Source organism: Prionailurus bengalensis, chromosome E4 (assembly GCF_016509475.1).
Source record: "Prionailurus bengalensis isolate Pbe53 chromosome E4, Fcat_Pben_1.1_paternal_pri, whole genome shotgun sequence".
NCBI lineage: Eukaryota > Metazoa > Chordata > Mammalia > Carnivora > Felidae > Prionailurus > Prionailurus bengalensis.
In genome coordinates, this window is record NC_057360.1 from 40,503,409 (window position 1) to 40,705,312 (window position 201,904).

General features: G+C 52.7%; 6 protein-coding genes across 15 annotated transcripts; 3 read left to right on the plus strand and 3 right to left on the minus strand.

Annotated features, from left to right (window-relative positions):
- Positions 1-5,972: 5,972 nt before the first annotated feature.
- GPR37L1 (G protein-coupled receptor 37 like 1) lies at positions 5,973-12,926 on the plus strand. Its single transcript, XM_043567847.1, has 2 exons — positions 5,973-6,728; positions 9,516-12,926. Exons 1-2 carry the CDS (start codon positions 6,099-6,101, stop codon positions 10,326-10,328), a joined length of 1,443 nt encoding a protein of 480 aa, XP_043423782.1. The 5' UTR covers positions 5,973-6,098; the 3' UTR covers positions 10,329-12,926.
- Positions 12,927-14,676: 1,750 nt separating this feature from the next.
- Positions 14,677-23,488, minus strand: ARL8A (ADP ribosylation factor like GTPase 8A). 2 transcript variants are annotated; one of them, XM_043569415.1, is made up of 7 exons: positions 23,211-23,488; positions 18,627-18,707; positions 18,204-18,277; positions 16,877-16,970; positions 16,647-16,714; positions 16,335-16,428; positions 14,677-15,789 (listed from the first exon to the last, which is right to left on the minus strand). In XM_043569415.1, exons 1-7 carry the CDS (start codon positions 23,331-23,333, stop codon positions 15,562-15,564), a joined length of 762 nt encoding a protein of 253 aa, XP_043425350.1. In that variant the 5' UTR covers positions 23,334-23,488; the 3' UTR covers positions 14,677-15,561. The 2 variants fall into 2 exon arrangements, with proteins under 2 accessions (XP_043425350.1, XP_043425351.1); XM_043569416.1 differs by having other exon boundaries at positions 16,335-16,405; positions 23,211-23,487.
- Positions 23,489-24,745: 1,257 nt separating this feature from the next.
- Positions 24,746-37,504, minus strand: PTPN7 (protein tyrosine phosphatase non-receptor type 7). The gene is given in 12 exon segments (XM_043569542.1): positions 24,746-26,502; positions 27,405-27,518; positions 29,381-29,538; positions 30,487-30,597; positions 30,979-31,116; positions 32,331-32,407; positions 34,098-34,182; positions 34,481-34,664; positions 35,203-35,331; positions 35,333-35,393; positions 37,193-37,319; positions 37,321-37,504. Coding segments are annotated over 12 exon segments (1,347 nt in total). The 5' UTR covers positions 37,390-37,504; the 3' UTR covers positions 24,746-26,408.
- A 255-nt stretch (positions 37,505-37,759) lies between these two features.
- LOC122476613 (receptor-type tyrosine-protein phosphatase V-like) lies at positions 37,760-60,694 on the plus strand. 5 transcript variants are annotated; one of them, XM_043569537.1, is made up of 35 exons: positions 37,760-40,390; positions 40,814-40,904; positions 42,488-42,552; positions 42,902-42,950; positions 43,128-43,400; positions 43,594-43,863; positions 44,059-44,322; positions 45,181-45,435; positions 45,537-45,782; positions 45,947-46,222; positions 47,217-47,489; positions 49,315-49,578; positions 49,777-50,043; positions 50,362-50,643; positions 50,976-51,116; positions 51,401-51,611; positions 52,080-52,147; positions 53,101-53,227; positions 53,349-53,396; positions 54,041-54,134; positions 54,315-54,405; positions 54,514-54,590; positions 55,584-55,718; positions 56,740-56,862; positions 57,428-57,588; positions 57,678-57,813; positions 58,194-58,261; positions 58,355-58,511; positions 58,628-58,706; positions 58,797-58,873; positions 59,012-59,140; positions 59,358-59,468; positions 59,575-59,735; positions 60,101-60,236; positions 60,460-60,694. In XM_043569537.1, exons 3-35 carry the CDS (start codon positions 42,496-42,498, stop codon positions 60,517-60,519), a joined length of 5,166 nt encoding a protein of 1,721 aa, XP_043425472.1. In that variant the 5' UTR covers positions 37,760-40,390; positions 40,814-40,904; positions 42,488-42,495; the 3' UTR covers positions 60,520-60,694. The 5 variants fall into 5 exon arrangements, with proteins under 5 accessions (XP_043425472.1, XP_043425474.1, XP_043425473.1 ...); XM_043569539.1 differs by having other exon boundaries at positions 58,424-58,511; XM_043569538.1 differs by having other exon boundaries at positions 55,584-55,673.
- Positions 60,695-63,525: 2,831 nt separating this feature from the next.
- On the plus strand, positions 63,526-183,271 carry LGR6 (leucine rich repeat containing G protein-coupled receptor 6). Of its 2 annotated transcripts, none has more exons than XM_043569535.1 (18): positions 63,526-63,737; positions 90,926-90,997; positions 94,399-94,470; positions 101,945-102,016; positions 138,965-139,180; positions 144,058-144,129; positions 161,842-161,910; positions 163,966-164,037; positions 164,234-164,305; positions 165,602-165,670; positions 166,927-166,998; positions 168,159-168,224; positions 169,352-169,423; positions 169,808-169,879; positions 171,477-171,602; positions 172,610-172,770; positions 176,316-176,396; positions 178,949-183,271. In XM_043569535.1, exons 1-18 carry the CDS (start codon positions 63,526-63,528, stop codon positions 180,202-180,204), a joined length of 2,904 nt encoding a protein of 967 aa, XP_043425470.1. In that variant the 3' UTR covers positions 180,205-183,271. The 2 variants fall into 2 exon arrangements, with proteins under 2 accessions (XP_043425470.1, XP_043425471.1); XM_043569536.1 differs by lacking the exon at positions 63,526-63,737 and adding an exon at positions 80,431-80,656.
- Positions 183,272-192,728: 9,457 nt separating this feature from the next.
- Positions 192,729-201,258, minus strand: UBE2T (ubiquitin conjugating enzyme E2 T). 4 transcript variants are annotated; one of them, XM_043567903.1, is made up of 8 exons: positions 201,153-201,215; positions 199,363-199,520; positions 197,670-197,842; positions 197,031-197,100; positions 195,588-195,693; positions 195,371-195,469; positions 195,144-195,227; positions 192,729-193,101 (listed from the first exon to the last, which is right to left on the minus strand). In XM_043567903.1, exons 3-8 carry the CDS (start codon positions 197,776-197,778, stop codon positions 192,976-192,978), a joined length of 594 nt encoding a protein of 197 aa, XP_043423838.1. In that variant the 5' UTR covers positions 197,779-197,842; positions 199,363-199,520; positions 201,153-201,215; the 3' UTR covers positions 192,729-192,975. The 4 variants fall into 4 exon arrangements, with proteins under 4 accessions (XP_043423838.1, XP_043423837.1, XP_043423835.1 ...); XM_043567902.1 differs by lacking the exon at positions 201,153-201,215 and adding an exon at positions 200,834-201,107; XM_043567900.1 differs by lacking the exon at positions 199,363-199,520 and having other exon boundaries at positions 201,153-201,258.
- Between the last annotated feature and the right edge of the window lie 646 nt (positions 201,259-201,904).

Below are 201,904 nucleotides of genomic sequence, written 5' to 3' on the forward strand. Positions count from 1 at the left end.
GAGAGTGAGAGTAGGGGAAGGGCAGGGAGAGAGAGAGAGGGAAAGAGAGAATCCCAAGGAAGCTCTATGGTACTAACGCAGAGCCTGACATGGGGCTTAATCCCACGCACGGTGAGATCACGACCTGAGCTGATATCAAGAGTTGAATGCTTAAAAGAAAAAAAAAAAAAAAAGGAGTTGTATGCTTAACCGACTGACCCACCCAGGAGCCCCTTACCTTTTTTTTTTTTTTTAACGTTTATTTATTTTTGAGACAGAGAGAGACACAGCGTGAACGGGGGAGGGGCAGAGAGAGAGGGAGACACAGAATCGGAAGCAGGCTCCAGGCTCTGAGCCATCAGCCCAGAGTCCAACGCGGGGCTCGAACTCGCGGACCGCGAGATCGTGACCTGAGCTGAAGTCGGATGCTCAACCGACTGAGCCACCCAGGCGCCCCGCCCCTTACCTTTTAAAAAGAATTTTTTTTTAATGTTTATTTATTGAGAGAGAGGCGGGGAAGGGGCAGAAAGAGAGGGAGACAGAGAATCCCAAGCACCTGCACTGACGGTGTAGAGACCTACACAGGGCCCAGTCTCACGAATCCTGAGATCATGACCTGAGCCAAAACCAAGAGTTGGACACTTCACTGACTGAGCCACACAGGAGCCCCAAAGTCTTACCTTTTTTAAAAAGTGCGTGTTTATTTTTGATAGAGAGCGCAAGTAGGGGAGGGGGAGAGAGAGGGAGACAGAGGATCTGAAGTGGGCTCTGTGCTGACTGCAGGGCTTGAACCCAAGAACTTTGAGATCATGACCTGAGCCGAAGTTGGACACTTAACCGACTGAGCCACCCACTGCCCTCTGAAGTCTCACCTTTTTACAATGCCTTTACAATGCCCGTATTTCATTGCAATAGCATCCTTAGGTCCTAGATAATACTCTGTACCTTTTCCCAAGGAGAAAACGGGAGGACAGAGAGGTTCCGTGACACCATGGCACCCTCCTCTTTTCCTCCTTGTCCTCACAATTCATAGTTATGTTGGGTGGGGGTTGGTTTTTCAGTGCCTGCCTTCACTCGAATGGGAATTTCAGGAGGGCAGAGGTCATGCCTGTGTTGTCCACTGATTCCTGAGTATCTGAGATAATGCCTGGCACATAGTAGGTGCTTAATAAGTACTTGTAAAATAAATGAATGCTTGATTATTGATATTACAGTAGGGCTAGCTCGTGGCAGGGTTGGGACCAGGTCTCGGATCCCATGAGAAAGCACGCTTTCCCATTTGTGGCCCGTCCTCCAGAGTAAGCCCACTGTGCCCCTTGGGCCCAGGATCCCAGAGCATGGAGAACGGGCCCAGTGGGACCCAGTGGGGTCAGAAGTGTCTACACCTCCCCTGCCCCTAGTCTGGTGCCAGCTGCAGGCCAGAGGGAAGTCCCTATTCAGGCCGAGAACCCGGCAGCGGGGAGACCTGTCTCAACACTTGCCCTCCCTGCCTCTTCGTCTGCCTCCTGCCTCTCTGTGCTGCAGTTTCCAAATCTGTACCATGGAGAGAATAGCATCCTGCTTCTAAGGTCGTGGCAAGAATTAAATGAGGTACCACGCCTGCTAACACGTACACAGTGCTTACCATGCATAAACGAACTCCTTTAATCTCCACGACAAGCTTGTTAGTATCAGATGAAGAAACTGAGGCACAGAGAGGTTAAGGGCTTGACCAAAGCCACACACACACACACACACACACACACACACACAGCTAGTAAGTGATAGAGCTGTTTAAGGAGTTACATCCAGACAGCCAAGTTCCAGAATATACTCTTCATGGAGAATGCATGATGCATGGAACTCACTCAGCAAAATGTTAGCTCCTATTATTTTCCAGGGTGGCACTTCCACGGCGGCCCAGAGGCTCTTACCTCATTCACTGCCATGGGACAGTCCCAGCCCTCTCTCTTCTACCCTGTCCCACTTAACTACCTTTGCTGCCAGCACTGGGGAAATTCCCAGGGAGAAGAATGGGAAATTCCTGGAATCAGGGAGAGGCATTCCGAAGGGCTAGGGAAGACTTTGTCTTCTGCTTGGTATGCTTAACGAATCAGGGAGGTGCTTCTGGCTGGTCCGAGGAGAAGACTCCCCTGAAGCAGAAGCAGAGAAGGGAGAAGAGCATCTCTGGGGGGTTTTTGTTGGGTGCCCTCAGGAGGGGTGGGGTGAAACGGTAGGTAGGGGATAGGTGAGACACCATCCCCCTTGGCATCAGCCCCTGGGAACGCACCCAGTCATGTCGTCAGACTGCCCCTTCAGACCTCTGCAGAAAGTCTGCGGACGGGGCTTGGGCAGGGTGGGGTCGGTAGGATCGGAGGGAGAGGCCTGCCTTCACTTCCATCACTGGACATCTGGTTCCACCTAGTGGCCTCTGATGTTCCAACTGTCCTAACAGACCCAAGGAAGCTCAGGACCAACAGAAGGGAGGGAAGCGGGGGGGTGTCTTTCAACTGGTCAGTGTTTCTTGAGCCCCTACTCTGTGCAAGGCACACTCTGTGTTACAATGAGGCATATTCATGAGTATAAGAAAGGAGCTGAGGGCTAACAATTTCCCAGCTCACCACAGGCCAGCCCTGTGCTGAGGTCTACACTGTGTTGGCACATGCCTGACCACGGAGCACTGGGGATCAGGGCCTGCCCTTGACTTCTCTGGATTTCAGTGTCCACTTCTGAAAAATAAGAGAGCTGGTGTAGATCATCCTTAGGGTCTCCTCCTGGATAAAAATTCTGTAAAGTTACACCACAGAGTGGTTCAGAGTTTCAGCTTTGGAGTTGGGCAAACTTGCATTTGGATCCCATGAGCTATGCATGCTTGGACAAGTTACTCTACCTCTCTGAGCCCGGGGTAATAATGTAGAGATAAGTATGATAATTCTACCGAGTGTTTAGCACAGGGCCTGACACTTCCTGAATGCTCAGTGAATGATGGTGATGATATGGGTGATGACTCTATTTACCAAAATCACTGTATCACACGGCAGCAGGTGGTTTCAACACCAACAGCCTGAGTGCCATGGGCGTTTGGAAGGATCTGACTCACTCAGGGGCCGGTCCGGGAGTCAGTTCTGCAGTGGGATTAAGAAAGCACAATTCTGGGGCGCCTGTGGGCGGTGGCGGGGCGGGGGGCAGGCGGGTGGCGCTCAGCCAGTTAAGCATCCGACTCTTGATTTCGGCTCAGGTCATGGTCTCTCGGTTCATGGGATCGAGCCCTGTGTCGGGTTGCATGCTGATGGTGCAGAGCCTGCTTGGGATTCTCTCTCCCTTCTCTCTGCCTCACCCCCACTTGCACTGTCTCTCTCAAATAAAGAAACTTAAAAAAAAAAAAACAACCACAAGTCCAAGGGGGGACCACACGACGTTTGGTCTGAGGGCTAGGTGACCCATCCTCCAGCTCCTCTTTCACCCCTTCCTGAGGATATGGAGCCTGAGTCCTGGGCTCTCCTCTCTGCTGTGGGGGCAGGGGGTGCTGGCAACAAAGAGGACAGTTGAGTCCTCGGCCTAACTTCTCTGCAGCTTCGTTGTGACATTCTGAACTGCAGACAAGGTCAGTCCTGCAGCCACCTGGGCCTCCTGTCCCCACAGAAAGAGTGGACAGTAAGAAGCCAGAAAGATAAAAAAATGTCATGAATTTGTTTTACAATTTTTTTATGTTTATTTTTTGAGAGAGAGACAGAGCACAAGCCAGGGAGGGGAGGAGAGAGAGGGAGACACAGAATCCGAAGCAGGCTCCCGGCTCCGAGCTGTCCTCACAGAACCCCACACGGGGCTCGAACTCACCGACCGTGAGATCATGACCTGAGCCGAAGTCAAATGCTTAATCGACTGAGCCACCCAGGCGCCCCAGAAAGATAAAAAATTTTTTAAAGCCGAAGATGCTCCTTGACCTTTTCTAAGGGTATGCCAGTCTTTTCTTCTTTTCCTCTTCCTTTTTTCTTGGGATTCCTCTTTTTGCTCAGTAGGTTGGGGCCCCTCTGGGTAGGACGGAGGCTTTCCTGGTCAGGAAGTCTTCCAGGGAAGTCACTTCCAGGTTGATCTGCTCCTACGAGGCCCTGGCTAATGTTTGCTGACTGCAGAAGTGACTTTCAACTCCAACCACAGCCGTCCAGTTCTTCTCTTGCTCCAGCTCCGAGGAGTGGGACCACAGCAGCCTGCCCTCTCCTGGTTTTTATTCCATTGTCTTCCTGCGCCCCTTCCTCCACCCTGCGCCTTCTGCTCTGTGTGCTCTGTGATCTCGCCGGCCCCCTGGCCCACCCACACCTTCACCCTCCTATCTCCACGTCCAGCTCTAGCCTTTCTCATGAACTGCAGAGAATTCCTTTAAGCCAAGGCTTTCCCCCACCCTCTTCCCCACACAGGTGAGTGTCTTGCTGTTCACCCCAGCCTAGGGGTCAGCCTTGACCTGTCCCTCCTCCACTGCACAGCCAAAGCCCCGTGACGCTGGCCATTTCCCTGCACTCTGCTCTTTGCCACCCTCCGGACTGCCCCTGCCTCCTGTCCTGCGTGCATCCTCCTGCTCCAGCCTATCGTGACCCCAGCTGCCCATAAGGGAGCCCTCTAAACACCCTGCTCAAGTCCCTGTTCCTCCGCTTAGCAGCTTGTAACACTGTCCACTGCCTTTCAGATAAATGTAAACTCCTTGGCCTGGCCTACAAAGTCCTTCCTGGCCCTGCCTCTGCTGACCTGTCCAGGCTCCTTGTTCCGAGCTCCCAGGCCCTCTCTCTGCAGTCCCTTGCATTCCAGCCTCCTTGACATTCTTGCTGGCTCTCAGGTGCGTGGCCTACTGTCACATCGCTAAGCCTTTGTATGTGCTGTGTCTTCCGCCGGGAGCACTTCCCTCCCTGCTGTCTGTCTGGCAGGCTCACAGTCATTTCTCAGGAAGCACTCAAATGCCCCCTCATCTGGGAGGCCTTCCAGATCCCTCCAGGCTCCTCTGGGTTCAGACTTGTCTTTTGCCTTTCACAGCATCTATCACACTGAATTGTAATTATTGATTTACATATCCCTTTCGCCCTCTGGACTGAAAGCTCCTTGGTGGCAGAGGTCTTTTACGTATTTGTTTTCTGACTGTCTGGAGCATAGCAGGTGCTCAGTAAATACTGGTCATTGCAAATGTCCATCCATCTCGTGATCTCGTGTCTGGATCAGAATGCGTTTTTAGATTTTTTTTTTTAATTTTTTTTTTCAACGTTTATTTATTTTTGGGACAGAGAGAGACAGAGCATGAACAGGGGAGGGGCAGAGAGAGGGAGACACAGAATCGGAAACAGGCTCCAGGCTCCGAGCCATCAGCCCAGAGCCTGACGCGGGGCTTGAACTCACGGACCGCGAGATCGTGACCTGGCTGAAGTCGGACGCTTAACCGACTGCGCCACCCAGGCGCCCCCGTTTTTAGATTTTGATTGTTTCGCTTTCCGCGAGGAGTTCTGGTGGTTAGAAGGCAGGCCGATGGACTTGTGCTTGTTGAGTTCAGAACTCTGGAGTCAGATCTAGGTCCTGGGCCTGGCTCTGCCGTGTATCAGCCATGCCGGTACGTGACTGAAAGCCTGCACAGGGGTGATAATAGCATTTACCCCATAGAGCTGTTGTGAGTGTTCGTCAGCTGAGTGCTAGGATCTAGGGAGTGTTCAATAAATGACAGTTTCAAATGTAGGAGCTGCCTGAGCATTGTCTCCCGAGGCAGAGTGTGAAGGCCTGTGTTCCAGTCCCCGGTCTGCCCCTCCACACCGTGGGACCCTAGGCCAGCCACGTCCCCTCTCTGGGCTCCAGCCTTCTCTTCAGAGGCTGGGAGCAGGTGGCCTCTGAGGCCTCCGCAGGTCTGACCTGCCGTTGCCCTGTGGGGCCCGAGGAGGAGTGTCCTGGAGGGCAAGATGAATGCTCTATGTCCAGCAGAGGGCCTTGCCCGGCCCCTGGCCAACGGGGTGGGAGGGAGCAGCTCGGGTCCACTGGAGCAGGCTGGTGATGCCAGACGCCTGACTGGAGGCGGACCAAGCGGCCAGCTGCCTCTCTCCGGTCAGCCCGGCGCTTGGACCCCTCTCTCTCACCTGCTCTTCGTGGGGCAGCTGCCTCCTGCTCGTCCGGCCATGCAGTGGCCGTGGCCGCTGGCCGTCTCTCTTGCTGTGGTGTTGGCCGCGGGGCTGAGCAGAGTGTCTGGGGGTGCCGCCCTGCACTCGGGCGGGCACAGAGCCGAGGCCCAGGAGCAGCAGAGCCGGTCCAAGAGAGGCACTGAGGATGACGAGGCCAGGGAGGTGCAGCAGTATGTGCCCGAGGAGTGGGCCGAGTACCCGCGGCCCATCCACCCTGCTGGCCTGCAGCCCACCCAGGCCCTGGTGGCCACCAGCCCCAACCCAGACAAGGACGGGGGCAGCCCAGGCGGCAGGCGGGAGCCTCGGGGCAATCTGACGGGGACGCCGGGTCAGAGGCTGCAGATTCAGAACCCCCTGTACCCGGTGACCGAGAGCTCCTACAGTGCCTATGCCATCATGCTCCTGGCCCTGGTGCTGTTCGCTGTGGGCATCGTGGGTAACCTGTCGGTCATGTGCATCGTGTGGCACAGCTACTACCTGAAGAGTGCCTGGAACTCTATCCTCGCGAGCCTGGCCCTCTGGGATTTTCTGGTCCTCTTTTTCTGCCTCCCTGTTGTTATCTTCAATGAGATCACCAAGCAGAGGTTGCTGGGTGACGTTTCTTGCCGGGCCGTGCCCTTCATGGAGGTGAGTGTGTGTCCAGCTCTGGGGCTGCAATCCGTCAGGCTGTCGGAAGTGGGACATGTGGGTGTGCGGGACCCCAGAGGCCCAGAGCTACATCTTGCTTCTCCTCCAATTTGGGCAAGGAGACAAACACGGTATTGGTTCCCGGTGGCTCTCAGCGAAACCAAGGCATCTAGGGGGTGCAGGAAGGTGTGTGGGAGCCCTGGGGGCCAGCCTCAGCCTGGTCTCTTACTTCAGGAGCAGCCTCGAGGCAGATCTCTCCCCCTTTCTCTTTACTCTGAGCTGTCCCCTCCCTGCCTTAACCCCCCTCCGTCTTTCCACCCCAGAAATTGCTCCGTCGGCTGTGTGTCTCCTTTTTCTCCCTTTTTGCCACTGCCGCTGCCCTGCACCCACAGGGTGTTGACTTCTGAATATCCTGCTTCCCTAAGCAGTATGTAAAGGGAGATTCCAGTCTTCTGCAGCTCCCCCAGGTCAAGTCAGTATCTACTCCCCTTGAACGCAAACGCCAGAAGGAAAGTCCCTTCCTTACTGTGACTATTGTCATCCCTCTCTAAAAGGGAAGACCTAGTTCTGGGTGCTAGAGCCTGGGGGCGAGGGGCTTAATATCAACTTATGTCTCTGACATACCGGGTATCTCTGGGGCAGGTCACATCTCCTGTCCAATTTGCTTATTGCCCAACCGTGGGGTAGACCAGATGGCCCCACTGGTGGGTTTATTCTACAATTCTAAAATATATCACCAACCTCATTTCTGGGAACTCCCACCTAACGACAGGCACATGAGTGATGATGGGCGTATAGATCCTACACAGAGAGCCTAACCCAAACATTACAAAAATATACCAGTATATGTGCATTTATGTGAGACACAGCAAGGCCACTGTGTCTACATAGGGGCACAAAATAAGCGAGCAGCCTTTTAAATTTTGGCTACGGGCGGGGCGGGAGGGAGGCTACTAATGAGGACTGGAGTAGCTGTGGCCTCCCATGAAGGCTGCCGCTCCTCTCGAGAGTGGATGATGCTATGGGACGTGAGTGGCTTGCCGGAGTGGAGAAGGAATCAGGATCAGGCGTCTGGACGTAGGTTCTGTTCCCAACTTGGTCCCCAGTTCACTGTATATTAGTCATGATTTCATATTTGGACAGACTGAGGCTCAGCAGTTGGGGCAGCCCTTTGTGTCCTTCCCAACCCAGGGAGACCGCCTCACCGTGGCCCAAAGGTACCCAAACCTGAAAGAAGGCCCTATGGTTGGGGCTAGCCCCGGCATCTTTGTTATCATCTGGGGCTTAGGACCCAGGTGCACTGTGAAAGGTTGGGCAAGAGGACTAGATTAGAAACCAGGCTTTGCCCCTCACTAGCTGAGTAACCTAGGTCTGCTTGATCTGTCTGAACCTCAGTTTTCCCCTCTGTAAGTTGGGAATAATAATAATAACTATTTGAATGAGTTCTTGAAGGATTAAATGGGAAATATCGACAAAGTCCTTAGAATTAAAATAATTCAGTAAGTGGTGGGTTTCACCAGGGAGGGTCTAAGAGCAGGAGAGGAGGAGGGCAGACGCATGTGAACTCTTGTCTGCACGAAAGCCTGCCCTGCCTGACTGCGGGTCTCAACATACCTAATACCTAGGCTGTGGCTCACATCCTCCTGGGCCACCCGCTCCACACCTCCTGGAGGATGGAGATAGTTCATGAGCTGACAGAGCCCCCCTTTAGGCTGGGTAATGGGGAGGAGTTGAGGGAAAAATACCCTGTCCCGGAACCCTTCCGTAGGGGGGATCCTAGGAAGGCCCGCAGGAGGGAGCAGGAGAAGGCAACTTGGAATTTTTGTGTGTGTGTTATTTTTGGTTTTGTCCAAGCCCCAAGGCTGCTCTTCCGCAGGCCTGGGCTCCCCTGCCAAGGGAGTAAGGGGTGCCGGTTCTCACAAAGATCACTTGGTGCCTGTGCTAATGAGCCAGAGATTGTGTTCCCCCAGCCAGAAGAGGGAAGAATTTGGACGGAAGGGGGGATCTGAGCACAATCCCTGAGTGTGGTTGAGCATCATCTGATAGCTTGGGAGGGTTCTCCTCTTCCTCTCTTCTCTCTGGCACTTTCTTCCCCTGCTGCTCTGGCTTCTCTCTCTTGGCTCACAGGGTGATTTTCCTATGTGCTCAATGAATAGCATCAGGGAGGGTGGGCCCAGGCTGTTTTGGAGGAAGGCTGCTTCCTCACGCAGCCAGGCCCCTAGCTTTCTTGGATAGGATGAAGAGACAGAGAGGGAGAGAGAGAGAGAGAGAGAGAGAGAGAGAGAGAGTGTGTGTGACTGAGCCATGTTTCAAAAACCTTTCACCTGAGGCTCATAATGGGATAATGGGACCTGGGGATGGAAGGACCCATAAAGACCCAGAATTGCTATGTCTTTGTCTTGATTCTTCGTTAGGGAAGATATTCCAGAGTCTCTCAGAGAGCATATGGGTCTGTGGGACCCAGGCCATTCATTCCCTAGCCCAAGAGGCAAAGAAGCAGGGTGGAAAGAGTCGGGCCCGTCTGTGTGTGGATCTCAACTCCGCCATCCACCTAGTCACTCATCCTGCCCGAGCCAGTTTCTTCGTCTGTACGACGGTTGGCTGCAAGGATATGGCGACGTACATCAAGTGCCTGACTCGTGGAAAATACTCACTAAATGCTGGTTGTCATTACTGTTGTTTCTACACTTACCACCCAGTTTCCCGTCTGAGCCAGAAACCCAGGCCTCCTCCTGCCTCCTGGGTTTGACCACGTGCTTCTCTCCTCCTCTACACCTTTGCCCACAGGTCTCCTCCCTGGGAGTCACCACCTTCAGCCTCTGCGCCCTGGGCATCGACCGCTTCCATGTGGCCACCAGCACCCTGCCAAAGGTGAGGCCCATCGAGCGGTGCCAGTCCATCCTGGCCAAGCTGGCTGTCATCTGGGTGGGCTCCATGATCCTGGCTGTGCCCGAGCTCCTGCTGTGGCAGCTGTCGCAGGAGCCTGCCCCCGCCACGGGCACTGTGGACTCCTGCATCATGAAACCCTCGGCCAGCCTGCCCGAGTCCCTCTACTCGCTGGTGATGACCTACCAGAACGCCCGCATGTGGTGGTACTTTGGCTGCTACTTCTGCCTGCCCATCCTCTTCACGGTCACCTGCCAGCTGGTGACGTGGCGGGTGCGGAGCCCTCCCAGGAGGAAGCCGGAGTGCCGGGCAGGCAAACACGAGCAGTGCGAGAGCCAGCTCAACAGCACCGTGGTGGGCCTGACCGTGGTCTACGCCCTCTGCACCCTCCCCGAGAACGTCTGCAACATCGTGGTGGCCTACCTTTCCACTGAGCTGACTCGCCAGACCCTGGACCTCCTGGGCCTCATCAACCAGTTCTCCATCTTCTTCAAGGGAGCCATCACCCCCGTGCTCCTCCTGTGTATCTGCAGGCCGCTGGGCCAGGCCTTCCTGGGCTGCTGCTGCTGCTGCTGTGCCGAGTGTGGTGGCGCCTCGGAGGCCTCAGCCGCCGGCGGCTCGGACAACAAGCTCAAGACCGAGCTGCCCTCCTCCATCTACTTCCACAAGCCCAGGGAGTCGCCCCCGCTCCTGCCCCTGGGCACGCCTTGCTGAGGCCAGGCTGCGGCCTGGGGGTGGGGGGGCACGGGAGCAGGGGCCAGGTGGGGCAGGGCGGGTGCCCCCCAGCCTGTGTCTGGTGTTTGGTGTTTCTGGCCCCATAGGTCTTGCTTCTCTGCCCGTCTTGCTGTCTAGAGGTGGACTTGGTCCCTCTTGTGGGGGTTCGGGTGTGTCAAAGCCCCTTCCCCCAGCAGGGCCTTCCCCGGCTGTCTCTTGGCGTCTCCCAGCCCTGTCCTCGGTGGGTGGTAATGCTTCCAGGTCCTTAGAACTGCCTAGAAACTCTCAGTCCCCCAGCTGGGAGCCAGAACTTCACCTGCCTCTGTCTTGGAATCTGCTGTGCTTTAGTTGGCTGCTCTCTAAGCGTTGCCTGCTGACTCTCATCCATCCTAGAATAGGGGGCCCTTTGGGGGCCAGTCCTGCCTGGCTCTTCTCTGGACCAGGTCTGCCCTAGCCTTAGACATCTCCTCCTCCCGGCACCTTCTCTTCTTCCGGAGGATTTATCTCTCTTTCTTCTTCCTTCTCTGGCATATCCTGGGTTGCTCTGTGCCAACCCCCCCCCGCCCCTGCCCGCCACCCCGCCGCCATCCGCCCCGTGGTAGGTACTCCCTTGTAGAAGGCCCTTCTTCAAAAACAATAAACTAGGTGGAACTATCCCTGTGCCCACTGGAGTTTCTCGTGCCACATCCTGACAGTGCCCAGATGCACCTGGCCCTTTTCCAGGACAGGTGGCGCCCTGGGGGGATTCCTCCCAGCCGCATTTGGCCCTTTATGGCCTGTGGCTGATGTCCTGCCCAGCCTTATGGCCCTACGGCTTTTGAGGGGCAGAGTGGATGAAGGGCTTGGGAGGTGGAGTGCTAAGTCTTTGTCCTAGCCTGAGCCCGAGCATCCTTGGGAAGTCAAAAGGCAGCAAACTTATCTCTTCTGGAGCCCCTGCTCTGTTCCTCCTCCTCCACAAAGCCCCCATTTTAGAGAAACCAGCAGCCTTCCTCGGTGAGCCCGGGGCCTTCCAGCCTCTCTGACTCTGAGAGCTGCTCTTTTTCAGTTTCTTCGAACAGACTGTTTTGCCCGTAGACGGCCCAGCTGCCTGCTCCCTGTCTGCCCCCACCCTGCCCCCACTACACCCCTCCCTGGCGGCCAGAGCTCCGTCCTGTGCCCCCAGAAACCCCTCAGCTCCTCCCGCTGGTCTTGCCCCGGGTGTCCCACTTCTGCCAGGTACCCTTTTGGGGTCCTTCCACAGCCCCCCTTAACCCTGTTTGGGCCTCGAGGGTCTGGCACAGGTTCAACCAGAAGGGACACCTCGGCCTAGGCCACAAATCACTCCCTGCCTCCTAAGCCCAGCTTTGTCTCAAGTGCAGCTCTGGGTCCCAGTGGCGACTTCTGCCCGCCAGATCCACCTAGAACATCTGCACGAGGCCTCGGAAGGGATGATGAGGGACAGAGGTTGCTGAGCGCACTGGGCTCCTTTCTCCTCTGACCACCCCACCCACACCCCTTGGCCTCAGCCCGGCCCCGACCCAAGCCTCCTTCCCCCCCTCTCTTGGGGATCTTAATGGCCTTGTTCTCTCTTCCTGGCACCCACCCCCAGGACGGGTGACGCCAAGAGAGAGGGAGGCCGTTGCTAAGTGATGGAGCTTCCATGCACACACTCTTTGTGCTGGGGAGTGACACCCACCCATTTCTCAGCAGACCTGTTGCCACAGTGACCGAAGCCCTCAGCTGTGTCCGTAGAAACTTAAGATGAGTGGGCGGGGGGGGGTGGGGTGGGGGCAGGTTGGAGAGGGAGCCAAAGGCAGGCTCGCGGCACTGAGGATACGGGGGCCATTTTCTCCACCCCCGCCCAACTCCCTCTCTACCCCCGTCCCCACCCTCGTTCTAGACGCACCAGTAGCTTCCTATGGGATGTAGGGAGGGGGCCCGGGGTGAACTGAGGTGAAGTCTGGCACGGGGAGAGGGCCGAGGATGGAAGGCTGAGGGCAGGGGAGGGGGCACCTTGACATCCTGTTTGGGGGGACTTTTCCAGAGGGCACCCCCCCCCCCCTGCTTCTCCCTCCTGCTGCTTGGCCAGCTCAGGGCTGATGAGAGGGGGAAGATGGTGTCTCGAGGCCCTGCCACCAGCCCCGCCTTCCATGCCTGCCAACGTGAATGGCTTGCAAGATTAGTCAGCAGGCCAGCAGGGCCTTGGGAAAGAGCCACTGTCCCTCTGGCCTGGGCCAGCTGGGGGAACAATGTGGCGTTTGTTGCTCAGGGGTCCCAGGCTGCTGGTGGGGGGGCGGGTTGGCACACTGGCGGGTGGTGGATTTGAGCTGGGATGCTCAGAGGCAGCACAGACATTCTCCCTTCCCCTCGGGGCAGACTTTAGACCAGCCCTCAGACCCCGAGGCGGGGGGGGGGGGGGGGAGAGGGCAATCCACGGAGCCTCCCCCTTCAGCTGGAAGTGGGGGGCAGAGAGCACGAGCACTTTGCATTGAGAATCACCTCCCTCCAATGGGACCGGACGTGGTCATTGAGCCTCTCAGTTTCCTCATCTGTAAAATGGGAACAAGCCCTCTCTCACAGAGGACTACAGTCATTAAACGAGACACGATATCTAAAGCATCTGGCGTGACGCCTGGCACCTTTTCTTCCTTCCTTTTGGGAAATGAATTCTCTAGTACTACAGAGTAGGCTTGCCAGGGTACTCTCAAAACTCATCCAGGCTTTGGGACTTGAAAGGGCCCCAAACGATGATTTACATATATACGCACAGTCTGTTCCCGGTCCAACTTCCACAAATTCTTGAGGTCCTATTAGGCACCTGCTGCGTGCAGGCGCCGTGGTAGGATGATGCTTGCTTGCTGGTAAGCAGCTCATCCTGTCTAACCTCCAATGTCACCCCTCATCGGGGGATTCAGGACCGGGAAAGGCAGGTCTGCCCTGACACCTGCCCCGTCCTGCTCCCCACATGAGTGACCGTCAGGCCTCTCCAGCCTCCTAGGCCAAGGGCAACTCCTGCCACCTCTGCAGCCAGGAGAGCACGGGGGCAGCCTGGTCCCACCTTCAACCTCCTTAACCAGGGGGCACGTTTCCTATTCCTTAGGAGCTAGAAGACACCTTAAAACCACTTCACCCCATTTGCCAAATTCCATCCACATTCTTTCCTCCAACTCCTCTGGTAAAGGGGAACTGCCTCTCCAGGCAAGTCATTTCTTTCTTTTAAAAAAAAAATTTTTTTTTGGACATTTATTTATTTTTGAGAGACAGAGCACTAGCAGGAGAGGGGCAGAGAAAGAGGGAGACACAGAATCCGAAGCAGGCTCCAGGCTCCAAGCTGTCAGCACAGAGCCCGACGCCGGGCTCGAACTCACAAACTGCGAGATCATGACCTGAGCCGAAGTCTGACGCTTAACCGACTGAGCCACACAGGCACCCCCCCCCCCCTCTCCAGTCATTTCTGACTATAAACTACCTTCGGGAAGAAGCCCGGGGCACCAAGAAGTTCAGAGCCAATAGGTGCTAATAGGTGAAGTTCAGAGCCAATAGGGCAGGCCCAGGACCCTTGAGGCCAAAGCCCTGGGATCCCTGCTCCCACATCTAAGGGAACCATGGCTCCTTCTTCCTGCAGAAGTGACTTCCTGCAGAGGCAGGACTAGAGGACCAGAAAACAGAGCTGCTGTAGGGGCCTGCTCTATTCTCCAGGGGGACGGGAGGCTGAAGGGGGCGGAGCAGGGGAGAGGCGGAGCTTTCCTGCGAAAGTGGGTCAAGATGGCCCCGGATTTGGGTAAGCTGGGCCTGCAAGGCTCAGAAGCCGCAGCTGTGGGCAAGGAGGAGGGGGGACCAGCTCTGAAGGCTGGGGTCAAGTAGGGCAAGGACTGGGATTGGGCAGAGGAACAAGGGTACGGCCTCTCTCCCAAGAAACCGGTGGCACCGACACCAACAGAGAAGCAGGGAAGGGGGGAAGCCGTCAGGCTCTGCAGGCCCGGCACCGCCCCCTGGAGGACAATTCGCTGTGGCTGCAGGTAGGGCTCTGAATGCACTCGAGGGAGGCGCAGCCCCGCACACATCGGGATGCAGCCCCACACTCCGGCCACGCTGACCCCAGCCCCAGGCAGGTCCTTAAACAGACTTCCTCCTTAGCTCCACTTGGCAGCTGGAAGCTCAGAGCCGACCGCATGCGAGTCTGACGAGGGAGGGAGAAGGAGGCCCGGCGAGGCCCGGCACACGTGCGGGAGGCTGCTGTGTGAAGTGCCATTGTGTGCCCGGTGTGAGCGCGTGCCTCCCTCTCCGTGGCTGTTTGTGCCCAGTGTGCGGGCCAGCCAGTCATTCCGTGGCATCTAACGGACAAATAACCAGCCCCGTACACCCCCCCGACACAAAACTGGTCATTTATTCGTGTTGTTAGGAGGCAAAAAAATGTACAGTTACAAGAATCATTTTCCAAACAGAGGTTAAATATGAGCTGAAAAGTGTAAAAAAGGAAGAGGAGCATCACTTTACAAATCATTAAATTAAAACACATAAACCAACAGAAAACAAAACCCAAAGAACCAACCCCCCATGCTGAGTTCTCTCCTTGTGCAACTCTGCAAAATGAGAACAGAAAATGAGGTGGCCCATGGAGTTGGGGGCCCCAGGAAGGGGCAGGAGCTGGGAGCCAGGAACGGGCAGGAGGGGCTGCTGGGGCGCCCCGGGCGCTGGCCTCCTGCCCCTTCCGCCTGGTGCTCTCTGGCACCTGGTTGTGCCTGGTGGCCCTACTGAGGCTAGGGGGGGCAGACAGGGGCACCTCCGGAGGTGGCAGTCAGCCTGTGACGTTCAAGCACTACGGGGACAAGCCAGATCGGGAAGTGGAAATGAACGCGACATGGGGATGGCCGCCAGTGCCCTGGCTGGTACCTGCCCCCCAGGTGCCAGCCTTCACTTTCCTAATCTGAACCTGCCCCAAGCCCACCCCGCATCTCTTTCCTTCTTTCCAGACCGCCCCCCTCCCGGGTCCTGACGGGCCCCTGCAGCATCAAATGGTTGATTTTAGTCTTTGCTTAAATTAAAAAATTAAAATATATATACATATATATACTGTACACACAGGACAACAACAGAAGAGTGTTGAAAAGGGCAGTGTAGGAGTGGGGCACGGGAGAGAGGAGGGCAGGGGCTATGGGGCCAGGGCTGTTAAGGGGCCGGAAGCAGGGCCGGCAGAGGGCAGAGGGAAGGGGAAGGGCGAGAGGTTAGGGGGCCAGAATGGGAGCGGTTTATTTTACAATAAAATCAGGAGTTCAAACCTCAGCAGAACAGGACTCTGGGATCCCCAGAGGGTCCCTCCCCACACTGAGTGAGGAGGGACGGGCTTAGGGGGGACGGCAGGGTGGGCGGGGAGCTCGGCTTCGGGTTTGGATGACAGCAGGTCCCTGGTCCGAGGGGGGAGGACCGCAGTCTCAGCTTCTCCGTGACTTTGAGTGTTGAATAAGCCACTGTAGGGTGATATCTGGGTGGGGGACGACAGAGAGGTTTATACGCCTTCCAGTTTGTGCTGGGCCGACGGGGGAGGTGGAACAAACACCTTAGGGAGTGGCCTAAGCCCAGGGCTTCCGAAACTGCAACTGGGGATCGACTCTGAGGGCAGCAAAAGCCCAGAGCCATCGAGCTCCAAACAGCCCCAGATGAGTGGCGGGGGGCATCTGGGTGGCGTGAAGGACGGAGCCATGGGACGTCACAGCCAGAAGGGGCCTGGGAATCGCCTGATCTAACCCTGTGACCGTTACAGTGGGGGAGGCAAGGCCCCAGGAAGGGAGCGATTTGCCTAAGGTCACACAACCAGTAGAGGGCAGAGCCGGGTGGTGCTCAGATTCTGAGCTTCCCCGATGCCTGTCCTACCCCAGGAGAACCATAGAGCTTTGGGCTTCAAGGAAGGTTGTGGAGTGAAAACCTTTGAGAGTCACTGCCCCAGAACACCCAGAAGTGCCTCTCCACTCCTCCCCTTGTCCCCGGCTCTTCCCAGAATGCCAGCAACTCCCCCATACCCACGCGCACCAATGTTGTCCTTTTCTTTGCAGGAAATGGAGTAGCAGCAGATCTCTCGGTCCTGGATGGCAGAAAGATTCCTGGGGGGAAACCAGAGTAGAACCTGCTGAGGCTAGGACTGCCCAGGGGGCCTGGGGCTGGGGGCGCCAGAGTCCTTTGCTTGCTCTGGAGCTACAATGGGGAGGGCGAGGCTCCGGGAAAGGTAGGCTCTGCTGCCACCATGTGGCGAATACTGAGAGCAGCAGCAAGCCGTCTCCCTCTCGGTGGCCTGGGAAATCGGGGGAGCAGGGAGGAAGGACAGAGAAGAGTAGCCAAACTCACATTTTCTCAATCAGCTCCTTCTCATCCAGTGCTCCTGGAAGGTCTCGCTTGTTACCCAGGACTAAGACCTACAGAGGAGGACAAAGACTAGGTCCAGGGCTGCCAGGCCAGGCCGTCTGTTTCCTCTCCCCACCTCAACCATGCCTGGCCTTCACCTGCCTCAGGCCAGGCTCCCAGTGACTTCCCAGGGGGCTCCCTCCCCCCCCCCCCCACTCCAATGCGCTGCTGACCGGAATGCCCTGCAGCTGGGGTTTGTCCAGTAGGTTGTGCAACTCATTCTTGGAGGCCTCAATCTTCTCCTGGTCAGCGGCGTCCACCATGTACCTGGGGGACAGCAGGGTGGGGACAAGCAGGTTGCCACTACAGGCTGAGAGGTAGGAAGAGAAGGACCTGCTGCTTGCGGGAGCAAACCTCTTGTTTGGGCGTGGTCACCTCTTGATCTGTGGGCTATCTAGGCCTCCTCCAGGGCCTGCCGTTATCCCGTAGTCCAAAGTCCCCTCCGAAGAAGCTGTCATGCAGGGGGTGAAGCTTGGCTCTTTGAGATTATGTGTAAATCCCTCCCAAAGTGACCCTCTTAAGTCTTCAGGGAAAGACTAGCTATGGGTGAGTGAGAAAAAAGCAAAGGATGCCCCAGAAGATTTTCTTGCAGCAAGATACTTTTAAAAAATGAGGTCAGGGCCACCTGGGTGGCTCAGTGGGTTGAGCGACCGACTTCGGCTCAGGTCGTGATCTCGCGGTCCATGAGTTCGAGCCCCACGTCGGGCTCTGTGCTGACAGCTCGGAGCCTGGAGCCTGCTTCGGATTCTGTGTCTCCCTTTCTCTCTGACCCTGCCCTGCTCACGCCCTGTCTCTCTCTCTCTCAAAAATAAACAAACATTAAAAATAATTAAAAAAAATTTTTTTAAAAATGTTTATTTACCTTTGAGACAGAGACAGACAGAGCATGAACAGGGGGAGGGTCAGAGAGAGAGGGAGACACAGAATCCGAAGCAGGCTCCAGGCTCCGAGCTGTCAGCACAGAGCCCGACGCGGGGCTCGAACTCACAGACCGCGAGATCGTGACCTGAGCCGAAGTCGGATGCCCAACCCACTGAGCCACCCGGGCGCCCCCCCAAAAAATGTTTTTTAAATGAGGTAAAAAACAATGAAACCAAAACAATCTTTTGTTTGGGCATACACATGTGAGATAAAATTATTTTTTAAAAGCAAGGGAACGAGCCATTTAAATCACACAAAAGTCAGGAGAGCGGTGACTCTAAATTGGGGGGAGGCAGGGAGACACAGGTACTTTGAGCCGGTTGATGCTCTGGTTCTCAGATTGGCCGGGAGGTGCCCAGAGTGTTTCACAGATATTCTTATCTGCACACAAAGTAAAGGCCGGCCGTGTAAGGACAGTGTGTTGTGAACCCAGCACTTTGATGGATCCAGTTCTGGACCTGTGGCTCCTACAGGTAGTGAGGTTGCGGGGCCGGGGCGGGCGGGGGGGGGGGGGGGTGGGGGGTAGGGCGGGGAGCCAGGTGAGGCTGAGTCCTGCCACCAGCCTGGTCCTGCACTTACACAATGGCACTCACTCCTCGGCAGTAGCGCTCCCACATGCTGCGGAATCGAGGCTGTCCCCCAATGTCCCAGAGCTGAGCGAGAAGAGGGTGACACGGTCTCAGCAGCAAGCAGGCAATCAAACCCGTCTTGGCTCCCAAGTCCCCCTCCCAGCTCCCCTACTCCCTGCACACACCACCCCCACCCCCCACCCCCTGCTCTAGGATTCACGTGCTGTCCGGTCCTCCTGTCTCTGCACCCCTCTGCCTCAGAAGTCTTGTGCTCTTTTCCGCACTATCCAAGCCTCGGCTTTCCTTCAGCTTCTCCCCCCAGGGGTCGCAGATGCCCTCCCCAACTCCCTTCCAGATGCCCGTCCCCAACAGGCACACACGGGCTCTTCTGTGGCCCCAGCTGTGCCCAGAGTTTTGGCTTCCTGCCGCTCACCTTGATGGTCACGTTCCCTTTGGTGATTTTGCGCATGTTGAAACCCACGGTGGGGATCATGTCCTCGTTGAACTGTCCTGACTGGGAGGAAGAGTCAGAATTGGAAAAGGGGTAACAACTGACAGAATCCAGATGCGCCACCTCTGGTGGCCACGGCCACAAGGCTGCAAGAGTGAGGCAGAGGCCAGGCCCGAGCTTCACAGGCACCCCTCTGCGAGGGGGGCATGGGGCCATCTCCTGAGTGTCCCTTGGTTTCATGGGGGATGGCCATAAACAACTCAGGTGTTCATCCGATTCCTGGGGCTCTCCCATGAACACGAGGCCTGTCTTCTTCAGGCAAACTCAAAGTCTCGCAGCCCAGACCGGGGAAAAAAATTCCTCCTAAAGTCTAACCTATAGCTCTCTGTTGGAACAGGAGCCCCTTTATTATAGTTAGTCTCCAGTGGAGCAGAAGAATTACCTCCCAACCAAAGAACTTCAAGCAGCTCATGATAAGCAGTGAGGGGGGATCTCAAGGGAAGGAGACATATCTTCAAACTGGCAGCAAATATTTTGAGGGAAGGTAAAGTGGCCACCCCAACGTGCAATCCCCACCAAGTAATTTCTGGATTATCCGGTGGTTGTGGTCTATTTGTACGACACTCCATTTGTTAGGATGGATAATCCACACTCTGTACTCCCTGTTGACTTATGTGTCTCCCCACTGGACTGAGAGCTTCATGGGGAGGGGAACCACGCCTCCATTAACAACATTAGCAGATGTTTGCTGAATAATTAGGAGTTGACTATAACTCCATATCCCATAACCCCCTCTCGAATTCAAACGATCGTCATTTCTCCCCCCTCTAAATTGTCTCCAAGATGTCTAGACTGCTCTAAACTAGCCCAGGCCTGAAGGCCAGACCAAACTTGCTCCAAGGTCATTTCCATGTTCACATGTAGGACAATTCTGCTTACAACCACCCCCCTCAGGTGCAGGAGATGGGACTTGCTTAACCTTGAATCTGAGGGTGACAGCCCTTGTCTCTCTACCATGCCATTTGTTTCCACTAGGTGGTCGGAATAATTTGCCTCAGGTCACGTAAGGAAGTCAGGGGCTCTGACCCTTAGCCAAGGTGTAGGAGATGACGATTTCTTATTCAGAGTCTGTAGGCCTGAATGAAGACTGCCTGAGGATCCATCCAAATGAGAGCGATCGATTCCCTTTTATCCAGAGGAATCACCCACACTCATTCACCAAAGTTCTTGCAAGTGAGAACTGAGTCCTTATGACTCATGCTCATGACAAGGTAGAGTAAGGTTCCCACCCCAAGGGCCACAGATGCACTGCAGAGAGTCCGTAAACCCCCTGAAATTGCTCCCGATGTGCATGTACAAAATTTTTGTTTGTATGGACACTTCTCTGGCGCAAGGGTCTCTAATTTTTATCAGTTATCAAAAGGGTCCCAGAGCCCTAAAAGTTAGGAATCACCGAGGGAAAGGGAGCATCCTGAAGGAGGACGGCTTTGCTCCCAGCTAAGTATGGAGGCCCTAAACACATGTGGTCTAATATCCAAACCCCAGCAAGGTGCCAGGGTGGGGGTGGGGGCACCCTCTGGACCAAAGTCCACTCCTCCCCATCGGGGCTGCTGAAGAACATAAGGGTCTAAAGAAGAAAGCCCAGTTTTTATTAACCATTCACATGGAGGAGCGTGGACAAGACACTTCAACCTCATTGGGCCTCACGGCTTCCTCCCGTGAAATGGGGACAAGGGTTTTTGTTTCCTAGAGACTGGCAAATAAGGCTCACAAAGTGCTTGGAAATGGAAATGGTCTGAGTATCGCATGAAGAGCCATCTGGCATCTCTGGCAAGTAGAAGATTCACAGGCTCCCATATACATGAAAAAGCCTGGCCTGGCAGAATGGGATTTGGGGCTGGGAAAACGTTCGGGAAACCAGGCTCCCCGGGACCCAAATAGCCAGTTCAGCTGTGAACCAAAGCTAAGCTGGAACCGGGTTATGACTTCATTTCCCTGCTAATGCCTCCTGATCTCACAAGCTCCTCACTTAATGGCTGGAAGTAACCTTTTGTCTCAGACTTGAATACCTCCTGGCTCATTCCCTCTTGGGTGGGCTCCAACTGTCTGAAAATTCTGTATAATGAGTCAAAAATCCATTTTCCTATAACTTCCATCCCTTGTTCCAAAGGCTTGGGTACCCCAAGAGTAGTTCTTCCATAGGACAGTCTTTTACACTTTTACATATTTGAAAATGGCTCTCTCTTTTTCCCTCAGGCAAAACATCTCCTACTTTCTACATCACAACTTTTTGAGAGGAGCTCAACAGAACACTTCTAGGTCCTTAGAAGGGCCGTGAAGTCTCTGTATAATTTTTTTTTTTTTTCCAGTTCACATTAGCCTGCTGAGTAGCTAGCCACATAAACTCAACTTCTATTTACAGTCAGACCTCATAGGGGGAGTAGAAAAAGCCAAATGGGAAAAAAGCTGAGACCAACAGATGACAAATGAGCGGGCAAAGGTGATTCAGAAAGTCAGCGGTGGGCATGGGAACAAAGGCCAGGGGTCCCGATTCTTCATTTCTTTCTGAAAGACACTCTACCGTGGTTATACACAAGGTGGGCAGAAATGCCAGTGCGGGAGCCCTGGAGGCTTGGAGAACACCAGTTTCCCTGATCCTAAAACTCCCGCGGAAGTCCACAAGGGGTGATTTTTCTTGGAAGGCCTCTTTAAAGGGAAATTTTGCTGGCACTTTTAGGATGGTGAGCCCTTCGGGTGAGCCGAAGTGGCAAGTTGAGTAGCGAACGGGGGAATGCATGGGCTAAGAGCTGTACATCACCCAAACTCTGACCTGGCAGTGTAATATGTGACTCTTGGGTTCTGTTCCTGGGTCCGATCCCGTTTTGGATATGATGCAGGTCTAGAGGAGGCCCTCCTGACGAGGAACTGGAACCCACCTGGGTACCTGTGCATCTCTGCCCAGGCGCGGGGCTTCCCTGGGGACTGGAGGTGACACCTAGGGTGAGCTGTTAGAGCAGCAACAACTTGGTCCTCCTCTTGGCCTTACCCTGGAGACGTCTCCTAGATCTAAATGCCTAGAAGCCAAGCCACCCAGGCCTGCAGGATCAGAGTCCAGGTGTTATGTTCCTGCCCAAGGGGGCCCAAGAGCCCAAGTCAATGCCAAATCTAACTAGGGGCCAAACTCTCAGACAGGAGCCCAGGGGCCCATGTTGGCTAGGAGACAATCATGCCAAAAAACCCAGCAGGGGCCTGAAGGTCCTGGCCTGTCGGATGAGGAACTAGGAACCACTGGGTGGAGAAAGGGGCAGGAGTCCTCTGCAAAACATGTTTGGAAAAGGAAGCCAGTGCCTAAATATGTGACCGTGGGGTACCCGCAGCTCCAGCCTCCAGCCTTCCCTCTGCCCTCCTGCCTCAGGCCATGCTCCTTCTGGGATGCTGAGATCCATCAGGGGGGCCCTCTTCTTCCGGGATGGGCCACAACACAGAGAAGTACCTGGGCTGACCGGCCATACTTCTTTGCTAACCCACAGCATCGTCATTTTTGGCCAGTGTGTGGCCAATCCACAATTCTCAGAAACCCCAGTATGGGTACTGGGACCGGCGGGGGGCAACCCCAGCACCTGCCCCAAGCCTCCCTCAGCCCCACACGCCCAGTCCAGCCAAGCTCTTTAATGCAGGCCGCAGCCATTACCGCAGCCTCAGCTCACACACCCATGGAGCCCATCTTCCCTTTTTGTAAGACAGATTTTAACTCCTTCCCCACCACTCCCCGGCAGTGAAAGACTTACAATTGCCCATCTCCGTCTCGACTACCCAAAGCCCTCAGAGCCACTCTCTCCCGTGTCCCTAGAGTGGGCAGCGCCCCTCCAACTCATCCTCTGGTTGGGGCACCTCCTGCTGCAACTTCTGAGCCAGACGGAGACTCCAAACTCCCTTTCCGATGCCATCCTCCCCGGACCCCCAGCTAAGACGCCGCGGGTTCCTGGAGAGGAGGAGTCTGGGCTGGTGCCAAGGGCCTCAGCTGATGCCACTACCCCCAGGGGACACCTCCCCTCCCCCTCAACAGCGCCGGGGCTTCCCCTTCCGGCAGAGAGGGGTTAAAGCCTCGGGGTGGGGCTGGGCTTGCCCAGGCCCCTTCCCCAAGCCGCTCCGGCCGCCGGGTCCCGCGACCCTCTGCACGCGGGGCGGGAAGGCCCGGGCGCTTTCGCCCCGTCATGCCCCCTCGCGCGGGGACCGGAGGAAGCCTGTCTCTGCAGGCGGCGGGTCCCGCCAGCCTCGTGACCCCCAGGGGCCGCCAGGCCCAGGGCCCCAGCCGGTGTCCTCGCCCCCCTTCCCCCGCCCCCAGCCGTGCCATCCCGGCCCGGGCGGGACAGCGGGTCGCGCGCCACCCAGGTCTCCCACGGGCCGTGCTAGGCCCCAAGCGCTCGGGCCCGCTCCTCCCCCGCCCGGCGCCCGGCGGTGCCCGGCCATGCCAGGCGGCGACCCCGGCTCACCAGGGCGCGGCGCAGGCCGACACAGGCCCGACCCTCGGCCGGCGCCCCGGGCCCGCGCCCCGCGCCCCCGTACCGCGATCACGTTGACGAAGGTGGTCTTGCCGGAGTACTGCAGCCCGACCAGCGTGAGCTCCATCTCCTCCTTCCAGAACAGGGCCTTGAACCAGTCCAGCAGCTTGTTGAACAAAGCGATCATGGTCGCTGCGGCCGGCCCCGCCCGGTGCCGGCTGCCCGCCGCCCCTCGCTGCCCTCGCGCTGCGGCCCGGAGCGGCCCCTCCCCGGTGCGGCCCGGGTCCCGCGGCTCGGTGCGGGCGGAGGCTGGAGCGCAGCGGCCGACGACTCGCTGCCCCCGGATCCGCTCGCCGATGGGTGTGGCTTCGGCGCCCTCCTCCCCCTCCTCCTCCTCCTCCTCCGCCGCCGCCGCTGCCGCCGCCGCCGCCGCCGCCGCCGCCCTCCCGCGCCGCCGCTGCCCGGCCGTGTCCGGCTCGCACCCGAGCGCGCGCCCCTCCCTCGCCCCTCGCCGGGCCCGCGGGTGGGGTGCGCGGGGAGCCCGCGAGCCTCCGGGGTAGGGCCTGCGCCTGCTGGCGTCCGGGGACACTGGGGAGAGAGGTCCCCTTCCCGGGCTGCGGCGCCCTGGCTGGCACCCGTTTCCTTCTTAAAGGGCGGTGGGCCCGAGGTGCGTGGGGTCCCCGTTAAGCAGGGTGGAGAAGGATGCTTCACCCACTTTCCAGGACGCGGAGATGAGCTCTCTGTGAAAGGGAGAGAAATGGAGGCTTTTTGTTCCCTGAATCCTTGGCCTCTGAACATCTCTGGGGACGGAGTCTTATCCTCTCAAAACCTAACGAGCGGAGAGTCACAACCGTCTTTGGGTGTTTTAATACTCCATCTTGTTTTGTTAACCACAGTTTACCTGAACTGCGTGTTTAGGAAGCCTCTGGCCCAAAGTGAAACAGCTGTTTGAGGCTGAGGTTGATTTTCACTAGTATCACCATAATTCGTAGATAAAATCCTGCCGGGGTGGGGGGTGGGGGTGCCAGTGAGGGAGATCTGCAGCGGATGAAAAAGTTGGCCTGTTTTGGTAAAAGTCAAAGTTTTCTTCAGGAGGAGGACTGATGGTGGGAGATATAAGGCAGGCAGAGATGCCTCCCTAGCCACAGGGCTGCTGAACCCAGGGGCTGGCTGTTCCCCAGTAGTTCTAGGCATCAGGGCAAGCCTCCCACCTAGGAGGAGTGCTCTTTAGAATCAGGTTTTCAAACCCACTCGGGTGTAGTCTCTTGTTCTGGCTAAAGGTGCATAAACTGTCGAACCATATGTCAAACCTACCCAAGATGACCAAATGATCATTTGATCATTGGTCATGAAGCAGAGGGATCACAGAGTATCATCTTTCTAGCTTCTGCCCCTTATAGGTTCCCGTCCAGCTCCTAAGGTGCACCTCTGCCCCATTTCCTAAACCGACTACTGTGTCACTTTGTTTGATGTGTCTCAAGAAGTTGCTAGAAAAGTGCATATCCTGGGATAAGGATCGGCAGCCTATTCCTGGGTCTCTGGGGTCTTACTCTCTTGCCATAAAGAGGCCTGAGAACAAGATGGAAAGAAGGAATGAACCAGTCATCCAAAAGGTTTTTATTCTCCCACTTGGTTCCTTTTCCAGAGCTTGTACTCTCTAAGTTCTAGAATGGGGTTGGGGCCACAGTTATAGGGTGGGGAGCCTGTGGGTCTATGGCCACGCACCTGCTTCCCTCCCGGTTGGGTCTGAGCGCAGGGCAGGATCAGGCACTTGAGAGCTCTGTGCCCTCCTTCACAGGCACAGGCTGCGAGTGCCTCCCAAAGGGGTTAGGAGCAGGTGAGCCATTCCTGGGGCTGTAAGGAAGGAAGAATTCCATTGTGAGACCAAGCGGAAGTGTTAAGAAAATTAACCTCAGTTTCAACGTTGCACGTGCTTCAGAAGCGATGTCGTGAATAAGGAGGCCCAGCTGCTCGCCAGGATCCAGCTCCTTGGGGGGTTCCACAGAGAGCTGGCCTCAGTCAAGGCAGACCCCAGGGGCTGAGTGCCCGGAGAGATGGTGCCTTTCTTCATCCCCACAGGCAGCTCATTTTGGATTCAAGGACGAAGGATCTGGATGCCTTCCTGGGGAGTGTAGGTGAGCCCTGAGATAGATCTTGGGTGCCCTGGAAATTGTATTGGTGCCGAGATGATGAAAGGAGTTAGTTCTCTGGGAGAGGCTATGAGGATCCCAACTCTGCGGTCCCAGGCTGAGGCCCCTGGTCTGCGTGCGGTGCTTCACCCAGATAGTTCATGGAAACAGCCAGGCTCTCCAGCTCTACTCTGCAAATGCAGGGGTGGATGGGGGCAGGGCGCAGGAGTTTCTTGTTTCTTGCTCCTTGTTTCTTCCTCACCGTTCGTTCTTTTATACCTCCTGGTACCCAGGGTACCTTCTGAGGTCATGAAAGGAAGACAGAAGATGCTGGGCCTCTCTCGGGAGTAGCTGGGGTGAGTGGCTGGCAATTATGGAGGCAGGGGCAGCCCTCTGGGTCTCTGAGGGGTCGCCACACGTTCCCTCTTCCAAAAGTCTCAGATGACTGGCCTGGTCACCTCTGTAGCCTGATCCCAGGACACAGGTGTGGGCACAGGGGTAGTCTGGGTCCTTGTTGTCTTTGGGGGGTATCCAGCCCTCACAGATGTGGGGTGAGGAAGCGGAAAGTCACTGCCGGGAGGTTGAGAACTTGGCCACGGTCAGGACCAGACTTTTCCCAGCTCCCGCATCTGGCCAGTTCTTGGGCAGGGCCCAGGTGGAAGATGATCTTGGGATCACTCTCTTGCCAGGCCCAGGAAGGGGATACAGCTGGAGCGGCTTCTGGGAGCTTCTCTGATTACTTTTCCCTATGGCAGCAAAGCACTTAATGCCCATGTCGTAGACGGAGAGATGAAGCTCACAGAACACTTTAGACAAGACTGGGACACTGGTCCTTTCTCGGCTGTCTCATAAATGCCAGTTCCTAGCTCGAAGTTCAGAGAGACACGGGAGGTTCCCCCAAGTGTCCACTTGGGGCTACTAGAGGAAGCAGAAGAGTGGCCGGTGGTAAAGACCTGGAGTCTGGTCCCCGTTCTTGCCGATGCAACTTCCTGTGACCGCATGTGCCCGCTGAGGAAGCACCCCTTCCCCATGCCCGCCCAGGGGATCCCTCAGATCACAAGGCCCACTTTCCCCAGAACCACCTGCCCAGGCGTGGGGGGATCTGGCACCTGGGCTGGTGGAGGTACCAGCGGTCAGGGGCAGGGCTCCTCCGGTAGCTGGGCTGCATACAGGGCCAGGGTGTGGTGCAGGAACTGGTATTGCTCTGTGGTCTGGATCATCCCGCCCCTGCAAGGAGAATATGCAGAGACCATGAGCACAGGAGGGGCGAGTCAAGCATCCCATAGTTCTGCAAGGAGAGTCTCCCAAAGAACCTGTCGACCCCTTCACATATGTTCATCCTTTGGGCTTTCTCCTCCTTTTTCTGCCCCTCAGACCTTCCCCACGAGCGAAGCCCCCCCCCCCCCCGCCCCTTACTCAGGGCTGGGCCCCATTGCTAGCTGTGCCCAGGAGGAGAACTTTTTCCTCTCTGACCCATCGGCTCCTGGGGCAGCGCCAGGCCCCTGATTCCTCAGGCCAGGCCAGGAATATTCCTGAGCCTCAAGGTTTCTTCCTCCCTGTCTTAAAAGTAAAAATAGTAATTCTGTATATGTGTACAGTAGGTTCTCATCTTTGAAAAACATGTTCCCTATGCATTAACTCATTCCTTAACGCGGCTCCTGGGGAAGGAGCCGTCGTTTCTCTCTAGATGAAGAAACGGGGGCCCAGAGAAATACAGTGATGGCTCAGTGAGATGCAACTCAGAATTGGCACCGTGGTTCCCAGTCTCCAGATGCAGAGGGCTTCTGTGCAGTATCTGTGCTTGCCTGGTGTCTAGGACCAACCACACCCTATCCTTCCACCTTTCCCTGAGCAGGGGATTTGGAAAACCACAACCAAAACCCAAAAAAGATACAAGGCTCAGATATCCGCAGAGTGGCATATTTAATTCTAGGCCGCCAAGCTAAAATTTTAGATAGAGATTCTTTCCTGGGTGTTAGCTGCACAAGGAAACCGCTCTTTAAGCAATGGGCCCTTTCCTTTCTGGAAGGAAGTGCTTGATGGTGATGAGCCTCTAAGTGCCCTGGTGCCCAGGAAGCACTGATGCCACTCCTTCACGTCGTTAGTCCTGTTTACGTTCATAGACCCACCTGTCCAGCCGCAGTTGGCACACGATACCCAGAATGTCCACTTCCCCTCGGGCCTTCAGCTGTTGACAGCCAATTCGGGTGGCGATGAAGCAGCCAGTCCGGCCAATCCCTGCACTGGGTACAGCCAGGGAGGGGACAGGGAGGTCACAGGAGACCAGAGAACATGTGGGCCAGGCCTCAAACTACAGAGAAAGCCGTAGGGACTTAGGGCCTCCTATTTTCAGGGTGGGGACATGAGGGCGGAGGAAGGTAGCAACACCTTCACAGCTTAGAGCTGGCACTGGAACAGTTTGCATTTCATCCAGCCTCACCATAAACCTATCCCAGGTCACCCTCCAGCCCCCGTGGACATTTCGAGGAGCTCTCTTCTGCTTAGCGGCAGGCTGTGGTGTCCAACTGTCCGCGTTGCCTTTGGCCTTGTTGAGCCCTTGAGCCCTGCTTGTCTGACCAGGACACCATCTCTACAGCTGCTGACACTCAGCCCCCTTCTCCCACCTCGGGTCCCTCCCACAGCTGTCCCCTCCACGCTGCTGGGTCTTGCCCTTTGTTCCAAAACCTTTTCAAGGACTCCCCCTCTTTGGGAAGGCTTCTTATCTGAAGCCCTGATAGAAGCCACTCACGACCTCCCAACACTTATGTCCAGGTGCGCCCTGTGGGGAAGAGGCTCATGGGCCCCCTCTGTCTATACTTGTGCTAGTATGTTCTATTCAGGTATGTACCCCCAAATGGGTACCTTATCATAAGCTTGTCCCCCGTGGTACCCCCCACCCCACCCCACTCCACCCCACCCCAATCGGATTCTTACTCTATAGCCAAAGCATTCCTTTGAAATGGCACTTAGCTAGTCTTATGAGGCCCCTTGTGATCTGGCCTTCCAGACTGCTCTCTCATCACTCTCCTTCCCTTCCCCCACATGACCTCCAAGCCCCCATCTTCTAACTCTGCTCCCAGCAACGTCCATTTACAAATTTCATCTCAGGGGGTGCCTGGGTGTCTTAGCCGGCTGAGCATCAGACTCCTGATTTCAGCTCAGGTCATGATCCAAGGGCATGGGATCGAGCCCCACGTAGGGCCCCCTTGCTGAGTGTGAAGCTCCTCCCCCTCTGCTCCTCTCCCTTGCTTGTGCTCTCTCTCTCTCTTAAAAAAAAAAAAATTCATCTCGGAGCCTTTGCACATGCTGTTCCATCTGCCTGGAACGCTTCCTCTTTCCACTCTTCACTTGATGAATTCACCTTTCAGATTTTAGCTTAGTTTGATGTCCTTTCTCCTGGAAAACCTTCTCTGGCCAGTCTGGGATAGGCGACTTGGTTCTGTGCTCCCCTACACCTCCCACTGTGCTGTGCTTAATCATTTGATCTGCTGTCTTTCCCAGCAGACTATAAACCCAGCCGGGCAGAAACTGAGCTGTCTCCTCAGCATCTAACACTGTGCCTGACAGTAACTCGTTCTCAATCAATAGTTGTTGAATAAATGAGTTTCTCGGAGCACCCGGGTGGCTCAGTCAATTAAGCGTCCGACTTCAGCTCAGGCCATGGTCTCACGGTTTGTGAGTTCTAGCTCTGTGCTGACGGCTCAGAGCCTGGAGCCTGCTTCAGATTCTGTGTCTCCCTCTCTCTGCCCCTCCCCTGCTCACACTGTCTGTCCCTCTCTCTCAAAAGTAAAACATTAAATTTAAAAAATAAATGAATTTCTCAACACCGGGGACCATGTTTATTTCCCTCCCCAGAAGACTGGGAAGCTTTCTGATGTTCTGTCCCCTCTCTGGCTTGTACCTGAATGTCCAGCCCAGATGGCCACGTTCTGCATGAAGGAGAGAATGAGAACAGAGCACTTGCTGAATGACCTAGAGATTCCCATCCAAGGTAAGACTTGGGCCTGCCCGGTGCTGTCCTTCTTAGACCCCTTCCAAGGAGAGACCCAATGGCAGGGAAAGGGGCACCTGCTCATAGGCTGCTGGGGAGGGCGGGGCCACATACCTGCAGTGGACTACGATGGGCCCAGTGTTGGCAGCTGTCTCTGGGCTTTCCTCTACCTCGGCCACCAGGCGCAGCAGAGGCCCAGCCGATTCTGGGGTCTGGTGATCAGGCCAGGCAGAGAAGAGGACATGTTTCACTACCCGGCACTCCTCCTGGTGCTGGCATGGGAACAAGGCATGAGAACCAAGGTCAGGGTAGGGGGCACTGGCAGCCTTCTTCTCTGGCACCAGAGGAGGGCAAGGGCTAGAACTCCCCCCTGGGACAGTCACGGACCCCGAGCAGGCCAGGTCAGCCCTTCTCCTGCTCATCATACTCCACCATTCCCTCCTCTGAAATGCTGGAGGGAATGCTGTCCAGGGAGCGGGGGAAGACCCAAGTTCAAGTCCTGGCTGTGCTTCTAACTAGCATATGACTTTGGGCAAGTCCCTTAACCTCATTTACTTAGAAGAAGGAGACCGTGATATCTTATTGGTTTGCTTCTCAGGATGCTTGGAGGATAAGGAGTTGGGAAAGAAATGCTTTGAAAAGTATAAAATGCTATATGATAATAGAAGGCAGGGGCGCCTGGGTGGCGCAGTCGGTTAAGCGTCCGACTTCAGCCAGGTCACGATCTCGCGGTCCGTGAGTTCGAGCCCCGCGTCGGGCTCTGGGCTGATGGCTCAGAGCCTGGAGCCTGTTTCCGATTCTGTGTCTCCCTCTCTCTCTGCCCCTCCCCCGTTCATGCTCTGTCTCTCTCTGTCCCCAAAATAAATAAATGTTGAAAAAAAAATTAAAAAAAAAATAGAAGGCATTTTAAAGCACTTCACATGTGTCATTATACATCTGCCTGGACTTCCGGTGGTTCCTTCAGCATGACTCTGGGACCCCTCCTCTCCTCTCCTGGGCCATTCAGCACGGATGGGCAGATGGGCCTTCTTGGTGGTTTCTGCTTGGCTAGTTGGCTCTGCCCTGTTAGACTAGGGCGGTACCCACGTTCTCTTGCTTTTTGCCTCAAGCTCTTCTTCTAGATGTGCGTTCAAGAAGGTTTCGATGAATAAACCCTCGGATCCCAGTAAAGGTCAGGCCTGAGTTTCAGCGATGCTGGAGACAGCCTGACCTCCCTGTACCTGGATGGTGAGCTGCCGCACAGTGTATTCTGGACATTCTTTTGTGCCTTGGATGCGGATCCGGAAGGGTCCATAGGTTTCCTCTTCTGTGGGCCAGTAGTGGACACATTTCTAGGAGGGAGGGAGCTGGGAGTCAGAAGGGGGAAGAGTCTATCAGCTGGAATGGGGGGGGCAGGACAGCAGAGAAGGAAGTGGGGTCTCCTCCCCATTTCCCTCCCCCATCGGAGGGGCTCCGCGCTGCCTGGGTCAGTACCCAGGGGCTGGGCTCTCCTGCAGGTGAAGTGCTTACCCCACCCCCCATTCTGGCTGTGGAGAGCCCCGATGGTGTATATCTCAGAAACTTTTCTGAGAAGTTCAAGCTGGGCCTGGCTATGGGTATTGTCAGCTTCCAGGAGAGGCCCTAGTCCCAAGCTGCCCTGAGTCGGGGCATGTGTTGTGGGGTAAGAAGTAGCCTTTTCTGGGTTCGCTAAGGACTGTGACTCCACCTCCTACCTCCTTGCCTTCTCGGAGCTGAGTGAGCATGACAATGAGTGACACTTCTTCCTGCCACACCATCTCCCAGAAGTCCGATACGGTGTTGGGCATGGGGCCCTGGGTCGCAATGTAGACCTTCTCCTGCCCGTCGTAGCCCTGGGGAGATGGATGCGTAAAAGGAAGGGTGGGAAGCAGTGAGAGTAGAGCCCCAGGGAAATCCTGGACCCCGGGGGTCCTGGGGTCAGGCTGAAGACACTGAACATGCACACCCGGACATACCCGTGCACACACTGGAAGGCACGTGGTGGAAAGGACACAGGCTCTGGAGGGAGGAACACGTGGGTTCAAATCTCTGTTCTGCTGCTTACTAGCTCTGCCACCACAAGCAGGTTACCTAGCCTCCGTTAAGCCTCAGCTTTCTCATCTGTAAATTGGGCACAATAGCTATCTTGCAAGAATGTAGCACGAATCACATTCAACAAACCATATTGAGGGTCTAGCGCTATCAGGTCCTTTGGAAATGTTTGTTCCCTTCCTCCCCTGTTGCTTTCTACTAGCACAAAATAAGAAAACAGTGTTCGACATTGGTTGAGTGAATGTTTCACTTTTACTATTACTTTTATATATATTTAGTAGCAAGACGTGGCACATTCTTGCTAGCCCTTTTCTCTCCCGGTCGGAATCTCAGCTCCTCAAGATGATGAAATCAAGACAGACCACTGTTCACTAAATTTCTGCCAGCAAATAGGAGATTTGCAGAGTCCCGGGCTAACAGCTTTCAACCTCTTGGCACCTCTGACCTCTGTCCTAGCCACTTGGAGCCACTAGAGGGAGGTACTTTTACATCTACTTCGGGCCAGTAGAGGTGGGAAGCTGGGGTAGAGAGGCCGCCTTGCCTCCCTGGTTCCTATAGTTTGATGTTAAACCATTTCCTCAAAGGAGGGGCTGTTTTGGGAGGCAGTTAAGGGGAGAGAGAGAGAGAAAAGGTAGGCAGGGGAGCATTCCTATTTGTGCTAGCACCTTCCATGCAGACCTAAGAGCCAGGAGCCCTGGGGCTACGAGGGAGTGAGTTCAACAGGGCAACTTCCTCCATGTGTAAAGGGTTGGCAGGGATGATGTGATAACGTGCATTAAGGAGACTGGGTGGTTTCTTCTTTTCAGCCTAACATCTGCTCTGTTTTCTCGGCTGGTGTCTTGGGGCCTCTTCGGAGTCTGTCCCATCTTGGGGGGGGTGGGGAGGGGCATGGCAGTAGTGATTTGGAGCAGGAACCCACGGCTGGACGATATTCTCTGGGGATGTCCTCAAACACAGCGCACCCCCCCGACCCCACCCCCATTCCCTGCGCGGCAGCCCCAGCTAGGCCACTCACTCGGATGTAGTTGGCATTGATGTAGTCTCCGTCTTCTTGGCTCTGTGCCCGGCCTAGACAGACACGGCTCTGGGGATCTAGGAAGTTAAAATCAGCAGAGGTCAGAGGTCAAAAGGGGACCAACTAAGGCGCACTCCCAACAGGGTCAGGAAGAGGTGAGTTCCTGTGCGTATCACAGTACCCCGTGTATCGCAGGTGGTCAGAGACCCCCTAAATTACTTTGTATGCAGACGTTAAGGAGCCACAGAATGTTTGTGAGCAGTAGAGTGACATGTTCAAAGGAATAACTGGGGAAGGCTAACTGCGTGGTGCCGTGCAGGACGATTGAGGAAAGGGAATGGGGCCGCAGAGACCCTAATGGGCAGTTACTGAAATATTCTAGCCTTGAAGTCAGGAAGAGGATAGAGCACAATTGTACCAACAAGGCAAGGGAGGAAAAAGAGGGGTCGCGGAGGAAAAGTTTTTTTCCTTTCTAAATATTTTAGAGAGAGAGAAAGCGTGAGGCGGGGAGAGGGGCAGAGGGAGACAGAGAGAGAGAGAGAGAGAGAGAGAGAGAGAGAGAGAGAAGCTTAAGCAGGTTCCATGCTCAGTGCTGAGCCCAACACTAGGCTCCATCCCACGACCCTGGGATCATGACCTGAGCTGAAATCAAGAGTCAGACGCTCAACGGAGTGAGCCACCCAGGCGCCCCAGGAAGAGTTTCTTTCTGATGGTGAATATGAGATTTGGCTGAGCGACTAGCCCCAAATCCCGCAGTGGTGACTTGGGACCAAAAGTCGGGTTTCATTCTGCCACTGGGCGTGCCAGCCTCTCCCTCGAAGTGGGGAGATCCAATCCAAGCTGGAATGAAGAAGTTAGCTTGTAAGGAAAGGAGACGAGCTCTGCCAGTGCTGGCTTGGTTCTGGACGGAGGAGAATTGCAGGGAGACTTCCCTCCTGGCTGGGAGTGGGGGGATGGGGGGGGTGTTGGGGAGTGAGGGGGGTGGGGGGGGATGGGCAGCGGGGGGAGGCTGGTTAGACTTAGATCAAGAACAAGGGCTGCTCCCTCCCCACCACCCCCATTCGATGAGTGCTGACCCACCCCTGCGGGCAAATGGCTGTCACCGCAGGAGCTGGGAGTGGTGAGCTAAGGCCTCCAGACAAGGAGATGCTGGAGGTGGGTGGGCCAAACAAGGCTTCTCTGAGTGGGGGGGAGGGGGAGAGTCTCTGAGTGTCTCCTGCTTGCCTCTGCAAAGCAGGAGGTGCTGATCCCTGGGCCCTTTGAGCTTGCAGGGTCAACCCCTTACAGCCCCAGGACTCCCGTCTCCAAACTCTCTCACTGCTCTCTTGCAGAGTCCCTGCATTTGACTTGCTCGAAGCCCTCTCTCTGGGAGCCATCCTGATGGTGCCTTTGCCACTGCAGACCTCTGCTGGGCATTTCCCACAGTGGAGGAAGAGGAGAAAGAAGCTGTGACCTCGGGCAAGTTATGCCCGAGGCAACTTTTCTGTGATTCCAAATCTACTCCCTGGGGTCGTTTTGAGAAATGAGTTAACATCAGCATCTCCCAGCACCGCCTGGCCCACGGTAAGCATCTGCAAATATGAGTTGCTGTATTCTCACTGTGGTTATGATCCCTGCCCAGCCCGGGGATGGTATTGGTGTTCCTCTTCTGAAAGAAAATGCTCTATGTGAGGGAGCTCTTGCCTGGCTGAGGCTGTGTGTCGACTCCTGAACCTGTCCAGCCCCAGGGACAGCATCACCTCCCTTGGAGCCCGCCGCACTTCTTACTTGGCAAGATGGTCTTATATCGGTCCTTGGAGGCGTGGCCAGGAATATCCAGGTCTTCAGAGTTGACAAAGTTTGAGGGGATCTTCTGGTAGAGGGAGGAAATGAGTGAATGTAGCCGATACATCTTCCCAGCCTCCTTTGCCCCCTTCCCCCCCTTATCTAGTAGAGCTGGGCCCTTGCTCTTCTCTCCTGGCTTCAGTAGGTCTGGATGGGGTGGAGGGCAGAAGAGGGAGCATGGGGCAGTTTTCTCCCCTGATCCTAGGGTTCTCTTTCCTGAGGTCCCAAAGAGGAGGCATCCTGCAGTACCCAAGATAGTATGGTGCCAGCTGGCTGTCTCTGATTCAGAAAGGCGGATGGACTCCGAGGAGACCCCAAGTTCTTACCAGGAATTCTTCTTCCAGCTGCTTGGGGCTGGGTGGCTGGTGCTGCAGGGCCCAGCGGGTGAGGGGGTGTCCAGCTGTGCGCAGAAAGTGTAGGGTGACCTCCCGGGGTGTGTTCACTGAGCAAATGGGCTCTACAGCTCCCAGGGACCGCACATCCAGCATCAGAGCCACATTGGAGCCTCGCCTGCAGGCACGGACAACCCGTGCCTAGTGAGTGCCCAAGAACATCGCTGCTCTAACCATTATTATTGTTATCGGGCACGCCTGAGGAGGCTGCTCCTTGTTTCCCCCTTGACCCACAGGCCCAGTGGGCTCCAGGTTCAGGACCCTGCTACATGCCCTTCTTTTGTCAGATCGGGGCAGCCTTGAACCCAACTGTTCTCTCCACCTGCCCACCCCTGCCCATTCCTCCCTGGCCTCCAAAGGTCAGACCTACATCCAGACCCAAGAAAGCCCTGCTCCAGGGGCTGGCTACTCAGCCCATCTCGGGGTTTGGGAAACAGGCACGAGGTTGACGTGACACTTTATGCCCCAGACATGTAAAGGACATGCAAAGGACATGCAAATGAACACATGTGGTTTCCTTTTCCAGATTGGAGTCAACAGCTGAGGGCCCTCTGGACTCAGCTGTCAGAGCTGGAGAGGCAGATGGAAGGAATGGGGCACAGTCTCAGAGCTGGGAAGCCCCCCCCCCCCCCCCACACTCCCAGGAAAGATCTCACCTCTCCTGCAGTCGCACATGCTTCTTGGCTGGTGCTTTGGTGGGTGGAGGCTGGGTCATGGCTGCCCCCAAAGACCAGGTCGGCAGCCGTGCTCTGGAGCACCCCCACCACGGTCCTGGACCATGCTGGGTGGGGTGCTGGGCCCAGGGGAGGCTTACTCAGCCATGAGGTTCACCTGAAAGACAGGAGCCCTCAGCTGTTGCCCTCTGGCCTGTCTGACTGGCCAGGAGAAGGCTCCCAAGTCCTGGCCAGCTGCCTGTTTTCTGGTACCTCTGTTTTTACTGAGGTGTCTTCTGTTCTCCGAGCAGCAATGTCATTTTCTCTAGGCGGGGGACCCAGGGTGGTGGGCAGTCTGAGATTGGAGTAGGGGCCCAACAAGGGGTAGAGACTGTGGGGGAGGGCAGGAAAGCCTCCAGAAGGAAGGAGCGAGGGGAAGAGAGGCCGCTCAAAGCAAGAGTACAAGGGGCTCTAAGCTGGGACCCAAGTGAAAGAAGGCAAGGGAGGAAACACAAACAATTTTGTTCTGTGTAGAAGGGAGAGAGAAGGCTCACAGAAGCCACCTCTAGTCTAGGCCTTCTCTGAAATGAAAGGTTTCAGGCCTCTCGAAGCGTTGGAGCCCGTTGGGGACCCTTGTAGACCCTGTCCTAACCGCTGGCAACTTCCGAGTTCATTCTGGCTTCTGGGGTCTCTGTCCAGGGAGGTAGGCTGGGGGTGGTGGGGGGGGTGTGTTTCCTTCCTCCTCTGCCCATCCCCCCATCTCCCGCCTCTGTAACTGTCACAGGAAATGGCCTCACCAAGCCCTTGAGCATGGTGAGGCGACAGCTGGGGGCACAAGAGGGGGCATGGAGGTGGTGGGGCCATCTCCTCTTGGGGGACAGTCCCTATCTTCCAGAGCCAGGTCACAGCTTCTGAGGAGCGGGGGCGGTGTTAGAGTTGCTAAGCCTGCAGGGACAGAGGTGAGGGGACAGAGTGGGCCCCGTGCAGATGTGGATGATAGAGGCTGTCCCAAAGCAGAAAGGGGTTCAGCGGCCTCTGCTCTCCTTGCTGCCCCCTGCGGCTCCCCTGCCCCCACCCCCCCACCTCGGGGCTATCAGCTGGGTCAGCACCCATTCGCCAGCCAGGCACTATAGCACCCAATGCAACGTTACTCACACCCTCCGTGGAGATGCCCTCCCGTCTCCCCAGGGTTCACACCACCCCAGGACCACAGGGACCCCTCATCCCCCCTTTCAGGTACTTACTGAAGCAGCTGTGTCCCCCAGGCTGCCTCTTGCCAGCTGTCTGTCTGTCTGTTGGTTGGTCTTTGAGGGCTGAGGAGGCTTCAGGAAGCCAGCTTCCTCCCTCTGCCCCTCCTTGTTGCCACCCACGCACACCCCAGCTGCACGCTGCCCTCCCGCGCCTGCAGCCACCGCCAGGGGTCGGGTGGCTCTTGCCTGTGCCCCTTTGGGTGTGGGCTGGCTGTGTGCCAGCACTTTTGCCATGGGTCTAAGGCCCTGCTCCCTGGGGATAGACCAGGTCCTCTGGGTCTTTGTCACATTCAGCCTCTGCCTGCTTACTGGGCAGAGCTCAGCTGTCCCACATGGAACACCTCATTGTTCCTGTTCAAGCTGGCCCTGTCCACACAGTGATTTCTACTCCTCTGCTTTGGCCTCAGAGCCCTAGTCCTGGAAGCCCTTGCCCCCTCAAGCCTTGGGAGTTCACAGTCAGGCACAGGTTACGCCTTCTCAGAGCAGAGGTGGGTGCGGACTTGGAGTGGGGTGGGGGAGAAAGGAAGCAGGAATCTTTGCTCCACAAAGACCCAGGCCAGACCAGAAGGGTCAGCTTCAGGACCGGAGCCACACCCCAGCTCTCAGCTGCCTCTGGTTTGAGATGGACCAGCCGGCCCGGAAGTAGATGGCAGAGGCTGCTTGAAGAAGAGTCTGGGGGGCTTTCTCCCTGCGCGCAAGCCCTCCAGGCCTCATCCCCAAATCCTAACATCTATTGAGAAGACTTACAGATAGTGGACAGTCTCTGGCCCTCACACGGGGGGACTCCCACGTCTTCTTCGCCTCTGGGGCATCTGGATGCCTGGGGCCTAGGAAGTGGCCCCCACGTCCAAGATTCCACTGCCCACCCCCCACCCCCCACCCCCCACCCCCCGCCTTGCCTCGGCAGGCCCTTTTCTGGACAGCAGCCCAGCTGGTTCATGCTCGCTGCGGCTTCTTCTCCCTTGTAACATTCCAAACACCCTTCCTTTCCCAGCCCCAACACGCGCAATCCTCATCCTCTCTCTTCCTCCCACTACTGATTCAGCTGTCAAACGGTGACAGCAGAAAAGGAATGATTTACAATAGACACAGGGGGTGGGCACAATGGAGGGGCGGTGGGGAGGGTGCTGGCCTGCTGCTGGCCTAAGGGGGAGGAGGGTTGGGATAACCCTCTGGAGCTCTGGAGGCCTCCCAGCGCCTGTCTTTTCTCCTGGAAGTGGGGACCAGGAACTGGCTCTCTTCGGAGACCCTCCAGGGCCCGCTGGTCCTGGACCCTTCTTTACTCTGGGGAGTGGTTTCCCCGAAAGGAGGCTGATCAGAGCTGGAGTAGTAGTTGGCTGTGGTACCCAGAACAGGGTGTGGTGTGCTGGGGGGAGCGCAGGAGAGCCTGGGAATCCCTGGTCAACCTGTGGAAAGCGACCCGAGGCTGGCCTCTGCTCCAGCTGTTCCCCTAAGCCCACTGGGATCTCCACTAATGGGCAGTGGGGCCCTGGGGATCAAAGAAGGGGGCAGGAGGGGATTAGAAAGAAGGCCACCCCCACTGGGCCAAGCTGTCGATTGTTATCAGGAACAGGAAGCTAGGATACCACAGGGGTGGGGAGGAGGAAGCAGGCAGAGCCTTCCCCCCACTGGTCCGCCGGTGCCTCCAGGTTCCCACCAGGTCTCCGGGGTCTGAGCCCCATTGGCCTCAGGCACACCCCCTACCCTCCCAAGGCTCACCCGGCAGCAGTTTGAGGAGCCGGAAGCTGAGCTCTTGGGTGAAGAGCAAGGAGGCTGGGGGCCAGGAGATGGGAGGGGTGGTTGGTGGTGGGGGTGGGGGTAACGGCATTAGGCAAGACCCTGAGGATCTCTCAGTTCCCTTTGGGTGTGTTTGGGGGTGAGGGAATAGTCACTCTTTGCCTCCTGCCTCACCCCTCTCGCCCTCTGCTTAGAAATGCCTGGATACGCATGGAGGTGTGGGGCTAGAGCCCAGGAGGGGTGAGGGCACCACCCATAAGCCTCAGATGGTCCCAGATACCCTACAGCGCCTCCTCCCCAGACTGGCCAGGCTGCTGAAATGGGGAAAGGCCTGGAGTTCTCTGGGAGTGACTCTACCCCCAGAACCTTCCCCGTCCCTGGGGTGGAGCGGCCCCAGACAGCTCTGAAACCTTCATCACTCCAGCCACTGATTTGCCTTCCAGAGTTGGGATTTAGCTTCCAGCCACCCTTGACTCCAAAAAAAAAAGTATAGCAATAGTTGAAAACCAGAAAGACCCGTGTGCAATCTTAACCGTGGCCCATTAGCTGTGTGACCTTGGGTGCATTACTGAACCTCCCTGAGGCTCAGTCTCCACATGAGGGTCCTCCCTGCCGAGGGGGATGGGCCTAGCACCTCTCTGATCTGTCCAGTGGTGCCGGGCTGTGAGCTGGAGAAGCTGGCCAGGGCAGGGGGCCAGGGGAGTGGTGTCTGGTGGGGGGGTCCGTGTTTCCTCTCCCACAGACCCCGGCTTTGTCCAGCCAGCCTGCAGGGACAGAGCTGCCCGGGCACACTGCCCTCCTCTTGCCATCCCCCAGTCCCAGCGCTGCCAGCCACGACTGGCTGCTTTCAGGGTCAGAAGCCCCTTGCAGGGGCAGCCGTATCTGGAATTCTCAGAAGTTCTGGTTTCTTGGAGGCACCTAGGGAGCAGGCCAGGCCGCTGCCAGCCCCAGAGGCAAAGGCTGCCACCCTGTAAAATTCCAAATTCCAGAAGGGAGGCTCTTGGGTATGGGGTCTGCTGCTGGGGGCCAGGACTCCTGGGTCCTGCACTCTCCACAGGTCTTGCTCCCCTCCCTAGACCTCTTCATTCTTCTCTGGAGAAGCCCTAGGATCATATGTCCTCCCCCACCCCCAAATCCTGGGCCAGCCTAGGCCTGATTCTACCACGGTGTTACAGGTGCCTGCTTGCCTCTGGCTGAGTGGGGGAGGCAGAGAGGCTGGGAACTGGGAGGCCTTATCCAGGAGAAGCCAGGGAGACGCTGGAGGAGACCCTTGGTGGGTGGGACAGAGAATTGCCGTTAGGAAGTGTGGCCGTGTCTGGGCCAGCTGGTGTGAAATCTGAAGAAAGAAGGAGACTCATCGGGAATGCCCTGGGGCCCTGCCTCTGTCCTGGCCATCCCGGAAGCCCATCCCCCGCCCGAGCCGGTTTCCCCGACACCTTTTGGGTACCTGCCGGTGAAAGGGACTTTCCCATACCCCCTGCCCCCGGGGCTGAAGGACCACCTCAGCATCTGGGGAGCCAGGGCCAGCCTGCCTGGAGATCCAGGAAAGAGCCCCATTCTTTTCCAGGTTGCAGGAAGTCGGGTCCCTGGCTTTAGGACAGAAGAGAGTCTCTCCCTTTCTCCCAAGCCTGGAACTGGTGAAATGGACATCTATTTTACAACACGGGCCTTTCTTCCTGGGGCCCTCCCCTCCCCCTCCCCCTCTATGATGTCCCTGGATGCCCCCATGTACACATCCATCCAGATAAATATGTACACCCTCGCGGGTCATGCACGTGCGCGTGCACGCAGTGTGTCCATCCACACACGTGCCCAGGCTGCCGACACACACACACACACACACACACACACACATCTCACCAGTCTGCTGCCTCCAGCCCTTTGCTGCCTTCCCACAGCCTGGCCAGAGGGATCTAGGCCTACCCTCTCCCTGGTGACCTTCCCCGAGGTGTGGGAGGAAGGGTGGGAGACTTGGCTGTCCGGATCCACCCTGCCCCTCTCCTGCCTGGTGATTATCTTCCCCCGGGTGTGGGGGGTGCCCAAGGCCTGGCTTCAGGCCCTGGGAGAGGAGGGGGAGGGCCGGAAAGGAGCTGTGTGGGACAGCTGCAGGAAGAGACCAGGCTGGCTCACATTTGGGAATCAGGATGCCTGGACCTGTCCCTGCCCTCCTCTGCCTCCTGGCTGGCTTTCTCCAGAAGGAATCGGTAAGGTGCTCTCAGATCTCAGGAGGACCCCAAGAGTTCTCTAGGGAGAGGATGTGGGTTTGTCTGTGGGAGTGGTTGCTGGGCAGGAGACACAGCCCTTGTGGTACTTTTTTTGCTGAATGGAGAGGCTTGGGCTGGGGAGGCTGCATCTTGTCTGTTAGAACCTTTCTACCCCCCTGGAGCTCCCTCTTCTGTCAGCACGGCTGGCGGTGGGGGGCGGGGGGGGGTGGTGGTGGCTGGCAGGCGTGCCTTCTAAGGCCAGGGACCTTCTCCAGGACTGTCCGTACGACTAGCTATGGAGGACTAGCTATGGACTATCCCCAACAGGCCCCTATTGTGGCGACTCTCAAGCAGGGTCTCAACGTCCCCCCCCCCCCCCCCCCCGTTACCTACAACCACGTCTTGACACATCGCTTCTCTTAGATTCTGAATTAGGATGTTTCCACCTCACTTCTCCCCTTTGCTGCTGCTGATTGAGACTCTGCGAGAAAGAGCAAAGAAAGAGGTGCCCCAGGTGAGGTGGATGGGGGAAGGGACAAGGGTTGGCCCTTTCTTGGGGCCTTCTCCTTTAACGTCAGTTTCCCCAGTTGCTCTCTGCACCCCCCTGCCCCCCCCTTTGAAAGAGCACATGCATGAATGTACACACGCGTGCGTGTGCGCACACACACACACACACACACGGCCTGGAAAATCTGATGAGTCTGCAGTGCTCAGTTTCCAGGCCCCTATCCAGAGGCTGGGTGGGTGGCTCTGAGGTTTGGGGCTGGGTGGAGTGGGGGAAGGGCAGGCGGCCCCTGGCTCTGAACTGAACCAGTGGGAGGCTGAGTGGGTTTCTCTGCAGGCCTGCCACCCCACCCCCCTCCCCGGCTGGGGCTGGCCCCTGAGAGCCTGGCTCCCAAGAAGCAGCCTTGCCCTTCAGTTTTCATACCTGCCTGTTTTCTGCGTATTCCCCCTCCCCACTTCCTGAGTTAGTGGCTGACTCCTGGGCTCCTTTCCCGGGGGCGGGGAGGGGGGGGTGCCCAGAGCCATTTCTTCCCCTTCTGTTCTGCCTCCCCCTCCCCTCACCACCATCAGCTGTCTTGAGGTGGGGACACATGGGTGAGCAGTTCCAGGTGAGTAGCTGGCCTTAGGCTGGAACGAAGCAGGCCTGCTTCTAGGCCAAGTGCCAGGGAAGGTCCCCTTGCCTGCAGCCTGCTGGGGGCTGGGGGGCGGGCAGAGGCTGGGGTGGGCACCACTGATCTATGTGGACAAGGGACTTAAGTAAGCAAACGTCCTAGGGACTTAAGTAGCTCCTCAGAGAGCTCTGAGCTGAGAGGACCCTAATCCGGGGGGTTGGGGGCAGGACTGGCCTTCTCGGACCGGGCTCTTCCCCTCTCTGGAGACCAGCTTCCTCATCTGGGCAGTGAGGGTGTGGGAACAGATGGGTCCCAGGGGCCAGGTGGGCTCTTCTAGATCTATAATCGCTGTGACTCAGGGCCTTTAGGATGTGCTCCTGTGCCTCTGTCCACAAGGGCATGGTGCCACGTGGGTGCACAGAAGGGGACACACACCCACAGCTGTGGTCCATCCGTTCCACAGCAACACATCCACGCCATGTAACCGGCACCCTCCTTTCCCTCCGCCGACTGGACAAACACTCTATCCATCTGCCACGTGTCGATAGGGTCGGCAGAACCACACTCCTCTCTGGGGCCGGGGAGGGGGGAGCCAGCTGCCTTTGCTATGTGTGCCCACTCAAGAGACCCCCCTGGAAGGTCAACTGCTGGAGGAGGGGTGGAGGCGGGGGAGGCAGAGGGAGAGGCGGGCTTGTCTGCAGCCCACGGGGTGCAATGGCCTTCTACCTTCTGGGCCCCGGGGTCTCTCTCCCCTCGCTGAATCTTGCCAAGGCTGGGTGGGCAGAGGGGTTAGGGTCCGGGCTGAGAGGCACCTCCTTGGTCTTTGGCTGCCTGCCACCTGCCATCTCGCTGAAACTCGGCCTTCCCACCCTCGCCCGCCTGCCCGTCCGTCAGTCAGCCAGCCAGCCAGCCAGCCAGTGGGGCAAGGGGAGGGTTGGGGGGACTGGCTCCACCCCTGCTGCCTCTTAACTTTCCTTTACAGACATCGGGATGAGGCCCTCAATCCTGTTTGCTGTCTTCCTCTGGCTCCGGGGTTTCTTGGTCCAGGTGAGGTGGGCACAGGGGGCAGGCAGGCAGCTGGGGAGCTGTTCTCCAGGGCCCGTCCGGGCTCCCACCTCTCTGTGGGGCCCCACAGCTGGTCTGCATTAGGCAGAGCAGAGGCTGTTCCTTCCCAGCCGCTGGCTCAGAGGACAGAAAGAACAAACCGCTTCTGCCTGCGCAGGGCTGCCTCCTGAACTAGGGGTGTGCCTGTGGGTGATACCCTTTTGTCCCTGTCTGGAGAAGTGCCAGACAAGAGGACAGCCTTCTCTCTGATCTCGGCCCTGTCCCCTGCTGGCTTCCACGGACCCCAGAGCCCTCTGCCCATCTCCTCCCCCCTCCTCCCTCCTTCCTATAGGGACATGAGTGTCACACTCTGGCAAGGAGCCCAGATGGAGAGAGTGGAGGTAGGTGTCTTCAGTGGGGGGAAGGAGGTCTGGGAGGTAGGAGGGAGTGGGGGTGCAGGGTTGGTTTCTCCATGCCAGGCCTTGCCTCTGCTCTGGCCCTTTTTTTTTCTTTGCCTTTCCTCCTTCTTTAGGGGAGAAAGGGTATCGGGAGACTCTGAATGCACCCCTTTTCCCCAGGACCACCTCTGAAAGTGAACGTCAGCAGCCAGGGGCGGCCTACTAGCCTCTTCCTGAGCTGGGGAGCCCCAGGGCCAGACAAGTTCAGCCATGCCCTCCGCCTCACCCACCTGAGTCCCCTAGGCTCTCCAGAAGGGCCGCAGCTCCAGGCCCACACCAACGCATCCAGCTTTGAGTTCCGGGACCTGGTGCCAGGAAGTCGCTACCTGCTGGAAGTGACTGCCCTGGGACCCTGTGGGCAGAATACCACCATCATCCTCACTGCCCGCACTGGTGCGTGGGGGCGAGTAGTGTGCAGGCATTGCAAGGGGTCCGAGCAGGAGGCATCTGTCCTGCAGGGTTGGCACAGGGCAGGGTAGCCAAGGAGGGCCATGCCTGGTACCGTGACCCATTTGGAAGCATTTGAGGCACAGGGATGATGCCCCTTTGGCCCTGAACTTGGCACTTCTCTCTACCCCTGATGCAGCCCCATCACCTGTCTGCAACCTGCAACTCCGTAGCCCTGGGAGCCCGTCCAGCCTCGAGGCCTCGTGGGGCGCTGCCCCCGGGGGGCAGGATGGGTACCGACTTCTCCTCTACCACCTAGAATCCCAGACACTGGCGCGTAACATCTCCCTGCCGCCGGGCAGCCTGGCCTGCAATTTTAGCAACCTCCTACCAGGTAGCGAGTATGTTCTGGAGGTTACCACCTGGGCTGGCAACCTCCAGGCGAACACCAGCGACCACCAGTGGACAGGTAAGGCAGGCACCTGGCAAAGGCCCAGACCAGGCAGTTGGTCTGGGACGTGGCGGGGGCAGCCCAGAGCCTCCTAGGGAACCCTGCCCCAACATAGCTGGGCTTCTAGTCTTCCTGGCTGCCAGGGCTGGTGCCGGGATCCCACGCCAGGGCTCTTTCTCAAGCCTGACTTTGCTCTCTCCGTCCCCCTTCCAGCCCCCGTGTCTCCCCACCAGCTGGTGCTGCACGCTCTGGGCACCCGTGCCCTGCGAGCCTCCTGGAACAGCTCTGAGGGGGCAGCCTGGTTCCACCTCATGCTCACAAACCTCTTGGGCGGCACCAGCCTGACTGCGGTAGTCAGACGGGGAGCCTCCAATCACACCTTCCTTCACCTCTCTCCGGGCACCCGCTACGAGCTGACGCTCAGTGCTGTTGCCGGGCCCCAACAGGCAGTGGGGCCCAATGTCACCGAGTGGACCTGTGAGTGCTTGGGGTGGGGGTGGGGGGCCAGGGGGTTACAGCGGAGGCTCCTCGGCTCTTCTCTGGCTGAGTGGGTGGGATATACGTGGCGGAGGCCGGGGTTCCTTTGGAATCCTGTGGGGAAGGGATGAGGCACGGAGGGAGCGCGCCACCTGTTGGCTGGTGGCAGGTGCCCACCTGAAGAGGTGATGGCGGTGTAGTGGTCACCCCTCGAGCCTTCGTGTGCCAGCCACAGATGATCTCATTTAGTCCTCAGACCGGCCCCACGCAGTCATGTCATCCCCAGTGTATGGTAGAGGGAGCCGAGGTTCAGAGACAGGAGGGACCCAAGGTCAAGCAGCTTGTGAGTGACCAGGCCAACCTGAGCCTGGGCTGGGTGCCTGCAGAGCCCATGTTGACGTTGCCATGTTTTTGCTCAGAGAAGCACTGTCGTGCATGGGCTACGGGTGGAGGAGCCAGACTGCCTGGGTTCTGAATTTCATCTCTGCCTCTCACTGGCTGTGGGTCTCTGGACAAGTTACTTACCTTCTCGGTGTCTCAATTTCTGTTTCTTTAAACGTGGCTGGTGACAGTAGCACCCCCTTCGCAGCGTTGTGGGGAGTAGACGTGAGATACTGCGCGTAGGGTACTTTGTGCCCTGCTGGCATCTATGCGCTTGGTACTTGATGCGTTATTATTTCTGTTATTGTTGTCCGTGGCCCGATCCCAGAATTCACCCAGAACGTGGCAAACGGTGGCTGCTGGCCTCTGGATGAGACGTGGTCTAGTGTTGGAGGAAGAAGCTGGCGTGAGGAGGGTAGGATCTTTCTTATCCACCGTTTAGGTCTTTCTGCATATGTTTTCTCCTTTTACCCATAGATCCTTCTGCACCCTTGGACCTGGTGGTCATTCCCCTGCCCTCGGAGCTCTGGGCAAGCTGGAAGGCAGGGTCTGGTGCCCGGGATGGCTACCTGCTCAGGCTAAGTGGGCAGGTGGAGAAGACCATCACACTGGGTCCCGGAGCCCTCAACGCCACATTCCCAGGGCCCCTGCCCGCTGGACCCTACACTCTGGAGCTGAGGGTCCTGGCCGGGCCCTATGATGCCTGGGCCCGGGCCAGTGCCTGGCTGAATGGTGAGTCTGGGCTGATGGGGAACAGGATGAGGCCCTGCCCAGGGGCACCTGCCTTGAGTGGCAGCTGGGTTCTCACTCTCCAGAATTTGCATCCTCTGCAGATTCTGCTGCCCAGCCCAGACAAAGCAATGGGACCACGCTGCAGCTGGATGGGTTGGGGGCCACCAGGGAGCCCAGGAGGCAGGCACTGCTCTACACTGAGGGAACCCCAAGCCTCCTCGGAAACATCTCTGTGCCACCTGCTTCCACGCAGGTCGCTTTGCGTGAGCTGGGGCCTGGGGCCAACTACCAGGTGGACATTGTCTCGTCTCTGGGAAACACTACCCAGAGCCCCACAGGCCATACAAGTGAGTGTCAGCCACTGTCCCCTGACCCTGCGGAGTGGGGGCGGGGGAGGCCTTGCCCTGGGGAGGGAAATCTGGGTAGAGGGGAGGCTCAGAAGAGCTGGGAAAGGGCTTCACGGGGCCACAGACGCAGTATGGCCCCCTTACCAAACTGTCCCTCTCTTCAGAGCTCCTGGCACCACAGTCACTGGATGTCACCGGCAGGGGCAGCCCCTCTGACCTGACCATTGGTTGGGCCCCAGCACCAGGGTGGCAAGAAGGCTACAGGGTCACCTGGCATCCGGAGGGCAGCCAGAGGTCACCAGACAGTCTTATTGACTTGGGACCAGACAATTCCAGCCTGACTCTGAGGGGTCTAGTGCCCGGCTCCTGCTACACTGTGTCAGTGTGGACCTGGGCAGGGAACCTCAGCTCCCCCATCCAAAGGACCCGTGCCTGCACCCGTGAGTTCCCTGGCTTCAGCCTCTGGGAGGCCAGCCCAGGACAGTGGGGGTGGGGGCCCAGCTTTCCTTCCTGTCCGCTCTTCTGCGTGCCTCCTCTTGACTTAGACGGTCCCGTGTCCATCCAAGGTGGGCCTTTCAGGAATCTATTGGCAAGCATTTTCCACCTCCTACCATTTGGGCGGCCATCCGCCCATCTATCCATCTATTCAACACACATTTAATGAATGCTTCCCATTTTTTAGGTATGGGGCTAGGTGCTGAGGCTAAACGTTATGAACAAGACAGTCTAGGAATATTGACAAGTAAATGGAGGCTATATAAATATATGTATAAATACATGTATGTGCACACACATATATAATGTGTATTATTTTACAGATCATATAAAAAACATAAATGTATGATGGGAATGTGTACAACGTATTTCAAATCACATGCAACTGTGTTCTTATAGGTTAAAATTGATGACTAATGGGAAGTTTATGTGGTTCAGTCTAATCTTGTAGGACTTACAGAAGGGAAGCCTGCTTAGGGAATCAGGGAAGGCTTCCTGAAGGAGGAGGAGAAGGAGAGTGAACTGAGAAGCTTGTAGTCTGAGTTGGACAGAGGGGGGCTTTATGGAGAGGCTAAGCATGCACCAAGGCCCTCAGGAGAGAGAGGAAGAGGGAGGAGGAGAGGGGAGAGGGAGAGACAGAGACAGAGAAAGAGAGAGAGAGAGAATGAGCTTGCAGGCACTGAAGGTCAGCAGATGAGCTGGAGACCAGGACCCAAAGGGTTAAACATTTAGGTGGATCCTGGGCCTTGTGGGGACCCTGTGAGCCAGACATCACACTGTCAAGGAGCTGACCGTGTGGGGAGGGAGCTGGATTTGTAGGCTGGCAGTGTTTGGGGCTCTCTTGGTGCCCAGGAGAAGAGCACAGGGGAAGGGGAGGCAGGGAAGACAACGGCCGGGGGTTTGCGTCATTCCAAATCTATTTCCTCCTTGACCTTGCAGTCCCTGCTCCTCCTGCCAACTTGAGCCTGGGCCTTGCCACCCAGCCTCCTGCCCTGACCGCCTCCTGGAGTCCCCCGCCTGGGGGCAGGGATGGCTTCCAGCTGCGGCTTTACCGCCTGAGGCCCCTGACTCTGGAAAGCAAGGAGGCTCTGACTCCCGAGACTCAGAACTTCTCCTGGACCCAGCTGCCCCCAGGCACCTCATTCCTGGTTCAGCTGGCCACCTTGAGGGGCCCAGATGAGAGCAGCAGCACCAATGCCACCGGCTGGATGCGTGAGTGCCCCCTGCACACCCCTTCCTTCCTGGCCACCGTCGCTGGTTGGATTCCCCAGCGGGGCGAGGGGGGCTGCGTGCTCCCCTTGACCTCTTCATCATCTGTGCGCAGGCAGCTGGGTTGAGACTGTGGTTGATCCCTGATCTCTAGGCACCAGGACATCCCTAACTGGGAATCCCCAGGGATCCTGGAAGGTGGGCAGAACCCAGGGGCTTGCTCTTGTACAGTGGCTGGGCCGTGCCACTCTCCAGGCTCTCATATGGCCAGTGCGGGAGTGGGGAGCAGTGGGGACGGGACCCAGGACGCAGCCTCGAGCTCCCCCTGGGCTGGGAGTGTTTGATAGCGACAGCAGTGACTCGTGTTCACTGGGCCCTTTGCTAAGTGTTCTCCCCATGTTCTCTCATTTCCTCCTCATGACAACCAGCCTAGGAGGTGGCTACTATGGCTCTGCCCATTTCACAGATCAGGAAACTGAGGCGCAGATAAGCAAAGTGACTTGTCCTGGGTTCCTCAGCCCTAAGTGGGGAGTCGGGATTCCATTTCTGACACTGTGGCCCAGAGTCTGTGCTCCTAGCCGCACGCTAACCTCCAGAGAGGAGCGGGGGAGGGTGCCGGCGCTGGACAGGGTCATGCAGTTACTGAAGCATGCGACACACTGAGCAGCACACAGCGGAGCTCTCTCCTTCTCCCGTGGAGCCTCCACAGCCATAGACCTGGGTTTGGAAGCTCCCTCTCACACCGGCCTCGTTCCTTCTGCCTTCTCTGAGTGCTGCATTCTTGCTAGAGCCAAAGTATAGCTGCTGTCACCCCTTCCCCCACCCTCAGAATCATCCTTCTCCAGGGTGGTGACTCCCCCACCCCCTGCTCTGTCCTCCTGATTCCTCCTGGGGGCCACGTGACCTCAGACAGGTCTGAGAAGAAGCAGGAAAGAGCACCGGCCTAGGAGGCAGGAGGCCTGGGTTTTAGCTATGGCCCAGTCCCTAGAGCAAACGTTGTCCCTCTGTGAGCCTCAGTTTCCCCATTTGCAGAGGAGGTGTTGGCTGGGTGACTGGGCCAGGCTTATGTGGCTCCAAGGCCTGGGCTCCAGCTGAGGGTGAAGGGGCGCAGCTTGGGCCCCCAGACTGCCTGTCCTTGAGAACCTGCCCAGTCACTCAGGGGGTCTTGCCAAGCTGTTTGGGTACTGGGGCTGGTGCTGCCCCGTCCAGCCCTGCCTCCGAGAGGCCTGGCTGCTTTGGGAGGGGGAGGGGTTAATGTGTTCATGCAGTACTGTTTGAGCCAGCCCTGCTGTCGGCCTGAGCTGGTGCTTCCCCGCCTGGGAAGGATGGAGGGACACAGGAGGGAGGAGGGAGCCAGAGATGTGCTTTGCATTCTTTTCTTCTATATTCGTTTGTCCGGGCTGCCATAACACAGCACCACAGGCTGGGGGCTTAAACAGCAGAAATTTATTGTCTCACAGTTCCAGAGGCTGGAGATCCGAGCTCAATGAGTTGGCAAGATTGGTTTCTTCGGAAAGCCTTGAGGATGGCAGTTTCTGTCCCAGGCCCCTGTCCTTGGTTTGCAGACGGCCCCCTTCTCCCTGGGTCTTCACACAGTCTTCCCTCCGTGCGTGTCTGTGTCCAGATTTCTTCTTCTTATGAGGACCCCGGTCGTAGTGGATTAGGGTTCCATCCTCATGACGTCACTTAATTACCCCTTTGAAGATCTTATGCCCCCAAACAGTCGTATTCTGGGGGTTAGGACCTCGACATGAATTTCGGGGGGACATACTTTGGCCCACAGCACCTCTCTTCTTCTCCACCTTCCCATATCTTGCTCTCCCCACAGCCCCCCTCGCCCCTCCTCTGGTGAACGTGACCACTGAAGGTCCCACCCAGCTCCGGGCATCCTGGGTGCATGCTCCCGGGGCGCGAGACGGCTATCAGGTGACTCTGTACCAGGCGGGTGCCCAGGCAAGCGCCAGCACCGTGGGAGCCGAGGTGGACAGCACAAGCTTCTCAGCTCTGACCCCAGGCACTCAGTACGAGGTGGAGATCATGTCGCAGGCTGGGCCTCTCGGCACCGCAGCGGCCAATGTCTCTGGTTGGACCTGTGAGTCACGGCTGGGAAAGTCAATGAGGGGAGGAGAGGCGGGCAGGGCTGCCTCTGAGGCCCCTGGATTCTTTTCTTAGCCGCCACTCTAGTCCCATCTCCCAAATTCCGCACCCGAGGGCCCTGCCTGGAGCCAGCGAGCTTGTGGCCTCGCGCACCCCACGCAGCTTGGTTCACCGGCTCTCTTTCCCTCCACAGCCCCGCTCGTGCCCAATGAGCTGTTGGTGTCGATGCAGGCGGGCAGTGCTGTAATCAACCTGGCCTGGGCCCGTGGCCCCCTGGGGCAGGGGGTGTGCCATGCCCAACTCTCAGAGGCCGGCCACCTCTCCTGGGAGCAGCCCCTGGCGCTCGGCCAAGCCCTCCTCGTTCTAAGGGACCTCACACCTGGGCGCCATCTGTCCCTGTCAGTGCTGTGCCAGGCGGGGCCACTCCAGGCGTCCACTCACCCCGTCGTGCTGCCTGTTGGTATGTTGGCGTGTGTTGGGGGAGGAGGAGCGGGAGGGTCTAGTCCGGGCTGCGACGCTGCCCATTCTATTCGGAGCCATCTGCTCCCCTCCGGTGGGGGCTTACCCACCCCTTCCCCGGGGATATGCTCCCTGTGCTTCTCCAGATGGGCAGTGATGCCCAAAGGAGAAGTTGTTTCTCTGTGTGGCCAGGGCCTCTTCCTGTGAACGTAAATGCCCAGTCCCTTTGTACCTGCTGATTCTGACAGCTGCTGCCCCAGGTGCCAGCCTCTTGGGGTGCACCGACCCCCACACAGCGCAGAACCTTTGCTTCCCACAGAGCCTGGCCCCGTGGAGGATGTGCAGTGCCAGCCCGAGGCCACTCGCCTGGCCCTGCACTGGATGATGCCCTCGGGGGATGTGGACACCTGTCTGGTGGTGGCAGAACATCTGGCTGCGGGAGGGCATGCTCACATCGTCTTCCAGGCTAACACCTCCGGGGATGCCCTCCTGTTGCCCGGCCTGCTGCCCGCTGCTTCCTATCGCATCAGTCTCACCGTGCTGGGACGGAATGGTCTGTGGAGCCGTGTGGTCACCCTGCTGTGCGCCACTTCTGCAGAGGGTAAGCCCTTTCCACGGTCTCCGGAGCCCCCTCCGCTCCCTTAGCCTTCCTCCAACATCACCGCTGGGGTTCTCACTGCCGTGGCCCTCACTGCCGGGGACTCTCCCTGTCCGCCAACTCCCAAGCCTTCCTCTGGCCCTGATCCAGATGCCATAGTATGGAGCCTCACCGCTGGCACCCCGGCCCAGGGGTCTCCCGGTTCTTATTTAGTTGCACCCATCAGGCACTGGTTGCCAGGCACCGTAAGAGGTGCTGGGGATGTGACAGCATGGCCCCTGCCCTTGGCCACTGGCGCCTAGTTAGGACCTCACTCTTCTCCTCTCCATCCCCAGGCTGGCGCCCCCCGGACTTAGCTGCAGCCCCCCAGCTGGAGCCTGAGGCGGGGATGGGAGTGATGATCACACGGGGTATGTTTGGCCAGGACGATGGGCAGATCCAGTGGTATGGCATCGTTGCCACCACCAACATGTCACGTGAGTCCTGGGCCAGGAGAGGATGGGAGACCCTGGCTATTGCCTGGCATGGGATGGGGGGGGGGGGGGAGGGTCCAGATATGGACCGCTGAGGTGAAATGCCTATGGCTGGCATGAGTGCTGGAGTAGGAAGAGAGACCCAGAACATTCTTAAAGATAGGGCTGATGTTGTGCTATGCATGGTGGGAACATGCTAGAGAAACAGGGTAACCACTTTGTGGGCAGGGAGAGAGGCTTCAGCCTCACTGCTGCCCTTGCGCTGCCCCTTTCTTGTTCCTCTGTAGTGGTGCGGCCTCCCCAGGAAGCCATCAACCACACGTGGTATGACCACTACTATGGAGGACAGGACTCCTACCTGGCCATCCTGCTCCCCAACCCCTTCTACCCAGGGCCCTGGGCTGTGCCGAGATCCTGGATGGTGCCTATGGGTACAGAGGACTGTGGCCAGACCCAGGAGATCTGTAACGGGCAACTCAAGCCAGGTTCCCAGTATCGGTGAGGGCTAAGACTGAGGGGGCGGGGGCTTTTAACTTTCACTGATGGGTTGTCTGCACATTCCCTCTGCAAAAGATCTGGACTGACTTACGAAGAGAAAGCATTTGCTGGCCCATAAGGGTCCACAGAGTTATTTCGACCGGGCTCCCTGGTAGGCAAGGCAAAAAGGAAAACACCCATCTGTTACATGGTTCTTTTTTTCAGGAAAAAAAAGGGGGGTGGTGGATTCTGTTTCAGCTTTCCAAGGATGTTTAGGTACCTATGTTAGGGCTTCTTGCTGTGGGAAGGGAAGATTGAAAAGAGGTCAGGGGTAGCTTGTTCAGGTAGCGTGACACATAACCTCTTAACAGGTGTGGAGAGAGGCTCTCGCTCTCTGAGTGTCTATTGTTAATGACTCAGTGTCTTGGGAGGGGCTTTGCCCTCTTTGTTTGCCCCTCCAGAACAGAAGGTCCTGTTTCTCTGCCCCAGGTTCAGTGTCGTGGCCTTTACCAGATACAGCCCTCCTGAGACCGTTATCTCCTTCTCAGCCTTCTCAGGTAGGGTGGACACCTGGCTAGGGTTCCAGCTGGGCCCCGGGGCAGGGGAAGAGTGCTGGGACCCCCTGTTCTGGGCTCGTCCCCAACCAGCAACAGGTAGGATTGAGCTTGGATTCCAGGGAGGGCACGTCCTGCCCAGCAGAGCTGGGAGACCCAGAGCCAGTGCTGAAGGTACTGCTAGCACCTGACTTGGCCTGGGTGCGCTGAGTGGGGGGGGGGGGGGGGGCGAGGCATTAATGAAAGGGGTTGTCACTGCCCGCGATCACACTACCTTCCTGCACTGCCCCACTCTGTGCTGTCGCTCCCAGGCCACTGAGATTCTAGAACAGCACTGTCCAATAGAAACATAAGGCAAGTCACAAGGGTGAACCACATATGTATGTTAATATTCCCTAGTAGCTGTGTTAAACAGGTAAAAATAAAACAGGTGAAATTAGTTTTAGGAACATTTTATTTAAACTAAGCTATCAATATTATCATATCAACATGTGATCAATTAAAAAAATTCTTAATGAGGTATTTTACATTCTTTTCTTTATTACTAAGTCTTCGAAATTCTATGTGTATTTCATGCTCATAGCAAAGCTTAATTTGGAGTAGCCATATTTCAAGCACTCCATGGCCCCATGTGGCTAGTGGCTACCATATTGGACAGAGTAGTTCTAGAAGGTCCCGGAAGCCAGGTCCCTACCCTCTTCTTTTCTTTGAGGGTGTCAGGGAGGGGAGTAGAGCCTTTGGGGCAAGCTCAGAAGCCAGGGGCAGGGAGAGCTTGCTGGGCACTTTCAGTCCCCATGCAGGATGGTCCCCCTGGCAGCCATTTCTGGCCTCGGGTGGTATTTGGGACTTCTGAGGGGGGTTGTCACTGTGCGCTCCTCCCAGAGGCTCTCAAGTCCCGTCACCGCAGAACAGCGGGACAAGGCTACTCTACTCTACTCTCCCTTTGCTCTTCATAGAGCCCAGGGCCAGTGTCTCCAGGGTAGCCTTGTCCCTCCCAGCGGCAGTGGGCATCATGATGGGCTGTGTCCTCACAATCTGTGCCCTGCTGGGCCTGCTGTACTGGAGGAGGGTGAAGGGACAGAGGTGAGTGAGAGCGAAGGCTGGGGGCCAGCATGGCTGGGGAAGGAATGGCTTCTTCCCCAAGAAGCTCCCCGTGCCCCTGCCCCACTGGGCTCCCTCCCACACGCCTCTTCATCCTTTGCAGGGCAGAGAAGAGTCGGTTTTCCCAAGAGCTGACAGCTTACAACCTGCGGTGAGGGCACTTTCCCATGTCTCCTCGTGGTGTGCTGGGCAGTGTGGCCATGCCTGGCACGGGTCATGGTGGCATCGCCCAGTCTCCCCAGCAGCCTGCGCCTCCGGGACTCCCTTGTCTGTCACCTCACAGCTCTGTCACACCTTCACGAGGCCTTTTCTCCAACCCTAGAGCTCATCTGGCTCCTCTCTGCCCGTTCAGCCTCCTCCCCCTCCTCCCAATTCATCTACTCCAGTCCTCACCTTACCCCTGACAACTGGGCGATATCGGGCCGAATCTCTTTCTTTCCCCGGTGACGTCAGATCTGTAATTCTCTCCTCTGGTCCCTCCTGTGCTCCCCTACACCGACTTCATGTCGAACCCACATCGGTGAGCATCGACTATGCACAGAAGCCCTCCTCAGAACCGGTGATGGTGGCAGGGGCTGAAAGCCTCATGTGCGCCTTCACATGTAGATCCTGTCTGCTCTGCCCTCCTCCATCTGTCCCCTTGTCTGTCTTTCTGCACTGGGGGCTGGCGGCCCAGGCTGTGCATCCGCGTGTGCGGAAAAATGCGTGCCGGCTCCATTCCAGGGGGTGTTCCAACGATCCACTGAGCTCAGGGCAGGACCCTGCCGTGGGCCCACTCCCTCCCTCTCCCACCAGGCGGACCCATCGGCCAATCCCTATCCAAAGCTTCCGGCAGAGTTTTGAGGCCAAGAGTGCGCACGCTCACCAGGCTTTCTTTCAGGAGTTTGAGGTAAGGCCTCTGCTGCCCTCGGGCTCGGAGCAGAGAGGACCTGGGCCATCTAGGTTGGGCTGGGCCTGCCCTGAAGTCTGGGGGAAGCTCCCAGCCGTGCACACCCCACCCCTGTCCCTCCCCTGGTGTGGGGAGAGATGGGTCCACTTCAGAAAGCAGCGCCTGGCCCGATCTCTGCAGGAGCTGAAGGAGGTGGGCAAGGAGCAGCCCAGGCTGGAGGGGGAGCACCCCGCCAATGCCACCAAGAACCGTTACCCGCACGTGCTACCCTGTGAGTGCCGGGGAGCAGATGGCCAGGGCTGGGCCTGGACGGGGGTGGGGGGCGGTGGGGGGTGCTCCCTATGCCCGGGCACTGCACACACAGTTTTTCCCTCTGCAGATGATCACTCCCGGGTCAGGCTGACCCAGCTGGAGGGAGAGCCCCACTCCGACTACATCAATGCCAACTTCATCCCGGTAAGGGCCACCTTCAGAGCTGGCTGTGGGTGTGTCCATTCGGGAGACTGGCCGCTTTGCAGGACACGCTGTCCTACCCTGGCTGTAGCAGTCGTCCATGAAGATCACCAGCTTGTGTTCCTTTAGGTCGACCTGGCACGTATTTATTGAGGGCCTACTGTGTGCCAGGCACTGTGCTGGGCCTGTCGGAGTCAGAGCTGGCTACCTGTATTCTTGCCTTCAAAGCAGCACACTGTGTGTGTGTGTGTGTGTGTATGTGTGTGTGTATGTGAGACAGGCACACATGCGCTGCCTGTGTGTGTCACATCTACCACTCAGTGTGACGAGTGCTGTATTAAGGGGACAAGCGTGGTATTCAGAGAACATGGAAGAAGGAGAAATTCAGTCCACTCGAGGAGTCAAGAAAGGCTTCCTGGAGGAGGGGACGTGTAATCTCTTGAAGAATGAGTAGAATTTTGATAAAAGACGAAAGAGGGGAAAGGTTGGAAAGAACAGCCAGAGAACAGCTGGGTGCACACGCACAGACAGCGTGGGGCCGGGGGGCCGGGTTGGGGGAGGTGAGACAGCACAGTTAGATTGGGCCCGGATGAAGGAGGGGCTTGATTGTTAAGCTAAGGGCTTTGGATTTTACTTGCTGGGCCATGGGAGCTGCGGGCGATTTTTGAGCATGGGAGAAACGTGGAGTTTGGTTTCAGAAGGGGGTTGGTGAACAGGTTGGACTGGGGAGACTATTTCTGTCACATTAGTACCTTCTTACTCTCATGTGGGCTTTTCTTGCCCCTTCAAGGTGACGCTGGGTTGCTGGTGGTGTCTCTGAAGCCACCCCTCCTGGTTGGGATTCTTGGTGCACACATGTGGTCACGTGCACACGTGTAGGCACACTCTCCTCCCTCCTGGAAATCGCACACGGGACATTTACTGCTGTGTGCCCGGTGGGGCCTGGGGGACCGAGGTGTCACCAATTAACGTGCTCCTGTCTTCTGCACTCCCCAGGGCTACAGCCACCCGCAGGAATTTATTGCCACCCAGGGCCCTCTCAAGAAAACTCTGGAGGACTTCTGGCGGCTTGTGTGGGAGCAGCAGGTCCGCATCATTGTCATGCTGACCGTGGGCATGGAGAATGGGAGGGTGAGCATGCCTTGCAGTTTCCTAGAGTGGCCACGGGGTGGCGAATGTTCCCCTTACAGGAGTTCTCCCCTTACCATCTTAGGTCTGGGAAGGTAGGTGAGGCCCGAGAGAGGCCAATCAGTCCTGGAGGTTGGTAGGGGTCCCCAAGGCCACCCAGAATGGGAAGCAGTTAGAGGGACCAGGTACTCAAGCTCCCCAGTTGACTCCGTTTCCTCTGCTGCTGTTTCTTTCCCCCTTTTTTTTTTAAGTTCTTATTTATTTATTTTGACAGAATGAAAGCACAAGTTGGGGAGGGGCAGACAGAGAGAGGGAGAGAGAATTCCAAGCAGGCTCAGCACTGTGAGCGCGGAGCCCAATGTGGGGCTTGAACCCATGAACTGTGAGATCATGACCTGAGCCAAAATCAAGAGTCTGATGCTTAACTGACTGAGCCACCCAAGCGCCCCTCACCTCTGCTGTATCTCATTATTTCCACTTGCCCTTGTTCTAGGCAGAGGGGGGCAAAGGCGTTGGGGGGGAAAGAATGGGGTACGGACTGTCTTGGGATGGGCATCAGAGATAGGGCTTTCTGCATCCTTTCTTTCAACAAGCCTGGTGGATGGATGTCTCTTCTGCGCCCTGCTCAATGCAGAGCCCTGGGACAGAGAGAGCACCTGCTGGGTTTGTCCTCCAGCTGAAGCAGTGAGGCAAGGCCAGGCAGCCCTAAATAAAGGCATCCAATTTTGTAAAGGAGCCCAACAGCTGCCTTGAAGTCTTAAGGGTCATATGAGAGGTGTGGGGGTGATGGTGCTGGAGGCCAGCCAGAACAGAGAAGCTTCTGGATGAGGTAGCCGGGGACTCGGGTTTGTACAGAAAGCAGAATTTCAACAGGGTGGCAGAGACCAGAAAGATGAGTGTGTGTGTGGGGGGGGGGTGGGGGGGTGGGGGGGTGGGGGGGGTTGGTCCGGATAAACCAGGGGTGGCAGTAATGAGGCTGGGCCCACAGCCACCCCACACCCTTGCTCTGACCCTCTGGCCCTAGGTGCTGTGTGAGCATTACTGGCCAGCAGACCCTACCCCTGTCACCCATGGTCACATCACTGTCCACCTGCTGGCTGAGGAGCCCGAGGAAGAGTGGACCAAGCGGGAATTGCAGCTGCAGCATGTGTGTGCCCCAGGGGACACGGCAGGGTGGGGCGGGCATTGGAGCTGAGACTCTGAGAAGGTTGCCTCACCTCCTGCGTCCCCTGGCCTCCTTCCTTCTGAGAATCGCAAGCACTCAGCCCCTGCCTGTCCAGGGAAGTTGGTTAGGGAGGGGGTAGGGAGGCACAGGGAAGGTTCAAGTGTTATCCGAAGCGACGCAGTGCGTCAAAGGTAGAACAGGGTGAAGCGACGGTTTCTGCCCTGCCCTCCCCTGCCCTGCACTCAGTTCGGGGCTCCCTGCTTCACCCCTCACCCCTCGTGCCCATCAGCCTTGCCAGGCTGTGACCTCCTGGGGCAGGAGAGCCAGGGACTGGCCTCACCCCTCTGCCTGGGCATCCCCTATAGGCCGACGCTACTCAGGAGGCCGGAGAACGAAGGGGTCAAGGGAAGCATGCGATCTGAGGGGCAGGTTTAGCTGTCACCCTGCTGAGGGTGGAGGTATCAGTCGCCCTGCCCTCAGGGACCTGGTGAAGAAAGCCGAAGGGCTGAGGCCAGGGACCCCTGCTCCCGTCCCTTCCCGTTCCCAGATTACCCAGCAGCAGCAGCGGAGGGTGAAGCAGCTGCAATTCACCACCTGGCCTGACCACAGCGTCCCTGAGGCCCCCGACTCCCTGCTCTCCTTCGTGGAACTGGTACGGGAGCAGGCCCGGGCCACCCAGGGCAGCGGCCCCATCCTGGTGCACTGCAGGTGAGGGCAGGTGGGCGGGCCTGAGGGGAGGCAGGGGAGGCGGGGCTCTGGGACCTCAGGCAGGGCTCAGCCCAGGGCTGTCCCCACAGTGCGGGCGTGGGCCGCACGGGCACCTTCGTGGCCCTGTCAAGGCTGCTGCAGCAGCTGGAGGAGGAGCAGGCGGTAGACGTGTTCAACGCTGTGTATGCGCTGCGGCTGTACCGGCCCCTCATGATCCAGACCCCGGTGAGGGCTCGGCAGGCTGGGCGAGACAGCCAGGGTCCTGAAGGAGTGGGCGGGAGGTGGGTTGTGGGGGGCGGGGGGAGGCCACATCGAGTCTGGAGGGGCCGAGGAAAGGAACTCGAGGGGGCACACTGAGGACCTGGGGGGCGGGGCTCTACCGTGTCGCCATCCTATCTGGGCTTCTGTTTCCCTTTCTGTCAAAGGGGGAGGTGGGGCAGGCCTCTGGCGGCTTTGACGCTGTGCTGTGCGAGAGCGACAGCGTGGGCAAGGTCCCAAATGGCCCACCCCCCTCACCCCAGCCCTGTCTTGCCGGTTGGGCCCTTGGAAAATCTCCCTGCTGGGCCATACTGCCTTAGCAGACTGACTCCTCCTCCTCCTGCCAGACCCAATACATCTTCCTGCACAATTGCCTCCTGAACAAGATTCTGGAAGCGCCCTGTGACACCCCTGAGTGAGTTGCAGCTCCCCTGGGGCCCTTGTGGGGTGGGGGCACGGGTTCCCTGTGCCCTCCCACCAACAGGCCCCTGATCCTATCCATGGGCAGAGCTGAGAAGACCAGACGCGGGAGCTGGGGAACCCCGAGTGCCTCCTCCCCTCTCCGCCCCTCCCCCAGGTCCCAGCCCATCTCGGTGATGAACTTCGCAGAGGCCTGCGCCAAGAGGGCGGCCAATGCCAACGCCGGCTTCTTGAAAGAGTACAAGGTGTGTTTCAGACCAGGGGGTGGGTGACAGCTGAGGGGGCTGTCCTGGCCCAGACAGCACTTTCTGTGGGTTCCGTCCCGCGGAGCGCCCTGAGCGCATCTCCTCCGCCCCCGCAGCTCCTGCTCCAGGCCATCAAGGACGAGGCTGACTCTTCCGCGCCCCCTCCTGGCCATGAGCAGGACAGCACGGCCGCCTGTGAGTGCCCACGGACTGTGGGTGGGCGGGCGGCCCCGGGGCCCGGGGAAGAGGGCCTCAGGCAGCCTCACCCTCACCATCTTCCCTCAGGTGATTCTTCTCAAGTGCGGTTTTCTCCGGTGGAGGAAAGTCCCCCTAACGAGATGCTCGAAGCCTGGCTCTTCCCTGTGAGATGATGCCCTATTACTTGCCCTCTCTGATCATTTGTGCTTATTAAGCTGGAGCTGGGGTCTCTGGGGGCCCTAGAGCTGTGGTGAGCAGGGGGCACCCTCAGTCCCTGGGAGCCAATGAGTTGTGCTCTGCAGGGTGGGCCTTCTGGCCATGACCACGTTGTGCTGACTGGCCCTGCAGGACCCGAGGAGTTCTGGGAGCTGGTGTGGGAGCATAGGGCCCATGTGCTGGTCTCCCTGTGCCCACCTGACACCTGGGAGAAGGTGAGGGGGGCAGAAAGACCCCTAACCCTAACCCTAACCTAAGGGTTAGGAGACACAAGGAAGGCCTTCGGCATCAGATGGCAGTCAGGGTGGAAGCCTCGGGAGCTGGGACAGGGGTGGGGGGTGGAGGTCGTGGTGTGGCGGGCCTGTGGGCAGGGTGTGTGGGCAGAGAGCTCGGGAAGCCTCCTGAGCAGCCCTGACTTGGTCCCGGCGACAGGCGTTCTGGCCGACGGAGAAGCAGCCCGTTGTCACAGACATGGTGACAGTGCACTGGGTGGCTGAGAGCAGCACAGCGGGCTGGCCCTGTACCCTCCTGAGGGTCACACATGTAGGTGCTGGGGCCGCAGGGTGTGGGGTGGTGGGCTCTGTGGAGGAGTCTTGTGCTGTTGTCCTCTGCTCCTCCCTGGCACCAGTGCCACTGCCTTTGTCCCCAGGGGGAGAGCAGGAAGGAGAGGCAGGTGCAGAGGCTGCTGTTTCCGTGCTGGGAGCCAGGGCGTGAGCTCCCTGCCACCACCCTGTTACCCTTTTTGGCCGCCGTGGGCCGGTGCTGCTCTCGGGACACGATGAAGCCAGGCACACTGCTGAGCCACTCCAGGTGCTGCGGGACAAAAGCCTGGGGGGTGTGGGTGCCGGGGTCCCCTCACTGCCTCTCCAGCAGGGCCTCACATCTATCCCACTGAGCCCTGCTTGGGTCACGGGTCAAAAGGACACGGTCTACACAGTCTCCCAGTGCTCCTGGCTCCTTACTCTGCCTGGATATCTTCTGGGAATATGACATCTTTTAGGAATATACCCCCTCCCTGCTTGGGCCCAAGCTGGCTGGCTCACCAGGCACCCGGTGTCCCCTTCCCAGTCCCCAGGCCCGCGTTGGGTTTCCCCATATACCTGGATACCCCAGCTTTCTCTGCACCGCCCCCTTCCCCTGCTTCCATGCCCTATCTAACTCAAGGTCAATTGCAGCAAGGGTGTGGCTCAGCTGGGCACCTTCCTGGCCATGGACCAGCTGCTGCAGCAGGTGGGGGCTGAGTGCACTGTGGACATCTTTAACGTGGCCTTGCAGCAGTCACAGGCCTGTGGCCTCATGACCCCAACGCTGGTGAGAGGCCACCAGGGCTTAGTTGCGGGAGGGAGTAAGGAAGGGGGGTAGGGAAGGTTCTAGGAGCCATCTCTAGGCAGCACTGTCTGGGGAGTCACCAGGTGGTGCTGGGGACCACGATGCTCCCAGATGGAACCCTAAGGGTTAGGAGACACAAGGGAGGCCTTCGGCATCAGATTTGGGCAGTCAGGGTGACGCTCCTTACCCCGACGTCTGCCACCAGGAACAGTACATATACCTCTACGACTGTCTGAACAGAGTGCTCACGGACGGGCTGCCTTGAGTCAGCACTGGTGGCTGTGCTGTGCGGGAGCAGAAGAGGTCTGTGCCCCGTCGGTCAGTGCCAATCAGCCTCAGCAAGCCCGCTGGGGCCTGGTTTCACTGGGAGGGCCTCCTGCACGCTGGGCCCCGTGCCGTGAAGGGGGAGAGGTGAGCAATAAAGAATGTGCTCAACCTGAGACTGTGTTCCATCTGTCCACCCTCCAAGGAGGAAAGAAATGGCCTCAAAGACTTGCACGACACGGGGCCCAGTGCAAGGGCCGGGTGGGCAACCATGAACAGGGGGTCTGGCTGAAGTGGCCGCCCCACAGCCTGCATGCCGTGGCTTTGCCTGGGGAGCAGCCCCGATGCCCCACCCTCCAGTTTTCCAGTTGCCTCAGGCTTCAGTCTCTCCACTCGGTCCCTAGTGTCCTGGCGTGCCCCAGATCCAGAGCCCCAGGTACTCAAGGTTCTCCTGCCCCACCTACCACCCCCGTGTGCAGCAAGGACCAATCCTTGCCTTCTGTTCCCTTCTCCCAGCCTTCGCTTGCCTTCTCCCGCCATCCCCAGCTGTCTCCACCTGCCGGGGCCCCCAGGGTCCTCCTCAGCCACTGTGTGCTGCCCCGTCAGGGTGCAGGCGTTGTAGCCACACTGACGTGGAGGGCAGGGGCCGGGGGCTTTGCTGCTTCCACGGGAGGCTGTGCCTCAAGCCAGAGTTGCTGAGTTTTCTCTGCTCCTTTGCTCCCAGCTTCCTCCCCTCCGCCACAGGAGGGAGGTAGGAGAGAAGGCAGTGAGGGACTTTTGGAGGAGAGAAAAACCGGGAGGGGGGACAGAAAATAGGGTGGGGTTGAGGCCCCCCCAGAGGTATCCTACACTCTTTAGGACTCAACTGCACACCGTGCGACATGATATGGTCTCATAAGCTCCTGTCTGACTCCCTGATTAGACTGCACAGTATTGGATGGCAATGTGCCTGACGCTGGACACCAACTGTCCCTGGTGGGGGGCCCTGGGGTGGCGGAGGGGACACAGAGAAAGCCTGGACAAATCAGAGCAGGAGGCCCTGAAATGCAGTTAGGTCCCCAAATGAAAGGGGAGCCACAGCTCCCACTGGCCAACCTGAGTTCCTACAAGAGTACCAGGGGTCAGAGGTCAGAGAGGGCGTTTCTCAGGCCTGGCTGGAGAAGGGCGACAGAGGTAGGGCTTTCTGCTCCATCAGGACCCTTCCCAAGATGAGGTTAGACCCTGGTGCTCCCCGCCCCCTCCCGGGGGAATGGATATGGTGTTCTCTTCTAAATTATGTTTATCAAGAGTCAGAGGTTGGCCCCATAATGACCCTCAAACTGGAAGACTGGAGACTAGCTCTGAGCCCCCCAAGCCTACCATGAGGGGCTGCTGCTGAGGTCCAAACAGGGCACAGCCATGGCTTTTCCAGTCTGGGCCCCTCACACTGGAGCAGCGGGAGCTGCAGAGAGGCAGGCGAGTGGAGCCAAGCTATGGGTGAATGAGGCCGGAAACGCAGGCAGACCTGGGAAGGCAGGGGCGGCTCCGATTTGTGGGTCTTTCTGGTAGTGGGAGTCCCTCAGTCCCTGGGAGGTTAGCAGCAGAAGAGAATGGGAGGCGGGGGTGGGGGGGGTGGGGAGAGGGTGATGTGAGGTATGGAGGGGTATGGCGGTATGGGGTGGAAGGAATATTGGCTGCCTCTGAGGTCTCCAGACTTCGGGTACACACTCTGGATGGACTTCGGGTACATCTTCTGGATGGGAAGAGGGCCCAAAGGGGAGACAGAGCCTAGTTCTAGCTCTGCCCTGGGGCTTGGCTCAGCGTGGGAGAGACCACAGAAAGCAAAAGGCTACATGAAGGAAGAACAGCCAGCCCCAGGCGGTCTAAGAAGAGAAGAGGGACTTGAACCCACCTTTAGCCACCATCTGCTCTGCTCCTCAAAGCCCTGGGCCGCTGACCAGGAAGGACCCTGGGATTCCCGCCTCAGGGTGGTGGTTGAGCTGCAGCTGCAGCTGCAGCGCTGGCCTCCAGGTGGCGCCAATCCGCTGACTTTCAGGAAGCCTCCGACAACCAGCCGGGCTCAGTCTCCAGTCCATCTACCTAGCTCCGTCCTGGGACAGGATCAAGGCGATCCCAGGGCCTTAGACGTGACTGGGGCTGCCTGCATGCAACGTACACTCGGTGGGTGGAAATCCGCACCCCTTTCTTTGGTGGCCGGGCATGGCTCCTCAGTGAGAAGACCCCTCTTCGTTGCCTACCACTTTTCTCTCTCCATACCTTTCACGGCCTGATCCCTTTGGGGACAACGCCTCACTGCCCTCCTCCAGGAAACAGGGTGACAAGGACAGACTCTGAATTCCAGTTCTGGGGCTGCACACCCCCCCCCCCCCCCCAGCCGTAAGACCTTGAACAAATCACTTCCCTCTTGGGTCTCAGTGTAGAAAATGTGGTAGAGGGTTGGGGGCCTATGGGAACTCTTAAGGTTGCTTGCATAGGGCCTTCTCCAAGTCCCATGTGACCGGGTGGCTGACCCTGCAGGCAAGAGGGTCCCCAACCCACAAGTGTAGGCCCTGGGGACATCACATCCTTCCAAACAAGTGCAAGTGCGGGTCCCTGACATGCTCTCTCCGCTCATTCTCTTAGGGTTTCTTTGCCTTTTTTTTTTTTTTTTTTTTTTTTCCTTTCCTGGATGAAATTCCTGCCAGCTCCGAAGGAAGGAGGGAAGGGGAGCGAGCCGCAGCGCCGAAAGTTTCCTTGACTCCTCCTCCGCCTGTGTCTCCCTCCCTTGCCAAGCCCAGCCTGTGAAACTGAATAACGAAGATCACTCAACAATGCCTGCCCCTCTCTGACTGCACCGACCCGCGCTCCCCGCCGCTGCCGCCGACACCCAGCAGAGCCCGCGGGGCGGTCCCCACCGACGGCGCTGCCCGCCGGCCCGGCCGCGGGCCCCAGAGGCGAGCAGCGGCTGCCTCCGCGCCGGTGCGCTCGCCCGTCCGCCCGCCAGGTGCCTCGGCCGCCGGCCGCCGAGATGCCCAGCCCGACCGGACTCCGGGCGCTGTGGCTTTGCGCCGCGCTGTGCGCCTCCGCGCGCGCCGGCGGCGCCCCCCAGCCCGGCCCGGCGCCCGCCGCCTGCCCGGCTCCCTGCCACTGCCAGGAGGACGGCATCATGCTGTCTGCCGACTGCTCTGAGCTCGGGCTCTCCGCCGTGCCCGGGGATCTGGACCCCCTGACGGCTTACCTGTGAGTACTGGCCCGCACGTCCCTCCCTGCTCCTCCCTGGCCGCCCGCTAGCGCCGGCCTCGGTGTAGGGCACCTGCCAGGCTGGTGCCGGGAGGCGCGGGCATCCGGGGAGGGCTCTTCCCCTGACAAGTGGACTGCTGCGGGACTGGGGTGGGGCGCGGCTGTGGGAGGGGGCGAGTCAGACTGAAAATCAGGCTGGCCTGCCTTGGTGTCTCAGTGGCTCCCGTCTGGGGGTTCACTGTGGGAGCTCAGGCTTGGTGAGAGGTGGGTGTCTGGACCCTGGAGCTGGAGGGCCCCGGGGCTGGCCGGCCCTCCTCTTGCTGCTTTCGCCTCCAGCACGGCAGTGCCCAGGAAGGTGGCTGAGGACAAAGCTGACTGAATTGGTGGTGGAGGAGAGGGGAGGGGCTCCAGTGGGGTGCGGAGATCCTCCTCTCCTCTGTCCCGCAGGGAGAGCACGGCCGTCGTGGTGAGGCTGGGTGGCCTTGGTGGGGGGACCCCAGAAGCTGGGAGGGGGGCCTTGCTCACTCTTGGCTTCTCCAAAAGGGACCCTGTCAGCACCATCTCCCTCTGCTGAGGCCTCCTGGCTCCCCCAGGGGCCTCCCTGAAGTCATGTCCCAAGAGGCCGTGTTGGAGACACTAATTTGTGGGCAGGCGCCGAGGCTGAAAACCAGAGAACCATTTTTAGAGCTGAGTTGGGGTGAGATGGCGTGTGAAGGGGACCCTGTTGGGGGCAGCTGTCCTGAGGAAGGCTCAGAGGCTTCCCCTCAGAGCCTCAGGGCTGGGGGCACTCACTGCTCCCACCTGCGCAGGAGGAGGGTGTGAGAGCACATTCCAGACTACCTAACTCCACCTCCACCCCTGCTCTGGGGAAAGGAAACCTGCTCCCCCCCCCCCCCCCAAGCCCCAGCCCTGTCCAGGCTCCTTCACCTTTTCTTAAGGAGTTCAGGTGGGAAAATCTGGGACCATCTGTCCCAGGCGTAGGCTGTGGGGCTCCAGGACCTGGGATCTCTGAGGAAGAGGGGGCTGGGCTAGTTTTCACAGGGGTCCAGCACGTGTTTGTTGAGCTCAGGGCGATCAGTTGTGGTGGTGTCCTGGCAGCATGTGGAGGGTCCGAATTGCAACCCTTCCTGGGGCTCCCCTCCCAATCCTTCTGTCCTTAGTTGGATGTCCCTGGTCACTTGAAGAGACATAGGCTGGGGACCAGGGCAGGGAGTGAGAGGAGAAAATAGTGTCCATATTCCAGAAGGGCAAATTGAATCCTTCACAGCCCAGGGGGTGGAGGCAGGGGCAGATAGTCTGAGGACTGGAGGGCTGTGAGGGTGTCCCTGCAGCTGCCAGAGGAGGACTGACAACCCCCATGCCTGCGACAGCTAGGGCGGCCCCACTTTTGCCATTTTATACATTGGGGGTATATGACATTGTTTTATTTGAAGGCAGGATTCTGTAGCTAGAAAGAGTTTGGGAATGGCATCTGTAGAGTCTTTCTCTGGGGGTGGGGGGAGCAGAAGGAAGGTCCCTTTCCTGACTTGAAGGAGCCTTCTTCCAGAGATTGGTTGCTCCTTTCTCAGCACCCATCTTTCCAGATGGACCCCTTTTCTGGAAGAACTTGGGGAAGGAGAGGTACAATGTCATGGGCTCCGGAATATTGGAGGGAGGTGGTAGAAAACCATGTCCCCTGCCCTGGGTGGCAGAAGGATCCCATGTGGAAGGTGGAGGAAGAGGTCTCTGCTGGGGGCAGCTGGCCTCAGGGGGGCTCAGGGGAGGAGCCTTCTTTTTTGCTTCTCAGGAGAGCAGCCTGGTCACAAATGCATTGCAAGTGAAGCAGGCATGAGGGTTGTCACTGAGAAGAGCAAAGACAGAGACACTGTGGGGCTCTTTTCCTTCTTAGCAATGATAGGAAATGCCCAACCTGGCCTTGCCTCAAGGAGCCCAACTCTAACCGAGGCTGGTGCAGATTTGCATTTGATGATGGAACCAGCAGTGCCTTTCTGTCTGGGCCCCCAAACCCTGGTTCCTTCCCGGTTCTGCCACCCACTGAGTCACTGAGCTCCTCTAAGCCTCGGGTTCGTCATTTGTATATGGAAGGAAGTGGGTGGGTAACAGGGAGGATTAAATGAGATAATATGCCTGTGTAAATTCCCCAGCGCGGTGCCTGACACACGGGGGTGGGGGTGGGGTTGTAGAAATAGTGGCTGTTATTATAATGCCTGCTGTTGGGTGGAGATGGATGCAAGCTCCCAGGACCCTTCACATGAGAGGGAAACTGAGTCCAGGGATGATGAATATGGAACTCAAGGGAATGGTCTGAGACAGGAAGAAAAGTGTGTGCTAGGGACTCAACTGTGGGTGCTGGCCTTGGTCAATGCTTGGTCATTCTAGGGACCTGGGATCCAACCAGTTGGTTGACAGTGGGGGGGGGGGTGGGAGAGGAGTGGACACTTCAGTCTTCCTAACACAAGGTCAAGAAGGAGAAAAGTAAACTTAAAACACCTGGTGTCCAGAGCAGGCCAGAGGGTTCTTGAAGATCCCTAGAAGGAGCCATAGGTTGAACCCTAGGAGGCACCAAGAAACTATGGGGTCCAGAAGATACCTGCGGGTCCTTGACCTGCCCCGGTAAAAAGTACTTCACATCTGTTTCCCCACCTGGAAAGGTGAGAGTCTCTCCTTCTAGCCAGCTACCCTTCATGGTGCACACCTTGGTTCTTGGGAACACTGGAACATCTTCTTTGCACCGAGCTGCTATCCTTTGCTTTGACACCCAAGTCCAAAAATTATGACTCTTTTGGGGTCCAATGCCAGCCCTGTTTGATCAGGGTTGGGAGGACAGACTTCAAATACCCACGGTCTTACAGGCATCTCTCATTAAAAAAAAAAAAAAAAAAAAAAAATCTCCTCCCGAACTGAGTCTCCATGAGCCTCACTGGAGTTTGGACCTTGTCTCTGGGTAGGGCCTGTTCTGGGAGCCCACCTGGAGGAGAGGAAGCTTTGGCATTCTAGTCTGATGGTGACGTGAAGACATGACGCCTCTTGCCATATTCCACCCCCCAGACACACAGCGAAGGGGCAGGAGGGTCCGGACGGCAAATACTTGTCCCCGAGCGGGAGAATCTGAGTAGTTACACTGAGCTCCTCCTCTGGCTCCCAGAGTCAAGCGGTATCAGGGGCAGACGGTCCTACACTTGTAAAAGGTCCTACACTTGCGGTTACCCCTGAGTACCCCTAGCCATCTCCCACTATTCCTGCTCCCAGGGCTAAGGGAGGGGCTGCCCCTCCATGCAGTCTTAGTCAGACCCCTTATCAGCCTCTTGGGACTTCGCTCCCCTTAAGACTGCCCGTGTTAACCACTAAGCTTGTTTGAAAAGTCAGATGGTGTGTGTGTGTGTGTGTGTGTGTGTGTGTGAATTCTAGATAATCTCCATCCTCTTCATCACTGCCTGGGGAATGTCCATGACCAGATGGAGGCAGGCCGCTGGGGGAGGGCAGAGGGATTGAGAGCATGGGCATTGGCCCCAACGGACCAGGGGAAGAGTCATCACGAAGCTGTGTGAACCTGGACCAGTTGATCTGTGACTTAGTTTCCGCACCTGTAAGTGGAGGAACCTCATAGGGCTGCTGTGTGGATTCGCTGAAGTAATGTTTGTAAAGGGTTTGGCACAGTTTGTGGCTCATGGGAAGGGCTCAATCAGTGTCAGCCAGTGTTGTTATTAGGGTGACCAGGGCCAAGAAGTGTTAGCCATGGAAGTCTTCCTGGAGGGGGAAGTCCTGGAGCTAACCTTGGGAGGAGAGGAGGAGCACTGTTCTGTCGAAGAGTGGAATGGTGTGCGCGCGTGTGTGTGTGTGTGTGTGTGTTCGTGAGAAGGAAGAGTGGCTGGCAAGGAGACAGAAGTCTCTATGCTGGGAACCCAGGGTAACTGTAGTTTTCTGCTGGCTGGTGCAGTCTTAGAGTGTCAGGAGCAGGAGGGGGGCAACGGGTGAAAGACCCGAGCCTACTCCCAACATGCCCAGATGGGCCTTGCAGGGCCTGTCACATGAGGACGCAGGGAAACGTGCAGCCTCAGTGGACGAAAACCGGCCTCGGGCAGCATGAACCCCGGGGGCGCAATGTGCCAGGTCTCATTTCTCACCTCCAAGGCTACCTTTCCTAGGTGGGGCCTTGGAGCCCGAAGGGAAACTAGAAAGTCCCCCTTTCTAGTAGATTCTAAGAGCCTGAGCTGTCCCCGCCTTTCTGAAACTTGGGATTTGGGAGTTCTAATCCTCAGTCCCTCAGTTGCCGTGATGCAAGCTCCCAGACCTTTCTGGACTTCAGTGTTGACACATTTCATTGAAAACCTAGAAGAGGAGAGGCAGGGAGAAATCAACTCTGAGCCTGCTCTCCTGATGCGGGAGGGAGAAAGCCCCCAGGGAGAGCTTGGCGGAGGTGGGCAGTAGGGGAAAGGGACAGAGGGAAGGTGGGGGGGTGCGGAATCTGGGCAGCACGGAGACCAGGGCAGAGAGGAGAAGGGCGAAGCAGGGGAGAGTGATTCCAGGAATGGGCTGCCAGCCTTGTTCCAAAGAGGAGCCTGAGGGGCCGGGCCCATCAGAGGGCAGTCCTGGGGGGGTCGCCGGAGGAGAGTGAGTGTGTGAAGAAGCCAACACCCCAGTTCAAAGGAAAGGCAGGAAACAACCCTAGGCAAAAGAAAAAGGAAACCTCTGCTCTGGCAGCAGCGGGCGCTGGGCGCGGCCGGGTGGGGCGGCTGGCGGAGGAGAAGAAGGCCTGGTTCGGAGCAGAGCTGGCCCCCAGCCCGCCCCCCGCTCGGCCCCCCCGCCATGTCGTGGGCCCTCAACCCTGATGGCCCCACACGTGCCGCAGCCCGCTTCCCACACTGACCCGTGCCCACCAGGCAGAGACACGCACAGGGCACAGGACAGGGTGCCACGTGGGGAGGCCCTGCCCGGGGACCGCGGGGCTCTGGCTCTGCGTGCGGGCTCCAGTCCCCGCCCCACCGTCTATGAGCCGCGCGTCTCTGGACAAGTCACTTAACCTCTCCACCGTTAGTTTCCTGCAATGATCAAATGAGGCAAATGATCTACTGAGGCCCAGAAAGAGAATCAGAGAGCCACCTGTGACAGGGTGGGGATTTAAGGTGCCAGCGTGATCTTCTTCAGCCCCATCGGGTGGCCGGCCCACCTACCTTCCTGCCTCCTTCCCTCCCTCCCTCCCTCCCTCGCTCCTTCTGTCCTAATAAAGTCCCCTCCCGCTGACCTGCAGGGAAAGGGGCCTTTCACAGAGCCTGGTCTGCTCTTGGGCTCCCAGCCCCGGGATGATGGAAGAAGTGGTCCTCCTCACAGGGACCCCTGAGGAGATGCGCCCTGGCCTGGCACCTGGTGGGAGACTCTCCAGAGAGGAGAAGTCTAGGCTTCCAGATCACCCCCATCTGGAGAGTCCAACTTGTCCCCGGAAATGGAAGTTCCGTGAAATTAGAGCCTTCTCTGGTACGGCCTTAGGAAAGGAAGGGATTTCTGCCCTGGAACATGCCCTAAGGGACCCGTAAGGATTCTCCTCAGAGCTCTCAGCCCTAATGAGCTGTGTGACCTTAGGCTAGTAACTCGTTCTGTTGGGTGCAGGGCCAAGGACAAGGAGTCCTAGTGGCTGGGGCTTTGGGAAGGTACAAGAGACCGGGGGGGGGGGGGGGGGGGGTTGGGGGAGAAATTTCCAACCCTCTTCCTCATATTGGGAGTGATTTCTTTCAGCCAAACTGAAATGGATGCATTGACTCAGGGGCTGTCAGAATTGTGGGAGCCCCTTCGTGCTAAGTAGTCCCTTGCTTAAAAAAGGGGGTGGTCCCTGATTTCTAATGACAGTTCACGTCTTTCCTCCCGCCCTTCAGACATGGGAGAACAGGTCTCAGGAGGAGAAAAACACCCAAGAGGCCAAACTTGGGCAGGGAGCAGAGTTATTTTGGAAGCAGCAGAAGGACATGGTGGGGGGAGAGCTACGGGGTTGGCAGTGCGCCCCCCGGAGCCATGCCAGAGCAGGCCACGGGCGGGCTGGCAGCGGGCAGGTGGGGGCTGGGCCCGGCTGCTCAGCGACAGGGCACCTCCAGAGCTGAGGTTTTCTTTGTGCCACTGTCTTCTTTCTCCTCCAGAGCCACTAGGAAGTCCTGTCTTTTGAATTCCCTGGGACCTGGGCCCCCTCTGATTAATTGGGTGAGATACAGAATCTAAGGCTGAGGCCAGGGAAACATAAAACCTGTGCCCGGTTTTATGCCTCTCCTGTCTGCTGGTGGGGATGCCTTCACAGCTGATGTTTTCATTCCCTGGACTGTAACTTTTCTTCTAGGAAGAAACCAGATTGTCAGGAAGGTCATTCTTGGGGCCCAGACAGACATATCTAGAAATTGCCATTGTGCCGGTGTCCCTGCCTCCACTGATAATGGTAACAGATGGCACGTACCGCGTTTATTTGAGCACTCCCCCGGCATCATCTCATGGAAACGCTGGGAGAGAGGTACTGGTGTTAGCCCCATCTTATGGATGGAGAGACTGAAGCTTTTAGATGTTAAGGGTCTGGCCTGAGGCCACCAGCCAGTGATTGCTGGTACCAGGATTTCAACCCAGGCAGTCTTTGCCCTGACCACTGTAGTGCCCTGCCTCTCAGGGGGTCAGAGCTGGGGGCTTCTGAGCCCTGAGGGGATGGGCAAGACTCTGGGCATGTTAAACTTGCAGGCTGAGCTGTCCCTCAGCCTATTCCAGCCTATTTCCAGCCTATTCCAGCCTATTTCCAGTTTCTTGTGTTTCTCAAGTGCCAGTGGCTTCGTTCCCCTCTTATTGGCCAGCAGTGTCTCGGGGAGCTCCTCTCTGGGGCTGCTTGAAGGGAAGATGTTGGGTCCTCTGTGAAGCAGTCAGGGTGGGGATAGGGATGTGACGGCAGACGGGGTAAGTTGGCTCACTGTACCAGATGGTCATGGGGCGCGTCCCCCAAGGACCAACAGTGAGGTCAAGAGCACTTCCAGGACAGGGAAGACTGGGCTGGCCAGGGGAGGCCCTGGAGAGGGAGGAGAGGCCCATCCTGAGTCCTGCAGAACCAGGGGATTCAGCCGGGGGGTGGGACAGGGAAGGCTCTCCAGGAGAAGGGAAAGCATGGGCCTCGAACACAGAACACTGTGGCTTCTGTTCCTTGATCACGACAGCCTTTTCTGTCTCACTCCTCAAGGCAGGATATTCCAGAGCAGGGCTCTCAGCCTTTTTCTCCTTGGGCCACACTTAAACACACACACACACACACACACACACACACACACTCACTCACAACTGATTCAAGGTGTTTAGCAGCTGGGATAAATCAACTAGTCTGCTCCCAGCCAAAGGCATCTAGCCAACCCCAGGCAGCATCTGGCCCCCCAGGGGCCGATACCCTCTCGACACACCTGGAAACACTGCTGTGGAGGAAGCTCGTGTTTGCAGCCTGACTGCACAGGTTCAAATCGCATCTCCAGCACTAACTCGCTGGATGGCCCTGCCTGATTGATTCTTCACTTTCCTGAGCCTCCACTTCTTAGCTTCAACATGGGCGTAAGAACACAAGCTCTTTGAAAGATGTTCCTAATCTGGCAGCATGCTCAGCACACAGCAGATGCCCAATACGTGGGAGCTGTTGTTATTACCCACTCTGATCTCTCTGGGGAGAAGCACCTGGCAGGAGAAACTGAGGCAGGCACAAGGTGGCTCTGCATCTCACCTAGGCACCTCTGTCAACCTAGGGCTTTGCTGGGAATGAGACGCAGAGGGTTGGTTCTAGAACACAGTTCTCTGCATCCTCTCCTCCAGTGTACCCTCCCCTTTGCCCTTGGAGGTGCTGGAAGAGGTGGAGCGTCCCTGAGAGTGTCCAGACAGGCGGATGGGAGGAGGGTGCTGAGTGCCTTCCATTACACTGGTGTCAGGGATTTGGACACGGTCCCTAGGCTCAAAGCCAAAGCAGTGAGACCACTGAAGGGGGGCGAGGGCAGCAGTGGTTGTGCACAGGAGGTGCCATCACCGCTCCCATCTATCACCCCAGCCCAGTACGTTGCTGGGGTCACCACAGGGCAGGGAGGGGGTGCTTGTTTAAGTGGTCTACGGAGGATCAAGAATGTCGAGGTTTATTCCACTTCCCCGTATGATTTGCAAGCCTGAATTGTCCCCCGACCTGAGTTACCATTGACTCCTGGGAAACGGGCCAAAGGCAGCAGCCGCTAAGGGGCTTTTAACACCTCCTGTAGGAAGGAAGCCTTCCCAGGTTGACCCAGCCTAAGGATTCTTTTCCCCAGGTCTCTGGGTCTCTCGCAATTTGCTTCACGTTCCTTTGCATAGAAGACTGTGCAGGGCAGTGGGGATATCTCTGTGGGTAGAGTGCGTTTAAGCCCCGTCTAAGCACTGTTGCCAAGGAGCACTGTTCCATTTCGGATAATACCCTCACCCCAGCTCATGTTGAGGTCTCCCTGTCCCTTTTGTTAATGGTCAGTGATAATGCTGCTCAAACTGTCAAGCTGTGTGGGGAGCAAACCTTCATTTGTTCACTTAGCGGACGTGGGCTGTCTGCTGTCTGAGAGAGCGCCCTGCTGAAGGCTTCCTCCTGCATCCACCCTGTGGGGCTGGTGTCCTCATTCCTCCCCTTTCAGACAGGGAGCGGGAGAGGGGGGGACACCCAGTGAAGAGATAGAGCCAAGGTTGGAGGTAGGCTTGGGGGCTCCAAAGCCCGTGCTCTTTCCTCTGCCCTGGGGGCTCGGAGGAGGAGATAAGACAGGCACACGGATAACTGTGACACATTTCAGGGAGTGAGGCGTGCACCAGGCAGGTCCAGATAAGGAACAGCGGGGCAAGCGCACGGAGGAAGGAAAACTCATGCCTAACTGATGCCATCGACGCAGAAACCCCTGGAGGGGCAGTTGTGCAAGGGAAAAACCACAGGGGTGGGCGTTAAAAGCCCTAGATTGATGCTCATTTGCAAAACAGAATAATCGTCTCTCCCTGATGAAGTGGTTGTATTAAGCAAGGTCCTGCCTGGAAGAGTGCTTAGCGCATAGAGGATGCTATTTCGCCTGCTGTGAAAATATCAGGTAGGACTGCATAGTGGTGTGTGTTTATGGGGTGTGTGTGTCCATCTGTCCGTCCACCTGACAAAGGCTGTCTGTCTCATCAGATTCAGGGCGCCTGAGGGCAGGAGCCATGTCTCTTTGCATTAGAAGTTGGAGCTCCTAGGGGAAGAGGGGCCATACCTCAGGCTGCAGACAGGGAGCTTCCAGAAGGGCAGGATCTGTGCTCCTGGTTCCCTTCCTCTTAGGACCACATCACAACTCTCTTGTTCAAATGCTAGCGCGCACACACACACACACACACACACTCTAGTACCGGCCCCTACCTGCAGGGGGCACTCTGAACAGGGCCACAAACAATACAGGAATATGCATTCAGTCTTTCTCGTTCCCCCTTAGCTCCAGATCTGGGGCAGCCCAGGGGTGGGGGTGTCTGAGGATGGGGAGGTGGATCGAGTGTCCAGGGATTGCGAAGATTGAGGCAGGAAGGGGCCGTAAACGAATCCCTTGCCTTTGTGGTGGACAGAGCCGATTAGGAGGCTGGGAGGAGACAAGAAAGGAAGGGGACTATTGTCTCCGACAAAAGCAAGAGAGAATGAGAATTGGGACAGGGCCTGGGCTGCCCGCCCTCACTTACCTGGGGGCAGACCCAGGAGAGTCTGGAGCCAGGAGCCAGCTCGTTTCTCAGCCCAGACTGGACCCCAGCTCTCCCAAACACCAGCCTTGCATTTGTGAGCTGGGTGACTAGGGCGAACCCCCTAAACCAAGGCCTGCTTTACAGACCTGCCTCCTCTCCAATCACACAGGCCCTTGTCTGGGTTCACACTTCGCTGCCACCACCATACAATTCGTAATAATTTTGTAACTAGCAGCCCTGCATTTTTCTTTTGCCCTGGGTCCTGTAAACTGTTCCACGCTGACCCTCTCTGAGCCTCCTACTTCTAGTGTGTAGGATGAGGAATCTCTTAACCAGCCTCTCTTTCCAAGTGGTCATGAAGTCAAATGAGACCCCTTCTCTGTGCTCTGCACTATGATCCCTAACATGCCACATACAGGTCTTCTGTTCCCACACTCAGGACGGACGTGGGGACAGGGCAGGAATGGGTGGGGGGAGGGGGCGCCTGAGGGACGCCACAGGGTAGAAAAGGCAGCCTCTGTCCAGAGGCACCTGAGGTGGCCTCGGGGCTGGAAGGCACACTGGGTATCACTGGGCTGGAGACGATCTTTGGCCTGAGCGTGGCATCTGCAGGGGGCGAGGCTGAGGGGGTGCCTGTGCCGACGGGAGGCACAGAGACCACCTGCATCCTGGTGTGTCTACGGATGAGCCAGTTGTCAGACTCTGGTGGGCAAGACCATTGTTTGAACTGGAAAGGCCTCTGTGTGTGTTTTCCCCCTTTCCAGTTTTTCATAGTTAAAAATTTTTTAAAAAGGGATGGAGACAGAGCATGAGTAGGGGAGGGGTAGAGGGAGGGAGACACAGAATCTGAAGCAGGCTCTAGGCACTGGGCTGTCAGCACAGAGCCCGATGCGGGGCTCGAACCCACAAACCGTGAGATCATGACCTGAGCCGAAGTCAGATGCTTAACCGACTGAGTCACCCGGGTGCCCCAGTTTTTCATAGTTTAGCAGAGTAGTTAAATGTATGAGCCCAGCTCTCCAGGGCTCAGACCCTGCCTCTGCCTTTTACCAGTCTTTGGGGAAGGATTTACTCTTTGGTGCCTTAGTTTCCTCACCTGTGCATGATATGGATGTTAACGATACCCACCTCCTAGGGCTCTTGGGAGGGTTGAATGAGTTAATAAATGGAAAGTGCTTAGAATGGTGTCTGACGCATAGTAACCTCAATGGGTGTGAACTATTATTATTCATTTATTCAACTGACAGACGTTTATGGAGTGTGCGCTCCCTCGCAGGACAGCTGTGCTCCGCACCCATATGATATTAACAGTTCTCCTCCACCTACAAGCCACAGCGGCTGGTCCAGGGGGGAGACAAAGATTTAGTGCCACCCTGTATGAGCCCCCCTCAGGATATGCTCCCACCCCGCTGCACTGCCCTGTTCTCCGCACCCCCCCCCCAACTCTCCCACCCTTCTGCTGTGGTTTTTCTTCCTACTGTGCGGTGAGGGGCTGCACATTCTGGAAGAATGGGGGGGGGTGTCAATAGGTCTCCTCCTCCAATTTTGTCTGAAACTCCCCTGCCCCCTGCCCACCTGTCGCTGTAGGTCTGCTCTCTGTTTGGTGGAGTTGAAGTCAGGAGACCCTGGGCTAAAATTCTGTCACGGCCGCCAACTTGCTGAGTGCCTTTGGACAAGTCCTCTGGTCTCTTCAGGCCTGCTTCCTGTTGGGCTGGCAGTCGCTGATCCTAGGATGTCGTAGAGAAAAATGATCACGTATAAATAAAGAGGCAGAGGGAAGGGAGGGGGAGAAGGAGCACAAGTGAGGCCATGTCGAGACGGTGGGATGAAGAAGGTGCCAGGGTCCCCGGAGATTTGCAGCTTCACTCAGTGAGACTTGAGATCCCGGGGGCTGGGACAAGGCATGGCCATCACCAGCACCTCCAGGGCTGCGTGCCCAGCCAGAACAAGGCCCCCCATTAACTATGTGCAGCCAGCGGAAAGAGGAATGCCCACCCCCCGCCAGCCGACGCCACGCCAACCCTCGTTTCGTTGCTGGCTCCCCTGATCTGAATGCAGAAGCCCAGGGTGCCGCCTCTCCCTCTGCCTGCCCTGCCTCTACCTGCCAGAAAGTATTAGCCTCACCCTCCAGATTGGCATGGGGGTGCAAAGGCACCATGCTGCGGGGGCCCGGGGGACCTGCTGGGGGTGGGGCTTGGGGTCAGGAAATACCTGGGCTAACCCCTAGAACCCTGGTGTGCCCAGTGCTGATGGACAGCCCCGGGACCTGTAGGGGGGCCGGGGGCGGGGGCGGGGAAAGAGTGTAATAAAAGGAAGAGGTTTGGAAATTCAGACTCTTGCCCCGGGAGCCCTCCTGAAGTTTTGCTGCAGCCCCCAGCCCCTAACCCTGGCTGGAAACCACCGCACACGGACAGACCGAGTCCTTCACCACTCCACCACTCGTTCAGTGTCGCCCCTCAAGAGCGTGATCACTGGGAAGTTCTTCCTGGTGTCCCTCCTCCTTCCTGCTGCACTACCCCTGAGTTTTGGGCAGAGGGGAGAGAGCCAGCAGCTACCCCTGCTTTGTTAGCCTCAAAGGCCCTGGTGGATGGACTGGAGGAACGTGAGCACGGAGGCAGCCTCAGAGGCAGATGTGGTGTGGTCCCCAGGGATCCTGGAGGGGCTGCTGAGGCCGTCGAGGGTCTCTGCCCGCCCCTCCACGGGGACCCCAGAGCGCTGCAGCTCCCTGCCCCACAGCACTCAGGGCTGCGGTCAGCTGTTCAGTGCCCCCTGTGGCCCCAGCGCGCGGGGAGGGGGCAGAGTTGGTGAGTGGAGCGAGGGCCAGATTTCAGCCTCTGCTTGGCCTCTTGGCCAGGCCACAACTGGACCTCTCTGTGAGTCAGTCGGATCAATACTTAGCAAAAAAGTGATTGAAAAAAAACTATGAGGGGCTGCTTACAGACGATTTATGCCGTCTAGTCCCTTGGATCTCCCAAAGCCTTTTTACTCTAAGTACGTGCTTTAGACCAGCAGTGTATTTAGACCTCTGGAAACTGCGAGAGTGTGCGAAAGCTCAGGCCCTACCCCAGACCTACTGAGTCGGAATCTGCATTTCAGAGCGTGCCTGGCACTTGCCCTAAAGCTTACCCTTGCAATAACTCAGGTCATCAGTTCAGTCTCTGGCCAGCCACTCTCCCCCCACTCTCCCACCCAGAATTGCTTTAACCTCATTTGTACTTGGGTGACGCACCGTTGGCTTACGTCTAGGGTGATAAGAAAGAGCCCCTAGGACATCACTGTGAGTTAGTGCAAGGATGTGGTGGAGAAGTGGGTCCAGACAACAAGTCTGCAGCTCTGGGGCCCGGCCTTTGGAGAAAACCAGGGAAACAGCAGCTTGATTTAGGATGCAAGGGGCTGACTGAGATGTCTCTGCTTCAGGAAAACCTTCCCCAATCCCTCAACCTGGGAGAGGGCTCCCCATGGTGTCCTGCTCCGCCCCAGGGCTTGTCCCCTCTGGGTTCTAACTTCTGTCTACTTGTCTGTTTCCCAAACCAGGCTGGGTGCCCCCAGGAAAGCAGGGCCCCAGCTGCCAGTGCCCCCTGGCATCCTCAGCGCTGGCATAAGCGCCTTGCACATCGGTGCTCAAAAATATTGGTGGAATGAATGAGGAAAAGAATGAATGGATGAATAAGCTAATGAATGGCCAGAAGCAGGAGGCACAGAGCAGAAACCAGCCTAGGCTGAAGCAGATGTGCTCGCCTGAGAGAGTGCCGGGAGGGAGGCCACCCTCGTCAGACCTGGTGATGGCCCTAACCTGGCTCCCCCACAGGCCGGAGGTGTGGCATCCAACCCAGACGGCTGCGGTGAGCGCGGAGCCGTGCTGGGGAGCCTCTTAAGCTGCCAGTTAGCCAGCTCGTGGCCAGGCTTGGGTTTCATTAGAGTGAGGCATCTGTTCTATAAACCCTTCTACTTAGAAGCTTTTGCCTTTCCTGTTCGTTCTCCTTACTATTTTTTTCTTTTTAAAGAACACTTCTTTTGAAAATTTCCATCCAGTTTCAAACAAGCTAAGACAAAGGTATGTGCCTGCCCCTGGGCTTGGATGGAGAGAGGGCTCCAGTAACTTGAGGTTCTTCAATCTCCTGTTGCGTATCCGGTTCTCACCTAGGCTCTGAAGGTCCAGGATGAGTAAGCCCCGTGGTCTGCGTTAAGAGAGATCTCAGGCTGGTGGGTCAGAAAGTTACCACCTTGGACGTGCTTAGATGAGGATATGCATGGGTTGGTTGTGGGGGTACTCAGGAGGTGGGGGGGCGGCAGTGGAGAGGAACGTGTCCCACCATGGAGTCCTGTGACGATCCAGGCTGCTGGGGCCCATGGCCAGGGAACTCTGGGAGGGAAGCATGAGAACACCAAAGCCCTTGGCCATGCCAACAAATGTCGGCGAGTGTTTATTGAGCACCTACTATGTCCCAGAGCCTGGGCAATGTACTAGGGATACACAGATGAAAATGAATCACGGAACTAAATTTCTGATTTAAATTCAATAAGGTAGAGGGGTGCCTGGGTGGCTCAGTCGGTTGAGCAGCCGACTTCGGCTCAGGTCATGATCTCGCGGTCCGTGAGTTCAAGCCCCACGTCAGGCTCTGTGCTGACAGCTCAGAGCCTGGAGCCTGTTTCGGATTCTGTGTCTCCCTCTCTCTGACCCTCCCCCGTTCATGCTCTCTCTCTGTCTCAAAAATAAATAAACGTTAAAAAAAATTAAAAAAAATAAATTCAATAAGGTAGAAAGTTGAGAAGTGTTGACAAGACACCATGGGCATCCAGAGGGAACTCTTAGCCAGGGTTAGAGCTGGAAGCCTTAGTCAGCTTAAGGTTCGAGGAAGAGTCTTTTCCAGAATGGGTCTCTCTTTTTTTTTTAAACTAACTTTTTATTTAAGAATAATATACAGGGCAGGGCACCTGAGTGGCTCAGTCAGTTAAGTGTCTGACTTCTGCACGGGTCATGATCTTGCACTTTGTGAGTTTGAGCCCCGCGTCAGGCTCCATGCTGCCAGCTCAGAGCCTGGAGCCTGCTTCGGATTCTGTGTCTCCCTCTCTCTCTGCCCCTCCCCTGCTCACACTCTGTCTCTGTCTCTCAATAACAAATAAATGTTAAAAAATTAAAAAAAAGAATAATATACAGGGCAGAAAAGACTACCTGTCACCTGGTAAATGTTTACAAGCTGAATACACTGGCATTAGCAGCACTCAGAACAAGAAACAGAATGTCCACAGCTTTCCAGAAGCCCTCCACCTGCCATGCCTTCTAGTCTCTACCTGCCCCCACAAGGGTAACCGCTGTCATGATTTCTAACAACATAGGTAAGTTTTGCCTGTGTTTTGCACTTTATATAAACAGAGCGCTATTTTATATGTGGCTTCTTTCCCTCATTGTGTTTGAAGATTTGCCCAGGCCACACTGTTGCTTGCAGCCATAAGTCACTCACACTCACCTGCCGCATGTATTTGCTTTGGGAGAGCACAGCACGTTCCATCCATTCTACTGCTGATGGGAGCCTGACGCTTCCCAGTGTGGGGGCATTATGGATAGCGCGGCCACGGTGGTTTTGTCCAGGCATCGGTGAGCATATGGATGTGTTTCTGTTGGTTATACACCCAGGAGTGCAAGTGCTGGGTCACAGATCCCACGGTGGGGTCTTCAGGGTCAGGATGAGTTTCCTAGGCGAGGTGTGGGAAGGGTCACCAGCTTCGTCTGTGGGACCAGGAGGGAGGCCAGTGGCGGAGGAGAGGGACGGGGCAGGGAAGCCCGCAGCAGGGCCACAAGGACCAGCAGTATCCCGAGACCCTTCTGACTATTTACTGTATACTTTCCAGTGGCTCCTATTACAAACTACCGTAAACCGGGTGGCTGAAAATAACAGAAATTGATTCTCTCACATGCTGGAGGCCAGAAGCCCGGAGTCAAGGTGCCAGCAGCACGACACTCACTACGGAGGCTTTAGGGGAGAATCCACCAAACCCCTCTTCTAACTCGTGGCGGCTGCCAGCTTCCTTGGCTTGTGGCCACATCACTCCAATCTCTGCCTCTGTCTCCCCATCAACTTCTTCTCTGTGTGTGGCTTATAAGGGCACTTGTCAAGGGCCCCCTCGAATGATCCAGGATGCTCTCCTCATTTCAAACTCTTTTTCTTAATTACCCCTGTGAGGACCCTTTCCCTCACTAAGTATGGTCACATTCACAGGATCCAGGGATTAGGACACAGACATCTTTTGGGGGGGCCACCATGGAGCCTAGTGTACCAGTCCTTACTGCCATCCTCAGTGTCCCGGCCCAGTTCCCCCCTTTGCAAAGCTCTCAGGCCACTTTCTAATGGCCAACCTGTCCCTGCTGGCCACCACAGGCCAGGCTTTCTCCTGATCCTCAGGCACTTGAGATTTCTTCCAGCACTAACGTCCAAGGCTCTGTCCAGCTGTGTCTGTGGTCCTGCAACTCTCCTCAGGTTGCGGCGTCCTCCCTGTCTGCCTCCTCCGTGCTCAGTGAGGCTCTGCACACAAGGGCACTAGGAACAAGGAACTTAGGCTGAAGGCATCTTTCCAGCAGAGTCCGGTCCAGCCCAGGGCACCTTGCCCATGGCATGCCGGTGGCCAGCCCTTCTCCATGTCCCCTCTCCCCGATATCACCACCTCAGAGGGAACCTGGCTATTACCTTGTCCCAGAGCTTCTGTGGTAGTCCTGATTACACACACACACACACACACACACACACCACAGGGAGGAGGGAGGAGCTTGGAGGAAGGGGAAGGAGCCCAGCCCTTTGCTCTTCCTTGGAGGAGGCCTGGGAGACAGGAATGCCTTTGGCTGGGGGACCCTGGCCAGAGATCAGAAGATCAAAGGATGTGAAGATCAGGGCTGGGGCAGGTGGCACTCACTTGGAAGCATCAGAGAGAAGCAGCAGCTGGTGCCTCCTAAGGGCAGGGCTGACCCAGAATGCCCTCCCCCCTCCCCCCCCCCCCCCCCCCCCCTCCCTGCCCCATTTCCGTTGTGACCCTACTGTGCTGCTCCCCCAGGAGGCAGGGCTCTGGGGGTTGAATGCGGGGGAGGGGGGAGATGCTAACTAGCATCTATATGCCACTTGGGAGGCACAGCGACTACCCCCGACACACAAGGACACTCTCACGCAACCCTCACAATTCCCGTAAGAGAAACCGTGACATAACGCGTTAGAGATGCAGAAACCGAAGCTCAAAGAGGAAAGGTAACTTGTTCAATGTCAAACAACTGGTAGGTGGTGGGGCCAAGTCACAAACTCAGGCAGGCTGACACCGCAGCCCACAAACTACTACACCCTAATGGAAGGCGCGGAACTCTGTTCAGTTCAACTGCAGCATGACGGAGGGAGGCTAGACTTCGGGAGGGACTCCTTGCCGGGCAGGGATGTTAGATCTAGATCTTGTATCTAGTCTTTCTACAAGTCTGATGAACCAAACAGGTAAGGGGTTGGAGAAGAGAGTAGGTTGTTGGGGCACAAGCCAGAATGTAGGACACAGGCAGCAGGACAGGAGAGAATCAGCAAGAAGGAGGCAGGAATCGCCTTGGGGACCAGGCATGCGGGACCTCAGGGGCCTGACGGGGCTCCGGATGGCAGGACTGCCCTCCCACCCCCACTGTGGCCGACTGGTGGTGAGCAACAGCAAGGTGAGGCGAGCCAGCCCAGGTGGGCTTGGAGGAGGGGAGCTGAGTTCCAGAAATTTCCACTGGTGCTCGAAGCCCCTGGGAGTGAGACTCAGAGCAAGACACTTCCAGGGGGTGAGGCCCTCCTGGGCAGACCCTCATCCCTCTGCATTGTTCCCAGACCTGCGGCCTTGGCCCTGCTTCCGGGCCCTTCCAGCCCCAGGGGCTCACGCTGCCAGTGCCCGCGGAGGACCGAGCTGCCTCGCGGTGCGCACCAGCTCCTGTGTGCAGCTGGGTTCAACAGAGCAAAACGGTGGGGGGTTGGCTCTGCCGTTTATTAACTGTGTGAGTAGATGTGAAGTAACTTAATATTTCCCCGTCCTCCTTTCTTCATTTAAAACGGGGATGAATAATGCTTCACTCCCTGGCTTGATAAAAGGATTAAATGAAATGAGACCGAGAATGTGCCAGAGCTCTATTGAAAGGCATTCAAATAGAGGGGAGCTGGAGAGGCAGAGGGGAGGGGTTGGACATGACTTGGGACTTTGGCATCAGAGGGATCTTGATTTTGCTGGGTCTCATCTGTAAAATGGGTCTGTAAAGCCTTTGGCACAGTGTCTGTCACAGCAAAGGTTCTGAGCTTGGCTTCTGCTCTCTCCCACTAGATTCAGGTTGAATCTGGGACTGGGTCCGATTTCGAACACCTCCTGACTAGGGTCTTGGTGCTGCCCCTGGCCGGGGTGGGGGCAGGTGGCAATTGGGTGCTCCTTCTTGTCTCTGTCCATGGAGGTAAGTGGCGTTGCTGGGTTGGGAACAGGAGGAAGGGATCCTAATGTGAAAGGAAAACTTCCATTTGGGATGTGAGGGTTGGGGGGGGGAGGGGAGGGAATGTGGTTCTGAATAGAGGGGACTTTCCTCTGTTTTCCACCCCCAGACACACCCTGCCCCTTTATGGGGTAAAATAAAGGGTAAACGCAGCAGGATCTCAGCTAAACAAACAGGGCTCAGGGCTGTGGTCTGCACACAAAGGGGACTCCCGCCCTCTGGCGGCCCTAGTCCTTCCCACCTGTGCCTCCTCAGCTCCCCACCCACCCAGCCCTTCTCCTGGGGGCCCCGGGGGGGAGCTCAGGGATGTCCAGTTCTGAGGAAGGTCACATAGTTCTTCCCCGCAGGGAGGTCTTATCCGATGGGATGTCACAGTCCTCTCTAAGGTGCTTCCGGTCTGATAGGGCAGATAGAAGTCACCCATACACTCCCACGTACAGAAATGATGCCCTTTTAGATGGAGCCAGAGATCAGAATAAGGGCCAGAAAAGATGCTGGCCGGTGAGTGGAGACCAGAGCTTGACCCGATTAAGTGGACAGGTCCCCAGATGCATAGCCACTGCTGCCTTCCCTTGCTAGGTTTATGCTCTACCCTCCTCCTGCACATCTGTCTTACATACCTCCTCAGTCTTCCTGGCCAGGGTCTGCCCATGGCATGCCCAGCCATCCTTGCTGCATAGAAAATGGACCTTGAAGCTGGTGGTGGCGACGGCGTGTGTGTGTGTGTGTGTGTGTGTGTGTGTGTGACAAACACAGGTAACTGGGAGTCATGGAGAATCTCCCAGCCTGTGTGGGGAGACCAGGCACATGAATGAGCAATCTGAGACCAGGAGATGACAGTTTGTAGTCTAGGACAGGATTGTGTGGCCCAACTCTGTGACTGAACCCTCTGAGACCAGAGTCAAAAGGTTGTACGAATTAGTCTGAGGAGGCCCTGTGACACTCCAGCTGCTTGGTCCCAGCACTCGCCACTCAGGCTTGTAATTGTCCACGGTCTTGTCCTTGTTCCAACTGGACTGGGCTCTTTGGGGTCAGGGATCATACACTGGCCTCCTGGCTATGCCGTCAGAATTTGAGGAGACCTACACCATACAGATGAAATAGCACTGCTACCCCGGAGCGGCATTACCTGACTTCTGTGGTCTTTTCACCCAGGGCTAAAACTAAAACCAAAAACCAAACAAATGGAAAAAAAACCCTTCTACTTTTCTCTCACCTGACTTCTAAGAATGTCTCCTGCCCAGGGCACCTGGGGGGCTCAGTCGGTTAAGCGTCTGAGTTTGGCTCAGGTCACGATCTCACAGTCATGGGTTCGAGCGCCGCATCAGGCTCTGTGCTGACGACTCAGAGCCTGGAGCCTGCTTCAGATTCTGTGTCTCCCCCTCTCTTTGTTCCTCCCCAGCTCGTGCTCTCTCTCTCTCTCAAAAATAACTCAACATTAAAAATGTCTCCTTCCCTTCCCCTTATCCCTCCCTGCCCTACCTGAATTAATTGGGTCACCTGACGATGATGCTCTGGGTTTCCTGTATCTCCCTGGTTCAGTCTGACTTGAGCAAGCCTGGCCGTTGCTTAGCAACCACAGGGGACCTTCTCTCCCCTTACAAATGAGCTCCAAGTCCAGGTGCCAGGACCTCCCCGTCCAGCTCTCCAGCTTCTCTCTTACTGTCCACGACTCGCCTCCGTTCCCTGCCCTCCTGCCACTCCAGGCAGGCTGGGAGACATGGTTGTTATAAACAAGGGAGCCAGAACATGACACGATGAAGCAATAGCCCTTTTATTTAAAACTACAGAACTTTTCTCACTTTGTGCAAAGCCTAAGAGAATGTGCTGTGCTGTCATGTGTATGAAGACAGATACACTTTATCCTGATTGGAGTACACTCCCTTGTTTGGAAATCTGGGAAAATTGCAGAAATCCAAGAGAACTTTGTGTTAACGAGTGTGCTTAGAATCTCAAAGACAGCAAGTACCACGTCATCTCTGATAAGGAGGTGCCATCTAGGGGAATCAACTGGGCAGGGAACGCTGCTTTAGAAAACCCAAGACCAATGTGATGGGGTGGAAAAAGCATCGCCCTGGGGCTTAGGAGACCTAGTTCTCACTGCCATTAACTTGCTCTGTGACCTTAGGTAACTTTGTCCAGCTTTGGATGTTTCCTCGTTTGGAAACTGATATCGAGCGCAGGAAGAGGGAAGCACCTTTCATTCACGGGGTGTTTCGAAATGCGTGGGGTGTTCTGGAGGGTGGCAACAACTGGGAGATGCTACCCGCATAAGGAGGGATGCTAACAGCCCCGCAGTGAATGACCAGTCTGGTCCTCCCTGCCGATGAACCCCTTCCCCCACTGTGTAACTTGGGGCGTTCTCTGGATGCCTTCCGCTCCGAGCTCAGTTCTGCAAGCTACTCATGTCTCATATACACCCCACCCTCATTTCTGCCCCGGGAAGCCAGCCTGGTTTACCCTATCCCCCTTCTGTGCTTCTCTCTTAGTCTCGAGTCTGGACACACACTTTTAATCGGGATAGTGGCTGCAGGAGCAGCTTGTAAACCACAAAGCAGAGTACATATGTGGGTTTTTTGTTGTTACTCTGTGAGTAAACAATCCTTCCCCAGCAACACTGTAAACTCCTCCAGGGCCCAGACCCTGCCCTGTGCTGTGTCTCTGTCCCCTGCCTAGCACTGTGTCCAGAGCACCGCAGCCAGTCAGGAAATAATGACCCGTAGGGCTGGAAGAGACCTTGGTACTGGCCTCATTGAACCAGGTTCCCTGATTCCAGATTCCGTGTTCTTTCCTCTTCACCCTGTCACCTGCCTCTCTTGTTGACAGAAGAATTCAGCAAGTATTCTCTGAGCACCAGATGGTCCCCGTGGCAGCCAGCCTATCTCCTGGCCCTTTTTGGGGGGAAGGAACCCCCTCCCCATTGGGCTATTTCTACACTGGCTTGTCCTGCTCCCTACCACCCCCCGACCGTTGCCCTGAAGGGAAAAGGCCAAAGAGAAACCCGATGGCCCACTGTAGGTGTGTGAGGGATCCTTCAGAGGAGGGCCCCACTCTGGCCTTTTCTAGAGGATGCTGAATTAAGAGACGAGTGACCATTGTTAGCGACAGGTCCCATGGATGGTGCATCAGATTGGAACTAAGCACCGACTAGGTTCTTTATAGAGGGTATGCCCTCAAAGAGCAGTGGGAGAAAGTCAAATCAGACAACAGGAAGAACTCCCTGAGAGCGAGGGTTGTCAGCCCCAGGAAGAGAAGCTGGGGAAGGCCGCGTCATCTATCTCCATCGGTCATGCGGTCTTTGGATGTTTATTGCACACTCCTATTTGCCAGGTGTCCCGCTAGGACTGGAGGATACAGAGAGGACTAAGATTAAGTCCTCGCCTTGAAGAGGCTCATAGTCCTATGGGTCATTATATACTAATCATTATAATTCAGTTGGATGAGTGGAATATTAATAAGGCCTATTTATTAAGTACTATGTTTTCCATTTAGTAACTCGGGTAATTCTCACTACAACTAGTGTGAGGCAAGTACTATTATTAGCCCCCTTTCCCAGATGGGAAAATGGAGGCTTAGAGATGTCAAGTGGCATGGCCAAGATCACGCAGCTAATTAGCCTTGTGCTGGGGTAATAATGAAGGCGGGTGCCGTGCTAGGTGCATGGCAGGAGCTCAGAAATCATCGCTGAGGGAGTGTGGACAAAATATTGTAGGCGCACAGGGGGTGCCACACTAGCTCTGCCTGAGGGGGCTGGGCAAGCCCTCATCAGGGAGGTGACCTTGGGGCGTAGCCATGCCTGGGAACAGGGGTTCGTCTCCTGGTCACTCTACCCGCCTTTTCCCCGGCTGCAGAGACAGGTAACCTTAGCCCACAGTGGAGACACCACCAAAGGGGGCCCACCTTCCTGGGCATCTTCTCCAGCCAGGTGGGGACAGTCCTCCAGGCCTGTCCCAGCAGAACCCAGGGGCTTCGCCTTTCTCTGTTTCTTCTCCCAAAGGAAAAATGCAAACAGAACAATTTGCCAGCTCCCTTGGGTATCAGCCAGATTTCCCGGGGGGGGGGGGGGGAGTGGGGTGGGGGGGAAGGAGGGTCTCCTGTTACCCCACCCCCCTCCAGTTTCCGGTTTTGCTGCTCTCTGTCCCCTCAGTTCCCCAGCATCCTCCCTCTTATCAAACCCTGTTCCTTGTCTCCCTGGTGACACTGCCTCACCCAGCTTCCTTGGGTGGTCCGGTTGCCTCACAGGGTAAAGCTCTGAGAACATTTTCCTAAAGTGCAGCCAGAAACTTCCACTTCCTGTGCCCAGGGCTGCCCCTCACTTCTCTCCCCTCCCTCCTCCTCCTGCCAGCCTCGCCCCACTGACCCTCTCCTGCCCACTCCCCCCTCCCACACGTGGCTGTGTCCAGCTACAAGAACATATAGCCCCTCTGGATACCGCAAGAAAACTTCTGAATGGGGCTGTAACCCATTCTCTGAATCCCCTGGCATTTTGATTGAGAGAAGCAATTTGCAGGGCTCACTGCAAAATGAAAATGTGGTGCCTCTTTGTTCAAAATGTATTAAGGATTTCAAAATGACAACAGGAGAAAATTGAACTCAGCCGGACCCTTCTGAGTGTGGGTGTCTGTGAGACTGCACAGGTCGCACACCCACACAGGTCACACGCCCAGGAAGCTGGTTCTGTAGAGCTGCAGTGTGTGTGTGTGTGTGTGTGTGTGTGTGCATACGTGCGTGCACGCGTGTGTATTTTTAGCAGCGATGGGGTGAGAGTAGTGGAGCAGGCATCGGGATCTCAATCAGCCACACGTTAGACCCCCAAACAGCATCACCGAGCAGCCTGTGTCCCTTCCTGGGGCCAACAGCACGCTGGGATAGACCAGAGAAGGGACCTGAAGCCAAGAGAAGGAACTGGGCTTGCCAGAGGTCACACAGCCAAGAAAGGTTTTCCAACCACAGGAGTGAGACTTGAGTCAGGCTCTTTGTTTCTCCCAAGGAATATCTTTTTTATTTATTTTTAAACATTTTTTTTTAATTTTTTCTCAACATTTATTTATTTTTGGGAGAGAGACAGAGCATGAACGGGGGAGGGGCAGAGAGAGAGGGAGACACAGAATCGGAAACAGGCTCCAGGCTCTGAGCCATCAGCCCAGAGCCTGACGCGGGACTCGAACTCACGGACCGCGAGATCGTGACCTGGCTGAAGTCAGACGCTTAACCGACTGCGCCACCCAGGCGCCCCTTAAACATTTTTTAAAGTTTTGTTTTGTTTTGTTTTGTTTTTGACAGCGGGGAGGGGAAGGCAGAGAGAGAGGGAGAGAGAGAGAATCCCAAGCAGGCTCCATGCTGTCAGCACAGAGCACGATGTGGGGGCTTGATCCCACGACCCTGAGATCATGACCTGGGCCAAAATCAAGAGTTGGATGGTTTAACCGACTGAGCCACCCAGGCGCCCCTCTCCCAAAGAATTTCTATCTTTATAACATGTGATGCTCTGAGAAAGTTTGTGACTTTTAACAGTACAATACTCTAATGTGCACACGGACAGATACACACGTGTGTCCTCACACGCATGGCACACACACGCCCAGCACCCTACAAGACAAGCACGCCCAAGAACTCATGAGCCCAATATGTGCCCCCGCTCTTGTAGATGCTTACAAGTTCATACAGCCGAGCAAATGCAGCCACAGCCAAACCCTAGGCACCCCCAGGATCAGAAGTTCCCCTGGGTGCAAGTATGGCCTGAATGTGCTCTCTGGCTTGCACCAGGACAGCTGAGCCCCCAGGAAAGTCATATCTCAGAACCACCACTGCACAGGACAACCCCTGTGTTGAGAGTTCCTGCATGGTGACTCCCTCCCGGAGACGGCCCAGGCACCCCCCCCCCCCCCCGCCGCCTCACCACCACCCTAACGCCAAGCAGGGCCCAGCGCCTCTTGCCAGGGCCCTTTGCCATTCCCAAGGCCTGTGGCATCGGAGGATCTCGGCTTTGAAACTTGCACCTCCCTCTCTCAGCTGCCACATTCCTCTTCCTTCCCCTTTCCTGGGCACCAGCCCCACCCCTTGCCTTCTGTGAAAGGGCCAGGTCTGAATGGAGCTCCCCCCTGAATTTGAAATCCACCCTCCCGGCCCCCCCCCCCCGCCCCCCGCCACCTTACAGAGCCCTGCAGCTGGGTCATGTGTTGTCTTGGGCAGGATGTGGGGGCGGGCAGGGGGGGTGCAGGCCCCCTCCTCCCCAGGGGAGAACAATGAGGCCGCTAGTCGGGGTGGTGGGGCGGAGGGCGTGGGGTGGGTGCATGGAGCCACATCAGAGCCTCTGAGGTGCGGCCCCTGGAGGGACAGCTGAGTGATGAGGCCTGAGTCACATGCCCCGTGTGCTCCTTGAACTCCCGCTCCCGCTCCTGTGGAGACATGTCCAGAAGTGCACAGTGTAAATATTTAGAGGTAATCGTTTTGTGGCACCTTGTGCCTCCCTGCCTGGCTGAGAATGAGCCAGGCCCAGGACGCGAGGGGGAGGAGTCCAGTCAGATGCAGGTTCCGTGGGCCTCGCCATTCTTTCCCTGGCCACGGTCCGGTGCACCCCTCTTTACCTCTCCGCCGGAACCCTGGGCTGGCGGAGCCTGGAAACACCCTGAGAACCAAACTGACATGAAATCCACCAAAGACCCTTCTTGGCTCTGCACCATCAGCAGCCCAGCAACACCTTCTGCCTAGCCCTCTTTCTGGATGGGGCAGGCCCGGGGATGGCCCTCCTGTCCCCACATGGAGCGGGGAGCGAGCTGCGGACAAGAAGCAGCCCAGAGCTCAGCCTGCCAGTTCCTTGGCTCTACTCTGAACAGAATGTCTTCCTTCTTCAGAGGACATGGCGTCCGGAGGCCAGGCTTTATCAAAGATAAAACATTTGAGACTAAACAGTCTTTTTATAGACTGGAACCGAGCTCCCAAGCACACATTTCCCCACCATCTCCAGCCTGCTTTCCTGAGCACACACAGAAAGCGCCCTCATTTCTTGGGGGAAAATGGAGACACTCAGGTTTGACTGCAAAAGTGCATTCCTAAGGAAGGGAGAAAGCAGCAGGAAGGCCTGGGGGCGGTACCCAGCAATGCGGTGGTCTGCTCTGGGCCCACATCTATACCCCTCAGGGAGGGTGCTGGCAGAGGCGAGAAGCAGCTGTTAAGAGTTTGAAATAGGATGGAACCCAAATGTGAGACACACGCGTGTACTCCGACATTGCTACTCAGCCAGGCACAACCAAGAAGGAAATGCTAACAGAGCAGGGCCAACAAAGAAGGCACTGACTCCTTCCCACCTCCTCCCCCCACCCCCCTCCACCTGTTGGTTTAGGACACTTGCCCACAGGTCACTGAGGGACAGACGGAGGGAAGAAGGCGTATTTATTGTGTAGGTACTATTTGTTAGGCAGTCTGTAAGCACTGGCTCATTTAATCCTTACAAGGACCCTAGGAGTTTAGTGTGATTCATCCCATTTTTATGGATGAGGAAACGGAAGGCCATAGTGGTTAAGAGCCCAAGATCTGATAGGTAAGTAGAGGAGAGAGTTGACCTCAGGGCCTTTAACATTTTTTGTCTTTAATGTTTATTTATTTTTGAGAGAGAGAGTGAGCATGCGCACAAGTGGGGGAGGGGGCAGAGAGGGGAGGGGCAAAGAGAGAGAGAATCTCAAGTAGTAGGCTCCATACTGTCAGCAGAGAGCCCCATGCAGTGCTCGAACTCACTAACCGTAAGATCATGGCCTGAGCCAAAGTCAGATGCTTAACCCACTGCGCCACCCAGGGGCCCCCACTTCAGGGCCTTTGGACTCCAAAGCTCAATGCTTTTTCCTCTTTGTTTTCTTGAACGTGAAATGGAGATAACAATGGACTCTACCTTGGGGCTGTTGCAAGAATTACGTGGAATTCTTTGGTTAAAGGTTAGCCTGTGCCTGACACAGTAGGCCTTGCATGTGTGCAAGGCATCATTAGAGGACGGTGACCCTGAAACCACCCACTGGATCTCTCAGATAATATGGGAAGGATGGACTGATCCAAGGTGGGAATCCACGGAGGGATCAGGATCTGCATCCCACGGCTCAGGAATCTAGGCATCTTCTGGAATGTGCTCCAGGTCGGGTCCTCTGGCCAGAGAAAGGCAGGAGTCTGCAGGAGGAAAGTTAACAGGAACGTGGCTGGCAGAGAACTCAGAGGGCAGCAAAATCGCACTGGTTCTGGGATTGAATAAAAAGATGAACCCTCATGGACACTGCAGGGATGAGTGCGTGAATATTGCATGAACCTGCTCTACAGATCGTAATGTCAGGAATCTCTGGGCTTCCGTTTCCCCTTTGGTTAAAAGAAAGCATGAGGTGTTACTTGTATTCAGTGGCCCCTCCCTTCTGCTCTGAAACTCTATGAGTTGTTCTCCAGCTTCTCCCCTTACCGGAAGGTCAGCCTCCTTCAGAGTCCTAACGACAGCCATTCCTGGGGGAGTCTGGCAGAGGAAGGAGAGAGGCAGAGGGCAGAATTGGAAACCATGGAGGGAATGCCCATATGAACCCGGAAGGCCTGACTCCCAGCCCAGTGCTCACTCTTTTTTTTTTTTTTTAATGTTTGTTTATTTTTGAGAGAGAGAGAGAGAGAGACAGAGCACCAGTGGGGGAGGGGTGGAGAGAAAGGGAGACAGAATCTGAAGCAGGCTCTAGGCTCTGAGCTGTCAGCACAGAGCCTGACTCGGAGCTCGGGCCCACAAGCAGTGAGATCATGACCTGAGCTGAAGTCAGACCCTCAACCGCCTGAGCCACCCAGGCGCGCCCCCCCACCCCCGTGCTTACTCTTAACGAACGCACCTGCTGTGTGTGGCCAGGCTGGCTTTGGAATTAGATGGCATGGTGTGTGTGTGTGTGTGTGTGTGTGTGTGTGTGTTGGGGGGGGCTGTGGGAATGGTGGGGGCCCTCTGTGGGCGTCTGGAGCTGGACAGTGCGGGTTGGGGCCGATGGGCAGCTCACGGCTCCCTTCGCATTTTCTCTCCATGCAGAGACCTGAGCATGAACAACCTCACGGAGCTGCAGCCTGGCCTCTTCCACCACCTGCGCTTCCTGGAGGAGCTGTAAGTAGAGGTCTCGTGGGGCTGGGGGTTGGAACTTTGGGACCACTGAGAGCTGTAGGAGCCAGGGCTCCCCAGGAAGAAGGCTGGAGCTCAAAGGAAAGGGGCTTGGGATGCTGTTCTTGATAGCAGGGTATTCAGCCGATGCCTGGGCCAGCTGTGGACCCCGGGTGCTGTTGTGGGGCCACATTGTATATAGGGACTCTGAGATCTAGCTCTTGTCCTTCCTGCAGTCGGCTCTTATTTGCACCTTCTCCCTCTTTCTGTCAATGGCTGCGTCTCTTCCTGGGGGTCATCTTTGACCTGCTCCCATCCCCCACGTCCGGCTACCAGCCACCATCCTGGTGGTTCTTTCTCTGCAGCACCTCTCACCTCTACCCCTTCTTCACTATACCCACTGCTACTGCCCTGGGTGTCCACTCACAGCTGGAGGCTGCACCAGCCTCCCAGCTGAGATCTTCTGCCTTCTTACAAATGTACTCTGCACATCTTCAAGGTGCATCTCACCAGCTCAAGAACCTTCTCTGGCTCCCCATTGCCAAAGGATCCACTTTTTTTTTTTTTTTTTAGAGAAAGAGAGATTATGAGAGGGGGAGAGGGGCAGAGGGAGAGAGAGAGAGAGAGACAGGGAGAGAGAGAGAGAGAGAGAGAGAGAGAATCTTAAGCAGGCATGGAGCCTGACATGGGGCTTGATCCTACGACTCTGGTATCATGACCTGAGCAGAAATGAAGAGTCGGATGTTCAATCGACTGAGCCACCCAGGCGCCCCTAAAAGATCCACTTCTAAGTCCCTCCCCCAACCTGGCCTAAACCTACCTGGCCAACTTTGCTCCACTGAGACCAGTCACGTTCACCATCCTGGTTTCCGCTCCTGCATTTGAGCAGGAGACTTCCGCTCCCACCTGGCATGCCCACCGTCTTTTCCTCCACTGGGGCACAAACCATTCCTCTATCATTGCCAAACACAAGGCCCACTTCCTCCACAAAGTCCCCCCCCGGTTAACGCCTTCCCACGGCTGTTGTTCTCGCGTGCATAAATCTTCTCTTTGGTTGGAGTGCCCAGCCTGTCTGCTGGGGGAAGCCAGGCCAGTCTGCTCCCCATCCTTGCATTCATCCCAGCCCTGTCCCTAACCTCCACCCACCCCCCGCCCCGCCCCCAGCCTGCTCTTTCTTGGTTTTGCACCACTGTCGATCCGCGGGGCTCTACTAAGGTTTGCTTCAACTGCGCAAAGCGTGGGCTCCTGGCTCTGAAAACACTCCCAGTTTCACCTCCACCCCAGCCCCCCTGCTCCCCTAACAGATTTCCCATCTCCACCCTCGACAGTACTCGCCCCAAAGGCAGTCAGCCTGGCCCTGCTGGAGATAGGATCCCATCAACCCCCCAGGGCCACCGCAGGGTTTTCTAGACCACATACTGATTGAGCTCCCCCTCTGTGTGAAAGACAAGCTCAAGGTGCTCGGGAGGAAAACAAGATAGAAGACCTTCCCTCTGCCCTCGGGGAGCTTCCCGGTGAGGCAGCAGATCTGTGCCCAGGAGCTAGTAGGTGGGGTGGCTGCTGAGTGTGGGCGCCTGGGGCATTCTGTGTAAGGAAGGGCTCAGGGTGCGGGTGCGGTGGGCTGGCCCACAGAGAAGGAGCCTTCTTGGTGGGGAGTAGTAAGCCAGTTTTCTTTCTTTCTTTCTTTCTTTCTTTCTTTCTTTCTTTCCTTCTTTCTTCTTTTTTAAAAAAAAATTTTTTTTACATTTATTTATTTTTGAGAAACAGAGTGAGACAAAGCGTGAGCGGGGGAGGGGCAGAGAGAGAAGGAGACACAGAATCCGAAGCAGGCTCCAGGCTCCGAGCTGTCAGCACAGAGCCTGATGCGGGGCTCGAACCCACAAACTGTGAGATCATGACCTGAGCCGAAGTCAGATGCTCAACCGACTGAGCCACCCAGACACCCCGTTTCTTTCTTCTTTTTAAGTTTATTTAATTTGTTGGAGGTGGGGAGGGGCAGAAAGAGAGGGAGAGAAAGAGAATCTGAAGCATGCTCCCGAACCATGAGATCATGACCTGAGCCGAAATGAAGGGTCCAACTGAGCCACCCAGGGACCCCAAGCCAGTTTTCAAAGGAGGTGACAGAATGAGGGGCAGCCAGGGGCCTTCTAAGGTGGAGTGAAAGGCAGGTGTGAAGGCTGAGGAGCTGGGGCAGGTGATCTATACACCCTGAGAACCGAAGGCTGGTCCTTCCACCTTTAGGTCCCTGCAAAGGGCTTGGGCCCATTTTAAAGGTTCCATCTCTAGGACCCTTCCATGGTGAATGCCCACCTCTAGAATCCAAGCTTGGGGACCCCAAATATCATGATGTCTTTCCACACATTTTTGTTTTGTTTTTAAAAAAATGTTTAATATTTATTTATACTTTTGAGGGGGAGGAGGGGCAGAGAGAGAGAGAGGGAGACAAAGAATCTGAGAAGCAGGATCCAGGCTCCAAGATGTCAGTACGGAGCCCGATGAGGGCTCGAACTCACGAACCAACCGTGAGATCATGATCTGAGCCGAAAGTGGACACTTAGCCGACTGAACCACCCAGGCCCCCCCCCTTGTTTTGTTTTTTAAACAACAAATGCCAAATAACAAGATGCTTAACAAAGATATATTTAAAAAAAAGAAAGAAAAAACAGCTTTAGAGGTATGTCAGCCTGTATATCGGCAGCCTCTCTGTAGGAACTGAGGTGCATAATAATGTCACTGGGGACTTGGGAGCTCCCAAGTGCCTTCCGCATCACCCACGGTTCAACTCTGTTCAGTCCGGTTTGGGCATTAAGTATATTCTGTCACATTTGCTCCTTTTAGAACTGGCGATCACCCCATGACAAATGTGGAGACGCCTAATTAGACCCAAATGTTAAGCTAATTCCCAAACCCCATTTCCTAACCCTCCTGGATTAGCGTGGGTTAGCTGTGTCGCTGAGGGCATGGGGAGACAAGGTCCCACCCTGTCTGTGCCCAGCCCTCCCTTGGTGACGGGATGCAGTGCAGTCCGGCAGGTGAGGGCAGTGGTGGGTAATCCAGGTTGGCAGGGGACGGGACGGGACACTGTGGAGCGGGAAGAACAGGACCGTGGAAGTGAGTGAGGTCCGAGTGAGAACACCAAGTTGGGCACTGCCTATCTCTGTCACGCTTAGAGGAAAGAACTTGACCCCTCAGAAATTCCTCCTTTGAAATTTGGGGATAATGCTAGGCACCACACAGGGTAATTGTGAGCGGCGAGAATGGGTGTGTGAGGTATTGAACACATTGTAGATCTCAGCAAGTAGTTTTCACCCCTGCCTTCCCCTCCCAGATCCCCGAGATGCTGACGGAGGCAGTCACCCCCTGTGGGTTCCCTGCCGACATCACTGACCCTTCTTCCTGATTTGCAGGCGGCTCTCAGGGAACCATCTCTCACACATCCCAGGACAAGCATTCTCTGGCCTCTACAGCCTGAAAATCCTGTAAGTATAAGACACCTACCTCCTTCCATCCCAATCCGTGGCTCACTTTGTCCCAGCCAAGACTGTCTCCCACAAGGCCCCCTTCATGTTCGTACGATGAGTGAGGCTGAGAGGACGTAGAGGGAAGTGGGTGCACAGAGTCTGAGGTGGGTAGGAGAGGTTCCTGGGGAGGCACATCACCACAGGGGCTGTTGAGGATCTGGAAGGCTGATCCTGGAGTAGTAGAATGAGCACTTGGAGCTTTCCCGTACTGGTGAGCCACTCCCCAGCGCTGCTACTCCCTCGGCCCTCACTTGACCTACGGATCTTCTTTGTACGGTTGAGCAGGCTGTTGCCTGCACAAGAGCATCTGGCTGAATGGGTAAGAAGGGGGCTTAAATACAGTCCTGTGCCTGGGTTGGGGCCATATCCATCTAGGAAAGAATATCTTTTCCAATTTGTTGTTTATGGGCTAGTAATGGCCCCGCCCCTTGGCCTATGGCTTCAGGCTTTTCGATGATCAACAAACAGTCCATGGTCCATGGCTAAGCACTTTCTTCTTTTTAAAAAAAATTTTTTTTAATGCTTATTTGTTATTTTTGAGAGAGAGCACAAGTGGGGAGGAGCAGAGAGAGAGGGAGACACACAATCTGAAGCAGGCTCCAGGCTCTGAGCTGTCAGCACAGAGCCCGACCCGGGGCTCAAACTCACACACTGCAAGATCACGACCTGAGCCGAAGTCAGAGGCTTAACCGACTGAGCCACCCAGGCGCCCCTAAGCACTTTCTTCTTTTTCATGTTGTCGGTCTCTGACACCTCTGGCCTTTAGCCTCTCTCTGGATCTGCCTCTGAGTCTCTGACTTGTCCTTCCCTCACCCTCTGCGATGCCCTTGGGTCCTCCAGCGTCTCTCCCCAGCCTCAGTCTCCTTGTCACTGCGGCCTTCCTCTTCTCTGTCTTAGACCTTGCTCTCCCTCCCTCCGCCTCTCTGTGCCCCGCCCCTCACTTCTCCTTCTTCCTGCTCCTCCTCTCAGTCTGTCTTGATCCCCATCAACATTGCTGCCCGGGGGTATGGGGAGGCATCCTGAACCAGACGCACAGTGCAAGCAGCCTGCTTGGTGGCGTGTCTGTGCCCAGTGGCAGGCTCAGACCTGCAGCCAGGATTAGAGAGCGGGCTCTGTTTGCTGGGCCTTCAGAAGATGTGAGACTCCTGTCCCGTTCCTAAGTCTCCGGCTTAGAGATGAGCCTCCTCTTTCTTCTTTGCCTGCATTAGGCAATAAATCAAAGCCTTGGAGAAACCGCAAGACTCCCGCCCCCTTTCTGCAAACTGGCGCCCTTGGCTCAGTGAGCTGGGCGGCCAGGAGAGGCTGCTGGTTGGAGCCCAGGACAGCCAGACCTCCCACACCCCGCTCTGCCATTGACCCCCATGTTGCCTCCTCCTTGAAGACCCACCTGGTCCCCCCAAACCCTTGTGTCAGGACTTTGACTGCAGAGTTCTCTACTTTAGAGATGAGTTGGGTGGTCTTGGGAGCTTATTCTCTGACCCGAGTGCTTCACAGCAGGGGATTCTTCGTGCATCTGGGCAGGAAGTACTTTCTGATGTCTCCTGTTGTTGCTTTTGCTACAGTGTCCTTCCATTTCCAGACCCGTAAGAAAACTAGAGCCGTAAAGCCCACCATCAGCAGAATAATCTCTTTTTGTCCCGGGAGACTGTCACTTTAGCTGCTGCCCTGTCTTCTCTGGGTCTGGGACTCTTACCCGAACTGCGTCTTCCTTTCTCTGAGGCCTGCCTCTCCCTGCGGGACACTCTGCCTCCTTGCTCTCAAAAGCGAAGGACGAAAAAGGGAAGGGGGGCTCCCTCTCCGGTCTTCTCCTAAGTGACTCTGGCAGACGCCTCCCTCTGTCCTTCCCACCGCAGCCCCACGCCTGACCTGGAGGTATTGCTCTTGGATCCTCTCCTTCCTCTGCTGGTTTTCCAACTCTTCAACCCCACAGGCTCTGGTCACCAGGCTGGCACTGAGAGAACCAGCGCTGCGGGGAATTTCCAGCCTCAGGCCTTTTCTCAAGACCACACGTGGGCAGGGGCACCTGGGTGGCTCAGTCGGTTGAGCGTCCGACTTCAGCTCGGGTCATGATCTCACGGTCGGTGAGTTCGGACCCTGCGTCGGGCTCCGTGCTGACAGCTCAGAGCCCGGAGCCTGCTTCGGATTCTGTGTCTCCCTCTCTCTCTGCCCCTCCCCTGCTCATGCTCTGTCTTTCTCTGTCTCAAAGATAAATAAAAACATTAAAAAAAAAATAATAATAATAAGACTGTATGGGGGCATGTGTGTCCTGTAGAGTTATGACGGCCCAGACCCTGCTCCTGCATCTGAGCTGTCCTGAGGGGAGCACAGTTTTTGTTGCTGCAGGTGTGTGGGAAAGCGCCTGCCCCCCTGAGGGCACCTGCCCTGTGTGCCCTGTCAGGGTGAGGGCACAGCTGAGGCCAGAGCTCCTGTATCCTGACCCACAGTCTCAGGGTGTGGAGCTGGCCCCTAGGAGGCTGTCATGCCCTAAATGGCTCCTGCCTCATACAGAGGAAGCAGAAAGGGCAGAAAGAGAGAGAGAGAAGGGAGAGAGGAAGGGGGAGAGAGGAAGAAAGGGAGAGAAAGAGGGAGATAGAGAGGGAGGAAGAGAGAGAGAGAGAGAATGAGTGAGGGCAGGAGGGAGGGAGAGGGAGAAGAAGAGAGAGAGAGGGTGGGAGAGAGAAAGAGGGAAGAAGAGAGGGAGAGAGGGAGGGGGGTAGAGAGAGGAAAGAGGGAGGGGGAGAGGAAAGGAGAGAGAGAGAGAGAGAGAGAGAGAGAGAGAGAGAGAGAGAGTCTATGCATGTGTGTGCCCCAGCTGCCTCTTCCCTCACAAGTTTCTTCCCCCACAGCTGCCCCCCTCCCAGAGAGCTGCGTGAGGCTTGAACCTTGGTGTCTTTGCTGCTGAGGCCTGCACCCCTGTCTATGTTAGGCTGGTCTGGGCCATCCAGAAAGACTCCTGTTGGGCCTCGGTTGCTTCTCAACAGACCCAGACCTGGGAAACAGAGGGGTTTGACAGTTCAAGGACTTGCCTCCGCTCTGTGCCCTCAAGAGGCTGGGCGAGAGATTTTCCCCAGACTCTCTACTCCTGGTTTGAGCCCCCAAATCTCTGGGAGGCTGTGGCTTGGGGTTCCTGGCTCATGCCATGTTGTTAAAGATTGAGGCTGGAAAAGGGCATCGGGCTGCCTCCAGGAGCCGGGGCTCAATCCCAACGGAAGCCCTGGCCTGAGGCCACAGAGGGGTGGGGAGGAGTGAGTACCTCTCAGGCCCCGCCCCTGAGGGCCTCTCGTGTGGCCCTCATCATGCTGTAGTGGGTGGTCTTATGTTGACGCAGACTGTGCTTACTCTCCTGGCTGGACAGCAGCCATGCCTGGCCCAGAATTAGGGCTCCACTGGTGTTGATGAAATGAACGAACGGACCTAGGGAGGAGAGACTTGTGAGTTGTTTTGCGGGACCCTTCCCCTTGGCTCATGGGAGAAGGCTGCTGGAGGCTCCAGGAACCCAGGGAGACCCTCTGAGCCTTTCTTCTCCAGCAGGTGGGGCCTACTGTCCTTGTCCTGTCAAAAGACTGGATGTCCTGAAGTGGGTCTCGTGAGCAGCAGATCCCAGAACAGGTGCCATGGAGGACACTCAGGCTTCCTCTCCCTGGGCATCAGTTTTCTTACCTTTAAAAAGCGGATCCTGGAATACATTTTCCAACATGTTTACCTGGAGAAACTTAAAACACAAACACCTTGTGTGGAAGTCCTGAAAAATAAGACAGGGGAGGGAGGATATAAACTGGATGAGGGGGGTGAGTAGAGCCCAGGCTCTAGCTTGCCTGCCCACCCCAGTGACCCCAAGGCCCCTCCACAGAACCAAAGGAAGGACCTTTGTCAACCCACTGGTGGATTGCCTCTCTGGAACCTTCTAGCTATTCACACTCATGGTTCCTGTCCCCAGATGCCTCTCAGGCCAGACAGATGTTTCCCAGTGGTGCTTCCCAGGTGACCCAGGGAGCGGTCTAAGGGCTAGACTTCCCCTAGACTAATGATTGTTCATTAGAGGCGCCCTTGCAAAACTTATGCCTAATGTCCCCTCACCCAGAGATTCGGCCCCGGAGAGTAATCGGGCTGCACTGTGGTCTGGACACTGGGATTTAGGAAAAGCTTCCCAGGTGGTTCTAATGCACAACCAGGGGTGAGACGCAGTGCGTTAGACAGACTCTGGCTCACCAGACAGAACGAGGGCCAGTGAGAGAAGCAGGGAAAGGTGCTCCCGAAAGCAGTGGCCTAGGAGATGGGACATGGGCCCTACGCCTGATTCTGCCATTAGTTTGCTTTGTAACTGAGGGCAGGTCACTTTTTTTTCTTTTTTTTTTGCTCATGTGAATTTGGTTTTCATGAACAACCCATTTTCTGTAAACATCGCATCTAAATAGCCCCTGCCTCGTCATTTGGAAAGCAAAAGGGCTCTTCCCTTCTAAAGGTACTTCCAGCTTTGACAATCCACTTGTGGTTCAGTAGAGGGGTGATGGCTGGGAAATGAGGCCAGGGACAGCAAGGGAGAGAGCGGCAGAACCGCCAGCCGCCATGGCGACCTTCAGCTTAGTGGGTTTTGATTCCATGAAAGCGAAGACTTTCTTGACACACAGACCAGACTGCCTGGCATGGGATGAATCGTCTGGAGAGGCACCGATTTCCCTGGCACTTGGAAGGGTGATTAAGTGCCCTGTGAAGATGCTACAGCATCTGGGTTGGGAGGGAGGTACAATTCGGGGAACTTCAAGATCTTTCTGGATCTGGGATTTGACAGAGGAAAGGGCAGGGGGATCTGAGGGGGTAACGGGGGTAGAGATGCATTGCCAAGCTCAGGGGAGGCCCGTTCTGCCTGCAGAGGGGCTAGATGCAGCCTCTGGGGCCCCTGGAGGGGGTGGGCGTCCCTTCCTGTTTGCCCAACCATCATGTCTCTTGTATCCTTGCTCGAGGCATCCTGAGGCCTCTGGGTGAGAATCAGGGCAAGTCAAGTGAAGTTTCCACTCCTTATTTTATTTACTTATTTATTTATTTTTTTAAGTTTCCACTCTTGCGATGCCAGAGGTCAACATGTCTGGAAGAAATACTAAGCAGGGCAGAGGGCAGGAAATGTCCTGGGGCACTGAATATTGTAACTGAGTGAGGTTTTCTGCATCGGTCTGGTAGCCTCTTCCTTTGAAAGATGAGGAAATTGAGGCCCAGAGAGGGCAAGTGACCTACTCACGTCATCTAGTACGTGATAAAACTATTTGATCATGGTAATAACAGCTGACACGTGACTGAGCTCTTCCTTTGTGTGAAATACGGCTGTAAGTGCTCTACAGGGGTTATTTGGTTGAATCCGTTTAATCAGTGCCCACGGTCATTAGCATTATCCCCAATTAACAGAGGAGGAAACTAAGGCCCGCAGAGTTTAAGTAGTAGCTTGCAGCTATCACACAGCTGGAGAGAGGCAGCGTTGAGGACACAAATCCAGGGCTGTGGGACTTCAAAGCCTGCAGTGTGTCTGTTATACTGTAAGGAAGCCTGGGAGGCACAGGTTTAAATTCTACCTTTGAGGCAACACTGTAATTGGAAAGGTCCCATCTTGTGCTGTGTGGAATCTGGTTGGAGGGGCCAGTGGAGGCGAAGAGACCTTCAGGAGCACAGGGTATGAACAGGAAGGGGCCCTGCTTGGCCCTCTCTTCAAGCCACACTCACCCAGCCTCGGGGCAGGGAGGACCTCACTCCCAAGCCCCCGGTTCTCCGCGCTCAGGGTCTGTCTCTTCTCTTCTTCCCCCTTCCTCGGCTTTGCCTGACTCAGGGGCTCTTCTCAGGCTCCAGGCCGTGCCCACAGCGAGGGCAACAGTCTTGTTCTTGTGGTGCTGTGGTTTGGTGCATGTTTGGGATTCTTCTGTATCTAGAAAAGGAGTTCAGGAGAGATAACAGGTGTGGCTCTGACCAGGACAGTCACAGAGGAGGCATCAGTAACTACTTAGGCGCATCATCTTACCGCTAGGCATCTTCTGGCTGTCGCTGTCCCCTGCCGTCATGGCAGAGGCCATGTGTGTAACGGTTAGGGGCTTGGACTCTGGGACCAAACCCTGTGGGATAAGTTTGAGTCAATACATACAAAGCTCTACGACCAGGCACATTAGCTGTTACGGTTTTTCAGCTTAAAGCTTAGGAAATGAGCTACTTTTCCGGGAGCGTGGTGATCGTACCTGAGCGATCCTGAGCAAGATGCCTCTCTCCTCTGAGCCTTCCCCTCTGAAAGATGGGTTGACAAGTCGCCTAAATGGGAGGATGGGTGACATAGCTGGCACGCAGTAGGGCTCACTGAATGCTCATTCACTCCAGGTTCCCGAGGCACCCGGCCCTAGTCTCTGGGGCCGTGCCTGGCCCGGGTGGCACAGGGCAAGGTGCTGTGAGGGCAGCCCGGGTTGGGGGAGGGCCCACTCACTCCGTCTGGGGCACTCGGTAGCTTCCTTCCTTATTCCCCCCTATTTCCTGGACTCCAGAGCGCCTGCACCCTATGTGCCCCCCTCGTCCTCATTTCTGGGGCCCAGCTCTCCAGGCCTACAGGTAAAGAGCGTTCAGATGGCAACTGCCAGGGGCTTTTTTTCCCTCCCTTAGATATAGGCAGGCAGGATCCTTGCTCAGCGCCCCCTGTCTTAGATTCCCTGTGCCTTGCTCAAACCTTTGAAGGCCAGCTGTGATGCCTGGGGAATGCTGGGGTCAACAGTGCCACCCAGAGGGACAACCCAGGCCTCCGTTTCTCCCCTCTGCGTGCTCCCTGACCCTCTGCCCTGTGCATGAGGTTTCCCAGGTGCCCAGAAGAGCTCCAGGACTCTTACCTATGGGGTCGTCCTGGGGACCTGCGGCCAGGCCAGTTCTAGAGGAGCAGCCTGCCTCTGACATGCTGATCCGGGGTGCCTCAAATTGTTTCTGTAGACACAGATTCCACAAAAATATATTTGCCTGGGCCCCTGCCACCCCGGGGGGGGGGGGTCTTGCCCTCATCCATATCCTCCCGTTTCCCAAAGACATCTTCAGTTTTTCAGGTGCATAGACAGGGAAACATGCCTGGGGAGAAAGCAGACATCTCCCAGTATCCTTCCTGACCAAATCGTGACAGAATTGCAAGTGTGCTGACGTCCGCCTCTCGCTGCTTCCCCAACTGTCTCCTCTGCTTCTTCTCCACGGTCCTCTTCAGCCCTGCCTCGTCCCAGAAGCCCTCCTGAGACACCCTCCCAGCCCCCTGCACGGTCCGCAGTGCCTCGGTAGCCTCTGACACCCCACTAACGGGGCAGGGCACAGGACACTCTGGGGCACGGCAGCTGGGGCAGGAGGGAGGGGTGTGGCACGGGTCAGGGGTGGAGGGAGGATCCCCCAGCTCCGCGCACGCTGTGGGGGTCCTCCAAGCCCTTTCCTCCCCTTACAGGATGCTGCAGAACAACCAGCTGGGAGGAATCCCCGCAGAGGCGCTGTGGGAGCTGCGGAGCCTGCAGTCTCTGTGAGTCACTGGAGGGCTGGGCTGGGGCGCCAGCTTCCTGGGGCCTGACTCACAGTCCCAGGCCCCCTGCCTCGTCTTCCCCTCCTTTCTGTGCCCCCCCCCCCCCCCCCCCGTTCTCACCCCATGTTCCAGACAGAAAGCTGCTCCAGGCTTTGGATTTTTTCGGGGGTTTTGTTGTCGACAGCGTGTGTATGTGTACTCTTGCATTCGGGAAGGAGGGCTCTAGGCCCCCACCGGAGGACTGTGGGAACGGGGCCTCCCTAGGTGGGGCCACCGGGACAGCGGTCCTGGGGTGTCTGGCTTTCTGCCATGGAGCCCCGGGGGCGGAGGTTGGAGATTGCCGCCTCAAAGAAGTGTCAGGAAGGAGCTCTCTCCCCCCACCCCACCTAAACGGCTCTAGTCCCCAGGGCTCGGGGGCAGGGCTGGGCTCAGACACCCATTTCCCCTACTTGGGGGTGGGACTGCATTGAGAGTCTCACTGGCCACCCAGGACAGAGCCATCGCTTCAAGGAGCCCTGCAGTTCCTTTCTCACCCAGTAGGGGCATCATGGAGGCAAGACTGAGTCCAAGGGCGGAAGCACAAACAGGTGCTATCTAGTGATTTAAGCCCGCCAGCTGTGATCCTCTGGGCCAGGTGCTGCCTTTTATTCACACAGTGCACATCGCAGGGCCTGGGTCATAGCCGGTGCCTAATACGTGCATGCTGAGCCAACTGAATTTTCAAGTACATCCTCCATCTGATGGGAGAGTAAACAGATGTTTGGGGGAGAAATCATAATTGAGAGACAGGAGTGGGCCTAACATTTAGCCATGAGGGAAACTGAGGCACAGTGAACCTGCACTGTCAGCACGAAGGCCTCTGGCATCCTTGGCCTGTGGGTTCTGTCATGGTCCCTGCCCAGTCCATGGGTGTAGGAGGCAGACAACTCTGAACTGTCCTGATTGTCCTCAGGTGGAAGGACAAAGGAGGTGGGAAAGGTGGCTTTCCTTCTCCTAACCAATATTCAGGCCCCCTGACACCATAGACAGAGGGGCCCAGCCGTGGGGGCCCTGGCCAACTCTCTGTGCCACACCCACCCAGAGTCAGGGCTTCCCTCTCCTACCCCTGCCCTGGACATTCCCTACCCTCCTGCTTCTGTGTCTGCACCCCAGTGCCCCCAGCTGCCTGATGGGCCCGCCCCTGCCTCCCCTCATTCTCTCACCTTCCCACCTTCCATCCCAATAAGTGCTGGGCCTCTGGCTCCAGGCACATTTTCTCCCTCCATCTAGGTCACCCCTGAACAGGGCCAGGCAGCCCAGCACCAGAAGATCAAAGGCCAGCAAAACCTGTGCTTGGTCTCCACACCCGAGGGCAGACTAAACATTTACTTAGGGCACCAGCAAGGCAGGGGCAGCCAAAAATGGAGGGATGCCTGTGTGCAGATTCTGACATTTCATCCAAAGCATCAAAGAGGTATTTATAGGGAAAAACATTAGACTTTTGCTGGACTTCACACTTATTTTAAGGTTAAGTTTTGTTGGTTTGTTTGTTTAATTGTGAATCACATCTTTTGCCTGCTTAGTGATTCCAAAGGTCTCATCTTTCAGACTTAGGCATGATGCTTTGGGGCTATAAGGCAGTTTCTTCTGCACTTTCTGAGAAATGGGCAGATCCGGTGGCTGGGGGGAGCTAGGTAAAAGACTTCCACCTGCAGCGCTATCACTCCCCATTGTCTGGGTGGGTCAGGGCAGGGGACAGAGGCCCAGTCCCGTCCTCCCACAGTTTAAAGGCACATGAATAGATTTTTGCCCCTTGCAATCCATCCTGTGAGAGAGCACTGGCCTGTGAGGCAGAGAACTTGGTTTCAAGTCCTGGCTCTGATCCTCACTATTGTGTCACTTACCCTCTCTGTGCCTCAGTTCTTCCACCTTCAAGTTGGGGATAACTACCTTCCCTGCCTATCTCACAGAGTTGTCAGGACGATCTAATATGTAGTAAACGTGAGAGGGATTTGTAAACAGAAGACTCCACACAGCTGCAATGCGTGGTGATGCTGTTAGGCTCTCATTCATTTACTTAGCCAGTGATCCATTCATTTTATACACATTTTCGAGGCTTTGCAACCTGACTTGCCTCTTGAAGGATTAGTAAGCATCAACCAGGTGAAGAGTCAGGAAGGGACATTCCAGGCAGAGAGAACAGCACATGCAAGGACACGAAGATAAGGAACCAAGTAAATCCTAGAGACTCTACAAGGCAGTGAGTTTGGCTGCACTGTGTGTGTGTTGGGAGACCGGGGGTGGGGGAGGGCAGTGGTGGAGAGAGATCTGGAATGAGCAAGAGGTAATGCCTCACCAGTAGCCATGAACCTTGTGAAGGATTTGGCCACTGGTGAGCCACAGAAGAATTTCTAGCAGGAGAGCAAGGTGATAGAGTCTGCATCGTCGAAAGATTACTTTGGCAGCCGTTACGGAGGACAGCCTGGAGGTGTGGAGCCAGTGAAGGGGCTGGTAAGCCAAGGGGGCCCGATAGCAGCTGAAGAAAGGCAGGGGTAGTGGGCGTAAAAGACGTTGATGGACTCTAGAGTCAGATGTTCTGGGCCGGCTCCTTCGCTTACCACCTGTAGGACCTTGGGCGGGTTAACTTCTGTGTTTTCATTTCTTTGTTAGTAAATTGGAGGTGGCGTCTCTGTACCTCGATAGGCCAGGAGGAAATGAGTTAATATACATTAAAAAAAAACCCAACCAGTATCTTTTGTTGCTACTACTGCAGTTATTATTGCTAGTAGTATGGACTAGATGTGAAGTGGGGGTTGGAGGAGAGGAGGAATCCATTTGATAGCCGTGTCTCTGGCTTTCACATCTGGGTGGCCAGAGAGGCTGGTCACTGAGAGCCTGGCACACAGTAAGAGCACAGTAAGAATATGAGTGAGTCGTGAGCCCCAGAGGATGAGCGCTCTGGGGAGGGGCACAGGGAAAGGGGAGACACCGAGGTCCTTGGGGACCTATTGAATTTGAGGTACCTGTGAGTAAGGTGAGTAAGCATCTCAGACAAACTGGAAAGGGGTCACTCTACATGTATGACATCACTCTGTGTGTGTGTGTGTGTGTGTGTGTGTGTGTGTGCTGGGGAGAAGAGGGGGAGTGCATAACCCAACTCGAAGGTTCTATTTGTAGGGGTTATATCCTGAGCTGTTGGAAGCTGGGGACCTCTAAATGAGGCTCCGTCCTATGAATTCAGGCCCCTCTGTCTCAGATAGAGACAGTAAAACCAGCCCACGTGGCTAGGTTGAAAGGAGAAGGTGAGAACAAATGACAATTGTGGGAGGCCCTCCATGTGTCAGTGCTACATGACATGTTTTATGTACGTGATCCGATTTCCTTCTCACCAAACCTCCTCTTTAATATGGGCCACCTCTGTTGGCAGATGAAGAAATAGAGGCTCACGGACTCTTCCAAGGTCAGAGTTAGCGAGTGGGAAAAGCAGGGCTATCCCCCAGGGATGTTAGGCTCCAAAGGCTGTGCCCTTTCCATCATGGCTGCAAGGAAAGCAAGTCACTTTTGGTGGCTGTCACTGGGTGGTCCTCCCTCCCTCCTGACAAATACCAACAACTAGAAATTTCCTCCTTCCTGTAGGAAGTCAGTGGATCAGGGAGGTAGTATATAGGAGACACATCCCTGCCCATGCCAGGTGGTACATCCTTCCCAGAGCACCTAGGGGCTCAGGTCCCTGGAAAGGGCTGTTCCTCACCTCCGAAAGGGAGGGTCCCTGCACAGACTCTTGTGGACATTCCTGGAACCACAGAGAAGGTTCCGTCCCGTGGTTCACTTTCTACCTGCTAGAACCAGATACCGGGGAGTAGAAAGTGGGTTTGGATTAGTCAGGAGTGGGGTTAGGTTAGGGGATAGGGCCCTAGGTAAGCAGTTGCACATGGTGCATGGGCTGTTTGGCTTGGCACCTGGGTGGGTAGGACCCAGCCCCACAATACCACCTCCCTGGATACACTTGCTTCTTCCCCAACCAGTGTGGGAGGGAGAGGATGGCAATGCCAGATGTGTCACGCCAGGCTTGAGCCAAGGCCAAGAGAAACCACGGGAAGCCAGTGGAGCCTGGGGGAAAATAGAAACTGGGTGGGGGTGAGGCAGGGCAAGGGGGAGAGTGCATGGAAAAGCAGAAAAACAGCCCAGAAAGACCTCAGGACTGGGCTGGGGCGGGGCCCAGGAAATGCAGGCTGGCGGGTCCCTGGAGAAGAATCAGAAAAGCACAGTGGCAGGAATAAAGGGGAGAAAACAGGAAAACAGCTCAATCTTGGACACCCTACGGGGAGAAATGCATAATTGCAAAGGACAGCCACATGAAACTGGCCAACATTGTGCCGGGCTGGGGAAATTAATCAAGAGCAGTGCCAGACTCCAAACTGAAACCCAAGTTAGAACCACCACAACCCTCTCAGCGCAAGCCAGCCAATCTAAAACACATTGGCTGCCTGCTTCGGAGGGGGAAGAGATGGAGAAGTCAGAGGTGGACAGACGTATGTGGGGGTAGGGACGTGCCTGTGTGCATGGGAAGGCAGCTGGGCTCAGGGTGATGTGGGAAGGGAGGAGCGGCTCCCACTTATCACACTTCAAAATGCTGAGCACATTCATATCTCATATAATCCTGAAATCCCTATAAAGTAGCTTCTATCATTCTCATTTTATAGATGGGGCAACTAAAGTCCAGAGAAGTTAAGCAACTTGCCCAAGATCACACAGCTAGAATGTCACTGAGCTGGCATTCTACTGCACTACAGATTCCAAAGTACCATATTCTTAACCTCCATCTCTTAACACGGCCTCTAAGACACAATGCTTTAGGATCCAGAGACCTGGATTTAAGTCCTGGCTCTGTCACTAAGAAGCAGCGAGGCCATGGACAAGTCTCCTCCCCTCTCTGAGCCTAAAGTTCCCTCTCTTTAAAGTGGGAGGGTCAAATGAAGTGACTGGCAGACAGGTGTCCCCAGAGGAAGGGTGTCATGTTCCAGAGATACAAGAATGTCCTAATGGGGTTACTGACCCTGTCTCTCCATCGCTTATGATTGCTGTGTGCTTCCTCTCTCCGGGTCTCTGTTTCTCTCTCTGTGCAAATGGAGAGCATCCTTCTGAACGCTTCTGGCCTCCTGGGAATCTGTGAGGGGGAATGAGGAGGAAAGGCTTGAGCTTCTCCAGGAGAAAACGGTGAAACCATTCTGGCCAGTGCCAGAGGTTCTGTGAGGACAGGGGTTAGAAAAGGTGAAACAAGGGGCTTTTGAGCAGGTCCCCCTCATTCCATACCTCTGACTGCCCTCCAAGGGACAGTTGTCCCCCAGACAGACGACCACAGCCAGACTGATAATAACCAGCCCTTAAATGGCACTTTGCCTGTGTGAGGGGCTCCTACTTCTTACGTCTCTTACCCCTTATGGCACTCCTTTAGGATGCTTACTCGTAGCTGTCTCATCGCCCCATTTCATAGATGAGCAGACCACTGAGGCACAGGGGGGTGATATGACTTGACGAATGTTCTCGCAGCGAGTATAGAGCAGCGCCATGGGCAAAACTCAGGCAGCCTGGCCCAGCATCTACGCGCATAACTGTGGTTCTGGGCTGCCTCTCAAGACCAGTTCTGAGGCTGCTGAGCAAGCAGATGACAAGCCTTCAGGAATGGTCATCTCCGGCATTCTGGGGACCAAGATGTTTCCAGAGCACCTGCTCCCAGGGTTGGCTTTGGGTTGTGCGCTCTGCTGTTGTGGTGGGGGGGGGGGGGTGCAGCGGGAAGCCTGGATTGGGCTGTTTCAGTCCTTACACTGGGAGTTCTAGGGTTGAATGGAGCCCAGTCTGGGCTGCTCTAACAAAGCCCCATAGACTGCGTGGCCTGTAAACAGTGGGAATTTATTTCTAACAGTTGTGGAGGCTGGAAGTTTGATATCAGTTTGCCAACACGGTTGAGCAGAAGGGTGAGGGTCCTCCCCTGAGTTGCAGACGGCTGACTTCTTCCACCCTCAAGTTTGGCAGAGCAGAGACAGGACACAGGCTCTCTCCTGACACTTATGGGGGCACTAATCCCATTCTCGAGGGCTCAACCCGCATGACCTTACCGAATCCTAATCACCTCCTACATCCATTACTCTTCAGCCCATAACAAGGGGAGAGTGTTGGTTGCCTGGGGAAGCTGGGGCTGATTATTTGGCTTCAGCATTGATCCCTAGAGACCCTTGGCTTTCATCATAACCCCCAGACTCCTGGAGAGAGGGCCTGAAGCTGGTTGTGCCTAATAACAATCTACTTGTGCGGAGACTCAAGATCTTTCTAGGGGCCTCTGGGTGGCTCACTTGGTTAAGCGTCTGGCTTTTGGTCTGGGCTCAGGTCATGACCTCACAGTTTGTGGGTTCAAGCCCCACATTGAGCTCTGCACTGACAGCACAGAGCCTGCTTGGGATTGTCTCTCTCTCCCTCTCTCTTTTTGCCCCTTCCCTGCTCACTCGCATGCTCTCTCTCTCAAGATAAACAAACGTTAAAAAAAGATCTTTCTAGAAGCTTTTCATGAGGAACAGTTTTTTTCTATGTTACCCTTGCAAGGAGTTGCATCTGCATTTACGGCCCATTTTACAGACACACCTGAGAGGGAAATTTCTCTGCTCAAGATTCCCCAGTGGGGTAGAGTTAGAGTCAGGCATGGAACTAAGTAGGGTCTTCTTGTGGTGAGGGTAGTAGAGCCTGGCCATGACTTACCTTACCACTCACAGCCTCGCTGAAGCAGATCTTTAAAAAGCCCCAGTGGAAGGCCTGGGGGATTTTAAAAGAGCCAGTTACACATAGGACTGGAGAATTCCCTCAGGGAGGCATTTTCTCAGCTCTCCTCAGCACCCTGGGAAGGAGGAGGCCATCACTAGGGGAGGGGGGTTGTTGAGGAAGGTGCTTTTGGGGGAGAGAATGGGCCAACACAGTCATGAATAGAACTTGTAGAATAGTGGTTCTCAAAGTGTGGTTCCCAGGACCAGCAGCATCAGCATCACGTGGGAACCTGTTAGAAATGCACATTCTCAGGCCCCACCCCAGACCTACTGAATCAGAATCTTTGGTCCAGAGGGACCAGCAATCTGTGTTTTAAGAAGTCCTCCAGGGCACGTGGGTGGCTCAGTTGGTTAAGCATCTGACTTCAGCTCAGGTCATGATCTCATGGTTCGTGGGTTTGAGCCCCGCATCGGGTTCTGTGCTGACCGCTCAGAGCCTGGAGCCTGCTTCGGATTCTGTGTCTCCGTCTCTCTCTTGTTGAAGAAGAAGAAGAAGAAGGAGGAGGAGGAGGACGAGGAGGAGAGGAGGGAGGAGAAGGAGAAGGAGAAGGAGTCCTCCAGGGGATTCCATGCACACTGAAGATTAAGAACCAATCCGGAAAAAAAGAGATGTATTTGTTTCCTTGGGCTGCCATAGCAAATTGGGTGGCTTAAAACAACAGAAATTAATTCTCTCGTAGTCCCGGAGCCCAGAAGTCTGAGATTAAGGTGTCAGCAGGGTCGCTTCCAGCTTCTCTTGGTGTCTAGCATTCTTTGGGGCCACATCATCCAATCTCTGCCTTCTATCTTCACGTGACCTTCTCTTCTCTTTGCATCTCTCTCTGCTCTCCTATCAGGACACTTGCCATTGGATTTAGGGCCCACCCACATAATCCAGATGATCTCACCCTGAGAGCCTTAATTACATCTGCAAAGACCCTTTTCTCCAGGGAAGGTCTCATTCACAGGTTCCGGGAACTAGGACATGGGCTTACATTTTAGGGAGCCGCCCTTCAACAGGCTACAAGGAGGAAGGTGGACAGTGGAGAAGAGCGAGCGAGCCTGCATCCTATGGGAGAGTGCATGGGGTGAAGAGCTGAGGGTTGAGTCAGAATGAAAACAGAGGGCTTAGAGGGAGCAGTAGCCCATGGGCCAGCGGTGCAGGCATCTGGCAAAGTAAGGTCCAAGGCTGGCAGGCTGCGGGGAGAATAAGGCCCTGAGGTCAGGGCAGTGCTGATCCGAATCCCATTCTGAAGATGTCCAGTCTGCCATGGAGAAGCTCCCAAGCTGCCCCTGAGCCCATCAGGTGATCTAGTGAATATTGGAAGTGCCACCCAACTTGCCTGCCAGCCAGAAAGGGCCCTGAGGCCCAGCCATGCTGTGGGGCCCAGCTGAGGGGTCCCCAGAGACGCACCGAGATGGCAGATGGCCTCCCTGGCACAGCTATTTCGGGCTCCGTGATTATATGCTACTGTATTTGGATCTCCTCAAGGTTCCGGGAGTTGATTACTACATTCGTCTGGGGCAGAGGCCTCTCTGAGGTGGGTGGGTGGGCGGGCACGCGGGCAGCCCCCTGCATATGATGAAGCTCTGAACATGGGTAATTTGGCTCCTGGAGAGTCTAGGAGAGTGTCCGTGGTGGGCTGGGCCCTGGGATTCTGTGGAGGTTTTTTCGGCCGTAAATGCTGGTCTGGGATAGAGTTGGCCCAAGCGGGGCCACCCAGGAGCAGTGTGGTGCCTTGGCCCCATGGGGAACACCTCAGCCCAGACTTGTGGGTGTCCTCACCCTCCTGCCTCCTGAGTCCCATGGAGCTCTCCCAGGCTCAGGCCTGAGAGATCTGAAAGAGGCAGGAGCACCCCAAGTAGCAGTGTGGGAGCGCATAACTCAGAGGTGGTTTTGGTGCACGTGGGCCCCAGGTGGAGCCAAGAAGTGGGTGACCCCTTCCCCCATGGAGAGAAGACAGAGGCAAGTTTCCTTCCTCCTGTATTAATGCCCTCACTGAGCAGCTGACATCAGGGCAGAGCCCTGGTCTGGGTTCTGGGTATGTCTAGAGGAAAGAGGATATCCAACCACTGGTGCCCATTCATCCATCGATCCATCCATCCGTCCGTCCATCCATCCATTGGTTTGTTTGTTTAGGCTTTGCTGAGTGCCTAGAACTGTAGCAGAAAAGTTCCTGAGACCAGTCCTAAAACAAGGGCCTGCCTTTCAGTGGCTCGTGGTTTGTTGTGGGAATATCACACACACACAGACACCCATCTTTACCCTGCCCCTCCCATACACTGTGGTCTTAAGCTTCTAAGACAGAAAGTCAGTGCAAGTGAACATGATATAAAATTAGTGTATGAAAGCAAAACGGGAGTTGATGAAAATGATGAAAACCAGGTGAAGCCCAGTAGGGGCGTGATAAGAATCGTCCTGGTAGTTAATGTTTGTTGAACACTTACTATGATACCCGGTTCTAGGCTAATGCTTAGCAGACATCACCTTTGTTCCTTGCAACAAATCTCTATAGGAGGTACCGTGATTTTCATTTTATAGAACAGAAAGTTAAGGTTTGGGGAGTTGATCACAGAATTGATAAATGGTTCGTCTGAATTCCAAACCGATGTGTGTTCTTGACCCCGATCCTAGACTGTGCGGAAGGGCAGCTGTGAGGGATCTCAGAGGTCTGTTCCTATGGTCATCTGCCCCATGACACTGAGGCAGACCCAGGTCTGGGAACTGCGGTTCTGACCCTCACTACTCCACGTGTGGCTCACGGGCCAGCAGCACTGGCATCATGGAGCCGTGGGAGAATGTTAGCTCTCAACCTTCACTCCAGACCTAGTGGCTCGGAATCTGCGTTTTAACAAGACCCATCCTTTTACCTTCTAGGCAATTGGTATGCAGTTAAAATTTGAGCATCACTGTTCTTTTTGTCCAAGAGCTCCTAGGGCATGCGGCTCCTCCCTGGACCCCAGTTAAGATGGGCCACAATCATTCTAAGCCTTCCATTCACCACCCCCCGCCCCCGGCACTGCCCACCATGTATGCAAAGTCCTCAAGCCTTAAACCACCCCCCCTTTTTTTTTTTGGTCCCCTGCAATCCCTTGCACATATGGGTGGAAACACAAGGTTTGGTTGTGGACCCACCCAGAGGCAATGAGACGTACCAGATACTCTCTTGGAGGATGCAGGTGGAGACATAAAGGTTAGACTTTGAGAAGAACTTCCTGGCTATCTAAAACCACAGGGAGGGGGAAAGGCTAGAGCACTTCCTTCTGAAAGTTCCCTGGAATCACACTGCCTGCATCTGGCTGGGGGCAGGAAGGGGTTTGACCCCATCTCACTCCAATCCACTGTCTACATTTTCTGGGAGCTCACAACATCTTGTTCAAATTCCGTGCCACGGAAGCCTTAGAGTAGTCCAGAGAGGAGGTAAGAGAAGGTTCAGATCACAGCCAGGAAGAGGTGGAGAGAGCGCCCGTGTGCCTGCGGCCTGCCTTCCCCTGGCCGCACCTCTGCAACAGGCTGCCTGCTTCCCATTCCCCCAGCCTGCCGCCATCCTTCCATCCCGCCATCCCGCCATCCCGGTGAGAGAAGACTGTCCGGGGCTGGGAAAATGTGGTCTTTTCCGAGAGTCTATGAGTCATTTTCCACCCATTTATGAGCCTTTGGAGCCAAGGTGGCTGTCAGCCGCTTGCTGGAGTGTGGAAATCCACACGCCAACCGGAAAAGGCTGTGAACACACCGGGCTCCTGCTCTGGCCACCGGCAGAGGCTGCGTGGGTGGAGGCTGCCCACCCCAGACCACAGGACCTTGGAATACCCAGCTGGAAGGCGCTGTTGGGGTCAGCAGGTCCAACAGCCTCTTCTGCAGGTGAGGAAACCAAGCAGCAGAGAGGGGAAGTGACTTTCTCAGTGTCACCCAGAGAGTTAGTGGTAGTGCTGCAGCCAGCAGGAACCCAGGCCAGGCCGGCAGATGCTGTTTTGCTCTGAAAGGGGACTATTTACGAGCCTAGGTGTCATCTAGGTGGCTCTAAGATCAGTTGTTCTGGAATATGACCCCCTGGGGGACTCTCTCACAAGCCAAGGTGGCTTTTCTTCCTCGCTAGTCCTAATGCCTGTTTCTGGACTTGGAGCCCGTTCCTTCCCCTGCCACCCTTAAATAAAACAACTCAAACAAGGAGCTGGTCACGAGGACTTTGGGGACCTTGGAGGGGTCTGGGTGGTAGGGAGGGAGGAGAGAAGGCCCACGGTGCTTGGTGGGGGTGAGTTTCTCTGGGGTGGTGGCTGTTAAAAGGATGCTGAGCCTTGGTGGGGGGCCCTGGCAGCCCGTGGAGAGGAGGTCACTTCTGTCCCCTTGTGAAGTTTGGCCACCCCAGCTCTCTCCCCAATCCCCATGCCTCCTAGAAGAAATTAACTCTTTCTCCGGGGGATTTTTCAGGGGGTCCTGCCTTAGTCACCCTGTGAGTAGAGAATGAAGCACCTTTCTGGGGCTGGAGCCCACAGAAGACCATCAGAAGAGGTGACCTTGGCCCCATGACTTGCCTCAGTGTCAAGGCAACCGTTTGGGAAAGATGGAGGGAAGAGAAGGAAAGAAAGCAGGAGATAGAGGGCAAGAAGGAACTTTCTTTGAGTTTCTCCCATGTGACAGACATCACACCAGGTGCCTTTAACTGACTGATACTCATTCAGCAGCAGGACCACCCGTACGTTATTGAGGCTTTGCCCCAGGCCCCTTCCGGCTGCCACTTTCTCTCTCTCCTCTCCTTCTAGTCCACGCCAGATGCCTCCATTTTGTCCCTTCCAGTCTGGCTTCTGTGGCCCTCTCAGACCATCAGAATGGCTCTTACCAAGGTCACTGGACCTTCACCAAGTCCACAGGCCCCTTCCAGGCCTCACCTTACGTGATCTTGTAGCAGCATATGCTAACGTTGACCACTCTCCCTGAAGGCCTATGTTCCCGGGGCTTCTATCCACGGAACTCAGATCTCCTGGATCTCCCCCACCTCTCTGGCCCCTCCTCAATTTCTTTGCAGACTCCTCTTCCCCTGCCCATCCTATAAATGATGGAGTTCTTTGGGGGCTCCTTCCTTGTCCCTCTGTTCTATCTGTTCCTCAGTTTGTCCCCCAGGCAGTTTCTTATCTGCCCGTGGACCCAGTTAGCCTACATGCTGATGGCTCTGGGTCTACTTCTCTAGCCCAGATGGGCACATGGCTTGCCCATTGGAATCTCCACCTGGATGAGCCAACGGTACCGCAAACTGAACATTTCCCCAAACGTCCACCATCTTCCCTCCTGTGAGTGCTCCTTCTCTAGTATTCTCTGTCTCAAGAAATGGCACCACCGTTCATATGGTTCCCCCATCCAGGGATTTGGCAGTCATTTTTGACTCTGTCACCACTCCCACATCTCATCAGTCCCAGCGACTGTCCATCTGGATTGCTTCGGAATAAATCCTCCTGCCTTTACTCCCCTGTGCACTGTCATCTGCCCGCCATCATCCATTGCCTGGCTCGTTGCAACAGCCTCTGAATGGTCCCCTGCTTCCACTCTTTTTTAAACTTTTTTAAATGTTTTTTTTGAATTTATTTTTTGAGAGAGAGACAGAGCTCTAGCAGGGGAGGAACGGAGAGAGAGGGAGACACAGAATTCGAAGCAGGCTCCAGGCTCTGCTCTGTCAGCACAGAGCCCGATGTGGGGCTCGAACTCATGAACTACGAGATCATGACCTGAGTCAAAGTCGGACACTTAACGACTGAGCCACCCAGGCACCCCCCACCCAACTTCCATCCTGAAGTTGCCTTAACCTGTCCCCCGTGTTGCTGTCAGGTGGGTCTTAAAACGCAAATCTGAACACGTCACTCCCCTCCTTAAAAATTTTCAGGGACTCCCAGTTGCTCTACGACAAAGCCCAAACTCCTTGGCTAAGCTACCCCTGCCCTTCTCTCCCTATTTCACCCTCCCAGCCTTTGCTGGAGTCAGAGGGAGCGACTTGTAACCCTCCTAGGCTGCAGCCGGTACTCCTGCTCTTTGCTATCCCCTCTGCCTGCAACACTCCCTCCTATGTCTCCATCTGCTCACCTGCCCAAGTCCCACTTGTCCATCAGGCCTTGGCTGAGATGTCTCCTCCTGCAGGAGGCCTTTTCTGACCCCACATGCATCCGGGGCCCCTGTGGTACAGCCAGGTACACACGGTGATGTGGCTTCGGCCATGGGTGGGGACCCTGGGTGCGGTGTATCCACGGATAGAAGGTGTGAGCGGGGCTCTCACCCTCCATCATCAGATAGTGTGTTATTGGGGCTGCACTTTAGTACGTGTCTCAGTCTAAATACAACAGAGATGGGAAATAAACTTATTTTTTAAAAAGCCATGTCATACCTTCCGAAGCCAAGAATAACATTATTTAGAACGACCTGCTACTTAGGGTTGATCTCTGTCCCTGCAGCCCTTGGCCCTGTCGGGCATGGAGCTCTAACTGAAATAAAGAGCAGCGGCTGGGGTAGCACCTCCTAAGGCTGACTACCTGGGGGGCATTCATAATTTCCGGAGCTCCAGGTGGGGGTGGGGATGAAGAGGAAACCCCGGATTCATCCCAGCCAGGGAGTCAGGAGGCTCTGTTCCCCAGCTGGGCCAGCCCCCCAGCCCCTTCCCCTTTCCTTCCTGCTCTGTCAGCTGCAGCCGACAGGAATGAGTCTGCTAGGCCTCCTCCGGGAGGCACCAGGCCTTCTGGGCCAACGCAGCTGCCTCGGCCCCCAGCCCCAGCCCCAGCCCCAGCCCCAGCCGCCTCCCCTGGCCCCAATTAACCTGCCTCTCAGCTGCACATCTGCTAACCTGGGGCCTGCAGGGCCTTATAGTAGAAAACCTTTCAGAACATCTGGAGAGCAGGGGAGGGGCCCACCTGGAAGGGAGAGGGGGCGGGAGGGGGAGAGGGAAAAGGGCCTGAATAGGAGAGTGTAGTCTGGTGTGTGGGGTAGGGGAGGTGGCGGGGAGGCTGGAAATAACGAAGCGGTCCCAGGATTCTTAGTTCTGTTTGTTGAGGCAGAACGGTCAGAGGGGGCGTGGTGAAGGGGGTGCTGCGCCCAAGCTTCCTCCAAGCCGGCAGGTGGCACCACTTAAGTAATCCTGTTCCTCTGATCAGAAACCACCCACAGACCCCCAAGGCCTGGCTGGGGCAAATCTTCCTTTGAGTTCTGTCTGCTTTCGTGTTGGTGTCCCTGCCTTCCACTCATTCTAGCGAAGTCACTGACCCCTATCTTTCCCTAGTTCCCCAAATCTGTCCTCTTCTACCTCCAAGCTTTGGCTTAAGTTCTTTCTCAGTCAAGGACCCTTTGTTCTTTCGTTCTGCCTAGACTTGCCTCTCTACTTCCTATCTCAGTGCGACACTCACCTCCTCCAGGAAGTCCTCCTAGACTGATTCCATCTGACTCTGAGCCCGATGGGCACATGGGGAGCACTAGGTACCCGAAGCAGGGATCCTCAATCTTCATAACCAAGAGGGCAGGAGGGAAAGCCCTACCCAGAGCAGAGCAGGAAACATTCAGGCAGAACTCTCTTGTCTTTGCAAATTCAGATTTGTGGAGGGGGACAGGGTGTGGGCACAGACAATAAATACTCTTCAGATATTGTCTAGAGACCTGGTTTCAGAACTAGGGGGTTGGGACACTAAGTGGTGACCTTCTGGCAAGTCTGGAAAGTTCTGAGAAAGGGCTCCATGCCTAGCCCAGGGCAGATGGCTACCCTTCTTGGTTCATCTCTCTCCCTAGTATGACCTGACAAGTGTTCTGAAGCTGACTGGGCCCAAGCTGCTCTGAGTCTGGGAAGTCCGAGGGCAGAAGGAAAGGAAGTCTCAGGGAGTATTTGCTGGCTTCCTGGCACTGTGCCAGGCACATGCATGGGCTCTCTCACCCAACCCCTTAATCAAGACTCTCACCCGTCCAGCCTGGGAGGGGCCTGGCAGAGGTCTACCATCCCCTGAGTCTTGGTTCCGTCTGGGGCTTTAGACTGTGACGACCCAGAAAATCTGTCTCCTTTCTGCTGAAAGGGTGGTGTGTGATTTTAGCTATTTCTTTGGAAATAGAGGCTGCCTTTTTTTTTTTTTTTTGGAAGCCAGCTTTGCCATTTTCTAGATGAAGGATCACGGGCAAATTGTCTAAATGTTCCGAGCCTCTTGGTTTTGTAATCTGTAAACTGGGGAAAATAAAGTGATTGTTAGGAAGATTTACGAGAAAATGCATAGATAATGCGTAGAATCTATACCAGGTATATTCTAAGTACACAGTAAATGGTGTTCCTATTATTAGACTAAACTCCAGAATTGTCTCCCACAGTGTCATCACTTGCACTAGTGAGGGGACAAGAGGAGGAGGATTTGGGTAGCTCAGAGAAACCCTGGCTGTCAGGGGCAGAGTCAGGCTCTGGGGGCTAGGCTGTGACCTTTCACCACCTGCCAGGGTCTACTGGCAGAGAGGGATAGATTCTCCCCCATGCCTGACCCCAGGAATGGTCCCTTCAGGTGGTCGGTCACCCTGAGTGAGCATGTATCACCCATTCCATATCCCTTTCACCGTGCAGATCTACGGTGAGTACCAAGTGGGCTCAGTGGCCTTCAATGAGTTTGCAATCAGGACACACAGAGCACATTCACAAACAGTACCTGATAGAATATGGCACGTACAAACAAGAGGTCCAGAGTGCAGCGGGAAGGGGGCAGCTAACACCTGCTGGGCTCCTGCAAGGTCAGGTGCTGTGCCTGGTACCCCATGGCACCGAGCATCAGAACTGAGATTTCAACTCCGTATCTAACATCTAACTCCTACCGTTCCGCAGAGGTGAGAAGTTTGACAACCCAGTTCCTTTTTTTCTTTTTTGGTTTTATATATTTCTTTTCAAAGGGCAAAACACTGAGATAATGGACTGATTTATCTTAAAATGTTTACTAATTTATTTTTGAGAGAGAGAGAGAGCACAAGCTGGGGAGGGGCAGAGAGAGGGAGACACAGAATCCGAAGCCAACTCTGAGCTGTCAGTGCAGAGCCCAACGCAGGGCTCGAATCCATGAGCTATGAGATCATGACCTGAACCAAAGTCGGACGCTTAACCGACTGAGCCATCCAGGAGCCCCCACTTAGATCATTTACATACAAGTCCAACAGAATTACTCTGTCCAAGTCAGCAATGATGCCAAAATGCGTCCTCACTCCCAGACACTTGCCAGTATTGTCTGAGACTTCTGTCAGTGAAAACAGGGGACTGATATCTTACTCCTAAACAGCTTTCCTATCTGCAGTGTAATCTACCATTTCCTGTGGACACCTTGACTTCTCCAAATCCATCTCAGCAATTTCAAACCTAAACCTATCATCCTCCGAGGCCATGGTAATCTCCACTTGGTTCCGCTAAGCAGGGGGTTTTCATAAAATGGGAGTCTACTGAGACCTTTTCTGGGTTAGTCTTGTCATAAAGACTCAACACACATAGAGAACACGGTCCTTGATTCCCTCAAACCTCCAAGGGGCAGTGTCACCGTGCCGGTGGCACCGTGACTCCACCTGGAGCCTAGAGCAAGGGCAGGAAGGAGACACTGTCAGTGTACATAAAGGGCCTCTAAATACACACACAAAGCTGTAGCTATCTTTCCCAAAGTGTTTAGGGCTTTGGAGAACCCACATCATCTGATTCTAATTGTGGCCGTGAGGACGCACGGAGTCACCACGCTGGTAGTCTCAGCAGCCTGACAACCCAGCGTCTGAGATGAGAGGGCAGCTCCATGGTGTGTGGGGATGCCTTCCGATTGGGAAGATCAGCAAAGCTCCGTGGAAGAGACAACCTTTCCATTGGGTTTTGAAGGTAGAATAAAGGGCAGACAGGTGGAGGTAAACGGACAGCTTTTGCTGGGAGAGGAGGGGCCTGAGCAAAGCATGGAGGCAGCGAATTGGAGGCACGGGAGGTGGAACACTGGCTTGGGGGCCAGGGGGGTGCGGAGGCAGGACTCGTTTCCCGAGGTTGTAGCACCACACACCAGCCTACCTGAGAGAAGACCTGGAGAGGGGGCCTGAGCCTTTGATGACCAGCCAGGGACCGCCTCGGAGGTGGTGGAGGCCACTGCAGGGTTTTAACAAATCTATGCCTTTGAGAGGGCACAGGGGACTTAGCCGAAGGGGGACAGTAAGCCGGCCAGGAGGCCACAGCCGGAGAGAACCGAGGCCATAGCAATGGCCCTCGGGTCAAGAGGAGGAGGCACGACCTTGAGATTCCATTGCTGGGGCTTGGCGATTGCTTTGGTAGAAGATCCAGGGAAAGAAGGGACACAGAGGCAGACGTGAAGCAGGGAGTGTCCTTTCGTTGCTCGCTCTCAGATCTTTCCCTCGCCAGCGCCCTTCCCCATGCAGGCTCTGCAGAGAGCTCCCTTGCTGGCCTCCCTCATCTCAGCAACTCCGGAGCCTGGGACTTAATTATACACTGACGCACTTTGTTTTTAAAAAACATGTTTATTTTTGTTCTGACTCATTGTAGAAAATTTAGAAAATACAAAAAAGTAAAAAGAAGAAAATAAAAATCACCCACAAGTCTACCACCCAGACACAATGCTTGTTAACATTTCTGTGTAATTCTCTATGAACACACATGTTCTTATAAACAGACATGCTTCCTTTGTGACACGTTAAATCTTTACAAATTATTTGGGATCTGTTTTGTTGTTTCGGCAAGGTTGCACTAATATAGTGCTGATGTAATCATTTTGGATTAAAATATTTTTTTTAATGGAGATTAATTCACGAAGCATAAAATTCACCCTTATAAAGTAGAAAGTTCGGTGGTTTTTAGCAGGTTGGCAAACTTGTACCTCCATCACACTATCTAATTCCAGGACATTTTCATCATCCCCAAAAGAAAACCTTTGCTCATTAGCAGTTATGCCTCGTCTCTCCTTCTCCCAGCCCCTGACAAGCGCTAATCCACCTTCTGTCTCTCTGGATTTGCCTATTCTGGACATTTCATACAAATGGAATCATACAGCACGTTGCTTTTTTGTGTCTGGCTTCTTTCAGTTAGCATGATGTTTTCAGGACTCATCCATGTCTGTATTCATGCATGTATCAGTACTTCATTTCTTTTTGTGGCTGAAAAATATTCCACTGAATGGACATACCACATTTTGTTTACCTATTCATCAAGCTGATGGACGTTGGGTCATTTCTACTTTTTAGTTATTGTGAGTAATGGAGCTATGAACATTGTGTAGACATATGTTTTCATTTCACTAGGAATATTTAACTAGGAGTGCAATTGCTGGTTCATATGGTAACTCTACGCACATGTTTTTGAAGAACTGCCAAACTATTTTCTAAAGTGGCTGCGCCATCTTACATTCTCACCAGCACTGTATGAGGGAGGGGTCTGATTTCTCTACATCCTTGTCAACACTTGTTACTGTCTTTTTTGATTATAGTCATCCTCATGGGTATGAAGTGGTATCTCACTGTGGTTTTTGATTTACATTTTCCTAATGACTAACGAGATTGAGCAGTTTTTCACGTGCTTATTTGGCAATTCGTTTATCTTGTTTGGAGAAATGTCTTCTCAGATCCTTGGCCCATTTTTGACTGGATTGTCTCTTGTTGTTGAGTTGTAACAGTTCTTTATATATTCTTGATACAGTTCCCTTATCAGATATATAATTTTCAAATAGTTTCTCCCGTTTTGTGGCTTGTCTTTCCATTTTCTTTCTTTTTTAATGTTTATTTATTTTTGAGAGAGAGAGACAGAACATGAGTGGGGGAGGGACACAGAGAGGGAGAATCCGAAGCAGGCTCCAGGCTCTGAGCTGTCAGCACAGATCCCGATGCAGGGCTCGAACTCATGACTGTAAGATCATGACCTGAGCCGAATTTGGATGCTTAACTGACTGAGTCGCCCAGGTGCCCCGGTCTTTCCATTTTCTTGATAGTGTCCTTTAAAGATTGAAAGCTTTTAATTTTGATGAAGTAAAATTTGTCTATTTTTTCTTTTGTTTCTTGTTCTTTTGGCGTTATATTTAAGAAACGATAGCCTAGGGGCGTCTGGGTGGCGCAGTCGGTTAAGCATCCGACTTCAGCCAGGTCACGATCTCGCGGTCCGTGGGTTTGAGCCCCGCGTCGGGCTCTGGGCTGATGGCTCAGAGCCTGGAGCCTGTTTCCGATTCTGTGTCTCCCTCTCTCTCTGCCCCTTCCCCGTTCATGCTCTGTCTCTCTCTGTCCCAAAAATTAAAAAAAAGTTGAAAAAAAAAATTAAGAAACGATAGCCTAATCCAAGGTCCGGAAGATTTATGTCCATGTTGTATTCTGAGCATCTTACAGAGTTTTAGGTCTTTGATCTGTTTTGAGTTAATTTTTGTATATGGTGTAAGGTAAAGGTCTGACTTCATTCTTTTGCTAAGTTGTTCCAACACAACATTTTCATCACCCCAAAGACTATTCTTTGAAAAGACTATTCTTTCTCCTGTTGAACTGTCTTAGCACCCTTGTTGATATCAACTGCCCATTAAAGAATGAATTTATTTTTGAACTCTCGATTTTATTCAGTTGATCTGTATGTCTATCTTTATGCCATTACTATACAGTCTTGATTACTGTAGCTTTGTAGTAAATTTTGAAGTTGGGAACTGTGAGTTCTCTAACTTTGTTCTTTTTTGAGATTGTTTTGAATATTCTGGCTCCCTCGTATTTCCATATGAATTTTAAGATCAGCTTGTCAATTTCTGAAGAAAAAAAAGACACTGCGAATTTAATGAGGGTTGTGTTGAATCTGTAGATTAATTTGGAGAGCATTGCCATCTAAATAATATGAAGTCTTCTAACCCATGACTATGAGATGTCTCTCCATTATTTACGTATTCTTTAATTTCTTCCAACGTTTTATAGTTTTCAGAGTATAAATTTTGTATTTCTTGTTAAACTTACTCCTAAGTATTTTACTCTCGTCGATGTTATTGTAAATGGAATTTTCTTAATTTCATTTTTGGATTGTTCATTTTAAGTGTGTAGCAACACAATGGATTTTCATATATTGATCCTATAACCTGCCATCTTGCTATACTCATTTATTAGTTCTAATAGTTTTTTATTAGGTATTTTAATGTTTGATGGGGGAGTTCTAGTCTATTTTTCTGTTTTATTTTTCTCATCTATTTATTATATGACATGGACTTTAGTTTTATTTTGTGAAGATACTCCCAACCCCTGCCAAAAAAATCCCACTGGGATCTCAGTTGGAACAACACTAAATCTATAAATTGAATTGTACACAATTTACATATTTATAAAATTTATTCCCATACAGGACTTATTTCTCTTAATTCAAAACATCTTTTATACATCCCAGTAACCTTTTGTGGTTTTTGTTTTTTCATGAAGTACCTATACATTTCTTGCTAGCGTTATTCCACAATGTTTATTTCATTTTGTTTGTTCATGAGCTTCTTTTGGTGGTTACTAGTAATGTTAAGGAGATGCTTTCAGCATTCCATCTTCTGTTATTGTTAGAATTTATGAAAATATTGAGATGTACCATCCATTTGTATCTTGGCACTTTACTGAATTCTTTTATTAATCATAAGGGTTTTACCACTGGTTCTCTTAGATTTTGGAGGTATCTAATGTTATTTATCTAATGTTATTTTCAGACAATAAGTATAACTTTTATTTCTGTTTTCTGCCTTATGAATTAATCAAAATTTTCAGAAGAATGATTATGATTATTAACAATTATGGCAACGAACATATTTATCTTGTTCTGGATTTTAATAGGAAAATCTCTAACATTTTCTCATAAAGTATGATGCTTGATTTTTTTAAAGTTTATTTATTTTCAGAGAGAGAGTGAGAGAGAGAGAGAGAGAGAGCACACGAATGGGGGAGGGACAGAGAGAGAGGGAGAGAGAGATTCCCAAGCAGGCTCCACACTATCAGCATAGAGCCCCATCTGGGACTTGATCCCACAAACTATAAGTTCATACCTGAGCCCAAATCAAGAGTCGGACCCACTCAACTGACTGAGCCACCCAGGTGCTGCTAAGTCTTTAAAATTAGGATTTGAGGATGTTACTGAGTGACTTTTCAGAATATATTGAGAGTACGTGTACTGAATCCATTATACTGCAAGAGAATTCACTATTTTAATTACCATAGTATTCTTGGGATCATTCTGTCTTCATGGTGGTAGATGGTAGATTATACTTATTGCATTATTCTGTTTACAGTGTTATACTTAGAATATTTATATCCTAATAAAATATTCATGAATGATAATGGTCTATAGCTTCTTTTCTGTGCTTTTATTGATAGCTTTTGCTATTAGGCTAAACTAAGTTCAAAGAGTGAATTGAGTATGAATACAGCTTTTTCTGTTCCTGCAACAGTTTATAAAGCATAGAAGTTATTTTTTACTTGAAATTTTGGGAGAACTCATTGATAAACTGCCCGGTTCCAGACCGTTTTTTGAGAAGTGGATTCTTTGATAACATTCTTCGTTTCTTCTTTACAATTAAAAATTTTCGCAGAATATGACTAGGTATGAATTTCTTTTCATTCAGTTTACCTGGAACATAATAAACATTTCTTAACAATATATTTTTTCAGCTTCAGAATGTTTTGTTTTGTGTTTCCCCCAGGTAAAGCTGTCATGCTTCTGCTCTATTCACTCTGGGTTTAATCCTCTGCAATAGCTGTAGTTTTCAAGTTCAAATTCAATTCTCTCCTATTTACTCATCTTCATTTTCATAACTTTTATCTTTTATTCTGACTTCAAAGATCGGGTCTTGTATTTGTTCTCCCCATTGCCGATTCAATGTTCTGTGGTGCCAGTTCTACTCATTATTACCTACAATGCAAATCTGAATTCTGCTCTTTCAACTCTACTCTCCTTGCAACATTCCCATGTCCCACCCAGCTCCCTTTGCATTTCAATTTGTCTTCCAAATTTATCTTTATTTTTTCCCATCTTATGCTGATGTTCTTATATCTCAGCTTTTTGTCTTCTTTGGATTTTTGCTCTTATTTCCTAGGGATCAAAATTTCCTATACATTATTGAGGATGCCAAATTAAGCATCTACTTTCCGCCCCCCCCCCTCATTGTAGTAATAAATTATATTCAGAGGTTTGATCTTTTCCTGGCTTTCAAGATGCTATTACCATCTTCTTGTTCTTCAGAATTAAAAAAAAAGAGTCCCTTAAATTTTTTTCTGTATCTTTTGAAAACATTTAAAGAAATGTGGCAAAATACAAAAAAAACCCATAAAATTTATTAACATCTTAACCATATATAAGTACACAGTTCAGTAGCATAAGTACATTCATATCATTGTGTAACCATCACTACCATTCATCTACAGACCTCTTTTCATCTTGCAAAAGTGAAACTCTATACCCATTAAACAACAATCCATGTTTCCTCCTTCCCTGTAGGCCCTGACAACCACCGTTCTGAACCACCATTCAGAAGTCTATAGACTTCCTGTCTATAAATTTATTACTCTAGGTAGCTCTCATGTAAGTGTGATTGACTGCCTTGTTTCACTTAGCATAATGTCTCCAAGATTCATTTATGTTGTAGAATGTGTCAGAATTTCTTTCCATTTTACAGCTGAATATTCCATTGTATTTATATACGTATATACCATATTTATTTATCCATTCATTTGTCAATAGATACGTGGATTGCTTCCACCTTTTGGCTATTGTGAATACTGCTATGAACATGGGTTAACAAATATCTCTTGGAGTTTATGCTTTTTCTCCTTCTCTTTGAATAAGGTTAATTTTATCTAGGTGCAGTGTTTGTCATTAGGGAGGTAATGTGAGTTAAATGGTTTGGTTTTCTAGCCTTTTGGTGCTAGTTCAATCAGCTTCTCAGATACATAGATGAAAAGCAGGTTGGTGTGTACAATTTCCAGGCAAATCTTTAGCATCTAAGCAGATATTCATTTAGCATAGCTCTGGTATCCTGCAGTGGAATCATACTCCTCACCCAGTGAGTAGTTATCTGATTCTGTCAACCAAGGACTATCTGAAAGGCTAAACCGGTGGTTTGCTAGCCTGGCTGAACATTAGAATCACTGGAGGAAATTTTGAATGATAATATGTCTAGGCCCAAACTAATTGACTCGGGAATTCTGGAGGTAGGCTTAGGCACCATGGTTTAAAGAAGCTCCTTAGGTGATGCTACTATGGAGCTCTGTCTCAAGATGCATGACTACTCAGGCTGCCCTCCATCGGCCACAGGAGGGTCCTTTCATTGAGGAAACTCACCTCCCAGGATGAAGGTGCCACTTCCAGTCCTTACCTTCCTGCCATGTTATTTTCAGGGACTTGAAATCTCTGGATGAATATAGAAATAGGGGTTAGGGTGGTGGTGGTGGGTGACACATTTGCTACCTTAAGTGTTGCTTTTGGTTAAAGTCGAAGTTTTCATCATGTCTTTCTGTGTCTTTCATCATGTCAAGTTTTTCTGTGTCTTCGCAGGTGTTTTAGTGAGAAGGTGGTTAAGTTTTCCTCCATTTGATCTGAAAACAACTTCAGTGTGTTTTACTTGTTTCTTTCATTTCTCTCCTAGGCTAAAGGAGAGGGATTATGGCTAGTCTCTCCGTGTCAGTGATCTTAGCATGGATTCAGGGTACAGTAAGTACTTACAGATCAATCAGGAAAGACTGAGAAGATGATGCATATAGGAAGGACCAGCACCATGAGGGGTTAGGTGAGGAGGCTCTTGAAGGAGTTTAAGTAGAGCTTTGAAGAGAGGAGGGAGAAGCATATTTCAGACAGTGGCACCAACCTTGCAAAAGACAAGAGATGAATAAACCATGAGCTCTGGGACAGGGAGGTAGGTAGAGAAGCATATTTCCCAGATGAAATGGAGAGTGGGAGACCTTCTGAGAAATGAGGCTAGTGAGAGAGTCAATCCAGGGAAGGAATCCCGAAGCTCATGCTTAAACGGTTTAGAGTTTACCAGACCCATGGATGACTGATGAAGAGAAAGACAAGACCACAACATGGTGGTGGAGGGGTGGTGGTTCTCTAGTCTATAAGGATGGGTGGATGGATGGATGGATGGATAAATGGATGGATGGATGCATCAGTGGACAGATGGATGCACAGATAGATGAATAGATGGATAAATAGATGGATAGATTAATGGGAAGTAGAGAGGTTGGGGAGGAGAGGATTGATACCACATATCTATAACCTCCCTAGTTCTCATACTGGTCCATAAAGATCCTTGGAGTCCCTAGAAATGAGGAAGGAAAAAATAGACTATGGGAAGGACTGGAACTCTGTGTTAGGGAAACCAGATATGATATAGACTTTTTTCCCTTCCTTCTTTTTCCCTTCTTCCCACGGTACATTTAGAAGTATTAACATGTGGCTTGGTTTTCCCTGGTACCTATTACCACAGAGTCTGCTTGGATGACTTTTAAGTATCTTCAAAGTGCTGGGATGTTGCTTATATTCCCTAAACCTCTGACATCACTGCCCCCTCTTTGGAGAGGCAAGTTGGGAAAATCCCCATCTGCATCTTCCTCCACCAACCACAGTGCCTTTTGCCAAGGGCAGCCATCCAGGCCCCAGGCAACCACAGGATCCAGATCTCAAACACATCCCAGGAAGCCCAGGAAGGTCCCCAGAAGCCAGCCTGATGTCTGGAATCCAATGGCTAGAGGCTGGGGGATGGATAGGATGGCTTTTTGTGGTCCCCACCCGAGGATTCCGGGATCGTCACCCACAAAGCTGGCTTTCTGCCCACATCTCTAGGTTTATGTCTTCTGGGGAAGCTCATAAAGACTATACACAGAGTCTTCTCCCTGACTCCCTCCTGGAGGGCTGGTAATTATTTTTATATATTGCTGCCAATTAAAACACAAGGAATGGCTTGGAGGAATGCTCAGGTATCATCCTTTGATGTATACAAAGGAAATGCTTTCTCTGCCTCCTGGGGTTCTTGCACATCCATCAATTCTCCTGACAGATGGAGAGAAAGGGTGATTTGGGCATTAGCATAGCCTGGAGAATGAGTTGAAATTGCCTTCGTTTTAATATCCCACCTTTGATCTGTTGAAAGGCTGACAGTGAGAGGGGAGAGATCTTATTAGGTGGCATAAATCAGAACTGATGAAATCACTTTCCTCCAATAAACTCAGACCTTCCCCTGCGTAAGGGAGAAGGAGGAAAAAGCATTGCTGTATCTCTAAGCTGCCCTTTGCCCTTCAATCATGAGCAGAAGCACGAAGATTAATTGAAGGCTCCATCTGCCCCCCCCGCCCCCCGCAGGGAAGCTTGAGTTCTCTAAGTTTCTGGTGGCTCAGTCATGGTCCTCTGCTCCCCATGCTGTCACCATGGGATCCATCCATCCCCACAGGAGTGTTTGGGTTCCAACTCCCAAGAGTTTTAGTTTCTGGACTCTCAGAAGTTGTGCACACCCTGTGAGGGCCTGGTGATGGGTTCTGGGTATATAAAGGCATGGCTAGGACCCAACGGGTGGGACCCAACTGTTGGACTCTGCCAGAAATGGCTCTTGGAGACCAAGCTCTTCATAAGGCCTCAGCCAGCAACATAGGGAGAGAAGCAGACATCTTCCTTTGTGGGGTCTCTGGGGAGCTATCCCCATGGCACTGTCTATGGGTCAGCGGTTAATGAATACCTTCTTTCAGGTGAACAAGGGCAGGAGATAAGTAAATGCTGGACTCAAAGCCAAACACCTTCTTTGGCTCTGCCATCTCTTCACTCTCTGACCTTGGATGATCACCCCTTTTCTCCTGGTTGAGTGTGGTCCCTTTCAGCTCCCACTTCTATGACTGGTTTCTCAGCAGGCAGTTCTCTGAGCAGTGCTGGAAGCACTCATGACTCCATCAATAAACAAACAAACAAACAGATTGAATGCCCACTGTGGGCCAGTTTCAGGGAAAGCGAGGACAAAGCCCATGCCTTCAGGGGACTTCCAGTCTAATGGAGAGAAAAGCCACTTAAGTGGGGCTTAGTAAAGTTGTTCAAAGGTCCAAAGTTGGCCTTAGCCTTTCTCCCAACTAGACTGATCATCCCTCCCAGCTCTCTCTGGCCCAAAGCTCTTGCATTCCAAGTCTGTGTTCCATTTCCAGAAGTTTCTCTCAAAAAGCTGTTCTTCATTAAAAGACCACCTAATAATACTTGCCAGATTAAAAAAAAATCGTTAATAGGCAGCTTCTACACTTTAAGAAGGAACATTGTCCAATAGGTAGAATTTTAGTCATCTTGAAATGCTTGTGGATCATGGGAGTGGGGATTGGCTGCCCTAAGCCTCTGCATGACACCACATGCTTATAAGTTGGCCTGCTCAGTAAGCCCCTCTCTTGGGTACACAAGGATACAACACAGAAGACTTGTCCAAAGAAGGCATACACATCTAGATCTTTGCCAGCATCCCTTGAGACAAGATCTTTGCCAGCATCCCTTCCCCAACCAGAGTTTTGTTTCTCAACCATAGTTGAGAAATGCCTAAGCCATCTCAATGCCTACAAGTTAAAGTTCAGATTCATAAAGCCCCCAAGAACCAGCACATTTCCTTCCCAACTACCTTTCCCATCTTACCCAAGCCCTTGCTCCTGACACACACAGCTAGTTCACATGTTGTACTTTGGTCAGCACCTTGGCACACACTCCTTTCTGTGTTCAAGATGCCTGTTCCCTTGTCCACTTGGTGGAAATTCAGTTATTCCTCAAGGCCCAGTACAAATGTACCTCTTCTGGGAAACCTGTCCTACCTTCCCTTCCTTGGGTGAATAACTCAGACCCTTCTATTTGTTCCCCAACTCTTGGTGCACACCACACACAGATTCCCTCTCTCTCTCTCTCTCTCTCTCTCTCACACACACACACACACACACTGCATCACCATTGGTTGTTTATTTATTCATCTTCATTACTAGACTGTAAGATCCTTCAGTCAGGCATTCATGCCTGTATCCCTAATGTCTTACATTGAGCCTGACTAATTTTTTTTTTAATGTTTATTTATTTTGAGAGAGAGAGACAGAGAGAGAGAGAGACAGAGAGAGAGAGAGAGAGCTAGCAGGGGCAGGGCAGGGAGAGAGGGAGACACAGAATCTGAAGCAGGCTCCAGGCTCTGAGCTATCAGCACAGAGCCCGACGTGGGGCTTGAGCTCACGAACCACGAGATCATGACCTGAGTCAAGGTCAGACGCTCAACAGACTGAGCCACCCGGGTGCCACGAGCCTGATTAATTTCTTAAGGTTGTGTTGTCCAGTATGGTAGCCACTGAGCACATGTGTCAATTAAAATTAAGTAGATTTTAAAATGCAGTTGCTCAGCCACACCAGCCATATTTAAACTGTTCAATAGCCACGTGTGCCTAGTGGCTACCATTTTGGATATTGTGGATATTGAACTTTTCTCTCATGTCAGAAAGCTCTGTTAGACAGTGTTGTCTTAGAAAGTTACAGCACCCAAGTTGGAGGAATCATGGGTCTGGGGAGTTCTTAGCTGCCCAGACTACATATATGTCAGTGCCTTACACAGAGAAGGTGTGTGAAGGAAATCTCCTACACGTGGGTCTGGCGTTCAATCACTTGGGTTTGAAGCTTGGTTGCTATTTCTAGTGTAGACACACTGCCAACACCTTTTCTGACTATAGCCCCAAGTTATCAGCTGCCTAAGAGCATCTGCTGGACTATTCTCCTTAGCTAAGAGATTTCTTTTTGTTTGTTTGTTTTTTAACTTTTTGATTGCTGAGTAATAATTTTCTTTATCTGTTCATCCATCAGTGGACATTTGGGCTCTTTCCATACTTTGGCTATTGTTGATAGTGCTGCTATAAACACTGGGGTGCATGTGTCCCTTCGAAACAGTACACCTGTGTCCCTTGGATAAATACCTAGTAGTGCAATTGCTGGGTCATAGGGTAGTTCTATTTTTAGTTTTCTGAGGAACCTCAATACTGTTTTCCAGAGTGGCTGCACCAGCTTGCATTCCCAAAGAGATTTCTTTTCATGGAATGGAAAGGGCCTTTCAGGACAAGCACTGACATCTTGCCAAGGGAAAGGCTCATCAATAAACCTGGGCTGAGTGGTGTCTACTTCAAGGTGAAGAGCTTTGGCTCAAGGATTGTCTAGGTTCTCTCTTCCCTCCCCTGACCTTTACTATCCTAGACAGGAATAAAAGTTGTTAGCTGAGGCAAAGGGTGGACTTGGCTAGCATTCACTTCCTGCAGCCCCCGTGAGCTAGGGGATCAGGATGATGGGGCAGCCTGAGGTCCCCCAGGACATGAGCAGCATTGGAAAGACTTCTAGAATTATGTGGCTGACCCTGGGCCCCTCTGTTCTATGCAGCTGAGGGATATGAGGTGTTTACATCAGAGTTCCTGGCCTGACAGTCTTGGAAAACTCAGTTTGCTTTCCCTTGGTGCCTCACACCCCTCCTGTCTGTACCTTTTCTGATTTCCTGGGGCCTGTGCCCCAAGAGCCTTACTTTTTCATAAGGAGAACTTGGAATTCTGCACTAGAGACCAGACTCCCAACTCTCTCCCTGCCCTCTGCCTTCACCCATCCCTCCCAATCCAATCCCAACATGGGAGCCTCAGTGATCTTCCTAAAATGCCAATTTAACCTGTGACCCACTATAATCTGCCCCTTTGCAGCTTTCATTGTCTCATCTCTGGACCCTTCTCACTCATGTGTACACCATTGACTATTCACCAGACACCCTCCCTGCCTCTGTGGTTTTGCCCTTTCTGCTCCTTTGGACTTGCATACCCTTTTCTAATACTGCCTCTTCGGAAAACTCCTCCTCCTCCCTTGGGAGCCAGCTCAAATGCCACCTTCTCTGTGAGGTCTTCTGGATTTCTCACAGACAGAAAGAGTGGGACCCAGCTTCCTGAGCATTTTCTATACACTTGACTGAAGTATGTATAGCTGTGGGTTTAAAGCCACAGGCTTTGGAGTCAAATGGCTTCACCTCCGTGAGCCTCCTTTTCTGCATGTAAGATGCAGGTAATAAGATTCCTACTCCATCGGAATGAGGTAGAGATCCAATATGAAAATATATGTAAGATGCCAAACACAGCTGGCCATCAGCTAACTCTCAATAAATGTTAGCTAAAGAGTTTATATTGTTTTTATTAAATAATAAATAGTCTGAAAGCTTCTCTGGAGAGGGACTATGTGTTATACTATTTGAATCCCAGAACTGAGAACAATACTGGCCTCACAGTAGGTATTCAGTGAATGTTTAGTGGATTTAATCCAATCCACCGGATTGAATTTTTTAATCCTTTTTGATTGAACTAAATCCAATCCGACTGAATTCAAGACCAAAGGAATGACAGTGATTGAGTTGAGACTAATGTAATGAGGGGCATTTCAGGCAACCCCATGGGTAGTGGGGAAATATTTGGGGGTAGCAGAGACCTTACAGGGTCCCTCATGGAACCACAAAGGGCCTTCACAGGAGGCAGGCTGTGGTCTCTACAAAGGGAGCCTGGGAGGGTGTCAGTGTGTCTGAAGGTAAAGTCATCTGAGTACTGGGCCCAAGCTGGTTGAGTGTGCCTGGTCCCCAGATGCACGAACCCTCCCTAAGCAGGGCCAGAGCATTCTATGGGCAGAGAGCACCCCCCATACACACTGTTAGAGCCTCATGGCCCTCCATGCGGAGGCTGGTGGCTGGCACTTGTGGCTGGTGCTGGGGCCTGCTGCCTGTGGAAGGCCCTGGAGCACCTCCTCGCCACTCTGCAGGTGCCAGCCTGCTCTCTGCTGGAACCCTCGCCTTCCCTGGCAGGCTTTCCGTCAGGGCTGTTGGTCCCTCCAGGCAATGAACGGCTCCCACATGGAATATTTTCCCCACAGAATAACCATTTCCATAGTGGCTGCTTTTTGTTCTTTTTTCACTTTCAATATCCTCCCCCTTCTACTCTGCCTGTACTCCACTCCAACCAGAGCCTGAGAGGCTCCCTGCCCCTGTACTGCCCCCTTGTCCTGCTGAAAGTCACCTCTGTGCCTGTATGTGCTGGAGATGGGGACTGGGGCTTTTGAGGTGAAAATCCAGACTGGGTTTTGCTCAGAGCAGCTAGTTGACAACTGGGTGCCAAATAGACAGTCCTTGTCCTCAAGGTACCTCACCACCAACCTCTTTCTTACCCTCATACTCATAATCAGGAATTGAGAACAGAAGGTCTGGCCCACAGCTTTTGAGGGTTTCTGAGCTCAGGAGCAATACTGGCTTCGTAGGCATGTGGCCTGTGCAGTTATTCAGGACTTTGGCTCAAAAGATTTAGTGCTCTGCTGTTGCCATCTTGAAATTCTCTCTTTTTAAAAAATGTTTATTTATTTTGAGAGAGGGTAGAGAGAGAAAGAGGGGGAGAGAGAGAATCCCAACCAAGGTCTGGGCTGTCATTACAGAGCCGGACATGGGGCTCCATCTCATGAACCATGAGACCAGGATCTGAGCCAAAATCAAGAGTTGGATGTTCAACCTACTGAACCACCCAGGCGCCCCACCATCTTGAAATTCTTAATCATTTTTGAATAAGGGTTTTCAATTCTCATTTTGTGTCTATCTCTGTAAATCACAAGCCCATCCTACTGGGGAAGGCCTGCATTGTGAACAGCTTCAAGCAGAGAAGCAAGTAGCTAGGTAGGAGTGAGAGTTGGGGCAGAGAAGCACCACCAAACTCAGTGAGCCAGTCACAGGATGAAAGCTGTCTCTGAACTTCTGAAATGGCACCTTGGCCCTCCTTTCCTTCTCTGCAAAAACCTGATGGGCTGACAAAGTAAAGGGATACTCCAGATCCTAAGATGGGCTGTGGATACTTTCTTAGGATGGGGGACCACATCACGGAAGGGGCCCTAGAAACACAGATTCTGTCTAGATAGATGAGAAACAATAGTCTTCCCTGAATGTCCCCAGCCTTGTGGAGCCCACTTCAAGCCCATCTATCTTCATGGATCCTGGTTTCTAGATTCTCTTTGCTCCTAAGGATCTTGTCCTATAATCACCATAGCCTCTCATATCACATGGCTCCAGCCTGGAGAAAGGACTCAAGTCACGCATGACCTGAGTGTAATAGAACAGAAAGACCCTTGCTTTCTTCTCCCTGCTGGCCTCTTGATCCTCCCCTGGGACATGCTTACCTTTAGATTCAAAGCCAGCCTGTGTTCAGGGAGCAGGTACTATGTGACAGGCCCTGAGCTCGGAACTTCACATTCATGATCCCTTTTAAATGAATACCTGGTGACATCTGTGGATCAGCTGGTGGTCCACTAGGAGCCCTGAATCTGTCCCTCTAGTCTTGTATTTGACTAAGATCTGGTAGGAAATAAGATGGATTAAAGAAGGAAATTCCAGAAAGAATCCATTAGGTCAATCTAACGCCCTATGGGCTGTAAGGGACTTTGGTTTCCAGATATAAATATGCTTCCTGCAGCTGAGAGAGGTGTGTGTCTTTCTGTCATCCTATCCTTTTAGGGAAGCCAGGCTGATGGAAAGAAGTAGAAAGAAGCCCTGAGTTTGAGTCCCAGCCCTGCTACTCCCTTTGGGCATTTCTCTTTATCTCTCTGGGCTTCAGGTTCCTTATATAAAATGAGTGAGGCTGCCAGGCTCCTTTAGGCTGATATAATGTGGTTCTGAGTTTACACTATTGTCCTTCTGGGTCACTGTCAGTGAGCAACTTCTTGCTGTCTAACCCAAATATCTTCTGTTGCTACTTGCTTCCTGTTAGGTCTTTATCTCCTTTTAGTCCAACAAGACCAGGCCCCCAAGTCGCCAGCTCTCTGGAATGTCCTATGGCCAGGTGACTTTCAGACCACCTGCTCCTTGGGACTTGGACTTGGAGGGAAGGGCCCCCAACCTTCACTTAAGCTTTTCCTGCCCCCTTGCCTGCCTCAGCCTCAGCTCTGGGTCGGGGGAGTGTGATAAGCCCTAGAAAGGTTAAATTGTTTCTGCAGAGCCCAAGCACGCCCAAACTGGCCTGTGAGGTCCCAGCGAATCTGCCCTACTGCCGCAGGTGAGAATTATAGTCAGGAATCAGTCAAGCAGTCTAGGCCCACGTGGGAGAAAGAGAAGGGCTGTTGGGGGTTGTTGATTTTATTCCAGAGCTTAATTGGTATAATTGCTCTTTTCTTCCTGCCAAACCAGAGTCCGTCTGGATTGGCCCTCCCACCTGCGGATGGGGAACAGCTCAAAAAGGTCCATTAGTCCCAAATGGAGAATTCTGCTGGTTGCTTACAGGTTCCTTTGTCTCCCACCCAGATGCACGGGAGCCTGGCCCACTTGCCCTAGAGGGACCTCAGGACAGCCTGAACCCTGACTCAGGGGGGTCAGGCAGCTTCCTCAGACAGCACCCATCCTGCCAGATCTGAATTTATGTTTAGGGTGAGCTGGAAGTCCAGGCACATCACTCAGGCCAAGGTAGGCTTGGGCTGGGATGTGGACCCAGCGAAGCGTTGCTGGATTTAGCAAATAAAAAGACACGTTGACCATTTAAATTTGGATTTCTGATAAATAACAAATAACTTTCAGGATAAGTATGTCTCATGTAATATGTGGGTTGGAGCCCAGGTAAACCTGAATTTCAGATACAGGGAGAGAGTGGAAGGGACTTCTTGGGGGCTCCCCAAAGTTCAGAGGTCCCTGAGGGAGGGAGGGTATGTCCCATAAGAGGAGAAGGAGGAAAATAGAAGCCAGTACTGCTCCATTTTCTTCCCTGCTGCCTCCCCCACTCCACTCTGGGCTCCTCAGGAAGCCCACCTCAAAGGGGGTGCTCTGTCCACACAGCCAAACCCACCAGGAGGATCCATAATTGCCAAATTCCCAGTTTCTCCCTTGGGTCCCCAGGGCCCCTGTGGATAGCCTCCTTGTTAGAAGGAAAGGTAATTCTGGGTAGCAGACCTCAAATGGGGCGTTTTGTCTGCATTTAACCTCAGTCACTGAGATGAGCAGGTAGTCAACCTAAATAGCTGAAGAAAGCAACCCAAAAGTGTTAAGAGAGGGGCTTTGTGACTAGATCTGATGGCTAAGCTCACACTTGCTTCCTGCTCACCAGAGCCCCTGGGTTAGAGTTGCCACATAAAATAGGAATATTGCATGGGACTTACTAATTTTAAAAAGTTATTCCTTGTGGGTGTGCTTCGGTGACTCAGTTAAGCATCTGACTCTCAGTTTCGGCTCAGGTCATGATCTCACTATTTCGTGAGTTCAAGCCCCGTGTTGGGGAGAGAAAATCTGCTTGGGACTCTCCCTCTCTCTCTCTCTCTCCCTCTCTCTCTACTTCCCTCCTGCTCACATTGTCTCTGTCTCCCTCAAAATAAATAAATAAACATTAAAAAAAATTTTTAAAGTTATTCCTGTGTATCTGAAATTTGGGTTTACCTGGGCTCCAACCCACATATTGCATGGGACATACTTATCCTCAAAATTATGTGTTATTTGTCTGAAATCCAAATTTAAATGGGCAACATGTCTTTTTATTTGCTAAATCCAGCAACGCTATGCTGGGTCCACATCCCAGCCCAAGCCTACCTTGGCCTGAGCGACGTGCCTGGATTCTGCTCACCCTAAACACAAATTCAGATCTGACTGATTTCTTCCACGTGTTCATCCCACCTTCTTCATTTGTCAGTTTGCTTGATTTCCCTCTCTGGCACGTCCCTGTCCCCAGGTATCAGGAGCAGGGTTTCAGGCACCTTCCTTCTAACATGCTCCACCACCCCGCTCCAAGAGATCTACAAGCCCAGCTGGGAGAGGCATTCTCTCCAATAGAGCAGAAAGGGGCCCCGGGGGTTCATCCAGCCCAGCCCTTTCCTGGGGAAGTATTATCCTGAGCCAGGCTTGTGCTTGGCCCAGCCTGGTAGAAGTGACCCCTCTGGGACCCTCCTGCCTCTGGGTTGCACAAAATGCAGGAGGTGGAGTAATCAGGGCCATAGGTTACATGTGAAAGTGTGCACATGTGCATGCATGGGCACACGTGTGTACTCACACATATGCATATGCATGAGAGGTAGCTTCCAAATGCCGCCAAAGCCACAGGGTAAGAGACGGTTTTCCCCTGCCCTGCCCCAGCGCCACTTTCTGTCTGCCCCATAGCACCTTCCCTGTGTCCATATACCCGGGGCCATTGTCTACCAGGGGCTCGGTCATGGCCTCTGCCCTGATTCTCAGGCTTTGTCAAATAGAGCAGCAGGTTCCCACCCTCCTCATGCCCCCCGGTACCAGCATCACACAGCGGTGAGGCACATGGCTTTCGGCACCAGACAACCTGGGTTGGAACCCCAGCTCTGTGGCTCACTAGCTAAGGGACCCTGGGTGACTTCATCTCTCTGTAAAATGGGGCTAATCAGACCTACATCGTGGAATTGCTACAAGAGCACAGATCACACACTTGCACCTGGCATATGACAAGGTCTCAGTAAGCAGAAGCATCGGTTGCTATTGGTGTCACACTTGTCACTATAGGATTGCTCCCAGCCCAAGGCTTTAGAGAGAGAGGGAACACCCCCACCTTGGAGATTCAGGCCTCCTGGGTCTGTTTTACCCTTTAGGTAAGCAGTTGCAGAGAGCAGGACACAGGCCTGTCTGACAAGCCATGCCCTAGCTGTCCTGGTCCCCTATATCCAGTGGGTTGTTGGGCCTTATTGATTTGACTTCCTAAGGATGTCTGAAATCTGTGCCCACTTCCCCCATCCACATTGGCCCTGTGTTGTCCTGCTTTGAGGCCTTCACTCATGATACCCTGCTTTCTACCTCTCCTTGTCTGAATCTTATCTTTTCTTAAGGCTCTCTCAATAGTCACTCTGCCTGTGTAGTTCTAAGATTCAGGGCTTGGCTGTCTGTCTGTGGTCTCTGAGAAAGCTGGGGCCAAGATGCTGCCCTCACTGAGAGGAAGTAAGTAGGGCAGTGGCATTCTGACGGGGTGCTAAGAAGACCCCTGGAACTGCTGGATGATTTTGTTGTGACAGGGAGCCTGCCAGGCCAGCAGCGTACTCTCCCGAGTCAGGAGCAACAGGGGTCACCATCAGGAGAGGACACTTTTTGGGACTGAATACCAGAGGGGCAAAATTTACTTCTCAAGCTTTATGGGTATGGCTATCCCTTTCTGGACCAGGAGGTTGTGTAAAGTAACTATCTCTTTGCCTGTCTTCCGGCCTCCAATATGGCCCTTCTCCTATACCAACAAGGTCAACAGAGGAATCTCTCTGAAACAGAAATCTGGCCATTCTTCCTTCGCTTTAAACCCTTCAGTGGCTCCCTGTTTCCCTGAACATAGCATTGCTCACAGGGCCCAGCAAGCTCCGCCCACCCGGCTAGCTCCACCTTACACTTTTCTCTCCTGTTTCCCCTCTCTCCCCTCCTGTGGCCCTACCTGACCACTTTCAGTCTCCTACAACGCTGCACCCTCAATTTCCCATATGTCTTTGCTCTGCTTGGAATTCTTTTCCCCATCTCCTCCCCTGACCGGTTCCTCCTTGGCCACCAGGTCTGCATGTAAACATCACTTTGTCCGGGAGGCTCTTCCTGAGGCCCACACACCTGTGCTTCCCTCGTATCACTGCACTCTGAATATGGCTGACTTTCCCACTGGATTGCAAGCTACATAAGGAAGCACAGGGACACTGTCTTCTTGGCAGCTGATACTTATCCAATGTTTCCCAAATTTGTCTGTGGGAAGAAGCATCTAGGGTGTTCTTTAGAAACAGATTCCTAGGCCCCACCCCAGACCTTCTGAACTAGACTACCCTGGGTGGGGGGCTTAGGAGTCTGTATTTTCATAAGCTTCCAGTCAGTCAGACCATTAAGGGTATAGTGACCACCATTGGTATAGACTATATCTGGAGTGACATGCCTTGCCAGTAGAGGGCACCTACTGAAGGGTTTTTGATCCCATCAGGTGAGGTTTCGTGTAGGTGGGAGGTCTTTCCTAATCACAGCTTTCAAGGACTATCTCAGTCAGTTTGCTTTTCCATCTAAGGTTCCAGCACTGACCTGTCCACCATTCCCCTTGATGGTAAGCCAGGAGTGTCTCCAAGTGGTGCTTAAGATGTTTGGCAAGAAGAGCACTGGTAAAATGGCTTATGGAAGAGATAGAAGCACTTCTGGACCTTCCTCTGCACACCCTGAACTCCAGTCACATCCATTGTCCTTTAGGTTCAGGATTAGGGAGTGTTAGCGCCTTTGTGGACAAAGGCTGGGTTTCAGTGACTTAGGTGCCATATACTGTGTGGGAGAACCATGCCTCAAGACAAAGCCTCCCTTCAAGATAGAAAAGTCTAGGAGTAGACCAATGGTCACAGGCCAGCTTGTCTGGTCCCCATGGGACCAACCACCCAGGGTGATCTGATTTCAGCCCAAGAGACCAGGAGGCAGAAGACAGTAGCATATTGATAAAGGACATCACAGATGGGATACACCTGTAAAAAGCTAAGATGAGCTTGCCTTGCTGGGCTGAACTTCTAGATCTTTTAGAATTTACATTAGAAGTCCTCATGAAACCTAGGAATCTCTGGTTTTGCACAGACAGGATCACCACCATCTATTTACCTGTTCTGAAAAGTAGCATATCAAGGACTTCAACTGTATTATATAGGGACCTCCCATAGGTAATCACCTGAGCAAGAAGCCCCAGGACCTTGTCAGGAGCTTCATCTAACCACTGGGTCCTTGAAGAGACAAGGAGCAAACGATACTAGGGTTGGGTGACAGGGAGTGGCAAGTGTCTTTGGGGAGGCATTTTCTTTGCTTAGGTCCAGAGGGAGAAAATTTCCCTCTGCAAATGTCGGGAGCATCCCCACTCTATGACCTTGAACCGGACAGGGGTGGGAAGAAGAGTGGCACACCCAAAGCAGGGGAGCTAGGCCATCAATTTAAAAGCCTGAGGGTATGAGGGAAATACTAGTTATCCACAGATGGGCTATGGGTTCAACATTGGGTCTGAGAGGAAGAGTTGGTATCATAAATAGGAACATATGGCATAAAGAATCAAGAATTCTGGGTTGGAATGGAGGCAAAATATGGGAGCTTGAACAGGTGGGGTATAGGATAAGTGGTGGCCAAGTCGCAGCTTTAGTCCTAGGGTACTTCAAAGGCCTGTTGGGGTCCTGGCTGGCCCAGCTTGGCCCAGTCCCAAACCTTGGTCTGTGTCTTGCCCTGGATTGATCTTCTCCATCCTCTCTTCCACCAGGCGCCTAGATGCCAACCTCATCTCCCTGGTCCCGGAAAGGAGCTTTGAAGGGCTGTCCTCCCTCCGCCACCTGTGGCTGGATGACAATGCACTCACCGAGATCCCTGTCAGGGCCCTCAACAACCTCCCTGCCCTACAGGCCATGACCCTGGCCCTCAACCGCATCAGCCACATCCCTGACTACGCCTTCCAGAACCTCACCAGCCTTGTGGTGCTGTGAGTGCTGCTCTGCCTCCCACTCTGGGGTGGTGGGGGGAGGGGTCCTGCTGGGGGCTGCATGTTTACTCCAGAGTTGGGTTGGAAGCCTGGATTGCTTTGCTCTTCTCTACATGTTACTGAACCGTCTGGCCTCAGTTTCCCCTTTATAAAATGAGGATGATCATCCCCTGTTGACCCCATGGGGATTATCATGAGGCCAAATGACAGTAGAGCTCAAATGACAGTAGAGAGTAGAAGTGCTCTTACACCATCATCAGAAAGCAGAAATTAACCTATTTGTTTCTCACTATGCAAATATAATAACTATACCAAGCTAATTGGACTACAAGTCAAGAATCTCTTAAATGATTTCTACCATATTCAACAATCAGATGGTGCAGTCTGATGCTTTGGCACCAGGATAGGATAAATTCATCTCAGTTCCCAGGCCTGGAGAACCAGAGAAATGCCATCACTTGTAATTAGACACCAACACCCCATCAGGGTAATTACCTGGGAGATAGTATCCCTGGCAGGAATTGGGGACTGGGGTTACCTCTGCCTCCCCAGTGAGAACTTTAGAGTGCAAATTAGTTCCCAGCTAATTGCTATGAGTGATTGGTAAGTTCATAGGGTAATTACTAAGGGTTTGGAGGTCATGTGTAATTGCTTTGGGTTACACACTAATTGCTAGGGAACATATGTGTTAGTGATGCTGCTGCTAAAATGGCAACCTTGACTCCCCTACTCTTGAAAATCTGGTGTGATTTTCCAAATCAGAGAACAGTTGATGCTTAGATCCATTTGAAAGGTGAAAAATCAGGCACCAATTTGTTTGTCTAATTCTCTGTCCTGGGAGACTAGAGAACCAAGATGAATATCCTCATGGATCATGTTTTTCTATCAGGATGGCCATTCCATCTCTCCTTCTGGAAGTCACTGAGGGTATTTACACAAGGCAAACAGAACAAGGTGACTGATTCTAGTTTTGGTGACATCCCTGTGACACCCTGAGGGAATGGGGTCAGATGTCTGCAAGAGACAAGACTGGGAAAATGAAGATCACATGATGGGTCCCAGACAAATGAACAGCAGCAGGCATTTTCAGAACTCCTATGTGGACACTGACGATTCTAAGAAGTATGAGAACAGCTGCTGCCCTCCAGGGAGGGGTTGACACTCTAGTTGAAACAGCAGAATAAATGTGGAAAAAGACAGCTAATGATGTAATGCATGCCAAGATAGCTGATGATAGATATAGGTCCATGCAAAGTAGGAATACTGGGGCGGTAAAGCAAATGTAGAGGGTAAGAGGGAAGGCTTCAGGGGGAAGGTGGGTGGGTCCTGGACCTGGAGAGATGATGAAGAATGAGACGGTGAAGGCAATGACATTGTTCCAAGCAGTGTCGTGAAGACACTGAGGGGAAGTTGGGGTGTTTGGTGGCCGGCGAATAGGCCAGTCTGGTGGGAGCAGAGGATCCTCGTGCAGAGTGTTGGAGAAAAGGCTGGAAAGGTGGGTTGAGGGACTCACAGTGTCAGAGCAGGAGGTTTGGCTTGTGTCCATCACTGGGGAAGGACCGCTTGAAGGTTTTCAGGCAAAGATGAGAAGGAGGTATTTTAGGAAGACTGATTCAAAGAGATGGGAACGGGGAGACAGTTAGGAAGCTCTCGTTTATCAACCAAAGTCTAGTTTAAGGAGGTGGCAGAAGGAACAGAAGGGAAGACACGACGGAGGGATGTTTTGAAGGAAGAATCAATCTGATTTAGAGATTTTCAGAGGGTACAAGACCAGGAGGAAGGGAAATCAGAAATGACTCCTAAGTCTGGTTGGGAACCAGGGAATTGGAACAGTTGGCCTGCTGCAGATCCAGGAGGGGTGAGGGCCCCGCTGGGCAAAAGGAAGGACAAGAGACTAAAGAAAGAAAACCTACTGGGGCAGGAGCAAAGCTGAAGGACAGCTGGTCCCTCTGCGTGATACAGGGCCAGAAGCATTACCCCTTTGTCCTGCCTCCAACTCACCTGAGAGGGGAAAGGAGGCTGGAGAAAGCTATCCAGGGACTATGGGACGAGCTACAGAAAGACCCAGGAGGTAGATAAGGAAGACCGTGTGATAGGAAGTAAGAAAGTTTGGTTAAACCCAAGTGGTGCCCAAGGGTCTGGCTGGAGGTGTCAGTAGATAAGTGGGGTGGAGGAGGAGGGGCTTCTCTTCAACCTGAACCCAGGGCTTGTATCAGGCTGCTCTGATATACATGCAGCTCCTTCCTATCACCTCTCTAGCACTGACAAGACCCCGGGAAAATGCTTAATCGGGCAGCAGGGGTGTCAGTGGTACAAATCTTGTCTCTTCATTTGAACCATAAGCCCCAACAGTCTGCCCCAGCCTGGGCTGCTGGAGGTGTCCAGGATGTCCGGGCTGAATGAATGATTTGGGACAGCAAGTTGGAACCCTGGAGCCAGATATTTAGGAAGCTGAGATGGTGTAGACCAGAGATGCTGGGGGAGGTGGAAGGGCCTGGAAAATGGAGACCAGAGTTCAGCAGGAGGCAGAAGAAATGATAAGAGTTTGGTGACAGTCAGGATACAGGCATGGAGGAAACGGAGAAAATGAAACCCCCTTGGAAAGGGCCGATAGTGTATTCCCAGGATGCATGGAGCTGTGTTTTCCCTATCAAATCAGAAACTCCATATGGGAGGGGTCTGTCTCCCCTTGGAACCTGGTGGTGCAGGTGGACAAGGATGGGGAAGGCATACAGGACCCATGACCCTCTCGACTCCCATCTCTATCCATCTATGTTGGATGGGGTTTTCTTGTTTTGAACAACACCTTGCAGGCCTGAGGGATTTCTTCCCCTTTTAAGTGATTTCCTTTTTCTGCCTGAAAAGGCTTTTTAATTCTTTAACTTTGATAAATTAATTCGAATACGTCACAGTGTAGAATGCTCTGCATCTGATTTTCCTGAGACAATGGATGCTTCTGAGATGCAGATTCCCTGCTTTCTCCACTTTAGAGAATTTTTCTTCTGTATTATATGTTTGAATATATCTCCCATCTCATTTTTGGATTCTCTCCCTCTGAGACATCCATTACCCCTGTGGTTGAATCACCTTTATGTCTCCTACATCCATCCGTTACGGTTTTAGCCTTTTTGTCTCATTCAGCCACCATTCGCCATGGTTATCTCAAGTTTTTTCTCTGACACCCACTCAATTTTCAGCAGTGTTTACCCTGTTCCTTGGCTCAAATCTCTTGACTAGTTTTTTTTAATAATGTAGTTTGGGTCCCCAGCTTGTTTTTGTCGTCCACGATGCCATTTCTCTTTCATTTTTAAAATTTCGCCTTTGAAATATTATTTTGGGAGATTGTTTTGTAGCAGGAGGCCACTGTGGTAAATTTCCTTCTGCCCTCCTCTATTAGTTATGTTTTTTTCCTTGGCTTGGAACTTTACCTGCTTTTGGGTGCTCTCTTCTTCCCGCCCTTGGTCTCCCTGGTACCTCCATAACTGCCATGTGAATCCTTTGTTCTGGCCTCTGCCTAGAAAGCTGTCAAGTTGTTCTCAGTCTGTCATCTTTGGGCCCCATAGGTTCTCCCCTCCAAGCTAAAGTTTGTGGGCTAGTATTGTGGGTAGAGGAGGTTCTGTCCGCTTTTCTGTAGTAGAAACAGGGGGAGTGTGCTCTGAAGGGGGAGCCCAGTCTTTGTCAGACAGCCCGGGCTCTGCTCTGTCTGCAGAGTCAGAGTGTATTAACTGTGTGAGTTCACTCCCTCCACCCAAGAATCCCCTTGGGCTTCAAGTCATTTCCTCCATTCAGTGAGTAGCCTGGAGCCTTTATTTTACTCCCCTGTTTCACCTGTTTCCTCTGGAAGCCAGAAGTAGGGAGGGGAAAAGAACATTATTTAGATTGGGGGGGTTTAAGGGAAATTCTCAGGATTTTGTTTTCTTGCCAATTCAGTTCCTGAAGAAAGGGGGGAGATTATTAGGAGTTCCAGAGTTTTCCTTGGTCTCCAGTTTGTGCAGTTTATTTGCATTAACTTATGTCTCTGTCTTTGCTTTGTTGCTACTTATATATTTGGGCTGGAGGCAGGGGTCTCTTTGCTATTTTTGCTTCTTTCGTTAGGAATTAGGAGAAGAACATTCTGTCACTTATTTTCAATTCGCTATTTACTTTAAAGTGTCTTCCAAATGGATCTTTTACATCTCGGCAACCTGTGTGCACTCTGGCCAAGCCCTTCACCATCCTGCGCAGACACACGTGCTCATCTCTACCTCCCCACCTTTGTCCCCCTGTTAACTCTGCCTGGAATGTCCTTCCCTCTGCCTGTCCAGATCACCTATCCTTCAAGGCCCTGCTCTGGATCACCACCTCTGTAAAGCCTTCCCTGACTCCTCTGGTCTCACCAGTCTCCCATCTCTGAGCCTGTCTACAGCCCTCTCCAGCTATAACAGAAAGCTTAGCCTTTAATTATATGTTGTCTGCAGTGGTTTGCTCTTGGCTCCCATAAGCGCGTCTGGCCACTGAGTCAGGCAGGCTGGGTCCTGGGGAGCAGGACCGTAGAAGAAGCCTCAGACTGGAGCCCTCCTGACATCAGGCCTCTCTCCAAGAGCTTAGTGGGAGCCTGCCTCAGCCTTGGCCTTGGGCACTCCTCTTGCATTTTCCTTCAATAGGCAGTTAAAACCGTGTAGCCCATGGTTAATCCAGCCTTGGAGATCGTAACTTCGGAAGTCAGTCTTGGCCAATCATTTTGTCCCTGGAGATAAAGGGCTGGACCACTGGGGTCACTCTGTCCATGCTTCTGCCTCCACTTTGCTGCTTAAGCCACCGTCTGCTCTCCACCCCCACCCCACCCCCCGCCCGATGCTGTGGGCGCCCATTCTGACGTGCCTTTCCTTCCCACACAGGCATCTTCATAACAACCGCATCCAGCATCTGGGGACCCACAGCTTCGAGGGGCTGCGCAATCTGGAGACGCTGTGAGTGCCCAGGCTGTGGTAGGCCTCTGTCCTAGTGAGGAAGGCCCGGAGGCCCGCAGGAGGGAGGGGAGGCTGGCGGAGGGAGAAGCCAGCGGGACTGGGGTGCTGGGGCCTGGCTCCAGGCCTGGTCACCCACGTGCCCCTCCCTGGCATTTTCCGTAGGATGTCACACAGAATGCATTCCTTCCTCCTGCAGGTGGGTGGGAATGTGCCCTCCGGGAGTTCAGGGTGGCCCGCGGAGGGGGAATCCAGGATCTCTGCCAGCAGAGACCATCGAAATAGTGAACACTTTAGATAGATAGGAGAGCCAGAAGAATGAGGATATCAAGCCTGGGGAATGGAAGGCTTGGGGGTGGGGCTGGGGCTGATTTGATGGCAGTTTTGACATCTGTTTAAGGGAGGCTGCTGACAGAAGGGAGGGTAATACCATGGAGTCATGCCGGTACGGTTTGCCAGTGGATCTAACTAGCTAAATGATTAATGGGGGGGATGGCCCATTCAGCGCTCCGGCCTGACTATAAAAAGCACCCAAGTTGTTGACGCTTAAAAAGCCATATTATTCACACATCATCATCCTGGAATTCGGTTAAGGTCAGAATGCACCCAAACCCTCCCATCATTTCCTCTGGCGTCCCGCCAGCCCCCGCAGAGTGGGCTGAGTGGGCCCCATTTGAGCAAACAACTGGCTGGGCTCTCTAAGTCCGCCGGCCATGCCAGCTGGGGTCCCGCAGCTGCCATGAGGGAGCTGGCTGCCACGGTCACCTGGTACAGGCCAGCAGCGCCCAGGAGAGGAGGACCTCCCGGGTCAGGCGTGAGCCACTGAGGTTGGGGCAGGGCTCACAGTGTCAGGGTCATGGCCACAGTGCCTTTGCCTCCCCTTCTCCACCTCCTCCCTCCTCCCCCAACACGCAAACACATACCCGAGCTCCTGAGGTGAGGGATTTTCAAGAATCCAAAGCAGCCCAGGAGAAAATGCTGGGAGACAAGCTGCGACCTGAGGAAAGCAACGGTTTGGGGAAAACCGTTTGGCAAATCTAGCCCAGGAGGCCCGAGCTGTCTGCATTTGTGGTTGCGGAGGGGAAGGGAATGGGGGAGGCCAAGACCAATGCTCCATTTGTCTTTCCTGTGGGCGGGAGACCCAGGAGCCTGGTTGCTCTCTGGGGCTCGGCCTGAAGCACGACAAACGGCAGAGCTGGGTCGAGCTCCCCCTGTGTCCACCCCCCCACCCCCCGCCCCTGCAGCTGACTGAGTGCCCAGGAGTGGCATGTGGGAGGATGTCCCCCAGCCTGGGGTCGGGAAAGTTGGAACCTCTCCCTGCCACTGTGCGTGACTTGGGCTCTGTGCTTCTCTTCTCTAGCCTTCAGAGACAGCTGGGCAGTTCAGACTGGACACTCTAGCCTGCTCCATCAACATACTAGAAAACTGAGGCCCAGGGAAGTGGCGTACCCAGAGTTACTCCCTCACTTAGGGACAGAGCAAGATCTAGAATGTGTTAACTGAGAAAATACCGTGGAACGTTCCTAGTTTAATACTCTGCTATCCTTAATCATCTGTGGGTGCTAGGCATTTGGGGGATCCAGATGTAAGGGAGAGCCATTGTCCTCTTAAGGCCCACACCCTCGTAGCCACCCTCCCTCAGGGGACACGAGAATTTTGGAGGCGGTGTTTGGAAGCTGAGCTACCAGGCATCAGCAGGGCAGGAAGGAGTCCAGTGTTACCTGCCCTGGAGTGTGGGGGCTGTTGGTTCTGCTGGGAAATCCAGTGGGGAGGCGACATGTATACCGGGTGTGGGTTGGCACCTCTAAAAAGCCACCTAGCAGCAATTTCTTCACTTTTGGGGCACACTGCCTAATTCTTTCTCAATTAGCCACTGGATGGCTGTGCAGGGCATTTGGCTCAGCTCGTACTGGCTTCATTACAAAGCAATCCTGCCGCTAAGTGCCCACTGTACCTTTCGTCTGGGAAAGTGCTTGGCTCGGTCACACAGAGCCCAGGCTCTGCACCCACTGGACAGATGGGACAGGCGAGGCCAAGAGACAGGAAAAGACTTCCCGGCTTTACACTGTGGAGGCAGAATAGCCTCATTGACGAAGTCTACAGCTCGGAGCATCAGCTAGCCTGGGGAGCCTTGCCAGTCCTGCCAGCTGTGTGACCTTGGTCAAGGCATTTGCCTTCATGAGTCTTCGTTTTCCGATCTGCAATATAATACCACTAATCACACTGATCCTCTGGGGTTGACATGTGGGTTACATGAGATGATGTGTGTAAGTCTCATACAGAGCCTGGGAAACTGTGTTAGGAACCTGCCCCACACTCCGTTCTCATCCCCATCCCCTCTTCTGAGGGCCTCAGTCTGAACGACACCCCTTCTCTCCCCACCCCTGAGGGATAAGTTCTTCTTCCAACTTTTGATCTCCAATTAAAAAGGGGGAAAGTGTGTTCTTTATCCTCTATCCCTCCTCCGCCCCAGCATTTGCCGGGGAGCCTGCAGGGGCACCCAGATGTGGAAAGGGGGAGGAGTGGCCGGGAGAATAAAAGGAGAGAGAAAGATAGTCAAACCTTTTAATTGTTGCATAATTAGCACAGTTTGCAGCCTCAGTTATTACTTTGGAGCTTTTCATGTGAGCGTCTTACTGGAAGGGTATTTCTCCCTCGGGCCCTGTAAATCTCTGCCACTTAGACTTCTCTCATCTCCGCAGCGGAGGGGAGATCAACCCCCCTCCTCCCCCCACCCCAGCCCAAGCTGTGGTTTGGCTCTGTCTGCTGGCTTCTCTCAGGAGGGAGAGCAGCCCCCGGTCATGCCACCTGGGGAGGAGGGGCCAGGTACAGGCATTTCTCCTCATACCTTCATCATTGTCCCGGACCTTGTCAAGAAACCCCAGCCGGAGGCAGACAGGAAAAACTCTGCCCTGCACCCGCCACCTCCTTTCTGCTCCCGCGATGAGGGTGTCCCACTGCTGCTGGGAAATTCAGAATCAGAGACGAGCCAGCTCTCTGAACCCTTGAAGTGCTGTTTCTTCGATTTTCCAGATCAGACCAAGTCTGGAGATTTGGGATGAGTTGCCCATGTTTCTACAGTTTGTTTGTAAAAGCAGTGGTAAGCTACTGGCATCCAAACCCCTTGCCCCCTAATACGCTGCCCCACTTAGCACTAACTCCTGTGAGGGCAGCTTGATTACAGGACTTCCCAGGTTGACAAGTAAGAGAAAGCGTAACCAGCAAGAATTCTGAGAAGGTTCTCCCCTGGCGTCCCAGGGATGTGTAACCAGGCCTTCATGCCCTTAGGTCTGTGCCTACAAATTCGTGCTCAGAGGCCACAGGGTGCTATTCAGGTGCTATCAGATCATGATCCTGGAATCCCCAGTTATACCTACCAATAAAATAAAAGGCGGTGGGGGCGGGGGGGAAAGCCTTGCAAATGCAATTACAACCAAAGGGGACTGCCCCCACTTCCTAGATCTGGGAAATTGATGTCTGCGTCTTAGCTAGAATTCAAAGAAGTGAGGCCTAGAATGGATCTGGGGACAACAGTGCCTCACCTCCCTCGTGCCTGGACTATGATATCTGGGCCCTGTTATCACCTCATAAAACACATCAGAGCTATTGGAGTTCATGTACTGGCTGGACCTTTCCCCGTTGGAGGGGGGCCCGGGATCACAGTGGAACAGAAACCTACTGGCTCTAGCTCCCTCTATAAAGCAGGACCAGCATTCAACTGAGGTCTGGGAGGAGAGGAGGGCAAAGCAGGAATTTATAGAATTCTGTCTTATAATACAAAATCGTGCATTCCATGTAAAACCTCCTTTGGTGCCAGATGCCCCAGAGATGTGCTTCTGCAGAATATTTGTACCTCAATAGCTGCTGTGGCTGCAAAGTACGCCCCTGTCTCCAAGTCATTGAAACCAGCCACACCAACAGATTTTGCTCTAACTTAGTCCTGAGAGTATCCGACCACCTCTCAGTCCTGGGCCCGATGATCTGCCCTCAGCTGGAATGGAAAACCAGGCAGGTTTTCACTGGCGGCTCTTCCAGAGCTCAGGAGGATCCTAGAGTAGAAAAAGGACTGGGCTTGAGTCAGCACACTGGCATTCAGATGCTGGCTCCTCCAGCAGCATGTGACGTGCCCAAGTCACCTGACCTCTCGAGAGCCTCAGTTTCCACAGCTAGAAAATGGGGGTGATGTTCTACAATTCACACAATGATATTTACAAGGCCTGGAGTACTCTAAGTGCTCCATTTGGGTTGGCTTTCTCTTTCTGTCCTCCCATTTGGTGCTGGATAGACAGCAATGGGCCTTTTCCCCCTGCCCAAGTTACTTCAATAACTTTTCTTCTTTCCTTCCCTCTTTTCCTTCCTTCCTTCCTTCCTTCCTTCCTTCCTTCCTTCCTTCCTTCCTTCATCTCATTCTCTCTCCTCCTCTTCTCCTCCCCGTCTTTTGACAGTGTGTCTTAAGGTGGCAGGCAGAGTGTTGCCCAGAGGTGTCATTCCATAGCCATCCATGGTGTGACTCATCTCCTCTATAGGGTGGCTAGGAATTCCCGGGGAATCAGGGCATGGCTACTATATTAGTTTCCTGTGGCTGCCATAACAAATTACCACAAATTTTGTGGCTTAAGAAAACCTCAGAAATGTATTCTCCCACAGTTCTGGGAGAGGCCAGAAGTCCAAAATCAAGGTATTGGCAGCGCTGATTCCTTCTGGAAGTTTGAGGCAGCATCTTTTCCCTGCCTCTCTTACCTTTGGTGGCTGCTGGCTACCCTTGGCATTCCCTGGCTTGTAGATTCGTCACTCCGATCTCTGCCTCGGTCTTCACGTGGTCTTCTCCATGTCTTCTAAGGACACTTGTCATTGGATTTAGGCCCATCCTGTTAATGCAGGATGATCTCACCTCAAGATCCTTAGCTTAATGACATCTGCAAAGGACCTTTTTCCAAATAAGGTCATATTCACAGGTTCCAGGGGTTAGGATGCTGACAGATTTTTGAGGGGGCTACAATTCAACCCACTATCGCTACCCACTGGCAGGTTCCCTGGCAAAGTGCTCTTGGGCAAGCAAATGGGTGGAGCAGAGGTTCACATGAATCTTGTCGATTTTCTTGCTAATCTTAAGGCAAGTGCTGATCATCCCACTGATAAGTTCCCACAGTTAAGAGACTCAAAGATATTTTTTTGCACGCTGTTGGGTCTCATATCTCACTTCTCCTCACCCCCAACCTCCCCCACAACCACTTGTTGAGGAAGACGAGTCAGAAATTGTGTATCCTTGTGTTACACGCAAGGAAATTGAGGCAGAGAGTGGTTGACTTGCTCAAGGTCATCCAATTCATTAAGAACCAGGACGAGAACCCGAGTTTCTCTGCCTTTGGCCTGGCTTCAGTCCGTCAGACCACACTGCCTCTCCAGGCTAACCCTGTAAGAATTGAGGAACTCTTTCCTCGCCAGTTCTTAATCATCTTACATTTGTGGGTTTATTAGCTGCAAATTTGTGGGGTTTTGTGGCTTATAGAGGAATTTATTGTTCCATATAAAACTTTTTTTCTGGCTTTCCACACAGAACCACTAATGACTTCTCACAGGCAGAAAATCGAGCTGCCCAATGAGTTTGTCTTGTGTTCTAATACCATGGCAAGTTATTAATAGTTCTTCCCGGTACAACATTCCCTTTCCCATCGCCCTGGTGCTTGGGGTAGCCAAGGTCACCATTCTTGTCACTGCTACCCTTTCCTCCTCTGCTGGCAATGGGGCCAAAGCTTCCGCTCTGAACTTCCGCTGCTCTCACAGGCACCCTGGCCAGCCCATCTGCAGTGGAGGGTGATGGGAGGTTAAGGGAGTGGGGTGGGGAGATGGGCACTGATGGAGCCCCGGGGAAACCACTTGGCAGCTGGTTCTCTGGTAGACACCATGGAGAGGAAACGAAGATGTTCAGGTCTGGCCCTTAATATCTGTGGGAAGGAAGAGCTGCTAAGAATCAATAATTACCACTCTCTTTTTCTGTTTCGTTCGATTTTCTCATTTCATAAATATCTATTGAGTTTCTAGTATGTGCCGGGCCACCATTATGAACACTAGGGAAACATTTATGAACAAGAAAAATGCAGCCCCTGCTATCACGGAGACTGAAGGGTTCTAGACCAGGAGTCCTGAGTTCTTTTTTTTTTTTTAAGTTTATTTATTTATTTTGAGAGAGAGAGCACGCACACATGCACAAATGCGTGAGCAGGGGAGGGGCAGAGAGAGAGGGAGAGAGAGAGAATCCCAAGCAGGCTCCACACTGTCAGTGCAGAGCCCCACATGCAGCACGAGATCATGACCTGAGCCAAAATCAAGAGTCAGATGCTCAACCAACTGAGCCACCCAGGCGCCCCTAGATGGACTCCTTTAAAATACAAATTAGGTCATGTTACTCTTCTATTCAAAACCCTCCAGTGGCTCCCCATCATACTCTTGGAAAGAAACCAAAGTTCTATAAAGTTCTGGAAAGAAGCCTACAAGTTCTGCAAGGTGTTGGGTGATGTGACACCTTGCTACCTCTCTGGCCTCACCCCTCCTTCAATCTACTCCAGGCACAGTGGCTTCCTTGGATACACTAGATAGATATGCTCCTGCATCAGGACTTTGTACTGACTGTTTCCTTTGTCTGGAATGTTCTTTCTACAATTATCTACCTTCTCCGAGACTTTGCCCAAATGCCACCTTTTTAGCGAGGTCCTCCCTGATCACCATTTTGCAAGCACTTCTTATCATTTGCCATCTCCTTTTCCTACTTAATTTTCTCTATAGCACTCACCAATCTGATATTTATGTTATTATTTATTTATTCAGGTTGTTTTGTTATCTTTCTCCCACCTTTCCATGAGTTTTTTTATGTTTATTTATTTTTGAGGGGGGAGGAGAACAAACAGGGGAGGGGCAGAGAGAGAGGGAGACAGAGGGTCCAAAGCAGGCTCTGTGCCGACAGCAGAGAGCCCAAAGTGAGGCTTGGTAACTGCGAGATCATGACCTGAGCCAAAGTCAGATACTTAATTGACTGACCCACCCAGGCACCCTCTCCATGGGTTTTTGTAGCACCTGACACAGTGCCTGGCATGGCGAAAGTGCTCAATAAATATTTGTTGAACAAATGAATGGATATATAGCCCCTGGCAAGTCTCTGCTCCTCTTTGAGCTTCAGTTTCTCCATCTGAACCATGAGAGCATTGGACTATCCAATCTCTAAGATTCCTCCCAGCTCCGGACATCCATACTAAGTGCTGTGCAGAGTCTCCAGACCAGACCTCTTCTAGTAAAGATGGAGAAACTGAAGCCCTGGACATGGGCTGAACCCACAGGGATGGTCCCTCATCCTTGCCTTGGGGCAAGGTCCCCTGACCCGGTTGAAGCTCAGGATCCTGACATTCGACCAGTGAGTTGAAGTCACTAGGACAAAACCTCAAGCTACATTCTGCCCAGACCAGGGCAACCTCAAAGACCTCAGGTCTCCTGCATTAATGGGCCCATGGCATCCAGGTGAGGAAGGTGCTGCCCAAGGGTCTGCCCACATCTAGATGATGGGATCCTATTATATCATTTCTAAGTGTGGCTAAGGCTTTTCTGGGGGAGGGTGGTGAGAATATGAAATGTTTATGCACCTTGTCTACACCGTCAAAGAATGTGGGAGAAGACTTAGGTGGAATGTGATGATTGTCTTTGAAAGATCACACATATTTTATGGTCTTCCAGCTGACAGGATGAGGGCCAAGAGAGGAAGTAAGGGTGGTGCTCTAGCTTGGGATGAGGAAGGCTTACTTAATCTGCAGAATAGCCCGACTGTGTTCCCCCTAACGCCCAGCATAGTCGGTGAGCCCTGCCATTTGCATGGTCCGGGCAGAAACTGGATCCTTGTTCCCCTGGAATCTCAGAGATGAGTCCCGTGCGGGGGCAGATTGGACTGTTGCCTTTTACCTCCCTTCCGGTTCTGGGCTTCTCTGATCCCAGGTGCTTTATTCGGGCAGGGCAACAAGTAACCTCAGTGTCAGAGATCGGCAACTTTCATTAAAATTGGCGCTGTTATTGCTTCGGATATTTTCTGAATTTACTTTCTGGTGGAGAAGCGAGCGTAGGTGGAGGGAGGGTAGGAGGAAGGCGTGTCTGTATCTCTCAATAGAAACTGATGACAATTTTACTAATTGCTGCATTTATTAATGGGTGGCCTTTTATGTAGGTTGTTTAGAAAGTAAAACAATGCTATTAGTCATAAAGTCTTTGTTGGTTCCTGGCTCGCCAGGTTATCTGCCCCAAGCATGTGAAGTCAGATGGAGATAAAGGCTCAGTCTGCAATACAGGAAGAGCAATTAAGTCATGTATTCATCGTGCCTGCCCGCTTTTGTTACCGGCCCTTTGGGAGAGAAAAATGGTTCAGAGTTTACAATCAGCAACGTCTGTGTTTTGTGTTTCACGCTGGGGAGCTAGGCTCACCCACATTCCTCCATGTGCCCTTATCTGTGATCTGGCAATAAACATAAATATTAACCTTGAGAATAAAAGTGTAAGGGGAACCCCAATTAATTATGTTAATCTTCCTTTTTTGTTGTGAAAAGTAGATAGACCAACTTGTGTGTCTGCTGTTGCAGTGTCGGATGAATGGAAGTGCCTGTTCTGGTGTCTAGTGTCTAGTAAAAGAAAGAGGGGGAAAGAATTATTTGAGTATCCAGACCAGGCTCTGGACCGGATGAACAGAGTAGCCTTATGTAATGGGCATCCCTGATGTACAGGTGAGGAAACGACTGAGCAAAGTTAACTGGCTAGTTCGAGGTGATCCTGTTGGTACACAGAGGACAAAGCTGTTTCACTCTAAAACATATAACACACAAATAGACATCTAGCCTAACAACCAATTGGTTTTGACATGCTTGTTAGCACCCAAAGAGACTCCCACAGGAGTTTCTTCCCTTGGGAGGAAGCCTGGTGCGCCCCCCCCGCCCCCCCCCGCAACCCACCCCATTTATCCTTCTTCCCACTCTCCCTAAAACTTTTTTCTCAGCCCTGCTACTTGGAGCCTAGCCAGGCTGCAACTCTGGGTGGTACACAGAAAAGATGTTAAAGCAAGAGCCAACAGGCCTCGGCTCTGGGACTTGCAGTGATTTACCTCTTGTCTCTGAGCCTCAGTTTCCTTATCAATAAAAAGAAAGGGCCGGACAAGATGACTGTTAAATCCTGCCAGCTCTGTGCTCTGAGTCCATCGTGAGGCTCCCCAGAGATCTCAGGAGTTGGCCATTCCTGCACAGCCAGATGGAATGGAGAACACTGGGGATGTGGGTCCTTGAGCAGCTTGGGGCTTGGGTCACCTGCTTAGCTACTTTTACCGATTGTGTGGGTCTACCATCAGTTTTGATTGGATTTGGCTGGAAGCAGCTGAGCAGATGAAGGGGCATATCAGCTATGGACAGCTGCAGCCTCTGGACTGAATTCCGGCTGGAGCTGGGAATGGTTTTTCTTTAACCTCAGCCCTCCCCTGCCTGCTCCCAGCTCCTGGGAGCAGCATACAGAATAATTCTCTTCCTGGGCTTCTGGCTGATTCTGGGCTATTAAAGATAATAAACTATAAATCCATGGATGAGCTTTTCCAGGGAGGTTTAGGGCATCCTAAAGCACCTTGCAATGGAGGAATCGGACCAAATCAGCTTGTGGCCTGACGCGGGTCTTTCCTGCGATTGCCGAGAGGCTGTATGTTGGCTTCTGATCCCGAGGGGCTGAGACACTGCCCCAATGTGGCCAGCCACAAAGGCCAAAGCAACTCCCATCTCCAGGCCTTGACAGTGGATCATTCTTGACAATGATCATTCTTGACAATGACCATACGCATATATGGCCCTGTGCCTGGGCTTCGGGAGACTCAAAAGGGAGCTCATGTGCTTCCTGATAGTGGCAAGCTTCCTGTCTCATGGGGAAGGCACTTTGTACACAGATAACCCCATTCTGGACTCAAACTGCCTGGGCTTCAGTCCCAGCTCTTTCATTCATGGTCAAGTGATTGCCTCTCTCTGTGCCTCAGTTTCTCATCTGCAAAATGGAGATAATAATAAGTATTTACCTCAAAGGATTGGCATGGGAATGAAATGAATTAATATATATAAATCACCCAGAATCGTGACTATTACCTAGTAATTACTCTGATTATTATCGTTATCACCACCACCACTACCACCACTATTATTATTCTAATATTAAGCATGTTTCTGGAGAAAACATCAGAAAAGCACTGAGAGAGTGAGTGATTCATTCTGACTGCAGGGATGGGGCTAGGTACATGAAGGAAGGTATATTTGAGCCTGGACTTCAAAGGGAGCTAGGATTTCGACATCTAAGACTGGGGTTAAGGGCATCCCAGGCTGAAAGCGTGAAGGGCACAAGGAAACACACGAGGCTGTGAAAACACATGGGGGCTGAGATGGTAGACGGAGCTGAAGATGTATAGCATCAGAGCCCATTGAGGACTTTGAACTTTGTCCTGTAAGTAATGAGGAAGCCTTTTCAGATTTCTCAGCAGGAGAGTGACACAGTCTGTTTGGCATTTCAAAAAGATCTTCCTGGCAGATGTGTAGTAGCGAAGAGTGTGGACTCCGGACTCGCACTGCCAGGGTTCAAATCTTGGTTGTGATGGTGAATTAGTTAAGGTAGCCAAATTGTGTAACAAATAGGTCAAAACACGTATAATGGCTCAAACACAATAGAAGTTCATTTCTGGATCGTGTAATAGTCCAAAGAGGGTGTTTCTTCTTGGCAAATGGCCCTCCTCCATATGGTGACTCAGGGACCTGGCTTCTTAGGATCTTGCTATCCCTATCTCCTCACTGTCTTTGGCACCTAACTAGTGAAAGAGTAGAGAGACCGTGGAGGAGACAGGCTGGCTAGTTAAAAATCCTGCACTAAATGTAGGACATACCACTTCTGCCCACCTTCCATGGGAAAGCACACTTGTTGCAAAGGAGGCTGGGAATACACTCTAGCCACATTCCTGGCTATTCCTCCCATTACCATAGGATAGCGCTGTCCAACAGAACTTTCTACAATGATAGAAATGTTCTAAATCTGTGCTTCCAATATGGTAGCCACTTGCCACATGGTATATTGAGCGCTTGAAGTGCCACTAGTGAAACTGAGAGCCGAGCTTTTGTTTTACTAACTTGTAACTAATTTACATTTAAACAGCTATGCATGGCAAGTGGCTGAAGGTGTTGGGCTTTGCTGTTGTAGAGAAAGGAGAGGGTGGATTTTGGTGGATAGTGATGTCTAGCATGACTGTTTAATAATTGGGCAGGTTATTGGACATCTCTGTGCCTCACTTTCCTCAACAGTAAAATGGGTATAATAGTGGTAACTACTTCTTAGGCTGTCGTGAGGATTAAGAGATCATTCAGGCATAGCATTTAGTGCCCAGCGCATAATCCGTGCTCAACCAAGGTTATCTTATGGATGACTCAGAGGCAGGGACTCCAGTTAGGAGAGTATACAACAGTCGAGGGAGACACTCTTCCAATCTCACCTCCAAATATTGCCCTTTGCTCAACCAAACTGTGCCACTTATTCTCCAAACTCCACAGTGCATACTTCCTTTAAACCATTCTCTCTCTGATTGACTAACCTATCCTTTCCTTCTCTCTACCTATTGAAATCTTGCCCCACCGTCAAGATCTGGTTCAAATGCCACATCTCCATGAAGCCCTGCATGAAGTCTCAACTATGTGTGATCTCCAAAGGTCCTGATGCTTTGTGTATTCCTCTGCACGCATCATGCCAAGGCCACTCATCTGGTCGTCTTGTGCATTTGTCCAGACAAGACTATCTCTTATGCATCTTTCTACCTTCTGCTTTACCCAGCAGATTTTTCTGTGTATTTTGAGCAGGCAACAAACATCCATGGCACTGAATTGAATCCATAAGGGGAAAAGAAAGTTGTGAAGACATGCTCCCTACATGGTTAGAGCCAGAGATTACATCCAAACAGCACCAAATGAAGCAGGGCTTTGCCAATTATCCAAGTCATTGAATCTGTGTAGATATCCAAATGGGAAAATTCAGGCCACCCCACCAGCGTGTAGTTTGCAGAATTCCTTTTGACATTTGCACAGTTTTTATTCTCCACATTGCTCTACAAGAAATGGCCTTTGAGTTCACATGCCTTTTACTACATGTCTTTTCCCACTGTCTGTCAGGCCATTTCTGGAAGGATTCCTGATCAGGAACTGCAAAGGAAAGCTAGAACCACTCACTTCGGCTGCCTGGACATGAGTCCAGTGAACTGTGTAAGGGCTCAGTGATAGCAAAATCACAGGTGACCCGTCTTCCCATGGCCTCTGTGGCCCTGGGCAAGCCTAACAGTGAGTGCCCCTCAGGATTATCTTGTACCTTTCTTGACATCAACCTCAAAATCCTAAGGATGTTCCGCCAAATATTGTAGATACTCTTAAGAGTCCATTAATTCATTCTTTAATTTATCTAGACCCGTTCATTTATTCATTCAACAAATATTTGTTGAGCTACCGTTCTGTGCCAGTATTTTGGTGTTTAGAATGTGAAACAAAGTTTCTATTTTCAACCTTCATTCTAGTGGGTGGGAAGAAATTTAGCAAACAAATATAGTCAGATGTCAGTATAAAGGAAAGCAGGATCTCTCATTATCTATTGCTACATAAAAAACCACCCTAAAATGTAACGGTCTAAGACAATAATGTATGATTTCTCATGAATCTGTGGATCACCTGGGCTCATCTTGGTGCTTTTCTGCTGGAGACTTTGCCTGGGGTCCCTGACCAGGTTGCAGTCTGCTAGAGGTTCACCTATGACTAGAGGCTCTAAGATGCCTCATTCACATGTCTGTGAGTGGGACCTAGGTTCTGGCTGTTGGCTGGCCCGCTCCACAAGGCCTTCATTACCCAGGAGGCTAGTACGGGCTTCCTTGCATGGTGGTGGGAATGTCCCAAAGGAGGGCAGAGGTTGTGAGGCCTCTTGTGACTTAGGATTAACTCACACCATGTCAGCTCTGCCTTATTCTGTTTTGGTTAATGCCAGTCACAAGCCAGCCCGGTCTCAGGGTTAGGGAGGCAGAAGCCACTTTTTTTTTTCCTTTAATATGTTTTATTTATTTATTTATTTATTTATTTATTTAAAATTTTATCTAAATCTTAGTTTACATATAGTTAGTTAGTTAACATATAGTACAATAATGGCTTCAGGAGTAGAATTTAGTGATTCATCACTTGCATACAACAAGTGCTCATGCCAACAAGTGCCCTCCTTAATGCCCATCACCCATTTAGCCCATCCCCCCCCCACCTCCCAGCAACCCTCAGTTTGTTCTCTGTATTTAACTCTCTTGCGGTTTGCCTCCCTCTCTGTTTTTATCTTATTTTTCCTTCCCTTTCCCTATGTTCATTTGTTTTGTTTCTTAAATTCCACATATGAGTGAAGTCATATGATATTTATCTTTCCGTAACTGCCTTATTTCGCTTAGCATAATACATTCTAGTTCCATCCACGTTGTTGCAAATAGCAAGATTTCATTCTTTTTAAATTTTTTTAAATGTTTATTTTTGAGAGAGAGAGAGAGAGAGAGAGAGAGCGTGAGTGGGGGAGGGGCAGAGAGAGAGGGAGACACAGCATATGAAACAAACTCCAGGCTCTGAGCTGTCAGCACAGAGCCCAATGTGGGGCTCCAACTCACAGACCGCGAGATCATGACCTGAGCTGAATCAGAAGCTTAACCAACTGAGCCACCCAGGCACTCCACAATTTCATTCTTTTTGATCACTGAGTAATATTCCATTATATATATCACATTTTCTTTATCCATTTGTTAGTCAATGGACATTTGGGCTCTTTCCATAATTTGGCTGTTATTTATAGCACTACTATGAACATTGGGGTGCATGTGCCTCTTCAAATCAGCATTTTTGTATCCTTTGGAAAAGTCCTAGTAGTTCAATTGCTGGGTCGTGTAACTCTATTTTTAATTTTTTGAGGACCCCCCCCATACTGTTTTCCAGAGTGACTGTACCAGAGAAGCCACTTCTTTTTTTTTAATGTTTATTTATTTTTGAGAGAGAGAGAGAGAGAATGCAAGTGAGGGAGGGGCAGAGAGAGAGAAGGAGGCACAGAATCTGAAGCAGGCTCCAGGCTCTGAGCTGTCAGCACAGAGCCTGACGTGGAGCTCGAACTCACAAACCATGAGATCATGACCTGAGTCAAAGTCGGACGCTTAACCGACTGAGCCACCCAGGTGCCCTGAGAGGTCACTTCTTTTTTTTTTTTTTTTCCAACGTTTATTTATTTTTGGGACAGAGAGAGACAGAGCATGAACGGGGGAGGGGCAGAGAGAGAGGGAGACACAGAATCGGAAACAGGCTCCAGGCTCTGAGCCATCAGCCCAGAGCCTGACGCGGGGCTCGAACTCACGGACCGCGAGATCGTGACCTGGCTGAAGTTGGACGCTTAACCGACTGCGCCACCCAGACGCCCCGAGAGGTCACTTCTTAACTGGAGAAGCCACAAAGGACTTGTGGCTACTTTTTCTCCTCCAGCTTTATTGAGATGTAATTGACATACGGTGCAGGTTTAAGGTTTACAGCCTGTTGATTTGGTACACTTACGTATTGCAAATGATAAGACTTGGGACCACTTTCAACCTACCACACAGAGTAAAGGAACAGCAAATGAGGGGCTATGCTGTATTAAGTAGAATGGTCAGACAAGGCCTTTCTGATGAGGTGTTATTTGGGCAGAGACCTGAATGAAGTGAGGGAGAAAGCCAGGCAGATACCTGCAGCGTTCCAGGCGATGGAATCGTGAGCTAAATCTCTGAGATCAGGCCAGTGCAATTCTTTGCATTTACGATAACACTGCAACATTAAGGCTTTAAGTGAAGGTGCTCTTCCGTTACTTATAGGAAATCCGGTTCTCCTTGGGCAGCACTGGAGAATTCTGAATGGGCTGAGTCAAGTTAAAAGGAGGTGGGGGGGCACTTGATTTGGAGACATTGAGATGTGAGGGCGACTCCTTTATAAAATCTAAGACCAGAAAGAGTCCAACTACTCGCCCCTGCTGCCTCTAGTCTCAAGCCTTGCAAGTAGAGTGTCCAGGCACCTCCTACTGCCACCTGTGGTTGAACTCCAGCAATGTGGAAATTCCCTGGTCCCAACTCCAGTGTCTTTGGTTTCCATGAAAGTGCTTTGCACGTAGCCTGCCCTCAGCCTGCTCTCGTCCTTCCCCTCACATAGTCTGTGGGGAGCCTCTCTGTGAGTGAATCAAGGTTGGAGTCATTGGAGGGAAAGGTGTAGGATTCATGAAGGACCGGAGCAGAGCAGAGCAAAGCAGGAGGGTTTATGCTATAATTACCCAAAATCACCAGGGGAGTCGGAGTGTAATCGGGTAATTAGTGTGTGTTGGGGGTGGTGTGGGGGGGTGCAATTATCCGGCTCACTGGCTGCCAGACTGTTGTCACTGTTCTTCTGGCCCTTGGGCCAGGTTCCTGGCTCTACCTGTGGACTATTAAGTGTAATGACCCTGTCACGCAGAGGAGCCTGTCATTATGTCTGTGTTAACATGGTATTTACCCACAAAACCTGCCAAGTCACTCTGTGATTAAAGAGCCTCAGCATGGTCCCCTGCCCTGGCATTGGATAGTCTTTTCATGAAAGTTGTCAGGGCAGGCGTGGCTTTAAAAGGCTGAGAGAAGTTGGGCTGGGGTCATCCTGGGGGGCTCAAGAGGGACACTGTACCTGAGCCCTCCCTCCCCGCCATTGCCAAAGCCTGAGACCCCATACTCCAGCCACAGGAATCTGGAAACACCAAGACAACCCCGTGCAAAATCAGGCACATCTCCACATGGGGCTAACCGATCGGCCACTGAGTGAAACAAAAGTCTACTTTGCTTTTTTAAACTATATGTTCACAGTAATACCTGCAATCCAGCATCCTCACACAGTTTATTCTAGTTTTTTTTTTTAATGTGTATTGATTTGAGAGAGAGAGAAAGTGAGGTTCCAACTCATGAACCGCGAAATCATGACCTGAGCCGAAACCAAGAGTGGGATGGACACTCAACCGACTGAACCACCCAGCTGCCCCGAAACAGAAGTCAACTTTAAAATCTTAAAGGCTGAGGGGCACCTGGCTGGCTCAGTCAGTGGAGCACCACAGGCGACTCGATCACAGGGCTGTGAGCTTGAGTCCCGTGTTAGGTGTAGAAAGTACTTATGAATAAAATCTTTAAATAAATAAATAAAATCTTGAGGGTCGATCATCTTTTCTGAAGTCTCTCCTAGGAGGGGTAGGAAGGGAATCTGGTCACGTAACATAGAGCAAAACTCCCCCGAAGGTCTTCTGTGGCTCTTCCTCCCTACTTCCCCATCACATTCTACTGTCTTCCCCCAAACACAGGCACTCTCCCCACTCTTTGGCAGGGCTCCCCTGCCTTTGGGCCTTCTTTGTCACAGGCAGTTCCAAATCTTTTCTAATGAGAATCAGGTTTGCTCTAGGAGTTTTGCATTTCTCCTCTCTCCCTTCCCCCTGTCCCCCTTGTGGCCTCAAGGGCACCAACACAAAAGACCCCTTCAGAGAGTGGACAAGCAGGGCTGTGAGCACCTGTGGGCCAAGAGTTTGCCCCTGGTGCCTAAACAGTGCTGCCATGAGCATCCTTATACAAATACCTTTACAGGTGGGTGTGGACTTTTCCCCAGGACAAACTCCTGGCCTTGAGGTGACTAGGTATGAATCTTGTCATTTCAAAAGATGCTGTCAAATTATGTCTAAAAGATAACACACATTTCAATTCCCACTAATCATTTATGAGAATGCATGTCTCCCCACATTCTTTCCAATTTGGGTTGCTACTACTTTTTTAAAAATTGCCTCCATTGTTTTCTGACTATACGTGTGATACATGTTCATTGTAAAAAAAAAAGTGGGGGGGAAACGAAGAAAAGACTAAGAGAAAATAAAGACTAGCTGTCATGCCATCACCCAAAGATAAGAAGCACTGATCCGTTTTAAAGCATTTATTTTAATGTTTATTTTTGAGAGAGAGAGAGAGAGAGAGAGAGAGAGTGGGGGAGGGGCAGAGAGAGAGACACACAGAGCCCAAAGCAGGCTCCAGGCTCCAGGCTCCAGGTTCCGAGCTGTCAGCACAGAGCCCCACACGGGGCTCGAACCCACGACCCGTGAGATCATGACCTGAGCCGAAGTCGGACACTTAACTGACTGAGACACCCAGGCGCCCCAACACTGATCTGTTTTATAGACAGCAGAGGCCACAGCTAGCCAAGGTAGTCACCTGAGGGAACCTTCCAGAATCCCTCTTGCTGGTGACAAGGGGCTAAAGATGGCCCCATTCTTTCCTCTGTCCCTCCCCCAGCCACTGACTGTGTCTCCAAAGGCTTGAGGGATTTTCCTCAGCCAGTGGGGACTCTTCCTGAAGGAGTCAGTTGCAGGTATCCACATCCCTGAAGTGTCTCCTCAAAACAGTGCTGTTGCCAGGAAGACTTCCAGCCTGAGGATTTGTGGAGTAGGAATGGAATATGAACATTCCAAAAATGTGTTTCCAGGCATTGACAGCTGGACCCGACAGATTGGAAAACGCATCTCTCCGGCCAATCCCAGAGCCAAGTTTCTGTTTTTCAGGGGCCCTGACATGCCCTGTGAAGCCACCCTTCTAATGACTGCTCTTGCTTTCCGTCCCAGAGACCTGAATTATAATGAGCTGCAGGAGTTTCCTGTCGCCATCCGGACCCTGGGAAGACTGCAGGAACTGTAAGTCCTTCTGCTGGTTTCTGTGGGTGTCCTCCTCTCCCAAGGGCAGGGGCTGAAGCCAGTTCTGGGCCTCCCTCGCAGCCTCACCTCCCGGGGTCCTTGTAAAAACTGTAGCTGCGTGCCCTCTGTGGCACCCCCGTGCAGGTCTCAGTAGTCGCAGACCTCATTAGTGTGGCACTGAGCATTTCCGAGAGGTGTGTCATCGGCAGAAATGGCTCTGAGCCCTTCCAGCCTAGAGAGACACATGGCACAAGACACCTCCTGGGAGGCTGGGCCTGGCACTGCCCCTGCCTTGGTTGGCGTGTGTCTGGAGATGAATGAGGAGAGGAGCTGGGGGCTGGTCTCTGGGCTCATTCCTCAGCACCTGATCTCAAGGGGAAGATCAGAAGCCCGATTTTGTTCCCCACAGTCGCTACCTATTAGTATTCTATTTTAGCATCGACTGTGCCCAGCACTAAACACAAACAAAGAGTAAGATAGCCCTGGACTGTTCCCCCAGGATCCTTCAGGTCTGTTGGGGACACAGAGTAAAGCAGGCACCAGGACAGAGCAGCTTAGGGTCGGTCTATAATTCTGGCCCTAATTGTCCAGGGGTAGCCAAAATGACTGGGAATCCAGAGTAATATACGAAGAACCTTGTAGACTAACACATGTGAGATGAACCTTAAGGGGTGGATGGAGTTTCAGTGGCGACGGTGGAGGACGAGGGAAGGCATTTCAGACAGAAGAACCATGGAGGCAGAGACCCAGATTGGAAGTTGAATGGGCAGAGAGATGACCCCAAGGGAGACCAGGCTTACTGGAGGAGAGGCTCTCGGCAAACAGTAGGAGATCTACTGGGGGTAGAGTGGACTAGATTAAGGGAATCTGAGGTTGGTGAACAGAGCCCCACACTTACAGGCAGCCCAACATCTTTACTCAAACCACCACCTGAGACCAGCCCAACCCCATGCCACCACCACCCCCCCCCGACCCCACCCCATCCAAAGTTGGCAGGTGGGAATTCCAGGTGTGTGTAACAGTTGAGGAACAACCAGACCGGTTGGAGGGAAGGGTCTGAATGAGAAACTATTGTAAGTTCCCCTCCACTGCCATTGGAGTCCCAATGAGTATAGATGTGTGTGTGCACGCGCGCATGTGTGTGTCTCTATCTGTCCCTATCTTTCTACATCTACTGAGAGAAAGCTGCTTGAGGACAAGACCTCTGTCCTATGAACTTCTAAACATCTCAGGGCTTAGCTCAACACTAGACACAAAGGAGGAGTCCAAAATCGTATAAGAACAAATTAACAAAGGAATGGAAGGTGGAAATAATAAGGAGAAGGGAAGAAGGAGAGAGAGGGGGTGGATGCCCAGAAGGCATGAGGAGACACTAGAAGTCTCCAGACAACAAGAAGTTGGCCTGGAGGTGCTGCTCAGCATGGATTATGTGCTTTCCAGTCCAATTTTTATCTTGAGATGATCACCCCGACTAACCAAATGCATAATTCCTAGCTTCCAGAGCCCTGGACGTTAGCGGGTGCCTCCCTCCTCACTTCCACACACAGTCGGCCAGTCACTCGACATCCACTGTATCTCCCTGCTCCTGCTGCTGCTGCCTTTCTAGGTTCCTTAGTCTCCAGGCCTGGAGGCCAAGCCAGCCTCCATTCAGGGAGCAGCTCTCGTCCCTGGGACCCTCAGAAGCTCTGCTTTTCCCATAGGCCCTCAGCTTCCTCCTTGGGGAACCTGTGGAGTTCCTGCCACAAGTGACTGAGGAGAGGAAGCCTCTCCTGGGATCCAAACTCAGCCTCCTTCTCCCAAGTTCTCCCCCCTTACCACCCCCTTGCTCTCTGAGGCTCCATGCTTCACTCCCTTCACAATTGTCAGAGAAAAGGTTGGGTGTGTTATCAAATGAAGCAGAGACTTCACAGGCAGGAGGTGAACCCGGAATCTGGACTGATGTCTCTTTGGTCCTATGGCCTTTCTGGTCAGCTTTCTGGAAGCTTCATGGAGTTCTGTCTCGCCCTCTCCATACCTTTCTCCAAGTCCTCACTGACTCATGGTATTGCCTTCCAGGGGGTTCCATAACAACAACATCAAGGCCATCCCAGAAAAGGCCTTCATGGGGAACCCTGTGCTGCAGACCATGTGAGTACTCGTTTCTCCCGGCTCTTGGTGCTGTGCGGTGTTTGGGGGACGGGCTGGGGCGGCAGAACTCTGGGAGGGGGTGCCTTCCCCTGTGTGCTCTTTCCTGGTGCCAACGGAGGAGAAAGCAGAGATCTGCCCGGGTCCTAGCTCAAAGGGCCAAATAACTAAATTTGGTGTTTGGGTCTTTTTCTTCCAGACACTTTTATGATAACCCAATCCAGTTTGTGGGAAGGTCGGCATTCCAGTACCTGCCTAAACTGCACACGCTGTAAGTTGGGCCCTAGAGCCTGCCACCGTCTGGACCTCTCCCATTCCTCACTCCCTCCGCTGCCTCCTGCCTCCTATCTGCAACTCTCTTACTCGCAGGGCACAGCACCCCCTGCCAGGCCTGGTCTCCTTCGGGGCTGTGGCCTCTGTTGGGCTCACACCTATTCGCAGCTCGGGCTGCACTTAACAGCCTCCCTTCACCTTTCTGTGCTTCTTCCCAGATCCCAAATGAATGAACAGAGCCCTTCTCCATAGTCCAGGAGTTTAGTCTGGCCTCTTCAGAATCCTGCTCGGGGCAGCTGTTTCCGTAAATACTTGCTCAAGAACCAATGACTGGGATAAGGGTCTGGTTCTCCAGTGACCTGGGAGCATGAATCCCTGGGCTTTTTGTGGTACTATCTTTATTGCTTTGGGCCCAAAGGCATTCCCTTGTTTCCTCTCTCCCATTGTGTTAAACCCCAGCCCAAGTTCCACTTCTGCAAAAAAACTTCCACGGATTACATTCCACCTGTGGCATCATAGTAACATAAGGAACATCTCTAAAGCACATACTCCCCTTTCTTGTATATTATCACATTTCACTGTCACCCTAACCCTGTGAGGTGAGTGGTGTTAGTACAGTTTGTAGATGGATCCTGAGACTCCCAGGCCCTGGTCAGCCTTGAGCTAGAACCCTTGACTCCAGATCCTAGGCTCATTTCTGGACCCTACTGCCTCCTTGTGGTCCTGTTGAGTGCAGACCTGTGTGGGTCCATGTCCTCATGGAGATAGAGGATGGTGGTGATGGAAAAAGCCAACAGTCGAAAACAATTTACGAGAACCAGTGGAGAGGTTGATAAAGCTTTAGCTGATGACACTTTAGGGGAGACTCTAGCTCAGGCTATAATAAGCAAACCCCAGCAGCCAAGGACTTTTTCAGTAGCACCCAAACAGTAGCCTTTTAAACAGAAACAGTTCCCATGCTCCTGTCCTGTGTTCTTTCTTTGTTCATTTGTTTTGTTTTGTTTTGTTTTGTTTTGTTTTGCATGCTGGGGCCCTAGTGCCGGGTTGCCTGCTCTGTCTGGGCTACAGTGGGCTGAGCCAACTTAAGGAAATGGTGGTTTAGACCCTGCTGAGCCAAGCTCCCCCCCTACCAGGGCCTGAGTAGCTGGAGTATTTTGAGGTTGGGCAGTGGTGGGGGAAGGATGATGTTTCCCAAAAGGGTAGAGTCTTGAGGGACAGATCAGTGATGGTAGGGAGCCCAGATTATCAGGATGCTCCAACTTCACCCTTCAGACGCTGTTGCTTCTGTTTCCAGATCCCTGAATGGTGCCACGGACATCCAGGAGTTCCCAGATCTCAAAGGCACCACCAGCCTGGAGATCCTGTGAGTGGATACACTTACCTTCTACCTCATCTGTGTCCCTCCTTTGCTCCCAGGAGGTCTTCTGTCTGCCTGTCTCCTGGAAGTCTGTCCAAATTCTTTGCTTGCCCCTTATCTGGCCTGCTTCTGCTGCTGGCTCCAGCCTGGCCCAAAGGTCACCTGGCTCAGCCCCAGGTCACTGCTGCTGGCAAGGCAAGGCCAGGAGTGGCAGGTGGTTTGGGGGTGAGGAGGCTGGTCTTCTCTTTCCTATGCTTGCATTTTTCACGCATGACTTCAGAGTTCCTAACCCCAAGTCATGAGGGTGCTGAGGACCCCGCCACAGGGGGAGAAGGGTTGTGGAAACACATCTTCTTTGCCTTTCCGAAGCGTGATTCCAACAAGGATTTCTCATATGTTCTATCATTATAGACTGCCGGGTGGGGGAGGGGTATCAGAGCGTAGTAGGCCCTCAATACATTTTAAAAGGATGAATGGAACAATCAAGCAAACACCCAGAGTGGGTGTTAGGAAGCCAACTGTCCTGCCCCACGTCACATGGCTCATTCATGGCATGGCTGGGACAGGAACTCTCTTCTGTGCCTCTATTGTCTTCCCCTAGATTTGCTGGCATCTGGAAAATTTTCCATGAGGGAAGTAATAGGTCCCCAAGAATGACCTCGGCCTTGGGTCTTCCTTGGGACACCCTGTCCCCAGCCAAACCTGCCCCCACAGCCCTCTCTGTCCCAGCCCCTGGTCCTCCCCTTCTTTCCCATCCCATCCCCCTTCCCCAGGGCACAGGGAGCAGACTCTGTGCGTGGTTCCCATGGTTCCACTAGGGTTGTTTTGTTTAGTCTTTTCCTATCTACTCTGTGCCCATGGCTATCCCCCTTCTCTAAGGAGAGCAGACCAGATTCTAGTTCCTGTCCTACATAGCCAGTGTTGCTGGAGACCATTATGAGACAATGGGTGGGGACACGATGGGTGGGTGGGGTGGGCTGGGCACGCAGGAACTGTCTGCCAAGCAGAGAGCCCCTGGGCTGTGTCCCTCTCTGTCTGTTGCCCACACCTACCCTCCTCCAGTCCCAGGGGAGCCTGGTGCTCAGATGCCAGGCCTGCTGCCTTCTCTCCCTGCAGCCCCACCCCTGCCCTGTGCCTCCTGCCACTTCTCTTTTGTCAGCTCTGTGCTCCCATGTCAGTATCAGGCCCAGAGCTGGAGACGGGTGGCTGGGGATGGCAGGGCCCTGGGCCTGGTGCCAGCCCTGTCTCTGTTCTCTCTACAGGACCCTGACCCGCGCAGGCATCCGGCTGCTCCCACTGGGGATGTGCCAACAGCTACCCAGGCTCCGAGTCCTGTGAGTGGTTCACGAGCATTCTCCAGTCTTGGCATTGTGCCCTTGTTCCCATGGGCTGGCAAAGGCCCCTCCCGCTCCTGTCCCGCTTGGTTACCTCTCTTCCTGGAGAGTGGGACACATTGGGCTGCTGCTGAGATCCTGCCCGAGAAGCACTGGGCTGTCCTCTCTTGTTCAGGGTAAAAAGACAACGGCCTTTGGAGTCAGACCAGCGTTGGAGGCTTAGCTCTGCCACCTACTAGCTGCATGAACTTGGACTCACTCTCTAATGTCTCAGGGCTCCAATTCCTCACCAGCAAAATATGGATAAATGGGTGAGGGTTGAAAAAAAGTTCATGTACAGCACATAGCGCTGGCCATGGTAGGTGCTCAATAAATGGCATTATTTACCTAGTAATAAGAAGAAAATTAGCCCCTTGTGCAGCCACGGAGGTATTTAAGTGGCCTATGAAGTAAAGGGGAGTTTTTCTTTCTCCCCTGAATCCAGCTGGAACCTGAGGCTCGTCCACACGGACCGTAGCCCACAGCCTAAGATGGGGAGACTGACAGATGACACTCTACACGCGAACAGAGCTAGACTGGGTGGAGACATGGGCTCCAGACCCAGCCTTGCCACTGCCTGGCAGTGTGTCCTTGGCAGGCTCTGTCTCCTCTCTGTGCCTCAGTGTCCTCATCTGTTAGATGAAGGGGTTGGGCGCCAGATGACCCCTAAGGGCCCTAGCCTGTCCTCCCTGTGAACTCTGCACGGGGACGATGGGTGATGTTTACACAGATTGGTGTTGGCCAGCTTGCTCAGTAATGCTCGATATGTTCCGTGCATTCAGTCTCTGAGCCCCTCACCCTCTGCTCCTTTTCTCGTCTCCATGCCCCTCTCACTTCCTGTGCCCTTTCCCCAGGACCCTCTCAGGGTCCCTCAGGCCTTCATATAGATGAGGCATCCCTGTTGGAAAAATGCCACATGATCCCCATCCAGGCCCTGCAGCGAGGAACCAGACTCAGCAGGGGGAAGGGGCGAGAAGTCCAATTGCCTTGAGGTGTGTCAACAGCCAAGTCCCTGCAGGGTCCTCCCAGCCCTCGGCTGCCTGACAGGAAAGCCCGTCCTGGCCAGAGCCTCTTCTCCTGGCCCCCAGTTCACCCTAACCTGGTCCTTCTCTCTTCCCCAGGGAACTGTCTCATAATCAAATCGAGGAGCTGCCCAGCCTGCATAGGTGTCAGAAGCTGGAGGAAATGTGAGTGGGGGCCGGGGGAGGGCAGGGGTGACGGCAGGCAAGCCCAACTCTGGGCAAGTCTGAGGGAAGGGAGTCAGAGAGCACACTCTGAACTTTCTCCCTTCTCTGAGCTTGTTGAACTCAGAGGTTCGGGCTGGGAGCTCAGCAGAGGCCTGGGCGAGGCCCCTAGGGACCACAGAGCTGACACTGAAGCAGAGTCTCAAGGTGGCTCATTGGGGGTCACTAATAACAATGAAAGGCAGTAGTGATTAGGGCCAGTGGAGGGGCAGGGTCATATCGGGGCTAGGAGGCTGGACAAGGGAAGGCCTCAGAAGACTGAGAGCATGCTCTCTCATTTTCCAAACCCCCTTAAACACACATACACAGAGACACACACACACACACACACACACACACACACAGAGGTGTATGTATGCACCTGCACACTAATACACCGGAGAAGAAACCTAGGATTCAAATTTGACAAGGAAAAAAATCACTTAAAAAATGCTCTAAGCTCTTTCACCCAGCTTCTGGTTTTGTTTTGTTTTGTTTTGTTTTGTTTTGTCCTTCAGCGTCTGCTTTTTCAAGCTAGCAGGGTCTCTCTTGTCTCCTGTGTCTGTCCCCTGTCTTGAGGCAGGGCAACGCCTTTTGGGACCAAGGCAGAATGGGGTCTGAGGGTCTGTCCTGTTTGTCCATATGCCAGAGGAAAGAGGGTCTGCAGCATTGCTGAGGCCCAGGGTCTATCTCCCATTCAGACAACCAGTCCACTGAGCTCTGCTCCGCAGCTTAGGCCAGTCATCGGGTCATCCCAGGGTGGGGCAGAGCTCCGCTGCTGGGCTAAGGTCTGGAGAACCCAGGGGTGAGGTTGGCTGGGCTGGGAGCCAGCCCCGGTGGGAACCCTGGAAACTGACTCCCTTTTGGGCCACAGGGATGGTTTTGTGGCTTTGTCTCCTGACCCACTTACCCAAGGCAACCGGATCCCCTTGTGCTCCCTTTAATTCTGGTGACTTCCGCGGGCCGGGCCCTTTCTTCGCATGCCAGGAGAAGTGGGGGGCTCTCCCTTCTTCCTCCTAGTGCATGGGGGGTGTGGAACTGAGCCAGGATCCGAGCCTATTGGCTCATCTAGTCTCTTCTTGCTGCCCCAGTGGCCTTCAGCACAACCGCATCTGGGAAATTGGAGCTGACACCTTCAGCCAGCTGAGCTCCCTGAGAGCCCTGTGAGTATCCTGCCGCAGCCAGGGGTGGGATCCTCTCCCAAGCACGTTCCGTACCCATAGCATACATGGCAGTGACATGCCCACAGCTTCCCTGCCCCCAGCACACGCACAAGAAGAGAGGTGCCTTCCGGTACGGATGGCTTCTGAAGCCACTTCTCCAGCTGGTGCCCAGGGGGGTGATGAGACTCTGAAGCCAAGCGGCCAAATCCCTCTTCCTGTGGCCACAGCCAGGTTGGGAGCCGGGCGGCAGGTACCTTCCCCACGAGGCTGAGGGTTCTGCTACCGGGGGCAGCTCAGGTGGGGAGTGAGTGAAGAACTCAGGATGGGCAACAGTGAGTCCTCCAAGTGTCACTGGTCCCCCCGTTACACCCTCTCTGCTCACAGGGACCTGAGCTGGAATGCCATCCGATCCATCCACCCTGAGGCCTTCGTGACGCTGCGTTCTCTAGTCAAGCTGTAAGTGCCCACTGACCTCTCCTCCCGGATGGTGGAGACCAATCAGGACTATGGGCTGGCCAGCGGGGGCAGGAGGGGCCACCCCAGAGCGGGGACATGCACCACACATCCCGGGGAGGGGGCCTCCAGCCTAATCAATCATTCTGACAGTCCGTTTGACAGACTGTGGGGCCCGATAAACAGAGAGCCTGCCTCCTACAAGCTCTGGAACATCGTCTGCTAATGTTCTGCAACATTTTGGCAGCCTCAGCCCTCCCGGTGCCCCCTTGTCCCGGCCCTTCCCCCAGCCTCTACATGTCCCAGTAAAGAGGATGTACGAGCCTAAAACTCCTTTACAGCCTGGGACGGTGGCAGCAGATGTGGGAGCCGGGGTCTCAACTCAGCAGTCCCCTACATGAGCATTAACTCTAGAGGGCTGCCATTCTGCGGGGTGGCGGAGGACCCCACGATCATAGCGTGCTGGCTGCGTGGTCGCTATGTCAGGGCTGGAGAGGACCTTGATGGGGCTGCCACACACTGTGGTGCGGGCTGTGTACTGCACAAGGGCTCCCACCCAGTGGGGAGCCAACTGCCTGCTTGCTTGTCCTGAAGTTGTTTCCACCCCAATGGGACTCTTTTCTGATTAACACCCAGAGTCCTTCTGGGCTAGCTCCAGCCCTGGCCTCAGAGATCATCCAGCCCGACCCCTCACTTCACGTCTCCAGGCCCAGGGGGAGAAGCTCGCTCGAAGCAAAGGCCGGAATGAAAGCCTCCCAGGAGGCTCACAGTGCCCCTCCTGTCTGCCACTCTCTGGGCTCTGGGCCGGAGCCTGGCAAAACTCGCACCTCGGTCTTCCCTCTCCTGTTTGCTCTACTCCGGCCAGATAGGTAGGGTGGATATTTTTATCCCTTTGAAGGATGAGGACATTGGAACGCAGGCAGATTTGTGACTCCCCTTGGTTATGCAGGGAGTCGGTGACAGCTCCGGGTTTCCTGCCTTCCAGTCCAGGCTGTTTCCACGACGTACGGTCTGTGGTCCTGGTGTTTGGTTTGGAGCCCTGGCTCCTGTGATGTGTCTCCAGTGGATAGACCATGCATGTCCTCATCCCTGGCTACGGAGCCGGGCCTGCAAAACAGAACGGATGACCGAATCCCTGAATGTAGCCAGAGGCCAGCTCTGCCCACCCCCAGCTCTGGCCTCTTATGTCATCAGAAAAGCAGGGGAATGGGGACAGGCACCAAAGGCAGATGCCCTAGTGGGGTGGACAGGGACCCTTGGATGGGACTGGGACCTGGGCATAGGAGCTGTGGTTAAGGGGCTCTCTCACGAATTGGGATGGCTTGACATTACCTTGGAGGAGTCCCTGGTATAGAGTTGGCCCCCAATATTTGATGAATGAATGAATGAGTGATGAATGAGTTATGGATGGTGCCTCTAGCCACCCTCGACCATCCTCCTCCCCCAGCTTGTTATGCTTTCGTCTCTCTATGCTGATTTCCTGTCCTTTGCTCCTCTCCTCTTGCTTCCATCCCAGGCACACTGGCCACACCCTCAGCACAGCCCTGCCCCTTCAACAATCCCACTGACTGCCAATAACCCTGACCATCCACTGTCCTAGGGACCTGACAGACAACCAGCTGACCACACTGCCCCTGGCTGGCCTTGGGGGCTTGATGCATCTGAAGCTCAAAGGGAACCTGGCTCTGTCTCAGGCCTTCTCCAAGGACAGTTTCCCAAACCTGAGGTGAGGGCCTCGCTTTCCCCCACACCTAGACAGGTTTGTCCCAGAGCAGCTGGAGAGGCCATGGAGGGACAGGGAGAAAGCCACAGGGCTTCACCTCAAGAAAAAAAACTGATGGCCCAAAGGCTTAGGGTTTGGCCACTACTGAATGGGAAGGGCTTGCTCGTGCCTCCCCTCCCTCCTCATCTCGTTCATAGCGTTTCTTTCTGTCCCAAGTACCAGCCCGGGGGGACCCTGAGATCTCCTGTGAGGACAGAAGTAAGATGATGTGAAGGCCCCTGGACCTCCTCACTCCTTGCCCTATTCAGTGCACCCAGACTGCCGGTCTTCACCTGGGCGGCATCTGGGCCCCTGCAGTCAGGGCAGAGCCCAGGGCACTGATCGCTGGAAAATAAGCCGCCCAGCCCGTCCCTCGCGCTAATGACATCCAGGCCTTCTGCTTGCAACAGCAGCAGCAGCACACAGCCTGTGTGGCCCAAGCCCCATCTGCTGCAAGCTAACGACATGCCTGGAGGCATCTGCCCTCACCCTCAGAGGGCACCAGATTCAGCTCTGATGTACCCAGGGGTAGGGGCGGGGGGATAGGGCGTGGGTGTTACTGAGGGCAAGGGTAAGAAAGAGTCACGAGGAGAATCCCCGTCTCCTTAAATATAAAAGAAGAGTCGCTGGCTGGGAGGGAGGGGAGCAGAGCACCGGAGTGCTGTGTGGCCTTGGGGGAACTGCTCCCCACTCTGAGCCTGCTGAGGGGACTCCATAAACAGTAGGCAGAAAGTAAATCTTCCCATCTCAATTCCCAACATGAGTGAGGAAGAGATTAGACTATGCTCAGAGCCCTTCAGAGGCAGGATCCAGGCTGTAAGACCCTTACAAAGAAAGCCCAGGGGGCTGACTGCACTGTAATCAGGGCGCTTTGGGGTTGAAAGGCAGGCACCAAGTGCTGGGTCCCTGGGTTGATGGCCGAAACGTTGCTAAGGCAGTCCGTTTTACTCCTGTCTCCCCTGAACCCCCAGGATCCTGGAGGTGCCCTATGCCTACCAGTGCTGTGCCTATGGTGTCTGTGCCAGCTTCTTCAAGGCCTCTGGGCAGTGGCAGGCTGAGGACTTTCACCTTGATGAGGAGGAGCCTCCAAAGAGGCCCCTGGGCCTTCTTGCCGGACATGCTGAGAACCAATGTGAGTGATGGAGGCCCTGGGCAGGGCAGGTGGGTGGCTGTGGAGAGGAAGTTAGGGAGGAGGCTTGGGGGACCCTGGGAGGGGTTCTGGCAGGGGCTGCAGAGGGAAACCCCAAGGGTGACCTGGGAGGTGCCTCTGCTTGCACCTTGTCTCTCTAAGGACATAGCCCAGAAGTGGTTGGGGAGAAAATAACCACGGCGACAATGACGGTAGAAATGTTTCTATATTTGTCAAGTCCTTTGAGGATCACAAGATGCTTCCCAAACTGTATCTTATATAACACCCCTGCCCTGGTGGCTCACATGTTTCTTCTCCAGGGCTGCCCCCTCGCCACCTGGGCCCTTCAACGTCAGGGCATTCTCAGAGAAGACATCCACTTTCTAATCGACCTGAGCCAGGCAGGATTGAATTAAATTAATTAGATGAAATCTGCTTAAAAAAAAAGTCCCCTCACTATATGTGCTAGAGCCAAAAGGAACAGCATGGGGATTATCGCTGTTCAAGTTGTCCTGCCCTTCAGAGGCCACTGGTTGCAAGAGGACCTTGCTGAGGAGGGCCATCTTGGGCCACATCAGTCTGTTTCTGGAAGAGTTGGGGTAAAAGGAAAGAAGGGTGGAGGTAGGCAGCGAAGGGGACTCAGGGATCGTCTGCCAGCTGGTGTCTTAGATAAAGGGCAGAGAGCAAGGCTTCCATTTCCCCCTCACCTTCACCCCATGTGACAGAACACAGGTAGAATTAGGAGGAAGCAAAAAAGGGCCCCTGATATTTACATTTCTTTCAGTCTCTAGCCCCCTTTGCACAATATACCCATGGAGAATCTAAACAGAAAAACCAGATCTAAACATGAAAGGAAAACATCTTATGGTGGTGTAGACAGGCATGGGTTCTAAGCCCGACTACACCATTTACCAGTTGAGTTGCCTTGGACAAGCCATTCACCCTTCCTGAGCCTTGGGTTTTTGGGTTGTTTTTCTTTTATCTGTGCAGTGAGAACAATATTACATATCTCATAGGCTATAGAGGGCAGAGTATGTTCACTGCTGCTGTTACCAGTGGAACTGGGTGCCTCCTGGCGTGTGTGTGGAGGGAAGGTGTATTGTGTAGTCCGGGACGCAGCTTATGGAGGCCAGTGTTGGGCAAGCAGCTAGGGGGTCTCTGGGGTCTCCCTCCTGGTGTACAAGCCCATCCCGGGGGAGGGTGTGAGGACCCCAGGAGGAGCCCAGCAGCCAGGCTGGCTCTGGGCCTGCAGACAGCTGTCCCCAGGGGACATTCCCGGATGTCTGTCTGCGGTACACTCCCTCAGGGGGCTGGAAGGAGGAATGGAAACTTTCCTTCCTCAAGGTGAAACTTTCCACCAGGCTTAGGTCTTGGAGAGCCACAGGGCGTCAGAATCGTGGGCTGCCTGCCGCCGGTAACGGGAGCTAGGGCAGGGCCCCCCACTTCCTGTGGGAGCTAATAAGCCTTGAGGAGGAAAGCCAGGAGCTGCGCTGCAGCCAGATTTGATTTCCTCCTCGTTTGAAGAGTGGTTACTCAACACCTTGGCTGTGACTTTCCCAGCCTCAGACGGAGGCCACGGGCCTCACCCCTTACATTTCATTCATGCATTCTGATTTCAAAGAATTGCTGAGCTCCATTCTGGAGAGCAGGGGTGGGCAGGGAATGAAAGGTGGAGAGGAGAGGAAATGCCAGGACCCTGTGGGCACACCTCGGCCTCCTGCCCGCCCTGATGTTGTCTGGGCCAAGAGCAGCTCCACGGAACCTTCCTGCCTCCTGGGAAAATGCCCAGCTGAAGATGTTTACCCTTTAAGTGGGGGAGGAAGGAAACGAACCACACGAAACAGAGATGGGGACGAGCATGACACAGTCACCTCTCCATTACTTGTGTGATGGAGGAAGAGCCCACAGGCCACTGTCTCTGAAACCCAAGTAAATGTGCAGGCATCCCTTTCAAGAGAAGCAATTCTCTCACACCCCTTAGGGCCTCAGACACTTTTCCCAGTCTCAGCAGAGACACTAAAGGCTTATTCTTTAAAAAGTCTTTCGATGCTGGATGATCACCACAAACAAGAGTTTTGTTTTTGTTAAGTTAGAAGAGGTTTAAGATTATCATTTCAAAATTCTTGAAGAATTTATGGACCCCCCAAGGTGTCTCTAACACCCCTGCAGTTCACAGCCCCTGGTTTAAGAAACCTTATAATAGTGAATAAGAGGTGGGAAAAAATCCCATTTTGATTCAGACAAGTTACAGAGTTTCTTTAACAATGGAGTTATCTTTCTAATCCTATTTTCTCTGGCTAATGGGATTGCAGAGGCTACACTTAGAATCAGAAAGATCGGTAAAGATGATCTAGTCTGGCCTCTAACTCAGCATAGAATTGCCCTTTCTCCCATCAGGGACTTTCTGCTTCCTTCGGTATCTCCAGCGACAAATTATGCCCAGCTCCTGCATCTGTAAAGCTCCCCCGACCATCTCCTCCAGCCCACCCAGATCAGTTCCTCGCCTGGGGAAGCCTAACAGTTAAATATCTGGGCTCCGTAGTCAGACAAACCTGGGTTTGAAATTCGCCCTATCGCTTGCTGGCTGGGAGACCTGGGGCAAGCCACTGACCTTCAATGAGCCTCAGTTTCCTCGTCTATCGAATGGTGTCAAAGGACACCTGCTTTGTGCGGCTGCCACGAAGGTTGACGAGACCACGCAGATGAGGACTCGCTGGGCATAGTCTGGCACAGAGAAAGAGCTCAGGGACTCTCGGCCCTTTGTGTTAAATAAACCTATTAGTTGACACAGTACGCTTTGTCAGGACAGCTTGATTCTCTTCTGTCTCCATAAGCCCCTTGAGGGCAGGACCGTGTTTCATTCATCCCTGAGCTCCCCTGCACTTGCCCAATGCCCAGCAGGTGGCAGACATTGCATTCAGCACACGTGGACCTCAGTCCCACCTCTTTGTCGGGTCAACTCTAAGTGTGGGAGCTTATTTGTGTTAGTAAGAACTAAAACTTCTCCATCTGAATTGTTAGTTTGCCTCCTTCTATGACCCATCCTGATTCTGACGTGCCTTTATGCCTAACGGGGACTTCAGCTCTTCGAGGACAGCCACTGTATCCGTACCTACTCTTGCCTTTCCTAAGTTAATCCCCCCATGGCTTTGACTGCTTCTCAAGCAAATAAATAGCTTCCGCTCACTCACTATCCCTGGTTCACCTCCTCTGAACACTGACCAGCTCCCTACTCTAAGCAGCACGCACGGACTAGGCTGCCTGGAGGAGACACGAGCGTGCTGAGTTATAGGACGAGGTCAGCAAGGCCCAGCTGAAACATTTGCTGTAAAGGACCGACCATGCAGATAATCCACGGGTGCATAATAGGGAGCTGACGGAATGTTTATACCTAAGAGTAGAACAGATGTGCAGGGCTGCCAGGGTGAGCCGTGCTGGGCAGAGTGAGTTGGAGATGACAGCTGAAAGGGGTGGGCATTTGGAGAAAGGTGGAGCTTGACTGTCACCAAGACTGGGGCCCCATGCCACTTTCTGGCCTCACCTCTCAGATGATCTGGATCTGGACGAGCTGCAGCTGGAAATGGAGGACACAAAGCCACACCCCAGCATCCAGTGTAGCCCCGTTCCAGGTGAGATGAGCGCCTCCGTGTGGGGTCGGGGGCAGGGCTGAGGAAGGATCACCCAACTATTTGATGAGAGAGAGGCCGGTTCAGCCTGGCATGTTTGTAGCCATGCTTCAGGCACCTTCTCTGCCTAAGAACCGACATTCTGTGGGGAGGACCGCCACTTCTGGTGACTCCTGGGGAAGGAGCTGGCGTTCTTCCCTTGGGTGTCTGTCTGGAGCAGCACTGGGGTGGGGGGGAAGGGAGGGGTGGCTGTGGGGAGAGGGGAGTCAAAGAAGCCTTCACAAATCAGCTAATCAGAAGTTAACCAGGAGACCAGAGCACCTGGGTGGCTCAAGTCAGTTAAGTGTCCGACTTCAGCTCAGGTCATGATCTTGCAGTTCATGAGTTCGAACCCTGCATTGGGCTCTTTGCCGACAGCTCAGAGTTCGGAGCCTGGAGCCTGCTTCGGATTCTGTGTCTCCCTCTCTCTCTGCCCCTCCCCTGCTCGCATTCTCTCTCTCTCAAAAGTAAATAAACATTTTTAAAAATTAAAAAAAAAAAGAAATTAACCAGGAGAAAATTTCTCTCATTGAAGAAAGAAGCAGGAAAGACTGTCTTTTTTACCGCACTGTTCAGGGTAGAGTGTGGCACTGTTTTTGCACACTCCTAGAGCCAGATGGAACTCTGAAAGGTCCCCTTCTCCATCCCTCTCTGCTCATTCCCAGGAAGATTGCAGTCTCTCTTTCATAAAACTCTCCAGGGTGAAAAAAACTCCACAGTACCTCTGGATAACTCCTTACAGGATTGTCCAAACCTTACAGCTGAGAAAGCCTCCTAGAGTCTAACCTGAATCCATCTTGCTGTGAAGAAAGAAAGAGAATTCTCTTTCTCTTCGATGCAATGCAACGTAACATGTTTAGAGCAAAGAAGTCCCTTCCCTTGGGTATAAAATGCTAACAGGCTACCCCACCCCTCCCACCGTAGTCCATTGCTTAAGTCAGGGCAGGAGCTGTTCAGAATGAACAGAAAGCAATAAACAGTGTGTTTCTCCATTTCGCCTCACCTCCATTTCCCAGTTTTGCATCTCTCTTTGGTTTGCGCCCCTTGGCCTTGTCTCCTTGTTCTAAGCCAAAATAGCGTTTGCTGACTGCCAACACCTGCTTGTAGCACTTAGTGGCTACAGCGCGCCCTCTAGTGCCAGCCCAGAGCAAGACCACTAACAGTCTGGAGGAAACAGGTGGTGTTTTTCTCCTGACTTGGAAAACCCACATGCTTCACACTGCCACAGAAATTTCACTTGTGAAAACCAATAATCAGCAGCGATGAAGTAAAAGAGGAAGTTCCAGAAGTCAAAGTCCAACTTGAACTTGCTTTTAAAATAGCTCATATAAATGGTCAAATAAATTATGGTACATCCATATGGAAAAGTATTTATTATGCAGCCACTGAAAACATGTTTTGGAGGAAGATAAAGGTATGGGAAAGTCTGCATAATAAATTGTAACTGAAAAATAGAATTAAAAACTATACACAGAAAGTCCCAATTTAGCTTAAAAACTTATCTGTATGTATGTATTTTTTTAATAGGAGGCCTACCACAATGATGAGTTCTTTCTGAGAGGTGGGATGATAAACAGTTTTAATTTTTCTGTGTTATATTTTCCAAATTTTCTACAATCACCGTCTATTATATAGTAATCGGGAAAAAAATATGTTTAAAAAATGGTTCCCACAAAAGCCTCTCAAATTCCCAAGCGACTAGAAATACATTGCAGAATAGGAGTCTGAAGTCAAAAGAACGAAGACATAGTATGTCCAAAGTTACGGGGTGACTTAAGGACAGAACCTGAGGAGAGAGGTGGAAAACACCAGGATCTCACCCATTTGTGCAAAACCAGGTTGGAAAAACCCAGAGGCATCTGCATTTTAATTTACTTATTATGCTTTTCTTCCCAAATACTGATGGACTCTGTGAGTATCAAATATGGTCTGTGTCCCCATCACAGAGCGAGGGAGAGCCAGCCCGGTACAATACCTGATCAGGGCTCATCCACGGTGGGGTCCCTAGTGGATCACTGGGCACTGACTGGGAGAAGCAGAGCCTTGGGACACAGACTGGTCACTCTCTGGGCAGCCCCTCCCATCTCTGTGCCTCTACCCCAGCCATATCCCCAGTTCTGATGCCCTCTCCACTCCTTTATCCCACCTCTCCCCCTCCTTTCTTCTAAATGCTGCTGCTTTGGAAAGACTGCTTTGCTGAACATTTCCTCAATGCCTGGGATTGCACTGTACCAATTTGTACTTTGTGCACAAATCTGTTCATTATGTGTTTCTATTTTCTAAGTGTATTGCGTGAGTGTCCACTCCATCCGCAGTTCCTTGGAAGAAGGGCTGTGTACGTCCCCACTGTTCCTCCCCCTAACCCCACCTGAGAGTTCTCAGAGATCCTGTCAGCCTCCGTCAGACCGGGAGTTCTCGGAGGACGGAGGCTGCATCAGCCTCCCTGGCCTCATCCCCAGGACCCTGTGTCAAGCAGCCTCTGACCCAGGGGTAATGTCTGGTCCTCTCTCCCACAGGCCCCTTCAAGCCCTGCGAGCACCTCTTTGAGAGCTGGGGCATCCGCCTGGCTGTGTGGGCCATCGTGCTGCTCTCCGTGCTCTGTAACGGGCTGGTGCTGCTGAGCGTGTTTGCCGGTGGCCCTGGCCCCCTGCCCCCGGTCAAGTTTGTCGTAGGCGCGATTGCAGGTGCCAACGCCTTGACTGGCATTTCCTGTGGCCTCCTAGCCTCAGTCGACGCCCTGACCTTTGGCCAGTTTGCCCAGTACGGAGCCCGCTGGGAGATGGGACTGGGCTGCCAGGCCACAGGCTTCCTGGCAGTACTCGGGTCCGAGGCCTCCGTGCTGCTGCTCACCCTGGCCGCCGTGCAGTGCAGCGTCTCCGTCTCCTGCGTCCGAGCCTACAGGAAGGCACCGTCCCTGAGCAGTGTTCGAGCAGGGACCCTGGGCTGCCTCATGCTGGCCGGGCTGGCCGCGGCCCTGCCCCTCGTCTCAGTGGGAGAATACGGGGCCTCCCCGCTTTGCCTGCCCTACGCCCCGCCCGAGGGCCAGCCAGCTGCCCTGGGCTTTGCCGTGGCCTTGGTGATGATGAACTCCTTCTGCTTCCTGGTAGTGGCCGCTGCCTACATCAAACTCTACTGTGACCTGCCGAGGGGCGACTTCGAGGCTGTGTGGGACTGCGCCATGGTGAGACACGTGGCCTGGCTCATCTTCGCAGATGGGCTCCTCTACTGCCCTGTGGCCTTCCTCAGCTTTGCCTCCATGCTGGGCCTCTTCCCCGTCACCCCTGAGGCCGTCAAGTCTGTCCTACTTGTGGTACTACCCCTGCCGGCCTGCCTCAACCCACTGCTCTACCTACTCTTCAACCCCCACTTCCGGGATGACCTGTGGCGGCTCTGGCCCTGCATGGGGACCTCAGGGCCCCTAGCCTACACTGCTGCCAGCGAGCTGGAGAAGAGCTCCTGCGATTCTACCCAGGCCCTGGTGGCCTTCTCTGATGTGGATCTCATTCTGGAAACTTCTGAGGCTGGGCGGCCCCCTGGGCTGGAGACCTATGGCTTCCCCTCGGTAACCCTCATCTCCTGTCAGCAGCCGGGGGACCCTAGGTTGGAGGGCAGCCATTTTGTAGAGCCAGAAGGAACCCACTTGGGGAACCCACAACCCTCCATGGATGGAGAACTGCTGCTAAGGGCAGAGGGAGCCATGTCAGCAGGAGGGGGCTTGTCAGTGGGCAGGGCCTTCCAGCCCTCTGCCTCGGCCTTCGCCTCACACTTATAAATGTCCCTCCTCACCCTTCTCTTCCCATCTCTTCCCTTCCCTCTCATCCCACTCCATGAATGATGGCTGCTTGTAAAATAAATTCAACCAAAACTCAACAGCGTGATCCACAGCAGGGACTGGGCCATGGCTTCCATTGGCCTCTCTCCCGTGGCCACCACCAGTGTGTGCTTCTTGGCTTGGTTTCCCCTTGGCCTTCCTCTAGGCCTCTTCCTTGTCATGTCTGAAGCTGTGGACCAGAGATCGGGAAATTTCTCTGCCTAAGGAAAATGAGTGACTGGGGTAGAGGGCTGAGCAGGTCAAGGATCAGGGTACAATGGGGCAGGGGGACCTCACAGAGAAAGACCTATTGGGGAACTGCCAAAGGGCACTTGAGCATCTACCCTGTGACTCATGGACTACATACAAAATGTGTTCTGTGTCCTGTTAATCTTGAGCTATGCCATGCAAAAAGACTCTCTGTTAAAAGAAGTTTTAGAAGATACTGCACAATTTGTCCTTTCTTGGAGAGTCACAGTACATATTAGTATAGTAAAGGCTATGAGAATTCCTGCAGCAGTAAAATCCGTTGAACTTTGTTTAACCCAGCTCCCCCAGATTATTTGACAACAGGTGTTTGTTTGGTTGTTGGTTTTGTGGGATATCTATTAACATCTCACAGAATTTAACACTGCTATTTCCCAGGGCCCTCATTTCTGTACCACCTAGTGCTACTCAGTGACATCACAAGATGCCACAAGTCCTAGAAAACCCCGATCCTGGGAATTTCACCTGGGGTAAAGTTGGTGATTCCATCAACCAGAGAAGATTCTCCATACTCTCTACCTTGCCGTCCGTCTTGCCCTTGGAAAGATGGTGAAGAGGCTGCCTTTGTGGTTCTAACCTCTACCCCCTGGAAATGGGGCAGGGATAAGGGGATCCCACATTGGCTCCCACCTCCTTCCTAAGCCCAACCACCAATGAAACTTCTGCCCTCAGTAAAAGAGAGGGTTCCTGGATCCTGGCAGGGTATACACAGGGAAGTCCATGGCTGTCTGGCTTCCTCCTGGCTCTAAGTTGCCTTCCTGTGGTTCTCCACCATATGACCCTTGCCAACTCCTGCCACAAGCCTAGTTTTTTCTTTGCATCCTAGGTCCTGCCTTCTCTGTGGGATGGGGGGGGGGGGGGGGTCCCTGGCCAGCAAACTGGAGGGATATTTGCATTGTATGTATTGTTCAGTAGGAAGCATTATAGGAATCTGGGATTCCTGGGTGCCCCGAATAGGCCTGACCCTTCCATCTCCAGTCATAACCTTCCTGCCTTATGGTTCACCAAGTGCCTCTGAGCATTCCAGAGTGCTCTCCACCCCAAACATGTACACATTCAATCTCAGGAGGAGGAGGTGAGAGCTAGGACATTCTCAAAGACATAAAAAGGGAATCCAAGACTCAGAAAAGGGGCTCTACTATTAAGACAACTCTGAGAAGGTCCTTGACAGCCTGAAGTTTAGCTTCTGTTTTCTCTCTCTGCTGCCCTCAGGGCCCAGGGGAAATTCTGACATGAGTCAGCAAGGCTGACCAGGCTGGGGTAGAGGGATGAGGCAGAGACGACGAGTGGAACTTGGCATATTTCTAAATCTCATTTGACCCGCTAAGTTGCCTGGACTCTTACAGGCTCTGAAGCTAAATGTGCCGAATTTGTAATCATAGAAGGACCTTAGGGTCCTAGCACAAGGTTGACCTCAGAGTAGGCACTCACTAGATGAGGTGAATTCATTTATCAATTGGTTGAGAACCCCTGGTCTCCCTTTCTCAGGGCTAATCAAGACCCTCTTGTGGAAGGAGCTTGCCCTGCTTTGGGTACTGGGAGTTGGTGACTATTATGGGGAAAGGAGTTCTCTGAGATGCCCCAGGGATGACAGAGTTGGTATGATTTCAGGGAGCTTTGACTTCTAGGAAGTCACCCAGTCCCCTCCTCACAGCTACCCCCAACTCCACGTGATCATTTTCCACCTTGGAGTCAGGGAGCCAGTGTTGAGTGGAACGTGGAATAAAGTGGCCATGTGTTAGAGGGTTAGGAGTGATGGAACAGTTCCCTACAGGTGGCCTCTTTTGTGAAAAGGGTGCCAGTGTGTTTTGGCTGCAAGCTCTAGGTGGTACCGCTGTCATCTTATCATTTACCCCTAAAGATCTGGGCATTTGCCAAGTCTGGCCCTTCTGGACAGAGGAGAGGTATAGGGGAAGGGAGTGGAGGTGTTTGCCATGAACGATTTCCATTAATCAAAAAGCCTAGTAGATGTTGTACATTTACCCCAAATAAGGTGGTAGTTTCTTTGTTTCTGACTGGCTTTCTAGCAAGTCAGTATATTACTCTTTTGGTTATCCCCATTATAATCAGTAGATTATCCATGTCTTTGATGAAACACAAAATCAAAAACCAAATAATTCGCGGTATGTGAAATCTTCCAAAATGGTGTCCACGGGGACGAATCCATCCAAAGGGCTGTGATGGCAGAAATGTTGGGAACTGCTGACCTGGTACGTGCTGCCCAGGCCTCTATGTGTTGTGCCCTGGCAAACAGTGCCAACCACAATCTCCCCTCAGACCAACTTGTGGAAGAGAAAGTTCTTTAGTGGACCATTGGTTTGTCAAGCACCTCAGTACCCACCAAGAGGAAAACTCTTTAACTCAGTGCTGAGATTTGAAGACTATGGATGAACAGAGCCTCTAGCTGGGCCTTTTCTTTGCCTCTCTCTCCCCACTTCTTATTCCCCAAACTCCTTCCCAGCTTTCCTTTTCCAGAAAGAATAAAAGGCTTAAGGATTAGGGAGGAGAAGGAGGAGGAGCTGCCAAGAATGAGTAGGCCGGGATAAGTGAGGATGATGGAAAGTAGCTAGAATCCTTGATCCTTTCTGGCACCATCTCCTCTAACTACCTCTGCTCTGGTGTAGCAAGTTCTCATACCCACCTTATCCCCTATATCACTTCTGGGTTCCAGGCCCATGCCCTCTCCAGCTGTGGGAAGTGTAAGAATTGTCAAGATGTAAATATTTGGATTCTTCTGTATAATAAAGCACCAGTGAAGTATCACGTGTGTCCCTCAACTCTTTTCTGCTGCTGCTGCTGGTGGCTCTGCGGGGTGCAGCCAGAGGTGGGGCTGCATTCCTCGAGAGAGGAATGATCAGAGTGGCAAGGCTCTTCCTCAATCTGTCCCGAGTCCTGGGGCATCTGGAGCACAGCCAAGGAGGCTCAGGTTTGAAGGTCAGAGGGCTCACGATCAGTTTGGCTCCCCCATGTTGAAGCGCCCTTTGTGTGCTGGGCACTGGGCTAAGTAGAGAATAATCTAACGAAAGCAGGCAACGAGCTGGACTTCCTGTTATCCAGCCCCTGAGCCTCTTCTCAGACCCAAAGCCTGTTCCTGCAGTTTCCGGATTCTGCGAATTGCAAAGAACTAGCATCCTTTCCTCTCCTTGGGCGGCCTTCCTCGCCCACTCCCTGCCCAGAAAACCTCCTTCAAGCCTTGCTTCAGAGCGTGATGATGTCTCCAAGAAAAGCGGGTGGGCTCCCTCTCGAGGTAAGGGAAAGAGATTGGGTTCAGTAAAAACCTGCAATCCTGGGAATGAGACGCCAGTCGCTGTCAGGGCCTTCTGAGAGGCCAGACAATGCCTCCAGGAGCACCTTTCTTCCACTCCTGCCGAAGACAGAATTCCAAACCCATCCATTCTGGTGGCCCGACTGCCAGAAAGACCATTCGGCTGTTCCTTTGGGACCAGGTGGAGAACAAGGAGACACAGGGGCTAACTCAAGTGGAGGTTCAAGAGGATATGTGTGGAATAACAAGGGAGGCAGACTCTCAGTAAATCTAAGACCAGAAAACGCAGTCGGGCTGGGTTCAGCATGTCTAAACCCGGAAGGCTGTTCTGGTTGTGAGGGCGCTCTGAGATCCAGCCAGCGGGAGTTTGTGGTCAGCCTGGAGCCCGCCAGTAGCAAGCAAACTGCCCTCTGTAGGTCTGTTCTGAGACCTGTCAGTTTCTCAACCACAGTCAACTGCTCCTCCTCACCTCCTTTTACATAAAAGCCTCTTTATAAATTTAATTTTTATTTATTTTATTTTATTTTTTTAATTTTTTTTTCAACGTTTATTTATTTTTGGGACAGAGAGAGACAGAGCATGAACGGGGGAGGGGCAGAGAGAGAGGGAGACACAGAATCGGAAACAGGCTCCAGGCTCTGAGCCATCAGCCCAGAGCCCGACGCGGGGCTCAAACTCACGGACAGTGAGATCGTGACCTGGCTGAAGTCGGACGCTTAACCGACTGCGCCACCCAGGCGCCCCAATAAATTTAATTTTTAAATAAGAATACATTCAAATGGTTTGAATAAAATATACCTGTTTAGGGGCACCTGGGTGGCTCAGTCCATTAAGCGTCCGACTTCGGCTCAGGTCATGATCTCGTGGTACCTGATTCTAGCCCAACATCGGGCTCTCTGCTGACAGCTCAGAGCCTGGAGCCTGCTTCACGTTCTGTGTCTCCCCCTCTCTCTGCCCCTCCCCCACTCATGCTCTGTCTCTCTTTGTCTCTCAAAAATAACACTTAAGAAAAATAAATAAAATACACCCGTTTAACAGTCTCTATTTGCCCACTTCTCAAACTCACTGGTTACCACTGTTGTAAGTTTCTTATATATCCTTCCAGAGTTTCTCCATGCATATACAAACAAAATGCCTATATTTTCTTCTCCTTTCTGCCCAAGGTAGGTACCACGATTCTGCTTCTGCTTGTTTCATCTATGTTACCTACTAACATAGCTTAAAGATCTTCCCCCCCCCCCTTTTTTTTTTGCAGTAGTTTAAATCCGAAATTGTATTTACCAACCCTCCCTCATTCTCATGGACATTTGAGTTGCTTAATCTTTTGCTTCTACAAACACTGCAACACGTTACCTTGGATGTATGTCACTTAGCACGCGTGTAAGTGTATCTGTAAGATACGTTCCCAGATGTGGAATTGCTGGGTCAAAGGAGAGTTCTAGATCTTGTTCCTGAAGCCGTGGAGTCAGGCGCCTGGGCACTGCTGCGCGCTGGGGGGGGGGGGGGGGGGGGGGCACGTGGTGACTCCGGGGGGCGCTGCCACTTGGGCTGCAGGCCCTCGGGTGCGCCTTGAACCCGGCCGCTGCTGGCTCTCCTGCGAGGCACCTCTATCGACCCAACGCGCTCCTTGCAGCCCCGCCGGGCGGCCTCCCGGATCAAATGCTGCACGTGGGCTTCGTGGGCCGCGGGTGGGTGCCGTGGCATCCACCAAGAGTTCCTCCGCGGTCTGGCACGTTTGCGTACCGTGGGGCCCCAGCAGTCCCCAAAGCACCAGCCTGGGCGCCCACCGATGATCAGGTGGGCCCGGCGCCGTAGGGGAAGCTGGTCTGGCAGGAAAAGGGCAGGCTCAGTCAGGCCAGACCTACCCGCTGGTGCAGTCCGAGATCCTGAGATGAAACCCACTAAGGCCCGGATATGGCCCAGGCTCTGACACCGCATCCCACTGTTTGCCAGCGATCATGTAATTGGTGTGTGAGTGAGTGAGTGAGTGAATTAAAAATTCCTTTTAATTTTTAAAAAGTTTATTTTGAGAGAGATAGAGCGCAGGCTGGGGAGGGGTAGAGAGAGGGGGAGAATCTGAAGCAGACACTGGGCTGTTAGTGCAGAGTCCAACGCTGGGCTTGAATTCATGAAACTGAGATCATGATCTGAGCTGAAATCAAGAGTCAGATTCTCAACCTACTGAGCTACCCAGGCTCATTGCTTCTTTCGACTCACAGTCTGTGTTCATTCATAACTTCCGCTTACATGTGCCTCACTATGACCCCTGTTCTTCCTTAAGCCCTCTGTGTGCTTCCTTTTCAGCCTCCATTTCTGGCTAATTACCTTGTTTTCTTTTGGTATTTTCCAGGGTAATGTCCTGAGAGATTGAGTGAGAACCTGACTAGCCAAGTTTCTTTTTCTACACTAGGTCAAATCATAGGTCAATGGTCAACTGATGGACTGACCACTCAGGCCAGGTACCTGTCCTGGTCCACTAAACTGTGGCATGTGAATGGGTATGGTTATGTGGGATGACACTGAACAAAATACGGCTGCTCAGAGCTGTCCTTTGAGCAAGACTAGGGGCTCCTTCTCTCAGAACAGAGGGTGGGCTTGGTAGAAAGTTTCCACGAGAACGGGGACCATATTGGACTTATCCACTGTGGTGTCCTCAGTCCTTTCCACAGGGCCTTGTGCAAAAAGGTGCTCAATTAATTACTGTTGGGGGAAAAAAAAATTAAGAAATTAACATATTTCAGGAATCCATAGAAATTCTATTTCCCAGCCTAAGAGGGGCATGTGGCCAGGAGATGCAAATAACACAGAACAACAGATAGCTTCTTGTCTGAGCTACATTTATATTCCTAAGAACTGACACTCAATTCAGCAGATCTGTCATGCCCTTTCCCTTTATAAGAAAGCAGAGTGGGCAGATATTTCTGTGGTGAGATTTGAAGGGCCATCAAGTTCCCTGACCCTCTTTTCTGTAACAACTCCTCCCCTGGCTACCACAGTGGTTGAAATTCCACTATTATAGTTCCTTATTCCTTCAGGTTAGGCCCTTTGCCTAGGGCATCATTTGCTTTAGCCTGACCAGGAACCACTTCCCTTTCTCCAGAAACATCAATTGGACTTTCCTAAAGGCAACTATTCCCACTGCTCCCTAATGCATGCTGTTCGGGTGGGGTTGGCTCCACTCCAGGCTCCAGAGGTGGGATGTGAGCCAAGCTTCTCAGTTTATTCTGTTCCCTGGCCACAGTGATTGGTCCAAGGATGGCCTCATGTCTCACATCCTTCTAATGGCTTACTTGAAGGTACATTTGGACTTCTCAGTTTGTGAAGCAATGATGTTTGTTTGCTCACATGACATTGTTAGAGTCTGTCACTTGCAAAGAGGCTTCTTTGCCACCCTCCTCCCTGGATCACCTCCTCCCCATGGCCCAGGCATAAACCCACTAACCTCTTACCAACTGTTAGGGCAGAGAGGGCAGTTGCAGAATGGGAATAAGGAAGTGAGGAGGATTGTCAGGATAGGCTGTATGGGGATGGTGTCCTGGGTGGGAGGTCCCGAGGGAGTAAACGTCACAGGGCAAGAGAGTGCTGGAAGAGGGGAGAGAACGGAAAGGGCAGGTGAGAAGGTAGCTGAGATCAACCTCACGTTAGTTCATCACTGAGCCTGAGACCAGCAGGCTCTGCCCTCGGATCCCACAAGTAGTCAGTTTCAGAATCACAGAACTGCCAAAGAGCAGCACAGGAGACACCTTGGAAGTCATCTTAGCTCCCTTCTCATTTTGCAGAGGAGGAAACTGAATGAGGGGACCTGCCCCTTATCCTGCCGCTGCTCTCGGGGGAACTGAGGAGACAGAGGTTTCAATATTGGAACAGAACCCATACAGTTGTTAAATATGACTCTGGAGTCAGGCACGCTTGGGTTTGAATTCCAGATCTACCCTTTAACAGCCAGTTGTCCTTAGGTTTTACTTAACCTCTCTGTTTCATCATCAGTAAAATGGAGATTATAATAGTATCTAAACTCTGAATGTTATTGAAAAGATTAAAAGAGATTTTTTCATGTGAAGAGCTTAGCTTAGCAGTGGTGGCATGTAGGAAGTACTGGAGAAATGTTAGCTGCGGTTGTTATTACCTGCCCAATCCGAAGAGTGAGGGGTCTGTCCAGGAGCTCTGAGCTATCTGCATGCTCAGCCTTGAGGACACTTGAGAAGGAAAACGAAGGGTACCCAGAAGAGCTACTCCTGAGAGGAAGGCTGAAAACCTGGGGCCTGAAGCCAGGCAGGAAGTATGTGGGTTCACAGGGGAAGGAAACCCAGACATCCCCCCAGAAGAGACCACTTCACTACCTGACCGTGTTTGGGCGGTTCCCCAAACATAACTCCCAGGTCTGGAGAGAACTTAGCGGATTAAAAAAAAAAAAAAAACCTCCCCCCAAGAAGTTGCCTCTGATGGGAGGTTTGGGGAGAAAGATCCCTTAGCAGGCCTGTTTTTGAGGCAGAATTGCAAGGTCCTGGCTAAAGGACTCAGGCCGTGGAAGGAAGGGGGAATAGTCTATGGGATTGTGGGGTCAGGGGGAAAGGCAAGTAGGGAAAGCACGTGAAGGGGAGAAATCCTGGGTCAGGGTGGGAGATGGGGGTGGGCATGAGGGAGACACTGGATAACCTGTCATCCGTGATGGAAACTGAGACTTGGAGAGAGGAATGGGTGCTCACTGGGCCATGGCAGAAGCAAGGGGCGACTGGCCAAGAAGCAAGGAAAAAGTGGAATGTGTTGTTTCTGGGCATAGCACATCTGTGTCCATCATCCCGGGCTTAACCCAGCCTCTCTGGGGCTTCATTCGCAGCCCTGTGCGGGGCTCCACGCTGCCCTGCAGCCAGCTATCCTGGGGAGCAGGTTCTGAAACCACAGCCTCATACCCCCCACCCTGCTCTTCCCTCCCTCAGGCCACCCCAACCTAAACAAGACAACCTGGGCAGGGGGGCCACATGCTGATGGAAAAATACACACTTGGCTGGAAAAGCAGCTTTATTTGTATGTGTTGAATTCCCACAGCAGCTGAAGGATAAATAGCTGGTCCCCAGCCTTAGCTTAAAGACTGCCCACAAGGTGGGTGGTAAAATCTGTTCTTATTTAAATAGTTTTTGGGGAGGGGTGGGGAGAGGGACTGGGGGCAGCAGGAGAGGGGAGCTTGGAATCTGCAATGTTTATATGATCAGTCACGGATGTCATCTCTCCTCTTTAATTAGGGGTTTGTAGCTGGGAAACTTTGCTCAGCTTGCTTGTCCTAGGAACAGAGCAGGCGGGCGAGTAGGCAAGGGGCAGAGCATCTCTTCGGGGCCGAACTGTGGTTGGACTGCTGTCTCCATCCCAGTCCCCAGCTAAGCACTCAGTAATGTAAGCACCGTGCTGCGCCCTGTACTGGGTGCTTTATGTGCCTTATCTTAGTCAATGCTTACAGCAACCTCATGAGTTAGGTACTATCATTATCCCTGTTCTGTGGGAGAAACCCAAAGTCCAAAACGATTGAGTAGCATACCGGGGGCCCACAGTTGGTAAGCAGTACCAACTGATAATGCCCAGCCTGGGATGGCTGGGGTCTCGTTGACTCCAGTGTCCATGCTTTTAACCCTTGCCATTGTTCCTTTGGCTAGGGGTTAGGGACCTGGGCTTTTCTCATTCTCATTTTCTTTCTTTCGGTTCTCTAGCCCGAGTCCTCTGTACTTGCTGAGTCAGAGAAATGAATAGATGACTTCTAATCATTTTTGGCTCTTTTCATTACAATTAGAGAGAAAAATTTCTTGTTGCCACTATATCCCCAGCACTTGGAATCAGACAATGTGCATAAAATGGACACATTTTCTGGTAAGAACAAGTGCTATGAATAAAGTCTATCAGGGTAATGGGCTATAGGCCAGAGTGCCTGGAAGTCAAGGTGCTCCTTTAGATGGAATAGACAAGGACTTTCTGGGGCAGCTACATTTGAGCTGAGACCATCATGAGCAATGTAGAAATCCCTGGAGGGGGAGTGAGCTAGATGTGTTCAAGAGATTCAAAGTAGGCTTCTGTGGCTAGAGTAGATAAGGGGTAGAGGGCATGCCTCTAGATAAGGATGGATAGATAAGGCAAAACAGGGGCTAGATCAATGTCTTATGGCTCAGGGAAGGAGACTGGATTTTTCCCACCCTAATTGCTAAAGGAAGCCACTTGGAGAGTTTTAAGGAAGGAAATAAAATCTGGCTTTTAGATCATCAGAAGTTCGTTCTTGCTGCTGTGAGAATGGACTGTAGAGAGGGTCAAGGCTGGAGGCAAGGAGACATAGGCTATGACTGTGCTACAAGTGGGATGATGGCAGCTTGAACCAGTGTTAGAAGAGGTAGAGAGAAGTGGCTGGCAGAACTGACCAGACTTGGTGATGGATCAGTTGTGTAGGGGGTTTGTCCTATAGGAGGTGCTCCTTTCCTACAACTGTTCCCTAAGTTCATCTCACACTTCACATCTGGCTTCACCCTCATCAGCATGTGGCATTTCCCTGGTCACAGCGATTGGTTTCAAGATGGTCCGATCATAGGAATTTTTGCTCCATGTCCTGCTGGGTGTAAATTAGAGAGTACATAAGCCTACTTGCCGCTAGTAGTCACTCTAAAAGGGGACTTTGTTTAAGGAGCAGAGCGTCAAGACAATGTTGTTACTCTGGATGGCAGATGGAAAGAGACTGAAATCTTGGTATGGTTGAGCCTCTGAACATACCAGTACAGATGCTCCCCCTACCCCCGGACTTTCTACTCAGTAAGGCAAAGAGCTTCCCTTGTTAGGGTCACCAGTTGGATTTCACTCACAACTGAAAGCATCCCAACCGATATGCTAATGTTATCTAGGAAGCCCAAATCAGAACTAAATATGCATGAGTGTAGGAGACAAGCCTGGAATAAAATCAATTCTGGGCTTTAAAAAGAGAACTGATTTGGGGGCGCCTTGGTGGCTCAAGTCAGTTAAGCATCCAACTTTTGGTTTTGGCTCAGGTGATGATCTCACAGTTCATGAGATTGAGCCCCGCTTCAGGCTCTGTGCTGACAGCTTGGGATTCTCTCCCTCTCTCTCGCCCCTCCCCTGCCCACGCATGCACATTCTCTTGCTGTCTCAAAATGAATAAACATTTAAAAAAATATTTTAAAAAGAGAACTGATTTTGAGAAATGTGTTAAAGAATTTTATAGAAGTTGGACATCTAAATAAATAAACAAACAAACAAACAAATAAATAAGGCACCTGGGTGGCTCAGTCAGTTAAGTGGCTGACTTCGGCTCAGGTCATGATCTCACGGTTCATGGGTTCAAGCCCTGTGAAGAGCTCTGTGCTGACAGCTCAGAGCCTGGAGCCTGCTTCAGATTCATGTCTCCCTTTCTCTCTGTCCTTCCCCAGCTTGTGCTCTGTCTCTGTCTCTCTCTCTCAAAAATAAACATCAAATAAATAAATAAATAATGAATTCTATAGAAGTTGGAAATTGATGAAGTGGGGGATACAGAAGAAATTTATATTTTCAGCTTAGGCCATCATCTGTCATCAATGGATTATATAAATTCCCATTTCTTATCTTCTGGGTATTGAGTCCTACATGTTTTGTGGCAGGCTGTGCTGAATGAAGGATACAAGGTAACTCAGAGGTGGATGAATGGAAATCGCCTATTCAGAAAGGCACGATTTTAAAGTTCATTTATTTATCCTGAGAGGGGCATGAGTGGGGAGGGGCAGAGAGAGAGGGAGAGAGATAATCTCAAGCAGGCTTTGCACTGTTAGCATGGAGCCCGATGCGGGTCTCAAACTCACGAACCTGAGACCATGACCTAAGCAGAAATCAAGAGTCAGATGCTCAGCCAACTGAGCCAACCAGGAGCCCCCAGAGATGCACTATTTTGTGTGGGTGGTGCCTGGCCTAGGTATAAAATCACTGAGATAAAACTGGTACACTGGGATATGGACAGGGACATCACAGTCTTTATTTTTCTAGGTAGACTCCTAGTATCTGTATTCCTCAGAAAGTCTTTCACTCAGCATGGGCAGCCTCTTTCCACTTCAACTGATTTCTGCTTTTTCAAATCTGTTTTCTCTGTCATCTAAATAGAATAACAAAATCCAAGTATATTATAAAATTGCGAGTGGGGGATTCAAGTTTGGCACCTATTTTTTCAGAGTAGTACTTGCCATGAAATGAAGCTAGGGACAAAAAATGACACAAAAATCCTTATTTAAATTTGTATGATTATTTGGTTAATCTCATGTCAGAATTTTTCACCACTGTATTCTAAAACACTAGCACAATACTTGGTACATAGCAGGTGTTCAATAATTTATTGAACAAATGAAAATTATACCCTAGTAATTCTGACCAGCTATAAAAATCACAAAAAGTTAAAGCTACAAAAAAATTAACAAAAGGGTACATTACCTTATTCCCACATTGTATTAAAACTTCTAAAAATGGGGTGCCTGGGTGGCTCGGTCGGTTGGGCGTCCGACTTCGGCTCAGGTCATGATCTCACGGTCTGTGAGTTCGAGCCCTGCATCGGGCTCTGTGCTGACAGCTCAGAGCCTGGAGCTGCTTCGGATTCTGTGTCTCCCTCTCTCTCTACCCCTCCCCTGCTCAAGCTCTGTTTCTGTCTCTCTCAAAAATAAATAAACATTAAAAAAAAAAAAAAAACCCTTCTAAAGATAAAATAAAGTAAAATAAAATAAAATAAAATAAAATAAAATAAAATAAAAATCTGAAAACCCAGAATCCCTAAAGCTTAGTGGTAACTGAACTGTTTCCAATAGCTATTTTACATCTACGTCAAACATTCAGTGTCCTGAGTGATGTTGGAAAGTTGGCAAAATAAAAGAGAAAATTCCAAATATTTTAACATTCTTATTATATAGCTTTCTGGACAGTTTGCTCCCAGACACACATTCAGGATAAACACACATTCAACATTAAATGATTATTTATTTTTCAGGTTTAAAAGGTTTCAAAATACGTATGTACAAGCTAAATAAAACAAACTACCCTCAGAGCATCTATGTAGAGCAGAATATGTAAATACACAAGGTCTGTTTTAGACGATACAAAAAATGATAATGTCAACAAATACAAAGACAAACAGTCAAGAAAGGTAAGCAAATTAGAGCATCTTTGCAAAGAATATATTAACTAAGATAGACCAGGACGAACCCCTAAGCATCAGGGCAAAATTTCTTTTCTGTGCCTCCCAGCTGCCTGGCTTTCCTTTTCTGTGTTGTGCTGCATACTTCTGAGTCACCAGCCTCTGGCAGATCACCAGGCATCTCCTCCTTATCAGCCTAAAAAGGAGCAGATACGGTAAGATAGAAGGTTCACACTAAAACCAGGATGGAGAACAATGAAGTGCTCTAATATTATTTCCAAGTACTTCTTTGTTGCCTCTTGTATATAATTTTCCCTCCAAAAGCATCCTCCTCAATCTTTTGTATATTTTAAATTTTTGTTTCTTTTCATAAGTAACTGCTACTTAACTCAATCTGAAGGATGTTATAACTCAGCAAGAAACAGAACGTGCAAATCTTTGTCTTCCTGCAATTTGTATTGTTAAAGGAGGAAGTTCTATCAATTTAAATCGGGGAAATTTTCCTTCTTCCATGAATGGTCCCATAAGAAATGTTAATTTTCCCCTCCCTCCTCTACCTCTCTCACTCCTTCCTGATTCCTGCAGTAGTCGCTTCTCAGCATTAAAAAAGAAAACTTTGAAAAAAGAATCTAAGTCATCTCTCATTTATCCATGCTACCCCCAAGAATATATATTAAAAAATTAACCCTTCAGTAAGCGGTGCTGGGAAAACTGGACAGCGACATGCAGAAGAATGAACCTGGACCACTTTCTTACACCATAAACAAAAGAAACTCAAAATGGATGAAAGACCTAAATGTAAGACAGGAAGCCATCAAAATCCTCGAGGAGAAAGCAGGCAAAAACCTCTTTGATCTTGGCCACAGCAACTTCTTACTCAACACGTCTCCGGAGGCAAGGGAAACAAAAACAAAAATGAACTACTCGGACCCCATCAAAATAAAAAGCTTCTGCATAGCGAAGGAAACAATCAGCAAAACTAAAAGACAACCTACAGAATGGGAGAAGATATTTGCAAACGACATATCAGATAAAGGGTTAGTATCCAAAATCTATAAAGAACTTATCAAACTCAACACCCAAAAAACAAATAAACCAGTGAAGAAATGGGCAAAAGACATGAATAGACACTTCTCCAAGGAAGACACCCAGATGGCCAACTGACACATGAAAAAATGCTCAACATCACTCATCATCAGGGAAATACAAATCAAAACCACAATGAAATACCACCATACACCTGTCAGAATGGCCAACGTTAACAACTCAGGCAACAACAGATGTTGGCGAGGATGCAGAGAAAGAGGATCTCTTTTGCACTGTTGGTGGCAGTGCAAGCTGGTGCAGCCACTCTGGAAAACAGTATGGAGGTTCCTCAAAAAACTAAAACTAGAACTACCCTATGACCCAGCAATTGCACTACTAGGTATTTATCCAAGGGATACAGGTAGCTGTTTTGAAGGGACACATGCACCCCAATGTTTATAGCAGCACTATCAACAAAAGCCAAAGTATGGAAAGAACCCAAATGTCCATCGATGGATGAATGGATAAAGAAGATATGGTATATATATACAATGGAGTATTACTCGGCAATCAAAAAGAATGAAATCTTGCCATTTGCAACTACGTGGATGGAACTGGAGGGTATTATGCTAAGTGAAATTAGTCAGAGAAAGACAAATATCATATGACTTCACTCATATGAAGACTTTAAGAGACAAAACAGATGAACATAAGGGAAGGGAAACAAAAATAATATAAAAACAAGGAGGGGGACAAAACAAGAGACTCATAAATATGGAGAACAGACAGAGGGTTACTGGAGGGGGTGTGGGGGGGATGGGCTAAAGGGGTAAGGGGCACTAAGGAATCTACTCCTGAAATCATTGTTGCACTATATGCTAATTTGGATGTAAATTAAAAAAAATTAAATTGAAAAGTATATATACATACATATATATATATACATATATAAAATTAACCAGATGCTGCCCGCCCTCTAGTGTTGTCAATAGATGACAACTATTAAGGAAAAATGTACTTTTTGTTTGAACTACTAGGCTGTTTTGCTGAATAAGTATTTAGAAAGTTGCAATAGGAGAAAAAAGATCAATTAGCTACTCTAGAGTACAGTACAAGTTTAGCAAAGTTCATAAACATGTATACATTTATAAACAGATACACTTTTAATGGGCTAAAAACAGGAGCAAAATCAGAACTGTACAATCATCATACCTTCTGTTTCTGTCTTGCATGCTTCTCTGTCCACTGCCTGGCATTCTTGAGGAAGACTGGCTTATTATATTTAAATTCGGAGGACTGAGACAAAATCAAAGAAGAGTCAGTGGAAAGAAAAATGATTTGTAGTGGTTCAGCTGCAGCTGCCACAGCTATCTTCACAAATGAAGTCGGAGGTATAAAGAAAGTAGGATATGGGCCGCAGAGGAAAAGAAGATACTTACTATGTCTGCCATGAGTGGGTCATCAGGGTTGGGTTCGGACATGAGCAACTGAATAGAAGTCAACACGGTTGCAATGTTGAGAGATGGTCTCCAGGCACCCTATACACAGACAAATAGGCAGATACTTGTGTATTACTAAAAATGTTATACTCTAATTCAAGTTATATAGAGGAGAACCACAGACGGCTATACAGTCCACCCTTTACCCAGCACTCACTTTTGGTGGCAATTTGAGAACATCTAGACAAATCCGTCCAGCAGAATCAATGTTTGGATGATAGATTGGAGTAAGAAATCGGATCTGAGGGGGTTCAAACGGATACCTTTGAAAGCATAGGACAATAGAGAATTTTTATTAAAATATTGCTTCTTAATGTATTATAAAGTTTCCTGATGACTAATCAGGAAGACAGCCTTTGACAGGCAAAACTTTTCTCTCCTCAAATTTTTATTATGAAAACTTACAAAAGTTGAAATAATAGCATTAAAAACACTCATATACCCACCACCTAGATCAAGCCACTTCACCCTCTAAATACTTCATCATGTGTCTCCCAAGAATAAGGTCATTCTCCTATATAACTGCAGTGCTACCAGTATACCTATGAAAAAATTAAAAATTTATTCTCCAATATCATCTACTATTCAGATATCCTCAATTGCTCCCCAGTCTTTTTTTTTTTTTACATATGGTTTTTTGAAAAACAGGATGCAATTAAGATTTATACATTGCCATTTGGTTATTATGCCTTTTTACTGAGACACAAACCTTGGAAAATTCCCAGTCTATTTTCAGAACTGATCTATCACATGACTATTATGCAACTTCTCTCAGGACTTTAACAAGTTTGGCCAGGATCTGACCTAGTGAATAGATGTCTACATAACAGACATTCATTTCTTTCCTTCCTCATTCTGCACAAATCTGCAACTGCAACTCACCCGATGAGAACCTTGAAGGAGATCTGAATTAAAAGGGGCCTTAACACAGGAACAGAAAGTAGAATGGTGGTTGCCAGGTGCTGGGGGAAGAGAGGACTGGCAAGTTACTGATGAATGGGTATGGAGTTTCAGTCTGGGAAAATGACAAAGTTCTGGAGATGAAGAATGGTGATAGGTGCATAACAATGTGAATGTATTTAATGCCACCGTACCAAACACTTACAAGTGGTTTAAATGATCAATTTTTTTTTTTTATAAATTTTTTTTTTTCCACATTTATTTATTTTTGGGACAGAGAGAGACAGAGCATGAACGGGGGAGGGCAGAGAGAGAGGAAGACACAGAATCGGAAACAGGCTCCAGGCTCTGAGCCATCAGCCCAGAGCCCGACGCGGGGCTCGAACTCACGGACCGCGAGATCGTGACCTGGCTGAAGTCGGACACTTAACCGAATGCGCCACCCAGGCGCCCCTAAATGATCAATTTTATGGTACGTACATTTTAGCACAATGAAAAAAAGAGGGGCCTTAGATGTGATCTAACCCATTTTTAGAGAAGGAATTTGAACTCCGGAGAGATAACTTGCCCAAGGTCACATTAAATCCTAAGACTAGGATTAAAACCTAGGACCTTTAACTCCTACATTTAACACTCTACTACATTACTCTATCTTCCAATAACCGTGCTTTAGTAAGTTTAGAATCTAATTCATACTAACCTCTCAGGAATGATAACTTCCAGCTTGAAAACACCTTTTTCATAAGGTGTGTCAGCCGCACCTAATATTTCTTAAAAGAAAAAAACCTAGTTAAAAGGTAATTGGATGATTCAAATGACCACACCATACAGACCTAATAAAATTGACAGTCCTAAAGAAAAGCTAGGTCTAGGACAGTAATTCTCTTTCAGGGCTTTAATAAGCTCGCATGCGAGACACCAATGTACCCATGTACTTTGTTTCATGGTGTCAAACAAAGGAGAGATGGAAGATCAAAACAGAAGTTGGACAATACTGACCATAGATCAAATACAAGCTGCAGATTTGTTTTGTATGGACTGCAGTATTCTAATCATTTACGTTTCCTGTCTGGCCTCACAGATATTTGAGATGGTGACCTTTGGTCTAAACACTGCTTCAGAGCTGGTGTCCAAATCCTGGCTACAAGTCAGCAAAAGGTGTAATAAAAGACCAAAGAAGCAATGTCAAGCAAATCTTTTTATACATGTAAACAAATTAGGGTTAGAAAGGTGGCAGGGCACTTTGACCTTGCCATTGGTCTCTACTTTAGAGTATACAAATGTTCAGATTTCAGCACAATCTCCGGTAGGGTCATCATAGGCAACACATGATACGTACGAGCTCGCAGATCATCCATTTGGTCCTTATCTTGCCAGCAAGTGATGCCCGGGGGTGGCTCTGTGGCTAACAACTTCAGCTCCCTCTTCAGACGGGAAGCTCTCTGCATGGTCCCCAGGCAGAAGGAACCACGCACAGTTCACTGCACCACCCTAGGATCTGGCTGGGATTCACTAGGGAGAAAAGGGGCAACCATGAAATAGTCAGCAATGGTGACTGGGGTTTTTAGCACATGGCTTCAATATAGTAAAAAACAAATTCTTCATATCAATCTCCATTCTGAGAAGGGAATCTACGCTTTTTCTATTTCCTTCTTGTTATCTATTCAAGCAAGTAAAATTTAAAAATAAAGTGTAAATAATGAAAAAAGTTCTACAAACAACAAACACACTACAAGTTTTCAATTAATGTCTGTTTCCGTTGACAAATTATAAACTCATGAGGTAGAGCCTGGGTCTAATTTTACCCCCCACCGCACCCTCAGCATGCCTGGCATAGAAAAGGATTGACAAATATTAGCTGCGGGAGGAAGTCCATATAAGCTTTGCAAGGAAAGCAAGGAATGAATGATATGGAGGTAGTCTCACTTTGAGATATTTACAAGCAAAGGCTTAAATGTCTGTTTTCTCCATGTACCTTGGATTCCACATCCTTCCAGTTCTTTAGTATTTCCAATCTCCTTCCCATCAACATTCACATATGCTCAAAATCTCTCACCTAAAACAAACACCCACATCCACACCCACTCAACACCCTTCCTAACTCTACTTCTCCCTTTAGCTACTATTCAAAGGACACGGATCTTTTGATAGAGGAGTTACATATACCATCTGCCAGTTTGTCTTCTGACAAACTTTTGATGTCTTTGAACCAACGCACAACTATTAACTCTAACATAATCAATTTTAAAACCTTTTCATTTACACGGATACTTTTGTGTATTAAAATTTTCCCTACCCCCAAACTTAGCTATTTGTCTACATATTCTTCTAAATGTGTTACGATTTAAGTCTTTAATCCAGTGGGAATCACTTTTTGGGTATACTGTCAGGTAGCGGCCCAATTTTGGATTTCTTCCTCGATATGAATAACCAATTGTCTTAGTCCCTTTTATTGGAAAGTCTATCCTTTCCCTGCTGATATGGTCATAAATTAAATTTCCATATATGGGTAGATCTGTTTTGGGATTCTTCAATTTGTTCCACTGGTCAATTGGATTATCTTTGAGCCAATACCTATTTTAATTACTATAACTTATTAATAGGACTTGATATATATAAGTTGAGTTCCTCCACCTTGTTCTTTTTCTTCAGGAATGTCTTGATTACTCTTGATCCTCTGCTCTTCCACATGAAGTTTTAGAATTACCTCACAAAAGTCCACAAATACATACACCTCAGGATCTGGTTCTCAGTTTTATAAACTAAAAACTCAACTTGGCAGTAAACCTAGGTTTAGTAGGGCTTAGATGTACTAATTTGTTCCAGGCTCACTCACAAAGGCTTAAACATTAAAAGGTCAATTAATTAATTTGTACAACTACAGTAAAATCTTTAATTTTAATCCCACACAGTCTCTCAAGTTATTTCTACTTGGAAAACTAATTATAATCAGAAGATTACCTGGTGGGCACAGATTGTAAGCTGAATGGTTGTTATTTATGATAATCATAAATTTAGATTGAGCCACCTACCTCAATCACAGGGATGTTTAAAGGAGAGTAAATTTGTGTATTGGTTAGGTAAAGACACTCTCCTGCACTGTGTTGCAGATAAATTGGTCCTTTGGGTCTTTCTTTTCTAATCTTCAGGTTTGCTGCTCCTCCACAATTAACAAACTCTTCCGGAAATACTTAAATAAGATTAATAATATTACAAGTGAATTAAATTGTTAAATATAATTATACTACAACAACCTTTCATATAAACTATTCTTTAAAAATTTTTGTTTTTATTTGAGAGAGAGAGAGAAAGAGAGACAAGGAGAGGGAGAGAGGGCAAGGTGGGGAGGGCAGAGAGAGAGGAGACACAGAATCTGAAGCAGGCGCTTAAACGACTGAGCAACCCAGGGGCCCCTGAATTATTCCTTAAAGTACTTCCAAATTTCCTTAGCCACACCCATTACGAGTATCATCTTTTGCTCGGAGCCTGGAGCCTGCTTCAGATTCTTTGTCTCCCTCTCTCTCTGCCCCTCCCCTGCTCATGCTCTGTCTCTCTCTGTCTCAAAAATAAATAAAAACATTAAAAAAAAAAACTATTATAAGAGTATCGTCTTTTGGAGGCAGTTATTTTACTAGATAATTAACCTCACCTTTCATATACAGATCCTTACTACTTTTCTCAGTAAGCAGATACTGAGAAAGCAAGGACAGTAAGAATCCACAAGTAACAGAGTGTAGGTTTATATAAAATGAGAACCCAGGAGAAAGGCATGGTAAAGAGATTAGAATACGGTGAGAACAAGCCAGACAATTTCTCTAAAGAAATTTCTCTGGTTGCCTCAACCAGACCCCAGTCTCACGATATTAACACAAATTGGTGTTTGACACTCCTTGGCTCAAAAGCCATCAATTACTGCCTATTTTCTGGGCACAAAGATTCTTTACAATCAAACCCCAACGCCTATTTCCAACTTCATTTCCAGTAACTACTCTCCACAAACTTGTGCTTCAGCCACACCGACTTCTTGCTGCCCCCAAGAGTCTCATTCTTTCATACCTACAGACATATACACATTAAATGATCACTTCTTGCCCTTCTCTAATAATGCATCCCAATCCTCTACTCCTTTCAAAGGTCACCCTCTCTGCTTCCACACCAACTTGCATCGTGAGTGGTAATTCATCTCTGACAGCCTCTCCTCCTAAGGGCAAAATGCCTTGAGGGCAGGTCTAGTCTATCTATGTAAGTTTTTTTTTCCTTTCTTTTAAAAATTTTTTTGAATCAGGGGCGCCCGGGGGGCTCAGTCGGTTAAGCGCCCGACTTAGGCTCAGGTCAAGATCTCCCAGTTCGTGGGTTCGAGCCCCGCATCGGGCTCTATGCTGACAGCTCGGAGCCTGGAGCCTGCGACGATTCTGTGTCTCCCTCTCTGTCTCTCTCCCTCTCAAAAATAAACAAACATTGAAAGAAATTAAAAAAAATTTTTTTTTAATCAACAATGCCTACCAGTATGCAGCCCTGTAATAAGTTTCAGTAGCTAATGAAGGAAACGTGAACTTTGGACCAGAAGGTGAAGAAGGCAGAACCGCCTGTGCGTGGCCCCGAGGCATACTTCTCCCAGGGGCACACTTCCTGCTACGCTTGGGGAGCTCGGGCCACCAAAGGGCTGCAGAAATTCTACAAAGCCTCCGCTTTCCCCAGCTTCTCCCTTCGGAAGAGTGGAAACTCCATTAGGCAGAAACAGGACTCCTTTCCACCTAGCACCGCAGGGACCAACGCTGGCATGCGCCTTCACCACCTCGCAACCAGAAAACTCCCCTCTTACCTGGGCGAACTCAACTCGCAACACCGCAGCGCTCAGAGCAGCTGCTCCCCGCCCCTGCGCAAGCCCAGAAGTTCGGTGCGGCTTCGCCTCCCTCCCCTAGGGGCTTGCGATTGGCCCGCAGCAATGCCCGGGGGAGGAGCGCAGCGCCCTATTGGCTAGCGCTCTGACCTGACTTCCGCTCGCGCCGCTTTCAAATCGGAGCGCGCTTCCGACCCCACCCGTCCATCTCTTACGCGGAGCTGTCGTTCAGGGCTGAGACGCTCGTAGGTTCTGCCCGGCTGCACCAACTGGTGTGGCCCGTGCGGTGACAAGTTCTGTTAAGAAGTCAGCTCTCTTTGTCAGAGCAGGCAAGAAGTTGGAAATCGCCTCATAGGAGGAGCAATGAAGGGAACCGGAAATATTTGAACTGGAGAAGGGAATGCGTGATACGTCTCTTCATTTAAGTATTCTTTCACATGGAAAATTCAGCTTCAGAGGACACATCAAAGACCAATGGATGAAAGCTAAAGCGATGCAGAATTTAGCTCAATGAAGCACTGTAGCAATTAGAACCTTGAAGAACAGAACAGGTAAACTTGAGAGGTAGTGAATTCCTTCATCACTGGAAGCGTTCAAGTGGAAGTTAATTAGGGATAGTGCAAAAGGGATCCTTGCATTGGGTGGAAGTTTAGAATAGATGACTTTGAGGCTTTCTTCCAACTCTAAAAGTGTGGTACTACCTGACCAAGGAGGTGTCTGTTTATGGCTAAGCT

Coding starts and splice junctions, on each gene's coding strand:
- GPR37L1 (XM_043567847.1), top strand. CDS start 6,099: ATGCAGTGGCCGTGGCCGCTGGCCGTCTCTCTTGCTGTGGTGTTGGCC. Junction 6,729..9,515: donor GGGCCGTGCCCTTCATGGAG/GTGAGTGTGTGT, acceptor CTTTGCCCACAG/GTCTCCTCCCTGGGAGTCAC.
- ARL8A (XM_043569415.1), bottom strand. CDS start 23,333: ATGATCGCTTTGTTCAACAAGCTGCTGGACTGGTTCAAGGCCCTGTTC. Junction 18,278..18,626: donor AAGGGAACGTGACCATCAAG/GTGAGCGGCAGG, acceptor CTTCTCGCTCAG/CTCTGGGACATTGGGGGACA. Junction 16,715..16,876: donor CCCAGCTGCAGGGCATTCCG/GTCAGCAGCGCA, acceptor CCTCCTCTGTAG/GTCTTAGTCCTGGGTAACAA.
- LOC122476613 (XM_043569537.1), top strand. CDS start 42,496: ATGAGGCCCTCAATCCTGTTTGCTGTCTTCCTCTGGCTCCGGGGTTTC. Junction 51,612..52,079: donor AAGCCAGGTTCCCAGTATCG/GTGAGGGCTAAG, acceptor TCTCTGCCCCAG/GTTCAGTGTCGTGGCCTTTA. Junction 52,148..53,100: donor CTCCTTCTCAGCCTTCTCAG/GTAGGGTGGACA, acceptor TGCTCTTCATAG/AGCCCAGGGCCAGTGTCTCC.
- LGR6 (XM_043569535.1), top strand. CDS start 63,526: ATGCCCAGCCCGACCGGACTCCGGGCGCTGTGGCTTTGCGCCGCGCTG. Junction 169,424..169,807: donor CTGAGCTCCCTGAGAGCCCT/GTGAGTATCCTG, acceptor CTCTGCTCACAG/GGACCTGAGCTGGAATGCCA. Junction 169,880..171,476: donor CTGCGTTCTCTAGTCAAGCT/GTAAGTGCCCAC, acceptor CCACTGTCCTAG/GGACCTGACAGACAACCAGC.
- UBE2T (XM_043567900.1), bottom strand. CDS start 197,778: ATGCAGAGAGCTTCCCGTCTGAAGAGGGAGCTGAAGTTGTTAGCCACA. Junction 195,470..195,587: donor TTCTCAAATTGCCACCAAAA/GTGAGTGCTGGG, acceptor GTCTGTGTATAG/GGTGCCTGGAGACCATCTCT. Junction 195,228..195,370: donor ACCCACTCATGGCAGACATA/GTAAGTATCTTC, acceptor ATTTTGTCTCAG/TCCTCCGAATTTAAATATAA.